Below are 269946 nucleotides of genomic sequence, written 5' to 3' on the forward strand. Positions count from 1 at the left end.
TTCTGCTGGGTGCCTGCTGTCACACATTGATCCACAGGTGTCTATTCAGATAAAAGAAATTCGACTGCAACACATCCAGACTTAAAGGTGAAAAACATGTGAAAAATGTATTCCATACGTGACACACAAGGAAAAAACAGCGACGTTTCGCTCCTCCAATAGGAGCTTTTTCAAGCCAGTGGCTTGAAAAAGCTCCTATTGGAGGAGTGAAACGTCGCTGTTTTTTCCTTGTGTATCACGTATGGAATACATTTTTCACGTGTTTTTCACCTTTAAGTCTGGATGTGCTGCATACAAAATTGTTAGGCTATGGTCATACATGCAGTAGCGCGATGGCAATGTGAGTACATCATTTAATCGCAGTAATTGTATCATTTAATTGTTGCTGCATTATTTCATTGCATGAGGGTATGTTCACACATAGCATTTAATTAGCATTTAAAGGGGTATTCCAACTTAAAATTACTTGTCCCCTATAGGGGACAAGTAAGAGATCGCAGAGGGTCCAACCTTCGTACCCTCCAGTGATCTCCATATTGCCCCCTGGCTCCATCGCTTTGAATAGAGACATGGGTACAGCACGTGAACTGTGGCTTTATCCATTCTCTATGGAGCTGCTGGCAAAAGCCGAGTGCTGTAGTCAGCTCTCTGTGGCAGCTCTATTTATTCTCTATGTACAGCCTCCACAGAGAATGAGTAGAGCCGCGGGTCACTTGCCATACCCGCGTCTCTATTCAAAACAATGGTGTCAAGGCCCCGATATGGAGATTGACGGGGAGTACGGAAGTTGGAGGTCCCGTGTATAGGGGCAAGTTAGTTTTAAGTTGGAACACCTCTTTAATTAAAGCTATTTGCCGCTAATTGAACTCTATGGGGGAGATTTATCAAACATGTAAAGTAGAATTGTCTTAGTTGCCCCTGACAGCCAATCAGATTCCACCTTTTATTTTCCAAACATTCTGAGAGGAATGAAAAGTGGAATCTGACAATTCTACTATACACCAGTTTGAGAAATCTCTCCCAATGTGTGAACATTGCAGTAATTAATCCAGCCACCCTTCATTAAATGGCAACCTTAACTGTGACAATATAGGAGCTTTGGCTATGTTCACACAATTCTGCTAGATAGGAGCTTAGGCTATGTTCACACAATCCTGTTATATAGGAGTTTAGGCTATGTTCACACAATCCTGTTATATAGGAGCTCAGGCTATGTTCACACATAACATTTAATTAGTGCCTAATTAGTGCTATTTTGCTGCTATTGTGCAATTTGTGGTAAAGTAGACCTATATTTGCCGCAACTGTGCAATTCTCTGAAAAATAGAGCTAATTAGCGCTGATTAAATGCTAATTTGATGCTATGTGAGAACATAGCCTAAGTATACTATTACAGCAAATGATTATTGGCCGATAACTAGAGATGAGCAAACCGGGTTCGGATTCGAGTCGATCCAAACCCGAACGATTGGCATTTGATTAGCGGGGGCTGCTGACCTTGGATAAAGCTCTATGTTTGTCTGGAAAACATGGATACAGCCAATGACTATATCCTTGTTTTCCACATAGCCTTAGGGCTTTATCCAACTTCAACAGCCACCGCTAATCAAATGCCGAAAGTTCGGATTCGGATCGACTCGAGCATGCTCCAGGTTCGCTCATCTCTACTGATAACCGGCCATTCTGGATGATAATCATTTAGTGTAATAGGTCATGCTAAATTGTTGTCTTAAAGCATGTTTTTAAAAAAAATTATCTCAATAGTGTGTAATAGTGGGGCTGTGGGCAGCCCCTGTTTCTGCTCCCCGCACCCCCTCTCCCAATGTTTTTGCTTGTAACAGCACAGACTGCGAGCAGGGAATGAGGAGAAAGCGAGCGCTGACCTGACAGGTCAACACTCGCTTGCTCCTAAATATCGGGCAGTGAAATATGGCCTTATGAAAAGTGAATGAATTGGCATTGTGACCTAAGGGTATCTTCACACATACGGGATCCTGGTACAGTGAAGTTGAATGGGTCACATACCCGCAGCGGAATTTTCATGCTGCTGCCAGTATGTGAGCCAGCCCCTTTAACCGCCTGCAGCCTGCACCCGGAGCATACATTACCTACTCTGCAGCGTGGCTGCGTGTGAGGCTCCCGTTGGTCCCCATTAGACAATCAGTGCTGCTGTTTACTGATTGGCTGATGGGGACCGACGGGAGGCTGGAGCCTCACACACAGCCGCGGCGCCGAGCAGGTAATGTATGCTCCGGGCGCGGGCTGTTAAAGGGGTCAGGTCACATACTTGCAGTGGAATGAAAATTCCGCTGCGGTTATGTGACCCATTCAACTTCACTGTTCCAGGATTCGCAGCAGATTTAGCTGCAAACTAGCAGTGTGAAATCCGCTGCAAATCCGGTACGTGTGAACCTACCCTAAAAGATAAAGTGCAAGAATGACTGTAAACCTGATGTGAGTTGCACCAATCACTTCTTCGGGGGTAAAAGAACTGGTAATTTTATTACAATTAATAAAAACAAAGCCAGGAATGGGTTCAAAGGGGGGAGATATCTCAGAGGGAAATTTAACATAAAGCCCCATCCCCATGCAGTCCACCGTCCAAGTGTACGCCTCTCAGTAAGGGTATGTGCACAGTAAATAGGACGGAAAGTCCGTTGCGTAATCCGACGCTCGCGCCTGCTTGCGTCTTTGCCCGTGCCATAGACTCCATTCTATGCAGGGGCGGATTCCTTCCTCCGCCCAAAGAATGAACTCAATCATTCTTTGGGGGGAGGAAGGAATCCGCCTGTGCATAGAATGGAGTCTATGGAACAGCGGAGATGCGCCCACCCGCCGCTGTCCACGAGCGGGCGCGAGCGGCGGATTACGTGACGGACTTTCCGTCCTACTTACTCAGTGTGCACATACCCTAAATCTGTAAGGAAGATTGCTAGTTGCCGCACAGCAGGTGCAGAAATCTACACCCGCTCAGGAGCAAAAATCTGCATCTTTTCCACCATCGTATGCCAAGCCAGACAACTCTTCTAGCATGTTTAATATTCTATTCTTATTGTTTTTTTTATTTTCTTGTACAAAAATTAAGACATGACAATTTTTGTTATTAACTGTCTGGTTATTTTATTTAAAAAAAATATGCCTCTGAAGCCAGTGTTTTTCACACTTGGTTTTCATGTTCTTGTATTTTTCTGGTCCAGAAGGTGAGCTATAAGCAGTAACAGACATCATCTTACCCTCAATACAAAGAACTAATAGGCCCATGCTGTTTCCAGCAGGTTGACATATGGCCTAAACGGCTGAGTTTACGTGACTTTAATTGCCTTAGGCTGGGTTTACACACAGTATATTTCAGGCAGTATTTGGTCCTCATGTCAGGTCCTCATGGCAACCAAAACCAGGAGTGGATTGAAAACACAGAAAGGATCTGTTCACACAATGTTGAAATTGAGTGGATGGCCGCCATATAATGGTAAGTAACAGCCATTATTTCAATACAACAGCCGTTATTTTAAAATAACAGCAAATATTTGCCATTAAATGGAGGCCATCCACTCAAATACAACATTGTGTGAACAGATCCTTTCTGTGTTTTCAATCCACTCCTGGTTTTGGTTGCCATGAGGACCTGACATGAGGACCAAATACTGCCTGAAATATACTGTGTGTGAACCCAGCCTTAATCTGCACTGACTATTTCAAAGGAATTCTAGAAGTTTTTTTTTAAATATGCTAAAGTCACTTTGTGTGCTTGTATATATTTTTTATCATTGCGATCTAGACAGTGGCAGTGATTGTGGCAAAACTGGAAATCACATATTGCTCTGATTAAAAACTCTGAATATACAACAGAGATTTGAGTTGTAAAATGTCAACTGAAATCTAAGCTTTATAACCTCATCATAAAAGCTGAACAGATGCACGCTACAGTAATGACCCTAATATATGCCGAGCACCACACGGTCATTTCCTCACAAGTGTGCCGTGCCACGTGTACTTTTAGAGTAAAACAATCACAAGACAACTTGTAGGTCCTTTTATTACACTTCAAAGAATAAACCTATGACCAGGTTATCACCAGCATTATCATGGAAGGAAGTGACTGTGTTAAAGCTCTTTTTACTACAGTTTTCTGCAGCAGGTTTCTTTGCTCTGGAACTAACATAAACTCATGAAATCTGCTAATAAACTGTCAGCATTCAACATTGTTTTCCTGAGATTCTAATCATAAAGTATTTTCACTGGAAGCTGTGCTAATTTTTACAGTAAAAAGACAGACCCCATTAAACTTAATGGGGTCCATCATGTGCCATTGGTAAAATTGCTCACTGTTCTGAGGTTTTAACCTCAGAAATAATGTTACTTTCCCCAAAGCTAAAAATAAACTTTAATTGTATCGTTTAAAAGTGCAATAATAATTTTTTGTGAAGTTTTAAGGCTTGGTCTCTGTGCTGTTTGGCATATTGTAGGTGGGATACTTTGTGGCATTTGCGCAATAATGGCTTTCTTCTGGCAACTCGACCATGCAGCCCATTTTTCTTCAAGTGACGCCTTATAGTGTATCTTGAAATAGCCACACCACTAGTTTTCAGAGTGTCCTCTATTTCAGCTGATGTTATTCGGGGGGTTTTCTTTGCATCCAAAACAATTTTCCTTTCAGTTGTGGCAGAAATTTTTGTCACTTTGTGTCAACTTCTGTACATCTTATCAGGCTAAAAATCCCAGGGTATGTAAACTTTTGATCAGGGTAATTTGGATGTTTTTGGTTGTCATGATCTACCTGTCATTGGCTAAAGCAGAACAAAGTGAAGGTTCTGGGGTGGCCTTCTCACTCTCCTGAGCTCAATATAATTGAGCCACTCTGGGGAAATCTCAAGCGTGCAGTTTATTCAAGACGGCCCAGAAATTTACAGGAACTGGAGGCTTTTTGCCAAAAAGAATGGGCAGTGACTTTACCAGCTGCAATAATTGGCCCACATAAGAGAGCCTTAAGGCTGGGTTTACATATATAAGTTGGCATCAGTTGCGTTTTTTGCCTAAAAACTGACCACAACTGATGTCACAACTGATGCCAAAAATGCATCAGTTGTCATCAGTTTTTCTATCCGTCTTTTCATTAAAAACCATCAGTTGCCATCAGTTTCCATCAGTTGTCATCAGTTGTCACAAGTTGCGCTCATCAGTTGAAATTTTTTTCCCCAGTATGTTTTCCTGTCATTTTCAATGGGATTTGCGGGGGAGCGCACGGGGGCTATATACTAAATTGGGGGAGCTCACAGGGGGGCTATATACTACAAGGGGAGAGCGCACAGGGGGGCTATATGGGAGGGGGAGAGTGCACAGGGGGGCTATATGGGAGGGGGAGAGCGCACAGGGGGGCTATATGGGAGGGGGAGAGCGCACATGGGGGGCTATATACTATTGGGGGAGAGCGCACATGGGGGGCTATATACTATTGGGGGAGAGCGCACAGCAATGCTGTATACTAATTGGGGGAGAGCACACAGGGAAGCTAAATATTACTGGGGGGGCAACAGGGGGGCTATATACTACTGGAGGAGAAACAGGGGGGGTGATATACTACTGGGGGACCAAGGGGGACTATAGGGGAGGGGGAGAGCACACAGGGGGAGATATATGTTTATTTTGTGTACTATTTGACTGACCGCCGGATGCCAGAGCCGAACGACATGCGTCCTGCCCGGCGAGGCATCCGGCGCTCTATTCCATTGTATTGGTGCGGCGCCGCATCACCGGAGCGGCGGTCCGCCAGGACGCTGCAAGATGCGTCCTAACGCACCGACGGTCCGGCGATGCGGCGGCCACTATTTCCCGCCGCACATTTTGAACGATCCCATTGAAAACAATGGGATCAGTTCAAATATGCGTTTCCCTCCGGCGCTTTTCTCCTGCGCCGGAGGGAAACGCCGCCGCACCGCCGGACATATGTAAACCCGGCCTAACAGATATGGATCTGTAGAACAGCATAATGCAGGGGTGAAAACCTGTGAGGCAGCACAAAAAAAATATCATGCCCATCAAATATAGTAAGTGTATTGGTGAGGAATAAGCCATTGATTGGCTTAGCAGGACGTCCTGCCGAAAAGCCCTGAAGCAAGGAGGAGGTTATGTATGCTCCGGCCACCAGGGTGTTAACTTACATACTCATAGGGATGCACTGACACTGGATCCACAGCGGATTTTGCTGCAGATGGATCCGGTGTGTGTGTGTGAAGGCACCCTCAAAAAGGATTTTGTGTTGTAAAAATTACACGTCACAGTAGTTGACTGCAGCTCTGGGCTATAATATAGTCTGAAACTCATGATTAGTACAAGATACAGGGTATTTTTTGGGTTATGCAATGTTTTGTATGGTGAATATGCTTTTATTTTGCCTGCATGTCCCACAGGTGATGAGGAGCAACATACTGCCATGCCGTATGCCTGAGTCAACATTTCAGGGACTTGAAAAACAAACATGACTGTTTGCATTCATAGTGTGGGGCACACTTCCTCCAGAATTGTTTAAATGATTGAAAGGGATTGACAAGTAGAAAGTTGTCTCATGTTTTTGAAGAGTCTTCCTTTGTTACCTATCCAGAAACTGAATCCCCTTGATAAGGACCGTGAATACAGTTAACTGAAGGGAGGGTCTTCCATTGAATATGGACTTCAAAGACCAATCCTTACTCTGTACATTGCTGTTACTTATCAGGTATTGTCTAATGACAGAAACTGTGCACTAAAACAACTGGTTTTGTTATCTTTGTGTTTTATTAAATTCTTATGTTTTCCAAGTACAGTGCACTCAATGTAGGCCAGAGTGTGCCGTCTGCTGTAAGCCCTTGGGCACAGTTCTGTCAAGAAGCTGTGTGATAAATGGCTGCTGACAAGGAGGTATACATCCAAGTGATGTTCTAGATTCTATAGGTGATTGTGATGTTTGTAGAATACTTACAAGCACTCCTGCTTTGCTTGACTAGTAAGTGTCTGCTGCCTGCCAGGTACATTACCAGCAGAATCACTTATCAGATTTGAGTAATTACTAACTTCTTAAAGGAATATTGTGACAAATCTCATTTGACTTCGTCGCTAGCATCTGTACTGTGATCCATAGTCTGATACAGTCACAAGATTACCTGACCCCAGGCCCTTCCTTCACTTCAGCCGAGTCCTGCTTCTGGGATAGACAGGTGGCATCTGCACTATTAGATTAAACCAAGTTCAAAATGTTTTAATTGCCATTGATATCATGTATGTGTGTGTGAGCAAGGCCTGGTCATATGATGGAAACCAATGCACATTTTACACTATTTTCCTGTTACACTATTAAATGATTAAGTAATACAGTTTAAGGCTGGGTTCACACTACGTATAACCAAAACCAAGAGTGGATTGAAAACACAGAAAGGCTCTGTTCACACAATGTTGAAATTGAGTGGATGGCCGCCATTTAAAGGACAACTCAGACGAAATTTTTTTTAGCTTATTTAACACACATTACAAAGTTATATAACTTTGTAATGTGGTTAAATACCAGGTCTGGCCCCCTTCCCCCACTTTCGGACCCCTGACCCCCCCGCCCGGAAGTTAAAGAATGTATACATTACCTATTACGATCGTCACGGTCCTCTTCTCCCGGGCGGCATCTGGTGACAACGACGTCAGAGCCGGGGGGTGGTTTGGGTCTTCTTCCTCCTCGGCGTCTTCATAGAGAGTGAATGGGACGGAAAATGCTGCTGGTGCAGATGCGCACCAGCAGCCTTTTCATTGGCTGGAGCGCATCACATGGCTTCCAGTTTGCTCAGCCCTGATTGGCTGAGGTTGCTGGAAGCCATGTGATGCGCTCCAGCCAATGAAAAGGCTGCCGGTGCGCAAGCGGACTGGCAGCCTTTTCCATCCCCAGGACCCGGAAGTCAGAGACATCGCTGGACGGCGGTGACGGTGAGGCTGACAGCGGGCAAATGGAGTGGCGATCGTCACCGGAGGGATGGTGAGTATGGTGTCTGTGTGTGTCTGTGTTTTTTTTTGGGGGGGGGGGTCCCGCCGGAGTTGTCCTTTAACCCCTTAACGACAAAGGGCGTATAGGTACGCCCTATTGCCGGTAAGGGCGTTCAGAGTGGGGCCGCACGGCGACCCCGCTCTGAACCGCGGCGGTCCCGGGTGCCACTTGTAGGTATTAGCGGGCACAGTCCGATCGCCGTTCCCGCTAATACAGTAATCAGATGCAGCTGTCAAACATGACAGCTGCATCCGATTACCGGATCCAGCGTCTCCCTGGTGTCTAGTGGCGGAGATCGCTCCTCCGGGATGTTATCCCGGAGGAGCGTTCTCCGTTTCTGAAGCCGGCCGGGGACCGCTCCAAGATGGCGCCGTCCCCGACTCGGCACTCGTTTACTTCCGGTTGCAGCAACCGGAAGTAAACGAGTGCCTATCTCATGGATCTCTGCAGCATATCTATGCTGCAGAGATCTCAATGAGAGATCAAAGTGTATATACTAGAAGTCCCCCAGGGGGGCTTCTAGTATATGTGTAAAAAAAAATATATAGTGTTGTTGTCAATGAAAGCCCCCTCCCCTAATAAAAGTCTGAATCACCCCCCTTTTCCCAGGTTATAAATAAAAGTAAACAAATAAATAAATAAACAAACATGTTTGCTATCGCCGCGTGCGTAATCGCCAGAACTATTAATTAATCACATTCCTGATCTCGTACGGTGAACGGCGTAAGCGCAAAAAAATTCCAAAGTGCAAAATTGCGCATTTTTGGTCGCATCAAATCCAGAAAAATTGTAATAAAAAGTGATCAAAAAGTCGTATATGCGCAATCAAGGTACCGATAGAAAGAACACATCATGGCGCAAAAAATGACACCTCACACAGCCCCATAGACCAAAGGATAAAAGCGCTATAAGCCTGGGAATGGAGCGGTTTTAAGTGACGTATATTTGTTGACAATGGTTTGAATTTTTTACAGGCCATCAGATACAATATAAGTTATACATGTTACATATCGTTTTAATCGTAACGACGTGAGGAACGTGCATAACAAGTCAATTTTACCCCAGGGCGAATGGCGTAAAAACACATTTCCCCCAAATAAACAAAATGCAGGTTTTTTTTCAATTTCACCACACTTTGAATTTTTTTCTGGTTTCGCAGTGTACTTTATGCAAAAATTCAGTCTGTCATTGCAAAGTACAATTAGTGACGCAAAAAATAAAGGCTCATGTGAGTTTCTAGGTGGGAAAATGCAAGTGCTATGGCCTTTGATGCACAAGGAGGAAAAAACGAAAACGCAAAAATCGAAATTAGCTCTGTCCTTAAGGGGTTAATGGCAAATATTTGCTGTTATTTTAAAACAATGGCTGTTATATTGGAATAATGGCAGTTATTTACTGTTATATGGCGGCCATCCACTCAATTTCACCATTGTGTGAACAGAGCCTTTCTGTGTTTTTAATCCACTCCTGGTTTTTGGTTTTGGTTGCAATATGAGGACCACAATACTGACTGAAATATACGTAGTGTGAACCCAGCCTCAAGGTGTACAACATTTTATGGTCCAAGTTCTGCTTTGGAAGATAGTACTGTTCACAAGAACTGAAAGGTCTGTAAAGCCCTCATATAGTATTAGGCAACCTATGTGCAGACCCACATATAGTATTAGGCCTCTTCTGTGCCTCAATTAAAAATATATATATAAACTCTCCTGTCACAAAGCTCCCTTACAGTTACTTTGTTAAAATACTGCACTTTTCCTCTCTGAGATTTCAGGGCATGCAGCGTGTCCCCAGTAGCCTGTCAGCATTGGTCTTTCAACTGTGTTTCTTAAAGGCACACACAGATAGAAGCTAAGCCCGTGTGGGTGTCCCCGCATGATCCTACGGCACAGCATGAACTAAACATGTTGAAATTGTCCATGAAGTTCAACAGAAGAACGAGAGAGTAGCAGTAGCAAGAAGTAAGCAGTTGCCCCCTATTGATACAGAGGGAGGCTAAAAGTAAAGGATATATCTAGAGTGACTTTGTGAATATATGTTGAGAGGTGCACCCTCCTTGGAGATCACATTAACTCTTGAATTTCTTAATCTGATGAGCGTTAACAGTTACAAATTTTACTGCATTTTGTCACACTTCACTGCTTGAAACTTTTTTATCGGATGCAATGAGCACCAAAACGTAGCATAAACGAAATAATAAATGTGGGTTAGTGTTATACATTCACTTAGTAGCAACTAAAATCTTACACGGGAGATTGTTCAAATTGGTCTGTCTGAACAATCTACATTAGTAAAGTTGAGGGAATATTTTTGTTGTTTTTGTGTTTTGCCCATTTAGATGTGGTTATCATAGTGAATGCTCGTAATTGTCTGGATCTGAACTATTGTTGCTTGATAGAAAGCCAAAGGGCCCATTTACATTTCCACTTTGGGCCAACAACCTGCAGACATTAGCCTGCTAGAAAAACAAAACGTGTCCTGATGGAGTTTCAATAATTATAATGTATTCCTGGTCCTGCTTCACACGGTTGTTAGAACACAAAAAGGAATGTGTATCATTTGCATACACTTGGCACACAAGATATTGTATAGCAAACAACAGGGATCCTCCGAGTGCTTAACTGTAATTAGCATGAAATTGATTAATTGTACTGTCTCCTGCACATGTTCCAGAACCCAGGAGTTGGTAGCAAGAAATTCCCTCAACCATGTGTTCTCAATCAGGACCTACTGATCTGACTAATGGTATCCGCCCACTCGCCTAAAAACTGCTATATTATCTACTCAGTACATTAATCATAGGAGCCGTCTTCTCTAAGCCAGGTTGTGTCCAAGCATAGTTGTATATGGTAAGCATTCACAACTGATCATCATATTTTACACCTTGAGATCTGTTTAAGCGTAGTGTTGAGTGGATCTGTCAAACTGTTAGGGTTTGACAAGTTCTCCGAACATGCTTTTGAGTTCCCGCGGCTGCAGAATTTCGATGCAGCCCTAGGGCTGTCAAGAAAACATGGACTGTGCTTGGATGAGTCTGTAATGCTCATAAAAAGCAATGGAGGGATATTAATATATGCCACTTTTCCACATGTTCCCAGCAAGAACACAGTAGCCCATGACCACTCCACCAGGCAGGATAAAAGTCGGACCCCTGCTATACGTGTATTTAATAGAAATAATTATTTAACATGTTATCCAAGTAGACAAAATAGAGTACTATTTATGTATCTTTACAATCTTCATATAACCTTTCCTTTGTTTTGTTTAGCTGTAATCTCATCTGTTCTATTACTTCACCTAAGTAAATAATTTTATTTTTAGTTGTTAAAGCGTAACTGTCATTTCAGGGCAATTTTTTTGAAAACATTAAATATCAACAGTTCAAGCGATTTTAAGAAACTCTGTAATAGGTTTTATAAACCAAAAGAGTTTCCTTCTGGACTGAAAAAGCAATCTCCCAGCCTCCCCCCTCACATCAGATGAAGCAGGATTTCTGTCTCCATTATGTGGCTATGGAGAGGGGAGGGGCTGTTAGGAGTGACTGAGCACGGAGCAGTCCAGCACAGCACAATACCCTGCAATCTTCTCTCAGTAAGTTCATAGATAAGCACTGACCTTTCTGACCAGAATCCTGCGGTTTAGGTGCCCAGAGAGTCTACAAACAGCTGACCTTCATGTCACCTCTTCCTGCTCCCTCGGCCCCTCCCCCCTTCATAGGCTTACAATGGAGAGAGCAGAGCCCGTCTTCACTGGCTTCTCTGTAATGAAGACGTGTTTGCCTGATAATGCACAGATAAGAAGTCAGGGGGGGGGGAGGCTGGGAGATTGCTTCTTGAGTACAGAAGGAGGCTTTTTTTGGCTGATGAAACCAAACTAAGTTTCTTAAAATCGCTTATACGGGTACAAACCCACTTGACGTATTTGCTGCGTGAATCAGTCTTAAAAATAAGCAGGCAAAACGCAGGTTGGCTTTATACAATTGTTCTGTGTTAAAATACGCAATTGCGTATTTTTGAAGCACGCTTCAAAAATACGCGATTGCGTATTTTAACACAGAACAATTGTATAAAGCCAACCTGCGTTTTGCCTGCTTATTTTTAAGACTGATTCACGCAGCAAATACGTCAAGTGGGTTTGTACCCTAATAATGGTGCGTTCACACCTACAGGATCTGCAGCTGATTTTCTGCAGCAGATTTCATTTAAATAACTGAACACAGCATCAAATCTGCTGCAGATCCTGTAGGTGTGAACGCACCCTACTACTGATTTCTGCAATAAAAAAAAATATGACAGTTACACTTTAAGTTTGTCTTAAACATGAAACAGAAGGCCTATAGGTCCATAGCCTTAAAGAGTCACTGTCGTATTTTTTTTTTTTTTGCAGAAATCAATAGTCCAGGCGATTTTAAGAAACTTTGTAATTGGGTTTATTAGCCAAATCTGCCATTATCTGCATGTAAAAAGCCTTTTCCCAGGTCCCCCCCTCCTTCCTCTTTTTCATCCACTCTGAAAAATCTGAAAATTGTGACTTGTTGCAGGAGACGTGCCCTGTCTGCTCTAGGGAGAGGGGAGGGGGGAGGAGGAAGGAGGGAGTTAGCAGATAACAGAGGATTACAGGCACTGAGCTGGGTGACAGCTGTAATCCGAGCTCAGACAGGTCACTGGTGACTGTCACAAGAGATATCCCGTGAGGGATTTGTAGATTAACTCTTTGTTGTCCTGTTTTGGTCTTTTCTTTAGCTCTCTCCATAGGAGAACAATGAAGACAGGGGGGAGAGCTTCGAACTGCTTTTTCATGATAAAAATGCATTTTTCGTATAATAAACCCAATTACAAAGTTTCTTAAAATTGCCTGGACTATTGATTTCTGCAAAAAAAAAATTCACGACAGTGACACTTTAAGCCCCATTACACGGGGCAATATTGAGGAGCAAACAAGCGCCGTCAGTGCTCCTTGTTCCCCGCTCGCTGCCAGCGCTATTACACGCTATATGAGTTGTTTGTCTTTCAACATGTTGAAAGACAAACAACTACAACAATCAGCCAATATTGTTCATGTCGGCTGATCGTTGTGTTCTATTACACAAGACAATTATCGGCCGAATATGGCCGCTAATCGTTTCATGTAAAAGGGACTTTACAAATATATACACCCATCCATGGTATAAGAAATAATTCATAACTGTTAGTTCTGTCTAAAAATCATCTAAAATCCAATTATATAATCATGTAAACACAAACAAAAATAGGCTAAATAATAAAGATATCACTTTTCATCAATATAAAATAACATGTATATATATATATATATATATATATATATATATATTGTTGGTATACATCATTTTAACACAGTGTGTGCAGCTTACAGGTTAAATAATTGTCTAGCATTGGAAAACTTCTTTTCCAATAATGTTACCCATCAAGTTTTTTATGTGCTGAGGACAAATTGTTTACTTGATGATTATCCAGCGTTTTAAAAGCTTGGTATAGTAAAAAGCTTCATTGTGTCAATGAAAACATGTTGACATGCACTAACCTGTCATGGATTTTGTTTTAAAATGGCTCACTGTTCAAATCAGCACTTTGTCCCAGTTGTGTTAATCCATTTGACCTCTTTGAGTGTTTGGGCATATGAAAATAATAAATTTATTATGGTCCACACAACACACATTTGGTCCTCATGTCAGGTCCTCATAGCAACCAAAACCAGGAGTGGATTGAAAACACAGAAAGGATCTGTTCACACAATGGCGAAATTGAGTGGATGGCCGCCATATAACGGTAAATAACTGCCATTATTTCAATACAGAAGCCGTTGTTTTGAAATAACAGCAAAAATTTGCCATTAAATGGCGGCCATCCACTCAATTACAACATTATGTAAACAGAGCCTTTCTGTGTTTTCAATCCACTCCTGGTTTTGGTTGCTATGAGGACCAAGTACTGCCTGAAATATACTGTGTGTGAACCCAGCATAAGGCTGCGTTCACACTATTTATATTTCAGTCAGTATATGTATATTTCAGTCAGTATATTTTAGTCAGTATTGCAACCAAACCCAGGAGTGGATTAAAAACACAGAAAGGCTCTGTTCACACAATGTTGAAATTGAGTGGATGGCCGCCATTTAATGGCAAATATTTGCTGTTATTTTAAAACAACGGCTGTTATATTGAAATAATGGCAGTTATTTACTGTTATATGGCGGCCATCCACTCAATTTCAACATTGTGTGAACAGATCCTTTCTGTGTTTTTAATCCACAGAAAAGAAAAGTTGAGAGAAAAAGGGGTTTAGCATGTTTATTTTCCTTTAGTCACCTAAGAGGTAAGTTGCTTCACAGGGCTTAATCCTGCCTGTCCTTAAAGCCATGATGGCAAACCTATGACAATACAGCACTGGGGCCTAGGGGGGTGTGCTGGTGAAGGGATAGAGGGAGTGTATGCTAATGAAGGGATGGGGACTGGGGGTGTATGCTGGTTAAGGGATGAAGACTGGGGGTGTGTGCTGATGAAGTGATGTGGGCAGGGGGACTGGGGTGCCTGTGCTGTTGAAGGGATAGGAGCAGGGGGACTGGGGTGCCTGTGCTGGTGAAAGGATGGCGGCAGGGGGACTGGGGGTGTATGTTGGTGATGCTGGTGAAGGAATGGTGGCAGGGGCACTGAGGGTGTATGCTGGTGAAGGGATGAGGCATGGTGTATTCTGGTGAAGGGATGGGGGCAGAGGGTGTGTGCTGGTGAAGGGATGGGGGGCAGGGGGACTGGGGGTATATGCCGGTGAAGGGATTAGTCAGGAGGACTGGGGGTGTATATTTTGGTTATTTAAGCTGGGTTCACACTATGTATATTTGAGGCTGTATTTGTGAGGCTGTATAGCAACCAAAACCAGGAGTGGATTGAAAACACAGAAAGGCTCTGTTCACATAATGTTGTAATTGAGTGGATGGCCATCATTTAATGGCAAATATTTGCTGTTATTTTAAAACAACGGCTGTGGTATTGAAATAATGGCCGTTATTTACTGTTATATGGCGGCCATCCACTCAATTTCAACATTGTGTGAACAGATCCTTTCTGTGTTTTCAATCCACTCCTGGTTTTGGTTGCTATGAGGACCTGACATGAGGACCAAATACTGCCTGAAATATACATAGTGTGAACCCAGCTTTAAAAGTATAAATATTGCAAAATTATGTTTTGTCTCTCTTTTGTCAAAGTGACAACTGTTGGAGTTATGCTCTGTGCTCTATGCTCTTTTTTTGCCTAATTTTGACACACCAAGCTGAAAGGGTGGCCCATCACTGCCTACCCTACCTGTCCGCACAGACACTGCCGGACTAGCAGCCACATTGACTCCTAATCTGGAAGTTCGGGTATTCTTGGTAAAAGACCCCGCATTATAGAAATGCAAGCAACCTCCGTTGTAATTCAAGATTCCAGATTAGGAGTCGTCTCTGCTGACAGGTACCTTTTAAAAACCAATGCATGTTGGCCAAGCTAAGCATGAACGTGTATGAAAGAATTGGAAAGAATTTGTCTGGCCAACAGCTATTGAGGACGTATCGGCACCTTAAGATCAGTAATTCCAGTACAGTCCACTTAGGGTCACTTTTTGTAACCACATTCTCCAATTGTACTTCTAAATGAGGTGGTTCTATATAAATTTCTTCATTATTTAGTAGTATTTTAAATAGAATAAAGTAGTATAAGAAATTTGGTAGACACCAGTACCGCATTGCTCCATCAGTACTTTCAGACACTTAGTTCTAATTTTCTTTAGTTAAAAAGCCGTTAAAAGCAATGCACATTACTGTTTATCCAATAATACTCTTCTTGCTATTTCAAAACCACATCATGTGGTGTTCAAAGATGCTGCGTGCTCTGCAGGTCATTCTCTGCATTCACATCTTTACTAGTGCACCGTGTGAGCTGACACAGCCTCAGAAAAGGTTAACTGGCACAACAGACATCATTTGTGATGAGTGGGAATGCTCCATATGCTGCGCTGTCATCCATTATCATCTTTTCTGTTGCTGGCTGGCAGGGCAGCTACTAAGCCTTGCTTGCGGTTTGCCCCTCGAAAGGTTCTGTAATTGTCATCCAACCTCTGCAGGAAACTGACTTCAAAGAAATGAAAGATGGTGCAGGGGCAGAATATAAGCATCTTCAAATAAATTAACACTAAGGGTGAAAGCTGATCTCACAAATCTTATCTGGGAGTACATATGCTCAGAGGCTGTAAAATATTGACATTGCAAATGATCTTGATAACTATAGTTTAAAGGGTTATTTTAAGCTCCTTTGTGGAATATCCATAGAACATGCCATAAATATCTGATAGTTGAAAGTCCCACCTTTGCACACTACTCATACTGATGGGGGGCAACAACCCTAAAACAGCTGTCTGCAGTTGAGTAGTCTTTCCTTTTTTTGGAGAAGTTGTGACTTGGCACATAGTACCAATGCAGTTTATGGTCTTCTCAAGGAGGCACGGTACAAAATTTGAGAAGGAGCCACAATACAGATACTTGTAACAATGTTGTACAACATAGGCTCTATAGCTTATAAAAAGGTATTGGAGAAACAAAAGGGTAGATTTATCAAAGGGTGTAAAATATCCACTGGTGTAAATTACTCATATTAAAGGGGTTGTCCGGCGATAAAAAATTATTCACAGAATAACACACATTACAAAGTTATACAACTTTGTAATGTATGTTATGTCTGTGAATGGCCCCCTTCCCCGTGTCCCACCACCCCCACCCGTGTACCCGGAAGTGTGGTGCGCTATACATTACCTGTCACGTGCCGACCACGGTCTCCGATCCTCAGCAGTGACGTCAAAGGGTGGCCGGCACTCGGGAAGATCCGCCGGCCTCCCGAAGAAGACGTCACTGCTGAGGATCGGAGACCGTGGACGGCACGAGATGCGGTGAGTATAATGCACCACACTTCCGGGTCTAGCGTGGGTGGGGGGAAACACGGGGAAGGGGGCCATTCACAGACATAACATACATTATAAGGCTGGGTTCACACACTGTATACTTCAGGCAGTATTTGGTCCTCAAGTCAGGTCCTCATAGCAACCAAAACCAGGAGTGGATTGAAAACACAGAAAGGCTCTGTTCACACAATGTTGAAATTGAGTGGATGGCCGTCATATAACGGTAAATAACTGCCATTATTTCAATATAACAGCCGTTGTTTTAAAATAACAGCAAAAATTTGCCATTAAATGACGGCCATCCACTCAATTACAACATTATGTGAACATAGGAGAGGTAGAAAGCAAGGGTCCCAGCACTCCAAAAGAGAATTAAAATCTTAATGCTTTATTCCATATCAAACAAATAAAATCTGCTGCGGGTCAAACCGACGCGTTTCACGCGCATGCGCGCTTAGTCCTGGTATAATGCACACTTGCTACACACATGATTAAAAACAGAAAGCAGCCTATCAGGTGAGATGTATGGTTCCTTTGTACTCAGGTGAAAGACAGCTCAACATGATTGCGAGAGGGAGGAGGGAGAGTCGATATAACAAAACAGTGTGGTGCAGGAGTGGGAATATATATGAATATATTTAAATCCAGCAGTGCACCAGACAGTGGCTCAAACAGATATGATCATAGTACTTAAACCGTAAATAAAATAAATTAAATCAAGGGTTGTACATAAATGATCGGGTGTACCTGAGGGAACAGATGGAGGCATATGCACGCATTTAAGAATGTATATGTGCCTAACTATGTAAAAAGAAGAAATAAGGTATAAGGTATAATAGAAAAATAATTGTACTATGTAAAGGCAGTATAAAAATGCAGAAACATGAGGCAAGAAATTAGTAAGTATAGTGATATAGGAGATCATTCTTAAAATTCAATCCATTTGGAAAGCGAGTATTCAGCTTGAAGATATACTCCGCCTCCTTATGTAGGAGGAGTTGTTGTCTGTTGCCTCCTCTCATTGGATTTTCTACTATCTTGATACCGTAGAATGTGAATGAGGACATGTTACTGCGGTGTACGTCAATGAAATGTTTGACTGCACCGGATGAGCTTGTGGTGTGTCCTTTCTTAATATCTGTTATGTGTTCACTGATTCTTCTCTTAAGTTTACGTATAGTACACCCTACATATTTTAAACGGCATGATGTGCATTCTATTATGTAAATGACATGGTCACTTTCACAGTTGATATTATCCATGATTCTATATGTGTGTGTATTCTCACTGTTGGTGTAAATTTTAGTTGTGAGCATATATCTGCACATGTTACATCTTGGCAGACTACATCTGTGGTTGCCCGATCTGTTATGTGATGTGTTAGAGTTCAGAGGTGGCAATCCACTGGGGGAAAGCTGATCACCCAGTGTGCGTCCCTTACGTGCCACACAACGAATACCGCTGTCTAAGATGTCACTTAGTATAGGGTCTTGCCGTAAGATGTTAAGATTTTTCATGAGGATATCAGTGATGTGCTTATATTCGGTAGAGAACCGTGTGGAAAAAGTAAGAGGTATATCTCTATCACTCTGGTTCGTTTTGTTTTTATCTCTTAATAGGGTGGTTCTTGTTTTGTTGGAAGTTATTTTGAGAGCCCTGTTCAGATAGGTGCGCTTGTAACCTCGTTCCATCATGCGTTTGCATGCTTCTGTGGTTTGTAGTTTGCATGTGGTGGAAGAGGAACAAGCGCGTTTCACTCGTGTTAATTCACCTACTGGAATCGATCTAATAGTGTGAGCCGGATGGCTACTGGTTGCATGTAAAAGTGTGTTGCCCGCCGTGGGCTTTCTATACAGCGACGTATCTACTTTCATAGTGGTAAAATTGGCTGTAAGCATTATGTCAAGGAATGGAATACATGTAGGATGAAACTGGTGAGTGAATTGTAAATTATTATCGTTGTTGTTGATATATTGCAAAAAATCTTCAATACTCTCCCCTCCCCCCTGCCACACGATGAGCACGTCATCGATGTAACGTCCGTACCACCGTATGGCAGGGGAGAAGGGGTTAGAGTGACAAAAAATGTATCTCTCCTCCCACCATGCCACGAACAGGCCTGCCAGCGTAGGTGAGAATTTGGCTCCCATGGGGGCACCTCTTATCTGGAGAAAAAACTCACCATTAAAGGAAAAATAATTATGTTTCAATAGATAAGAGGTGCAATCGAGGATGAATTCACGTAGCTCGAAGCTATATGTGCTATAACGGTACAAATGATGGGCAAGTGCTAGGAGGGCCTGTTTGTGGGGAATGGAGGAGTATAGGGCAGAAATATCACAACTAAGCCACATAGAATTGTCATGCCAGTCAAAATCATCAAATGCGCGTAACACACTGCTGCTGTCTTTAAGGTAACCTGGAGTTCTGGTGACAAGGGGCTGTAGTAACCCATCCACCCATGCGCATAATTTTTCTCCCAAAGAGCCCACACCAGAGATGATGGGGCGCAGGGGTGGAGGGGAAACCCCCTTGTGCACCTTTGGTAAACCATAAAAAACTGCTGTTAAAGGAAAATCTGGAATGAGATTAGAGGCATCTTTTTCATTCAGGATGCCAAGGGCAATGCCCTCTTGTACCAAAACACAAAGTTCCGGTTTGTAGATGGTAGTTGGGTCCCCAGGTAATTTCCTGTATGTGTCCTGATCCAGAAGTATATTATCAGCTAGTTGTACATATAGATCTCTGTCCATCAGAACTATCTTGCCACCCTTGTCGGCCATTTTTATGATAAGCTGTGGATTGCTACTGAGTTTCTTGATGGCCTCTCGTTCCTTAGGGGTGGCATTGGAACCTCTTGCACCTCTTATCTATTGAAACATAATTATTTTTCCTTTATGGTGAGTTTTTTCTCCAGATAAGAGGTGCCCCCATGGGAGCCAAATTCTCACCTACGCTGGCAGGCCTGTTCGTGGCATGGTGGGAGGAGAGATACATTTTTTGTCACTCTAACCCCTTCTCCCCTGCCATACGGTGGTACGGACGTTACATCGATGACGTGCTCATCGTGTGGCAGGGGGGAGGGGAGAGTATTGAAGATTTTTTGCAATATATCAACAACAACGATAATAATTTACAATTCACTCACCAGTTTCATCCTACATGTATTCCATTCCTTGACATAATGCTTACAGCCAATTTTACCACTATGAAAGTAGATACGTCGCTGTATAGAAAGCCCACGGCGGGCAACACACTTTTACATGCAACCAGTAGCCATCCGGCTCACACTATTAGATCGATTCCAGTAGGTGAATTAACACGAGTGAAACGCGCTTGTTCCTCTTCCACCACATGCAAACTACAAACCACAGAAGCATGCAAACGCATGATGGAACGAGGTTACAAGCGCACCTATCTGAACAGGGCTCTCAAAATAACTTCCAACAAAACAAGAACCACCCTATTAAGAGATAAAAACAAAACGAACCAGAGTGATAGAGATATACCTCTTACTTTTTCCACACGGTTCTCTACCGAATATAAGCACATCACTGATATCCTCATGAAAAATCTTAACATCTTACGGCAAGACCCTATACTAAGTGACATCTTAGACAGCGGTATTCGTTGTGTGGCACGTAAGGGACGCACACTGGGTGATCAGCTTTCCCCCAGTGGATTGCCACCTCTGAACTCTAACACATCACATAACAGATCGGGCAACCACAGATGTAGTCTGCCAAGATGTAACATGTGCAGATATATGCTCACAACTAAAATTTACACCAACAGTGAGAATACACACACATATAGAATCATGGATAATATCAACTGTGAAAGTGACCATGTCATTTACATAATAGAATGCACATCATGCCGTTTAAAATATGTAGGGTGTACTATACGTAAACTTAAGAGAAGAATCAGTGAACACATAACAGATATTAAGAAAGGACACACCACAAGCTCATCCGGTGCAGTCAAACATTTCATTGACGTACACCGCAGTAACATGTCCTCATTCACATTCTACGGTATCAAGATAGTAGAAAATCCAATGAGAGGAGGCAACAGACAACAACTCCTCCTACATAAGGAGGCGGAGTATATCTTCAAGCTGAATACTCGCTTTCCAAATGGATTGAATTTTAAGAATGATCTCCTATATCACTATACTTACTAATTTCTTGCCTCATGTTTCTGCATTTTTATACTGCCTTTACATAGTACAATTATTTTTCTATTATACCTTATACCTTATTTCTTCTTTTTACATAGTTAGGCACATATACATTCTTAAATGCGTGCATATGCCTCCATCTGTTCCCTCAGGTACACCCGATCATTTATGTACAACCCTTGATTTAATTTATTTTATTTACGGTTTAAGTACTATGATCATATCTGTTTGAGCCACTGTCTGGTGCACTGCTGGATTTAAATATATTCATATATATTCCCACTCCTGCACCACACTGTTTTGTTATATCGACTCTCCCTCCTCCCTCTCGCAATCATGTTGAGCTGTCTTTCACCTGAGTACAAAGGAACCATACATCTCACCTGATAGGCTGCTTTCTGTTTTTAATCATGTGTGTAGCAAGTGTGCATTATACCAGGACTAAGCGCGCATGCGCGCGAAACGTGTCGGTTTGACCCGCAGCAGATTTTATTTGTTTGATATGGAATAAAGCATTAAGATTTTAATTCTCTTTTGGAGTGCTGGGACCCTTGCTTTCTACCTCTCCTATGAATATCACGATTGGCTATCGTTGGAACCGTGCACCCTCCATCTATGAACTGTGACCAGAGCAGATTTATTGAGGTGAGCTGACTATATCCACTTTACTACATTATGTGAACATAGCCTTTCTGTGTTTTCAATCCACTCCTGGTTTTGGTTGCTATACAGCCTCACAAATACAGCCTCAAATATACATAGTGTGAACCCAGCCCAAAGTTGTATAACTTTGTAATGTGTGTTATTCTGTGAATAATTTTTTATCGCCGGACAACCCCTTTAAACAATCACAACTCGGCTCTCAGCTCTGGTAAAATAAAAGCTGAGCTGTGATTGGTTCCTATGGGCAGTTTATACCAGTGGATATTTTACACCCTTTGAAAAATCTAGGCCAATTCATTTACGTAATAGGAAACTGAAAAATACAGAGAAGTTTATTAGTGTCTTTGCCTTGAGTTAGTGGTAGTAGAGCAAATAGAAGGTGAAGGATGAAATGAGAGAGTGATAATAGGATGAGAAGGACAATGTAATATATATGTATAGAGGAGGCCACTGCTACATTCATTCTCTATGGGGCTTCTGCCCTTGTGGATAGAGGATAACCTCTATTCAGCTAAGCCAGATATGGATAAAAGCATCAACCCATCCATCATTATCTACTAGGATATTTTTGATATAAGAGATAAGTGACCTCACTCACCAATTCTAGTCAGAGTTGACCTCTAAAACCCTGGAATAGCCAACTTTGTGGCTGTGAGCAGATGTCATAGCAATCCCTTTTTAATGTTGAAGAGAGAACTATGAATAATAGATAGCAGTCCTATCCAATGAAAAATCTTACGCCAAAAGCTTTTAATCATTGGGCAGTCCCATTGGAGATAAAGCCTGGAGCCTATGGTGGAGTGAAAACATCAACCTCAGGGACTCAGGGATATAAAGAGAGATTTTGTGTAATCGGGTAGGACAATGATACCATCTCGTAATATTTTGTTATTTTTCTCCTGCATAGAACATACTGTTAGTATTATGTGCACCAACAGAGAGGCTTTGTTTCATTCCTAAAGAGGGTCTGAGACCCCCGACTCTTCCTCACATGATTAAACTACAGTTTTGCTTTACATTAAATTTATGCTAAGACAAAAGAAGGAGAACACAATAGGTCTTCAGCTAGTGGCTGCACAAATGAATTCACTTCAACCGTATACAAATGTAATGTGGCAACATACATAAACTTGGAAAGCAAATGCTAGTCATCACGTAAATCAAAGTGAACAGCATACCTATATGAACAATTGCATGGATCTGGTTCCGCCTCCATTTACATTGTTCCTGTAACCAATTATAATTACATTGCTTGGCCTATGCTGCACACAATGCGCTGGGGAAAAATAACATATATGTAAGGTCACCCCTTTGGTGCTCCTTAAAATAAATGTAATTATACAAGTACATTATATACTATACATAATCCATATTTAGTGGATTATAAAAGAAATTAAAGGGAACCTCTCATTAGATTTATGCTGCCCTAACCAAGGGCATTAACTGGTAACACAGACCCTGATTCCAGTAATTTATTGCTTGCAACAAATATTTTAAAATCATACTTTACTGTACCCTAAGCCAAGTGCTTTTCCATTGACAGCATTTAGTGCATGACTTTACCCAATATGTAACGTTTATTACTCGGATAAGAGGCATAGCTAGATTTTCCATTCCTTCGTCTATCTACATCTGATCTCTGAGTTTGATGCCCAAACATTTTTAGTTCCTCACTTTTGCAGCAGATCCTCATTCTCTAAACTAAGATAAGCTCCTCTTAAGGTCCTCATATATATTCAGTAACTGAGAGGAATTCTGTCTCCTGCCCACTACCCATCCTCCCCACACACAGGACCGTTAGGTACAGCTGAGCTTCCCTGTATTCTGTATGCGGAGAGGTAAACTGCAGCAATAGCACTCTCACTGTGGCTTATCTCTATAAGCAAAGAGGTAATCCTTGATGGAAAATGCCCTTTGCTATCACAATGGACATCACCTGTCGGTGGTTGTTCGGGACTGCCTCATATACCTTTAGTGTCACACACTGCACCCTCTGCATATAATACTGCCGCATACTGAACCCTCTGAATATAATACTGCTACACACAGAAATGTATTATAATACAATATAAATATTAATAAAAATTTAGCATAATAAAAAATCTTTATTTTGAAGGGAAAATAAAAGCAGGTTAGAAACATTTAACCTGCTGTTATTTTCCCACAGCACAAGGGGCACTGAGGATGAAGGTAATTTTCCTACCTTGATCCTCAACATTATGCAGATGAGGCAGTTTGGTGCACTGGGGGCAGGACTAACGCTCAGTGAAGCGATTTGCCCCATTGATCGATCTCTGCGACATTCATGATAAGTATTGGAGTGATGTTACTGCAGAGCACCTCTTAAATGTTCATCAGGAGGGGCAGGCCGGTGTGGTAGTCGAAATATCCCAGACGGCACTGTGGATCAAAGTAAGAAAATTACCTTAATCCTTAGTGCTCCTTGCGCTGTTGGAACATAACAGCAGGTTAGATATTTCTAACCTAAGCCGATTTTAGTCTCGCTATGGGGTGGTGCTCTGCAGTGAAATCATTCCAGTGCTTCTCACTGCATAATGTTGGAGAGGCCGGCCTGTGGGGCAAATCAGTGCACTAAGAGCTGTAGTCTCACCCCTAGTGCAACAAACCACCTAATTTGCATAGTGAATAAAGTCAAGATTTCATTGCTGAGGATCAAGGTAGGAATATTACCTTCATCCTTATCGCTCTGTGCACTGTTGGAACATAACAGCAGCTAGAGTTGTCTTAATATACATTGTGTGCCCCTCAATAAGATATAATGCAATGTGTCTGTGTACATAGTGTAATGGTAATGCACAGCCAGTGGCTGATGAATATAATAAACTGTATACATTATCTCTCCATGCGACCCCGGGGCTCTTCTTTCTTCTGCTCGTTTCCCAGAGCTGCCGCTGTAGCTTCAGAGCAGGTCTCTAAACTGACAGGCCACTCAGCCAATCACTGCCATGTCCAGGAAAGCAAGCAGGGGACAGAACAACGTCGGGGACCATGGACAGGTAATGTTTAATTGCTAACGATGTCCGTTCAGCTCTTGCTAAATGATCATCGAGCCTTGTAATAGGCTCAGCAAGCGAGTGCCGATCTAGCAGGTCAGAGCTCACTTACAGGAGGCATTAGGCCGTCTAATACAGTCGGCCAAAATGAAAAAAAATGGACAAAGTCACAGCCCAATCCGTAATATCTATTGAATCAGTATGACGTGCGGTGTCTCTGGCACTGTCAGAGCGACATGCGCCATTCCTGGCACTGTGCACTATAATAAAAGATATTAATTGCTATGACATGACAAGTATAGGACAGGAAGGTAGAGGGCAAGATGAAGGAAAGTTTAGAGAGGGAAGCTTCAATATTACTGCTGCATGTACCGCAATCCTATGGGGATGGCTAGGCTGCATACAGTTCTGGAGTGTAATAACAATACAGGTTATAGATTCTGGAGAAGGGCTGTTGATCCAGGGTTTTATTGTGATTGCCAAATTAGAAGTCAGAAATACATTTTTCTTCTCAATAGGAGAAAAAATTGTTTCTACTTCATCTGTACTTTTAATTTCCTCTGGATCAACAATGCAGGATAATAGGCTTAACTGGATGGACAAATATTAGACATGAGCGAATCTAGAACAAACCTTTGATTCAGCCCTAGGGAGTCCTGGAAAACATGGATATAGCCTATGGCTGTTTCCATGTTTTCCAGTCAGCCTTAGGGCTGCATACAAGTTCTGCAGCCAGCAGGAGTCCAATGCTGAGCACTTGGGTTCAGACACACCAGAGTATGCTCAAGATTCGCTCATCTCTAATAGATATCTTTTTTCAGCCAAACAATGTTAATATGCAGTGTATTTTACAAAGTATCGCTCCTTTAATGCAATAATTTCCTGGAAACAGTCACGAAGAAAAACATTGAAATAAAATAACAGTCTAACCAGCAATAACTGAAATCAAGGACTAAATCTGACAAACCAAAGCTCATAAAACAATGACAGATGTCCTTAGTACTGTATCTAATTATACACACACATTTTTATTGATAAAGGGATCACACTCTGTGTTGCCTTTGCTGTGGACATGACAATAAGTCATTGTCATAACTTAACTGATGTCACTGGGTAAATTTGGGAATAGAGAGCTTCAGTGCTAGATATGTCTCTGTAATTCAATAAAACATGTGGATCCTGACAAAACTCTGATCACTTACCATTACTTATTAAAGAACGGCTCATATCATATAGCAGGATATTTATCTTATTTTCTAGGTTACAATAATTAATTGCTAAATCTAATAATTACATGGTATATTACCTGTAAATGGGTTAATTTATCTTGCTGGAAATGTATAACTCAGAATCAACAAGCTTCTTATCTCCCAGCCTCTTTCCTGTCATAAATCTTGGGAGCAAGAGCCACTGATCTCCAGCTAGAGTTTATTGCACAATAAGCACAACAAATGGATCCTTTTGTCATCTATAGACGCTATGTGCAACATAACTGGCATAGCCCAAAGAAATACTGTACAAGCATTTTAGTGTCATATTTTTACCTTTTTTTTAGTTATTAGTTATTTATTATGTTTTTTTTATTTTTATTATCATTTAGTGCAAGACAAGCCATTAAAGTAGTTGTACAAGTGCAAATTAGGCCCAGCTAGCAAAGAATGAAGAATTCATGTATAAAGTCTTAGGCCACACGTCACACGTCAGTATATTTTCATGGAATGAAAATCGTGATTTGCAAATTCCACAATCCGTAAAAAATCATCTGTAGTGTGCTCTGTATTGTGCTCCGTATTTTACAGCAGATCCGCAAATTAAGGCTGCGTTCACACTATATTTCAGTTAGTATATTTCAGTCAGTATTGCAACCAAACCAGGAGTGGATTAAAAACACAGAAAGGCTATGTTCACACAATGGTGAAATTGAGTGGATGGCCGCCATATAACAGTAAATAACTTATTTCAATATAACAGCCGTTGTTCTAAAATAACAGCAAATATTTGCCATTAAATGGCGGCCATCCACTCAATTTCAACATTGTGTGAACAGAGCCTTTCTGTGTTTTTAATCCACTCCTGGTTTTGGTTGCAATACTGACTGAAATAAACTGACTGAAATATACATATACTGACTGAAATATACGTAGTGTGAACCCAGCCTAAAGGAGTAGTTCTAAAAAAAAAAATGGGAAAATAAGCTTGGTGAATTAACAAAAATGTGAATGGCTTTGCAGTTTGCAATGTGCTCTCAGCAAATTTTGCACTTTCCCATAGACTTCTACTGGAGTGTGTGCACCACAATTGAGGACCGCATTACAACCTGTCCTTTTTTTGCGTTGCTGATGAAGTATACCAGCCGCAGCAGGCTTTAGGACCATGTGGGGTCCCGGCTTGAATAGGGCGCAGGTGTCCAGTAAACCACAGATTAAAGCGGTTGTTTCATGGAGAGGGTATTTATTAAAATCACGAAGCGTTTCGGCCGCCAAGTATGAGGTGGCCTTTCTCAAGTTTTCTCAAGTGGCCTCTTCTCTCCTTTTTTTGCGTTGCGGATTACGGATGCGCAAATTTACAGGATTTACGAATTACAGCATAAAAAGTTAATAGGTTGCCAAGAATTCAGTATTTTCTGCTCAGCAAAAAAAGATGAAAAATACCGACGTGTAAATGAGGCCTGGCTAATAACTGGGCTCAATTATCGTGGAGTGAGGAAACGCCTGATACTCAGCTGATTGCATGTTTTGTGTGCCGGAAAAATGTATTGCTATGTTTACAAAGGGAGATGTGTAGCCGATATCAATATATTTAAGACACTGAAAATGAGCAAAATATCGGGCTGTGTAAAAGGACCCTAAATTGATATTTTCTCTTCTGTCTAAAGGCCCTATTACACACAGAGATATCTGACAGATTTTTAAAGCCAAAGCCAGGAACAGACTATAAACAGGGAACAGGTCATAAAGAAAAGACTGAGATTTCTTCTCTTTTTAAATCCATTCCTGGCTTTGGCTTCAAAAATCAGTCATATCTTTGCGTGTAAAATGACTTCTTACCTGAAGGTAACATACTGTGACATCAGGTCTGTTTTGCAGTCATTGCAGGTAAGATATCAGTCCTAACGTTAATACTCTATTAACTTGAACTGTGATGCATGCACAGGAGGATGAATACATGCATAGACATACAATAGCCTTTCAGCTGTTACTATCACATATTAAGTTGTTTTGGATGAAACATTATTAAGTATTCATAAGCATTAGATCAGTTGTCTGTTATTAGGTCTATTACCATTGCACATAATATACAGCAACACTAATAAAGTATTAAATAACTTCGCAGAATCGCAAAGTCTTCTGGTGGCTTTCTAACATACATGGCTTTGAAAAGGAAATCATTGGTTTGTAACTAATAGGTTCGCTAAATTTTGTTGTTAAATCCAGGTTCATGTGGCAGCTACATTATTGGGACTATTGGGGCTCTTTTGAAGTGAAAACTTTGCAAAAAGCATGCATTCTTTTGCGGCAAAGAAAAGCCTGCTTAACACCATAAAAGAGCTACATCTCTGCCCCTATGTAACTGCTCCCATGGAGCTGTGTCTCTGCCCCTGTGTTTCCGGCCCTGCAAGACAGTGAAACCACAGTGGGGAAAAGTATGGCAACAGGTTGGCACCTTGGTGTTTGTGGTCATGAGCAATGTACTTACCCGTTGTCCGGTCTTGATGACCACCTATGCTTCAGGGATGGCTTGAGGAGGATGAGGAGGCTTTTAGGATGCATCATTATTTTGTGATTGTCACAGTGGGGAAATACATTTTTTTTAAACATATTTTTATTGTTTTCTCACAAACAGGTGTATATTGTACAAAGTCAGCTGAGGAAGTGTGTATACATAGAAATCCACAATAATTGAACAAGACATTTTCGTATATATCTCAAAAGAGAGCAAGAAGTGTCTATAACAATTTTGTCACAGCTAATCATATCATCTCACAAATACAGCCAGTAAACTTGCCGTAGGTAACTCCTACTTTGTCAAAAGATCTGCAAATTATGGCCTAAACCAAATGTGTAGTGGAGAAACAAAGGCACAGATCTTCTTATCCTCAGGTCATTGATAAACGCATTCCCCCAGAATTCTTGTATCGGGGCTTCACAAAAGAAGAAAAGAAGTAATAGCAAACAACACTTATGAATCCCAACTCCCCATCCCACGCTCCGTCCCACCCCTTCCTCAGCAGTCACCCAGTCCGTTGTATTTGTAATGCACCCAGAGTGCCTTTCAAGGCTTCTGTATTGTACCAACCAGTACTCCTAAAAGGGAACATTAGATCATCTATTTCAGTTCTGGAGAAATGATAAACAATAAATAGTTTCCATTTGGAAAACTATTTCTTTGCCTCTTATTTTGCATTGTCTATACTTCATCATATAGCAATAGCTTTTGTAGGGTATGAACCAATACCTCTATAGTAGGGGTCTCTGGATTGAACCAATGGCGGAGAATACACTTCTTGGCCCGCAAGACTTACTACAGTATGTGTAACATTTTAACGCCGGTATGGCCTAATGATTGTCCAGGTTGGGCTAACATAAAATCATGAAAGATTAGGTTACAGGGTGATAAGGGTACATCTGCTGCCAAGTCATCCTTAAGATAAAGGCCCTATTCCATGGAATGATTAACGGCAAGCGGAATAGCGGCGGCAGAGAGTAGTGAACGAGGAGCAAATGAGCGTTAATAGCGCTTGTTTGCTGCTCATAGTTGCCCCTTGGAATAGGGGCTTAAGCTGTGACTGATATCCAGAAGGTTTGTATCTGTGGGCAAAGCCAAATGGCATGTAGTAAATTTGCCCTAGGCAGTTTACATTTTGGGCACTCCCTCAGATAATGTGCTGGCGCATCTCTATATGACAGGTTAAACGCATATGTAGCCCTGTTTAAAATTCTAAAGAGTGATTCCCGGCATTGCTTATTGATCATGTGTTTACGAATCCCTTCCCAGCCTCTCAACAGCTGAGAGGGTACTTCCTGGTCCCCTAACTCCATCTCCCATGCCTTGAAGACGTTCGTCTTCTCCCTGTATAGTATTTGTTTCTGTAACATCTTATATAAGTGAGATAGTGAGTCGTGTCTAAAACTAGGTCCAATAAGGTTGTCAAATGTCCCCTATGCCTCCTTTGCTCCTCAGGACACCGCTAATAACTTGCAATATTCCTTCACTTGGCAATATTGTAGGTATTGATTAGGTCTAAATCCCTCTTTCCTCGCCACCTCCTGCCAGGTTAAGTACTGACCATCAGCCTGATTCATTATGTCACCTATGCAGATAGCATAACCAATTGGACCTGTACCGCCGTGTATATGCCACAGTACTTCTGCGCTGATTCAAGTTATACGGGGTCCCTACTCTGTTCCAGTTGGTTACGCTATCTGCATATCTTCGTCCCACCTCTGGTGGTGATGCCCCGGAATAGCTGCGGAGTACAATTATTCATGCCATCAATAGAGTTGTGCCTAATCTTGCACAACTCCAGGTGAGTGGATTCCTGTAGCCATCTACTACCACACACCTGGCCTCCTCCTACTGCACAAGGAAGCGCCCCTCTTCTCCCTTTTTCTCATTATGTCACCTACCAACTGCATAGGACTGGACTGCCAAGGAATGAAAAGTTTATTTTGTCTACCTAAAGGGAAAAGTGGAGGGCACCAGAGAGGCATGTAACGTAAAATACAAAAAGGAAGGAATACTTACCTACTATCCTCCATCATCTCTATTTTATGATCCATAGATGCTAAATGTTCAGTACGTGAGGAGACTAGGGCAGTTGCTATTGTTGTCTCCAGAGATGCAATAATGTCTGGTGCAAGGATCTTGGCTACCTCAATTGCTAAAGATTTGCATGTCATAGTATACCCAGGTAGGACAAATTCTTGGCTGCTCACCAGTTCTTGTGACACCTCTATGGGCATGTCTGTACTAGAGATGAGCAAACTTTTCAAAAAATTTTTTAAAAGTTTGGTTCGACCGAATTTCGGATTTCTTCGGATTTCACAGTTTAAAGCATCTATATGATACGGGAGTAGTGTATTTGGTTGAATTTAGGGCTCTACATGTCAGTAACATCAAAGTTTCGTAGGGGGGACCCTATGCGTTTTTTTAAAATAAATAAATAATTTAAAAAAAACTAGTAGGGTTTCCCCTATTTTCATAACCAGCCGGGTTAAAAACCAAGCAACAGCAGCCTGGTAACACCAGGGTGGGAAGAGCCATTGGTTTAGGCCCTCCCCAGCCTAAATCTTACCAGCCTGCTGCCGCCCTAGTCCAGGAGCGCCAATTTTGACGCTCCGGGACCACTGGCACCTGGCTCTTCCCAGTACCCCTGGTGACATTGGGTACTGGGGTAATAATGGAGGGGTTAGTGTTAGCCATTTTATACCGGCTAACACTAGGCCTCGACTTAGTAATGGATTCCATCTATTAGACGGCTTCCACTACTAAGTCTATAAAGTAAAGAAATAAAGACAAGTGAAAACATTTTTTTATTCAAATAAAAACACCCCCACACCCCTCATTGACCATTTTATTTAAAAAAAAAATCCAAACAACCGCTGGTCATCGACGTAGTCCATTGAATCTGACGTAATCCACAGGATACCGATATCTGAAAAACAAAAAGGGAGAAACACACAAAAAACACACAAACAGAAGCACAACACCCATCATTGTGAGCGGTGTTGTGCACCTTACAGTATGCAGCATCTTTACAGATCGCTGCTTACAGTGTGGCCCCAAGGGAGGATACATTGCATCCCCCATAACCCCTTGGGGGCCAGACTGATGTCAGACTGCACCCATCCCAGCAAGGAAAGGGTTAAGTGACCCCCCTTCCTTGCTGGGATGGGTGCAGTGCAGGGGAGGGGGTGGGGAGAGCTTTATACTCACCCTCTGATGTCTTGATGTTGTCTCTTCTATCTTCGTTGGTCCGCGGCACAATGAAGTCAATGTGCTGCGGACCGGCTCTTTATATGTGCGCTCAGCCAATCAGCTGAGCGCACATATGATTCAAGATGTTTCTTCTAATAATGCTATTGTGATAGCATAATTAGAAGAAACATTTGATGTTTTAATTAAAGTATTAATTATTAGCGTGAGCTCTATTAACGGGAATATGAATTACCGGCTTTAATAGAGCTTCCTGTAATAGTTAATATTTAATTAATAAAACACATTTTTGTTCTAATAAAGTCCCTTTCGTTGTTCAATAATTTAAATAAAACAAATCTATACTTTTGCAATTAAATATACTGTAAATAAATATACAGTGGTACCTCGGTTCTCGAACTTAATTGGTTTTGGAAGGCAGTTTGAGAACCAAGCAGTTTGAAAACCGAGCAGTGTCTTCCCATAGGAAATAATGTGATTAATTGGTTCCAGCAGCCACCAATAATTACCTGCTATACTCATTTATTACACTGATAAGTGCTCAGTATAATCACTACAGTACAGTACAGAACAGCACTATACTGTACAGGACATTAAACATAAGAAATGTTCATCAGAACCAGCAATTATAGTACAGTAGTCACCAACTCCTCACCCATCCTTTACTGTATAGCGTCCCCCCCATTCAAGCACTGTAATGTATGGGAGATGGTGGTGCACTGCCTTTACTACTACTGCACTGTATATGCACTCCAGCAGTCTTATACAGCACTGTACTGTATGTGAAGCCTCACCACTGCTTAACTTGCCAGGTACAACCCACCATCCACGCTCACAAAAACGTTCGAAAACTGAGCAAAATTCGAATTCCAAACACTACTTCTGGGTAAATTTTCGTTCAAATACCAAGCAGTTCGAGTTCCAAAGCGTTCGAAAACCGAGGTGTTATTGTATATATAAATATACATTTATTTATATATATATATATATATATATATATTGTGAGAAGGTACAAGGGGTCATAGTAGATGACCGATACGTGTCACCGAGGTGCCTGGCCTCGGTGAAGTGAGCTGGTAGCTTTTGTCAGTAACCCTAGGTTACTGACACTTTTTGTTGAATAGTATGGCTGTTTGCACAGTTGATCCGGGCCGGCCTTTCACTGGAGCAGTCTTAGAGCTGGGTGGGATGACTGCTCCCACGTATTCCAGGCCGAGTTTTCTGTGGCTGGATAGAATCCAAGTAGCTCAGCAGAGCTGAGGGTGTGGTCCCAACTCTGGAGTTTGTGGGACTTGCAGTGCTGGAGTGTGTCAGCTGGGAAGCTGGTGGGTGTCTGGAAGCTGTGCCATCCCACCTTTCCACATCCTAGCGGGTGAACCCGCAACTGAAAAGGACTTGTGAGTTTGTGACGTCCACTTGGACTTTATATTCTGTTTTGCTGAAGTCAAGCCATTAGTGTTTTAGTTTGCTGTCCCTTCTATGCTGAAAATAAAAGGACTGCTGTTTGGCTAAACTGCATATTGAGAAAGACTTTTATATTGCCATTTGAACTCATCCCCACAATATATATATATATATATATATATATATATATATATATATATATATTTTAACAGTATATTTAATTGCACAAGTGTGGATTTGTTTTAATTAAATTATTGAACAACGAAAGTGACTTTCTTAGAACGAAAATGTGTTTTATTAATTAAATATATTAACCAATTCAGGCATCGGCATTATTGCAGAGGATCGCTAACCCCGGTAATGCCGATCCCTGTATTACTGCTGTTTCCTCTCCATTTCTGTGGTGTTTCCATCATTTTCTGTGGTTGACAGGTTTTGAAGCACAGAAAGCAAAAAAAAAAAAAATTCGGAGCGGACTTCCAAAAATCCGAATCCGTCTTTACCTGTGGCTTTGCTTGCTTGGATTTCCCCGGACCATGTGACGGCAGAGGTGCATTTGATGTGCTGCCTTGCTCCCCTGGTCGGGTCACGAACCTCTCCATCCTGGCGGCAAATAGAGAGGCACAGTCAGGTACTAGTTTGCAGCTATATGGAGTGCGGGGAGCGGCGGGAGGAGTTGCGGGTCTCGGAGCTCCTTGTACAGTACATGCGACTGGTATCGCGCGCACTGGAACCAGAAGCTGGGGAAATTATTACTTTGTGGACACAATATTTTTCTGGGGGACACAAAAAGGGACAATTGTGCAGTGTGGGGGGACAAAATATGACACTATTATTGGATAAGGGGATGCTGAGAGGGACATAAGAAGTAGCAACAGAAATGAGACAAAGCATGACTGGAAAAAAGGTCTTTTTGGCGCAAGCTGAAGAGAAAAGGAAACGAGAGAAGTCATGGCTGGAAAAAAGGCCTTTTTGGCGCAAGCCGGATAGAGAAAGAGAAATGGATGCCTGCAACCAGAGAAGATTTCACTGGACATAACCAAACCAAATTGTTTAGAGGTATACTATCATACATAGAGTTGAGGCTTCTGTAACTAAACCTGTCATGTTATAAAACAATGTGTGGTAAAACATATGTTATGGGGCTTGTGCTCTGGATTAGCTGCATGGAGACTTCATTGAGTGAAGACATCGTCTGTTAGTTACTGGGTCATAACTTTGGGTCTGGCTTGGAGTCTGAATATAGGCGGTCTTGTGTGGAGTAATATATCACTGTTTACCAGTTTTTTTTAATGCTATTCCTAAACCTGCAGCAAACGTGTCTGCCTAAATGGGTTTTAAATGGACTTGGCCCTTAATTTTACTGGTAACAGTCTATTCTTGATAGGGGGCATTTCAAAAGTTTGCTCTGAGACACAGCTTTTTCTGCTTATGCATCTGACTTTATTTCCTATCATAGTCATAGGTATAGTGGCCATGGACTTATCCCCCAAGGTCAATGGAGACAGTAGAGGCAGAAAGTTATTTATTCTTCAAAATAAAGAGCTACATAGATGCATGACCACATGTCGACCCCTGCTGGATGGGATAACATCACTGTAGAGCAACAAGAGAAGGCAGGTGGTGGTACTTTTAGATTGCCAAAGTGGTAGGGGCTTTAGGCCACATGCCTCATTTGCCCTACAGTCCATCGAAGCTTTCCTTAACAGACAGTCAAGAGAAAACATGGTTTACATTATTTCAATTTTTCTTTTTTACAATTATAAACCTTATACATTTATCGGCAAAAAGCATCATGAAATAATGAATGTTTAAAGATAAAGTGTATGTGTTCACGTAATTACTCTTTAGTAATCCTATAGATCCTGATTCTTAATAGAACATGTTATGGCCGTTTCATTCCAGCAGCCATGCAGATTGTGCGGTTCACGGTTAGTGCTCAGACCCTGTGATACATTGTGACAGGAAGCCTTTATAAATTACTGATGCACTCACTACTACTGCTGTTGCTCTATTTTTACAGGGCTCTTCCTGTGATAAATACAATGATGCAATGAAATGCCAAGAATATTCATCAAATTCATTTTAAGGGACCTGAATCCTTCAGACCACAACAAAGAGGATGTGTATCTTCCTCCCTTGCTGATAGTGTGTTTTCTATAAATCACTGGAAGTGCATTACATTATAATGATAAATTGTCAGGACATTGTGTCACTTCATGTGCAGCAGACAGATACTGGCCCACTTTGTATTTCCTTTGACTCCTATGCTATAAGCTATTGCTAAAAGCCACAGGGTACATTGCTGGCAAATATTTATGAATACATTTATTGTCTGCCTTTTAAGAACTTTAAAATGAATAAAAACAATTATTAATTATAATCGAAGAAAATTATATTAGTCTTACAGCGGATATATATACATTCATATATACAGTACTATATGGTATGTGAACACCTGAGTATCCTACCTTCATAAGCTTGTTGGACATCTCCAAAACCATTGGTGCTAATATCGAGTTGGAGTGTCTGTAGGGGAAAGAAGATGTTTTTTTTCAGACAACTCCTTTTGATGATGCACCGAAAATATGGCTTTGGTATTTATGTCTATGTCAATTAACGCAAGCATGTTTGGGTTAATTATTTTGATTGATCAATGTATTGCTGCGTTTACCCGGAACGATTATCGTTCTAATTTTTGCAGTAACGATCGCATTTGAGCGATGATCGTTCCATGTAAACACAGCAAACAATCAAGCGACGAGCGAGAAATCGTTGATTTTGTTCTTTAAACATGTTCTCAAATCATTGTTCGTCGTTCGCTAAAAATTCACAGATCGCTTCATGTAAACAGTCTTTTAAAGATTCACTCTATGTGAAAGATGTTTACAGAAAGGTCCACCATATAATAAAACATAACTTTTAATAGTTCTATTAAAATACAAAAACACACCTAAAGTGTATACAAAAAAACCTCAACCTCCACTTCCATTGTAAAGAAAACGGATCCGTTTTTTTTAACGGACACAAAAGTAGTGTCAGCTACGTTTTTGTGTCCGTCCAAAAAAACGGATCCGTTTTTTTACAATGGAAGTCAATGGAAAAACGGATGCACACAAATGCATCCGTTTTTTCATCAGTTTTTTGCAAAAATTGGATGAAAAAAACGGATTGCAAAAACGCAGTGTGAACCCAGCCTTACTGATAACGCACCATGTGCTACATCAATCAATAAGTGGATTATTAGCATGCTGAGGGGACTTGCTTGAACAGATTAAGTCTTGTTCGTATATATATATATTCAGGAGCACTCAATCCTACTGGTCCTTAATAGTGCACTATACTACCCCTTCTTCCACAGAGAGTGGCGGAGTTGTCGGCCTAAAAAGGGCGGTTACTGCCCCGAACTACCCCTCTACACCATTATCCCTACACTGCCTCTGCCTATATAGTCAGGAGCACTCGACCCTACTGGTCCCTAATGGTGCACCATGCTACCCCTTCTCGCACAGGGAGTAGCAGAATTGTCGCCCTAAAAAGAGTGGCTCCTGCCCCAAACTACCCCTCCACCACTATCCCTCCACTGCCCCTGCCTACGCTTAGCACTGCACGCTGCATACGGCCGGTGGGCCGGAGGGCCACGTGAGTGAGGCGTCTCTGTCCATTATCAGGACGCCAGTGTTATGATGCACAGACACTATTTTGTAATGCTATATTACTGATCGCTGTATCCCTACTCTACCTATTGAGTGACTCCCCTGATAAATATCAGGAAGAAACACTGTGTTGGGAGTATAGGCAGGGGCAGTGTAGGGATAGTGGTGTAAAGGGGTAGTTTGGGGCAGGAGCCGCACTTTTTAGGGTGACAACTCCGCTACTCCCTGTGCGAGAAGGGGTAATATGGTGAACCATTAGGAACCAGTAGGGTCGAGCGCTCCTGACTATATATATACGAAGAAGACTTAATCTGTTCAAGCAAGTCGCCTCAGCACGCTAATATGTTGATTGATGTAGTATATGGTGCGTCATAAGTTACCGACATCAGTATCTGAATGGTTATATCTGTATCATGTGAATGCATGTCTGGGCAAGGTGCCTATTTTAGAAGGTGGAGGTTTTTTGTATACACTTTAGGTGTGTTTTTGTGTTTTAATAGAACTATTAAAAGTTATGTTTTATTATATGGTGGACCTTTCTGTGAATATAGTAGTGACTACTGGTCTATGAATGAATAGTCTGTCTAATGGGACTAATCTGTGCTTAAGCTATGTGAAAGACGGGCTTAAGCAATTTTTGTTACGAATTTTCTAACGATTTATCCGTCGAAACGCTGATTATTATAAAAACCAAATTGTTGCTTCAAATCGTTAAACGATCGATTGGGCGAATTATCACTTCATGTAAACGCAGCATAATCTGTCAGTGATTCTGATTTTGCAGCCTGATAATCCCCCTATTTTATGCAGAGCCGCCGGCACACTCCCAATGTTGTCAAATATTTGAGGAGTAATGCAGGGGATCACAATAGAAGGTAAGAGCTGAAGTGAGGTCAGCAATTACTGGCATCAGGTGTGTCTGCTGATAAGTACAACACAGGTGAGGCTCAGAACGAGAGGCATGAGGTCTTCAAGCCTTTAGGGCAGGTCTGGTGACAGTACTCCTAAGCCCACAAGTGTTACAGCTAGAAACACTATATAATTTGAATGGAAATTGTTCTTTCCTCATTGATAATTGCTGTTTCTTTAGGTAAATAGAGCTCTGTATTGCAACAGACGACCTTGTTTACTAAATACAGTTTTGCAGGTGCATTGACTATAATCAAATTGGGCAAACAAAGACTTGGAATGTCTGGGCAAGAAGAGGCGAAGGACATGAACAGCACAGCAAGTACATTGGGCAGGCATAAGAAATCATATCATTTTCTTGAGGAACTGTATTATATACTTTATTTTTTGGATGTATTTAAAAAATTATTAATAAATATAGAAAAAACAATAGCTGGGTACATTACTTTGATTTCATAAGCTCACATGGTTGAACTAATCATACATTAAATGAACAAATAACATTGCAGTTTTATTACAATTATGCTCATGTTTGGTTCCCATTAAGAGAAAACCATTGCAAATCAATAGTTCAGAGAAAACAGCCCCACCGACACGGTAAAATATAGTATAACACAGACATTAACCCCTTCCAACCCTGATCTCCCCCTGTTGCTGTAACTAATAGTCATCTGTTATGTGCTATTGGTAATATTGGTCTTGGTATGCGGGAGTTAGTCAGTAACAGTATGATGACTGTGTGGCGCTATTATGTGGCCCATGTATATTGGTAATATTGGTCTTGGTATGCTGGATTAGGGCATTAACAGTATGATAGTAATCTTACCAACCGCTCTTTTAGGGGGAGATTTATAAAAGGGTGTAAATATACACCTGGTGTAAACTGCCCACAGGAACCAATCACAGCTCCTCTTATTCTACCAGAGCTGAAAGCTAAGCTGTGATTGGCTGCTGTGGGCAGTTTAGACCAGGTGTATATTTACACCCTTTCATAAATCTCCCCCTTAGTGTCTCCCACTCCCACACCACCTCCTCTCCTCGCTCCCTCACTGTTGGTGACCCCCAAGGCTATGCCCTAGGGCCTCTCTTCTCCATCTATACTTTTGGCCTGAGACACAGAATCCCACAATTTCAAGTACCACCTCTTTGCCAATAACACTCAATCCAAATGTCAACTCTCAGGAGTGCAAAATCTATCAGTGTTATCTTCCCTCTTCTCCTCTTGCTTTCTAAAACTCAACATGGATAAAACAAAATTAATCATCTTTTCCTCATTTTATCATCCACCCCTCCATCTAATCTCTTAATCACAATTAATGGCTGCCTTGGGGTCACTTTTGACTCTACCCTGTTTTTTAAACTGCACTTTCAGACCCTGACCACCTCCTACCGTCTTCTTCTCAAAAACATTTTCCAAATCCGCTCTTTTCTCAACCTTGACTCAGCAGAACTACTGGTATATGATTTCATTATCTCGCGCAAACTCCAATCCACCAATGACTTCCATTTGTGCTCATCCCTTGTATCTCACACAACTGCCACACGTCGGCAGCGAGCGGGTGAGAGCCGGGGGGTGGAGAGGTGCAGAGGGGGAGGGGGCTGCCCAGGTAATCGCTAGATCGTCCGGGCAGCCTATAGAAGATAGCGGCGCACTGCTGCCACCGCTCCTATTCCACAGAGCAACTGCAGCAGATCGTTGCTATCCTGGTCGTTTGTTTTTCAACATGTAGGGCCTTTATCCACCATCAAGACCTTCAAAAGCAACCTGAAAACACATCTCTTTAAACTGGGCTAAAACCCACAGTAATTCTGCCCAACACTTCTCCTCACCTTATAGATTGTAAGCCCTCGTGGACAGGGTCCTCTATCCCTTTGTACCAGTCCACCACTTACCTTATGTAATGTGTATTGATTCTGTAATGTTCCGTTTATGACGCCCTATCTCTTGTATAGCACTCTTTAATCAAAGGTGCTTTAAATATAAATTATAATAATAGGTATCATGATGTTTGTTCCTTCTTTACTGGTGAGCTGTATGACTATTCTTTAGAGGTATACGGTATTATCACACATACAAAAGCTGCATTATAGCAGTGTTGTCTTGGAGATGTGTGTGTTTTAGAGCTTATAATGCAATGTTTACTTACCAATAACTCCTGCCCCTCCTTGTGATGGCACCATACAACAGCATCACCACACCTGGTACTTCTCCAGCACTGGGCTCTTCCAGGGTGCATGCCAAAACCTGTACCCACCCCTGTGGTTAGCAGCCTTGAAGACTTATGTTCCTGTTGCCTACCACCACAAACTAAGTATCCTGTAGTTCTCGCTGTATAACTGGATTAACACAAAAACTGGCAAAATAACAACATATATACCTTGTATAGTATTGATAAAGAGCTGTATCCTTATTTTCCAGGCAATCTTCGAGCTGCATCCACCTTCTCCAGACAGTAGGATTCAAATACTGATTGTTCGGGTTTGTGCAAACTTTTGGCAAATTCGTCATCTCTAATTCCCACCAATCACTAAGATTTCTCAAAAGATACTTCTGTCACCTGTTTCATATTGTTCCCTAGTAGCTCAAATGTTTTTGTAAGGTTTTACATAGAATGCTGAGTGGACAACCTTTATGGTAACACATACTGTACAGTCCTTACAGGTCAGTATTACAAGGTTGTAGTTACACTGTGTGCCACCATATGGCAACCCCATGAGGCAACATAATCTTCCCTAAAAGAAAAACGTACGTACAGTATAGATCCATAACATTCCATTGACACCATAATAAGGGATTGTGCAATACAGGTCATATTATATAGTCATTCAGATAAGGCTGAGCTGACTATAGTTTATAGTTAGTTGCTATGTTATAGATAATTGTAAACTTGTACTTTAGGTATGCACAGTTACGTCACAGGTTGCTGTAGGCCAAGAACTACTAGACAGACTTTTCTATATCACCTTTGACATCCCCCCCCCCCTCCCAACTTTAAAATCACACCAGTATTAAAACCAAAAATGTTGAAACAGCAACTGTTGGGGAAACATGGAACATTCATCTAGACAACATTTTTATCCAAATGCCCCCTCTATTGCTTTAAGATTTTTACATCAATATACTGACACAAACATGGGGATGCTGGTGCCTCAGTCCTTTTTTTGAACTGTGGCCCGATCCCCACCCACCCGCCCCCAATGTGATGTTCTGCCCTCCCCTCTGTGGCATGGCTTCATTAGAATCAATGGAGCCGCGTCACAGACAGGAGGGGTTTTGTCACACTGGCTGCGGGTGCGCCCACCTCCAGTGCCTCATGCCATGCTGGTGACTTGGAATAGACTGGCGCCATGCGCTGGAATTGGGCCGCAGCTTCCCAGCTTCCTTTTATTGATGTAAAATCTTAAAGCGATGTACCTGCCGGTTCATTCGCTTTAAATGAGGAACATGTTCAACCTTTTAATGAAAGCAACAATGTCGCTGTGATTTCTTTCCTGGTACCAGGAAAAATTAAGTTTAGGTCTCTTCAGGTTTCTTGCATGTTACCAGTGCCAGCTGAAAGTAACACAGTAGAACACTGTATAAAGATCACAGTGTTTATTAAAAATCTCAATTATTATATTTGAATCCAAATGATCATAAGATACAACCTCTGTGTCTCAAGCAGACTGACTTTCATGTTAAATACTTTTTATGTCGTATTCATGTATTAGCAAATGTTTTCTGATTGCTATTAAACAGTGTACTTTGCTGCCCTCAAGTGCCAGGACTCTAGAATTACTTATTTTCTACTAGTTTTTTTTTTATTTCTCATGAGAAACAATGAAAACACACTTTAATATGCATAAACATAATAAAAGGAATATATGATAAATAGACTGACATTAAGTATAAGAAGAACATATTAATTACACCTCATATAACTTATTATTGAAAGTTATTAGTTGCTTTAGGCAATGTTAAGACATAGAATTTAACGTGCATTTAATTAGTATAAGTTAGTGCAATTTTGCCACAAATTTACAAATTTGCTGTAAAATAGCGATAATTTGACAGAATTGTTACAAAAATATAGATATTTTATTTCGAATTGTGCAGTTTAGTGACAAAATAGCGCTAATTAACTCTAGTTTAACATGCATTAACCCCTTCAGGCCCGAGCTAATTTTCTTTTTTGCGTTTAATTTTTTTCCTATCCGTGTTTAAAAGACCACAGTGCTTGCATTTTTTCTCCTAGTGACCCACATGAGCCTTAATTTTTTGCGACGCCAATTGTACTTTTTTCCATAAAGTATGCTGTGAACCCAGAAAAAATTATTTGTGCAGTAAAATAAAATAAAAAATAGGAATTTGTTTTCATTTTGGGGGTTTTGTGTTTACATCATTTGTCCTATAGTTAAACAGACATGTCATATATGTTTCTCAGGTCAGTATGACTACACTGATATGTAATTTATATAACTTTTATATTATCTGACTTAAATTAAAATTTAAAAAATTAAATTAAAATAAAAAAATGTGTTTAAAATTGCTCTATTCCCATCCTTATAACACTTTTATCCTTTGATCTATGGGGCTGTGTGAGGAGTAATTTTTTGCGCCATGATCTGTTCTTCAAATCGGTACCTTGCAGAGGTCCCAGACCCCGCCAACTGTCATCTTCTTCCCGGTTCCAAGTACGTTGTGACCCGGAAACCACATCCCAGACTGATGGGATTTAGCCCGCTCAGCCAATTAGTGACTGCAGCGACTTCCCATCTTAGTCACTGTCTGGCTTTGTTGGGCATCTGTCAGCGGGGTTGTGACATAGCAGTCTGGGAGCTCAGAAGACAGCCAGCGGGGTCCTGGAGCGGGACTATAAATAGTTTTTTATTCCCCCGCCCATTTTTTACTTCCCGGACTGACTTCTCCTTTAATGAGATGCTAACTTAAATGTGATTCTCAATTAAAGGGGTATTCCCATCTCAACTAATAAAGTTATAGCCAGGGGAGCATGTCACATTAAATATGTTTGCAAAAACATTTACTTAGCAAACCTGCCTCTCCATTTGAGATATGAATACCCCTTTAAGCCAATTAAATAGTCTAGTTCAGTTCGTTAACTAGTTGCCATGTTCCTTATGTCACCTGAAACCTGATTTCTGTACTTCTGAGTCTCATAAAGTTTATTTATACTTTGGAAAAAGCAGAAGGCTTGTTACATGCTGTAACCTGATCTTATGACAATAAACACAGACTTTATCAAATACAAAGCTAGTAAGCAAAGTATATGCAAAGTTATGTTAGAAAGCTGTTGGCCAATTTCTTATTTGGCTGACACCTATCTCTCCAAATTTCAAAATGTCACTGCCCGACACCTCTGGTGGCAACATATCTTGAGAACAATAGGATCAAGCATTATGAAATCCATAGGTTCAGTCCTTTTCTCCCCTATTTAGATAGAGTTTGGAGGCCCTATACATTTTAGATGGTTGTCCAGACCTGCAAGGATCAACAGGTTGGTCCAACATTAAATCGGAACTCCACATAAGGAAAAACAGTTTTCTGTTAAAAGTACATTAAAAGTTATATAGATGTGTCTGTATAATGTATTGCCATATCTGTACGGTTCTGCTAGTAGCTGATAGAAATCCAGGAAGTGAAGAAAAATGGCCTCTGTGACAGTCCACATAGTCTCCTGCTCCCTCTGCTCTCCCCCCTTAGAAGTCAAATCTTCTGTGCCTTTGTCTCACATTGTGTGTGTTTGCTGAGATCAGGCTGATGATGCAGACAGGGGGCAGGGGGTGATGTCACAGGAGGCGGGGCTGGATCCCCCAATTCCCTGAGTGATCCACCATCTCTGACCAGCCAGAAGCAGGTGCTGATTCACTGATTGTGCAAAACCCTGCAGTGAAATTAGGGCTATGCCCAAACATGTTGGGAGTTTCATTGCAGTACTTCAGTGTTTTCACAAAAATGATGCAGTAAACCGGCACCCCCGTGCCCTAGAGTGGCCTGGATTTTGTATGCATTAGGCTGGCACAACCTCTCCGTCCCTCCTCCCCGCCCTCCTCATCATTAGGAATTCTCCAGGCAGATTTCCTACTATTCATCAGCTGTGTCAGCCCGGCACATGGGTTGGATCGTTAAGCACCTTTGCAATGTTTAGCATGGAGAGAATGTTCCGGTGGCATTCCTAATGATGAAGAGGGAGGGGAGGAGGGACGGAGGGGGTGGTGCAAAGTTAGGGCACAGATACTCCCGTAGGGCACGGGGTTGTAAGTTTAAAAGTTGTTTTTTGGACAATAACTGCATCCCCTGCCAGACGGACCGCAGGACAGATGTTAGATTAAAAGCAGCTATCCGAAGGTACAAGTGGTTTGGGGGGTCAGATTGTGGGTACAGAGTCACTTTAAGTGAACACAGCCTAGATGTTCTGCAACAGCTTTGGCAGGGAATGGGCAGAGTGGAGGACTGTGATGAACAGCTGAGGGAAAGCATTGCATTCTGGAACCAGTACTGCATTCTGGGAACTGCTCAATCAGGAAGTACAGAAACACCATACAGAACAAAAAAAACCCCAAACAAATGGATTTTTGGTAGTTTCAATACTGGGATAGATAGGTAAGTAATGCTACTTGCTTCTGCAGAATATTTTTTTTTTTTTACCTCTACCTTGAGTTCCCCTTTAATATGTTATTATCATTTTAAAAACCTAGACAAGGCATAGAGACATGTCAAAAGTTTTGATCACTTAGGCAGGGTGTTGAGACTCCAACCAGTTGCTAGTAAGAGCAGGAGATGTAATAAGCTTTAAATGATAGGAATGCTTTAATGCAGTGCTTCTCAAATCCAGTCCTCCAACAGGTCATGTTTTGAGGATTTCCCATACAGAGAACACCTGTGATCATACCTGATGCACTGAGTATAATTATATCACCTGTGAAATACTAAGGAAATCCTTAAAACATGACCTGTTGGTGAGGCCTGAGGACTGGAATTGATAAGCACTGCTTTAATGTGCATGGCAGCTTAACCCCTTAACCACAAATGACTAACATGTATGTCATGCGTGCCTGGGCCTTAACATACCATGATGTACATGTATGCTACACTGGCAGGGAAGCATTATGGAGCAAGTTTCATAGATGGTGGGTGTCGGCTTCAATCAGCAGCCAGCACTCATTGTTAAAGACCACCATCATACTGATGTTCACCAGTTACCCCTTAAATTCCATTAACAATAGTGATTGCAGCATTTGAGGGTGCGTTCACATGTACAGGATCGGCAGCAGATTTGATGGCGCAGAACACAATGTAACTAAATAACTGAACACAGCATCAAATCCGGGCCATCAAATCGGCTGCGGATCCTGTAAGTGTGAACGCACCTTTAGAATTTCAGTGACAGGAACAGCATGTGGCTCAATGTGATAGCGGAGGCGCCAACTGGTTTCCATAGCAGTCAGAGACCTAAAGTGCTAGCATTGGAGTCATGTGATAATGGAGTCTGCCTCAGACAGGCTTTACTAGCAAAGTGCTGATCTGACTGATCAATGCTATATACTTACTTGATTGCTTATGAAAGCTCCCCCTAGAGGAGCTTAAAGGGGTAGTGCGGCGCTAAAAAATTATTCACAGAATAACACACATTACAAAGTTATACAACTTTGTAATGTATGTTATGTCTGTGAATCGCCCCCTTCCCCGTGTCCCACCACCTCCGCCCGTGTACCCGGAAGTGTGTGGTGCGTTATACATTACCTGATCCGTGTCGAGGCAGTCCGCCATCTTGTGCCAAACGTCATCTTCGGATGGACGGACGAATCCCTGCCGCCGCCCCTCCCTCCGCCGCGTCATAACTGTGCTCAGCCGCGATTGGCTGAGCACAGTTATGCCCAGCCAATCGCGGCTGAGCAGCTGATGACGCGGCCGCGTGTGTTATTCTGTGAATAATTTTTTAGCGCCGCACTAAAACTGAGCGAGGCAGCCTCTGCAGAACAAGGGGTCATTACTATCACCACTCATTCTGCTACACCAGTGCTTCTCAATTCCAGTCCTCAGGCCTCACCAAAAGGTCATGTTTTGGGGATTTCCTTAGTATTTCACAGGTGATGCACAATACCTTGTGCATCAGGTATTATTACAGCTGTTCTTTGTATGGGATATCCTCAAAACATGACCTCTTGGTAAGGCCTGAGGTCTGGAATTAAGAAGCACTGCGCTAGAGCCACTAATACAAAGTGATCTAGACCAAAATGGCCACACCATAAATTAATATTTTTTTTTGCTACATTATACACTTTATGTGAAAATAAAAGGTCTCATTACCAAGTTCAATTGGTCTCACAAAAACAAGCCCTGATATGGCTTTATATATGGAAAAGTAAACAGTTATGGCTCTTAGAACACAAGAAGGAAAAAAATAAAAGTGTCCTTGAAGGTGTATTCCACCCATGCCCTCCTCAAAATAAATGTTCCAAAGCCCCTCTGGTGATACTCATAAACCCAACCCTGTTTGAGTTATTAGAACTCTCTGGCACCTGTTGGTGCCTTTATTCCAACTTTTTGTGACTCTGGAATTAAATTCAATATGGCATCGAGCGGGAAACTACAATTCCTGGCATGCCGCATGTCTATTATTTCTTGTCCACCACCAGCCCACTGCCCACACTGAACAAGTCCACTATAATAAACATTGGTAGTAATTGGTGCTTGACATGCACATAATCACTACTAATGCCTTCCACAGTCTGTAAAGCGACTTGTGACCGCTCTTCTATCTCACACGTAAGACAGCAGAGGGTGTACCATGGGTAAAAGCCCGTTTCCAACCAGTAGCTGCAGAGACATAGGACATGTAAGCCATGTTTTTGATAGGAAGGGGGACAGAGAGGAGCAAGAAAAAGTGGAAGCCCTAAAGAGTCACCAAAACAGCACAGGGGCCGTTTATATAACATATTACAAAGATATAAAGCTGCATAGGATTTAATACTCTATTAATGTTTTTAAGGGGAATGCCCCTTTAAGGGGTTAAATTAGCTTTACATTTACAACTTCAATGTTTTAAGTGTAATGGTGTTTCAAACACAGGGAGGAAAAAGTGCAAAAACAAGTATTTGCGCAATCCTTAAAGGGGAACTATCAACAGGTTAGACAAATCTAACCTGCTGATAGCTCCCTATTGCACAGGAGACGCCGAGGATGATGGTATGTATCTTCATCCTTGGCGCCACTAAGTAATTTACTCCACATTCCAGTAACCGTTAGACCGTCCAGATCGTTTTAGCTCTGGGGTACTACTGGTAACGCTGCCCACCCCCATAGTGACGACCGCCCCGCTTCATCATTTATCATTAGAAGGGGCGGGCTGGCTCTGGGTGGATTGGCACCATGGGGGTGGGCAGTGCTCCTAAGAGTGCCCCAATGCTCCATATGGTCTTACCTGACCATGGAGTAAATGACTAAGTGCATGGGAACAGCACAGAGGATGAGGGTAAGAGACTTTAAGGCTTTAAAACATTGTACAAGACCCCCACTAGTATATCACAGAGTCATAAAGGCACATGTACTATATTGACTGGAAGTAATTCACAAATTATAGATAGATTTTCTGAATTCACACACAGCTTCCTAACAAATTAGTTTACAGAAGTTGAGGTTTGTGGTTTATTATTATTATTATTATTATTATTATTATTATTATGTTTTTATTATTATTATTATTAGTAGTAGTAGTAGTAGTAGTAGTAAGAATACAACTACATTTTGGTGATATAATCATTTTAACTTTCTGCTGTGCTTGACTGTGAAGGGGTTACTACTAGTTGTAGCTGCTTTTCCTTGATACTGTAGAATGACTGGAGTCTAAAAGTTCTCTTCATACAGTAGATGTGACACCACTGGCATGTGCCAAAGAACCACACACTTACAGGTCAGTGAATAAAAAAAATCTTCTTTGTATTAGTGTGGTTTCTGCCGACAAAGGCCACAAGTAGAGAAATATAATAAATTCCTTGCCTAAACAATGTTATCAGATTTTTTCAGGCTAAACCAAGGTTGATAGCTTTACTTAATTGCTTGCAAGTCATTTTATTGCTAGAAAATGATTAACCATCCAGAACTGATGGCACTAAGTGCTGCTGAATAGGATTTGTAACTTGGTTGTAAGCGTTGTGTTTGTAACAAAGCCTGACCCTTTGCTTAAACGATCTTTGTATGTTTCTTAAAGGTATATTCAGTATGTATGGTAGATTTAATTTTAAGTTCATACATTTTTAAGGTCACCAATATATTTTCCTGTGTAACAAGTACGAAGTGGCAATTGGTCACTTAAGAGTCAATTGCGGCATTGTTTAGAATCAACAGGAGCACTTACACAGGATAATTTGTTTAGCAGAGGCAATGTCAGTGCATGTCAATGATTATCATGACTTATTGGAGGAAAAGTAGCGTCTGGTGCTATAAACTTGGCAGAGCAGAACTAAAGCATGCAACACAGATAATCGATCTTTTAATAATTCAGTTATTGAAATTTCTTCTTTTGCCTTAATAAAGGGGTCTATTTCCATAAATACATTGATCTATTCACCATGCGCATATTTTGTTTTGTTTTTTTCATAGCTAGCTCAATAGGTAACCATGTTAAAATATCTATATGGTTTGCTACTACAGATGAGCCATGGCCACAACAACATAGTATCCTTGGTGTTATAGCAACATATCCGCAGCCATTATGTATAGGAAGGAAACTCATCGCAGGTTTGTTCTATGCATCTTCTCAATGAGTAACTTAGATCTATATAGAGCTCCCCCCATCAGTCACCATTTACAGATAAGATACAAGAAACTAACCAAAAGGTGATGCTCCTCTCCTATAAGTCATGGGAACAGGGAAATATTATGGACCCCTGTCCTACACTATAGAATATGATGGATGGGCATCTATTTTTGCATATGTGTCATGCTTGAATGTGTCAGATCATCAAACTACTTTTCATATTATATAATGATAATCCAAGTAAACACAAATGCTGTTCTTACATGAACATTTACTGGGAATAAATGCTGTTCTTACATGAAGATTTTATTTACTGAAAAAAATTCTGTTCAACCCTATCTGCTTGGCCCTATGTAAAATATGTAGCTAAATCAACCAGTTACCTAAATTCAATTTACAGTCAGGTTCAGTTTCACTAGCCACACCTATGGGGATCACTGCCAGACTGGTTAAGAATAGACATCTATTATAGATGTGATAGAGTTTGTTGAATCAGGCTGAAAGGTCTCAAAAGGAAGCACATAGTACCATGTTCTAAAGATATTCTAGATAAGATGCCCAACTTAGTCACTAAAATAAACCAGTCTGGAAAGGGTTACAAATAGTGTTGAGCAAACTTGACGAACGTTTAGGTTCGACTTAACTCAGATGATTGGCATTTGACTCCTGGTGGCTGGAGAAATTGGATTGCAGCCCTAGAGAATCGTGGAAAACATGGATCATACCAATGACCAAACATGGTGGTAGTGTGAGGATCTGTGGTTGCACTGCTTCTGCTTAACCTGGATAACTTGTTGGTACCAGAATGTTCTCCATCAGAAGATCCTGAAGGAGAATGTCTAACCGTAGGTTTGTGACCAAGTACAGCTGGGCCATGCAGCAGGGCTCAGAAGAAAGAAATTTAAAGGCGTTACCCAGGATTAGAAAAACATGGCTGCTTTCTTCCAGAAACAATGGCACTGTTTTTTTCAATTTATATGATTTTGCAGCTCAATTCCATTAAGGTGAATAGAGCCAAGTTTTAATTCCACACAAAACCTAAGAACAGATGTGGTGCTGTTTTTAGTAGAAAACAGCTGTGTCTTTTTATAATAATGAACAACCTTTTTAAAGTGAATGTACCATCAGACCAGTGCCGAAGCACTGAAGGCAGGCCGACCCACCCCAGTGGGAGGTAACCCCCGCCCCTCTATGATATGGCTCCATTGATTTTAATGGGTGGGTGGGTCGGCCCGCCTCCAGTGCTTCAGCACGGGCCTGATGGTACATTCACTTTAAGGTGCTGGAGTGACCGAGTCAAACTCTTGACGTGGATCCAAATGAGATGCTGTGATATGACCATAAACAAAAATTTTAGGCAATTCTACAAACAAAAAAAAAGATTGGGCCAAATACCTCATCAGGTGAAAGGCTTATTGCAAGTCATTACAGATTTTTGATAGACATCCAGTTATTAGGGTTTAATATATCCTTATCTTCAGTAAATGTAATGGCCTATTGAAACCTGTGTATGCTTACTCATGTTGTCTTTAACTTCCATTCAAATTAATTGGATGATGTAAAACATTTAAATGGGACAAATGATCAAACATAGAAGAAATCAAGTAAAAAACAAAAACATATTGTACTGTACTCACATGTGCATCTTATATTATAGCAAGGTGATGAGGGCTCTTCACTGTTTGTGTATACAATTATATTCTTTAGGGACAATAATGAAGATGTTATAAGAAAGATTATTAAAAAAAGGTGATTAAAAGCTTGTCTAGTCTGCACTTTCCACATTTTAAAGGGATTCTCAGACACTCAGTTTCAAGCTCAACAAACAATGTAGCTACAGAAACGAAGACCCAAGACCTCTGCTTAACAATGGAGGGAACACGTCCAGTGAAACTTTTAAGTCATTTATGTCTTTGTAGCAGGAGCTATAGATTTTGGTGTCATGCATTTAGGCTGATTTCTCTTCGAACGCCTCCCTGGCGGGACCAGTTTAAATAGAGCTCCACATTCTATTCAGTCTCACCAGCTGAGAAGCTTTAGTTACTAAACAAAAAGATAAAGAAGGAAATCTATAGAGGCTGCTTTATATACCCAGTCTAAGAAGACGACCACCCCTTGACTGCCTAAGTTTGTCTTCAGCTGTATGCACCCTCAGCACGTGTTGCTTTCCACCGTCACTAACACTGAATAATTCTGAAAAGGGCAACATCTATGAAGCATTCCTGAAGCGACACCTGCTGTAGCCTGCAGCTATGTCCCCAGTGAGATTAAATAATGACATCTCATTAACACGTTAAAAACTGGAGACATGCATGACATGATCTTCATTCTATGCATAGAGACCAGTGAACGATGAGACACTTTACTAAAGCTATAGGAAGCATACCAAGATGTTTATTTATGAGGACAGAAAGCAAGACTAGTTAGTCTCTTTGCATGTGTATTGTCCTCTTCCCATTGTTCACAGGACTGGGATGATGCCACTGTCAGGTGATTTAGCTATCCTATTTTGTATACCTCTAGTTCAGGCTCCAGGATACAATTGATGCATTGTAAATGGTCTTAAGAGTATTTGTAAATGTTGCATTCCTACTCTGACTATATTGTTAGGTCAATGGAAAAAAATAATGAAGAGGTAGTGCTGTAGAAAAAAAAAATTGCATATACGTACAAGTTATGCTCCAGTGGGAATACATTATATATATATATATATATATATATATATATATATATATATATATATATATATATATATATATATTTATTTATTTTTTTAAATTTAATTTATTGTTTAATTTTGCTAAGTTTGTGTAGAGTCAAAAAAAAATAAAAATAAAATAGTGTGAATATTATAAATAGGTTCAGAGGTATGTTCTGGGTCGGTACATACACTTAGAGAATCAGTGTCTAAGGATGCGTTTACACATAGAGATTTATCTGACAGATTTTTTAAGCCACAGCCAGGAACAGACTATAAACAGAGAACAGGTAATAAAGGAAAGACTGAGATTTCTCCTTTTTCCAAATCCATTCCTGGCCCTGGCTTCCAGGGGAAGGTAAGTATACTTTTTATGTTTACCACCTCCCTGATTCTATTAAAAATAAAAATCCCTGAAATACCTATTTAACTATTTTAATGCGCTGCATTAGGAATTGCTGGCATAAAATTGATTTGAAAAAATACCCAGTTCAAGAAAGTTACATTTATTAAGGGTACTATATGTCTTTCTTTTACAGGAAATCTATAAAATGGATCTTGCACTGCTGTAGAAGTCCCATTTCCTAGAATTGTTTCACAGTAGGAAGCATATATTTTTGCAGACTGGACAAATGCCAAGTAATATGCCTCATCTTATTGTTTTCTTTTTTTTAAAAATGGGCTTTTACCAGTGTATCAAATGAAGTTGGAATAGTTTTGTTTATTATAGTGTATACTTAACCCTTTGAGGACCAGGCCCAAAATGACCCAGTGGACCGCGCAAATTTTGATGTTAGTGTTTCCGTTTTTCCCTCCTCCCCTTCTAAGAGCTCTAGCACTTTCAGTTTTCTATCTACAGGGCCATGTAAGTGCTTGTTTTTTACAGGAATAGTCGTCCTATGTAATGTCGTCTTTCATTCTACCATAACATGTATGACGGAATCCCAAATATATTATTTATGAAGATATAAATAGGTGAAATCATAAAAAAGAATGCAATATGGTAACTTTTGGGGGGTTCCTGTGGCTACATAATGCACTTTATGGTAAAAGCAACGTGATGCCATTATTCTATAGGTCAGTACGAACACAACCATATGCAGGTTTACACAGATTCTCTAATGATATATATATTTTTTTAAAATGAAATCCTTTTTTTTTGGCAATTAAATATTAATAAAATGGGCCTATTGTGATGCTTATAACGGTTTTATTTTTTCACCTATGGGGCTGTATGGGGTGTCATTTTTTCCGCCATGATCTCTAGTTTTTATTAATACCATATTTGTGAAGATCGGACGTTTTGATCACTTTTTATAAATTTTTTTATATATATAATGTAACAAAAAATCGGTTCTCCGCGCACTTTTTCCCTCTTTTTGTGTACGCCGTTTACCGTTCGCAATGACGCTTGTAATATTTTAATAGATTGGACAATTACGCACGCTATGGTATATTATATGTTTATTTGTTTATTTATTTTTATATGTTTTATTTATATAATGGGATAGGAGGGTGATTTCAACTTTTATTGGGGGAGGGGTTTGGGGGTAGTGTGTTAGTGTTTTTAACTTTTTTTTTTACACATTTGAAGTCCCTTTGAGGGACTTTTACATTCAATACATTGATTTCATACACTGATCATTGCTATGCTATAGGCATAGCATTGATCAGTGTTATCGGCGATCTGCTCATTGAGCCTGCCTGTGCAGCAGATCGCCGATCGAACCGCACGGAGGAAGGTAAGAGACCTCCGGCGATCCGTTTTAACGGTAAGTGACAGGGGACTCCCCCTGTCACTTACACTTAAACGCCGCGGCTGCACCGTGGTCGCGGCGTTTAAGGAGTTAATGACACGCGGCAGCGTGATCGCTGCAGCGTGTCATTACCGGTGAGGTCCCGGCTGCTGATTGCAGCCGGCCCCCACCTGCTATGAAGCGCGCTCCGCTCCGGAGCGTGCTTCATAGCTGGAGAAACACCCAGGATGTATAGTTACGCCCTATGTCGTCTGGGGACAGACTTCCATGACGTAACTATACGCCCTGGGTCGTCTAAGGGTTAAGTAAAGCCATGTACCTTGTGTTTATTTCAACAAATAGGTGTTAGAGACAACCTCTCTATTTATGAAGTATCCTCTCTACATCTACACAATACGGCTGTGTTAGCGAGTTTAACTCTTAGGGGACACAGCCAGTTTTCATTTTTGCACTTTCCTTTTTTCCTCCTTGTGTATGTAAGGCCAAAGCACGTGCATCCCCCTAGAGACTCAGATGAGCCCTATTTTTTGTGCGCTACTAATTGTAGTTTGCAATAGCAGATGTAATTTTTGCCTAAAATATGGCGTGAAACCAGAAAAAAATTATATGTGTCGTGAAATTGAAAAAAAAAAAAACGCAATTTTTTTATTTGGGGGGTTTTGCTTTGCGCCAAAGGGTAAAACTGACTTATTCCTCAAGTCAGTATGATTACAACAATATGTAACTTGTATAACTTTTATTTTATTTGATGGCTTTTAAAAAATTAAAACCTTTAAAAAAAAAAATGTTCCTTAAAATTGCTCTATTACCATGCTTATAACAGTTTTATCCTTTGGTCTATGGGGCTGTGTAAGGTGTCATTTTTTGCGCCACGATGTGTTCTTTCTTTTGGTACCTTGTTCGTGTATGTATGCAACTTTTTGATCGCTTTTTATTACAATTTTTCTAGATTTGATTCAACCAAAAATGCTGCATAGATCAACGTTCTATTGCTCTTGTTTGCTGCAGCTGAGAGCAATAGAATGCCGAGCCGGGATCAGCACCATAACGGCACGCGACCCCCCCCTCCCCCCTCTGAACAGTAACATCTTTGTGCGTCTAGGGGTTAATGCAGTTGTGTAGCAGTTTCGGTGCAGTAGTCCTGCATTTTTTATACATGCCAGCTTTTGCTACTCAGGCCACACTGCGTTTTTGCAGTCAGTTGTGTGCATCTATTTGGATCCGTTTTTCTATTTACTTCTATTATTCAAATAAAGGATAAAAACTGATCCGTTTCCCCCCCCCCCACCCCAATTTTAGCATACACAAAAACATTTTTGACCAGGTTCTGAATGATATAGATTAATAGATGTGGTCTTACTAGACCTCTATACAGCAGGATCACAATCTCCCTTTTCCTACTGGTATTTTACTGTCGTATTTTGCTTTTATTTTACTGTATGTAAATATAACCTAAGTCTGTCAGAAATTACTACTCCTAAATCCTTCTCTTCTGAAGTCTTTGCTAACTCAGAACTGACAATATTTTAATCAGATAAAAGATTCTTTTTACCCAAGCGAATTATTTTACATTTGGAAACATTGAACTACAGTTTTGACCACTAATCTAGGAAAGCGAAATCATTTTCAACATTATAGACACCGCTAGGATTTTTTTGTGTGTGTCATCAGCTCATTTTTGTGTCATCAGCAAACAAAAAAACCTTACCTACCAAATCTTCTCCTATGTCACTTAGAAACATAATAAAGAGAATAGGACCAGAACCGACCCTTGTGGCACACCACTTATTATATAGAGAGAAAATAAAAATCTGTTGTTGTATTATAATACTTAGTTTATTTTTGTTTATTAACGTTAATATAAACTGATGACCATGTGATAGATTTTACATTTTTCATTACAGGATTTTTCACTAAGGACTAACACAGTTCCAATAATGATGCAATGCAATAATATTTTCTGTCATTATTTTGCACTAAAAATATCAACTTGAAATAATGCACATGTTAGGATTGAGGTCACTGAGGCAGAGAAATTAGTAAGATCGATTAATATGGAGACAAATGGGCCTGCTGCTTTGTGCTGAGTTAGCAGTAAAGGTCAGAGAAGGGCTACTTGCTACTTGCAGGAAACACAATAACCAAAATAAATCACAATGATTTATCCCCAGTGTGACTAAATATAGAATATCAGTAGGGGGTCCTTTAAAAAATGAAGTGTGAATCACCCTGTGCTATTACGTGACTAGTGAGAAAGTCTGTATATTATGATGATGATTAAAATTATTATAGTTGAAAAGATTTGATCTAGATACCAAGTGCTTTCTGTACAACAGACACAGTTTTTTCCTACAATTGTTAGGCTGTGACCCAGGAACACAGGACAAGTGAAGCCCTAACGCTGGCACTCACCCCGCTGTCCATTCTTTTTGGAGTGATCGGCTCCTTAGCACGCCCCAACCTAAAGACTGGTCAATGTATGAGTGGAACACAGAGACAAGGACAAGACAAAACAAACACAATATACGCAGGGTCAGCTAGCCGGGTCTGAATTTATCTGTAGACGCAGTACAAAATAAGAAATTGGGGAGAGTCGGAAAGTCAAGCCAGAATCGGAGAAACCAGGGAATAACAATCAGGAAACAATGCTAGCTTAGTCAGACTCAAAAAGGCTCTATCACTGGCAAGGAGGATGATGAGGGGAGTAGTTTTATGGAAACTGGAGTGCCAGCCCCAGGAGGTGATTGGGGACTGAGACCCTAGCCCCCAGCACACTATAGAGCTGACTGGCGAAGTACACAATAACACATAACAGCTGTGCCATCCAGCAGTGAAGCTACAGCAAATAGAAGCTATGGACAGCATCGGCGCGTCTAGGAGGCTGGTCAACAATATTGCTATACAACATATTGTTTTCCTAAATAAATGTGTTTCTCCTAAATAAAAGGGATTCAGTTAGACAGAATAAAATATCACTTATTATGATAGATTCATAATGCATCTGCAGTGTACTTTAAGCAACTGAAGACAGGAAATTAGAAAATTGCATGTTTTCATTATACAATGACAAAGCTCCCTTTATATAAGACTAGACCTTGTAAAGTGCAGTTGGCTAAGTAGCCAAGAAAGATGGGTCCCACTTTCCCTATTTTTTCTGTTCTGTCTATAAAGAAATTGAATAGCCATACACAGGGCCGGATTAATGTTGGTGGAGCCCCCGGGTGACAATTTTATTGGAGGCCCCTGTTTTTGTTTTTTTACCAAACATAAACTATACAGCCATCTATACAGATGACTGCTTACTGTAGGGGACTTAGCACCTACCCCTCCTTGCTCCTGGCTGTATGGCTCAGCATCCTCCTCTGTTCTGCATGTGATAGTCCAGTGCAGAGGAAGATGCCAGGCCCTAGAGACAGGAGCAGGGAGGGCTGAGTATCAGAGTGTGTTCCCACATTGTGTTAATAACGTTATGTGAGAACACAGCACTTTCTGTGCGCTCTTGCCCTCTGTGTTAGGGCCGTATTACATGGCCTGATATCCTGGTTAAGCAGTGCAATTATGCTAGATTGGCACTCACTTACAGATCGCTTGATTATCATCTTGCTGTACGGGCAGCAACCATCAGTCCTACATCACTATTACACATAGTGATGCACGGCTGGTGGCCGATGATTTTTGAACATTTTGAAAGACATTGATTAGCTGATGATCATTCCTTGGCTGATTGTAGTCTTTACTAAACGGGGCAATATCTGTCAGGATCGGCAGATAAATGACTCCATGTAATAGGGCCTTTAGCCACTACAGTTAGCATAAGCAGTTGTGAATCGAGCTGTGTAAAAGGCTCAGTAAACGAGTGCTGATGTACCAAAGCAGTGCTCATTTACATTATTGATCGGGCCATCATCAGCCCGTCTAATAGAACCCTAACTCAGACTGTGTGCATGTGAGAAAGGGGGGAGATTTTGCTAGGAAGAAGCAGTGTGGGTATTATGGCTTAGAGCAGTATTGCACAACTTTTTTTTTTTTTTTTTAACCTCGGGGCACCCCTTCTGAATAATGTTCTAAAGAATACAAGAAAAACTTAACTCATTGACTCACAGATGATATCTTTTTTGATCTGAACAATAACTTTCCTTTTCCTCTTCATCTGGCCCAGGCCTCCATGATGATTTCTTGCAGCTACAATTCTTCTCTTCAGAACCTGCAAGACAAACATCTTAGCTCTGCACTTTTTCAGCAACTTCATTCCCTTTTTCCTACCTATAGGGTCCCAAACTGTAGTAATTCCGCTTTTTGGTGTATGTTAAGTCAGTAGTAGGATCCTCTGCTGTGCCCCCATATAGTAATAATGTCCCCTGCTGTGCAACATATAGTAATAATGCACCCTGCTGTGCCCTCTATATAGTAATAATGCCCCCATAGTAATAATGTCTTCTGCTGTGCCCCCCATAGTAATAATGCCCACTGCTCAGCCCTAAAATAGTTGTAATTCCCCCTTCTTTGCCCCATATAGTAATAATGCCCCTGCTGTGCCCTCCATATAGTAACAATGTCTCCTCCTGTGCCCTCCATATAGTAACATCTCCTGTTTTGCCCTCTATATAGTAATAGTGCCCCCTGCTGTGCTCTGTATATAGTAATAATGTCTCCTGTTGTACCCTCCATATAGTAATAATGCCCCCTACTGTGCCCTCCATATAATAACAATGTCTCCTTTTGTGCCCTGCATATTGTAATAATGCCCCCTGCTGTACTCTTTATATAGTAATAATATCCCCTGCTGTGCCCTCCATATAGTAACAATGTCTCCTGCTATGCCCTCTATATAGTAACAATGTCTTATGTTGTACCCTACATTATAGTAATAATGCCTTCTGCTGTGCCTCCATATAGTAATAATGTGCCCTGCTGTGCTGACATATTGTAGTAATGTCCCCCTGCTGTGCCCCCATATAGTAATATTGTCCCCTGCTGTACTCCATATAGTAATAATGTGCCAGTGTTGTGCCCCCATACTGAATGTCCCCCTGCTGTGCCCCATATAGTTATAATGCCTCCTGCTGTACCCCCATACTAAATGCCCCCCTGTTGTGCCCTACATATAGTAATAATGCCCCCTGCTGTGCCCCCATATAGTAATAATGTCCCCTACTGTAGCCCATATAGTATTAATGTCCCCCTGCTTTGCCCTCCATATAGTATTAATGTCCCCCTCTGCTATGCCCCCATACTAAATCTCCTACTGCTGTGCCCTACATAGTAACAATGCCCCCTGCTGTGCCCCCATTTATTAATAATGTCCCCTGCTGCACCCCATATAGTAATGATGTCCCCCTGCTTTGCCTACCATATAGCAATAATGTCCCCCCTGTGTTGTGCTCCCATCTCCCATACTAAATGTCCCCTTGCTGTGGCCTATATAGTAATAATGTCACCCTGCTGTACCCCATATAGTAATAATGCCCCCCTGCTTTGCCCTCCATATAGTAATAATGTCTCCCCTGTGCTGTGCCCCATACTAAATGTCTCCCTGCTGTGCTCCAACACGAAAAAACAAAAATAAGTACTCACCTAATCTTGGCATGGAGCAGGTCCCTCCATCTTCTGTCTCTCTTCTCCTGCCTGTCAGTCGCAGGGACTGATGCTCCAGCAGGCACGGTGACGCCACATCACTGCACCTGCTGGAGGGAGAGATCCAAGGAGAGAGGTCCCAGGAGTAGAGAGGAGACGGTAAGAGAGGGGAAGGCGGCCACAACTGCTCAGCACTAATTGGATAGCACACACCAGGAGGGTGGCCAGGTGCTATCCAGAGCTGAATAGTGAGGTTTAGGGGGACACTGTAGATCACTATAGATCCTCCAGTCTGAACCATACCTTGGCCATACATATACTTACTGATCCAGAGAACAAAGGTCAATTTTCCCCAGCAATGCTGCCAAGCCCCATAGAGAATGAATGGCGTGCAGGTCGCACATGCGTAATGCTCTCCCTTTTTACACAGACAAATGACCTCTGTTGTTAGGATCAGCTGCCACTCAGCTGGTTATACCCTTTCCTGTGGTCATAAATTTGATCTTGTGGTAAACCCTTTAATATTGATGACATACTGTATGTCAATAATGATGGCTCAAAGCCAGAATAAATATTTGGAAAAAGGGTAAAATAATGAATATATAGATATAATTTTCTGAAAATTCCACAAAATATAGAGATTGTCACAGTATACCTTCAAATCCAGGTGACTTTTACATCTCTGCATGTAAATCTGATTTATAAATTGGACCACTGATGCACTTCTTCTGTAAGTAGACCATTAGAATTGCTAACAACCATGTGACTGCAAGACAAAGAAAATAAATGATGGAACTCCAGGCAGAGGAACTGAAAGAATAAAATCCTTTAATATGGCATTAATGTACGTTAGCTGATTATTTTCCTGAACACTAGGTGGTGCTAGATCTTTTAAAAACTGTCATTTAAGGGAGAGCAGTTAGTAACTGGGGAAATGCAAGGATGATGAACAAGAGTGTCAGTGAACTGATCAGGACTTCCTTTGGGACAGACAAGTGTCTCCTTGCAAAAGAGTAACATTTTTGCTTAGTAATTTGACTTGTTTTCACTAATTATTATGTTTATTATATGCATTCTACACAATTTGTGCTAACAAGCAAATATCTAATGTACTTTTGACATGTTACCAGACGGACTTAGCATAACAAAAGGCAGTAAACAGCAAAGTCAGTGAAAGTGAGACCCCTAGTGGCAAAAACTTAAAACACATTTATCAAGTGTTAGAAAGAATTTTTTGAAAGTGTACCAGCCACTACAAATAACTTTTGGCATGTCATCAGGCATATCAAAACTTATTGATCACAGAGGGTCTCACTGCTGAGACCTGCTCTGATCAGAAGATATAGCTGTGGAGAGATTGCAGCAGCGCAATCCACTTCCTGGTCAAGAGTTATTTGTAGTCATAGATACACTTTAAAAAATTCTTTCTTACACTTGATAAATGTGTTGTCCACTAGGGGTGTAACTTTCACTGACTTTGCTGTTCACTGCCTTTTGTTATGCTTAGTCTGTTTTTAGTAAAAAAAAAGACACTAAGAGTGACTGGACTGACTGAAGGTAATGGGGGATGGCAATGCTTCTCACAGGCTGTTCCAGTCTGCTCATACAGCCAGTGGCCCAAAATATCTGCAGCTGCAATTAAGTCAGCTCCGACTTTAGTGTGGTCAAATAGCTTCTTGCATAGTTACATTTATCCATATTCATGTATGTGCTGCTATGTGTCAATGTAAGAGGGTTGTAACTTGCTGAAAAAACTGCAATTTATCCAAAACACTCAGAGACAGTTATAACAAGTAAAAAGCAAGCAACACATGGGGCATAAAGTACAGTATAGAGCAGTGGTGGCAGCAGAGATGTTTACACCCACTGGAAAACAGAGAAATGCAAAGACGGGGGCACTGAAATAGGGGGTTATATCTGGAAAAGAAAAAACAACATAACAAAGCATATCTATGCCTCTAGGGACACAGTTCCTGACTCAAAGCATCACATGTTGCAACATTCCCACTGGTTTCCTTAGGAATCAGGTAACAATGTCTTGCATTTCTTCTTCAGCCCAGGAAAGTTAGAAATTACTCATTCCAAATTTATCACTTGACACTTCTACTATATATTTTTGATTGTCCCCTACCTATCTAGAAGTCCCCCTGCTTTCTGCATTAAATGCACCTTCTGGCACACAAACTGGGACCCCTCCAATATACAGGATGTCAGATTTTCAAAATACTATTTTAACTGTGCCAGTACCCCATGGCAATTTTATTTGGTTTATTTATTAAGGAAATTGGCAACATCACTTGGAAAATTCTTTCTGATGCATCGTTTTAGCAAGCTAAAACTATATATATATATATATATATATATATATATATATATATATATATACGAACACAATCAGTTTTGTAGTTTTCTCTCTAAATAAAATCTATTATGGCAGAGGTTGACCCAAGGTGACATAGATGATAGATTGGTAGATAAAAGGTGATATATTTATACAGGAGATAGCTTACTGTACAAATAGGTTAAATTCTCTTTTTATATATTATGGATTTCTAACTACACTATTGGCATTGTGCATTAGTGGGTGTATTGAGTACTATGATGGCTCCTACCTTTATTTGCTGGTCATTGCCCAGCTGTTGATATGCTTATTTACTGTCATTATACTATGTACCAAAGAGTCATTTACGTATGTTGTGTGTTGATTCTGGAAAAAAAATCTTCTTGCTAGTGCTAAATGGTCAAATATTCATGATGACTTTCAGAATAACAGGGAAAAGGAAGTAAAACAAGCTACTTCCTGATGAAAGCTTGCCTAGATTTCCTATTATCTTTTGGCTTGTTTCCTTTTACATTTGCATGGGTATGAGTGCGTAGTATGGACAGGGAGCAAAGTTTCCTGCAGATCTTGTTTGCTTTACTACAATATCTCACTCTATTACATGAAGGTCATCTGTGCCTGAATCGAAACTCTTCAAATACCACAGTATATGTTTTGTTGGATAGGTGTTCATTTTTACTACTTATTACTTTTTTGAAATAGAGTTCCTTAATTAGATATTGAAAAAAATGTGATAACAAAAAATGAATGACATTAGGCCATTGTGGAAAATGCTTGTACTGCCAAAACAAGAGAAAGCAAGGTGACAATATTGCAGCCATTACAGCTCCCACAGTATTCTGTTCTCTGTTTCCTATGGTCCACAATGGTAAATGGTAGGCAGGCAGGCAGCCCCTTCTATAGTACATGTCCTATTAGGGTACATGTTAAGCTATAACTTTTAAAAATACTAAGTGAATAACTGATCATCTTGTGCACTTTTCAATGGACCAGGCATGTAAGGCAGCAAAGGACCAGTCTGTTCTCAAGGGTGATGTGCAGGAAGTGTGACCAAGCATAAGGATACAAGTGACTTTCACGAGGGCCAAATTATGATATCTTGAAGACTGGATAAGAGCTATAAATCATCAGGCCATGTGGATTGTTCCTAAAATATTTAGTTATACTGAAAACTCCCAAAGTGGTCACAGTTATAGATGCCCCTTGCTTGTGGTGAACAGCGGTTAGCCCTTGTGGTCCACAAAATAGCTACTATAGCGCAGATTAGTGATAGCAATAAAGGAGGCTATCATAAAAAGGTGTCAGAACACATAGTACACCACAGTTTGCTATATATTGGGTTGTGCACCACAGACCCCTGTGTCATATTTCTGAAACCATACAGTACCTGAGCAATTTTGTAATTTTGCAATGTAAGGTATTGACTTTGTCTCCAAATTCCCCAGATATCAATCCCAGTGAACATCTGTGGCATGTGCTGGAAAGTTCAGGCCACAGAGAACTTCAGTAAGTGAGAAATTCAGAACTTAAGTAACTGCATTCAAACATGTCTGGGATAAACATTATAGCTGTCCTCAGAGAATAATAAAGGCAATTATATAAGGGAAAACTAGATAGACCAATCATCTTGTGTTTCTTCCATTTTCTAATAATTGTGCCAACAGTTGTCCTCTCACAAAGCTGCTTGCCTATTGTCCTGTAGCCCATGCCAAGTCTACAATGTTGTCCCTGATGTCCTTAGATACTTAGGCACTTTGGCCTTGACCATGGTGGAGAGGTTGGAGCGTTATTCATAGGGTGTGTGGACAGGTGTTCTTTTTTATAAGATATCTGGGAAAACTTGAAAATTCGGCAGTGTATCAAATATTTATTTTCCCCCTTAGCTCATGGTATCAGCTCATGCTCTGAGGGACCTAGCTGATTCATGCCTTGTTTGAATGGCACCATTAGACAGGCTGTCATGTCATACTTACCTTCCCCTGTAATATGCAGCTTCCCTTGGCAGAAATAGTTGAACAACTGGCCAATTTAACCTCTAAGGGTATCATACACATGCTGCAGATTTACCTTGGATCTGTTGGAACTCTGCAGATCAGTTGCAGAATATATGCAGTGTTTCTGCACCAAAACAAATCAATCTGTTTACACAAACACTTAAACTAATTTTTGGGGTCTATTTGAACAGACAAGTGCTTCCTGACCCATTTGTGTCATTTTAGTTCCTGTTATAGTATAGTCTGCCTGATGTTTGGCCAGCATTTTTCTTTGGACTTTAATTTACACTTTGCACCTTCAGTTTGCTTCTCTGGTCTGGTTCTAACCTGTACTCCTGACATTGCCTCTGTTATACATCTGGGACTTCATTCCTGATTGATCTTCCAGGTTCTGACTTATTGCTCTGTCTGACTAGTCTCTGGTTCTAACATTGCTTGTTTGTTCTGTTCTCAATCTATCTGGAAAAAATAAAGTTGATAATGATCTCAGTGCTTATGTTGTTGCAGTATGCCACAATTCCAGTACTGTCCTAATGCATATCTCTGTCTGTTAATTTATTTAGGAATAAACTGTGCAATATGCTTTGCTACTTTGCTGCCACCTAATGGTAGAATATGTAAAGTGCTTATGGGGAGGATCCAAAGGCTTCAATTAGTTCCCTTTCAATGTAAAACATGCTAGAACCTATGGGTGGAGCCTAGCCCTGCACCCCTATTAACTGTTACATCTTACTTACTTTCACTGTGTGTACAGCTGCTGAGCCTGCACATTTAGTAGCAGAGAATCCTGAGGGTGCTCGTATTGTATGGTCAGCTCTCTTGTCATACAGCACCAAAACCTCTGTAACAGTGACATTACATATAGAGCACTGATTCCTGGCAAGGTTGATAATATAATTAGGAAAAGCAAATAATATAATTAGCCTGAGTTAATTGCCCTCAGTTGATATACAACCTACATGATGAACAGTGTACCCCAGTGTCAAAGACTTTTGGTAGCACCAGCAAATACTTACTCATGGACAGGCATTACTGTAAATATATTCTTGATTAAAAATGTCCTACTGGATTGTATATAACCTGTATCTCCATGCAGCATTCTTGTGTGTATTCTTTTCCTTTAGTCATGTGTTAGGGGCCATTCACACGTCCACAATATATGGTCTGTATAGTGCAGACTGAACCTCGGAACTCCCAGCATCCTCATTCATCATGATGCCGGGAGCTCAGGAAGTGAACAGCCGCACAAAGTTTCTTGACTGGAGCACATCTCCTGTTTACAATGTTTCCCAATGACGCATAATCTATTAGGCCAGACAACATTTCCTGATCACCGGGCTTTTAAATTTTGCAGTCATGCTGTGTAAAATATCCTTAATAAGCCTGATAATTAAGATTAGCTTGATTATAAGGATCATCTGCAGCTCATAAGGGCAATACTCAATATGCAAACTTTTATATGGCTGATATGCTGTACAATGAGATATTGAAGACTAAAGTCATTAATGAATAGGAAAGAAGACAAAATGGCAGAATCCACCAGAAATCTTTATTAAACTGTGTTATAAAGTGGAAGATTAGATGCACTGTATGACAATACATGTTGACCTATTAAAATGATGTCCATTGATGGTGCACGTGTTTGTATTTCCTATTTATTGATGGAGCATGTGCTTTCCTTTGCTATCCAAGTAATCAACGGGAATCTGATGAGTCTGCAGGAAGTCCCTTTGTTTTCCCAGTTCCTACTAAAAAACTGGGCTCTTTCTGTGGGACTGAATGTTATAAAAACAACTGTAAGTACATGCTGACATCTGCTTTCTGTTATGTTAGGCAGTTATGGAATTACAATCATTGTCCTGAAGTGCTCGGGTAACCCTTAAAGGGGTAGTGCGGCGTTTAACTTTTATTCACTAAATAACACACATTACAAAGTTATACAACTTTGTAATGTGTGTTATTTAAGTGAATAGCCCCCTTCCCCATGTTCCCCCACCCCAGAAGTGTGGTGCATTATACTTACATATTCGCTGTCGACCCCGGCCACACTACAGCTGTCCCTCATGCCGGCCCCCCTCTGCCGCGTCATCAGCTGCTCAGCCACAAATACGTAGGTATAATGCACCACACTTTCGGGGTGGGGAGAACATGGGGAAGGGGGCCATTCACTTAAATAACACATATTACAGTGTGTTATTTAGTGAATAAAAGTTAAACGTCGCACTACCCCTTTAACAGATTATAGGGGGAAGCATTTGGAGAAGAGACTAGGGGTCCTATTAGGGCCCATTTACACAGAAAGATTATCTGACGGATTATCTGCCAAAGATTTGAAGCCAAAGCCAGGAACAGACTATAAACAAAGATCAGGTCATAAATAAAAGCCTGAGATTTCTCCTCTTTTCAAATCCATTCCTGGCTTTGGCTTCAAACTTTGGCAGATAAGCTGTCAGATAATCTTTCTGTGTAAATGGACCCTTAGATGGAGCGATTTTTAACGACTAACTATGAACGATCACAAATTAGAGCTTTTGCAAAATACCTAAAATTGTTCACTATAAAACAGAGAACAATAGTCATTAGTATGATTGTTAATAACTACCATTACCATAACCATTACTATGATCATTTACTCCTTCTGATCCCAGCAAAAGAACGAACAAAGTTTTTATGGTCAGTTTGCAATGCGATTTTTCGTGTGATAATCATCCTGTCAGATTAAGGGAATCAGATTGAGGCTATGTGGCCACAATGTCTTTTTTTGGGGTGTTTTGAGCCCAAATACAGGCCATAATTTCATAATGACAGAAATAATGACAGAGTAATGACAGAACAATAAAATAAAGGCCATTTTTGGGCTCAAATGGCCAAGAAAACGATATTGTGGAAACACAGCTTGAAAGAGAGTATTTGTAAAGCCATGTTGTATTTATAAATAATATTAGGATATGATAACAATAATAGTGAAAAATTATATATATATATATATATATATATATATATATATATATTTATAATAGCAGTATTCGAGTGCTATCACATAGGGTTCACATTTCATAACATGAATACAATGAGTGAATGCACGCTTGTATAACATAGGCCCTTGGTATATAATATCACAGTTTTCAGTTAAGACTCATGATAGCCTTATGATTGGTGCATCTATACTTACCACATAATTCTGGGGAGGTAAAATTGTGCTACACCTAAGCTCTGTCTCATAATCCTAACCATGAGATATGTCCTGTAAGAAAAAGCTATACCATGGAAGTATATGGTTAAATAACTGACTGACAGGGATCTAGATACCCGGAGGAAAATGGCTTACTAGGTATCTAGATGAAGTTGTATCATTGTTTCTGAGATTTACGCTAACAGTGGCAAAGGCAAACAATGTAGGAATTCCAGTGCCAGGCCAGTGATTGCAGCAACCACCATCCATCACAATGTGTTAGTCCAAAAGTCATCCAAATGAGCAGGGAGGATCATTTTGCTTAGCCTTTGCATAAGAATACATGGACTGTTTAAATACTATTAGCAACATTTAAAAACAAACTAGAACTAAAAAAAATAATTGTTATGGAAAGAGCGACTCTGGACTCTTCTTCAGGCTTCTCCAGGAAGCTTACCTGTTAGGTGGGATTGTCACACTCTACACACTCTTATGCTGTTCAAATAGGCTCCATTGGTTTAAAGAGGATGTACCATCAGGTACATCCTCTTCAATATGACCTTCGGATAGAACGGCGCCGTCATGGGGAAGCCGATGCCACGGTCCATTTTTTGAACCGCCTTGTTTTTCGTGTACGGGGTACCGGGCCGGGCCTGAAGCACTGGAGGCGGGCCGCCCGTCCCCAGTGGGAGGGAATTCCCTCCCCTCTATGATGCGGCTCCATTGGAATCAATGGAGTCTTATCATAGAGAGGTGGGGGTTTTCTTCCTCTGGGGGTGGGCCGGCCCGCCTCCAGTGCTTCAGCCCCGGCCTGGTATGAAGGCAATGGGGGAGATTTATCAAACATGGTGTAAAGTAAAACTGGCTCAGTTGCCCCTAGCAACCAATTGGATTCCACCTTTCATTTTCCAAAGAGTCTGTGAGGAATGAAAAGTGGAATGTGATTGGTTGCTAGGGGCAACTGAGCCAGTTCCCCACTATGTTTGTTAAATCTCCCCCAAAGTGTTTAGGAATGGGACATTCCAACATTTTTTTTGCATATCGTGCTTTTGTTTTTGCTTATTTTGGCTGCCATAGTCGTCTCTCCTACGTAAGCTAATCCACATGGAAATGTGATTAAACATAGAACAAAATCAGAGTTGCATTTTTACCACTTTTGTAACAGAGTAGAGGGATTTGCCTAAACTCAGGAAATTTAGGGCATCCTTACTGTAAAATACCTCAATTACTTTTGAGAATAGCCCGTATTTTAGCCCTGTTTTTCTGATGTCCTTGTGCGTTGGGGCTAGGTGTGTCAGCTATACGAATCACAGATGCGCCACCTCGTATAGGCGTGCAATAACCACGGTCCAATTACGTGTAAATTATATTTAATTTCCCAGAATCACGTATAAAATCTAACTTTTATTAGATATGCATTAAAAGTAAAAATATTAAAACAAGTGTTCTACACATATGAAATCGGCACTTCACAACAGATCTAGGGTGTTGACCCTCTGATAGACTGGTATACTTAGGGATAGATTAGCCCAAATGCATAAAGATGAAACCAGACTTCAGAAAAAAATTGCAATAAACAAGTATCTCTTACGCGTTTCACCCAGATGTGTCCCTGGGATCATTAGGAGACCTTCACAAAACACAATGGTTACTATTTAGAGATTATATAGAATTGTTGTGTTTAAATAACTAGAAAAATCAGATGAATATAAAGTAGGGTAGGAGACAAGTGGAGATTTATATAGTGTGTATACTCTGTGTGTGCGTCGGGTGTTCACCCCGGCCCGGCCTCCTTGTGTGTGTCTTAGTGTCAGCTATACCAGCTCTATGTTTGGTGACTATTTCATGAGGGTAGCCCCTTTTTTTTCGTGATTTTTTTTCTACAAGGAATCAAGTCGGTCGTCGTCTCTTTTTGGAACACTCACAGTTCTCTTGACCCTCAGGAGCTGGTTCCAGGGAAGCAATTTAACCATGCTCCTGGGGTGGTCACTGTCATAGGAAAGAAGGTTATTCCTGACAGTCTGAGCTAAGACTATTACCTGTTTTGTAAATTGGTGTCTAAGAACTGAACTTTACCAAGAGAGTATGTGAGTGTGAATTTAAGTTCGGGGTGAATGTTTTTATCCACTCCTGGTGTGCTATGAGTTCTTCCCCAGGTCTGTCCCTCAAGAGGAAAATATTGTAAATATAACAAAGGCAGCTACGTACCCTTGGCATGTATGTAGATGTGTACACATGGGTTTCCTCGAATAAAGCCATATACTGTAGGTTTTTGCGCATGTAGGTGTCATATTTAAGCCCATCACTGTCTCTCTGCACTGTCTATAAAGTAAATCTAAGTCAGTCAGTCTAAGTCAGTAAATCTATCACAAAATCTATCACAAATTTGCTACAGTCTGTTGAAATAGTTAAGTTGAGACATGTGCGCATGGATTCAAGATCCACTGAATGTTCTATGGATGTATATAGTGAGGAGACATCGAAGGTGTAAAGGATGGTGTTTGAGTCTACTGTAGGGTTTGAATTTTTTGTCAGAAAATCAGTGGTATCTTTAATGTAGGATTTGGCTGTTGTAGCATACTCTCTTAAAATACTGTCCAGGAAAATGGCTGCATTACTGAAAAGAGAATCCCTACCGGAGACAATAGGTCTGTTTGTCATCAATAAGATTGTTGTTTTGAGCCTGTTCCACAAGGGCTTTGAGTAATGCCCTATACTGTAAGGTAGGATTGGTGGTGAGATATTCATACACATCAGTATCCGCCAGTTGGTGTCTATTCTCTTCTGTGTATTGCGTGGTGTTCATGACAACTAGGATGCCACCATTGCCTGCAGGTTTAATTGTTATGGCTTTATTGTGGGTAAGGGAGAACAGACCTTTCACCTTTGGTCAAATTACTCAAAATATGTCCACTACTGCCTGACCTCCTCAGTGTTTCAGCCTTAGTGGAGAACTATCTGTGGAGTGAGGATAGAATGTACTTTTGGCTCTTAACCCCAGGTTACTGGATGTAATTTCAGCATCCAGCAGCCCGCATCCCCTATCCCCGGCCGCATTCTGCAGCCCGCCGCCAAGAGCATAAAGTACCTGCTCGGCGGCACGGCTGCAGTGAGGCTCCCTGCTCCCGGGAGCCTCACTGCAGCCGCGCCACTGAGCAGGTACTTTATGCTCTTGGCGGCGGGCTGCAGGAAGCGGCTGGGGATGCGGGATGCAGGATGCGGCTGGGGATGCGAGCTGTTGGATGCGGCGGGGGATGGGGGGATGCGGCCGGAGATGGGGGATGCGGCCGAGGATGGGCTAATGCGGCGGCGGAGCTGCGGACAGCGAGGGGTTAAAGCACATATTCACAGCGGGATGTTAATTCCGCTGTGAATATGTGCTATCATTGGGGTGAATGGTACTGGATCCGCAGCGGTTCTCGCTTCGAATCCGCAGAAGTGAGATCCGCTGTGGATCCGGTAGGTGTGAAGGCACCCTTAAGGTTTCTGTAGAAAGATTGCAACTCAGATTCTACTAGGAACCAGTCTGGTGTTAGGACAGAAGGAAAGCCCTTTAGATAAAACTGTCATTTGAAGTGCAGATAAGGGTAATGAAGATATATGTACCACTTGTTGTAAGTCTGTGGAGGTTTCTGATTCTTTCTCACAGATCTCGACTCTCGACTGGTGGATTTCTTGCTTCCCCTTCTGTGTTTGCGGCTGTACCTCTTGGTTCTTTTGTGGGCGGCGCTGGAGGGATCCTGTGCTAAAAAGGAATGGTATCTGTAGATAGTGGGTTACTTTTTTCTTGTGCTGACTCCTCTGAAGTATGAGATTCAGTGGATGTAAAGCCAAATCTATGTTACGTGTGTTTAGGTCTCCCTCTGCCAGTATCTCCATAGTTGCACCTTTAGATTTGCCAGCTGAAAATGTGTCCTTTTGAATAATCCTCTATATCTCATTGCCACTTGGAGATCTTGATTTTTTCGATGTCCTCACAGAACTTGAATGTTTTAGTCTCTGGGTTTAATCTCGCTCCACTGAGTTGTTTGGAGAATGGAGGAGTCTCTATAGCAGCTATTGTCCTTTTATATGTAACTATCTCTAAATTAAGAAACTCCAGCTTAAAAAGAACCAGAACAAAGCAGTACTTTTTGGTAGGTACCTCAAATGTTGTGCAAAACTGCTTATTGTCTAGAAATAGGTTGGGCCTCAAATGGGGTCCTCTTGGGATTCTATGCGCTCTGTAATATTCGGTAAGTATAGTGACATGTACTGTAGTAGAGATATCAGCCTTTTAGATTTTCTCTTCAGGGGATCAATTGAAAGATTGCTGGGAAATCCTATCTGTATGCTTGACAAAGACCCAAGGGGTGAAATGTTGCTCCTATGTACCCTGATGTGTGAATGAAGATGCTTGATTTAATTAACGAGTGTTGTTGGATCTCCTTTTCAACAGTACTACATTGCCTACATCATGGATTGTGGGCCTACCAGTGTGCATCTTATTCTCTATTTATTATGGCCAACACTTGATACATTCCATTAAGGTGCTGTTGGACTTCCTTTTTGTGAAAAATTTTAAGTGATAGTTAAAAATGAGGAGGTCAGACAGAGCCAAAAGCATACAGAGACTGCATAGAGTACACAAGATCAAGTCACAGCTTAGACTGTTTAGTGCTGCTCTATAATGTCCTCCATGCCACTGTTGCTTCTTAGGGAGTACTATAAAAAAAGAGAAGAGATTGAGGAGTAGGACTAGGACTATGCAGTGTATAGAAAATATTACAGAGGCTAGGTACCATCCTGTAGCCCAAGGACAACTGAAAATTAGAGAATCAGAGCAGAAATCAGCAGGTACACTTTAAACTGTGCTATATCTTATTTTCAAAGACTTATAACAATCAGTGCTGCACGAGTGTCACTTAACATTACCATTAATAGTACCATTAAAACAAATGAAAGCATAGAAGCAGGAAACTTTCACTTAGTACTCTTCTGTTCTGTTAAATTTATTGAAAGCATCATGTACCTTGAAACATTTTGGCCTCAAAAGTAAATGACTACTCATTCTTTTCAGTTGTAATGTCTGTATACAGTAGTTCACATCATGTCTGTTATTACATATTTCTTTCCTGGCATACTGAATGTGTGCTATTGATGTAGCTCAAATAAGATTTCCTCCTAAAACATAACATTGGCTACATAATAAAGTATAAATTGAAGCATTAAAGTTTGTTAACTATGTATTTTCTACTTCTAGAGATGTTGGTTTTCTGTTTTGCTGTGGTAGACATTTTGCATATTGTTTCTCACTTATGAATTAACTGAGCATGGTAGTGCGTGATGTGAGTGATCACAGAAGAAATAATTTGAATTATATAAAGGTCAGGATTATGCTCATAGATCTCACAATGGCCACTTTTCAAGACCTCAATAAACTAGTAGATGACAACAAAGAGGGTCTGATGTCAGCAGCTCCTCAGCCTCTTCACCCCATTGCTCATTTAGGATATCCTGCCATTTGGCAGTGTCCATATGCAGCTCTTAACGCATAGTGAAACTTTTCATGTTTTCCTGTAATTGGCAGAATACACATGCTCAGCTCTTTAACGTTGTACAGGAAAGAGAGGTGGGACTACAGTACAGAAATTATTTAGAGACACAACTGCCACAAAGTGCTTGTAGTGAAATGGAAAACCTCTGGAACTATCTATCATCTTTATGAATTCCCACAATAGTGACACATCAAAACTTTTTTCACAATGAAGGAAAACATGGCCCTGTTATTTGCCTCCGTTTTTTTGTGTCTCTTCAGCATTTGTACAGGGTCCCAGACACTTATGGTAAGAAATAATTAGGCATTTCTTTTGTATCTCGATTTATGTTATTGCTTTAGTTTGGTAGTATGTTTTGTATACGTGATGCTCCTCATAGTATTTAAAATATTTTTGAAGCCACTTTCTGTTGTATATTAAGCTATTGTATTATAAGTCAAGAGACAGAATTACTTTTCTCCAGTATTGTTTCCTAGTTTAATAACTTTTTTTGTGTATCTGTTCAATTTCTAACTCTAGTGACACCTGGTTGTATTATTAAATGTAGCTAATTCTGTTGAACCCTTAGAGCTATTCTGTAATGATTTGATGTCTACAAACATATATCATGTTATTACCTTAGCTATTTTTTTTATCTGATATAACACATTTAGGCTATGTTCCCACTACGGGATTATACAGGGGGAAAACGGCCATCTCATAATATTGACTGCCGCAAATAATGATTATGATCATTATTTATAGCCATCAATTTTACATGACAGCGCTTTTCCCTGCCATGACCCTGACCAATCTGTAGAACGAGCGTGGAGACGTGGAAACGACCATGCTGACTTATTCTTCTCTTCCGTGACCTGGATGGTCTCATAGACCTGGATTAGGAGTCCGTTTAGGTCACATGACACAGAGCCAGGAGTGCATGTACTTCTGCCAGCCCAACACTTAGAACCCAACTAATCAAAACTTTTCATAAGTCTCCAAGATACTCTAAGGTACTCTTTAAGGTACACCTTAACAATTCTTTCAGTTAACTATTAGAGTATCTGAATGCAGAGGATGCAAACAAAGAAAAAACATTGTTAATTATATTATATATATTATAAATATTGTACACTGGTATACATCAATTTTGCTGACTACAAGATAACCTGTGATATTTATGTATTTTGGGGTGCTGAATCCAAAAATAATATCTGTTTCCTCCAGTCACATCCAGTTTTTTTTAAAAACGCTGTTTACTAGTAAACTTTGCAGTTATAATGTAACATTATATATAATTATTTGAAAACGATGAGTGTGAAAAAAGATATTAAGTATATATATATTAAAGATAATAAGTAGTTTAAAACTGCTGATGTCGGCATTTTGTGGCTAAATATATTATAATGCTTAGCAATGAAATTTTCTAACACCCATTTTCTGACACTCATTTTTTGTAAGGCAAGCTGTAGTTTACAGAGACTTCTCAATCAGATGTTAAAAAAAAATCAGCAATTCAGTTTAACTCCTTATACTTGTCATGCTGCTAAGGGGATGCAGAAAGGGCACAAGGCACCAGTCCTCCCGCAGCGTGCGGCACCCGGCCGTTATGTACAGCCAGGGAACGCAGCTATAGCCGCCGCGGCCGATCGCCGCACCCGGCTAATTAGCTAGCTGTTACAGCCTATCCCTGGTGTCTAGTGGGGGAGTGGGGTAGATCACCCCCACTAGACTGCTTCTGGCGCCAGCAGCCCTAAGCAATCTATCACTGATCTAATGGATCAGTGTATTGTAAGTACACTGCAGTGATCTCTATGAGAGATCCGTGCAATAATAATAAAAGGGGGACCAAAAGTTAAAGTGGGGGGGAATGTTTTTCATCAATAAAAAAATTCCTTCCCTGAATAAAAGTCTGAATTCTATTTTATAAAAATAAATAAATAAACAAACATACATATTTGGTATCGCCGCCTGTGGTAATCGCCCGAACTATTAAATTATTGCATCACTGATCTAACAGGTTATGCGGCAAAACAGAACACAAAATCCAGAAAAATTGTAATAAAAAGCAATCAAAAAGTGGCATATATGCAATCAAGATACCAATAGAAAGTACAGATCATGGCGCAAAAAATGACACAGCCCCATAGATCAAAAAGAATTATAATGTTATAGGGATGGTAATAGAGCAATTTGAAGGACTTTCAGTTTTTTTAAAAGGTTTTAATTTTTTAAAAGCTATCAAATAAAATAAAAGTTATACAAGTTACATATCATTGTAATCATCACGACTTGAGGAACATAAATAACATGTTTTACCATAGGGCAAATGGTTCTAACACAAAACTTCCCAAATAAAAAATATTGCCCTTTTTTTTCAATTTAACTGCACAAATAATTTTTTTTTCCTGGTTGTGCAGCATATTTTATGGAAAAATTAAGTTGGTCAATGCAAGTACAATCAGTGTCACAAAAAATAAGTGCTCATGTGGGTCTGTAGGTGGAAAAAAATGCAAGTGCCATGGCTTTTTAAACACAAGTAAAGGCGAAAATGAAAATTGGCTCTGTCCTTAAAGGGTTAATTACACTTAAATTATTTTTGTTGGTATGATAAATGCAAAAAGTAAAAAAACAAACAGTTTTCTTTTCTTTTTTTTTCTTTTTTTTTAACAACTCCATAGAGCAGGGGTAAGGAACCTTGGCTCTCCAGCTGTAGAAAAACTACAACTCCCATCATGCCTGGACAGCCAAAGCTTTAGCAATTGAGATTGCCATAGAGATTGCCTTCATCACCTGTATAATACACTGCAATAGAACTTTGTACAAATAACTGCAGTACTCAAAGGTTCCACAAAGGTGAAGTTCAGTATAACCTGTTGACTAGACACATAGCAGGAGATTTATCAAACATGGTGTAAAGTTGTCCCTAGCAACCAATCACATTCCACCTTTCATCTCTCACAGGCACACAATGAAAATGAAAGGTGGAATCTGATTGGTTGCTAGGGGCAACTGAGCCAGTTTCACTTTACACCATGTTTGATAAATCTCACCTATAGTTATGAAACTATTAAAAGGTGATAGGATGCCAGTAGAGTATGTTACCAAGTTCTGCTAACATTATAAAAAAGCACCCTCCTTATTTAGGTGGATCCTGAAGTTACTCAAATCTCTGTGATGTCAATGGCTCTAATATAGTCATTTCTCTACTACAGGTAAAGAACCGGTGTGATGAAAAAAAGTTAATTACATCCAAAACAGAATGCGGACCGTGCTCTGTAAGTGCTACTGTGAACTGCACCAATGATTTTAGGAAAGTCACTAAAGGAAGTGGAATAAGAGGCTGCAGGTAATTTTCCTATACAAATAATCTTGCCTATAATCTGCATATGCCTTTGTCAAGGCATTTTTTGTCCCTTTAGAATAAATTGACAGACAGGAACGGAAAACCTGATAGGCCCCATTAAAGTAACGGGCCTCTCAGGCTCAGTTGTGTCTTTTGGTGGACAGTCCGTTTGGCTCTGTCAGTGTGAATAGAAACTGTGACCAAGGCTCCAAACTGAAACTCTGTCACTGCACAGACCCAGCCTTTGTGTTATGTGGGTAGCAGTTACCTATGCACTTCATTGCTTTTTCTCTTTCCCATCCTAGAGATACATATGCTTTTTGGGAAACTGAGCAACTGAGCCGAGAGAGCTTCAGGAGAATGATAGGCGTTGGAAGTCCCCGGCTGAGACACTCATTGGCCGGGAGAGCTTCAGGAGAGCGGCAGAGGCGCCGGAAGTCCCCAAAGCCTCTGCCATTCTCCTGAAGCTCTCTTGGCAGCCGAGCATCTCCGAGTTTCTCTGATGAGACGCTCGGCTGCCGGGAGAGCTTCGGGGACCTCCGGCACAGGCAGTGTTTTTTTTCAGGCAGGGGTTAACATTTTCTGGCGTATGAGACGAACCCCTGAAAATCATCTTTGCCGTCTCAAACGCTGAAAATATGGTATATCATAACTTGTAAGATTGTCTTACTGAAACAACCATTTTCCACATAGGAATACAGATGTAATAAAGTGGAGAGCCACTTATATATTTGTACACTCAAACTGTACGTGTACTACATGGACAGTCCTGTAAATGAATGGCCACTAATACTACATTCATATATGATGGTTTTTAGAAAGCATAACTGTGAACAACAGCTGATCACTGGACTGGCTTTGTTTCAGTCAGAAGTTGTCATGGTAAGAAAACCCCTTGGCATAAGTTACAGAAATTATAGATATAAATAGATATACAGAATACAGCCACTACTGACGAGTTGGTACAAAATGTTCATGTACTTCAAACACGTGCAGTTTTAAACAAACTCATATTGTATCTAATGTATAATATGCAATGATAAGTCTGATACTAAATGATGGTTAACTTTTTTTTTAGGTATTATTTGAAAATAACAAGCACCTCTCTCTTACTACCTGGTTGTCAACATACCTGTGAGTCAGATAGATGGGTACCCAAATGTTGCCCTGGATACTGGGGACCTGACTGTATGGGTAAGTTACTAAAGTTGGAGTGCTATATGTCTGCAAAGCTATAACTAAAGGAATTTTTACATGGGCCTGTTGTCACCTAAAAGGGCATTTACAGGAATGCTTGATCCCAATAATTGGTTTGTGTAATGATGCGTTTACACGAAACGATAATTGGCCCGATCGTACGATTAATGATGTCGGAGTACCGATTTTTTTTTCATAACGATCAGCGTTTAGACGGTACGATATATTGTCCGGAAAAATCGTTTTGCAATCGTCTTGCGATCGCGCACCCGCAGCCCGGCCCGCTCGCAGCCGGGCCCCCCGCGCCGGCTCGATCGCCACCCCCGCCGCTCTGATTGCCGCCGCCGCTCCGAGTGGAAATGAGTGAACGTTTTCAGGTCTTTCGCAATAGCGGTCGTTTGAGATCGTTAATCGTTAACGATTATCCAAACGATAATCGTCCCGTGGAATAGGGCCCTAAGTGAGATTTATTTGATTTATTTATTTACAGATTTATTTGAGCCAAAGCCAGGAATGGACTATAAACAGAGAACAGGTCGTAAAGGAAAGACTGAAATTTCTCCTCTCTTCAAATCCTTTCCTGGCTGTGGCTTAAAAAAAATCAGTCAGATAATCTGTTGGTGTAATAGGGCCCTAAAGCCCCTATTACACGGGGCGATGCAGAGGGGCAAACAAGCACTGCCAGCGCTCACTTGCTCCTTGTTCCCGCTTGCTGCCAGCGCTATTACACTTGTCCGCAGCGAGCGCATAAGAGCCAGGGAAGTTGCTGTCCGAGTGATTGCTAGATCGCCCGGGCAGCCCATAAAAGATTGCAGCGGTCTGCTGCCTCTGCTCCTGTTGCACCTAGCGACAGCAGCAGATTGTTGCTATCTTAGTCGTTTGTCTTTCAACATGTTGAAATCGTTGTAATCAATCATTTCGTATAATAGGGCCTTAACAATCTATGCTATACATCTCATTACCGTTTTTATCTCATTCTTCCAGTTCTGACCCTGCTGCTTTTTGTTAAAGAGAAACAGATTGCTGAACTCAGGGAGAACAGCCAAATGACAACACTGCCGGCTGCTAATGAAAGCGCTCAATGCAGTGAAGTCCTAGGTGCATTGCCCCCTGGGAAACATGAGTATGCAAAAGAGGAGTCCGTGGAGCCTCATTGAAGAGTCTCAAAACACAGGACTAGCCAGATATCCCTCCGGGAAGGACCCAGCCAAGTGGCAGCTCCTGTTAGGAAACCACCAAATCCACCATATTAAGTGGCCCTATAAGTCAGTGTAATGACAAGGGATAAACCAAGGCTAGGTAACTATCCACAGACAGCTGTTTCGGGGTGTTGCACCTCATCAGTGTGGAGCAGGATTCTGGCTAGGTGGGAGCAATGCCTAGCAGAGCCACAAGAGAAACAGATTGCTGAACTCAGGGAGAACAGCCAAATGACAACACTGCCGGCTGCTAATGAAAGCGCTCAATGCAGTGAAGTCCTAGGTGCATTGCCCCCTGGGAAACATGAGTATGCAAAAGAGGAGTCCGTGGAGCCTCATTGAAGAGTCTCAAAACACAGGACTAGCCAGATATCCCTCCGGGAAGGACCCAGCCAAGTGGCAGCTCCTGTTAGGAAACCACCAAATCCACCATATTAAGTGGCCCTATAAGTCAGTGTAATGACAAGGGATAAACCAAGGCTAGGTAACCATCCACAGACAGCTGTTTCGGGGTGTTGCCCCTCATCAGTGTGGAGCAGGATTCTGGCTAGGTGGGAGCAATGCCTAGCAGAGCCACAAGAGAAACAGATTGCTGAACTCAGGGAGAACAGCCAAATGACAACACTGCCGGCTGCTAATGAAAGCGCTCAATGCAGTGAAGTCCTAGGTGCATTGCCCCCTGGGAAACATGAGTATGCAAAAGAGGAGTCCGTGGAGCCTCATTGAAGAGTCTCAAAACACAGGACTAGCCAGATATCCCTCCGGGAAGGACCCAGCCAAGTGGCAGCTCCTGTTAGGAAACCACCAAATCCACCATATTAAGTGGCCCTATAAGTCAGTGTAATGACAAGGGATAAACCAAGGCTAGGTAACCATCCACAGACAGCTGTTTCGGGGTGTTGCCCCTCATCAGTGTGGAGCAGGATTCTGGCTAGGTGGGAGCAATGCCTAGCAGAGCCACAAGAGAAACAGATTGCTGAACTCAGGGAGAACAGCCAAATGACAACACTGCCGGCTGCTAATGAAAGCGCTCAATGCAGTGAAGTCCTAGGTGCATTGCCCCCTGGGAAACATGAGTATGCAAAAGAGGAGTCCGTGGAGCCTCATTGAAGAGTCTCAAAACACAGGACTAGCCAGATATCCCTCCGGGAAGGACCCAGCCAAGTGGCAGCTCCTGTTAGGAAACCACCAAATCCACCATATTAAGTGGCCCTAAAAGTCAGTGTAATGACAAGGGATAAACCAAGGCTAGGTAACCATCCACAGACAGCTGTTTCGGGGTGTTGCCCCTCATCAGTGTGTGATTTGGTGGTTTCCTAACAGGAGCTGCCACTTGGCTGGGTCCTTCCCAGAGGGATATCTGGCTAGTCCTGTGTTTTGAGACTCTTCAATGAGGCTCCACGGACTCCTCTTTTGCATACTCATGTTTCCCAGGGGGCAATGCACCTAGGACTTCACTGCATTGAGCGCTTTCATTAGCAGCCGGCAGTGTTGTCATTTGGCTGTTCTCCCTGAGTTCAGCAATCTGTTTCTCTTGTGGCTCTGCTAGGCAGTGCTCCCACCTAGCCAGAATCCTGCTCCACACTGATGAGGGGCAACACCCCGAAACAGCTGTCTGTGGATGGTTACCTAGCCTTGGTTTATCCCTTGTCATTACACTGACTTATAGGGCCACTTAATATGGTGGATTTGGTGGTTTCCTAACAGGAGCTGCCACTAGGCTGGGTCCTTCCCGGAGGGATATCTGGCTAGTCCTGTGTTTTGAGACTCTTCAATGAGGCTCCACGGACTACTCTTTTGCATACTCATGTTTCCCAGGGGGCAATGCACCTAGGACTTCACTGCATTGAGCGCTTTCATTTGCAGCCGGCAGTGTTGTCATTTGGCTGTTCTCCCTGAGTTCAGCAATCTGTTTCTCTTGTGGCTCTGCTAGGCATTGCTCCCACCTAGCCAGAATCCTGCTCCACACTGATGAGGGGCAACACCCCGAAACAACTGTCTGTGGATGGTTACCTAGCCTTGGTTTATCCCTTGTCATTACACTGACTTATAGGGCCACTTAATATGGTGGATTTGGTGGTTTCCTAACAGGAGCTGCCACTTGGCTGGGTCCTTCCCGGAGGGATATCTGGCTAGTCCTGTGTTTTGAGACTCTTCAATGAGGCTCCACGGACTCCTCTTTTGCATGCTTTTTGTTTAAGACACAGAAAACTGTCCAGGGACTTTGGTTACTTGAGCTCGCCAGGGATTTTGGTTACATGAGGCGTCTCGGAAGGGAGGGGGAAGGAGGAGGTTGAAAGCAGAAATGGATGGAACAGCTCAGATGCAATTTTTTGTATATTTAGCAGAAAGCAGCAGGCTCAGAACTTGGGGAATGAGACTGAAAAGGTAACGACATGTATGGAATAAATTGTTAGTCTCCACAAGAGGGTGGGTGATTTAACATGTATTTTACTTAACCGGATAGCCCCTTTAAGTTATCTGCTTCTAAACATGCTGAACAGATCGGTGTATTACTGACGTTATTCTTATATGCAGGAAAATGGGCTTCATGCTGCAACACTCCCTCCGCTTTTCGACTGCTGATTGACACCGCTCTGTCTATTCACGGTATAGATAGACAACTGCCAATCAATGGCTGGTTAGCAGAGGGAGCTGGTGCTTATAAATATCAATAGCTACTGAGCACATGCACATAATAGAGAGGAAGAGCTCAGAGTTTCATTACTCAGGGAAATATCTGTGAATCAGCTGCACAGAACAATGTAAGTGATGCATCATTCTGATGAGCTTCTCTGTCACTAGTTTACGCTACCCTTAGATAGGACAACATAAACCTTCTGACAGATTCTCTTTGATAACTAATGTATCTGACAGTTATAGCATATGTAAATTTTATAAATGTTTGTTGTTGCAATCCCTTTAAAGTTTAAGGATTCTCCCGGTGAGACATTCTGTCTCCCTGTCTGTCTTTAAGCATAGGAACATGTTTGATATACTATAACCCCAGGGGCGTAGCTAATGTCTCCTGGGCCCTGGTGCAAGAGGTCAACTTGCCCCCCCCCCTTTCACGACCAAGTGATGCTATTGGTATATATATATATATATATATATATATATATATATATATATGTATGTATTACTCTCAAAACCGATATTACCAATAATACCAGTATATAGGAAATATTATCACCATACATATTACCGCCATACTTTTAGTAACCAAATCCTGTATGCTGAGACCAATATTGCCAATAATACCAGTATATAAGGGGCAAATATTTCCACCACACCACTACCATCCCCACCATATTGTTACTAACCAAATCCAGTATACTAAGACCAATAAAACACAGTACCAGATAACAAGTAACAAATATTACCACCACATACTGATTAACACTGCCACATACTGACTAATACCCCCACATACTGACTGACACCACCGCTGCTATTAACACCACCACTGTTACTGACTAACACCACCGCATACTGATTAACACCACTACCGCTGCTACTAAATAACATCCACTGTACACAGATCACTATCACCTCATACAGTCATATAGAGTTGGACGCAGCTCCACACAGGTCCTGTACACCATATACATTACAGTTCAGATATATCAGGTGACTCACAGGGGGCGTCTTCTCTGATCAGAGTTCTTCCCTTTTCATCTTCTTCTTCTGTCCTGGGCCGTTATGAGAACTTCTCAGAGCCACGAATTCACAGAATCCGCCAGACAGACATATTAGGCTCCTTACTCCATTAGGCACCATCCTAATCTCTCTACAAACTGCACATCTGTACTGGCCCCTTTGTGCCCTCATTTAGTGGGTAGGCTGACTCTATGTGACCCCCTTATAGTACATACCCCCCTCTGTGTAGACCGCTATAGTACATGCATCCCTTTGTGCTTGCCCTATTGTATATGCCCCCAGTGTATTCCCCCTAATAGATGGCCCCCCAATGTTATCCCCCTTACAGATGGCCCCCCTTGTGTTATCCCTCTTATAGATGGCCCCTTGTGTTATCCCCCTTATAGATGACCCCCAACGTTTCCCCCTTATAGATTGCCCCCTCTGTGTTGTCCCTCTTATAGATCCCCCCATGTTATCCCCCTTATAGATGCCCCTGTTGTCCCCCTTATAGATGGCCCCTCCTGTTATCCCCCTTATAGATGCCCCTCCTGTTATCCCCCTTATAGATGCTCCTCCTGTTATCCCCCTTATAGATGCCCCACCTGTTATCCCCCTTATAGATGCCCCCCATGTATCCCCTTTTTGTTGCCCCCATGTTATCTTCCTTATAGATGCCCCCCCCATGTATCCCCCTTATAGATGCCCCTCCTGTTATTCCTTATAGATGCCCCCCATGTATCCCCCTTATAGATGCCCCTCCTGTTATCCCCCATGTATCCCCCTTTTGTTGCCTCCCATTTTATATTTTTATAATGGGCAAGGGGTCTTTTAAACTTTTATTGGGAGGGGGTTTATAAGGTTTTTTTTTATACTTGTAAAAAAACTTTTTTATTACACTTACACTATTTACACTTTTATCACTGCAAAATATGCAATCCCTGCCTGTCGGCACATGCGATCGGTCCCAGGTGCTCAGTCTGTCAATGAGCACCTTAAACGCCGTGATCGCTGTAGATCACAGCGTTTAAGGGGTAAATGAGAGTTGGCTGCGAGATCACAGCTGACTCTCATTACCTTCAGGCCCCGGACATTGATGTGAGCGGGATCGCTCTCTCTGCAGCGCTCCCGCTCACATAATTAACCCGTCAGAGCAGGAACGTATGTATACATTCCTACTGCACGGGGTATGTGCAGTAGGAACGTATATATACAGATTGCTGACGTGAAGGGGTAAAAGGAGAACTCTGGGCAAAATGTATTTTTAATATGTTATTACATAAGCAAAGTTAGACACAAATTCTTAATGTACACTAATTATGGGAAAGGTACATATAATGTAATTATAGGAAATGCACATTTGCCTTAATTTAGTAGTTCAGACACCAATCAAGTGTATTTACAAGAAGTGTCCATCAGGGGGTGCAGCATATGTAGACATTTACATGGTAAAAAAAAAAAACTGCTCTTTCCTGTGCATTACTCACAAAATTTAGCTACTGTGCCCCCCCAACCACCCTCCGCCCTGACAATAAGTAGTGAAGAAAATTCCCCAAAGCAATTGAGTGCCGATCTCATGGATCTATGCAGTATTACTATACTGCATTGTTTTCAATGAGAGATCAGTGTGGCTATACTAGAAGTCCCCCAGAGGGACTTCTAGTATAAGTGTAAAAAAAATAAAAAAAAGTGTTATTATTAATTTAAAAAAAAAAAACTCCCCTAATCAAAGTTTGAATCACCCCCCTTTTCCCATGTTATAAATAAAAATAAATAAATAAACAAACATGTTTGGTATCGCCATGTGCGTAATCGCCCGAAATATTACTTTGTCACATTCCTGATCTTGCACGGTAAACGGCGTAAGCGCAAAAAAATCTGAAAGTGCTAAACTGCACATTTTTTGTCGCATCAAATCCAGAAAAATTGTAATAAAAAGTGATCAAAAAGTCGCATATGCGCAATCAATGTACTGATAGAAAGTACAGATCATGGCGCAAAAAATAACACCTCACACAGCCCTATAGACCAAAGGATAAAAGCGCTATAAGCATAGTAATAGAGCGATTTTAAGGAATATTTATTTGTTAAGAATGGTTTGAATTTTTTAAAAGCCACCAAATAATATAAAAGTTACATGTTACATATCGTTGTAATTGTAATGACTTGAGGATGATATATAACAAGTCAGTTTTACCCCAGGGCGAACGGCGTAAAAACTAAAACCCTCCAGAAAAAAAAACGTGTTTTTTTTGTTTGTTTTTTTTCCATTTCCCCACACCTTAAATTTTTTTCTATTTTTGCAGTGTACTTTATAAAAAAAAAAACAGCCTGTCATTGCAAAGTAGAATTGGTGGGGGAAAAAATAAGGGCTCATGTGGGTTTCTTGGTGAAAAAATGCAAGTGCTATGGCCTTTTAAGCACAAGGAGGAAAAAACTAAAATGCTAAAATTTTAATTGGCCCGGTCCTCTAAGGGTTAAGGTAGTGGTCCCCAACCAGGGGGGCCTCATGGGGCTCCTGACTCCTTGCTGTGTGGCTCACCCTAGGAGTCCTGAGTCATAGCCAGTTACATTATTGCAGAAATATCCTTTTCTGCAGTATAGACCATGCCAATTTGCATGGTATATTATTAAAATTAAATTTCAACCAGCAAATATTTACAAATTCATAATTTCTCTACATATTGTATAATAAATATATCCCCTATTTATTTTGGGGGTAAAGTGGCCCACAAAGTACAACAGGTTGGGGACCTTTGCCTTAAAGTACCTAAAAAGTTAAATACACATCTCTTCTGCATCTATCGATGTCTTGTTAATGGTCCATGCTACCTTTTCCTTTTCCTAAATTTCCTGCATGTTTCATTGAAGGACATCTTGTTAGGATAAAGTTTGGGCATTGTTTCTGCTGTCAGCTGTGTGAGGAAAAATAGCCTCTGTGCTTATCTTAAAGGGCTAGCGACCAACTTTGAAACACCAGTATTAATCAGTTCCTTCCTGCCCCTGACAATGTCGAGCTGACAGTTTCTAGAGGTGATGACAAAGTAGAGTTATCTAAATGTCAATGTTTCCTCAATGCACTTTAATGTGGGAAAACATGACTTTATCTTAATAGAAATTTGTGAGAAACTGATTATTTACTGATATACATTGCATGATTCTCTAAGGAGTGCATAAGACTATGCAAGCAAAGGTGTGAAGCCAGTGCAACTTCATGGAATAGATTTTATTTGGTTGGTTTCAAGTTTACAGTGGAAGAACTGAAGAATTAGTGAGGGTTTTTAAATACATATTAGAATCATTCTTTAATCTCCCCCTTTGCCAAATGTATATAAAAAACTTTATTTGCCATCAACCACAGGTGGTTTAACAACAATGCGCATCATTATTTAGTTCTCTATTTCACGGGGAGCCATGGATGAATCGATCAAAATGGCATTAGAAAAGGTGCAGTGAAATGATAGAATCCAGGGATTTGATTAAATCACTAGCAATTTGATCAAATCCCTGGAAATAATGGAATGAACACTCTGTTCCATCTTTTTCCTAGGGATTTGATCAAATGCCTGACCCCTTTCAGGGAAATGATAGAATGAGCGATCAAGGAGTTGCCATGTTTGGTGGCGGAGGCTGACGGAGGAGCAGAGTGGCACACCCCCCGGCAGGCATATGGCGGCAGGGGCAGATGGGAACTCCCGGCAGGCATATGGAGGCAGACAGGGGGAGCAGAGCGGCACCCCTCCTGGCAGGCATTCGGCATTGGGGCAGACGGGGAGCAGAGCGGACAGGCCAGGGAATCGGGAGGCATGTCGCAGGGTGGGGCAGATGGGACCAGAGGCGGACAGGGAGCAGAGTGGTACACCTCCTGGCAGGCTGGCGGGGGTGAACGGGGAGCGGAGCGGACAGGCCGAGGGAGCAGGAGGCGTGTAGCAGGGGAAACGAGCGGAACAGGGAGCAGAGAGGCGGAGGCAGACTGGGAGCAGAGCGGACAGGCTGGGGGGAGCAAAGAGGCGATATGGTAAGCAAATTCTATATCACAGGGGAATATTATAGAGTTCATTCCATCATTTCCCTGAAAGGGGTCAGGGATTTGATCAATTCCCTAGGGAAATGATGGAGCGGCACAGTAATTTCATCATTTCCCAGGATTTGATCAAATCTCTTAGTGATTTGATCAAATCCCTGATGCTATCATTTCACTGCAATATATATATATATATATATATATATATTCCAATATATTGTTCTAAAATATGAGTATAATTCTTGGAGCACAGCATTGCATCTCCAGACAGCAATTTTACAGACTAGCCATGCCTCCTTGTTGAAAACAACAGTACAAGTACCGGCAAAACATGATAGAGGTTGTGCAATGTATGTAAGCCAGGTTTTTGGTGCACATTAAGCAGGATTTTGGCACATTTAGAATAGTTATTCTGGCCAAGTTAATTTTTCAACCAGTCACATTTTTTGCATTGTTTTTAGATCAGAGCCTGGAGGAAACTGCTTGTTAGCATTCAGTTTTCCATGCACTTCCTGACTACATTTTTGCCACTTCTTTTGTTTTTATATACTTCAAGCAGTTTTTCTGAACAGTTTAATCTCTGCTCCCTGAGGAACTCTTAGTGATGACTCTGTCATTACCCTGCTGTTCTGGTGGAAACATTTGTGTAAGCACTTTTTACCTGTATTGTCAAAACAGGAGACATAAGATATTACAAATTACCAGAAGGTCAGAAATGAATTCACTTGTCAGCACATTCTTTTGTTTCATCCAGTTGAGTACAACCTGGACCAATAGAAAAGACCAGACTTGGTGATAGAAAATCCACTATATATTGGTACTTACATAGCAATAATGTAACTTGGTACCATGCAGTAACTGAAATAAGTCTTGGTACTATGTAAAATATAATCCCTAAATAAATCCTGTTGTTTCAACAAACATTGTGTATACATGAATAGTACAAGTAAAGCTTAAGGCCCTATTACATCAAGCGATTAGTGTCCGTATTTGGACAATTATCGGCTGCTGCGGCTGATAATCGCTTGGTGTTTTAGCTAGTGTTAAAGGGCAACGATCAGCCAACATGTACGGTGTCGGCTGATCCTTGTCTTTCACCATGTTAAAAAAAACTTCAATGATAAGAAAAGTCTCCTGGACGTTGCTCATTGTAATAGGACTGCTCCTATCTACTAAGAAATTTAAATATTTTCAGCGCAAAAACGCTTATAAGAGAACACCGGGGAAAAAAAGGGGGTTGAGGTAGAATGGAATGAAGGTATTCACGAAACCACGTACAAGGGGTTAAAAGAAATTGTCCACAAGGATTTATAGAATATTAGCGGAAAAAAATATGACACAGTTCTGCCCGGTTATAGGAGGCAACGGGAAGATGAAATAGATAAAATATTACAGACACAAGTTGGCTAAATATAGTAAAAAAGGGCTAAGTTAGTTGCACATAAGAGAAGGTATAAATGAATGAATATTGATCTGATGTGCGTTTATGTATATTCGTAAATTTTGGAAAATGGAATTTCAGAAAATATGTCAGTACACATATATATATATATCAGTACAATGTTTGTATAGAATTTTAAGCTGAAAAGGATAAAAGAATAAAGAATAAGCTGATGTAATTTATCCACAGAATGTCCAGGTGGAGCATCATCCCCATGTAATAACCGCGGAACATGTTCTGATGGGCTGGAGGGTAATGGTGTCTGCTCCTGTCAGGTATGCTCCCAAGATGGTTAGCAAGTTTAATATTTTGTATAGAAGATGTTATTAGTGTTAAGTCAAAGGCGGAAATGGATCCAATGGGAAGAACAATATATGTCCTTTTTATATTTTCCATTCCTTAAGAATACATTCCTGGCTTTGACTTAAACATTGAAGTGACAGTTCTCAAAAACTGACGCATGTGACCACAGTCTTAAACACAATCTCATAATTGAGCTTAATTACCTCCCTTAGTCCTGAGGCTGTGTTCACAAATTGAAGTTTTATTGCGGTACTGTGATAATTCCTGTGAAGATGCTGCGGTACTGCAAAAGAACTGTAATGAAACTGCAACAAGTGTGAACAAAGCTTTACAAGTTCATTTAGGGTGGTTACACACTTGGCTTCCAGCAGAATTCTGTGTGTGTGACTGCAGAGTGAAAACTGCATAAAAATGTAGCATGAAGCACAAAATAAAATAATTGCAGTTTTTAGATGTTTTTTTCAAGCTGAGGCCTGGTCCGCACTGCGCCAGAGGCTTCATTTGGGGCGTCTGTTACAAAGTTTGAGTCTGCATGTAGCATTCTGTTAGACTCCATTAAAATGATGAACATGAGCAGAAAACCTTATGGTTACCCATTAAAGTCAGTTGGGTTCCCTTTGCTTGGCAAGGCAAGGAGCAGGCATGGCCTCCTCTCCTACCTGATTTACCATGATTTACTCCTACTCGCTGGCGTAACGCATAGCAGAAGTCTGCACCTGCTTAGGGGGGTGCAGGTTAGGCTGGTTTCAGGTGGGCGCAGATCAGGCCGGTTTCACTAAGAGGCGTGCACCTCTTGGTGAATCTGGCGAGGTAATTGGGGATGGGCCTAATTGACCGGCACACTCATACACTGGTCTTCATTAATGTCCCCCTATGTGCGAATGCACCTTTGACTTAAATCTTTTGCTTTTAATGGTGGCCTCTCATCTCTCAATGTGAGTTCACCAACCAAAATGAAAATGTATAAAAAACCCAACAAAACATGAATACAGTCTCAACAAAGCACAAAATCTGAGCCAGCTTTGTAATGTGCTGCCTTTAAATTTTGACTCCAAGTACCAATGTTTTGGGCTGTAGTTATGAATCCATTATACTGACTATTTGTAATCTCTGCATAGGAAGGATTTGGTGGGACAGCCTGCGAAAGGTGCGCTGATACCAAGAATTATGGTGCTGACTGTCGCTCTGGTATGTTCAAAATCACATTACTGCTGTAAAAATAAGCATTGGAATAGGAATAAATAAATGAACACAATTTTGTTAATGAAATATCAAAATAGTTTACAAAGCAGTATTACATAAGTAACAATTATTATTTATTTTCTATAATTATTGTGTATTATTTATTCTACTTGCTGTGCCATGAACAGTGTTTATAACCATCTAGAACTGCAAACCTTCTATAGTACCAAGAGGTGGCGGTACATAATAAGATATCTTCAAGGAGTGGTTTCTGTTTTTGTAACTTTCCATTGTAAAAAAAAAAAAAAAAAATGAGCATAGTTATATAGCCAAGATTTTCCAAAGAAATTGGAAATTTTATAGTAACATTGAAGGATATTAATTCATTTATTTAATCAATCAACTACTTTTGTTGCATCACATTAGGGTACTATTACACGAAGCGATTATCTGCCATACTTGGCCAATTACTGGCCGTTGCGGATGATAATTGTTTCGTATTATAGTTTATGGAAAAATCAATGATCAGCCGACATCCCTGTTTGCTGTTGGTGCGTTTAACAGCGCCAACAGCAAGCGGGGAATGAGGAACAAGTGAGTGACTGACTTGAGAGGGACGTCTGATACGGCCCTCAGTAGTGGTGTCCAAGGACTATGTGCATGTATATACCTCACCCTTATGCGTGGTTCTCTACACGCTGTCTGCAGTGTGGTGAGGAACTCGCATGAATCTCCAATCAGTTTTATTGAAAGCTTAAGAGCAGGACCACGCAGAACAAAGTGACATGTCACCACTATTTCCATGTGATACACATCTCCGATTAAAGCTGAGTTTTTGTTTTTTCAGTGAAAGCACATCTTTTTGATATGGAGATTGGTTTCCATCACAAAAGCCATGCAGTTATTTCCACGGTGAACATACCCTAAGTCTGTGTTCACACATTTGACAAAAAATAAAAAATTGTGATAAAAAAAAGAGGCATTTTGCCACAATTACCAGCAAGTGAAATGACATTTAAAGGGTACTCCGGAGATTAAAAATTGATGTTAAAAACATAGCTGTAGTGATATAACTTTACTTCAGCTACGTATTTAACACACATTTTTAATCTCCGGAGTGCCCCTTTACTTTGTAACATACCTTTATTATATATATATATATATATATATATATATATATATATATATATATATTTATTTTATATACATATGCACTTCCGGTTCATGGCAGCAGTAAAGGACGACAACGATCCTCTACTGCCACCAAAGTTTATCCGGTAAACTGCACTATAAGCCCTGCAGTTCCCAACTTAAGCTGTAGGACTGCGATTCCCTGTTCTGTTCTAATGTTGCCGAACAGCACTGTCACTATGAAGAGCAGGGGATTCTAATATGTAGTGCATGACCACAGTGCCAGCAGCATCTGCAGAGGTAGCGGTTACTACTATGACTGCTGCCTCTGCTTCTAGCACAGAGCAGTGACTGCAGAAGCTGCCACCATCCCTGTTTGGCAGTCTTGCCTGCCACGCCAGCCCTGCCAGTTTGAAACTATGTTCATACAGTAAAATAAAAGCTAAATACGACCATAATTTTGAGTAAAAATAAAACAATTCGTGAACAGGTGGGAAAATTTTTGTGCAAAAGCAGGTCATAAATAATAGAAATGTTCATTTTTTTGGATGGTTGAAATCAATACATTTTTCTATACAGTGGGTGTGCTACCGGGCCAATATTCCATTGACTTATAATAATAAAGTGCAGTATAACATTTAAAATACAGACGTGTTTTTACCTCAAAATGAGGGCCATATTTAATCTTTATTATACGGTGTGTGAATATAGCCTCACAAGTAGTATTTGGTCTTTTTGGCCATCATTTGGTCCTTAGGCTATGTTTACACATAATTTTTTAGGCCATTTTTGTAAAATCCCCCAAAAATGACTGCCCATCATTATTGTGATTTCATAAAGCCCCTTTTAAGATATTTAACATAGGTCACTGGCTCTAGATATTGTAGGTGTATGTCACTCAATATATATATAGCAGCTTAAAAATATTTGACTTCACGCGTAGCAGAATCACAGAGGACTTAATGCTTCGAGTTCCCCAGCGAAATCCGCTGCGATTCACGGTCAGTTTGTACAAGTTTACATACTTGCAGCAGATTTTTCCTTCTGCTGCAAGTATGTAAACCCTGTTCCCCTTAATCCATAGCTGGCAGGTGAATACAGTACCCATCCGCACTCCGGCCTCCTTCTGGGGCTCCCAGCTCTCTGACATCCCGCTCAGCCAAACAGTGGCTGCGGTGGGACAATGCACTGATTGGCTGAGCGGGACCTCAGGCAGACAGGAGCCACAGAAGCAGGCCGGAGTGCGGATGGGTAAAGTATTCACCTGTCAGAAAAATCTGCTGCAATTCCAGTATGTCTAAACCAAAGAGTTTGTCTGGGCAAAATAAAAATAAAGTGTTGGGCAGCCCGGGGTTCCATAAACATAATAAACAATTGCCACCCCCCCATCCCGATCCTGCACGAGACGAGTAGCAGCAGCTTGGCATCTGCATTGTATAGGAACAGGTCACTGCTAGGGATGAGTGAATTTACAGTAAAAACAAAGCAAATCAATTTGTTATCTTGGCCTGCCTATTGTCTATTCATCAGCCTGCTGCCTTCTAACTCAGTGCCGCTCCTTGCTGCTTGGAAAAGCTAGATCCAGTCCTGGGAAACCGGAAAAAGGGAGGAGCAGTAGAGAGCAACACTGAGTTAGAAGACAGCAGGCTAAAAAGTAGACTGCCGACATAATGAAGCACTTCGCTTTGTTATTACTGTAAATTCACTTTTTCTACTGCCATTTGTTTACTAAAGCCCCTGCTGCTCAAAAATTTTATTTATTTTGCTCTGACAACTCCTTTAATAACAAAAATAGCTCCTATTTGGGCTATGTAGATTTTGTGATTTTTCTGCAGTCAAGCTTCTATCAGTATAATGCATTTTTCTTTTATCTCCACAGTATGTTCTTGTGTACATGGGGTTTGTAACAGTGGGATTGATGGAGATGGTATATGCTTGTGCCTATCTGGCTATGGTGGTCCTAGATGTGATCAACGTAAGTATTGCAGCATGGGACAATGGATAAGGAAGGGTGGGCATTTTATCAAGGGTATCTATTTCCACTGAAAACAATGGAAAACAATTGATGCCAAGCAAAATGAGCACAAAACAGTATGTGGGAACTAAGATCAGGGGTATTCATGTAAGGTGCATCATGTAACGTTTTACTATATCTATAAAGAGTTCTAATACATACTTTTTTTTATCTTAGCCTTACCAGAATGTGCAGCATTGAACTGCAAAGAAAATATGCGATGTGTTAGATCAAGCATGGGAGCAATGGAGTGTAAATGCTTACCAGGTTTTGAAGAGAAGGGCCCAAAGTGTGAATGTAAGACTTATAGTAATCTGACGTGTTTAATGATGTAAAGATAAATGTTGCTTATATGCCAGATATTCATTTTTGTCTGTAGACACAGATCGTCTACATCACCCATCAAGTAGGCACATACTATCACATATGCTAATATACTAATTAGGTATATATCTAGCCCCCTCTACAACCTTTTATATATCAATTCTGTCTACAGCAGTTAAAGAAGAAAAAATTTAGGGTCCACAATCATTTCACCTGTAGCAAAACTAAATAGACTAAAATACTAACCAAGCACATAACTCTGTTTAGGATCCTAATTGCCAAGACAGAATGGGGAAAGTATCTAAGCCCTGGGGACCCGTCCTGTTATGGTGCGTTTACACAGAGAAATTTATCTGACAGATTTTTGAAGCCAAAGCCAGGAATGGATATGAAAAGAGGAGAAATCTCAGTCTTTCCTTTATGACCTGTTCTCTGTTTATAGTCTGTTCCTGGCTTTGGCTTCATAAATCTGTCAGATAAATCTCTCTGTGTAAACACACCATTATGCAGACAGCCCAATGATATGAATAGGCAATGAGTAATGCCTAGTGTTCCTTCTGGTGCTACTATCTGCAAATAAATATAACCCTTACTACGTTTCCCTAGATGATCACTGGGGCCCCAGCAGCTGGGCCCTATGTGAACACCTTTTTGTTACAGGATTATTTTAACAATTATGGATTGCCCCAAGTAAACCTCTTTAAAAATAGCGGTAAAAGTGGACAACGCATTGGCAAAATGGTTAGGTTTCTTAACGTTGTTGGTTCCTGGGTTTGAAACCAGGGATAACAGTTGCGTGGAGTTTGTATTATAACTCAAATGAGTTTCTTCCTGTTATGTATGTGTGTGTGTGTGTTTGTTTGTGTGTGTGTGTGTGTGTGTGTGTGTGTTTGTGTCTGTGCATAAATGTTTAGGCCATAGACCTCATTGGGGATAAGAACTGAATAATGGTGTGGTGTGGAATATGTTGCCAGTATATGAAAAAAATCGCAATCAACTGTAAACTCAAAACTTTACCAAATCTATATAGTGTAGCATTACTATTATAATTGATATTAAGCAGGTATAATCTGTATATGCTCCTTCCTTTACAGCAATAAATCCTTGCTTGAGGAATGTCTGTCATGCAGCAGCTGACTGTTTCCATATCGGGCCAAACCAACACAACTGTAAATGTAGAGAAGGCTACAGTGGCGATGGCAGCTTGTGCTTACCTATTGATCCCTGTCAGACAAACTTTGGTAACTGCTCCACACCGTCTTCTGTCTGCAAATATGATGGACCTGGAAAGGTGAGAATGTAATACAGTATAAACAGGAAAGCATTGTGTACCTTCTTTTACAGTGATGCTTTGTGTTGCATAATGTAAGTGTGTACACAGACATTTTCCTTTATTGCCTTCAGAATTAGAGAAAGGGAAATTACTTGTATTGAACAGGAAGACTCAGCTTAATTTTAGGCCTAGTGGCCAGAATGAAAACTGGGAGATTTTTAAAATTTAGATAGTATAATGGAAAATTAAAAAAAAATCTTTAACAAATGCGTTTAACATAAAAACATATGGTCATTTTCTAATGGCATGTTCTCTTTCTGAATACAGTACAGACTATTTCAAAAGCACTGTCTGGGTTTGGGTAACACTATTTGGGTAACAAAAGTCATTTATTCAATCAGTGCTGTGTTAAAGGGGCGGGGCCTAAAGCATCCATGCCCTAGGCCTGCCCTGCCTCTCTCCGTCTCTGGGCTGCATCTTCATGTCCTGCAGACGTAGGGCACAGATGCTCTAGGCCCAGCCCTTTTGACATGGCGCTGTGCCACACTGCCTGAATAAAGGAAGAGGTTGTTTACCCTTACACTGACCCCAGGAGACAGACCGGCCCCAGGCATGGATCGAGAAGAGCTAACAAACTGTACCCGGGCGTTGGGTTCGGGGTTCGGGAGATACAGATTCGCTTCAAGCTCCATCTTTTATTTTCTATAGGATGATGCCTCCAAATACAAAAGCATACAGTTCTTTACAGTTTTACTATGTACACATCCAACAGGAAAAAAAGACTAAAAGCATCTAAATGTGCATGCACATTTCCACTTTTGGGCTGGGTTCACACACAGTATATTACTCAGTATTGTGGTCTTCATATTGCAAGCTCAACCTGGAGTGGATTGAAAACACAGAAAGGCTCTGTTCACACAATGTTGAAATTGAGTGGATGGCCGTCATTTAACGGCAAATAATTGCTGTTCTTTGAAACCAGTTCTTTAACATTATATGGTGGAATTTCAGCATTGTGTGAACAGAGCCTTTTTGTGTTCTCAATCCACTCCTGGTTGAGGTTGCAAAATACTGACCAAATACTGACTGAAATATACTGTGTGTGAACCCAGCCTAAATCCCGATACTAACAGTGCACAGGCTATGCCAACAAGCTATAATTCTGATTGAAAACTCTGAGCTAGAACTATTCACAACCTCTAAATGAAATGTTTACAGATAGGCATAAACAGACTAAATTCAGAAATAATTCACCTACATAAGTTTAAACCCTACATCATCTCTATGGCACTGAACATGCATTACCTGGATTCTTGGAAAAACTACACAGAAAAAGTATTTAAAGATAAGTTATGTTTATATGAGAATGTTTAGATCCAAACATCATTACTCAGCTCCATGGAAATATTTGTGAAATTCTGCAGACAGACCGCTGTTCTTGTAACCATTTTTAATTTACTTGGCATAGAAAGAAATAATTCAGTTGTAGACCTGATGTTTTTCTATTTTGCAATCATAAATAACATTGATTCATTTAATTTAATTTGTAAGACAATACCTTAAAAGGGTTATCCAGTGTGGGGGCACTTTTTGGGGGGGACCGGGGAGGAGGTGGCTGAAATAAAAGATGTCCACTCACCTCCCCGGTTCCAGCGGCGGCTCACTCATCGCAGCGCTCCGGTCCCCGGTTCCTAGCTGCTTCCGGGTGTCTGACGCCGCCCGAGACGCTACGTCTCAGGGCCGCTCAGCCACTCAATGGAGGAGGCGGGATCCATGTGAAGTCCGCTCGGATCCCGCCTCCTTCACTGAGTGGCTGAGCGGCCCTGAGACGTAGCGTCTCGGGCGGCGTCAGACACCCGGAAGCGGCCGGGAGCCGGGGACCGGAGCGCCGCGATGAGTGAGCCGCCGCTGGAATCAGGGAAGGTAAGTGGACGTCTGTTATTTAAGCCACCTCCTCCCCCGGTCCCCCCAAAAAAGTGCCCCCACACTGGACAACCCCTTTAAAAGAAATTGTTTCATTTTAACTTCATCACTTAGATATACTTTGATAACAAGTTTTCTAATGCAAATACACCCAAAAATTTCACTAAATGAAATGGAATAACAAACATTCCGCCAAACGGAATAGCGTACTAAACATTACGTCAAATTGAACAGCGTAACCAAAATTCCATTAAATGCAATGGCATAGCAAACATTCCGTCAAATGGAATTACCTAAGAAACATTCCGCCAAATAGAATGGCCTAAGAAGAATTCCGTTTCATGGAATGGCCAAAGAAACATTCCGCCTAATTTAATGGCCTAAAAAACATTCCGCCACATGGAATGGCCTAAAAAACATTCCACCAGATGGAATGGCCTAAGAAACATTCCGCCACATGGAAAGTCCTGAAAAAAATTCCACCACATGGAACGTCCTAAGAAATATTCCACCAATTGGAATGGCCAAAGAAACATTCCACAACATGGAATGGTCTAAGAAACATTCTGCCATATGGAACGTCCTGAGAAACATTGCGCCTTATGGAATATCCTAAGAAACATTCCACCAATTGGAATGGTCTAAGAAACATTCCGCCACATAGAACGTCCTAAGAAAAATTTCACCACATAGAAAGACCTAAGGAACATTCCGCCACATGGAATGACCTAAGAGACATTCCGCCACATGGAATGATCTAAGAAACATTCCGCCACATGGAATGTCCTAAGAAACATTCTGCCACATGGAATGTCCTAAGAAACATTCCGCCATATGGAACGTCCTGAGAAACATTCCGCCTCATGGAATATCCTAAGAAACATTCCACCAATTGGAATGGCCTAAGAAACATTCCGCCACATAGAATGTCCCAAGAAAAATTTCGCCACATAGAAAGACCTAAGGAACATTCCGCCACATGGAATAACCTAAGAAACATTCCGCCACATGGAATGATCAAAGAAACATTCTGCCACATGGAATGATCTAAGAAACATTCCGCCACATGGAATGTCCTAAGAAACATTCCGCCACATGGAATGTCCTGAGAAACATTCCACCACATGGAATGTCCTAAGAAATATTTTGCCACATGGAACGTCCGAAGAAACATTCCGCCACATGGAACGGTCTAGGAAACATTCTGCCAAATGGAATGTCCTAAGAAACATTCCGCCACATGGAACGTCCTAAGAAACATTCTACCACAAAGAATGCCCGAAGAAACATTCCGCCAGAAGAAAGGCCCTAAGAAACATTCCGCCACATGGAACGCCCTAAGAAACATTCCGCCACATGGAACGTCCTAAGAAGCATTCCGCCACATGGAACGTCCTAAGAAGCAATCCGCCACAAGGAATGTCCCAAGAAACATTCCGCCACATGGAATGTCCTAAGAAACATTCCGCCACATGGAGCGTCCTGAGAAACATTCCGCCACATGGAATGTCCTAACAAACATTCCGCCACATGGAATGGCCTAAGAAACATTCCACCACATGAAATGTTGTGAGAAACATTCCGCCAAATGGAATGTCCTAAGAAACATTCCTCCACATGGAACGGTGTAAGAAACATTCCGCCACATGGAATGTCAAAGAAACATTCCGTCACATGGAATGTCCTAAGAAACATTCCGCCACATGGAATGATCTAAGAAACATTCCGCCACATGGAATGGTCTAAGAAACATTCCGCCACATGGAATGTCCTACGAAACATTCTGCCACATGGAACATCCAAAGAAACATTCCTCCACATGGAATGTCCTAAGAAACATTCCACCACATGGAATGTCAAAGAAACATTCTGTCACATGGAATGTCCTAAGAAACATTCCGCCACATGGAATGGTCTAAGAAACAGTCCGCTACATGGAATTTCCTGAGAAACATTCCGCCACATGGAATGTCCTACGAAACATTCCGCCACATGGAATGGTCTTAGAAACATTCTACCACATGGAACGTCCTAAGAAACATTCTGCCACATGAAACATCCAAAGAAACATTCCTCCACATGGAATGTCCTAAGAAACATTCCGCCACATGGAATGTCCTAAGAAACATTCCGCCACAGGGGATTTTATAAGAAACATTCCGCCACATGGAACGTCCTAAGAAACTTTCTGCCACATGGAACGTCCTAATAAACATTCCTTCACATAGAATGTCCTAAGAAACATTCCGCCACTTGGAACGTCCTGAGAAACATTCTGCCACCTGGAACGTCCTAAGAAACATTCCGCCACATGGAATGTTCTTAGAAACATTTCGCGACATGGAACGTCCTAAGAAACATTCCGCCACACGGAATTTCCTGAGAAACATTCCGCCACATGGAATGTCCTAAGAAACATTCCGCCACATGGAATGTCGTAAAAAAAGATTCCAACACATGGAAGGTCCTACGAAACATTCCGCCACATGTAATATCCTAAAAAACATTACGCCACATGGAACTTCCTAAGAAACATTCCGCCACATGGAATGTCCTGAAAAACATTCCGCCACAGGGAACGTCCTAAGAAACATTCCGCCAATTGGAATGGCCGAAGAAACATTCCACAACATGGAATGGACTAAGAAACATTCAGCCACATGGAATGGTCTGAGAAACATTCCACCGTATGGAACATCCTGAGAAACATTCCGTCTCATGGAATATCCTAAGAAACATTCCGCCATATGGAATGGCCTAAGAAACATTCCTCCACACGGAACGGCCTAAGAAACATTCCGCCACATAGAACGTCCTGAGAAAAATCTCGCCACATAGAACAACCTAAGGAACATTCCGCCACATGGAATGTCAAAGAAACATTCCGTCACATGGAATGTCCTAAGAAACATTCCGCCACATGGAATGATCTAAGAAACATTCCGCCACATGGAATGGTCTAAGAAACATTCCGCCACATGGAATGTGTTAAGAAACCTTCCGTCACATGGAACGTGTTAAGAAACATTCCGTCACATGGAACGTCCTAAGAAACATTTCGCTACATGGAACGTCCCAAGAAACATTCTGCCTTAGGGAATGTCCTAAAAAACATTCCGCCACATGGAATGTCCCAAGAAATATTCCACCACTTGGAACGTCCCAAAAAACATTCCGCCACTTGGAACGTCCTAGTAAAAATTCTGCCACATAGAATGTCCTAAGAAACATTCCGCCACATGGAACGTCCTAAGAACCATTCCGCTACATGGAATGTCCTAAGAAACTTGACTTCACATGGAATGTCCTAAGAAACATTCCGCCACATGGAATGGCCTAAGAAACATTCTGCCACATGGGACGGTCTAAGAAACATTCCGCCACATGGAACATCCTAAGAAACATTCCGCCACATGGAACGTCCCAAAAAACATTCCGCCACTTGGAACCTCCTGATAAAAATCCCGCCACATAGAATATCCCAAAAAACATTCCGCCACATGGGACGTCCTGAGAACCAGTCCGCCACATGGAACGTCCTAAGAAACATTTTGAAATGAAGAAGCGTAGGTCAGCACATCCAATAAAAATGTCGTCTTTATTTCCTAGTCCATTAAAACAACATATAGGCAGATACAAATAGAAAAGGTACCCACTAACGCGTTTCTGGCTATTAGCCCTTAATCATAGATGATCATAGATCATCTATGATTAAGGGCTCATAGCCAGAAACGCGTTAGATGTTGGACTAAGAAATAAAGACAAAATTTTTATTGGACGTGCTGACCTATGCTTCTTCGTTTCTACATATCCTGGTCTTCTTGGTCGTGCACTGGCTAGGTGAGCTGGACTATCTAATTACTTGGTCCTAAGAAATATTCCCCCACATGGAATGGTCTAAGAAACATTCCGCCACAAGGAATGTCCTAAAAAACATTCCGCCACTTGGAACGTCCTAAGAAACATTCCATCACATGGAATGTCCTAAGAAACATTCCGCCACATGGAATGACCTAAGAAACATTCCGCCACCTGGAACATCCTAAGAAACATTCTGCCACATGGAACGTCCTAAGAAACAGTCCGCCACATAAAATGGTCTAAGAAACATTTCGCCATATGGAATGTCCTAAGAAACATTCCGCCACATGGAATGACCTAAGAAACATTCCTCCACATGAAACGTCCTAAGAAATATTCTGCCACATGGAACGTACTAAGAAAAATTCCGCCACATGGAACGCCCTAAAAAACATTCCGCCACATGGAATGGTCTCAAAAACATTCCGCCACATGGAATTTCGTAAGAAACATTCCGCCACATGGAATGTCCCAAGAAACATTCCGCCTCCTGGAATGTCCTAAGAAACATTCCGCCACATGGAACGTCCCAAGAAACATTCCGCCTCATGGAATGTCTTAAGAAACATTCCGCCACATGAAATGTCCCAAGAAACATTCCGCCACATGGAATATCCTTAGAAACATTCCACCACATGGAAAGTCGTAAGAGACATTCCGCCACATAGAATGTCCTAAGAAACATTCCGCCACCTGGAACATCCTAAGAAACATTCTGCCACATGGAACGTCATAAGAAACATGCCATCACATGGAATGTCCTAAGAAACATTCCGCCACATGGAATGACCTAAGAAACATTCCGCCACATGGAATGTCCTAAGAAACATTCCTCCACATGAAACGTCCTAAGAAATATTCTGCCACATGGAACATACTAAGAAAAATTCCGCCACATGGAATGTCCCAAGAAACATTCTGCCTTCTGGAATGTCCTAAGAAACATTCCGCCACATGGAATGTCCCAAGAAACTATTCCGCCACATGGAATATCCTTAGAAACATTCCACCACATGGAAAGTCGTAAGAAACATTCTGCCACATAGAATGTCCTAAGAAACATTCTGCCACCTGGAACATCCTAAGAAACATTCTGCCACATGGAATGTCCTAAGAAACATTCCATCACATGGAATGTCCTAAGAAACATTCCGCCACATGGAACGTCGTAAGAAACATTCCGCCACATGGAATGGTCTAAGAAACATTCCGCCACCTGGAATGTCCTAAGAAACATTCCACTATATGGAATGTCCTTAGAAACATTCCGCCACATGGAACGTCCTAAGAAACATTCCGCCACATGGAATGGTCTAAGAAACATTCCGCCACATGGAATGTCCCAAGAAACATTCCGCCACATGGAATATCCTTAGAAACATTCCACCACATGGAACGTCCTAAGAAACATTCCGCCACATAGAATGGTCTAAGAAACATTCCGTCACATGGAATTTCCTAAGAAATATTCTGCCACATGGAACGTTCTACGAAACATTCCGCCATATAGAATGGTCTAAGAAACATTCCGCCACATGGAATGTTCTAAGAAACATCCCGCCACATGGAATGTCCTAAGAAACATTCCGCCACATGGAACGTCCTAAGAAACATTCCGCCACATGGAATGGTCTAAGAAACATTCCGCCACATGGAATGTCCTAAGAAACATTCCACTATATGGAATGTCCTTAGAAACATTCCGCCACATGGAACGTCCTAAGAAACATTCCGCCACATGGAATGGTCTAAGAAACATTCCGCCACATGGAATGTTCTAAGAAACATCCCGCCACATGGAATGTCTTAAGAAACATTCCGCCACATGGAACGTCCTAAGAAACATTCTGCCACATAGAACGTCTTAAGAAACATTCTGATACATGGAACGTCTTAAGAAACATTCTGCCACATGGAATGACCTAAGAAACATTACGGGACATGGAATGGTCTAAGAAACATTCCGCCACATGGAATGTCCTAAGAAACATTCCACTACATAGAATGTCCTCAGAATTATTCCGCCACATGGAACGTCCTACGAAACATTGCGCCACATGGAACGTCCTATGAAACATTCCACCACATAGAATGGTCTAAGAAACATTCCGCAACATGGAATGTCCTAAGAAACATTCCACACATGGAATGACCTAAGAAACGTTCCGCCACATGGAATGGTCTTAAAAACATTCTGCCACATGGAATGTCCTAAGAAACATTCTGCCACATGGAACGTCCTAAGAAACATTCCGCCACATGGAATGGTCTAAGAAACATTCCGCCACATGGAATGTCCTAAGAAACATTCCGCCACATGGAATAGTCTAAGAAACATTGCGCCACATGGAATGACCTAAGAAACATTCCACCACATGGAATGGTCTAAGAAACAGCATGCATCATTACCTTTAGTATGTTCAGGGTTAACCTTTGATCAGACGTCGGTATTTAGTTGAGCAGGTACTGATCACCTGCGCGCATGAGTAATGAAGCCCCATCTTACGAAACATCGCACGGCAGGGGAGAGGACGCCTAGCCTCTAACTATCTCCAGTGCTCTGTTCACACGCAGCCGAACCTACTACAAGTCACTGAGATTTTCAGTGTCTTCTTATAGGTAATCCAGGCAGTAGGAGCAGCGACAGCCGACTGCTGCTATCTTTTATGGGCTGTCCAAACGTTGTAGCAATCACCCAGACATCCCCCCCGCAGCTTTCCGCGGCCCCCGACTCTTACCCGTTTGCTGCCGGTGCCTGTAAGAGCACCAGTAGTGGGCTGAGGAGCGAGGAGCAAGCAAGCACTGTCCTGATAGTTCGGCACTTACTTGCTCCCTCTCAGTGTCCCATGTAATAGAAGCTTTAGTTCTAATGTAAGTGGTCTAGAGTTAGGCTGGGTTCACACTGCGTTTTCAGCATCCGTTTAACAGATCCGTTTTTTTTAACGGTCAAAAAAGTAGTGTCAACGGTACTTTATTGTCCATCAAAAAAAACGCATCCGTTTGGATCCGTTTTTTTATAATGAAAGTCAATGAAAAAACAGATCAAAAACGGATGCACACAAATGCATCAGTTTTTTGCAAAAAACGGATATGTTAAACGGATGCTAAAAACGCAGTGTGAACCTAGCCTTAGAATAGATACACTGGAGAAAAAAAGTCTATGGCCAGCTCCCAGCGATATGCTTGCTCTCCTAGATCACATCGAAAGATAGAGCACGGAGATTGAAGCCCCTGGATTCCGGGGTACCAATAGCAAGAAAAAACATGGATTCCTCCAGCTCAAGTAAAATTCAACTTTATTGATTCCAAACGTCTAAAATAATAGCCGACGCGTTTCGAGCCTACTTGGCTCTTATTCATGGCATCTATACAATTAGACAAACAGACTAAGTGTTAAAATACAAAAATACAAAATACACACATGGTTAAAACAAAATCCGTATATACATGTAAATACACACACATAGAAAAACACAGACACACAGGGCCAGATGCCTATATATCATGGATTGGAACCTCAATGAACTAAAGACGGCTAACTATCTTGTACCCCGTATAATAATCCATGTAACCATCCTGTGTCCAGTACACTAACCTAAATGCATGAAAAATACACATTATACTCCAGAAAAATATCCGGATCAATTAATCTGATTAGTGTTGGATTCCATCGCAACCTTTACCAAAAGTAGCAAATACAACTGTACATATATCTTATATAAGACAAGAGAAAACAACGGAATACCTGTGACCGCAAAATCTAGGGGAAAACATTTTCATCCCAAAGCGGAAAGAGAGGAAAAAGGTCACCAGAGAGCATCAGAGCCCTGTAATAACATGAATAATAATATAGATACAATAATCTGTCTAGGTAATAACGGAAACCAAATACAGAGAAAACAAAAGTCTCAATCAGCAGCAAACATGTTGCACATGGAGAAGGGTTGGGGGCAAGAACTGCCCTCTTACTCACCTCCGGGACCATGGTAGCAGGAGAGATAGCTTACACCGGCACCTGCCTAGCCAGCATCTAGAGTAGATGTCCATAGCTCTGGCTTAAAAGCAGGTGATCCGGATATGGTCTCCTGCATCACATCCGCCCGGTGGAACGCAAACTGCGTTCCACCGCCGGCGAATGGCAGCACAGTCTAATGGCCTCCTGCGTCACATCCGCCCGGTGGAACGCAACATGCGTTCCACCGCCGGCAAAACGCAGTACTAATGTCTAAGGATTTACAAATGGAGTGACATGCATAAAAGACCACTAGATTTGTTCCCCACACCCCCAACAATGTGTATGGCTGGTTAGCCTAAATATATGTGAGGATAGTTAGAAATACTTTGGCGATGCGTTCCAGAGTGGAACGCATCTGCTGTATAACATATCCGCCCGGTGGAGCGCAAATTGCGTTCCACCGCCGGAAAGATGCCCCCCCCACTGAACAAAATAAAAATAGTGATATGGGGGCATATACTAAAATACCAATAATAAGAGGTTGCACATATAATATAGATAGTATATTGCAAACAAAGAGAGGATGTTGTTACAGACATAGGAAGGATGAAGAGATAAGGAAAATGATGCCTTACTAAAAAATTTTTCCATAAACCGATATATAGTAGAAGCCATCAGTATAACAACATCAAATCACTCCTAATGTTCAGCCCGTGAGGTGTCCATGTGCCCAATTTAAAAATCCACTCGGCTTCCTTCCTAAGTAGTTTCTTCCTCCAATCACCACCCCTAATTGGTTCATGTACCCTCTCGATGGCGAAACATCTAAACGTATTAGAATAGATAGTCTAAAGATTTAACAAAACTGTGAAAAACTATAATAAATCCAGAACACAGTCATGTTTGCACAGAGAATTGGATATTGTTAGAGACAAACTCTTCCTTCCTACAGTGGCTGTGTAAATAGTGCACTAAGGTGTTGTTACATTATAGCAGTGGAAATAAATAGTCAATAGAGAGAAATGTCACAACATTATATATATATATATATATATATATATATATATATATATATATATATATATATATAGTCCTGAGGGAGTATCAGAGTACAGCCCCCTACCCCATACGCCATATACCAGGATAGGGGATAACAAGCTGAATGGTGGGGGTTTGACTATCTGGACCCTCACTAATTCTAAGAATGGGGATACAATCATCCCACAAGGAATGGAGGATAAAAAGCTCAGATGAGAATGCACCTTTAAGAAAACCCCTGTTTATGTAGATCTATAACCCTTGGAGAACAGCTGCTATATTGCCAGGGGAAGCCGCAGTTGACCTCACATTTCCTCTGCTTTGTCACTACAATGAAAATGTAGTATGACATGCCAGCAACTACTAACCAGGCATGCATTGCATAAAAGCACAATCCTGACATAGAAGAGGTCACGTCCTAACTTTACTCTATGCCCTAATAGCATTTTTGGCCTTTGAGACAAAAAAAAAGCTGCTGTAAGTAGCTCTGGCAGCATGTGCCCTCTCATGTATTTCACCAGTTGCCATACATTTAAATGTAATCTTACAAGTGTTAACATAACAGAAGACACATCCATACTATGGCATAAATGTGTTAACTGCATTAATAACAGTGTAATACCTGTTGTAATGAACATTCTTGATTTTTATTTTTTTGTTCCAGTCTCATTGTGACTGTGAAGAAGGATACAGTAACTTTCAGCCAGGAATTGGGTGTCAGCTTATAGATGTGTGTGCAACAAAAAATACATGCAGCACATATGCCAACTGCACCACTGTTGCTCCTGGGCGAATAGAGTAAGTGTTTATTTTCTTGTATATATACATAATGTCTTCATGATCCTATTTAATAACACCAACCATGTTTGACAGATGTGTATGCCAGAAAGGTTATACCGGTGACGGGAAAGTGTGCTATGGAAATATATTGGAACGTATGAGAGAAATTAACAGTAAACCAGGACAGTGGCAGGGAAAACTTTCCACTGCGATAAGCTTGTTTGGTAAGTGCTTATTTTTATTTGTTATGTGAAAGAATAGTCCATGAATAATTTCATCCTGGAAAACCGCTTCAAGGCTATGTTCACACTGCGTAAAAACACGGCTGTATTTCATAACAATGGCTGTATTTGCGCAAACAACGTCTGTTATTGGCAAAATAACTGCCGTTGTTTACGCAAATACGGCCGTTGTTATGAAATATGGCCCTGTTTTTTACGTAGTGTGAACCCTGCCTTAAGCAAATTAGTATCCACTTGCCACCCCCCAATCGCTTGTACCATTGGATAGCTACATTCATTCCTGTCCTGGGAGGAATGAATGGAGGTAGGAAGTTGGCCCTGACCCAACTCCAACCTCAATACTTTACACTATACCCTTCCTTTGTACTATTTATGTCATTTCCTCTTATAAAAACCACTAAAACATTATCTGTTTCTTTTTCCCAAAGAGGAGTATTCTTGGCCACTGTCTTCTCTGGGGCCATTCACTGTTCTAGTTCCTATAAACAAAGGCATCAAAGCAAAAGATGTAAGTATATTAATATATTAGATTGATTTTGGGTAGGAGACAATTTGTGAAATAAACTACTTAGCTCAATTTGTCTTCTTTACACTGTTTTTAAGGAGGTATATCTTAATTGTCACAAATAGCTATACCAGAAAGAGAGAGCAGGAATATGAAGTTTAAGTGACAAATTACTATGAGTATATAGTAAAAAAATATTTTTTAATGATCACAAAATAATCTAAAATTGGCCTCACATACCCACACAGACAAGGATGGGGACCCCTCTTTAATGGAAAGAGCCCCTGATATTACTCATGTTGATTGAAGGCCAAAATAATTGTCTTAGGACCCTATTACATGGGACGATTATCGTGTGGAAAATTCTTATATCGCTCACATTTAAACGATAATCTTTCTATATGTTTGCAGGTAGGGATGGTCCGAACCTGCCGAGGTTCGGGTTCGTATGAACCCGAACACTCGGTATCAGATTCCCGCTGTCTGCCCGCTCCGTGGAGCGGGTGGATACAGCGGGAGGACCGCCTGGAAAACTGGGATACAGCCTAAGGCTATGGCTGTATCCCAGTTTTCCAGGCGGTCCTCCCGCTGTATCCACCCACTCCACGAAGCGGGCAGACAGCGGGAATCATTACCGAGGGTTCGTACGAACCCGAACCGAACTCGGTTTGGACCATCCCTAATTGCAGGCAACAATGGAAAAATCATTTGAGTGTGTCGTTGATCGCATCTTTTAAGCTAACCATAAAATCATTGTTAGTCATTTGATAACCATTTACTATATGTTTGCTAAATATTCACTAACCATCCTTCTTTTGCTGGGATCAGAAAAAGTAAACAATCTTAGTAAAGATCATAGGAACAATCACATTGAGAATCTGTGGTCAATCCTCAAAAGCGGATGGACAAACAAAAGTTTGGAATTTGATGATGATACACTGCAGGCTCTCATCATGCAAAAATGGGTTCTCATCAGGCAGGACTTAGCAAAGAAACGGATGTCCAGTAAACCAGAGAAAATTGCAACATTCTTTCAAAAAAGAAGGGTGAACACTGTAGTGAGTCTCTGCATACATTTAATGCATTTGTCAATAAAAGTTTAGAAACTTATGAAATCCTTAGAATTGTATGTCAGTATACCATAAAAACATCTGACTAAAAGATCTATAAACTTTGAAGGAAACTGTGAAAACCAAAATTTTTTATTAGTCTAAAGCTTTTGGCCAGGACTGTGCATAACTCTATTTATAGCTGTATATTGAGTATGGTATGGGTAAATAAGACATTTCTTTTTAATTTTAGATAAAGAATCTCAAATCAAGTAAGGAAAATATTTTGTACTTTATCAAGCTTCATATGATAGCCGGCCAGCTGAATGCTGAAGATTTTAACAGCACAGATTTAATTTATACACTGACTGGAAAATCAGGGGAAATAATAGCCGGTGACACGGTGAGATGATTTATATGCTTGGAATCTGTACTCTTAATAGCGTAAGACAAAGTTAACAATTAGAGATGAGCCCACCTCGAGCATGCTCGAGTCCATCCGAAGCCGATCATTCGGCATTTGATTATCGGTGGCTGCTGAAGTTGGATAAAGCTCTAAGGTTGTCTGGAAAACATGGATACAGCCAATGACTATATCCATGTTTTCCACATAGCCTTAGGGCTTTATCCAACTTCAGCAGCCACCGCTAATCAAATGCCAAAAGTTCGGGTTCGGATGGACTCGAGCATGCTCGAGGTTCGCTCGTCTCTATTAACAATGTTTCAGAGTTTAGGTGGTTACTATTATAAACTCTATTGAGTCAACATAGATTGTAATTCTTCAATCAGAATGGAATTTACAATTTACTTTAATCTGTAGGATAATGAGTTGAAAATAAGGATTCGTGGAAGTAAGAAGCGAGGAAAAATTCTACAAAAAAATATAATTGCCTCCAATGGAATCCTGCATATCATAGACAAGGCAATGGATTTTGTGGAACCAACTCTGGAAGGCAACACCAAAGTAAGTCATCAATAATTTGTAAGCTCATAGGCCCAGATTTGTCAACCTTTTCATAACACAGGGACATAGTTTTTGTTGGGTTCTGAGTGCTCCGATCTCCGTCTCACTGCATGAGACTAATCCATAAACTTATGGAGCTTGTCTTGTGCACCAAGATGGAAATCACTGGTAGGCAAAATGAGAAGCCATAACCCACATTATACAGTATAAAGGAAATGGTAAAGGTCCGAGCACCCGACCTCAACTGATCAAAACTTTTGACATGTGGAACATGTCAAAAGTTTTTTTAAAATCACAGTAAAACTTTTAAAGGGAAAACTTGCTTGTTTGCCCCCCACACTGCCATTCCATATCTCCACGGTTGATTCTCCAAACTTTTGTTTGCTAACATTGTAAGGACTGTGGAGTGGGATCCCTACACAGACTAAGGGCCCTATTACACAAACAGATTATCTGAAAGGTTTTTTTTTAAGCCAAAACCAGGAATGGATTTGAAAAGAGGAGAAATCTCAGTCTTTCCTTTATTGCCTGTTCTCTGTTTATAGTCTGTGCCTGGCTTTGGCTCAAAAAATCTGTCAGATAATCTGTTGATGTAATAGCACCACTGGGGAAGGGGAGGGTGTTAACTACAGCTACCAGGGCACCACTAGCAGCTTAACTACAGCTTCCAAGAGCACCACTGTCAAAGGGGGATAGTGTTAGTGCAATATTTAGTGTTAAGTGATGATCTCACTGTTATTCTGTAGTAATTCAAAAGCAGTCATCCACTGTGTCAATTAGTGAGGTCTGAGCATTGAGCTGTCACCATGTCACTGTCACTTTTTATTGTGGTAAAAATGCGTTAACTTTATTTTTAGGAGACAATCATGGAAATACTACAAGACAATGGCAGATACAATCGTTTCAGGTTTCTGCTGGAGGTAGGCTTTTTTTTTTATATATCTTTTTAAGTGTTTTGTTATCAACCATGGCATTGGAATATTGCAGTCTTTTATATCACGTGTGTTATGTTGAACAGAAATGTAACCTTGGCCCAGATCTAGAAAAGGATGGACCCTACACAGTCTTTGTACCCAACAATGCTGCTCTGTCTGAAATGGATAATGGAACACTGGACTACCTGTTATCCAAAGAGGTGCAGATGCTTTCTACATTGTCTTTACATTGCACGACCTTGTCTGATAAGATGGCCTCAATATCAGATTGTACCAGCAAATGCAATAAAACCGAATTGCTTAGTCCCATGTTAGGCATATATGACATAATGAGAGGAAGTGGTTTCATTTTTTGAAATCCTAGGACAACATAGGCCCAGACAGTATTTGACTGTTCTTTGACAGAATGTCTAAAAAAGACATTTTCAGTACTACTTTAATGTAGACAATTGAATAGACAGTAGTACTAGTACTACTTCAATGTAGACAATTGTAGACAAATGTAGACAATTGTTTCATGCATTCATAGTCCCAATGGCTTTTAGAAAGTAATGTGTTATTGGTTGCATTGTATATGTACACAGGGCTCTAGGAAACTTCTCGAGCTGTTGAGGTACCACATTGTTTCATCTGCTCAGGTAAGTGTAACTTATTATATCTTTCACCATGCTGCTGTGTCGTTACCATTCTAGCCCAAATTTATGCATATCCTCAAGCTTTTCTAACTATGTGAACTACTTCCCACATTGGTGGCCACATTGCTATAAAATAGACACAATTACTATGGTCACTGTTAGTTATTCTGTAAAATAGTAAGATGGTAGATGGAACATGGCTTTATTAGGGTGGTTGCTGTGACTGTATGCAGAAGATGGTTCAGAATGAATGAATACATAATTAAGGCTAGTCTGTGTTCAAATGGTAAACATTGTGTTCTGTGGTTATATTACTTGTATCATACCTTTTGTTGTTTTCTACAGCTGGATGTGGCAAATATTATCTCTTCTACTCAAATTATGAGTATGGCAAATCAGTTAATCCAGTTTCAGACAACAAGCAATGTAAGTATTAGATATGTTCTACTACCTGTAAGATGTTATGGTACATATGATAAAGCGTTGCTTTTTCTTTCAGCAGTGTTCTCTGACTGTCTCTTGCCATAATGGAAATACAGATAAAATACTGTAGATTAAATTATTATTTTATGATCTATAGAGGTCAGTAACTCAGTTTTCAGGATTCCACTCAAGAAGTATAACAAGTAACCTCTGGCCACCATTGCACAGTTAGAAATGGGGCTTCATTACCCCATGGATCCCATCATTACGAGGGGGCTGAGAAATTCCTTACTTTGCCCCCTTTAAGTTGGAATTGAGAAATGAATTTGATAATGAAGCTAAACCCCTGGGTGTTCTACAACCTCAACAGACCCCGCAACAAACTTATCAATTCAACCTTAAATTAAACATAGTAATAAGAATCATTAACATCTAATTTTTGCACGTTCACTTAAAGGGGTTGGCCACTTTATAGTAAAATTGCTCAGTGTACAGTATTAGTTACTGTACTCTCTGTATATACTGACAGCAGCTCTCTGTGTACCTCATAGAGCTAATATCAGACTCCCCTCCTCCAGGCTGTGCTGCCCTGCTCTGTGGTGTTTTGGTCCATAAGATTTCTGACATGAAGAAGCATGTGACCAAGCCCTGCCCCCCCCCCCCCCCCCAGTGTCCACCACTGAGCCTGTATATGTCTATGGAGGACACAGGGGACAGGGCCTGGTCACATGCTCCTCCATGTCAGCCACATGAAACAAAACAGAGCAGGGCAGCACAGCCTGGAGGAGGGGAGTCTGATTTTAGCTCTATGAGGTACACAGGGAGCTTCTGTCAGTAATTCCAGGGAGCACACTTACTAATACTTTGTACTGACCTATTTTACTATAAAGTGGCCAACCTCTTTAAGAAACTTTTATATGGAATTACATAATTTTTTAAAATTCTAACTAGAAGGGGGCAAAGCCAGAAACTTTTTACCCTCCCCCGTACCAAGTTCAGAAAATGAAAATGATAAAAAAAAGTGATACTTACTTCCATACAAGTCTGCTCAGCTACCTAATGAATTTCTCTATATCCTTCTGTCAGCGATATTTTTGGTGTTAGATTTTGCTTGCAGACTAGGTAGGTTTAGAATGTTGACTCTGAAAATCGTATAGAATGTTGACATAGAATGTTGAGTTAGAACAGGGGTGGGAAACCTTCGGCCCCCGATATCTCCTGATGCAGCCCGCGGACTTGTGTGCCACACTTACAGCACTCTCCTGTGTCCAGCGGCGATGTGCTTATCATAAATTATTGCAGCGGCTGGTGGATGCGGTGTCTGCCAGCTCCTATAAGCCAGATCAGGGCATGTCTTTTTCCTCCTGAGGGTGGTGCATGATGACAACATCTCATCATGCACCGCCTGAAGACGCGTGCTGCCCCGGCACAGACTAAAAGACCAGGCCAGTGCTGGAGCGGAGGAAAGTAGAATGTTTATTGTTTTTATTTGGTACTAAGTACCAGGGCACCACTTGGGAGGTTAACCACAGCTACCAGAGCACCACTGGGGAAGGGGAGGGTGTTAACTACAGCTACCAGGGCACTACTAGCAGGTTAACTACAGCTTCCAAGAGCACCACTGTCAAAGGGGGATAGTGTTAACTACAGCTACCAGGGCACCCCACTGGGGGGTTAACTACCAGAGTACCACTTCGGGGGGGGGGGGGGTTAACCACTGTTACCAAGGGTATGAATAGGGGGTTAACTACAGTTTCCAGGACATCAATGAGGGGGTTAACTACAGCTACCAGGGCACCGCTGAAGAGTTAGCAACAATGCTAAGGGCATCAGGGGGAGGGTAATACTTTGCCTTGCCCTGGGTACTGCCAACCTGCACTACGCCATAAGCAATGACCATTTAGTATATGGCCCTCAAAAGATTTTATAAATGGCCCTCAACAGAAAAAGGCTCCCTACCCTGGCTTAGAATGTTAACATTCAATTTTGGCTTAGAATGACATGGAATGTTGTCATTAAATGTTGGTATAGAATGTTGACATAGAGTGTTTCCTTCCACAGAATGTTGACATAAATTGTGGACATGAAATGTTAGCATATAATGCTGTATAGAATGTTGGCATAGAATGTAGGCCTAGAATTTTTTACTAGAATGTTGGCAATTCATTTTGTCATAGAATGGTCGATGAAAGTGAATCAACTATGTTTTTGTAGATATCAAAAAAGCATTCAGAACATAGCTTTGTCGCCTGTGTCAATGTTTTTATTTTAATTTATTTTCATATTTGAGCTCTGAAAAGTGTCAAAGAGGTAGGACCTATCATTCTCTATGCCCTAGCACTGTTTTGCCTTACCTATGCCCATCGCTTGTATAATCAGCAACTTACACTGTGCTTACAACACAGTGAGGAGTAGCAGTGCTAGGGCTCAGGGAATAATAGGCTCCGTCTCTATGACACTTTTCACATAAACAATAAAGATTTTTTATTAAAATAAAAACACAGGCATAGGCAACAAAGGTTTTCTGAATGTTTTAACTGATATTTATTCAACAGTGCCACCAGCTTCGTAAGCGGTTAGGGGGTCTCAGATTCACTTTCAAAAGTTTATCGTACAGATGTCAAATGCTTTGTTAAAGTTTGTCATAATCAATGTTTTACAAAAGAAAATACTATATAGCATTGATTAACAGACAAGCTTTTTTTGTTGCTTTCTATTAAAGGGACAAATTCTTGTCAATGGTGAAGAGGTTGAGGAAGCTGATGTTGCAGCAAAGAATGGCCGTATTTATACTCTGGATGGTGTTCTCATACCACCTTCTATACTGCCCATTCTGCCACATAGATGTGATGAAACGAAGCATGAGATAAAACCTGTGAGTGGATTATCAATACATTCTATAAATGATTCGTGGACTAGTGTGAATAACAGAGGGTAATGCAGTATATGGCATGTCAGGACGGAACGTGGTCACTGTATGAGGCATACCCTTTACACAATAGGTCATGTCAATAGAACCAGAATTGTGTATATTGTTGACACTGAATATTTGTAGTTAACATACTAAATTTTTAATGAGAGGAAGTTCCCAAGTGGGTTTCCTGCTTTGGGTCTTGTAAAAATACCCATTTTATTGCCGTAAACCAGTGAATTATTATGTATTGCAATAATGCAATGTTACTGTACCTTGTTTTTCTCAACTTTTATTTTTTTTATAAAAACTTTTGTTCAGTGATTCAGTTATGCACTGAAAACAGTTAAAAGCTGTATTTTTCCCTTAGGGCTCCTGTGTTTCCTGTACTATGGTCCTCTTCAGTAAATGTCCGTCAGGAACCTCAGAAACAGTAAGAACCTAAATGTCTTAATCAATGTATTGGAATATTTTCACAGACTGTCACTAGCCATAACATGGGTTTCATTTGTTTTTTAGTCTCTCTTTACACACCAATGTACCTACCACAAATCTGTTATGAGTAGTGACTATACAGTGGGAGGGTGCTCAAGATACTGTAACGTCACTGTTGCGGTAAGTCTTGTTTTAAACTTAAGTATCCATCTACCTTGTCCCCATAAATGTACTTAATTGTCCATAAAAAAAAACAACAACAATGCATTAAAAGAATGGCTTTGTGCAATTGTAACTCAAAGGTTGCTTATAATTGTTTTGCAGGTGCCCAAATGCTGCAAAGGATTTTATGGCCTTGAATGCCGACCTTGTCCTGGTGGCTTTACTTTCCCATGCTCAGGAAATGGTGCGGTAAGTGGAAAGCATGCCATCAAATGTTTCAGCAAAACACTGAAAAGCTGCAAAACCTTGCCTTACTTAATCTCCCATAATTCTTTGCATTATTGCTGAGAAAAATCAGCATCACAACAGACACTGTATAATAATCTGATAAATAAAATATTAATGCCCTATTGCATTAGCCTATTAAAACTTTTAGGAGGACATTTATCAAAATGCACCCCTGGCATACACCATGGACAAAGAGCAGATTCACCCTTTTTGTGTTGTACCTCAGACAGTAGCGGATTACAATAGGTCCTTTTTCGGGCGGTAGCCCGGGGCCCTGAGCTCCTGGGGGCCCATGGCCACCCAAAAAGACTTTTACTTTCAGTGGTATACTGTCTCCTGGCTATATTTCTGCCATGAGTTGCAAAAAATCGCAGCTTTTTTACCTCAATTTTGCACAAATCAAGGCATCATGATATTATACAGTAGTCAAAGATATTCAGGACTTTTATGTAGAATATATCTACATAAACTGTTGAGGAATATGATTCTAAAACATATATGTATAATACATATGTAGTATATTTATTTAAAAAACAATTCATTTGATATATCTTAGTACAAGACTGACACTTCCACCAATATTATGTCCACAAATCTATGCCTCATATTATGTCTTGTATCGAGTTGCCATGCAGTATACATGTTTTTACAGTTGAACTTTTTAGTAGTTTTGGGGCTGCAAGACACCTTTTTGGTTATTAAAAGAAAATGGTCACATCCCTCACCTTGTTAAAACCCTTGTATCAGAACAAATGTGGTTTTCAAACTCTTACCCATTTTTTTCCCCATTAGAACCACAGAATCCATGCCATTTCCTGCTGTTGGTGTCTTCTGGGGAACCTCTAACCAGTTTCTAAAGAGCTCCAGATTCCTCTTTTAAAAATATATTAATCTAAAAATACAATACCTTATATTTAATAAGAATTGACTACTATCTTAAAAGACGTGTGATACTTTATTTACCTAGTCACTGACAATGCCTTTCAACAGTTTGCTGTCATCATCTGTTTGTTGTTTTTTATTCTTCAGTGTATGGATGGAATGACAGGCAATGGGACATGTGTCTGTGATGAAGCATTTACTGGCTCTAACTGCGAACGTTGTTTGGATACAGACAGATATGGACCTCGCTGTGACAAAAGTATGAGCCAATAAATATATTATCTTAGGTGTACTGTATGTAAAATACATCTGGAACCCATATGCATTTAAGAGTTGCTGCAGACAGGCTTTGTGTGCACACAGGCTTTTTTTGGGGGTGTTTTGGTATGTATTTTTAGCCAAAAATCTCAACGTTCATTCCGTTATATGCCATTTGGATTGTTTTTACCTTTTTTTTTTTTTTGTGCTAACTCTTTTTCTAGATTCTTTTTACATTCTTTTGGTTGTAGAGGAAAAATTGAGAGGTTATTTGCAAAGCAGATGTTTACATCCTAAAATATGCGCCAAAATGTGCCCAAAAATTGACCATTTTTGACGTAAACAGCTCAAAAGAAGTCAATAACGGAAGTAAACTTAAAGTAAATGTGAGCTAACATAGTTCATTGGAATTCAATGGTAACAGAAGGGTGTGTTTTTGGGACATTTGATGTCCCAATTAGAGTTGAGCGAGCATGCATCGGTGTGCTCGACCAAGCTCAATGCTCAATTAAGCACCTCATGGTGCTTGGTATACAAAAAGATTGTTAAAAGGCACATTGCATTTAATTGTACTTACCACTCTATGAATGATTGGCATATGGACTTTTGATTGAATTCTCAGATGAATGGGTGTGAACTTTAGGCTAAGGGTGTGTGTTTAGGAGCTTTATAATCCCCCTCCCCCATCTTTCCTAAACATGATATATTATTATTTTTGAATTGATCACAAGTCCTCTTTATGACAGACCAATCAAATCTATTCTGGTTGGATTACATGCTACACTCTACAGGTTTTACACTACCTCCAGAAATTGCCAAGACTATAGTGTGCACACTATGGAATACGCGCAGAGACTTCAAGTGTACATGTCAATTCGCTGGTGAATATCATCGAGTCTATGGGACAGGCGGACCTTCAGGTAGAGGCATTGCGTCGGAATCCGCTTGAAGTCTCTGTGCATTTTCCGTAGTGTGCACATACCCTAAGACTATAAAAATGCATGCAATGAATAAAAGAACACCACCAGAAATACTTTTATAATTGTGTTGGTCAGACATATTGATGTTCTAAATGTTTATTCTGCAAATGAAGGTTTATGGGAAAGGCTGTCAAATTTACAATCAGTATACTAATTTAATGTAATTCTGCCTTAGAATGTGGATGTGTCCATGGAAGATGCAATAACCATATAGACAGTGATGGCAGCTGCCTGAGTGGATCCTGTAAACCTGGATTTACAGGACAGTTCTGTGATAGGAGGACTGCTCCATGCGGACCACTTGTTACATTCTGCCATGCTCATGCAGACTGCGTATACAACAATGGCTTGCCCAGGTAATTATAATACAGTCAGTCAGAGAGTCTGGTAAGTCCAGTCTGCAAGTGTACATTTCAAAACTGGAAAATTTATCTTGTGTGGGTTTTTTTTATACACTTTTAAACCTTCATAATATCTAATATGTCATGAAACATGCTACCATGATAGTATGTAATAGAAGTGATACCATCACTTATCGGTGCTGTCTGAATTTTATTGGAGACACCAAGGACTAAATAAAAAAAAATCAAAGTTCATTATGTGGCACAGAGGGCAAATATTTGTATAATTTATGTGTAACCACTTGTTTATGCACATATTGGCCCTCTGCACAAATTGTTGCAGAGAGGCAGGGAATGGGCGGGCAGTGTCCATGTCCATACGCATTTACTACTATTTACACAAAAAAATATCTTTGTGAAATATCACTGCATGCACCTGTACATAGATCCTGTAAGCCTGTGCACTGGCGGAGGGATTTTTAAGACTGGCATAGGAAATGTCGGTCTTATTGAATCCCCCTTCCCCCCAATGTATTAAAAATTGTATCAAACGTTGAATTTAGGCTGTTTTCTTATACAGTGTATGCACTGATGACTGCATTTCTTTTGATATTAATAAAACACATTATTGGATTAAAAAATTTCGTTTTTTTTAAATACCTATTTATACCTATAAAAAAAATTGTTTCCTGTTAAATGTTTACTTTTACTGAATGCATTCAGAAATGTGGATGTGGTGAGGAGTTAGAATACATAACATATAATACATATCACATGCATTTTTACACATGGCTGTGCATCAATATTTTAAGTAATACATTATCTCTATCTTTTTTGTTCAGCTGTGTTTGTAAGTTAGGATATGAAGGCGATGGGATAAACTGCAGAGAAACAAATGCCTGTTTGGTTTCAGACAGATCCCCCTGCAATGTTAACGTGAGTCTCACCCCCAAATAAATGAATGTGGTGCTTATTACTTTTACTATTACTTTTTATCACAGTCCATTAAAGGGAAACTCTGGAAAGTTATACAGATTTGTTTCTAAATTTACTTCCATTTAAAATCTCCAGTCTTCCAGTACGTATCAGCTGCTGTATGTCCTACAGGAAGTGGTGTATTTTTTCCAGTCTGACACAGTGCTCTTTGATGCCACAGGAACTGTCCAGAACAGTAGCAAATGCCCATAGAAAACCTCTCCTGCGCTGGACAGTTCCTGTCATGGACAGATGGCGGCAGAGAGCACCATGTCTGACTGGGAAGAATCCACCACTTTCTGCACAACATATAGCAACTACTGGAAGGCTTAAGATTTTTAAAAAGAAGTAATTTACAAATCCGACATATGCGCTGACATAGACAATGACATGTATCCACAGGCTGAGTGTATACCAATAGGACCAGGAAGATTCAAGTGTGTGTGCCGTGCAGGATGGACGGGCGATGGAGTAGACTGCTCAGAGATTAATAACTGTCTTCTTGCTGAAAGAGGAGGATGCCATCCAGATGCTGACTGTTTATATATTGGTCCAGGCCAGGTAAGGAACTGATAGGGTTTCAGCCAAGGAAAGTGGCAAAGTATAAAGATTTGGCGGCAGAAGATTATCTGGCGATTGTACTATATCTAACTGCAATATGTTGCTTTGTTGTTTTTGCATTTCATGCAGAGTGACTGTGAGTGCAAGAAAGGCTTTCGAGGTGATGGCATTCAGTGTGAGCCAGTGAATTCATGCTTAGGAGAGACTGAAAAGTGTCATTTTCTGGTAGGTTTCTTACCCTCAAAATCATGTTACGTGTGGATGTTATTTGGCTTTAGTATTATACAAACCTATTCATGCTTCACAGTGAAATGTATTACTGCAAATAGTCTTCTGGTTCTGTTCTTCAGGTTTCACAAACAGTCCCAATGGTTAATCGTCCACATTTAATCCTCATGTATTCATGTACTGTATGCGGTACATCAAGCTACATAGAGAAATATTAGATAAATGCTCATTCCTTTGTTCTTTTTTATAGGCAACGTGTCAAAAAGTAGCATCTGGTTTCTGGGAGTGTGTGTGTAAGGAAGGGTATCAAGGTGATGGAAAAGTCTGCTATGGAAGTGTAGCTGATGTGAGTACTCATGTATCCACTACAGGGCTTCAGTCTGCAGAAATCACAGCAAAGTAAGATTGATGCAGTTATGATTGTAATTGATCACAGGATCTAGAAAATATCTAAAATATGTATTAATATGCCAATTTAATCAGTTTTTATTTATTTATCCTGTGTCTTTTTTCACCTATTTGTAAGGACAAGACATTTAAACATAAGTGGGGGAAAAAAACATTTATTATGTTGATGCATCCCATCATAACATGTTTTATATTTGGTCTTAGGTGATTGCATCTCTTCCAGAAGCCTCAGAATTCTATAAATATCTAAATGTAAGTTAGAGATATTGGTATGATAATGTTTTTGTAAAGCTTCATGTCTATACTATGGATCTGTACAGAGCTTGCCATGACCCATAGGGTGGTATTACACGGAACGATTATCGTTCGAAAAATCGTTAAATCGTTCGGATTTGAACGATAATCATTTCGTGTAATAGCAGGCAATGATTAAACGACCAACGAGAAATCGTTGATCATTTAATAGGATCCGGACCTATTTTTTTATCATTTGATCGTTCGCTCATCGTTCGCATATCGTTCGGTGGAATAAGAATTCACAGCTGAAACGTACGCAATAGCGACGACTAAACGACCGCAAGAACGATCATAAATAACGATCATCATTTCGTGTATTTGGGCGAACGATTTCAGGTTGTTTGCCTTAGCGGTCGTTTAAGATCGTTAATCGTTAGTCGTCGGAAAATTGCTTGGTGTAATAGTACCCATACTGTACCTCCATACATCGGTCATATAGATCTGCTAGAAAAAAGTTATAAAGTGCTTGCAGAATATTGCCCTTTTAACAATAAAATTTTAAGAAACCTCCATACCATCTATATGAAGCATTAAGTATTTGACATATAAGATATATTTGATAATTTAATACACATAATAATACAATAGACAAAAAACTTCCGAATGTGAAAAGAAGTCACATTCACCCAACTATCCACAATCATACTATCCAACTCTTCATTTTCAGGATCCAGATATAAAATCCTTGATTTCTCAGCCTAGCAATGTCACTTTGCTTGTTCCATCTCGAAGGGCATTTGACAGTATGAATAAGGAGGATAAGAATTACTGGATGAGAAAAGAGAATGCACCAACCTTAGTAAAGTAAGCAGAACCTTTTTTTATATCAGTCATTATCTTCAGCATCTGTGTCACCCTAACTTTTTTTTACTTATTGAAATGTAATGTTTTTGTCTGCAGCACAGAAAAGTAAATATACCATTTATTATAGTACTGAAAATGCATTACTGTGTACATGTTCATTTGCCTATAAAAGAAATCCTAAATCCTTGTAGTTTCACTCTGGGCACCAAACCTGATAATATCACTTTGTAGTATTCTCCTTTTTATCATCACAGACAGGATTAGGGTACATTCACACATACCTAATCTGCTGCGGATTTCACTGGAAATTGTGCAGGAAATAGAACTTAAAAAAAAAAAAAAGATGGCACATACCCATAAAGGATACATTCAGACATATTTTATCATTCTCTAAAAGAAAAGTCAATCCAGTAACAGTTTGCCTAATGTGAATTGTGCCCTCTCTGCAACATCTTTTACAGTTTGTTAATCGGAATGGTTCATGTTTTTTTTTTTTAGGCATCACATTTTGTCAGGTATCTACAGTTATGATGATATCAAGAACTTATCCTCATCTGATTTATTGGCTGCCTCTCTAAATCGTAAACTTCTTAAACTTTCTAAAGAAAATGGCGTAAGTTCCAAGATTTCATAAGTCAAACAAATACTTGGCTGCTCATGTAGTACTACAGCTTAATAGTTACCTTTAGGTGTCAATATTTCATGTGAAATACTTAAAAGCTCCTTAGTGTACTAAATGCTTTTATTGAAATTATTTCTTTTATTCCAGAATGTTACTATTGGTGGTGCCAACTTTGTTGTTGGTGATATAGTAGCTACAAATGGAGTTGTTCATCTTATTGACAAGGTAAATCTCTAGATTATTTTTATGGTAATGTATGTTTCATGGATGTCATACTGTTACTGTTGTTTTCTATAAACGTTTCCAGCCTAAAGCAGTTTGCAAATTTGAAAACAACAGACCTGGAAATATATTTTTTCTAAAGTATTACCATTAAAAAGACATTATTCACGCCTTATTCTCACATCTCGTAATCTACGGATCCGTATTTTCGTACTCAAGTTACTGCACATTGATGTCCATTGGGCTATTCAAATGATCAGTAAATGCCAAGGACGCAAACCAATGCTGGAAAAAAGGACATGTGCTAGTGCAGACCTAAATTTTGTTGTGGATTCTCTCGAAGAAATCAATGGGATCCGCTATTTTCTATGAATTGTAAACTTTTGGCATCTCTTATTCCGTAAGTTGTGTTTCTAAAAAATGGATTTACGGAAATACGAATGCACTAAAGGAAAGAAAATACTGAATGTGCGCATAAGGCCTAAGACTGGTGTTTTAATGTGCTGCTCTTAAATTGAATCCCGCCCCTGTCAGCAGTTCCAGATTTATGATATATTATTCTGTGGATGCTGGTGCAGCAGCCATATAAAGAGCCTTGAATGTAATACCAAAGCAGAGTTGTTGTTGTTTTACCATTGTTAACCAAATACTATCTCATGCTTGAAAAAAGGAACATTTCTGCTGGCAGACAATTATAGCCACATAGTGCGATGGTAGTGAAGTCGCTTATTCCTGTGCTTATAAATGGCTGCACAGTTAGGCTATGTTCACACACCATCAAAATGACAGCCACTTTTATTGGATAGCCAATTTCATGGCCAATAATGGCTGCTCTTATGGAACAACGACCGTTATTCATATAATAAATGACATTGTTATGAAATTACCGCCATTATTTGCTGTTAAATAAAGGCAGTCCAATAAAAACTGCCATCATTTTAACAATATGTGAGCATAGCCTTACAATGTGAACTTTTCCTTTTTTCCGGAGGTCATTCTAAGTCTTTGTTAGGTAAAACAACAGCTGTATTTTGATAATGACGGCCTTTAATAATCATCATTATATACAGCTGTCATTATAAAACAACGTTTATTATCTTAAAAATAATGGCCGTTATTTCACCTAAAAATACATTTTATGCATAGTCTTATGCTGTTTGTAATGATTTTAAAAAATTTTTTTTAGAGAGCTTGAAATCATGATGAGTAATATGTTTTTTTTAGGTATTGACTCCTGATCCACCTACTGCTGGGCAGATACCAGACTTCATGACCCGGCTTGATCAGATGCCGGATTACTCCATCTTCCGTGGCTATATCATTGTGAGTACCCAACTCAAATGGATCTTTTGCCTATTTCTAAACTCATTATAATTTTTACTATAACCTGGCTCATGTTGGAATATAGTGTAGTACATTGCTAATATTTTTTATGTAGGAATATCGCCTTTCAAAACTGATTGAATCTGAAGATTCCTATACAGTATTTGCACCTCATAATGATGCTATCAACAGTTATATCCGTAATAAATACCCAGCCAATGTGGTAAGTACATTTTACAGTTTGGGATTTTTTCACCATCCCTTCTAAGCTAAGTCATCTGTAATAGCACCAGATAGCTATATGTTTTCTATTCAAATAGTTTTCCATACAGCAGATACAGAGCATCTAGATAAACACATTTACACAGTAATAAGAAAGATACAATGTGCAGACGATAGATATAGAAAACATAAATTAATGGGAAATGTGATTACAAATTATGTCTCTCTGGTGCTATCTGAAAAGTAGAAGTGCTGTTTATGACAGGTTAATTGTTGGCTATGTAATTTTCACACAACATATGTAAATGTGTTCTGTTAAATGCATTCCTATATCTTGAACACTTAGGGGGACATTTATGAAGACCACCCCAAATCATCTTTGTGAATCCAGCCTGACCTGCGCTTGTTTACAGCGAAACTGCACCTGCTCCTGGTGTCGATTTCCACCATGATTTCCCGCTCATCGGGGGAGTGGTGGGGTTACAGCAGGTGTACGCCTTCACCCTGGCTTACGCTAAGGGCGATAGATGTCCCCCTTTGTGCTTGTCATACAACCCAATGTATAATTACCCTATTTCTAGTGACTTGATATAACAGCACTATAGGTTCCAAGTATAGAAAAATGTAAGCATGTATCTACACATGAAGGGGCATTTACCAAAACTGTCTAATTAGGTAACTACTATATGACTGACAGGATAAAGCTTCATAGAGTATAAGGATCAGTCTGAGCCTACTGTACACAATTACTGCATGTAAAGATTCAGGCACATACACTTGTTTTAGGGTCAGTTCAGATGTACAGACTCTGGCAGTTCACTGTCACAACATACTCGCAGCGGTTATGCTGCGAGTCTGTACGTCTGAACTGACCCTAAATGAATGTGCATAGGATGCATATAAAAACATCTGTACTGAAATGTATAGTATAATTTTATTCAGGATGAAGATACAATAAAATATCATATTATACTGGGACAAAAGCTAATGAAGAATGACATGCTTGAAGGCATGCATCGGAAAACAATGCTGGGAACTTCATTTCAAGTTGGATTTTTTATGCACGATGGCCAGGTACAGACTCAGATAATGTTTCTTTAAAGAATTTTGTAAACCTTTTTATGTAAAACAGGTTACACGTACAAGCACTTAGCACTTACATATCTTAGAGTCTGAAAGTCTGATAGCTCAACAAGAAAATTTGCATCAATTTTCTCACTAATAGAAACAATAGCACAGGATCAAAAGTCTCAGGACACCCTTTTATTTTAGAAATGAAAAGGGCAATAAAATATCTGAATACCACAGCAAGTAATGGGTGAGGAGGCCCATATTTTATCTTATGCTCAGAACATGGCCATAATCTTAAAAGCAATCTTACTGGATCAAGTGCAAGTTTTTCCGGAGCGTAAACATCACCTGCTCCCCGCTCCGGCTTGCTTTGGGGCTCCTGGCACGTCCCGCTTGGCCAATCAGTGCGCTGCGGCGGGGCAGCACACTGATTGGCTCAGCGGGACGTGAAGATGCCAGGAGCTCCGAAGCAAGCCGGAGCGGGGAGTAGGTGATGTATACGCTCCGGCAGATGGGGGGGTTAACGGGGCGGGCTGCTGACATACTCACAGCGGTAGTGTATCCTGCTGCGAGTTTGTCTGCCCATAAAAGCGCAGGGCAGGGATCCGCAGGGGATCTCGCTTTGAATTCGTAGCGAGAAATCCACTGCAGATCCGTTACGTGTGAATGCTCCTTAAAGTGTTCAATCCTGAACAACAATCAGGAACATGATATGCACAGCTATTTGACATGTTTAGTGTTGTCCATGGTGCTGAAGACAGAGCTGAAATTGCTTGATCCAAGTTTTTTATGTAACTTTCTTTAAAAATGCACCAGCATTGTTATTTCATGGAGAATACAAGTATGTTCTACATCACACATGTCAGAAGAGCTAACTAGTCACTCCAATGTGACTCCATTCTTTTTCTCCCTCAGCTTTATGTTAATGATGCTCCAGTAAACTACACCAATGCAGCAACTGACAAAGGAGTCATCCATGGAATAGGGAAAGTTTTGGAAATTCAGAAGAATAGATGTGACCTGAATGATACCACTGTTGCTCTGGTAATGATAACTAATACACTCCATAATGTGAAATTTGCTTTTGTTACTTTGTTAATATCCTAGGTACCATCTTGCTAACAAAGTAGACCAGGACTGCTGTGGCAAGCCACATAGCCATGGGTCATAGGCCACATCTGGCTGCTAAGCCACTGGTTGGAGAACACTGCTGCAGACCTTTAGATGTAAATCTAATATAAACAAACAGATCTTTATCTGTAAGGTAGTACACATTGTATGTTCTTCCCAGCACTGTGCAATGTTCCTACTTTGTAGGAGAGGTTCCTGATATGGTACTAGCCAACTGGATGATCTACATTCCTGTCTGCACTGTCTGCTTCAGTTTTAAAGGGGAACTATCAGCAGGTTAGACGACTCTAACCTGCTGATAACCCCCTATAGGGCCTGGGAAACTGAGGAGGAAGGTATGTACCTTCCTCCTCGGCGCCAATCCCACGCTGTTAGTTGGTGTAATCTGTTGCCGAGAACACTGTTAGGAGCACTGCCCCACCCCCACAGCATCCACCAGCCTGCCCATTCCATTGATTCCTCGGAGCAGAGGAAGAAGGTAAGACATATACCTTCCTCCTCAGTGTCCCTGGTATTATAGGGGGCTATCAGCAGGTTAGATTCCTCTAACCTGCTGATGGTTCCCCTTTAAGGATTTTAGGAGATGCGGTTGTCACCATCACTGGATGATATTAATGCAAAGTTCCTGCTGGTGTTGATATCATAAGAAGCATTTATTATTAGCATTATGCCTCAGACTAAAGATATAATCCAGATACAGGATTTGTCTATTAGTAATGCTCTCTGTTCTCTCCAAAATGAAAACAGACACTGGATCCTTTGTTTACATACTTTACCCTGTAACCGATGAGCTATTTAAAGCTTCCTTCAAATCTAAATTTTAAGAAATTATGTATCTAGCTGGACCTGCTCATTGTCACCTCGTAATAACTGTCTTGGTCCTGGCACAAATTAAAATGGATGAATTTATATCATGGCAACGAAAGTTTCCAGCTACACTGTCACAATGAAAATTACATACTAAATACCAAAGTATGCAACAGAGCTATTCTAATCTAACCAACCATACACTTTCGGCTCTAAAAAAAAAAAGAAAAACATTTAAAGCAACTCTGTACCCACAATCTGACCCCCCCAAACCACTTGTACCTTCAGATAGCTGCTTTTAATCCAAGATCTGTCCTGGGGTCCGTTCGGCAGGGGATGCAGTTATTGTCATAAAAACAACTTTTAATCCGGCAGCGCTGTGTCTAACGGCCGGGGCTTACATTTGTATATGCATTAGGCTGGCACACCCTCTCTGTCCTTCCTCCCCACCCTCCTCATCATTAGGAATGCTCCAGGCAGATTGCTTCCTATTCCCCAGCTGTGTGTATAATGAGCATGGTCTGGATCTTTAATACACCTGTGCAAAGCTCAAACAGCAGTAAATGTTCCTGGATCATTCCTAATGATGAGGAGGGTGGGGAGGAAGGACGGAGAGGTGGTGCCAGCCTAATGCATATACAAATGTAAGCCCTGGCCATTAGACACAGTGCTGCCGGATTAAAAGTTGTTTTTATGACAATAACTGCATCTCCTGCAAACGGACCCCAGAACAGATCTTGGATTAAAAGCAGCTATCCGAAGGTACAAGTGGTTTGGGGGGGACAGATTGTGGGTACAGAGTCGCTTTAAGGGTTCTGTTTGAGGGAAATTTATAAAGGCTTTGCGTCTGTTTTCTGGCATGAAAAGTCAGGGGACAGGATTAAATGAGAAGGGCATGGCCTCCAATGAGTGTTAGATCTATTAGAATGTACCCCAGAAAACTGGCATCAATTGTAGCTGAAATCTACTCCAGCTCCTAGCTACCATATACACACACAGACAGCCACACATGAAAACATGTATTAAGAGAATTGTGCCTCTTAATAAATTTATACCAGTTCACTCTAGGGGAGGTTTGCTTAAGACTAGCATGTAAACACTAGCCTTTGCTAAATCTGCCTATAGTTTTTTAGTTCCTTACTATTTTCTAGGAACACATGCACAACATATTACACTGAATTGAAACACAAAAAAAAAACAACTTACATAATTTGCAGTATAACTTTGCATTATGTTTAGTTCAGGGGCTCAGGGGGCTGTGGGATAGTTCCATTGGTGCTCTTTTAATTCCTATGTTATACACTGGCCCTGAGGGTCCTGCACTTGTTAGAACATAGAGGATCTGTGTTTGGTGGACTGTTCTTTTGAGCTGGGCCATGTCACAAAAGCTGTGAAAACCCTACAGATTTTAAAACAAATAACCTGTAAAGATTTTGATTTAACATTTTCTTATTTTTTTTCTCTATCTCTTTCGTTATATTCAGTGATATTCAATGTGATATAATTTTTTTTGTAGAGTAAATGTGGTGACTGCTCACTATCCCCCGTCTGTGACAAAAATATGCAGCCTATGGTAAGGAGTCTGAAATTGTCAATGCTCATCGACAGATCATTACAATACACATATGAGCCCAGATGCTTTGTGATCTTTTTCATCATTGTTTTTTGTTTGTTTGTTTTTTAGGTCAGTGCAAAAAAGGCATGCATATATACAAAATACAGCTTGGGGAAGAGATTCATCTTCATTGGATGTCAGTCCAACTGTGCTAAAACTGTCATTGTAAGTATAGCTGTTTATTACACATATATATATATATATATATACATACATACACTACCGTTTAAAAATTTGGGGTTACCCAAACAATTTTGTGTTTTCCATCAAAAGTCACACTTCTTCACCACCATACGTTGTGAAATGAATAGAAAATAGAGTCAAGATATTGACAAGGTTAGAAATGATTTGTATTTGAAATAACATTGTTTTTGCATCAAACTTTGCTTTCGTCAAAGAATCCTCCTTTTGCAGCAATTACAGCATTGCACACCTTTGGCATTCTAGCTATTAATCTGTTGAGGTAAGCTGGAGAAATTGCACCCCACGCTTCTAGAAGCAGCTCCCACAAGTTGGATTGGTTGGATGGGCACTTCTGGCGTACCATACGGTCAAGCTGCTCCCACAACAGCTCAATGGGGTTCAGATCTGGTGACTGCGCTGGCCACTCCATTACCGATAGAATACCAGCTGCCTGCTTCTGCTGTAAATAGTTCTTGCACAATTTGGAGGTGTGTTTAGGGTCATTGTCCTGTTGTAGGATGAAATTGGCTCCAATCAAGCGCTGTCCACTGGGTATGGCATGGCGTTGCAAAATTGAGTGATAGCCTTCCTTATTCAGAATCCCTTTTACCCTGTACAAATCTCCCACCTTACCAGCACCAAAGCAACCCCAGACTATCACATTACCTCCACCATGCTTAACAGATGGCGTCAGGCATTCTTCTAGCATCTTTTCATTTGTTCTGCGTCTCACAAACGTTCTTCTTTGTGATCCAAACACCTCAAACTTGGATTCATCCGTCCACAACACTTTTTTCCAGTCTTCCTCTGTCCAATGTCTGTGTTCTTTTGCCCATCTTAATCTTTTCCTTTTATTGGCCAGTCTCAGATATGGCTTTTTCTTTGCCACTCTTCCCTGAAGCCCAAAATCCTGCAGCCGCCTCTTCACTATAGATGTTGACACTGGTGTTTTGCGGGTATTATTTAATGAAGATGCCAGTTGGGGACCTGTGAGGCGTCTGTTTCTCAAACTAGAGACTCTAATGTGCTTATCTTCCTGCTTAGTTGAGCAATGCGGCCTCCCACTTCTTTTTCTACTCTGGTTAGAGTCTGTTTGTGCTGTCCTCTGAAGGTAGTAGTACACACTGTTGTAGGAAATCTTCAATTTCTTAGCAATTTCTCACATGGAATAGCCTTCATTTCTAAGCACAAGAATAGACTGTCGAGTTTCAGATGAAAGTTCTCTTTTTCTGGCCATTTTGAGCGTTTAATTGACCCCACAAATGTGATGCTCCAGAAACACAATCTGCTCAAAGGAAGGTCAGTTTTGTAGCTTCTGTAACGAGCTAGACTGCTTTCAGATGTGTGAACATGATTGCACAAGGGTTTTCTAATCATCAATTAGCCTTCTGAGCCAATGAGCAAACACATTGTACCATTAGAACACTGGAGTGATAGTTGCTGGAAATGGGCCTCTATACACCTATGTAGATATTGCACCAAAAACCAGACATTTGCAGCTAGAATAGTCATTTACCACATTAGCAATGTATAGAGTGTATTTCTTTAAAGTTAGGACTAGTTTAAAGTTATCTTCATTGAAAAGTACAGTGCTTTTCCTTCGAAAATAAGGACATTTCAATGTGACCCCAAACTTTTGAACGGTAGTGTATATATCCTCAATATTTCTAAATATCATATAAACAAAACAAACAAAATTGTAAAATTGTACACACCTCTTTATTGCTTAGTAAGAGTTAATAAAGAATATGTTCTAGGAATTGCTAATCATATGCTTTTTTTTAGACCAAAGAGTGTTGTTCAGGATTCTTTGGTCAGCAATGTCTATCCTGTCCTGGAAAAGCTGGAAATCCATGTTTTGGCAATGGAGTATGCATGGATGGGGTTAATGGCACTGGAGTGTGCCAGTGTGAAGAGGGATATACTGGAACTGCTTGTGAAACCTGTGTTAAAGGAAAATATGGAACACGCTGTGATCAAGGTACTCCCATTAGGACTGCACTAGGAAAAAATAATTGAATAAAGTCTATACAATGACTTTTTTACCTTCCCCAAAAAGATAAAAAAATTATGCACTGAAAAGATAATTCTGTGTGTACTATTAAATAAAATTTTTCAGCATTATTGAAATGTGGCATATTAATACTGATAATTTAGACGTGGCCATATTTTATAACCATGAAATCAAATTTTTATGTTACATTGTTAAGTTAGGGAATTTTGAATAGATAGCACATGTGGCACACAGAGGACATGAGGCACACAGAATGCTTATTTTTCCAAACAATCATTTAGCTATAGGAGCCCCAGTTAGTTACTTGTTGCACTTGCCATTTCTTCATACATGACCAACACTGCCCCTCTTCCTTCCACGCTCTCTCTAGACAAAACAAAGGGCGACAGCGCTCCATAGCGAGGATCAGAAGGACAAGATGTGAAGGGGTATGGGGTGCACGGCAACCCTCACCTGGTGTGGTTGTGCAAATATGGAGGCACAACACTCTGAAACATATAGATCACGGACCGTAGCCACTCCCGATATCCAAAGGAACAAACGACAGAAACACCTCCAACACCAAAATACACGGATCATGGGGCGCAGGTCCAACATAGAAATCACAGCCTCCTGTATAGCATGTCCCTTTTTCTGCTCTGCAGGAGGTGTCAGGTGATAATGACACCTCCTGCAGAGCAGAAAAAGGGACATGCTATACAGGAGGCTGTGATTTCTATGTTGGACCTGCGCCCCATGATCCGTGTATTTTGGTGTTGGAGGTGTTTCTGACGCTCTCTCTAGAGTGTATTTTCAGAGCCAAATCAAGATTGGTGCTGGCCCTTCCAAGTAGCAGTATAATATAGTGTGTAGACCTTATACTGGACATGTATTAAAGTATGTATAAGGACATAGTCTAATCATTTGTTTGCCCCAAACATAAGCATAGACAGGGATATGTCCATCTTCCACTTCCTATTCTCACCACTCATCCTAAAGCTGGAATTTTCTGCTCTGTCTGTGATGATAAGGCGAATGCTGCTGTAAATTGATCTGTACATCATTACAATAAAAAGGTCCCACCAGTAGATAGGGATGTAGAGAAGACGATAGATGAAGCTATCTGAAGCTATATATGGTGAAGCTATATATAAGCCACACTTACGAGGAGCAGTAAGCCACACAGCAGCCATCAGCAGTGCCCACCAGAGAGGAGAGGTTGTTGCAGTCCAGTAAAGGAGGAGGAACGAAGGGAGGGGGGCAGGACTAGGGACGTATCTGAGAATCCGTACTAAGATGTTGCTTAGGCACAGTACAGATTTCCAGGGGGGCAGGACAGGATTGAACAACACAGAGGCAAACACAGCACTGAGGGGACATTCAGCTAAATGTATTTCAATAACAGTTCTGTTTAGCTTATTCCGTTTAGTCTTAACCAAATGGCAGAGGCAATAATCCCAGTATTGTACAAGTGCTGATTATATATTGTACTGCTACTTATGCTAATGAGAAATTTCTTATTGTGTTTAGAATGTACTTGTGTCAACGGAAAATGCAGCGAGGGAATTACTGGAGATGGGACTTGTCAATGTGACATTAACTGGAGAGGTGTTAAATGTGACACAGGTAAGTTCAGCTGTCAACCTTGTGACCTAATGGTCTACAATATTATATTCAAGATGTATAGGCCATGTATTATGTATATCAACTGAGAATGGGAGTACTTATTGAAATTTGTCCTTGGCTGTGTTCGAACATGTCAATTATCAGGGGGTAGTTTTTTACCTTATGGAGACTGCCAGTCGGCATGGAGGATCCAACAGGCTAGGCAATGCCCCAGAAAAACGCATATGCTAATCTGGAGGGGAGGTAATTTGTGTAATATATCAGTATTTCCCATATATACAGTGAAGATTGCTCAATCTTCTACAGGGGTGATCTTCTTAAAGTGTCACTGTGTCTCTTAAACCAACAGTAGATGGGAAATAAAGCAAGTTTGCAATTTACATTTTTTTAAGTTATTATGGAAAACACAGAACTTCCTGTTTTCTGACTTAAAAAAAAAAAAAGTCTAAATACAGGAAGTTCTGTGTATACCAGGTCATCTACCTTCTCACAGAGAAGGCCGTTGTGATTGATGGACACATTGACCTGTACAGAGAGTCACGGGATAGACTTCATGTGTTTAGTCTCTTTTTTTTTAACCAGCACTAAACTAAAAAGCTTGGACCTGGATTTCTGGTAAGTATAGATTTGTTATAGCATAATAACTAAAAAAAATAATGAATGTTAATTGCAAACTTGCTTTATTTCACATCTTTAGACTTATAAAGACTTATACTTAGAAAGTTATAACCACAAGTACACTTTAAAGAAAATGTGTACTAAAATCTAAAAAATGGACTGAAAAACCATCAAATAAGAGTAAGAAGGTGGTCTTCTCAAAGAGATGGGCTTTTAAAAAGATTTCACTGTATTTGGCACACACCCCAAGGTAGATTTGGATTTTTCAAATCCTTGATAGAAACTTTTAAAGTTTTTGTTATAACCAAAACATGTCTATAAAGATAAACTTAGTTAAATGGTTCAGATAGACAATGTGCTGGTTATTGTCCATCTGACGGGAGATAAGACATTTCCCTATTGACTAGACGAGCTAACTGTCTAATGTGTATGGGGATCTCTGACTCTCCCTCAACTGATAGGTTTAGGGGAGAGATTAATGGGGCATGTTAGATTTTAACTGCTTGATCCTTTCGTTGTGAGGAGTCTGGTAGTGGCTTACCTCCTTTCCTCCCATTCAGAACACATCAACACTGGCCCAGTTCACAAATTAATGTGTATGGGGTGAATGGGAGAGACAACTGTCAGCCAAAAACTTATGAAGGAGTGTAGCCAGCTATACTCTCCATGCATGGTGACCCATTTGATCCATATGGGGAAGCAGTTCACTGAATTAAATTTGTAGCCTTTGGTTGAAAGACCACATCAGAAAAACTTAAAGTATGGTAGGAGGAACACCACTGCTGTGTGTGCTTTAAATAGTTACCATAAGATGAATGGTGCTTGAATCTGAATTAGACACCTGGCACAATATTCCCCAATTGCTTTCATGAATCAAGGAAACAGTGACTATATGAGTATCTTGGCCCTAAAGTAAGAAACATTTCCACTCCACTCTGATCAAACAGAATTTTGGCAAGTTCTTCAGTCAACTTCTCTAAGACCCATCCATTTAGTCTTGTGAGCTAAATAAAGAGACACTGGCACGTTGGCAAGGATTTGCTGCTGACAAGAATTTTATGACTGACCAACTTCCATTACTGTGGTTCCTTTGTAGAGATATTACAGCACAGGAATAGCAGCTCACACTACATACCTGTGTATTTCAGGCTCCAGACTAATAACGTTGAATAAATGCAATGTTTTGTTTTTGTAACAATAGCCTCTCAACCTCAACTGATATACAATTCCCAAATGTTCTTGTAATCTATCTAACTATTCATCTCTCTATCTGGAATGTATTTTGGGGTAATTAACCCCTAGACAACCCTGGACGTAGGGTTACGTCATGGAAGTCTGTCCCCAGACGACCCATGACGTAACCCTACGTCCTGGGTGTTTCTCCGGCTATGAAGCGCGCTCCGGAGCGGAGCGCGCTTCATAGGAGGTGGGGGCCGGCTGCAGTGAGCAGCCGGGACCTCACCGGTAATGACACGCTGCAGCGATCGCGTGTCATTAACCCCTTAAACGCGTGTCATTAACCCCTTAAACGCGCGACCGCGGCGTTTAAGTGCAAGTGACAGGGGGAGTCCCCTGTCACTTACCGATCGGGACCCCCGCAGTGTGACTGCGGGGGTCCCGATCGTTGAAACGGACCGCCGGAGGTCTCTTACCTGCCTCCGTGCGGTCCGATCGGCGATCTGCTGCACTGAGGCTCAATGAGCAGATCGCCGATAACACTGATCAATGCTATGCCTATGGCATAGCAATGGTCAGTGTAAAAATCAAAGTACTGTATGTAGAAGTCCCCCAAAGGGACTTCAAATGTGTAAAAAAAAAAAAGTTCAAAACACTATTACACTACCCCAAAACCCCTCCCCCAATAGAAGTTGAAATCACCCCCCTTTCCCATAATATAAATAAAACATATAAAAATAAATAAATAGATAAACATATAATATACCGTAGCGTGCGTAATTGTCCGATCTATTAAAATATAACAAGCGTCATTGCGAACGGCGAACGGCGTACACGAAAAGAGGGGAAAAAGTGCGCAGATTACCGATTGTATGTTACATTATATATTAAAAAAAATCAATAAAAAGTGATCAAAACGTCCGATCTTCACAAATATGGTATTAATAAAAACTAGAGATCATGGCGGGAAAAATGACACCCCATTAAGCCCCGTAGGTGAAAAAATAAAACCGTTATAAGTGTCACAATAGGCCCATTTTATTAATATTTAATTGCCAAAAAAAAGGATTTAATAAAAAAAATATATATAACATTAGAGAATCTGTGTAAACCTGCATATGGTTGTGTTCGGGCTGACCTATAGAATAATTGTATCATGTCGCTGTTACCATATAGTGCATTACGTAGACACAGGAACCCCCCAAACGTTACCATATTGCATTCTTTTTTACGATTTCACCTATTTATATCTTCATAAATAATATATTTGGAATTCCATCATACATGTTATGGTAAAATGAATGAATGACGCCATTACAAAGTACAACTATTCCTGTAACAAACAAGCACTTACATGGCTTGTAGATAGAAAACTGAGAGTGCTAGAGCTCTTAGAAGGGGGGGAGGGAAAAACGAAAACACTAAGATCAAAATTTGCACTGTCCACTGGGTCATTTTGGGCCTGGTCCTCAAAGGGTTAAAAAACATTGGGTGGATTTATCAAGACCGCATGCCTCTATTCAATAACAGGGCATCCAATCTTTGTTCCTCCATTAATTATCATGCAGTTGCATTGACAAGTCTTGAGGAATTGGCTGCCATGTGATCCCTGGCTTCTAACTCTTACTATGTCATGTTGTCTTGCTTTACATTCCTCTTTGCTTACCTTAGAGGAAAATATGTTCATAACTAATCCTGTTGGTATTGTCATTCTCACATGTGCCAGGCAGCGGCTGCCAAGGCTCATATAAAAATGGGATGCATCAAAAGAGGTATAGATGTGAAAGATGAGAACATAGTTTTTCTCTTTATACATCACTGGTCAGACCACATATAGAATACTGTGTACAGTTTTGGGCACCAGTATATAAAGACCCTATTACACACACAGATTACCTAATAGATTTGCCAGATTATTGAAGCCAAACCCAGGGTAAATGAAAACACAATGGGTGAATTTATCAAGGCCGCACACCTCTATATAATTCCAGGGCATGCAAGAAGAGATTCTTTACTAGAGCATAGGAACATAATTAATAGTACACTATGGGGAAGATTTATCAAACATGGTGTAAAGTGAAACTGGCTCAGTTGCCCCTAGCAACCAATCAGATTCCACCTTTTATTTTCCAAAAGAGTCTATGAGGAATGAAAAGTGGAATCTGATTGGTTGCTAGGGGCAACTGAGCCAGTTTTACTTTACACCATGTTTGATAACTCTCCCCCTATATGTTCTAAAGCTGTTAGGATTGTCTGTTAATAAATTTGTTGACTGTTTCCAGTGATAAAGTATATAATTACATACCTGATAATATACTGAGTACAATAGGGAGAATGAAAGTAGTAGAATTACCTATTGGATTGTAGCTCTGTATAATGCAAATTGTAAGAATGCATTTATTGATGAAAATACCCCTATATTTAATACTTTAAAAAAAAACATGTTATATTTAATTGTTGTCTTTTTTATATTTTTCAGTTATCACAGAAGATAAATGCAACAAAATCTGCCACACCAGTGCCAAGTATGTACTTTCCTGCCTATTGTGAAACTGACTGAATGAAAGTTATACACACAGCAGTTAAAATATGAAAACCCTTGGTTTACATATCATCTTTGTCAGATTCAGGTCACATTACTAATATGATAAAGCCAAGGCAGCTATGCTGCTTAGATGGAAACTACAACCAATCAGATTCCACTTTTCATTCCTCACAGACTCTATTGGAAAATGAAAGGTGGGATGTAATTGGTTGCTAGGGGCAACTGAGCCAGTTTCACTTTACACCATGTTTGATAAATCTCCCCCAATGTACTGTGGAATGGAGTTTGGAGCTCCTGGCAGTATAATAATGCACGATACTGGAATTCCAAACCCCGTTCCGTAGCATACAGTGTATTTGCAGTCTGTGCACAGAATTTAGGAATAAGGCCTAAGGCTGTGTTTAATCTACATAGGAAACTCCATTTGAGGCCTCTGTCAAAGTCTGTTTGCTCCACAAACAGACTGTCTTTGCACAATAGACACCAATGGATCAGCAGATTCTATTGACTTTAATGGGGTCTGTCAGGTTTATGTCTCTTTCGATTTTTATAGCAACATTTGTACTGAAAGTAATATTGCTTACTAAATTAATAAATTCTGTGACAGAACACCCCTAACAGAGCCCCAATACAAATGTGACCATATCCTAAAACTTAGTGTATACGTCTAATAACTTTATTCCAACCATGTATGCACCAGAAAGTTTGTGGAAGTCCTTTTTAACCTGGTCTGGGCATAAATTAGCTCCAATGCCTGAGTTTGCTAATTATATATTGCCATCTTTAACTCTAAAATATTCTTGGGAGCCACTTTCAACTCAGAAATGAAAGAAATACATATTAATGAAACATACAATTGCTAATTTGCATAATAAAGTGACATTTGGCTCTCAGTAGAGCTGCAGGCTGCCTATTTAATCACAGATTGGTGCGTACCAAAGAAAATAGGTATTGTACCATCCAAATAGGAACAGCTCAGGGGATAGGATTTATTTACAGCATAGCTGCCAACATTTAAATTTTTTTCCAGGGAAACTTAGGTGTTAAAAAGGGGCGTGACTTATTGTGGGTGTGGTCTCAAAATTGGGTATGGGTTCAAAATTTTCCAGTTAGAATTTACAGTCAGAACAACACACAAGGAGCATTACACACCCCAGTATTAGGTCCCCAGTATATTACACACCCCACTCAGAGCACCTTGAGAAATAGCACTCTACTGACTGACTGTATATACTGGTAGTTTGCACCCATATGATGCAGCTGCACCCCATATCATCATACTACTACCCCCTTCATCCTTCTGCCCCTCCACCATCAAATTACTACCCCTTCATCATCCTCCTGCCCTTCCATCATCATACTACTACCCCTTTATCCTCCTGCCCTTTCATCATCATAGTGCTACCTCTCTTATCCTCCTTCCCCCCTCCATCATCATACTACTACCCCTCTCATCCTCCTGCCCCTACATCATCATACTACTTCCACCTTAATCGTTCTCCTGTCCCTTCATCATCATACCAGTACCCCCTTGAGCATCCTCTTGTCCTTTCATCTATATTTTAAACAAAAAAAAGGTATACTTACCTCACCAGTATGGTTCCTCTATTCTCCCAGGGACTCCTCTCCCTGCTCTGCATGAGTGACATGACTCGCGCTTGAAGGGGGCGGGCGAAGCTTCCCGGGACATGGTTTTGACGGGGCTGTCTCCTCAGAATTGGGACAGTCCCAGCAAAACCGGGATTGTTGGCAACTGTGCTACAGTATTGTCAGTATGGTAGTTTTATTGTATCAGGTGTATGTTATCATTACTTTTGGTCTTATTCCAAGACCCAGAGCTAAGGATACAAAGACATTGCTTGGGGGTCATATCTGCTACAGCTCTCATATTTATATCTGTTTCTTCAGCTGTCTTACTAAAGCAGAAGGTACTGCTTACTGTCAGTGTGCCTCTGGATTTGAAGGCAATGGCACAGTGTGCACAGGTAATATCTACATATATGACTAACATATATTCCTCACCTACCTCCATTCATGTAACGTCATTTATTATGTAATACATTTCAGCTATTGATGCTTGTGCAGTGAACAGTGGGGGTTGCTCAGTAAATGCAGAATGTCGGAAAACAACTCCCGGAAACCGGATTTGTGTTTGTAATGCAGGCTATACTGGAGATGGCATAGTTTGCCTGGGTATGTATTTTTTTTTTTATTGGAACATACTAATCTGTTCTTTTTGGATCCATATCCAAATATATCCAAAGTTTTCTAGTTTCAGAGAAAAAAAATAACCAAAAATTTTATAAAATGACACACATAAAAAAGAATACAATATATTTTATTATCTTACAGATCCAGTGCTGATACTCTGGTGGTCTCCTGCTGGTCTTTGTTTACAATCTGGTAGCCATGATGTACAATATTGACAGATTACCACTGAAGCCATGGATTAGTTGCAGTGGTCATGTGCTCTATTACTGGCATCAGAAACGGACAGATTGTAAACAAAGGAATGGAAGGACAACCAGGGTATGTGTGTTGCAACAGAGGTGACTGTTGTTTTTTCCCCTCAGGAACTAGAAACCCCTTTAAAGGAGATTTTTAATGCCTAAAGTAAAGGCAGTATAAAATATACTGCTTCTTTATCAATAGTTGCCACTCGAATTGCAGTCTAGTGCTCCAGCAACAAGATGTTAAAAATGCTGCTTACTTTTGCTTCTACAGCCTCTGCTGTTTGCTCTTTCTTTTTATACATATGCATGAAAATAGCTTAAAAGCATTTAAACATTATTTGTTGTGTGTAGTATTAGTGTTTATCTGGTTGTTTTTCTACAGAGATTGATCCATGTGTTGTGAATAATGGTGGTTGTGATCAATTAGCTGAGTGCACCAAAACCGGTCCAAACAAGGTAAAGTGTAGCCAAGAATTGTCTATTTTTTATCATAGTATTATCAGTAGTACATTACAGTATATAGAAGATCCAAGGGTATCATAGAAGGTGCTATGACTGTCCAAGATATAGGGAGCCTATCCAATGTTAACATATTCCAGGTAAAGGGAACCTGGAGCATTAAACATGCAGTTCTGTCTTCGGATATCCATGTATGATGCAGTATAGGCACAGCATATATATATATATATATATATGTGTGTGTGTGTGTGTGTTTAACAGATATATTTGCATAAGGCACCATACTTTGGAATGGCTAAAAAAGATGTTGTGGGAAGCCATAGCCTTTCAATACCTCTTTAAATTGTTGTGTTAGTAACTTTTCACACAGTTCTAGTTAGGATTTTTTTTTATATTTTTCATAAAACATCAGAAATTTCTGCCTCAGTGTGTCAATGGGATGCCTCACGCGTCTCTGCTCTCCCCTAAAAGAATTGACTTGTCAGTTTTTTGAGCGGAAAGCAGCGGACACAACAAGGAAGGCTGGATCTCGTGGCGGGGGCTCTGCTGCAGAATTCCACTTGTTTTTCTCAGTGTGAACATACCCTTAAAAGAAATATAACTGATATAGACCAAATATGTGTTACCCAGCATGCAGATAACTGAAACAATTCTCAGTTAAGTGGAATTATGTCTAATGTCAACCATATTTGTGCACTTTGTCTCTAGTCTGTCTGTAACTGTTTGCAAGGATACAGTGGAGATGGTAAAAAGTGCAGTCCTATTAACCCATGCATAACTGTAAGTATTCTGCTTGATTTATTTGCAATTTTTGGAGTACTTAAAGCATTAACAGTGGTACCTTGGTTCTCAAACTGCTCTAAACTCTCATTTTCACAAAAATTTTGCTTCAGAACTAATTTACTTGTTTGGCACCTAGTCTGTCAATCCTGTATAAGGCTGGGTACACAGCAATTGCTGGTCTAGTAATCTCCATGTTGCACACTCCCTATTGTGCAACCCCTTCGTTCATACAAGTGAATGGTGTCACACTGCAACCCATAGGCAGCCGTGACCACAGCCTCACAACCCTGGGTGGGTTTTCTGTGAATGCTAGTTTGTTGTTGCAGTCAGCTGTGAGTAAAATGTGATCCAAATTACTTGCTGTACTACAATACACCACAGGTCGCACTGACATTGTGCAGGTGCTGTCAACAGAAGGTTTTATAAATCTGACCTATCCTGTAAATAATAATATTAATAAAGTGATGCCATGGCACATGGGGCATCAGAAGGGTGATAAAGTTAAAAGATTATTGTTAGAGTGCAGTGATGCACTCTGCCCCATCAGAAATTAGGCTACTAAAGTTGCTCATATTAGTAGTCCATATCTAAAAATGGACATCTTTGTGAAGTAAAAAAAAAAAAAATAGAGTACGAATAGTTTTTGTGCAGGTTTTGGTGCCTTTTTATGCGGTTTTACTGAGCCAAACACTGAATTTCCTTCATACATTCCACTTTTCCCTTTTGGACCCAGTCATTCATTTGGTTCAAAAAACTGCATCACAAACTTCATATGTGTATTGACCCTTAAAAATAAACTATGTATATCTCATCTGTCAAGACGGGGCCATGGTGTAGACATGTGAGGTATCATAATATAAATGCTGCATTAGGAAACCTTCCTTTGGTTAGATATTCTTCACTTCCTCCTTTGCCACAGTTCTTGGCAGTACTTGTATCTATGACAATTATATTGACCTTTATATTATTCAGTGTTAGGATAGAAGAACTTGGTAAATACAGCAGCGCTGAATTATTTATCAGTGACAATATTTTAAATGTGTCCTCATATGTATTAATCTATACTTTGTTTTTCAGAAAAATGGTGGTTGTAGTGAATATGCCACATGCAATCATACTGGTCCAGCAGAACGAACCTGTACTTGCAAGTCTAGCTATGTTGGAGATGGGGTCATTTGTAGAGGCAACATCTATGAGGTACTATTATATAGAAAAGTAAAAATGAGACAGTTTACTAAGCAAAGAGAAGTGTAGGTAATGAATCTTTAAAAAAAAAAAAAAAACTGGTCTAGTATGTGCTGAAGTCTAGTTTATGCTTGCCAAGAGTACATTACGTAAGGAAATGCAATCTGACTTACATTGGGAAGGAAATTGCAGATATGTGGCCAGCCAACCTAGAAAAAGATAGCTTGCCCCACTCGTGAATTCAGCATCTCATGTCTACAAGGCAGGCTGATAAAAACGATAAGATAAAACAATCTGTTATTGTATTTTGTGGTTCCATACTACTTAAAGGGGTTGGCCACTTTATAGTAAAATTGTTCAGTGTACAGTATTACTAAGTGCACTGACAGCACTTACCTATACAGCTCCCTGTGTGCCTCATACAGTTAAAATCAGACACCCTTCCTCCAGGCTGTGCTACCCTGCATTGTGATCCATAAAATGGCCGACATGGAGGAGCATGTGACCATGCTCCGCCCCTAGTGTTCTGCATTGGCAAATACAGGCTCAGTGGTGGACACTGGGGGCGGGGCATGGTCACATGCTCCTCCATGTTGGCCATCTTATGGACAGACTTACACAAAGTAGGACAGCCCAGCCTGGAGGGAGTCTGATTTTATCCCTATGGGGTACAGGGGGAGCTGCTGTCAGTGAGTAATATGAATACACTTACTTATACTACACACAAGACAATTTTACTATAAAGTGTCCAATCCCTTTGTCTGATGATTCATTTTTAAAAGGAATCAGACTGGCTTAAAAAAAGGCATATTTACCTGCCTGATGTCCACTACTGCTGTTTGGAGGGTGTCCAGTACCCAGTGGCGTCGCTAGGCAGTTTTATCCGGGGCTCCTGCCCCGGATAAAATGCCTGCTGCCCCGAATGTTTTCTCCCCCTGCATCTCCTATAGACTGTCAGTGAGTGAGTGCACTCCTGTCCCCTGCAGTCAGAGTCAGTGTGTGCCGGTGCAAGCTGTTATCTGACTGGGCCCTGGTTCAGGCACTTACCCAGTCAGATGCCAGCCAGTGCGGGCACACTGTACACTGAATGTGACTGTCCTGGCCCTGCAGCAGGATGTGCAGCAGTCAGTGAGTGCAAGCTGTCATCTGATGGGGCTCTTACCTTACCCAGTCAGATGACAGCCAGTGCGGGGCCCCTGCTCCTGGAGAGGCCCAGTAGGCTGCCTCATGCTGTAGTCTGGGATCCTGCTCCCTCCACATAATATGTTTCCTGCTTTCCTCTGCTGTCGGGAGGAGGGGGAGGGGCGGGAGGACACAGGAGAGCCGGGGCCGTGAGGAAGAGGGAGGCTGGACAGGAGCTGAGGACAAAAGTAAGTGTCTATGTGAGTGTGTGTGCCTGCCTGCCTGTCCGTGTATGAGAACTGTGGATGTCTCTATGCAGTGTGCAAGTGTATGTGTGTAAAGTGTGCTTATGTATGTAAGGTGCACAGTGTGTGTAGTAAACGTGTAAAGGATGTATGAATGCATGTACAGTATATGATATATGAGCAGTAAGTGTATGCATGTACAGTATACGATATATGAGCAGTAAGTGTATGCATGTACAGTATATGATATATGAGCAGTAAGTGTATGCATGTACAGTATACGATATATGAGCAGTAAGTGTATGCATGTACAGTATACGATATATGAGCAGTAACAGTAAGTGTATGCATGTACAGTATATGATATACGAGCAGTAAGTGTATGCATGTACAGTATATGATATATGAGCAGTAAGTGTATGCATGTACAGTATATGATATATGAGCAGTAAGTGTATGCATGTACAGTATACGATATATGAGCAGTAACAGTAAGTGTATGCATGTACAGTATATGATATATGAGCAGTAAGTGTATGCATGTACAGTATATGATATATGAGCAGTAAGTGTATGCATGTACAGTATATGATATATGAGCAGTAAGTGTATGCATGTACAGTATACGATATATGAGCAGTAAGTGTATGCTTGTACAGTATATGATATATGAGCAGTAAGTGTATGCATGTACAGTATATGATATATGAGCAGTAAGTGTATGCATGTACAGTATACGATATATGAGCAGTAACAGTAAGTGTATGCATGTACAGTATATGATATATGAGCAGTAAGTGTATGCATGTACAGTATATGATATATGAGCAGTAAGTGTATGCATGTACAGTATACGATATATGAGCAGTAAGTGTATGCATGTACAGTATATCATATATGAGCAGTAAGTGTATGCATGTACAGTATATCATATATGAGCAGTAAGTGTATGCATGTACAGTATATCATATATGAGCAGTAAGTGTATGCATGTACAGTATATGATATATGAGCAGTAAGTGTATGCATGTACAGTATACGATATATGAGCAGTAAGTGTATGCATGTACAGTATACGATATATGAGCAGTAAGTGTATGCATGTACAGTATACGATATATGAGCAGTAAGTGTATGCATGTACAGTATATGATATATGAGCAGTAAGTGTATGCATGTACAGTATATGATATATGAGCAGTAAGTGTATGCATGTACAGTATACGATATATGAGCAGTAAGTGTATGCATGTACAGTATACGATATATGAGCAGTAAGTGTATGCATGTACAGTATATGATATATGAGCAGTAAGTGTATGCATGTACAGTATATGATATATGAGCAGTAAGTGTATGCATGTACAGTATACGATATATGAGCAGTAAGTGTATGCATGTACAGTATACGATATATGAGCAGTAAGTGTATGCATGTACAGTATACGATATATAAGCAGTAAGTGTATGCATGTACAGTATACGATATATGAGCAGTAAGTGTATGCATGTACAGTGTGTGCATATGGTGTATGCATATGTGTACAGTATGTGTATGTGATATATGTGCAGTATGTGTATATGATGTATGTATATGGTGTATGTGTGTATATGATGTATAGAGTGTATGCATGTACAGTGTTAGTGTATATGATATATGTATATGGTGTATGCATGTATAGTATGTGTGTAAGTATGTGATGTATGTGCAGTGTGTTTAGGGTGTGTGTGTATGCATATGGGGTGTATATGATGTATGCACAGGGGGACTACCAGCAGGGGATATTAAACCACCTTTGATGGCGGCCAGATGGGGGTGGCCGCTAGGTGAGGTAATGTGTATGTGTGGAGGATGGCCGCCAAATGAGGTAGTGTGTGTGTGGGGTGGGGGGGTGGGGGGTGTCAGCCAGGTGGGGTAGTGTGTGTGTATGTGTCAGGTGGGGTAGTATGTGTGTGGGTCAGGTGGGGTAGTGTGTGTGTATGGGTCAGGTGGGGTAGTGTGTGTGTGTGTGTGTATGAGTCAGGTGGGGTAGTGTGTGTGTATGAGTCAGGTGGGGTAGTGTGTGTGTGTGTATGGGTCAGGTGGGGTAGTGTGTGTGTGGGTCAGGTGGGGTAGTGTGTGTGTGTATGGGTCAGGTGGGGTAGTGTGTGTGTGTGTGTGTGTTTGTATGGGTCAGGTGGGGTAGTGTGTGTATGGGTCAGGTGGGGTAGTGTGTGTGTATGAGTCAGGTGGGGTAGTGTGTGTGTGTGTTTGTATGTATGGGTCAGGTGGGGTAGTGTGTATGGGTCAGGTGGGGTAGTGTGTGTGTATGGGTCAGGTGGGGTAGTGTGTGTGTATGGGTCAGGTGGGGTAGTGTGTGTGTGTTTGTATGGGTCAGGTGGGGTAGTGTGTGTATGTGTCAGGTGGGGTAGTGTGTGTATGTGTCAGGTGGGGTAGTGTGTGTGTATGGGTCAGGTGGGGTAGTGTGTGTGTGTATGAGTCAGGTGGGGTAGTGTGTGTGTGTGTGTGTGTATGAGTCAGGTGGGGTAGTGTGTGTGTGTTTGTATGGGTCAGGTGGGGTAGGGTGTGTGTGGGTCAGGTGGGGTAGTGTGTGTGTGGGTCAGGTGGGGTAGTGTGTGTGTATGGGTTAGGTGGGGTAGTGTGTGTGTATGGGTTAGGTGGGGGTAGTGTGTGTGTGTGTGGGGGGGGGGTTACTGCAGGCAGAGAGGGGGAAATATATTACTATAGTGGATACAGCAGATGCATTATTACTATATAGGGAAAAAAGCAGGGGACATTATTACTATGGAGGGACACAGCAAGAAAATCTTCTTAGAAATGCTTTTACTTGGCAATTTTTCACCACTGGGGTGTACTGCGACTGGTGACAGTGACCCTGACAGGAGCTCAGGCCAGGTGGCTGCCTCTTTCTGTTTAGCCACAGTTGTTATGAGTGGCAGCAATAGAGCTGGGCTAATAGAGCGGTCATTGAGGTTACTAACTTCTGCACTGGGCTCCTTCGCTAACCATTTATGACGACACTCAGAGGGCCCAGGCCCCGGATGTTTTAGGACCCTAGCAACGCCCCTGCCAGTACCACTGAACGATGCTTCCTGGTCCCACCCAGCTAATCACTGGCTGAAGTGGTAACCTACCTCATCAAGTGGTTGGCTGAATGGGCATTTCCACAATTGTGTAATGCAGCCATGTAATGTGTTTTCTAGTTACATCTTGTAGAATTCAGCAAGCCTTAGGTTGGTCCTTTGCAATAGTTTACACTGATGCCTCCCCTTCCTTAGGGTGTTCTATGTTGCACACAAACAATGAAATCAAGTTGTATCCTTGTATGCTTACACCTTCCCATCAGTTTGTGTAGGATCAGGAATACAACCTCCAGATACCAAGACCAGTATTATATATGACCCAGAACAATATTAGCTCTTGAAGTATTGTAATAAAATAATAAATGTCTATTAATTTACCTTTTTTCTGCTTAGGAATTACGGAAAAGTCCCAAGACTTCAAATTTCTTTTATTTATTGCAGGTACTTTATGTAGACAATGTTATGTATAAAGTATTTTATTAAAAAAATGGTAGTTCTAAGGCTGAAATTTTCTTTGGATAAAATATTTCTAATAGTTATACTGGGTAATATCAAATCATTTTATACAGTATTAGGCTATGTTCACGCTACGTAAAAGTATGGCCGTTGTTGCCATCGGCAACAGCGGCTGTACTTTTTGCAGAGCTCAACATAACCTTATCTGATATGGGATCCCGGGCAGAGCGTATACACATCGTATACGCTCCAGCCGGGATCCCATACGGGGCCACAAATAACTGACATGTCAGTTTTCTGCGGCCAGAATTCAGTGAATACCTAAGTACCGGTACCGATGATCCGGGCACAGACCGGCCGTTCCGTGACCCAGCCGGGGTCACGGAACAGCCAGTCTGATACGTTGTGTGAACATAGCCTTAGTTTGGAAAGTTTTCCACATAGCTTGTGCACTTACTAAATTTAAAGGGGTTTATTACAATGGAAAAAAACTTGAATTTTCCTTTGTTGAGCTTTCCGGTGTTAAGCTATAATACTGGTCAATACAATACAGACTTTAATACTGCAGTTTCTGAATATGTTTACATTAGTCATGTGACTGCTGATAGGCATGTGAATGCTGATCCTATACTTTTGATGTCTTTTTTTCAGTCAAATCTCATTAATGAGCTCACTGGGACTGGCCCTTTTACAGTTTTTGTGCCAAGCAATGATGCTCTGAAAAATGATCCTCGGGTAAGGGGTGGCTGAATTAATATTTCTCATACATTCTTTATTTTCTTACACCTAAATAATTTACTATTTACCATAATTTACTATCTGTTATTGTGCAGGCTAAAGACTGGACAGCTAAAGGGATGATGGAGCAGGTTCTCTTGTATCACATCGTATCCTGCACACAGCTCACAAGAGATGACCTCTCCTCAGTGACGTCATTGACCTCACTACAGGGTGAAACTGTGAAAATATCAGTCTCCCAGGTACAGTCTTCTATCTACTTTTTGAGTATGGATGTTTCTCTGTACTAAAATATTATGTTACGCTTTCAGAGTGGATCTAAATGGATGTTTTTAATTAAAGGACAACTCCGGCGAAATTTTTTTTTGGCTTATTTAACACACATTACAAAGTTATATAACTTTGTAATGTGGTTAAATACCCGGTCTGGCCCCCTTCCCCCACTTTCCGACCCCCGACCCCCCACCCCGGAAGTTAAAGAATATATACATTACCTATTACGGTCGTCATGGTCCTCTTCTCTGGTGTCGGGTGATGTCAGAGCTGGGGGCGGTCCGGGTCTTCTTCCTCCTCGGCGTCTTCGTTGAGAGTGAATGGGAGAGAAAAGGCTGCTGGTGCACATGCGCACCAGCAGCCTTTTCATTGGCTGGAGCGCATCACATGGCTTCCAGCTTGCTCAGCCCTGATTGGCTGAGCTTGCTGGAAGCCATGTGATGCGCTCCAGCCAATGAAAAGGCTGCCGGTGCGCAAGCGCGCTGGCCGCCTTTTCTCTCTCATGGACCCGGAAGAAGGAGACATCGCTTGACGGCGGACGCAGGTGACGGTGAGGCGGACGGCGGGCGAATGGAGTGTCGATCGTCACCGGAGGGATGGTGAAAATGGTGTCTGTGTGTGTCTGTGTTTTTTTTTTTTGGGGGGGTCCCGCCGGAGTTGTCCTTTAAGACTGCATGCTATATCCATACTTGCCCTTGGTGTACAGTGTTTGCAGCATTGTAGAGGTTGCCGTTTCCTTTATCGCTTCTGTCACTGTTTCTTCATACCAGCTTTTGATACCAGCGTGCAGTTGTTCTCAACGTTTGTCCATTGACAGGCCCCTTTGGGATCGGACACTTCACAATAAGCTCTTGAAATACACTAGGAGGCTATGTTCACACTACATATATATTTGAGTCAGTATTGTGGTCCTCATATTGCAACCAAATATATGTAGTGTGAACCCAGCCTCTGTTTATCATTTAACTTCAGTTATTACACATAGCTTATCAATCTTTCCATGGCTAGATCTGCTTCCCTCTCAGTGCTTTGAATAGGCTTTGCAGATAAATAGAATTAAATAAAACCTACAAATCCTTTTAAAGATCCTTATGGTTCGATAAAAAAAAATTCATACTACTACTACGCCAAAAAAATCAAATTCATACTACTGTCTGCATAAAAAGCTTTCTGAACATGTTCATGCCATTTATGTTCAACAATGGATTATGTTAAGTTTTTTTGTGGTTTATGTATCAGGAACACTTTTTTTACAGGTTTAATAGATCAAGTTGCAGTCCACTTTAATAAAATGGATAGCTATCAAAGTCAACCTTAATCCTATGTATGTGTTTGCTTTTTATTTCAGAACACTACTGTTTTAAATGGTGAAGTGAAAATCATGTCGGATGAACCAATGTTAGCCCTCACAAATGGTGTTGTGCACCTTATTGATAAAGTTCTTGTTCCCAAGAAAATGCAAGACAAATCTGATAAAACAATGGTAAGTATGGATGTTCAGCAATATAGAGGCATGACATATGTAGATACTAGAGATGAGTGAGTACTGCTCAATCAAGTAGGTATACGAATTGTACACTATTCAAAATACTTGTTTTGAACAAAGATATACAGCTATTAAACTGGCTAGCAGCACATCAGTGTGTTCATATAGGCAGGCAGCTGGAGTGCACTTAGAGGAATAGGCTGCAGTGTATCTACTTGGTGAAAACCTCACATATAGGGTATACAGGTGTATACTGCCAGTGTGCCAAAAAAAAGTTTGGTACTAGTGTTTAGCGTTCTGTGCATAACATAAACCACATCACAGACACACACAATGACAGTTAGCAATGGGTGCTGTTTGATTTCTCCCTTGCCTATGCCATCTGTGGTTTTCATAGGCAATGTGATTTAAAGGGTTGCATGAAAATATTTATTTTTCTAAAAATGTTGTTTTCTGTCTATACTACTGTAAAGGAAACAAGGTTTCCATGTATTTTTTTCCACTTTACATAGAGGTTATATTGTGTTTGGAGTGTATAGTTGACAGGCTGTGATAGTGGTGTAATACTGCAACTTTGGTGTGTAAGATGCACCCCTGCATGCTTCCTCTGTAGTCCCAGATGCATTCCAGAGGTGTTCGCATCATTTCCTAAGGTTGTGAAGTTAGTGACCTCCAAATGGTTGAATTTTGGTTTCCAAGAAACTAGCATTTTCTCCCATATACTTCAATGGGATTCAATATTCAATTAAATAGTCGAGTATCGTGGTCTACTCGAATCGAATTTCGAAATTTCAAATATTTCACTACTGATTCCAACGGTCAGTGGGAGGAACGGAGGAGTGATACCCGCCAACATCAACTTCAAACGCTCCCCTCTCTAATCCAATGGGACAGCCAACAGCGCTGCCCATCAGTGTCATACACATCATCCATCACCTATTCTAGCATCTGATTGGGAGTTAGGGATTTTGACCACCGGTGATGCGGTATACGGAGGGTTTAAAGCATCCCTCTGACCGCCCGCCCGCCATAGCCGATTACTTTAAGAAAGTCAGAGCCTCTGACGAAACTAGTTAGACACAGGCTTGGCAATTTTAGATTAGGGACATTGTGTTGGCAGATAATAATGGGTTAGGGAAGCAGGGCGATACTATATACATGTGGTAGCATTGGTGAATAGTGACCAGAGGGAGAGAGACATTACCGTCCTAGGCAACGGTCGGCATTGCCAGCCCGCGGCAAGGGCATCAATCGGGCTAAGCCATACACCGCAATATCTCCTATATAACGCGGGAGCTACCCGTTCCACTCACCCCCCTGGTTATCACCATTCCAATTACGGTACGACGATCTGGTATCCCAGTATTGTGCATACACACAGGGAACCATTACTGTCGCCAGCAACATTTTTTGATACACATGTGTATCGCTTAACAGCAGTATTATAATTTCTCTTAAGTGTACGCCGAATAGCAACACTCCACGCATCCTCGAATGGAACACTGAGGTGGTGAAGTAACCCCCAGTTTCACGGAGCGCGCAGTGAACACTGCTGTACCACTGCATTCCCTCTCAAGTACCGCACACTGTGTGAACACTGTCAACAACGTAATCATTGTGACACGAGTCAGTATTACAATGTCCCTATTTTAATAAGAGCACTGTATATACACATTACACCGCTGGGATTCTTTTCTTCTTTTTAATTTCTATACCATTAAATAAAAGTTAAGTTTTAACCTTTGGGTAAACAAGGTATCGTGCCTCTGGCAATAAAGGAAATATTTCACTACTCACTCATCTCTAGCAGATGTGTTTCCGCACCTTCTCAGCAAAGATGCAAAATTTGTAAAATATTTCTGCTGCAATTGGGACATTCAGTTAGGTGAACAGTGGTGCCTTGGATTACGAGCATAATTCTTTCTGGGACTGTGCTTGTAATCCAAATCCACTCTTAAACCAAAGCAAATTTTCCCATAAGAAATCATTGAAATGTAAACAATTGTTTCCACACCCCAAAATAATGTTTTTATATTCTGAATAACATGTAAAACAAATGAAACAAACATTTATAAACAGCTGAATATGTGATATTATAAGTTACTGCACAGTATAACAATCAGCATGTGGAGTATAATGTATAGTAACTGAATAACCCTGATAACACCGCAGCAGTTTGTAGATACAGGATGGAGCTGCAGATCCCCATAATGCACTAGTGTAGTACAACAGGCTAGAATAGAGAAGCAGGGCTGCTGTCAGAGGTCTGTGTGGTCACATTACCTCCACAGTTCTGTCCCCTCATGTAAGCCCCAGCCTGAAGTGGATCTGCTATGATTTGGAAGGTGATAGAGACTTCCTGGGTTCGAGTACAGTGCTGTAGATCACGCTATGCAGACCATGCCCCTCTCCCACTCGCCCTTCCACCCAGTACAGGGAGCTCCTAAACCAAAGCAATGCTCTTAAACAAAGTCACAATTTTGAAAAACTGTAAGCTCTTAAACCAAAACGCTCTTAAACCAAGTTACTCTTAAACCAAGGTACCACTGTATTTTACCTGGGTATGTTGGACCTTCTAATATTTGTCTAGAAATAGAGCTCCCATTTTTTTCTCTAAAAACTGATGAGAAGGGTGTTCAATGATAGCATTACAGATGTAGTGGTGGCTCAGAGGATGGCATCTTCCTGGGCGGGATTTAAAATTATCTAAGGGTAAGATTATTTTATGTTCCTCATTTATATGCTTTTATTTTTCTTCGCTCCTTTTTTCTCCTGCCTCCTCATTCATTACTGCTCACATTGTTGAATATGATGTTTTGTTACGCGTTTATGCCCCCCATTGAAGGTACTTTATTTGTTTTGGTATTCCATTATTTACCAATATCATTGCATGTTCTGTTCTTTGCAACCAGATGTACAAGTGGGAAGAAACGTATTATATGACTTTCTGTAGAAGCATTTTATTTATTATTTGGACAATCAAATATAACTTTCTAAATCTAATTCAAAAGTAGATGTTATATAAAGCAAGTTTACAATATACATTCATTATTTTTTTTGTTGATACCATGCTGTAAAACAAAGCTGAACTTACCAGGTATCCAGGTCCAGTCTCCAGAAGGCAGATTTTCTGACTTGTTCTGGTTGAATAAAAGAGACTAAACATGAATTTCGGCCAGTACGGAGAGTAGCGGCTCAATGTGTCCATCAATCACATGACTGCCTTCTCTCTGTGAGCGCTCAGATGGCCTGGGATACACAGGACTTCCTATTTTCTGACTGATTCTTGTTTTTTGAGAAGTGCCATGTTTTTCATGATAACTAAAAAATAAATAAAGAATGTAAATTGCAAACTTGCTTTATATCACATCTACTGTTTATTATATTTTAAAAGTTATAATGACATTGACACTTTAAAGTATACGCATAGTATATGTCTAATGCCAGCAGAGCAATCCCAACTGTTTTAATAGTGTTACATCTTTTACTTTCTTATGTTAATTTTGTTAATTCTGCTTTTTTTTCTTCAGGATAATTTAAAAAATATTGCAGAAACAAATGGATACAGTACAATGTACAAATTACTCCAGGTATGGGATCATTTGTTTGGATTTCATTGTCTAGTTAAAGGGGTTATCCCATTAGGTGAAATATATGCTTAATCATCCTCCTTCCTGGAGACTGAAGGAGGAAGGAGACCATATTACAGGGCCCATTGTGCCAGGGAAGCGAGCCAACCTGTCAGCTCAGCACTCTCTTCTCTCTCATTCCTCACTTGCTGCACTGTGCCATCACACATACAGAAAATGAGCATGGAGCAGCGGGAGGGGCCATCTGAACAATCCTTAGATTGTTTGCGTGGCCCATTACCTGGAGCAATGGGCAGCAGACTGATCGTGAGCTTTCAACATGTTCAAGAACCCCGATCAGCTGAAATCATGCAAATCAGCCGATTGTTGCTTTTCAACATGTGCTATTACACTCAACAATTATCAGTCTTAATGGTCAGTAATCAGCCAAGTAAGGCCAATAAATATTCAGTGTAATAGGGCCTTAACAATTACATACATACCATTACCTTTTCAGTATCCTTTCCCCCAATTCTGAGCCTACTGAATTCTGCCGAAAACACAGAAAAATATGTATGAGCTTCTCCTCACTCCCTTTCGAGAAGGTTTATGTAAACAGTGTCCCCAGTTAGCTGTTTCTGCACTGTTTTGCTCTCTGTAATGCTGGGAGGGTTAATCACAGAAAAGTCACAAGTACCATTGTCTTAGATTACCCTCCTGACTTTACAGAGAGCAGAATCAGCCAACTAGGGACACTGTCTACATTAACCGTCTTGGAAGGAAGGGGGAGGGGGAGACAGAGAAAACAGCTTACACATAGATTTCTGTGTCTTCAGCAGAATGCAGCAGCTTCAGAACCTGAGAAAGGAGACTGATGAGGTAATGATATGTATGGAATGAAAAGTCTTCAGGAGGGGGCACTATTCCACATGAATTTTACCTAGCTGGATAACCCTGGATAAACTAGATAACCGGATAAACTGCAGAAAAGACACAAATATTATGGTTTGAGTAATACAGATATTCATAGTAATTTATAAGGAAGACACAGAACATGTAAAATGTGTACACCTCCAGCTATACATTTATACATACCGGTAAACCAGCCCTAGAAATTAACACATACCCAGATTGTACTATAAAGCTTATTTTTAGTTATGTTTTCAAGTTTGTAAAATGTATTGTACTGTATATAGATTGACTGATATGAGGAGAGGAGCAACAACAAGCTGAGAAATGTTTATGCAGACATATGACTACCGACATTTCTCAATGTTCAAATAGATGACTATGATTGTGACTCCCATCTGGAATTACAAAAGAAGACTAGCCCTGGAGCACAAGCCGCTGTGTATATTTGTCCAATAGAAAAGAATGGAAGCCTCTATGTGTTATTATTTGGGTGACATGTGCCTAAAAACATTTGATTTTTTATAGTTCCCTTAAAAGAATGTGATCAACATCTAAATTTACAACTGGAACATGATTTTTAGTTTGCAAGTAGATCACGGTTCTATGGTGAATGAATGATCAAAAAGCTGGACACTGAATAGTACATTGTTCTATTATGTATTGTCTGAATGTGAATAGGTGTGCAAGCCCATGCCAGTCTACTTACTTCATTAAAGATCTTTTCTAATTGTCAGGATGCAGATCTCATGAAATTCATAGATGATCCAGTACATCAGCCAGTCACTGTGTTTCTGCCATCTGACCAAGCAATACAAATGTTACCCAAGGAGCAAAGTGATTTTCTGTACAATAATCAGAACAAAGATAAACTTGTGCAATACTTAAAGTATCACATTGTCAGAGATGCTAAGGTAAGAACAGTGTTCAATGAATAACTATTTTAATGTGTCCTCCCCAGTACACTACAGGTCATTCGGGGGATTGGTGGGCTCCCAAAGGTCAGATGCCACCAATCGTGAAGTGATGACTTATTCTAGTGATAAGCTATCACTTCTCATCTTAAAAATGGCCATTTAATTTCATGAATTTTAATTCCTCTACAAAGCATTGAAACTGTGACCTAATGATATCTGAGTCTTTGATAATAGGCTACAGAAGCCACAATGCCTAGATTTGTTCTACTAACCCTGACACTACAAGACAAAAATGCTGAGGCTCTGTTCTACTTCACCATTAGTTCCATCTAAGATGTATTATTTCTAATAACAGATTGATGCTTATGACCTTCTCACTAGAGGATCAATAAAGACACTTCAGGGCTCTGATCTCACTATAAAATGTGATAAGGATTCTTCTATTGTAAGTAAATAACATTTTATTTCTTTGTAGTCATATAGCTATAAAATACTGTATTGGGATTAAAGATAAATGAAAGGAATGGAAAAGACAAATGATCAGAAATATTTGTACAAAAATTAGGTAAAAGGTGGTCGGGGAGTAAAAATGTAAGGCTATGTTGTTCACACACTGTAAGATTGAAGTAAAATACGGCCATAATTTTCAGGTACAATATGGTTGTATTTTAAATGTAATAATGCGCTTCATTAAAGTCAATGGGAAATTGGCAGGCAGTGCACACACCATACAGAATAATGGGCGTAATTAATTATAACTGTCCAAATAATGTACATGCTCATTATTTACAACATACTACTGCAAAATACAGCCTTTACTTCCTTCTGTTCAAACATTGTTTTATTTCCACTCAAAATTGTGTCCGTATGTAGCTTTTATTCTACTATGTGTAAACGTAGCCTAAATCTTGTAGTATTATCTTGTTATCAACTTAAATCCCCACATCTTTTTAAATGTCGAGTGTCCCTTAATTTAGAGCAAATTGTTAAAGCAAAAGGACACCATAGAAGTAGATCCCCCCACCCAGGACCATTGTCTATGACCATCCTCCATGTGCCTGAATGGAAAACCTTTTGGCAAGTGTATTACATGGATGGCTATTTCACTGGCAAAATCAGCTGTTTGGTAAAGTTGCTAGGAGCCAGACCCATGGTGATCATCTGTAGTGTAAAAAGGATATAATTAATATTAGGTGCAGGAGCAGCATGCTCTTTGTCATAGAGGATGTGAGGCTGAGGAATGATAGAAGTAAAGGGTTGCACAAGCGATCCCGTGATCATATGTGCACCCCTGGCTGTACAATCATTGGTTGACTGGTTGGCAGTAGAGATGAGCGAACCGGGTTCGGGTTCGAGTCGATCCGAACCCAAACGATTGGCATTTGATTAGCTGGGGCTGCTAAAGTTGGATAAAGCTCTAAGGTTGTCTGGAAAACATGGATACAGCCAATGACTATATCCATGTTTTCCACATAGCCTTAGGGCTTTATCCAGGTTCAGCAGCCACCGCTAATCAAATGCCGAAGGTTCGGGTTCGGATCAACTCGAGCATGCTCAAGGTTCGCTCATCTCTAATATTGACCCAATATATAATAGGACCTTAAGAGTTTTCTTTAATTTGTTCTGTAATAGCAGGAACTGTAAACTAGAAAGGAACTAGAAAAAACTGTAGAATAGAATGTGCATAATTAGTGTTACATATATGTCTATTGTATACTTCAATTATAAGAACCTTATTCTCTTTATCACCCATTAGAAGTTTACACTATACCTTTTTTGTCTAGGGAGAAATTCTTCTTGATAACAGACAGTGCAGAATTATCCAGAGGCAGCTCAATTTTAATGGAGGTTTGATTTACGGCATTGACTGCTTCCTTGCTCCATCTACTTTAGGGGGTCGATGTGACACTTTGGTAACTTTTGATATGACGGTAAGTTTCTCTTTATCTTCAATGTTTTTATTAAGAATTTAATTTACAAATACAACAAATACAAATGTGTGCATTTATGTATAGCAGTAGTTGTCTCATATATTCAGAGTTTATATAAGGCACATAAACATGAAAGAGCAGGAATAGAACATTCAAAGCTTAACAACAACTCTGAAAGAGATAGTATAAAGTTATAAGATGTCCATTAAAGCAAGAACAAAAGAGGTACAGATGCTACATATATGTGTGTGTGTGTGCGTGTGTGTGCTATATGTAACAGCTTCTTATAAGCTAGACATCAGAAGTACCTTCTGTTGCTTAATAATTGGTGCAAAACCTAGACGACGACTAGGTTCCCATCTTTGTACAAATTTGTCCCAGGCAATAAAACCCCTAGCAATTATCCTCATATATTGGTATGTGTTATTTATGGCCCCCAGCAGTTCCTGTTCCAGGGGAACCATTTATTTTCCAATATCTCATCAGTAATGTTTTGGCATGAATAAACAGCATACAAGCCATATAGCTATAGGTAATGGGTATGCATCATATGTTTAAAAAAAAGTAAAATCAATTGAGACAAGTGGAGTACTACCAGGGAGAGGACTGATTGGAACAGTTTAAAACATAAGGCCCAATATGATTAAGTTTCTATTTTTATTGTGGCAGTGATAGTTTTTGAGTGACAAGCATGTTAAAGAAATAGCATAACAATATTATAACAAAGAGACTGAATGTACAATGATGTATAGTGAGAGCTCTATTATTAATCTTCAACAGGGTGAATGTGGCCTCTGTTTTAATGTTCCAAAGTGTCCTGCAGGAAGCAAATCCAAGGTAAAATAAAGTGTGATGAGGTCTGTTTGTTTTATTCATACTGAAACTTTGAAGTGAATGTGTCACCCTGATTTCTTTTTTACTGATCAGAGCCAGATACTTAAACACATTGTTTCTTTTTTCTAACTTGTTTGTACTTTTAGAATGTAGGGGTTTTTTTTTGGAACAATTCACGTCTATGGGTATAGTTTTCAAGGTATGTTTTGTGACCTCTGAAGAAGGTCATTCTGCAGAGAAGAGGAAGAGGATGAGCTGTGGACATTACTTTATTGGGAATGGCCTGATCTTATCCATACACTTTTTACAGTAATCCTGTCTGTGTTCATAGGTGGGACACTGCTAATAATGATCTGTACAGGAAGTACAAGCTTAGTACAGGAAGTGCCAGCTTATTTTTAGTCGTAGTTGCCACAATGAAAACTGCAATAGTTCAAGTTTATTTTATCATATCATAAAATAAAAAATGAGTTAAAAAAAAAAAGTCAGCAAGAAATTGCTAAGAAATATGTTTATCTTAAACCTTGATATAAAAAAAGAGTGTCAATACATTGTTGCAGTAATGAATCTAGACATCCACCTGTGTGATTGTGATAGCAAGGACACAGTCTTATCATGAACAAAAAGTGTAAATTCATGGGCAGAGGAAATAGGAGTGGCAGGATTAAAGTAAAAGCTGCCTACAGACCCTTCCAGAAAGGCAAAGGGCCACATGTATGATCCGGCGAACGGATGATTTTCGGCGGAAAGTGCCGATTTGCGTATTTTTTTTATACGCAAATGGCCGATCTGCGAATAAAATATTCGCAAATCGGCACTTTCCGCAGAGTACGCCAGTGGGGCGGAAAGGGGGCGTGTAGTGGGCGGAACGGAGGGCGCGGACTCAGAGTCCGCGCGATTTACCATCCGTTCCGCCCAAATGTACGCCGGAAACCTACTCCAGTCCTCAGCTGGCGTAGGCTTTCGGCGGTGCGCACCGGCGCGCACGGGATTTATGTAGAGGCAGTCCGCCTCTACATAAATCCCTGTAGCACCGGAGCTGCGGGGGCATTTATAAGTCCAGCGTAAAAAACGCCGGACTTAATAAATGCCCCCCAAAGTGTCTGGCACTACTGAACCCAGTAATCCTTTAAACTTAAAATATGTAATTGACAGAGTCTCTGCAGCAAATAATATCGGAGGTGCTCACTCTAATGTAGCAATATGGAAGATCTACAGAAAAAAGAATGTGAGAATATAGAGGGCACTCACCGTAAAATTTTAAACTTTATTGTAGAAATCTAAAACATCATGCCAGGGCGAGCAGTAGTGAGGACGCCAATACATTGGCTGTAGCGCTGCCTCGATAGTTACTGGCGTCCTCACTACTGCTCGTCCTGGCATTATGTTTTAGATTTCTACAATAAAGTTTAAAGTTTTACGGTGAGTGCCCGCTATATTTTCACATTCTTTTTTCCTGAAGAGCTGCCTAGAGACTGTTACTATACATGGACATTTATACTTTCTACATTCTGAATCAATCTATCACACAGGGCCAAAAGACAAAGTGTCAGTATGAAGTTACCTCTAGGAGAATTATAGAGGGCTGTCGCCAGGAGTGCACTATGGTCCTTTGGATGTCTCAGTGTTGCAAAGGCTACTTTGGGAAAGACTGCCAAGGTCAGTTATCAGTTATGTATCATTTCAGCTTTTAGCTATCACTGTTGTAAACTCCAAGAATTTGTCAGTTTACATAATCATTGTAATTATCAGTGTGTATATATATATATATATATATAATATATATACTAAATAACGTTCTGTGACCCTACCTCATCATATTACTTGTTTCTCCAAAAATAATACCTTCCCCTGAGAATAAGACCTAGATTCATTTTGAAGGCTTTTTGGAGTAGGTTTTAAATAGATGCACAGTAGGGGACATTAAATATGGGAGAGTTAGGAACCAGTTACGGAGGGGGGGGGGATGCGTATAGGGACTGCTTGCAGAGGGGGATGTGTACAGTATGGGGGAATAACTACAGAGGGTGGGGGGAAGCTATACATTATGGGGGACCTCACATCAGAAAGGGGATATATACAGTATGGGAGAAGTACTACAAAGGGGGAGGGAAGAACACAGTATGGAGGCCTAACTACAGGGGGAATTACAGTATAGGAGCCTACAGTATAGGTGTCTAACAACAGTATTAAAAGGCCTAAAGTGTGGTGCATACTGTGCTTCTCTTAAAGTAAGACCCTATCCCCTCTTCAGATAAAAAATAATAATATAAGAACCTTTCTAATTTTTGGAGAAACATGGCAGCGTTCATTTAACATTCTACCCATTTTAATTTGTACCTAATTTTCACACTTTAGATATGTTCATATTTGCTTCAAGTTAGAGTCCATGTGAAAGCCATTTAATATCTGCATTACGTTGTTCTCAATGGCAATCAGGATTATAGTTCATACTGCAAGCTATAAAGCAGATGTTTCAGATATTGCAAATTTGAAATATGCCTTGCAGAAAAATAGAGATCTATTACTTCTTTGAAGTGGAGTTAGTGTTCATTCTGTATCCTGAACATGATTTTGCCTAATTAAATGTGACTAACCCTTGTCCAGGAAAGCAGCTGATCCACAGCAGAAATTTGAGGATATGCCTTGAATTTCTGCTGCAGATTCCCTAATTTAGATGGAAAAATTGTTGTGCGATCATACCCTTAAAAGGCTTTCCGTTAAAAACCCTTCCCCCAACTTTGTCAGCGTTAGTATTATCCTATGCACTGGACTTTTCTGTCAACTTGTCAGTCTACTTCCAATGTAAAGGAAGTCCAACTCTACTAATGGGACTTGAGCCTACCAGTGTAAAGTGCAAGTTTTTATTAAACTCCAGCATAACGCATTTCATAGAATAATGCATATATATTGCAGTATATAAGTGAGATTTGCCTTTGTAACAAGAGCACTGCTTGTAATTTTCATTATTGTTATCAGTGAATATTTTTTTGTGATTGTACTTCTGTATTGGCAGCCTGTCCTGGGAGTCCTGAAACACCTTGTAATAAACATGGGAAATGTAATGATGGCTATACAGGAACTGGAGAATGTACATGCACAGAAGGATTCAATGGAACAGCTTGTGAATCCTGTATACCAGGAAGATATGGACCAAACTGCAAATGTATGTAAAAACAGTGTGAAGGGGGGAGTATTCTGTAGGTCCGATACACATATACTGTAGACAGTGCTAGGCTGGGGTTCTTTGGGCCTGGCTAAGGAAATTATTCTGATGGCCCACTTTCCATCACAAGGAACATCTGCTTGTCTGCCTTTACTTGCAGTTATCATTGTGCACACTAGACTTATCATAAATAATGTCTATTAGGTTTTCTGCCCATAAGATATAGCTGTCAATTGACTATCCCCATAGACATCTCCAAATGGGGTTGTCTTCTGCTTTATTTCTACGACCATTATTGTATCAAGTGTCTGGTGCTCTCTAATCATTCTATGGTGGGCCAGTCCAACCTTGACAGTAGGCATAGTTCTCAGAAATCTCTACCTAAAATGACAGAACCCTGACCTTTTGAATAGAGCTGTTCTAGAGTGATTGTCATACTTACATTTTATACTGCTAAGTAGATTATTTCTTTTTTTTATATATATAAACTTTATAGCAGGCATGACTAACATTTGAGCAAAAGTGGCTAGTAAACCTGATCCTTCAGAAAATAAGGGCTACCTGATTGCAAAATAATTCTGCAATTGTAATATAGTAAAGGTTTAGTCGTCAGAATCCTGCTCCACACGGATGAGGGGCAACACACCGAAACAGCTGTCTGTGGATGGATACCTGGCTTTGGTATTTACGTGGTCATATAATCAGACTTGTAATTGAGTTGGATACTGACTGAAGGGGTAACTTAATATGGTGGTTTTGGTGGTCTCTGTATCCCATCCCTTTGCTAGGTCCTTTCCTGGCTAGTCCCGTGTTTTGAGACTCATAACTGAGGCTCTAAGGGCCTTTTTGCATATTCTGTACAAAAGGCATTCTGGTGGTAGAATGTTTAATCCATTAATAATCACCAATTTACCTTTTTACTGTAGTTATTAGTGGGCTTTTACAGCCTTGTTTTTGCAGAAGACTAATAGCTACACAGGTGATCGTACAGCCATCAATCAGGCAACTGGCTGTCAGAAATAGCCAAACTCCCCAAATCGCAGGCAGATATGTTATGTTATATTTTGTGTTCTACAAATTATTAAAAAAAATTGTGTGAACAATTTCAAATAAAAATTTTACTTTGATATACATTAGAATGCCATTTTTGGTTAAAAAGCCTTTATTTGGTTAAAAAAAAAAACACAAAAGTAAAAAATAGGAAAAATTGTACAGGTCATTAGAGCCCATAATGCATTTAAAGGGGAAGGAGTTACGCTCCAAGGTAGGCAGCTAACAGATCTTTGCTGTATATTTGTGTGTGTGCAGTTTATATATTTCTACATATATTGACAAATGGCAGTCTTGAAGAAATGTTTACTGATTTAATGGTTTATGTCTTTCAGTCTGTGATTGCACAGATAATGGTCAATGTGATGAAGGAATCGATGGATCCGGACAATGTACCTGTGAAAAAGGATGGACTGGAAAACGCTGTGAAACAAAATTAGGTTTCTCTTTTTTATATCTATATATTTTGTACTAGTTATATTATCCTGGCATACATGACTGTGAGTACCGAAACAAACTGCAATAGAAAATAGGAGTAGACGTTCAAAATAGAATATAAGCAATCTTGTATAGTTCAGTGCAATACTTACACATGTTAAGGTGGCTAGAAGGTGATGCAAAATTGTGGTCACCATTAAATGAGGGCTCAGATAATATAACGGAAGTCTTTAACTCACATACATGCAAAACTTACAGTTAATGGCAATAATACAAGTTACAAGTTACAAGATACATTAGGATGAAAACTTTGTTTGCAACCTTGAATGTCAATGAGGCACAATGTCGCCTGGGGTGTGCCTTGGGGGCACAAGTAAATCAGTATAAAGAGGGACATTTATTAAGACTGGCGTACTCATATGCTGGTCTTAAAGCAAATGTACCACTAAGTACATCACTTTATGGTTTTTACATGAACAGACTGGTGCAGGGATGCCAAACCCGCGGCCCTTTTTTTGAACCACGGCATTGTTCCCATGCATGGCACTGCTCTATTAATGAGCACTGGCCTGGCATGAAGAACTGGAGGCAGGCCCACTGCCCCCAGTTTGCCGATCTCCCCTCCCCTCTGTGATGTGGCTCCATTGATTCTAATAGAGCCGCATCACAAAGGGGAAGGGAGATTGTCACACTGGGGGGCCGGCGGGCCTGCCCCCAGTGCTTCATGCCTGGCCATTGCTCAGTAATAGACCGGCATCCCTGCGGCGGCAGTGGTCTGTTCATGTAATCGATGTGCCTAGTGGTTCATTTGCTTTAAGTAAAGCCCAACCCCTCTACCTACCTACAATCAGATGACTTTCTTTTGCTGTCCAACTCTATACAGCAAAGTTGATAAAGTAGATTGCACTAATCTGTCTGTTCTAGTCACTTGGGTGGACTGAAATATAATTTTTTTTTTCGATGTATAGTCACAAAAAGTACCAAAGCGTTTTAAAAAAATATTATAATAAAAACCTAATTTCAATACTATGTCTGATGATGCATTTCCCGTTATCTTGCAATATCCTGTAGATATTTCATATGTAGATGCATTTCAATCAAAAGTCTTTTAGTGATTTAGTACTTTAACCTATATTTAATACAGCATTTTGTTTTTCCAGAACTGCCACCTGTCTGTACTCCTCCGTGTTCTAATAATGCTGTGTGCAAGAAAGACAATGCTTGTGAATGCAAAAGGTTTTATGAAGGAGATGGTAGAACATGTACAGGTAACTGATACATTGCAAACAGCAACACCTAAACACAAGTTTAAGAAGCCGGTGACTCATTCTAAATAGGTATTGACCACACATCTGTAGTGCTGATGCCATGCCTCTATCTCTAGTATGTTAACAGCAGAATAATCTATCTATGAGGACTGATGATCACACATCTATCAATGACATTTTATATGGCACTTATGATTATGTATCATGTGATGTTCCTACGAAAGTAATATTCCTATCTTAAGTATTAGGATTTTGTTTTTTCCTCTCCTCTAGTGGTGAATCTCTGCCAGACAAATAACGGTGGGTGTGATACAAATGCTAAGTGCTCACAAAGTGGTGTTAAAGTCACCTGCAGCTGCTTAACGGGATACGGTGGTGATGGAAAAGTCTGTACAGCCATAAACCCATGTGTTGATGGATTAAATGGTGGTTGTAGTGAACACGCCATCTGTACCATGACTGGACCTGTAAGTATAATGTATGAAGCAAGATGAAATCCACTGTACCTGCTGGACTCGCTTATTCTAACATACTAGATATCATTTTAGACTGGGAGATGATGGGCTAGGTTTCTGTTTTACATTACATTTCCTGTTCTTTTAGATGCTTTATTAAGATTCTTTTCATTTACAATCATGATTTACTTTATTTTATAGAATAAGAGGAAATGTGAATGTAAGGACCAATACATAGGTGATGGTGTGGACTGTGAAGTAACAACTCTGCCCTTTGACCGATGTCTGCAGGATCATGGGCTGTGCCACGCGGATGCAATATGTGCTGACTTACACTTTTTAGGTGAGTTACTCTTATAACATGTAAGGAAAGAGGTCACCTGTAGCAGAATTTTAAAGCATATGTCCCACTTGGATTTCTCTTTTACTTAGTGAATAGAGAAGCAGCACAAAAGTTATGAACACTTTGGACTTCTTTTTTAGTTTTTATTCCACATGCTTTGTAATTTACTGTTACCAGTGTAGTCTGCCACAAATACTAGTTTGAATAGTCCTAGTGGAATAAACCTCTATCTTACCTGTCTGGAACCAGCTTTATGACCAGATGGAAGGTCAACTTTGACATGTCATATACAGGTCCTTCTAAAAAAATTAGCATATAGTGCTAAAGTTCATTATTTTCCATAATGTAATGATAAAAATTAAACTTACATATAGTTTAGAATCATTGCACACCAACTGAAATATTTCAGGTCTTTTATTGTTTTAATACTGATGATTTTGGCATACAGCTCATGAAAACTCAAAAATCCTGTCTCAAAAAATTAGCATATTCATCCGACCAATAAAAGAAAAGTGTTTTTAATTAAAAAAAAAAAGTCAACCTTCAAATAATTATGTTCAGTTATGCACTCAATACTTGGTCGGGAATCCTTTCGCAGAAATGACTGCTTCAATGTGGCGTGGCATGGAGGCAATCAGCCTGTGGCACTGCTCAGGTGTTATGGGGGCCCAGGATGCTTTGATAGCGGCCTTAAGCTCATCCAGAGTGTTGGGTCTTGCGTCTCTTAACTTTCTCTTCACAATATCCCACAGATTCTCTATGGGGTTCAGGTCAGGAGAGTTGGCAGGCCAATTGAGCACACTAACACCATGGTCAGTAAACCATTTACCAGTGGTTTTGGCACTGTGAGCAGGTGCCAGGTCATGCTGAAAAATGAAATCTTCATCTCCATAAAGTTTTTCAGCCGATGGAAGCATGAAGTGCTCCAAAATCTCCTGATAGCTAGCTGCATTGACCCTGCCCTTGATAAAACACAGTGGACCAACACCTGCAGCTGACATGGCACCCCAGACCATCACTGACTGTGGGTACTTGACATTGGACTTCAGGCATTTTGGCATTTCCTTCTCCCCAGTCTTCCTCCAGACTCTGGCACCTTGATTTCCGAATGACATGCAAAATTTGCTTTCATCAGAAAAAAGTATTTGGGACCACTGAGCAACAGTCCAGTGCTGCTTCTCTGTAGCCCAGGTCAGGCGCTTCTGCCGCTGTTTCTGGTTCAAAAGTGGCTTGACCTGGGGAATGCGGCACCTGTAGCCCATTTCCTGCACACGCCTGTGCACAGTGGCTCTGGATGTTTTTACTCCAGACTCAGTCCACTGCTTCCGCAGGTCCATCAAGGTCTGGAATCGGTCCTTCTCCACAATCTTCCTCAGGGTCCGGTCACTTCTTCTCGTTGTGCAGTGTTTTCTGCCACATCTTTTCCTTCCCACAGACTTCCCATTGAGGTGCCTTGATACAGCACTCTGGAAACAGCCTATTTGTTCAGAAATTTCTTACCCTCTTGCTTGAGGGTGTCAATGATGGCCTTCTGGACAGCAGTCAGGTCGGCAGTCTTACCCATGATGGCTGTTTGGAGTAATGAACCAGGCTGGTAGTTTTTAAAAGCCTCAGGTATCTTTTGCAGGTGTTTAGAGTTAATTAGTTGATTCAGATGATTAGGTTATTAGCTCGTTTAGGGAACCTTTTCATGATATGCTAATTTTTTGAGATAGGATTTTTGGGTTTTCATGAGCTGTATGTCAAAATCATCAGGATTAAAACAATACAAGACCTGAAATATTTCAGTTGGTGTGCAATGATTCTAAAATATATGAAAGTTTAATTTTTATCATTAAATTATGGAAAATAATGAACTTTAGCACTATGCGCTAATTTTTCGAAAAGGACCTGTATCAGTTCAGAAGTCCATTCAGAAGAGGGGAGAAGGGCTGATTACAACAATCCTGTCTGTGAATAATTTCTCTGGTGAACTTCACTAAGGACATTGCAGAGGCTGTAGAACAAGAACAGAACAAAATTGAATGAAGGGCTATGAGGAAAATATTTTTGTACCATAATCACTAAGCAGGAATAAAAAGAATTTCAAATGTGGCCATAGCCTACATCAGTGAATCCAGACCTCTAAGCTAAGCTAATCTAAGAGGTTGCCCACCCTAAACTAACTTGTCCCCCATACACAGGATAGGGGACAAGTAGGAGATTGCGGGGGGTTCAGTCTCTGTACCCCCCAGGGATTTCCATATGGCCCTCCCAGCTCCTGTGTTATAAATACAGAGGCAGGTACAGCACGTGACCCACGGCTCTATTCATTCCTTTGGAGATGCTGGAAAGCCAAATGCTATACTCGGCTCTCTCCGGCGGCTCCATTCATTTTCCATGGAGGCGCCAGAGTGAGCTAAGTACAGCCGTGGATTATGTGCTGTACCTGCGGCTGTATTCATAACAAAGAAGCCGGGAGAGGGGTCTGGAGATCGGCAGGTGGTATGGAGGTCGAAACCCCCCACCACCGACACCTCCACCACCACATATTACTTGTCCTCTATCCTGTGGATAGGGGACAAATTAGTTTAAGGTGAGAAACCCTTTTTAATTTACAATGGCAGTTTTCTGATACCAGGTAAATATTTTTGGCACATATGTCTACAGTAGATTGAGTTTTAGATATATTCCTGACCCATTAAATTTGAAGGTGTACTCCAGAGACTAAAAATATATTTTACATACATTTCTTAGTAAAATTATATTGCTTTGTAATACAACTTAAGGACCCAGTGGATTTTGGCCTTGATGACCTGGCCAATTTTCATTTTTGTGTTTTCGTTCTTTCCTCATTGCCTTCTAACAGCCTTACTGCTTTTATTTTTGCATCTATAGGGCCATGTAAGGGCTTGGGTTTTTTTCACGAACAAGTGTAATGCAATGTAATTTGTAATAGGGCCTTTCAATCCACAATAAAATGTATGATGAAACTCCAAAAATATTATTTATGGGTGCAATTGGAAAGAAAATGCAGTTTCTTAACTTTTGGGGGACTTGTGTATCTAAAGGTTACACAGCCCTGCAGTTCTGACACAAATGTTGGTTGCAGCAGAGGGGGTCATGTTGTCCCCATACTGCTGCCACTCAACGGAAGTGAAAATGTACATAAAAAACCTATACCTTTTTTAAATAAAGTATCCAGAATACCCCTTTAAACTGGGCAATTGGAAAGTTGTTATAAAGATAGATATATAATTGTGAGTGCTGTTCACGGTACAAAAGGTATATTTATATTTAGTTAATAATGTAATATTATTTCTATTAAGGTGAATGTTTTATTAATACTACATTATTTTCTCCTAAAGCACTTTCACTGTGTGTCCAAATAATCCAGAAAATATTCACCATGTGATACTGGCTCATGTTGACAGTCTTCTCCCCCCTCAGATGCTACCGTTGGAGTATTTCACTTACAGTCTCCAAAAGGCAAATATAAGTATAATTTCACTGAAGCTGGCCAAGCATGCAAAGACCAAGACGCTACCATTGCTACATACAGCCAACTGTCCTATGCTCAAAAGGTATAGTATAATGCTAGCAGTGAATCAGACCTCTTATTTTAAACTTATACTACACTTTTAATATTTATTACATACTTATACTATACATATGTGCATACAGACATATACTAACTGTATAGATACAATTTGCATATTAGTGATGGGAACCTATCTCTGAACATAAATTTCAGTCTATCAAAGAAAACTATTGTAAGCAGGACAGATATTTATGACACTCCTTAGTCATTTTTTTATTAACAGTTTATAGCACTAATATACTTTTATACACAATAAACTTGTATTATACAGAACTTAGTCTATTCTGCCCAGTGGACCTCTCCGTGCCAGCCTAATACTGAAATAACTTCATGCGACCCTTTTCACAGGGCAATTATTGGACCGATAACTCCCCCATGTAAAAGGCCCATCTGTTGCCTTGTAATCAGTATCCATGTAATCAGAGGTTGTGTTGCCAACAATAGTTAAATGGACGGTTCCACGAAAGATCCAGCAACAATTTGGCAGTCTAAATAGTCCTTTGAATGAGTGCCAAGTGACTTGTATATAGTCAATCAGGACTCAGTAACAGGGAATTGTCTGCACACCAGCTCTTCGGGAAGACCACCTTTGATTGGTCTGTGGCAGTTTTTCAATTCCTTCACAGTCTTTGTTTCTGACTACTGTTTGAGAGGGTTGCCACAAAATAATTTTCCACCATGATTTTAAGTTTAACTGTATATTTGCTTCACTTGTACAGTCCATTCAGAAACTTATTTTTATTCTTGTATTTGATTTAGGCGAATTACCATCTATGTTCTGCGGGATGGTTGGCTAAAGGAAGGGTGGGCTATCCAACAGCATATTCGAACCCTAACTGTGGATTTGGACATGTAGGGATAGTGGACTATGGGGAGCGGGCCAACTTGTCTGAGACATGGGATGTTTTCTGTTATAGAACTAAAGGTAATTTTATTTTCCAAAATAACATGTCACGTTGCACAACATCAGCATCAATTTCATTTAATATGATACTGTTTCCCTACCGATTGACATTTAATTTTAAACATCTGTAAATATTCTAGGATTCCACCAAATCTGTTTAGTATGCTACCCCATATTATATCCCTGGGTCCCTGAAAAATACCACCTGTACAGCGGTACATTTATAATGGAGCATACATTTTTTGTACATTATCATGGGGGTAGCCATCTTGGCTTGCCTGAGCTGTTTTTAACAGCTTTTCCAGATATGCTTTACAGCAAGCCCTATAGAGATAGGAACAATAGACTGTCCCAAACCATATTCATTAAAATGGGAGTGCTTTTTAGGCATGCTCTGTAACCTGTGCAGAGGTCATTCTACAGGAAAGGGGAGGCTGAGCTGTGAGCTGCAGCTATTGTGAATAGAAGTCCTATCTATAAAGTGTTGTCACTTTTCACTGTAATCCTGTCTGTGATTTAGAGAAAAAAAAAAGAGAACGAGAACGATGCTAGAAAGAAATCAGTACAGAACAGTCCCAGCTTAGTGGTTAGAATGAAAACTGCAGATTTTATTAACATCTTTAAATATGTTTAATATTAAAACTTAAAGGGAACCAATCACCTGAAAAATCAATATGACGCTATTAATCTGTGCTAATACATCCCCAAATACACTTTCCTCACATATATCTTCAGCGTTTGGCCCTGCCCGATATACGCCGAAATCATACTTTGATCTAGTCCCGTGCTGTATGCTAATTGATGGCAGGTAGTTATATAGGCGTTTCTTCAGGGCCAAGTAGTCATTGGTAGCTCCTTGAGAAAGGTCTAACGAAACGCGTTGGAGGGTGAGGTGGAGGGGCTGCATTGGTGTCGGGCACTTGCTGGTATTGACTTGGTAAGGGCAGGAGTGGAGGGACAGTGTTGAGAATTTTCTCACATATCCCATACCCAGGAAATTGTGCCTTTGAGTGATCATGCACTAGCACTTTATATTTATTACAGTGATGAATTACGGGTCACACAGTGTTTGTGTATTACACTTATGAATTGGAAAATTGCCTGACATGATGAATGTGATGTTACATGAAATCTTGGAATAGCCCCGCCACTTTTTGGTTTTTTTCTTGATTTTAATTGTCTAAAGTGTATATGTTTTTTATGGGTGTTTTGGGAAACATTAAAAAAGATGATATATGATTTAAAATGATTTATTTTGGTCTATATGGGTTTTTTCTTGGTTGATACATAGTCATGGGCCTGGGGCTGGGTTTCACTGTAATCACGTCTCTATGGGCCCCGTGTCACAGAAACATCATCCAGAGGCGGGCCTGGCATTGCGTAGCTGACACACACAGTACAGTGCAACCCTATCCCCGCTGTACTTTGCATGTTTGAAATGGCTTTGGACTCTCATAGCTTCGGATTCTGCTTTACAGAGTGTTGCTGAATGGATCATTTTGACCCTGCTGCAGCAACTACAAACAAAAGAAGTGTTATTCCTATGATGGTGGTGGCTGCAGCAGGGTCAAAACGATCCATTCAGCGACACTCTGTAAAGCAGAATCTGGAGCTATGAAAGTCATTTCAGACATGCAAAGTACAGTGGGAATTGGGTGCAGCTGTACTGTGTATTTCAGCTACGCAATCCCAGGGCCACCTCCAGATGATGATTCTGTCATACTGGGCTGTGAATGACGCCCATTGAGGTGTGATTACAGTGGAACCCAGCCGGGGGGCTGTGACTACTTGGCCCTGAAGAAATGCTCCAAATAACTATCTGCCCTCAATTAGCATACAGCGCTGGACTAGATCAAAGTATGATTTTGGGGTATATCGGGCAGGGCCGAACCCTATAGATATGTGTGGTAAGTGTATTAGGGGATGTATTAGCACAGGTTATTAGTATCATATAGATTTTTCAGGTGATTGTTTCCCTTTTAACAGGTTGTTTTCTAATTACATATTACTTTTAAGGTAGTGAAGGTAGAATAGTAAAAAAAAATAAAAATAAGCTCACACTATCATAAATATGTCTCAGTGTTTTTACCAAATACATATTTCCATTTTTTATTTGTAGATGTAGAGTGTACCTGCAAGCCTGGCTATATAGGAGATGGCTACACCTGCAATGGAAACCTGCTCCAAGTCCTTATGTCTTTCCCTGAATTTTCTAACTTTGTAATGGTATGTTAAGAGATAAACAAATAATGTAATAATAGTCTAAGCACTTTGGTGTCTCTCAATGATCCTATCCTTTCCCCACAGGAAATCTTCAAATATTCAAATTCATCAGCAAAGGGCAAAGAATTTATCAGTTACCTTACTAATTTGACCATACAAGCTACTTTTTTTGCACCTAGTAATGATGGCATTAATGAGAATGTGGTAAGTGACCATTAATAGTTGTGACTAATCATAAGCAGGCAAGCTTGTTAGGCTGGGTTCACACTAGAGTAATACAGAAGTGTCTACGTCCATATTACATATTACATCTGCCAGACCCAACTTGACTGTGAGTCTCATCCGCAAAAATGCATCCGTGTTGTGTTAGTCTGAACCAAGCCAAAAAGGGGGCATTTGCTTGATGTCAGGGAGAAGGGCACAACAAACCACTCACCCTTGGCCCAGACATTTAGATTCATAAAGAGGGAAGTTAACAGGGTTCTTGATGGTTCTGTGTAATGATGAAGTCAATAATAGTTGAGAACCTCCATTCAAAAATGTAAAAAGGACTTCAGCTTTAATAAATCAAGAGGTAGACCGGTAGCCAAAGTTCAATAATGAGGTTGTTTTACTTATAGAATATAGGCATATTACTTTTCACTTGTGTTGGCCATGTTTTGCTTTAGAAACTTCAAAAATTAAACCTGAGCTGTAATTGGTTACTGTGGGAAAACCAGACATTTATTTGTCCTCAGATTGATAATGTTCACTTAGCGTCCACTTATCTTTTTATTTTCCCAGACACTCTCTGGTCGTGACATTGAGTATCACATTGCCAATGACAACATGGTATTCTTTAGTGAACTTACCAATGGAACGTTACTCCAGACAAAGATAGGCAACAAGCTACTTGTTTCTTTTGAAGAAACCTCCTCAGACACACAAAACACGGTAAGAAATATAACTGTCTATGAGGAGAGACTGCATTACTTGGCTTAGACTACCATTTTTTTGAGTGGTTGTACATACAGGGAGACATTTATGAAGATCGGCATACTCATACGCCAGTCTTAAATTAGGCCCTGCCCCGAATTACCCCGCTGGATTCACTAAAAGGCACACGAACTACAACCACCCACAACACTTTATTGGTATATGATATATTATCAACAAATTGATATTCAGTATTAATTTGGGTTATTTAAAGGTTACTGGTTGTATATTGGGCATTATTTGGTCACTATAAGGTTCTATTTTGTTGGTTTTAATGGCAGTTTTATTTGGGTACTATATGGAGGTATTTCATACTAAAGAAGACTTTTTTGTGCATTTATTTCCAGAACCAAATAAGATATGTGGGTGGAAAACGCATAGTACAGGCGGACTACATTGCTTCAAACGGAGTAATACACATGATATCTGAACCTCTTAAAGCTCCTCCTGAACCTAAAGTAAGTATAACAATATACCAAACAGCGCTTGCACAGAATATCCACTAGGGGGTGACAGCATGTGTTATACAGTATATGTGTAAATACCATTCTCACATCTGTAGTCTAAGGTTATTTCCTATTTGCATGTTTCTTTGCCAAAACAGGACTGCGTGTTCACAGATTACAGTAGGAATACAGTGGGGGAAAAAAAAGTATTTAGTCAGTCACCAATAGTGCAAGTTCTCCCACTTAAAAAGATGAGAGGCGTCTGTAATTTACATCATAGGTAGACCTCAACTATGAGAGACAAAATGAGAAAACTAATCCTGAAAATCACATTGTCTGATTTTGTAAGAATTTATTTGCAAATTATGGTGGAAAATAAGTATTTAGTCACCTACAAACAATCAAGATTTCTGGCTCTCACAGACCTGTAACTTCTTCTTTAAGAGTCTCCTCTTTCCTCCACTCATTACCTGTAGTAAAGGCACCTGTTTAAACTTGTTATCAGTATAAAAAGACACCTGTGCACACCCTCAAACAGTCAGACTCCAAACTCCACTATGGTGAAGACCAAAGAGCTGTCAAAGGACACCAGAAACAATTGTAGCCCTGCACCAGGCTGGGAAGACTGAATCTGCAATAGGCAATCAGCTTGGAGTGAAGAAATCAACTGTGGGAGCAATAATTAGAAAATGGAAGACATACAAGACCACTGATAATCTCCCTCAATCTGGGGCTCCACGCAAAATCTCACCCCGTGGGGTCAAAATGATTACGAGAACAGTGAGCAAAAATCCCAGAACCACGCGGGGGGACCTAGTGAATGAACTGCAGATAGCTGGGACCAATGTAACAAAGCCTACCATTAGTAACACACTACGCCGCCAGGGACTCAGATCCTGCAGTGCCAGACGTGTCCCACTGCTTAAGCCAGTACATGTCCGGGCCAGTCTGAAGTTTGCTAGAGAGCATTTGGATGATCCAGAAGAGTATTGGGAGACTGTCCTATGGTCTGATGAAACCAAAGTGGAACTGTTTGGTAGAAACACAACTTGTCGTTTTTGGAGGAAAAAGAATACTGAGTTGCATCTATCAAACACCATATCTACTGTAAAGCATGGGGGTGGAAACATCATGCTTTGGGGCTGTTTCTCTGCAAAGGGGCCAGGACGACTGATCCGGGTACATGAAAGAATGAATGGGGCCATGTATCGGGAGATTTTGAGCCCAAACCTCCTTCCATCAGCAAGGGCATTGAAGATGAAACGTGGCTGGGTCTTTCAACATGACAATGATCCAAAGCATTTCAAGGTCCTGGAGTGGCCTAGCCAGTCTCCAGATCTCACCCCTATAGAAAACCTTTGGAGGGAGTTGAAAGTCCGTGTTGCCAAGCGACAGCCCCAAAATATCACTGCTCTAGAGGAGATCTGCATGGAGGAATGGGACAACATACCAACAACAGTGTGTGCCAACCTTGTGAAAACTTACAGAAAACGTTTGACCTCTGTCATTGCCAACAAAGGATATGTAACAAAGTATTAAGATGAAATTTTGTTACTGACCGAATACTTATTTTCCACCATAATTTGCAAATAAATTCTTACAAAATCAAAATGTGATTTTCTGGATTTGTTCTCATCTTTTTAAGTGGTGGAACTTGCACTATTGGTGACTGACTAAATACTTTTTTTCCCCACTGTACCAGTACTTTGGGGAAAGCAATCCTACTGGTCTTTGCTGGTTTCTATTCCTGATTTAGCTGGAAATATGTGACTAGAAATGAAAGCCATGTAAACTTCTTAATCATATTTTACTCACAGCAACATGATGATGACACCTATGTATTCATTCTGCATGTGAGGATAATGATGTACAGTATTCTTAGGGCATGTCCACATTGATGGCAAATATCTATTACTAATCAACTGAATATAAAATCCTTAGTTTGCAGATCTGCAGGTTTGCTGTGTGCATGGACCCTGACTAAAAGGGGTTATGTCACAAAGAAAACTAGGGGGGAGATTATTGAAACATGGTGTAAAGTGAAACTGGCTCAGTTGCCCCTAGCAATCAATCAGATTTCCATCTTTCATTTTCCAAAGAGTCTGTGAGGAATGAAAAGTGGAATTGGGTTGGTTGCTAGGGGCAACTGAGACAGTTTTACTTTACACCATGTTTGATAAATCTCCCTCTAGGTCTATACTGATGCATCATGTTACATGAAGCATATTTCAATGTACAAGCATTTTATTAAAAAACATGGTTCAAGAGATATAGAATCTCTAAGCAGGATTAGTTTTGATAACCTGTTGCCCTTGGTTACGGCCCACTGGGTATCCACTAAGTTGGGTCACTTATGCTCAGTTCAACTACAGTCTCCTGATCTGTCCCATTAGTACTGTACTGGCAGTTAGTTTTAACTTCACATGCAAGCAAGGGGGATTCTGGGAATGTGTATGACCCTGTATATGAGTACAGTGGAAACCAGGAAGTGATCAGATACATAGGGAAGAAAAACAGTACAGGAATGTAAGCTACTTTACTACAAACAGCACTGTTGTTAATGTATGTGATACACTGATTTTACCATCTTTGCTCCATGATTCAACGCCTTTAAGCCTTAAGAAGTAAGATGGAGTGTACCTTATTCTTATCATTGACTACCCCCTTTTTCTGATCTAGGTTCTACATGCTGGCCATGGAGCAGGAATATTCTTTGGTATTGTCTTAGTCATTGGATTGGTGGCACTTGCCATATTTGCATACAAGAAGTTTAGCAGAAAAGACTTTCAGTTTCAGCAGTTTCATGAGGTAATTGTCAACTACTATGCTGGGCAAGCAGAGAAAGCTATAAAGCAGATGTCTGTGTTGTTTACTGACAGAAGCCAGGATCTCACATACACCCCCCTTGTGACCTCAGTCACACAGCTCGACTTGTCTATGACCTTTACCACTATATATCACTGTTCGGATTTATCATGAAATATCTTTGAATATAGAATGCACCTGTAGAAATGCTAAGTCAGTCCATTTTTTCCTCAAATGCTTTCAAATATAATGTTATAAAAACAAGTAGTATTATGTAATCTGAAATGGAAATGACATTTTTTTTTTATATATATACACAGTATGATGAAAAGGAAACGGTGTCTGATTTTAACATAGCTCCCTCCTCAAACATTGCAAACCCCATGTATGACAGCGTTGAAGACGCTAAACCCCCTCCTGAACCGTCAATAGAGCCAACATTTCATCCATTTGCTGTAAGTATTCTGTTTAGTTGTTTTAGATTCCAAGTTGATAACTATTTAGGTTACTAATGTGATTTGTAATATGGGGCTATACATGTTCAGTCATTCATATTCATAGTAAGTAACATTAGGTTAAAATGAATTAGTAAAATGAACAAATTGATGTGTCCACTTCTGTAAGTACCACTCGCAAATCATGACTGTGCCCCCAATAGCAGCCCACTTGCAAATCATGACTGTGCCACCAATAGCAGCCCACATTATGCTAGAAACTTCCTAACCACAATTCACCTTGTACACAATGCCCCGGTCATGATAACAAGAATCCACACATCTTACAGAAACATAGAAGATTATCGACAGGAAAAGACCCCCTTGTCTACCTGTCTATTAGTATTTCCCTTTTTATTACCTTAGGATAGATATATGATTATCCCTGGCATGTTTACATTCTGTTATTGTAAATTTATCAACCACATCTGCTGGAAGTTTATTCCAAGCATCTCTACTAATAATTTTATAGTTTTATTACTGGTTCTTCTTTCTGGGTAAAATGTAAAACAAATGAGAGTGCAGTTTTATAGAATTTTATAACATTTTAGACCTGGACCTGGGAAGTGTGTACTTAAAACGCACCCATCACCCATCAAGTAAAATAAAAGTTTTATCCAATTTAATCCAATTTTAATGCCAGCACAGTTAGCTTCAGGATAAAATAACATGGCAGCAGTGCGATTGTGTATGTCAGGTGGAGTTATTTTTATATCCTTCTTAGAAGGGCACTTCCCCAGAAAATATGCCATTAATATAATAGTGTTATTACTATCATAAACCTTGGGTTCAGACTGAATGGAACAGCATGAGTAAAAGGTTTACTCTTGGCGCACAGTCTTGTATGCAGAGCTTATAAGTCAATGTCAGCAGTGATGGCAAGAGAACAAGTTTCTATTTAAAGTGCACCCTATTAAGTTACTGAACGTCTACAGTGCCCCGCACAAACACAACTCCAGGCAGTTAGTCATAATATTTCTTTCTGTATCAGGCACTGTACAAACAGTAAAACAGGGGACCCACGATAGCATTTGTTAAGGTCATGTTATTTTATGCAATGGCAACTTACAGAAAAAAATAGTTTTTATCAGGGGGTCAATAAAAAATGAAATTATATATCACATATTTGGCATGGAAATTTTTAACAGCTCATTACTTTCGTGTAAGGCAATGGTCTCCAGCTATGACCTCTTGTATTGCAGACGTATTTTATCAACCAAGCGATGCCAGTTTGGATAGTAAAATATTAGTGTCAAATTTAACATGGTAATATCTTTGCATTTTCATAATCCCATCACTCAAAGCTGCATGTGGTTCACAGGGTAAAAATGTAGGCTTTCATGACATCCACATAGTTTATACCACGGGTCCCTAATCACGCTTTAATATGACAAAGTACTGTATAGATATTTATAGATTATGTACTGTTTGTGGATTTTTTTTTCACAGTAATTGTTACTTGAATTATTATAAAGTTACATGGAAGATTTATTTTATTTCCAGGATTCAGATGATCAACAACTAGTACATTTTGGTGGCCGAAACAAATAATGGTAAATAATTTGGTGGAATCTGAACAGATTATGGCTGTAACAGGATTCATCCACGGAATAGACATTACAGTCAGACTCCGGCAGCTTTAGATCTTTTCTAAGACTGTTGACGTTTACAAAGCCAAAACGGTGTCCGAAAATACAACTATTCTATAGAATGTACAGTTTTCCTGCCTGCAGAAATTAATGGAACTTAGCTTTGGGGCAGTTCCATCCTTTTATGGCTCTTTTACTGTGAACCTGTAAATAAAAACATTCATTACTAATATGCCATCTAGTAATGTTTAAAGACTTGTCTGAGAAATGCATTTAAAGTTTTCATTACAAATATCTAGAAATGTGTCAGGTTCTTGCTTATACACTTCACTATGTATTTCCCCTCTCAGCATCATTCACACCAACATGGAATATATCTCAATCTAACAAATGTGTAGCCCATAATGGGGAAATCGCCTCCAACCCATCTAATTATTACACAATGGAAACAGACTGTTTATGCTGAGATAAATCTGATGCATTTCTAAACTGTGTCTGGCTGTCAAATCTGGCAGATCTGCAGACTGTTTAGTCTAAGTTTGCAAAGCACACCTACGAACACTTGGTGTAACCTTGAACTAGACATTGTGCAAAAATTTTGGCGCGCTAAATTTGCATTTGATGGATGAGATGCATTTAACTGTTCTTTTTGATGCACTTTGCATAACAAATGTGCTCAAAATTGTTGCACATAGCAAGTGGGACACAACAGCCACAGCAAATGTGGGTCAATGTCTCAGATTTACTAAAACCGACACAAAAACTCACATTTTTTAAATGCTCATGCAAAATGGAACCTGAGCTGTGACCGGTTGCTGTTAGGAATGATCGAACCTCGGGATTTTGCAGGTTCAAGCGAACTCGAACCTGCAGCATTTGATTCCCAATGTCTTTCCGGTCTGTGGGGAAGGAGGAGACAGCCTGAGTACTGCCTGGAATTCCAGGATCCAGCTTAGATAATAGGCTGTATCCCGGAATTCCAGGGGGTACTCGGTTTGATGGAACCTGCAAAATCCTGAGGTTCGATCATCTCTAGTTGCTGTGGGCTAATATGAGATTTTATCTTAGTAATATGGAGCCAGTGTGCTTTCTTGTACTTCATAAGAAAGGGCAGTTCATGTAAACTAGTCAGAACCACAATCAGTGCATGGGAAGTACTAAATCACATTCACACTTTTAGGCCATGTTCACATGGCGTAAAACTCCGGCCGTTCCGTGTGTCACAGAAGATCATCTCGGCCGGTACTGCAGAACCGCCCAGATTATCCTCACTTCTGTTGAATTGAGAGGTGGGTGCATCCGCATGCTCCATTGTGTCAACTGAGAGGTTCTCTGTGGCTGCTATTCAATGAATAGCGGCCGCAGAAAACTGACATGTCAGTTTTTTTGCTGCGCCACTAAAGATACTATGTGTATACACTCCGGCCAGGATTCCATAGACTGCAGCACTATGTAAACTTCGTATTAATCACGGCCGCTGTCGCAAATCCGCATCAACGGCCGTGATTAATACGAAACTCATGTATTGTGAACTTTTACAGTGTTAAAGTAGTCATTAAAGATTGTTGTAGGGAGCACAAATGGATTGCACATGAAAAGTTTACTTTTTGTCAATAAGCACGTAATATTGTAGATGTACAGCTACCTTCTTTTAACCAATAACTGTATATCATAAACTATATATAATTTTATATATTTTAATACATATAATTTAAATATCTAGTGCTTCACAGCACTATATACTACTAACATCAGGAGTTAGTTACGTTACATAGGACCACACACCACTTCAACAGCGCCAGAGGGGAGCAACCCAGTAGTCCAGCAGCCCCAATGCTGCTAGACAAGGTTCCTGATTTGTGTGGGTCGCCAACTTAAAAAAAAATGGGCTATGTATGGCAGCATTGGGGGTGCTGGACTACTGGGTCACTCCTCCCTATGGCACTGTTGTTGGGGCTGCGTAATGCGTTCACACTGAGTTTTTGTAATTGTTTTTTTTTTTTTCAGCAGTTAAAAAAAAAAAAAAAAACGTAAAGAAGTAGTAATATATAGGTGCAGCTCACAATATCAGTATCTGAATGGGTCGAGGTGAAACTAAAAGATGCCCTTACCTAGAGACGGGCGGAAAAATTCAATAATGGAAAAACATATAGTATTTAGTCCTCTAGACAGCAAAAAGTCCCAACCTTTAAATATAACAATTTTAATAGATAAATAAAATAGCAATATAAATAAGAATATAATAGGAATATAAAATAATTGGAGATCTTCGTTCTAAAACATCATAAACATCATATAAAACAGCCGTAGGAGTACGGAATTGGAAAGACTGATGGATGAAAAGTCAATGTAATACCGCTGGGTACTGGCCAGTAGTTGCAATCAGCATTAGTTCAATGTGTTACTATAAGCGTTAGTTCAAGCCTCAGATCAATATGCTTCTACTTGTAGCTATTTTTGTTTCTGGGTCACAGTTGTAATCGTACCAGCCACAGTTATTACTGGACATGTAGTCCTTCTGGTGATCGTGTATCTCACCGCACCTGGTACAGCGAGACACTCGATAGTGGCCAGGTTGATCTGTGATGCCGCTTACCCGTCCTGTTCGAGAATGATGGCTGCTATTGTGGCTCTCTCCCTCCTGCGGAGGCTACTAGTTGAGATCACTTCAGTCTGGGCTGGAGAGGCTCTTGCAGCGCGTCCTCGTGGTGTTCAGTTAGCGTTCGCGCGCTGTTACCCGGCCTCGTTCTGTATCCCGGCCTCGTTCTCACCTGGGATGTCTCAGTCTAGGGTGAGATGCTGGTGGGGATTACAGATAGTTGCCGTGGGTTGGTGGGGTGGAAAGAATGGCGGGGGGGCCCCCCAGTAGCTGTATGACTTGCAAGTTAGAATAGTTTATAATAGTTCATATATTGTGCCAAACGCGTTTCAAGGTTATAATAATTAACCCCTTCGTCAGTGGCAGTGGTCAGCAATAGCAGCTAGTACGATATTGAAGACAGGCAAGTAATCATATAACTGCCCTCGAAACCAACTCTCCCACAGGCAGGCCATACTCTGCTTATATACAATAAACAGGGAATTTCCAGTTACCAGGAAGAATAAAGTAATATCCCAAACCTAAAACCAGAACAAGACTGACTGACAGGTCAAGGGTTCTCTCTGCACTGATAACATTATTACTATTCACCTTCATGACAAATACCTTTGTCTCCTTCAGGAAAAAATCATCAAAGAATCCAAATTATTTTTGCAGAACGCATACCCTGCTAATACCACGATATTAAAAGGGATTATATGGGGTCAATGCTTTTACTTCATAAACAGTACCACACCTGTCAGCGTTTAGTCACACATTGGTACTTGACACCAAACACATTTAGACCTATAGATGTTTTTGTGTGTGTGTGTTCAAATCACATGACCACCAACATATGACAGGATTTTCTGGACCAGGCTAGTTGTAACCATTTCTAAGCAGTAGTGTTCTCAAGCAGTGCTTCAGTAAAGTAGTAGTGAGAAGTTTTTTTTTCCCCCCATCGCTTCTATATATTGAAACTTATAATAATTATAATAATTTCATCAGTTTCACAGTGAAAAGAATGGTACAGACATTTTTTGGGGCAAAAGTGGCATAGAAACGTAGAAAATTGTTGGCAGAAAAAGACCACTTGGTCCATCGAATCTCCCCTTTTAGTATTAAAAGGTGGCAGTGATATAAAGACCTTTTTTTAGTATTTAAAAAATGTGGCGGTGATATAGAGAGGTCTGTGGCATGTCACACACTAGAAATCTTTAGTAATTTTCTTTTCATTTTTGGCAAGGGTTATAGTTGGCGGCAGACCTTACCAATTTTCTGCGGTAGGTATGCCCGAGTTTCCTGAATTAACCAACAAAGCCCATATTTCACATGTACAAAATTGTTAAACAAGGTAATTGTTTTTAATTCACAACCTCTCCTACTCACACCTGCGATCCCTATCTCTACTCCCTTAGGGTGGGTTCATACTGAGGAATTCTCACGGATAAACTCGGCGGAATACCGCAGTATGTCCGCGCGCCTTTCCGCCGGCTCCATAGACACCATTCTATGAGCCGACGTATTCTGCTATCCTGCTAGCGGAATACGCCGGGCCATAGAATGATGTCAATGGAGCCGGCGGAAAGGCGCGCGGACATACTGCGGTATTCCACTGAGTTTATCCGCAAGAATTCCGTAGTGTGAACCCACCCTTATACTGCTGGTGAAATTTCTCCTAACTCTGAGCCCCCTACTAGATCCACCTATCCACCCTGGGCCCCCCTTGTTTCTTTGGTGCACTCCAGTAAGCACGCTCTGTCTGCAAAAAAACTTTCCTTCATCCACACGCACTTGATTGGCCACAACCTATTCTTTTTAGGCCTAGCTGAAACATGGCTGACACCTTCTGACAGGGTCATCCCTGCTGTACTTTCCTACAGTGGCCTCAAATGTTCTCACCACCCCCAACCCTATTTTTACCCACCCTGTTCCATGTCTTACCTCACTAGCATACCTCTACACATCCCTGACCATAACCTTCTTACATTCTCTTCTTTTCAAATGCCCCCAGTCTCGAGCCTCTCTCACCTCATCACTCTGAGACTCTCCCCAGCTACTCTCTACAACACAGAAGCAGCTGCAAAATTTTATTACAACACAATTACCTCAGCTCTCAACTCAGTTGCCACTCTTAGGGCCCTATTCCACAGTAACGATATTCGGCCGGATCGGCCCCATTTGGCCCGATTCGGACGATTATCGTTCGGTGAAATAGAGAGAATGATCAGCCGATGATAGGGTCATAATAATGTCTAATAATTTTTGTCTCCACAAAAAAAAATGAAATAAACAGACTGCGATATAAAGTAAAAATGCTGAATATTGTTGTGCTCAGCTCAATAAAAAGACTATAGATGTACTATACCCCTCTATTTTAAACAAATAAATGTTCACACGCAGATTTAGTATTCTACCAAAATCACTGTTTTATTAAAAAGAGAAAACTGAATCACAACATAAAAGTATAGTATAATAAGTATTACATAATGTAATCACCTTAACCGTTATAAATAGAGACATTGCACTGGATCATTGTGAAATACATTGGGAAGATCAGCTGGTGCCATTTTTAAATACTCTAAAGCTGCATTTACTACGCAATATAAAATTTGCAATAAGGCAACATAATGTACTTACAATTATATGGTAGTGGCTGCATTGGTCTAGATGAATGTATAGTGCTACAAGCTGCAAATATACAATACCATTATTGTAACATCTGCAGTGTAAACATACTTCACAGTCTGTCCAGGACCATACAAGAAATATACAATCACTTACAGACATGGTCTATTATAATAGGATTAACCAAAAAGACTGAAACAGTCACTCCTCACACAATCACTCCCAGAAATGTATCTGGAATCAGACTCTGTAGCTTTAGCAGAATGTGCCAATAACTACATCAGCTAATTTCCTCAATGCTAAAAAATCATTAGGCAATAGATAAAAGGAGGGGGGTGGATTTCCAATAAGAGACACTTATGGCATATTCAGTGGCCTGGCATACAAGTGGCTTATCCTAGTTTTCACCTGTGTGCGCGTTCGGGATTCATATTGCTTAATGGAGTAGCCTACTGTATCTGCTTTGTTTTGAAAAGACATTGTGTGGTAGACAGCAGGGTAAAATTATAAACCATTAAAAGTAAAAAAAAAAAAAAAACACATAAACCAGTGGAATTATTAATCATGCAGAGCCACCACCTTAACTACTGTGCTGCAGGTGGTCTGGTTATCGCTTTACATAAAGCTTAGCAGAATATGGAGAAACGACTCTCAGACTTTACATTTCCCATGTCAACAAAATTAGTTCGATTAGAATATCTTAGAACAAGATCTACCTTAAAAGCTGGCTGCCAGTGACTGGCTGCAGCTGCACAATGCACACTGTATGGTGACATAACTAGGCCACTGGGGGGATTCTGGAGCACACTGGAAGTGACCAGAGGGGTGAGAACAGTTTTTTTTTGTTTTTGTTTTTTATGTACTCTTCCAATTCCTGCCCCTGGCAAATATTTGTTGTGCCCCCCAATAGGTGAATACAGATACTATGTCCTGAAGTGAGTGAAGTGTTTCTCGCTTGTTCTAGAGGTCACTATAGGTGGATAAACTGCAAGTTTATATTACACTGTAACTGCACACCTCCAATGAGTCTGACTACCAACAACCTATTTTCTTATAAAAAAAAAAGATTTAAAAAAAATAATAATTCTATTACATATTAATATTAATTAATATGTATATTCAATATACTGGCTGGTTTTCTTCTATTTACTTCACACACCTAATGTTTGCTATTTCAATCTACCTATAAATGTAGTGAACATCAATTTTCATATTTATTGCAACAAAAATAAATAATAATAATTGTTCTGAGGCACGTACACATTGCAGCAAAACCATCATAAAATATCCTACATATTACAAAGCAAAGCAGTGTATCAAGTCATTTGTAAACAGAACATATTTAATGAACCATAGCCACTAGCAGCAAAGTAAGCAGCAATAAGTGCAGAGTACTAGAGGACTATGGGGGGGGGGCAGTTAAAAAATTCAGATTATGGGCTTGATGTGTGGTAACAGTGATACCTGATAGGGCAGATGACAGGGCAGATGACAGGATTAAGACTACCGACTAAACTGATCACCGCTGATCGTTCTTTCTGCAGCTCCACCAGCTCATTTCAGGATGCCGTTAAATGGGTATTGCCATCTCATCTTCCAATCAGATGGAAGAAGCGCTCATTGTGCCTGCAGGCCACCACAGCCTGTGCTCATTCTCTATGGGGTTACTGAATATTCCATTCTCAGGATTGGTGGGGGTCCTGGCAGTTGGACCTCCAGTTATCACCTTGTTAGGGAACAACAAGCTGAGATGGGAATATCCCATTAAGACAAGCCACCTTAGGGCTAGATAGGGTACTGATTTAAGGGTGAAGTTGACAGAACATGCTTTACTCTGCTTATATTTCTAGAAGAGCACAGTCTTCTAATCAGCAATCATAAAAACTAAATTTTAATATAACACGTTTCTAAACTATTTGAACTCAACTCTACAAATGTACAAATAGCTGCGTCATGAAGAGAACCATAAAATGGAAACACCCCTACCCAATGGCTCTGAAAACAAACATAAAAAACATGCTGCTTTGTATTGATCAGCATTCAAGTTCAGTTCTGAATACACGTGGCACTACACACTCCATAAAAGCTGGTAAAGTTGAGTGTTATGAACAGTTAGCCACATAAAATTACTTATAAAAGCTACATTCAATCCATCCATAAAAGGTGCAGGACTGGAGATTAAGTTAACGGGAATCACTTCAGCTGAGCAATTTCCTGTAAGAACGGGATACCAAATGTACCAGGATACTGCTGATCTGACCATACAGGAACTTCATGCTGTAGTGGCGTTCTCTTTGGATAAAATGTGTGATGCAGGTTATAGTTCAGTAAGCAACTTAAGGATTCCATGTAAATATCAGCAAAACGAGAGAGGCGCCTCAAAAAATAGGTCGGATTGTGGTCAGTCCGAAATATACTACCAAAACGAGGGTTAAAGATTATTCGTGCCATGTCCCTAATGTGGAAAAAACACACATTAGTATGTAGGTGGTAGACTTATAATGCAGAATAATAAGGATATCTCTATAAATGAAGTAGGACATTATAAACATTATAGAGCAATATTTAGCAGTACAAGCTGAAAATTCAGCACGGAGGTGAGATAACATTTCAGCTGAGTCTGTGTTTCTCTCTACCTCTGTCTCAATTTGCAGATACACCCCCCCCCCCCATGAAATCTGATACTCCAGTGAGGCATTTTTCTATAGAAAAATATATTACAAAGTTACTTATAATTGCTTGCACTAATGAGTACTAGTGAGTATTTATGTATTCCTCTAATACATAACCAACAATAGTTAACTACTAGCAGATACTCAGTAACCAGAAAAAAAAATTACCTCATCTCTTGCCTTTCTTTTATCCAGTCACGTAAGACCATTTGTGACTCGGCATCTCTGTAAACCTATTAAAGAAACAAACATTTAAGATTGTAAAGAGCTATGAGTCTTCTCTACGTGTCTGCCCATTAGATAACTGTGTGATCTATACACAAAGTTATCATTAAATCACTGTTAGCAATGATCTATATACTGGGATAGCAGGAAGCACATACTGTAAATCATGTGGTCCCTGCAAACCTGTGTACTCATAGGGAAAAAAAATCCTACTTATAATAAATCCAGTAAAATAATGATGTATTGGATGATTATAACCAATGAACAGATACTTAAAAGGGGTTGTCCAGCAATTTTTTTTTCTTTCAAATCAACTGGTTTCAGAAAGTTAAATAGATTTGTAATTTACTTCTATTTAAAAATCTCAAGTCTTCCCATACTTATAAGCTGCTGTATATTCTGCAGGAAGTGTTGTTTATTTACATTCAGAAACAGTGCTCTCTACTGACATCTCTGGCCGAGACAGGAACTGTCCAGAGCAGCAGCAAATCCCCATAGAAAAACTCTCCTGCTCAGGACAGTTCCTGACTCCGCCAGAGATGTCAGTAGAGAGCACTGTGTCTGAATGCAAATAAACATTTCAGGCAGGACATACAGCAGCTGATAAGTATGGGAACACTTGAGATTTTTAAATAGAAGTAAATTGCAAATCTATTTAACTTTCTGATACCAGTTGATTTGAAAGAATTTTTTTTTTTGCTGGACAACCCCTTTAATCTAAAGCCAAGGGAGCCAAAATGTATTTGTTCTTGGCAATATAGTGATGTCAAGTGTCATTTAATATAAGGTAGTTATGCATGGGAAAATATAATTTGTTGAGCATGAAAATAGGATTTTTTTTTTCTAACCATTTTCCCTAAATAAAAGTTGCTGTCACACACTGCAGTTTTTGAGCAAATGCCAGAAGTGGATCCAGCAGTAAGGAGAAAAATGAGCCCTTTCTTTATATATCACAAACTGCAATGGTGGTGAAAAATCAGCCTGATACTGATAAAATGAATTACCATCTCTATTTTTAAGTAATGGGAAAAACCCATGTGTCCTGCAAAAACAAACAAACAAACAAACATTCTAGGAAGGGTAAGAGTTTTCCCAAAACATGGTCAGCCATAAAGCGGCAATTCTCAGACAATGATGAAAAAAAACGTTAGACTAGGCACTGAAGTTGGGCTATTTGTGTTACTGTGGTTTAAAACATTTTAAAATTGTTAGTATGTCTTGCAAAACGCTCTCAGCCCAAGTGACTTGTAATCCAAGGTTTCACTGTATTTGGATTACACTGTATATTCCGTGGAACACACCAGAAGATATGGCTGTAAATTTCAAAGCAAAATGTAGATACAGAAAAACAGAGGATAAGGGCCCTATTCCACCGGACGATTATCGTTTGCATGATCGTTAACGATTAACGATCTGAAACAACCGCTATTGCGAAAGACCTGAAAACGTTCACTCATTTCCAAGGAACGATAATTGTTACTTATGATCGTAATTGCAATTGCAATCGTTTTTTCTTCACTATTTATTCGCTATTGCGTTCGTATCTATTGCGAACGACCGAACAATGTCTTATTCAATGTGAACGATTTGCGAACGTTTTGCGAACGAGCAACGATAAAAATAGGTCCAGGTCTTATAAAGCAATCAAGGATTTCTCGTTCGGTCGTTAATCGTTAACTGCATTTCAACCGAACGATAATCGTTTAGATTCGAACGATTTAACGATAATCTGAACGATAATCGTCCGGTGGAATAGGGCCCAAAGTGTGAGATCTACTGCAAATTAGACGCCTAACGAGGTTAAAGGGGTATTCCCCCCAAGAGCAAAAAAAAAATAAAATGCTCCCAAACCTAGCTGGTCTTACTCACCAAGTCCCCCTGAGTATTTTGAGCAGTCTCCCGTCTTTCTAGCTGCTTCCGTTCCATAGTTACAAGTTTTTTAAAAAGCCGATCTATATCCAACATGGCCAGAAAACTACATCTCCCATCAGGCGAGTTCCGGGTGATGGGGGTGCCGCCGGTGTGTGCAGCCGCCGGTATGCGCGGGTGACACGGGGGTGAGCGGTGGATGACACCAGCACACTCCCTGAGTCCCGCGGCACCTCTGTCACACGCGACCCTCACGGGGGAAGGGGGGGGGGGGGCTCGGGGTGCCGCATGTATACCCCACAGCGAGTGAGCCGCTGATGACACTGATGACCTATGCACTGTGTCTGTGCACAACCATAACGGGGCGGGGGCGGGGGCGGGGGCGGGGGGGGGGGGCGGGCGGAGTGCGCCGGTGCCACAAATGATGCCAGCAGGTGGGTGGGGGGCCGGAGGGCGGTTGCCGGTAAGCGCCGCAGCTGGGGGACGGAGGGGGGGGGGGGGGGGGAGGTTGCTGCCAGTAAGAGCCGACACGACTGAGGGGGCACAGTCAGGGAGTGAGCTCTGGGGCTGGGGCCACACGGTGTGGGTGACAGGGGTGGCTGCTGTTAGAAAGGGAAACAGGGACAGCTGCACTGATCACTGTCTCCCTCTCTTACAGAAGCCATGCCCTGTCAGTGTCCTCCATCACTTCAGATTGGCTGGGTTAGAAGCGCTAACCCAGCCCATTGAAGAGATGCAGGACACGTGATGCAGTCTCGGAGGGTGCGGGCCAGGAGCAGAGAGCGTGTCGGAGTGGACTGAGAGCTGATGATTCTATGCAATCCGTGGGGCTGGGGGCACCTAGATAACAGCAAAACCGTGCAGAATCCGTTATAACTTTATATTGGAAAGATGGAAAGCTACAGGTGGGCAACGTATTAATGCAAAAATAATTTTGGGGGGAATACCCCTTTAACCTGGAAGAAACTTCTATACCCTAGGAGAAATGTATACAGACAAAGAAAAAAGGGTCAGGTCCTCAAGAAAGGTAATATAGTGGAATAGATCAAGTCTTTTGGAGACAGAGTTAGTATTTATTGTAATATATCAAATAGATAAAATCAAACCATGCATTTGGGAGATTAAAACACAAGGGGATTAACAATGGTAATAATGATCATACATACAGGAGATTAAAACACAAGGAGATTAATAGTATAATAAATGGGTTGAATCATAAAATTAAGAGGATATGGTATACCAAAAATAAAATAAAAAAATAAAAAAATAAAATCAAATGAAAAAAATGAAAAATCAAATGAAAAATGGGAAAAACAAATAGAGGATGCAAAATCAAAAAATAAAATTATATATAATGCAGAATGTGTCTGTCTTTGTGCAGAACTGCAAGACAGACACATTCTGCAGAACGGCTTGACAAACAGCCTCAAGACCGCACGTCCTGGGAAGCACAGCTGAGGCTGAAAACATCAAGAGGGGTGAGCGGTGCTACAAGCACCAGTGAGAACTTTAAGAACTGTTACACTTTCACCAACCCACTGATTTGTTACCAAACATATCAATTACTACAATCAAACATTGTAACTATTGCTCCCAGAGCGGACATTACATGACAACAGCCCGCTGACATCCACATCTAGGATTTACTGCTGTCTGATACTATTTATCAGGGACCCGTATATTTCAAGCTCCTAAACGCGCTGCAGTCGGACATCTACATCTAATGCCCCTATTCCACAGGTCGTTTAGAGGAGCAAACAAGCGCTCTCAGCGCTCGTTTGCTCCTCGTTCCCCGCTTGCTGCCGCCGCTATTCAACGCGGCTGCGGCGAGCGGGTGAGTGCGGGAGGGGCGGCGGGGAGCTGCAGGGGGACTGCCCGGGGGATCGCTGATCGTCTGGGCAGCCCATAGGATATAGCAGTGTCTGCTGCCGATGCTCCTATTCAACGGAGCGACGGCAGCAAATCGTTGCTATATCAGTCGCTTGTTTTTCAACATGTTGAAAAACAAGTGACTGCAACGATCAGCCGACATGAACGATGTCGGCTGATCGTTGCACTCTATTCCACCGGACGATTATCGTCCGTAGCGGCCGATATCGGCCGAACAATAATCGTTCCGTGGAATAGGGCCTTAAGATTTATTGCTGTCTGATAACTGGCTGCCTGCTATCTCTAGCTCTAAAACGTGCTGCTGTCCGACATTAAGCTGCCTGTTACCGATCAGTTATTTACACAAGAGATCGGCATCTCTGTTTGTATGGATACACAACTATTAATCACAGCCAATTGATTGTGACATTTATACAATTTCATTATATTTTTACTCATCATCATTCTATATAATTTTATTTTTTGATTTTGCATATTTTTTCTTTTTTTTTTTCATTTTTCCTCTTCATTTTTCATTTGATCATTTTCATTTTTTTTTTTCCGTTTTTCTTCTTTTTTATTTTATTTTTGGTATACCATATCCTCTTAATTTTATGATTGAACCCATTTATTTTACTATTAATCCCCTTGTGTTATAATCTCCCATATGCATGATTTGATTTTATCTATTTGATATATTACAATAAATACTAACTCTATTTCCCTTATACACTCTCTGTCTCCAAAAGACTTGATCTATTGTTCCACTATATTACCTTTCTTGAGGACCTGTTTTCTTTAAAATGTAGATCCACCCCACTAGACACCAGGGATGGCTGACAGCAAGCAATCAGATGCAGCTGTCAACTTTGACAGCTGCATCTGATTACTTGATTAGCGGGCACGGCGATCGGACTGTGCCCGCTAATAGCCATGGTCTAGGGCCACATGCGGCACCCAGGACCGCGGCGGTTCAGAGCGGCCCCGCTCTGAACACCCGTAGACGATCCTGGACGTACCTGTACACCCAGGGTTGTCTAGGGGGTTAATGTACCCGTTTAATGGTAAAATTGATGAAAAAAAAACTAGAGCATTTCTGTACATCTGTTTGGATCTGTTTTTCCATTGACTTCCATTATTAGGAGAAAAAAAAAAGATCAAAACAATTTTTTTTAGCATACACAAACATGTTCTGTTCTGATCCATTTTTTTTTTTTTTTTTATAAACGAATACAATATTACTGCATCACTAAAACAGCTAAAACTTACGGGACTATTCTAATTTATTTTAGAACCACAATGCAGCCTGCTGTGTTTAACATAAACTACCCCATACTCACCTTGCTTGGTCCAGTGCCAATGCTCCATTCTGCCACAGTCCCTCTGGGACTAATTCATGTCCTGGCAGTTTACATGAATCTCAAACCCGCAGCGTAAAGACAACAATGAGCACTGCAGTTAACAATGTGAACTACAGCGTGTACTCCTACTGGAAAGAATGTGACGCATACTGCATGCAGAATACATGTCAGAACGCACATAAAAAAAAAAAAAAAAAAAAGGCTGTGTTGCACATAGTTTAGGGCTAGCTGTGCACTTTATTTCTGGTTACATTCAGTGCATGCACTAAGAAAGCAGTGTTTTTTTACTGAATTATATTTTTTACATACCTGCATTCGTTCAAGTAAACCGGTTAAACCCTGAAGCCATGCCATAGTCTGAATATACTGAGACGTGTTCATGATGGTAAGTTCTGATTTCAGCTCAGGAATTATGGCACCTGTTCTCCACCCATGCTTTAATGTTAGGTCCTGGTTTTCAACAAAAAAAAAAAAAAAAAATGAATCAGAAATTTTACACACACAGACACATTAGATCAATTTACCAAGTCAAATACGCTCACATCAATACACTTTTTTTCCAAGCTTTGCCCAACTTTCAAACTGGATACAAGCCTTGATGACTGATCACCAACCACTTGCGTACAATGATGTTTAATACAACTCCCTTATTTTTGTTTAATTTGTATATTTTTTTTATTAAATAAATGTTTTTATAATACTGACAGAGACGACAACCCATGCAAACAATTTATATTAAAACAAAAAAACAAAAACATAAGTCCTGTTTTGTATCTGCAACTAGCTGTTCTGTTGAGTTAACAGATGCTGTAGTGCCTAGTAAACAAACACGCCTTACTGCCAGATCACTGTATATATGATCGCCAAAGTATAACACTTTTGATCCTCGCCACCCAGTCAGCTTTAAAAACTCAAACAGGTTGCCCTATTGAAGAGAAAGGAAAAAAAACTGTAAAAAGTTAACATATACTTCAAGCCTTTAAAACAACCACAATTCAAAAGGAAAGAAAGAACAAACCTGCTTGTAAATCTTGCCTTTTTCAAGTTGGTTAATTTTATCCCACAGTAAAACACCTCGATTTGTAACCTTACGGAATGGTCTGAAAAAGGGATAAAGAAAAAACAAAAAAGGAAATCTGATTACCAATGTATTAAAGAAATATTTGATAGCCACAGAATGCACAAAACTAAACTTAGTGGCCCATTTGAGATAAGAGATTAAAGTCTTATGTGTATGGGGGCATCACCCAATCTGCCTTCATGAGAACTTCTGGGGATTTCTGCATGTTGGATTTGCTCAGATAAATAAGCTGTTGTCAGAGGTTCCAGATATCTCAAGTGTATGGCAGAGTTCAATATAGGTCCAGATTTATCAATCTGACTGAAACATGGCAACCCATCACAGCTTACATTTACATCTTAACAAGCTCTGCTGTTGTGAAAAAATAAAATAAAAATTGGTTTGGTTTCAGGTAGATTGGTAAATCTAGGCCACATTTTGTTCGATATTTTCACCAGAAGTGAAACTGACGCAGAGAAAAACTAATTATGGAAATATTTGCAGTGTTAAAGTGGCTCTGTATCCACCAACACACCCCACCAAACAATTGGTACTGTCCAGTTGATGAGTAAATCCAGCTGTGTCTTTTAAAATGCACCTGGTGCCTTGGTTAGAGCAAAAAATGACCCAGAGTAACTTGTAGGAAACCCTGTGTGTGCGATTTATTTTCCAAAGACCACTGTTTGTCTGAAAGTATAAAACCTGAATAAGTAGAATTCCATAAAAATGGATCTCATTATTAAGAACTGCATCAACTCTGTTGAGCAAGAAGTACAGTACAACACATTGTGAATTGAGCTCTCCTGCCAAGTCTTGGGTACAATAAAGATGTTATGTGCATGTTGACTGATGTCTAGTTTCATTGAAAGTACATGTGATGTCAGTTTTCCTACCTGAGAAGCAATTCCATCAAATATCAGTCTGGGTTCACACACAGTATATTTTAGTCAGTATTGTGGTCCTCATATTGCAACCAAAACCAGGAGTGGATTGAAAACACAGAAAGGATCTGTTCACACAATGTTGAAATTGAGTGGATGGCCGCCACTTAATGGCAAATATTTGCTGTTATTTTAAAACAACGGCTGTTGTATTGAAATAATGGCCGTTATTTACTGTTATATGGCAGCCATCCACTCAATTTCACCATTGTGTGAACAGAGCCTTTCTGTGTCACACTGCAAGATGTGCAATTGTAAATCACGTGGTAGGAAACTTACCTGCATCCAAAATCAGACCCCAAAAAGTTCTTAAAACTTATCACTCTAATTTATTAACTCAAACAGATCCTGAAACATACAATTTTTTGTAGTGTTTTTATTCTCTGACTAGATTTTTTAAATCATATTTTCTGTACATGATTATAAGGGCAGTCATTTTGTCTGATCTGCCACTCTGTAAAAAGCATTAAAGGCGCTCATACACTTTATACTTCCGTTGGCCAAACTGACCGCTTGTACTAGGTTCGTCTGTCAGTATAACGTTTATAGGGATCAGCAAGGGCAGATTAACTTTACCATAGGCCCCGGGCTGTTGACCAAGCTTGCCCCCCCCCCCCCCAACACACTGTAACTATGGTAGCACTAGCGTGGTGTTCATAGTACAGGACAGATAATGTCATGATGCCCTGATTTGTGCAAAATTGCATTAAAAAAGCAGTGATTTTTTGCAAATCATTGCAGAACTGTAGCCAGGAGACAGTACACCACTAAAAGTACAGTGCTTTTTGGGCGGCCATGGGCCCCCCAGGAGCTCAGGGCCCCGGGCTACTGCCCGAAAAGGACCTATTATAATCCACTACTGGGGATCAGGCCTCCTGCCTATCTCCCCTCTATCACTGCTCTGCACAGAACTGACATACAGGGCTAAATTCACAGCTCTGAGCCCTACATAGAAGATCACATGCCTGCACATGCATACTAACATACTACATACTAACTGCTTAGAAGATGCACCTAATTAGTATGCATGGTGTAGGCACATCATCTGTATACACCGGGCCCTGTATGTTAGCCATGTGCAGAGCAGTGCGAGAGAGGAAGCCATAAGGCATGCAATGTGGTGGCAATAGGATTAATTAGAAAACTAGTTTGTAACAGCCAATAAAAATGGTTTCACTAGTTAGTAATGTAGGCATTGCACTGATTTATGAAACGTTATATCAGAAATATATTTACCTTCTTTTGTCATTGAAGAAGTTTGGCTTGTCAGCTTGAACAATGACAACATCAAAAAGATCTCTCCAGTCTTTTCCCACAATGAAATTCATTCCTTTGTCCCTGAACACAAATTATGGAAAATTATTTAAGAAGATGGCAGAAATTATAGAAATGATTCTACCATAAAGAAAATTATGTTTATTTAACTCCTTAATGACACAGACTTTGTTTTTGCTTTTTTATTTTTTTCCACCCCATAGTCTTAAAGCCATAACTTTTAATTTTCTATCTACAGGCCTCATATAGGATTTTGTTTGTTATTTGCTTGTGGGACCAATTGTACTTTATAGTGACACTTTATTTTACCATAAAATGTGCGGTGAAGCAGAGAAATAAATGAGCAGGTTAAAAAAATTTTTTTTACAGTTTTCACCTCACAAAATGTCACCTTTTGAGGGCTCTCTCTTTTCTAAAGAGCAATTTACAGTAAAAGCATAAGCAGCTGATACTCATTGGGTATGACACAAGCTCAGCTCCTCAACTGGCTTCATACCACCACAACTTCCCCTGCGCTGTACACACACAAAATTAAGTGACTTGTTCAATTCATGTTCTAAACTGCTGACACTGTTTTTCTATGTTATGGAAGCACAGCTGGATATATGGAAGGTACCATGTGTCTCCATGGAAACCTGAATTACAGCTGAAGGATTGCCTTTAAATAAAACAGAATTAACAAATATTGTCATAAAAACTGTATAACTACTAAAAATGTTGAAATAAACATTTACTTATGTAGTATGGCACCATCTGATGAAGTGTATCCCAATGTGATGATCAGCGGTATTGAGCAGAGTTGCCATAGGTTGTCCTGGCAGGCCTAGTGCAACATCCAACTTTTCCACAAGCCAGGAGTCAAATGCTGAGCATTTGGGTTAAGAGAATGTTGCTGAACCTGAAAAGTTCAGCAACTCCGATCAACACTAATGGTCAGTATTCACCAAAGAGTGCAAAACGACAAACAACCATTGCAATGCATTCCTCCACTCAGTTTGAAGGGAAAAAAAAAAAAAAAAAAAGTTTGTGTTGCAGTCTCAAAGGCAATACCATGTCACTATGCAGCTCTAACCAAGGACTCACTGCCGGCTTTGGTTATTAATAAAAATGTATGGTGACACTTACACAAAGCTACTGGGGCTGTTTGTTATGAGAAACATCTTTTTGCCATGATTTGCCAACTTTGCCAACACTGCACGTGTTTTCTCCCCGTAGCAAATATACCTCTCTAGATTAAAACAAGAAAAAAATTATATACTGTAGATAGAAGATATGTATACAAGCATTAATTTACAAATTACAGTCTAAAAAGGAACTGCAAGACCAAACCACATATATGCTTTAAGGCTATGTTCATAGAGTTTTTTTGAGAATCGAAGAAACCTGAAATTTTTTGCCTTTCCCCCCCCCCCCTATATCGGCCGCAGGAACATTATTTTATTTTTATTCGGATTTCGGGCACCTTTGGGTGTGCCTGCAATCCAATTAGCCATAGCTCTCTGTGCAATGTATGGCCGGCAGCAATGTACGGCCATACATTGTGCGCAGAGGGGTTACCAACAGCCTCTGTTCACTGAACTGCGGCCGTAGAAATTAGATACGTTTTTTTCTATGGCCGTTGTTGCATTGACAGTTGTGTTCGTTGCAGCAAAGCATAACAGACCAAAGCATTTAGTGCCTAATATGTTTTCTTTTCTCTTTATTAAAGGGGTTGGTCACTATGATCCCGTGCCCCTCTACAGGGCAGCATGCTGCACACAGGAGAGCCATCCGGCCAGGACGACAGGGCAGGTGATCGAGAGAGAGGAGCTTTGTCATTATGCATAACGAGCCAAAACTATAGAGAGTACACTGAGCAAGTGAAATCAAACATTAAAGTAAATGTACCACTTCCCTATAGAAATGTTTTGTTTTTTTTTAATTACCTCTTTGGAGTGTAGATACTGGTGGTGCGGTTATTTTTTTTTTCCAAATAGTAACCCCGATTTCCACCATATGCGCCGGTAACTTCATATGCAAATAGGACTGCTCTATGCACAGGAGGTGGGCCCGATGCCCCCAGTACACCAATATCCCAGGCCTGTCTCTATACCATAGAGTGGCCCTATTTGCATATCCAGAATACGTTGCAGATGACGGGAACCGGGCACCACCTGGATCTACATGCCAACGTCAACCAGGACATGTAAAAAATTATGTATTATGTAGTGAATTACATTCGCTTTGGTATTTTCATTTATATATCTATTAAAGACGTGGTCATACCCTTTAATTTATATTGCAATTAGAGATGCACTAAAAAAAAAAAAAAAAAAAAAAAAAAAAAATCGATACTACTATCGATTTTCGGGGCAATAAAAACGGTTCGGTACCAGGAATTCCTGGTATCGATACTTTATGTTAAACTACAAAATAGCGTAGTTTAACATAAGAGTATAGTGCCGAGAACATGACAGACGGCTCGCTGAGCGCCTGTCATGTTCTCTCTGTGCCATCCCTGCGGACTCACTCGTGCCCAGGTCCTCCACCTACCATGCAGCTGCCGCCGGAAATTTTAAGTCGCTGCTCCTGCCTCTCACATCGCCAGCCCCGGGACACGTGTGTGTCACTGCGGGGTTGGCAGCTGCGATAGTGCTGAGGTCCTATAGGTTAAGATGAGGAGCGGCATGAGCTTCCCCCTTCCCCTCCACAGGCACCGGGCATGAGACAGAGCTGGGCCGGTGAGTGTCCGACAACGGGCCGAGGGGTGCGCGGGGTCCCGGTCAGTATAGCATTGCATAGCTCATCCATAGGGCAGCACAGGGTCGGCAGCAGGAAAGGGAAGAGAGCGACTGAGAGCTGCACGGTCCAGGAGAGAAAGCTGGAGGTGGGGGAGGCAAGGAGAAGATCTGACAGGAGATTGATGGCTGTGAGGCCGGGCCGTCAGGACACTCCCGGGCCAGCATCAGCAATGTGGGTGGTGAACAAAAGGTCGGCCTGGCTGCGACTGTAAAGGGAAGGGGGGCTGTAGCCTGCAGATTACCCTGCTGCCGAATCCAGCTGGAATAGTGCAACTCCCATCATCCCCCTGATAGCTGGAATGTGCGTGTTACATGACTACAACCCCCATCATCCCTGATAGCTGGTGTGTTACATGACTACAGTTCCCATCATCCCCGATAGCTGGAATGTGTGTGTTACATGACTACAGTTCCCGTCATCCCCTTGATAGCTGAAGTGTATTACATGACTACAGTTCCCATCATCCCCCTGATAGCTGAAGTGTATTACATGAATACAGTTCCCATCATCCCCCTGATAGCTGAAGTGTATTACATGAATACAGTTCCCATCATCCCCCTGATAGCTGAAGTGTATTACACGACTACAGTTCCCATCATCCCCGATAGCTGAAGTGTATTACATGACTACAGTCCCCATCACCCCCCCTGATAGCTGAAGTGTGTGTTACATGACTACAGTTCCCATCATCCCCCTGATAGCTGAAGTGTTTTACATGACCACAGTTCCCATCATCCCCCTGATAACTAGAATGTGTTACATGACTACAGTTCCCATCACCCCCTGATAGCTGAAGTGTATTACACAACTACAGTTCCCATCATTCCCGATAGCTGAAGTGTATTAAATGACTACAGTCACCATCATCCCCCCTGATAGCTGAAGTGTGTGTTACATGACTACAGTTCCCATCATCCCCCCGATAGCTGAAGTGTTATTATGCATATTATAAGATTATCACCTTCCTGATCACGCACGGTAAATGGTGCAAGCGGAGAAACCACCAATTTCAGTACCACATAAAAACATGGTACAAAATAACACTACAGATTGCCCCACAGCCATACAGGCTAAGGCTGGGTTCACACTATGTATATTTGAGGCTGTATTTGGTCCTCATGTCAGGTCCTCATAGCAACCAAAACCAGGAGTGGATTGAAAACACAGAAAGGCTCTGTTCACATAATGTTGAAATTGAGTGGATGGTCGCCATATAATGGTAAATAACTTCCATTATTTCAATACAACAGCCGTTGTTTTAAAATAACAGCACATATTTGCCATTAAATGACGGCCATCCACTCAATTACAACATTATGTGAACAGAGCCTTTCTGTGTTTTCAATCCACTCCTGGTTTTGGTTGCTATACAGCCTCAAATATACGTAGTGTGAACATAGCCTAAAAAGATTTAAAAAAGTGTTAGGAGTCAGAATAGGGAAATTATTTTAAGAACATTTATTTTAAATAATGGAAAATTTATTTTTAAAGTAATATGGTTCGTACAGACCTAACAGTCGTGGGGGGGGGGGCATCACTATTCTTGTGTTTTTTTTTGTTTTTTTTTTTAAATATAATTTATTAAGTATCAAATTATATCAAATTAAAAAAAAAAAATTTGGTATCGTGACATCACTAATTGCAATCTGCCTGAATTTCATTTGTTTTATGAATTAAGTATTTTATGTGCGAATACAGATTTGTAACTACTCTTTTCTAATAAAAACCTCAGCCTTCCAGTACTTATCAGTCGCTGTATGACCTGGAGAAAATCATGTAAATTTTTCTAATCCAACACAGTGCTCTTTGCTGCCACCTGCATCCACAACAAGAAAAAAAAACCCCAGAACAAACCTCTCCTGTTCTGGACAGTTCCTGACATGCACTGAGGTGGCTGCAGGGAGCACTGTGCCATATCAGATAGAACTGGCACCAGTTGATATTGATATTTTTCGCCTTTAGAATACTCCTTGGCGGTCATAAATATTTATTAGGTGTTCAAAATTCAGTATACAGGCCTGGAATGTGAATAGTAGTAGTAAAATAATATGATAAAATGTCTGATTTCGTACTAGCACAAATTACACATTTTAGACAAAGAGAAAGTCATAAGAAAGGTTCTGTTGCAACTTTAAAAAATGATGTATGCCAGGCATCTACTGGTATTGTATAACGTTTACTCTCCGGTGATTTCCTAACACCCATAAAGAGCTATAATCTTGCTGCGCCTAATAAAACAATGTGAGCAGTCAAGCAGAATGAGGCACGGTTGGTCTATTGCTTCACAGGCTATCCATTACATTTTTATAGATCAGCAATTTCACATACCTTATCTCAGCAGGGAACAGAAAGCTGCCGTACTTACCAATGTCAGCCTCCACAGCTCGATACATCAGTCCTTTCACGTGGACATCTCGAATTGCATCCTGTCCAAAACACATAATATACAATGTGAGGAAGATTACAAATTTACACCTATTCTAGTGATATACTGTAGACCAATCAATAGAGGTTTTATCAGCGATCATGTACAATATACTATGTGCAGCCTTCTGATACTACCCTTATGGGTAACATTTTAATAAGGGTGTTTCAAGGCCCAGGGAATGTGACCTTGTCATGTAACAAATTCCACCCTCATGAATCTAATAACAGCAGTTGTGTGGCATATAAAATATAAGACGACAAGCAGCACATGTTGCTGAAGAGGGCTTTCAGTTATCACTTATAAACCATTAATGTTTGCAACACAACATAAACAGTAAGGGTGCGTTCACACGTACAGGAACTGCAGCAGATTTGAAGTTCTAGATTCAAAGCAAATCTGCGCCATCAAATCTGCTGCAGATCCTGTACATGTGAACGCACCCTTACTGTAAACTATCATTTTTGATGAATACCTAGAAAAAGCACTTGATCAGAACCAAAAAGCAAGAGAAACCAATCCAGCAAAAACGGACATATACACACACACACGTAAACTTACATAAGATCATTTTAATATATATACACATTATATATTATACACACACACACACACACACACAAAATAGTCCCTATAGTTATAATGGCTTCAGGTTACAATATTTTTACCAGACAATGGTGTTTCCTGGATAATTGTAACTTGAGATAGGATTCAACAATGCTATTGACAGTAAAAATATAGGACATATGTGAATGGCGAGATAATTCGGTAGCACAGTGGGTCCATAAGCACAGCCTGTTAAACAATTATTGTATTCCTAATGGTGAGGAATGTGAAGTAGTCTCTGAAACATGCTAGATGCCTTTCTTTAAGGCGAATGTACCATCAGGTACATTGCTTTAAGTTTTTTAAATGAATAGATCAGCGCCAATGCAGAGATACCGTTGCAGTGGTCCTTTTTTTTTTTTCTTTTTAAAGGGGTTATCCAGCGCTACAAAAACAAGGCTACTTCCCCAACCCTCTCTTGTCTCCAGTTCAGGTGTGGTTTACTTCAATGAAACTGAGTTCCAAACCTCACCCAATCTAGAGACAAGAGAGGGGGAAAAGTGGCCATGTTTTTGTAGCACTGGATAACCCCTTTAACCACCACCCAGTTCCTGTGCACGGCGCCGGTCTATTCCCAGCACAGGCCTGGCATGAAGCACTAGGGCTGGGTCTGGGTATGATGGAACCCCCTCCCCTTTGTGACGCGGCTCCATTGATTCTAATGGAGCCATGTCACAGAGGGGAGATTGTCACATAGTAAAAAGAGATGTACTGGTGTCAGAAAGTATTGTAGATTTGTAAATGCCTGCACCGTTTCCACTGTAGGACATACAGAAGTGTATACAAGTACTGAAAGTTTTTTTTTCTTAATAGAAGCAATTTACAAATTTGTATAACATTCTGACACCAGCAGATTTGAAAACATTTTTTTCTCTCGAGTATTTGAAAACATTTTTTCTCTCGAGTATTGGTTGAAAATCGTTTGAGTTCAGAGCAGTTTGAGAACGGAGGTACCACTGTATTTGGAATTCTGGGAGAAACATACTGAGGACTAAAAGGATGAGTGGGCTCTGGTGGATTCCTTTCTCCAACAGTCTCACCACATGTGGCCGATACAGCTAGTCAAAGGTTAGCAGTCACATGTGACAACCTGATCTGCATTAAAATTCAAGCTGCTGCTGTTCCTCCAACTGACCCCAGCAGAGCAGCTGCCACCACTACGGTACAGAATCAGAACGTGAACAAGTCACATCATTTCCCTATAAGAGAAGCACTTCTCAGTACCATCTTGGTGCTGACAAGGGTCCTGCTGCATCACATTCTATCACCAGTAACAACAATATTACCCTAGAGGATGCACCTAGTCTCTATATATGGATACCAGTTGGATACACTATAGTCTCCATTTATGTAACCAGCATTGTGTCCTGCTGTCCTCCCATCCCCCACCTCCCCTAAGCCCTGACATCTCCCATTTCTGACCAAAATCCGAATAGGGCCGTAACTATAGTAAATTTACTAACTATATTAAGTCATTCAGTTTGGCCCTGCTACAACAGTTTTCAATTTAAAAATGTTAAATACATCAAACTTTAAAGACTGTGGGCTCATCTTATAAAAGTGAAAAAGGCTCAGAATGCACTGATGTGCAGCAAACAATGCATTACCTCCAGCAGTGACAAATTAGCTGTATCAAAGACATCACTGCTTTTACACAAATAGCTGGTTTAAAGGGAACCAAGCCGCACAGTTGTGCCAATTGGTTCCCTTTAATGGCTGTAGCTATTTCTGTATTTAATACATACCTTTACATCTTTATACAAATGCACAGGCTCATAATCAATGTTGTTTTTCAGGAAATAATCATTGACACAGGACAACAAAGTCATCTCTGGTAGTGAGAATATATCCATGAACTGCTTCAAGGTGTTCCCTTCTGAGCTCTGGAAAACAAAAAGGGAAGAAATATGAAGCACTTTGCTCTTCACAAATTGTTAGGCCTCTTCCACACATCAGTTTTTTATGTCTGTAAATCAGGATCCTGATAGAATCCTAGACAGAAAAAGAACCCATTGATATCTATGGGGTCATCCACACATCTATTTGGAGAACAGATCTGTGTGCGGCTGCTGATCCGCTCCACAAAAACGTAGCACATGTACTTATATGGTGCAAAACTGAGGCTCCCATAGAGGTCAATGAGTCATTTATAAATGAAGCATGCAAAAGAACACTGCAAAGACACCATGACGTGTCTCAACGTCAGTGAACTTGCCAGACCTTCCTCCGGGAAGGAACAACCAAGCCAAGGAATGTCTCCAATTAAGGAAACCACCTAAGAAAGGTATCCATCCACAGACAGCCGTTTCGGGGGTTTTGCCCCTCATCAGTGTGGAGTAGGTTTTTCCCAGGGGGCAATGTTCTAGATTACACTGACGTTGAGACACGTGATGGTGTCTCTGCTGTGTTTTGGTTGATCTCCCTGAGGTCAACCAGCGTCCTTTTGCATGCACTTACTAGTCATTGCTCCCACTAGCCAGAAACCTACTCCACACTGATGAGGGGCAAAAACTCTGAAACGGCTGTCTGAGGATGGATACCTTGCTAAGGTGGTTTCCCTAATTGGAGACATTCCTTGGCTTGGTTGTTCCTTCCTGGAGGAAGGTCTGGCTAGTTCACTGACGTCGAGACACGTGATGGTGTCTCTGCAGTGTTCTTTTGCATATTTGATTTCCCAGGGGGCAATGTTCTAGAATACACTGACGTTGAGACACGTGATGGTGTCTCTGCAGTGTTTTCGTTGATCTCCCAGGAGGTCAACCAGCGTCCTTTTGCATTTATAAATGAAGGACACAAGGATGCATCATTTGTGTGCCGTCTGTTTTGCATTGCCTGGCAAACCCTAGGCAGGGTCCTTCTAGTGGCCTTTTACTACCGTCCTATCAGTTTCTGCTGATCCTCAAGTATAGATGCAAAACAGATGTATCAGTGATGCCATATGGATGGTTTCTCCAGGACATCACTGATCCCAATTCCTAGGGTCCCAGAAGAAAAAGCGATGTGTGGATAAGGCCTTAGAGTAAGATCACTTACGGGTTGGCATGCACTGGCACACACTGTTCTTGTCACTTTGAGGATGTAATTGAATAGTTTCATACTGGGCCTAATGTCTTATTTTCTGTCTGTCTTATTTCTATAGTTCAGAAAGCATAGAGAAATTAACAAATTGCACTATAAATAACCACTGCATCATGCATGTCCATGTCAACGTTTAACAGAGATAAAGATCTATGGAGTAGAATCAAATTAAATAGGTTTAACCATCAGCTTACCTTTCCATAAAAGTCACTCATCTGTTCCAGTGGTACATGGGAACCTTGGTACATTTCAATGACCTCAGAGTCTGGTACAACATCAAATCCTCTGAAAATAAATTACACTAGATTACATTGTAGAAGTTTTATTTAAAAAAAAAAATATTGGATATCAGTTTGGTAGGAAATTATACTTATATGCATGCCAGCAGCACAGTATAGATGTACTGTCCAGCTCTATGAGCATACCAGCCGCGTCTGCAGCAGCTTTACATCAGGGAAAAAAGAGGTTTTATTTTGCCACGTAAGGCCGGGACAGGGGTGGCAACTAGTGATCTGGGTTCTCTGCCTGTCAGCATGCAGTGTGAGGATGAGTGACCAGCAGAGGGGCCACTAATGGGTCTCTCTGCCAGTCAATCATCCCACCCCATCTCCCAGCCTCGTGCAGCATAACCAAATGTATTTTTCCTCTTTGTAATGCTGCAGCTGGTATGCTCCGCAAGCTGCACAGTAGATCTATACTGAGGTCATGCAAAATAGATGAGAAAACCATTCCTGTGTTTTAAATCTGGAATTACAGCAGCTAGAAAACAGGAGACGGCTCAAAATATTTAGGGGGACTTAGTAATCAAGACCAGCTGGGTTTGGGTGCATTTCTTTTTTTCTTTTAAGCTCTTAGGTGAACAACCCCTTTAAAGTTAATATATTCGATAGCTGTTACTTCAAGGAGACACATGGTACATTTCATATATCTGTCAGTACTTCCAGAACATAAAAAATGCTTTAATTCTCCTGTCAAAGAGGCTTCTGCATGGTCCTGGCGTTCTGTAACATCTCAGCTTCTAGTTGACTGCCAATCAAGCAGGGACAGGGATGGGGAACAATTAGGGATTCTAATGGTGCGTTTACACAGAGATTTATCTGACAAATCTTTGAAGCCAAAACCAGGAATGGACTATAGACAGAGAACAGTTCATAAAGGAAAGACTGAGATTTATCCTCTTTTCAAATCCAATCCTGGCTTCGGCTTAAAAAATCTTTCAGATAAATCTCTCTGTGTAAACGCACCATAACAGAGCATTTCAGGAGCTGGGGAAAGACTGTTTAAGGGTATGTTCACACTGGAAGGGATTTCAAGCTGAGTCCGATCTTATTTTACAAGTGGAATTTTAACTACAATCCCTGGGAAATTATGTACAGAGCAATGTCCCATTGTGTTCAATGGAATTTCCCCTGTTGTTAACACGGCGGAATTTACGTGCAGAATCTTCCACTGCAGATCAGCTGACATGTCAATTCTTTGGGTAGATTCTGCTAGAAAAATCCCATAGAAGTCACTGGGGCTTTAAATTTCCGCTTTATGCATGAATTCTGCACCAATTCCACTTTCCTCTTCAATTCCTCAGTGTGAACATACCCTTACACTGTTCAGGGGAATTAAAGTATTTTTCTATGTTCTGGAATCATAGACAAATATGACAAGTAGCATGCGTCCTTGACCTAACAGTCACTATTATTATTTTTAAAGAACCCTAGATTTCAGAGCTATTTAACAATGTCCACAGTTTGGAACCTATATTATACTGACAAATTCCCTTTAAACTCATTGTGCAAAATATTCAATTCCCAGTCACCAAGAGCCCTAAAATAGTATGGAGCACTGTGTTCCTGAAGTGGTGGATAGGAGATAAGGGAAACTAAGGAATTCCGCAGCTCGCTACCACTCGCATCTCCACCGGTCCCATAAACTCCATTCTATGCACAGGCAGATTCCGCCGTAAGCCCGAAGAATGAACAGGTTCATTCTTGGGACGGACAGCAGAATCTACCTGTGCATACAATGGAGTCTATGGCACAGGAAGAGATGCATTCGGGCGAGCTGCGGAATCTGGGCAGGTGATCCACCCAGATTCTTAGCGTGCACATACCCTTAGGTGAATATGGTTTGGAAAATTCAGAATAATGCTGCATAAGAACCCACAAGAATTTCCAGCAACATCTGAAATTATTTGATATCTAGGGCAAGGGTGGATAACATACATTTATAGCTATACTATGTATATACTGTGAACATGTCAACTGTCAAAATGGTGGAAAATGTCCCAAAAGGAGACACCTCATTAGGTTTTAGGGCTGCCCTCGGAAAATGTAGATTTAAAGGACAAGTGCCATGAAAAACTTTTTCCCAGTAATTGAAGCACATTACAAAGTTATATAACTCTGTAATATGCTTCAATCACCTATCTGCCTCCCTTCCCTGTCTTTTCCCCCCTACACCCCCCACCAGGAAGTGTCCTGACTCACACAGACTTGATTACTGTCGTCACCAAGCTCTTCTCTCAGCTCCTTCTCCTGTTACACTAGCCTCCCCCCTCCCCTGCCTTGTCAGGTGACAGGCTTGCTCAACTCCCATTGGCTGAACAACTGCAAGCCATCACTTGGACTGGGGAGGGGGGGCTGCTGTAACAGGACCTAGAGCAGCCCTCCTGCTGATGACTCATCCTCACAAGAAGGAGCTGCATGGTGACGGTGAGGACAGTAATCAGGTCTGTGTGAGTCAGGACACTTCCTGGTGGGGGGTGGAGGGGGGAAAAGACAGGGAAGGGAGGCAGATAGGTGATTGAAGCATATTACACAGTTATATAACTTTGTAATGTGCTTCAATTACTGGGAAAAAATTTTTTTTATGGCACTTGTCCTTTAAGGCTGCATTCACACATGCCGCACAGAACACAGACGTGGAATGCCTGTAACGGACTTCTCCCCCCACCCGGGCAGCATCTGTGATAAGATGCTAAGAGCAGGGGAACGGTACAGATACGCACCGCGCTGTAATGAACAGCCGTGTGGTGCTGTCATTACAGGGCGGCGCATATGTGTACAGTTCCCCCCCCCCCCCCCCGTGCACAGCATCTTATCACAGATGCTGCCCGGGTGGGGGGAGAAGTCCATTACAGGCATTCCACGTCCGTGCTCTGTGCGAAACACGGAACGTGTGAATGCAGTCTAAGACCAAAGTAAAGTAACAGATCCTAAGTAAAGTAACAGATCCTAATAATAGCATGAGCTTCTCTGGGTACTCCGTGGGTCGCAGTACCAATTTGTTATAGGTATTTGTTGTATGACAGAAGAGTAATAACAAGGTAATTTAATATAATACGTGTCTTTATTAAGTTCTCTATTCACATATAGACAGCCTGTTATTACTGCAATTGCAGTCAATAGCCTCCTAAACCTATTCACTAATGGTGCATTTACACAGAGAGATTTATCTGACAGATTTTGGAAGCCAAAGCCAGGAATGGATTTGAAAAGAGGCTAAATCTCAGTCTTTCCTTTATGACCTGGTCCCTGTTTATAGTCTGTTCCTGGCTTTGGCTTCCAAAATCTGTCAGATAAATCTTTCTGTGTAAACGCACCATAAGAATCACAGGGGATGTGGTCTATGTACTGAGATTCCTCTAGTGGCTCTAATATGACAAGGGGTAATACTTTATGCATGTGGCTTCCAGTCAGGTCCTACAGTAGCAGCTGAGCTATGAGATATGTGCTGGTCTTTTTTACACACTCCTGTCATTTGTCTGGTTACCGAAGGAAGCAGTCTTCACAATGGCTCATTATATACATATATATATATACACACACACACACACAGTAATACCTCGGTGTTCAAAGCATCTGAATGCAAATTGTTTATTCGAATGAAAATTTACCCCGAAGCAACGTTCGGTATTCAAATGTTTTTGCAAGTGTGGATGGTGGGTTGCACCTGGTAAGTTTAGCACTGGTGAGGCTTCACATACCGTACAGTAGTGTATAAGACTGCTGGAGTACATATACAGTACAGTAGTAGTACAGTCAGTGCACCACCATCTCCCGTGCTGTACTGCAGTCATGTCAAACTCTAGCCCGTGGTGCCATTATTTTTGTCCCGCCATGTTTTTCCATTGTTGTGTTAAGTTTGTCCCACCTGATGTTGCAGCAGATTATAATATGGGTAGTCCGTAGAGCTGCTTGGACCACCCATATTATAATCTCCTAGGCAGCAGGCAGTTTTTAGCCCATGGCCTAGAAGTATCTCAGTAGTGCCCCAACACTGGCAATGTATTGAAGTCATCGCGCGCATCCTCCGACGGGTGCCTACTGCAGCCTCTGGAGCCGCAGGAAGGGTGGGTCCAAGCTAAGAGGGCAATCATGAACAACTACAGTAGGAGCTGGCTTCTATTTTAGAGATTATTCTTGAGGACAGGCTTCTACATAAGAGACTGTTGGGGAGGGCTGGCTACTATATAAGACTAATGGAGAGGGCTGACATATATACAATATATCAAAAAAGAGACTATAATATAAGAGACTCTTTTAGGGACTGGCTTCTATATAAGACACTATTGGGAGGGCTGGCTACTATATTGGGCAATTAGGAGGGCTGACTACTATAAAGACACTATTGGGGGCTGCTTACTATATGGGACACTATCGGGAGGGCTGGCTAGTATGTGGGGCACTATTTGGGCTGGCTACTACATGGGGCACAATTATGGGATTATCTACTGCTTGAGTGATATAATAGGTAACTTTCGTGTCGGGAGAATTACTTTAGGATAGGCAGTGCCAGGAACGCTGCACGCTGCTCTGACAGTACCAGAAACACTGCATGCAATCTTCATTAAATATCATAGTTGGCCAGCGACTTTGTCCAATTTTTTAATTTTGGCCCACTGTGTGAGTTTGACACCCCTGCTGTACTGTATAAGACAGCTGGAGCACATATACAGTACAGTAAGTGCACCACCATCTCCCATCCATTACAATGCTGGGATGGGGGAACTCTATACAGTAAAGGATGAGTGAGGAGTTGGTGACTATTGTACTATAATTGCTGGTTTTGTTGAACATTTCATGTTCAAAATGTCCTGTATGGTACAGTGCTGTTCTGTACAGTATATAGAAACAAGAAGGGGTTGGGAGTTGTCTGTTCATAGTCTGTACAGTATATAGTGCTCTTCTGTACTGTAGTGATCACACTGGGCACTGTACAATGTAATATATGGGTACTGTAGGTAATTATTGGTGGGTGCTGGAACAAAATACATTTACATTATTTCCAATGGGAAGACACTGCTCAGATCTCAAAATGCTCTCCTGAACCAATTAAGTTCGAGAACAGAGGTACCCCTGTATATATTTGAGAACACATTGCGCCATATGATATTAATATTGCTTGTATTATATTACATTATATTGGACATCTAGTGATGAAGATAATTCAGTGTATGAAGTTATGTCTTATTGTTAAATTCTGATGCGAGAATATCTTCAGCACAGTGACAATCTCTTCTCTCTAAACTGTTCTGGGACCTCTTGGCTGTCCATAGTGTATCTGTGCACTTCTAGAAAGCAGCCAGGGGTGCAGTAAGGATTATATTAAAGTGCTATTTTCCGGATTCATACATGGTGACCATAAAACCTGGCCTATGTTTATTGTGAAAGGCAAATGCATTTGCCTTGACTAAGCTGCATAAGAGCATGTTTTTCTGAATTGTCTCAAACACTGCAAAAGCAGCAGGAAGCAGATTTTCACTCAGTCGCTCATCTGGTATATAACTGTATAATAATGTATCCAAGGGGCTTTGCATAGAATCATTGACTTTTAATGAATTATCATACCCTTTGGGAAAAATAACAGTGAAAGACTCTAATGCTATAACTCTAATGCTAATGCTTTACTCAACGCTCTAGGCTGCAATGATCCAGCACAGAAGCTTCGGTGAGTACCCCAGACTTTGTTGACTAGATATAAAACCGCCCCCCTCACAAAAAAAGATTAACACCATTAACTATGGTCACCTTTGATTTTTTTTTAAATTTGCTTTGTGCTAATTAAATCTAATACCAATTAAAACAATATTAAACTGCTGGTGTTGCCGAATAGGCCATGTTAGTTTGTAATGGTGCATTTACACGGAACGATTATCATTTGAATTTTAGCAATAACGATCGCATTTGAGCGATAATCGGCTCATGTAAACACAGCAAACAATCAAGCAATGAGCGAGAATTCGTTCATTTTGGTCTTTCAACATCAAATCATCATTGGTCATTCGCTAAAAATTTGCATATCGCTTTGTGTAAAGTCTTTCAAAGATTCACCCTGTGTGTTAAATGGGTTTAAGCGTTCCTAAAACGATCACAATAACAATTTTTCTAATGATTTATCTCTTTGTGTAAACACTGATTAAGTCCAAATCGTTGCTTCAAAATCGTTAAATGATCAATTGGGTGAATTATCGCTCCATGTAAACGGACCATTACAAACACTACCTTAATATTCCTGATCAGCAATTATGTTGTCTAGGTGTACTGTGGCACTGCTATACCCAACAAGACCACTGCTGTAGCCCTGTAAGATATAGAAGATGTAACGTTCTAAATCTCTTAGGAACAAGACAGTACCAGCAGAGTTACTGCACTGCACTTAGCCTCAGCCTCTTCTTTACATCACAGCTGAGGAGCAGCTAAGTTTCAGGGGATTTTCTTTTGGGAATGTTTCAACACAAATGCACATTCCGATCTTGGAGGAATAACATACTAAAGCCTCAAATTTGTGACGAAATGGTTAAAGAACATTATGGTTTGGGACTGCTTTCTTCCAGTTATTGTCCTAAAAAAACAACTTTAAAATTATAGCCCTGTGTCAAACGGCCGTAGCCTAGAGTATCTGTGCCCTCACTTTGCACCACACCTCCATCCCTTCTCCCCACCCTCTTCATCATTAGTAATGCCCCTAGAACATTTTCTCCTGTCTGAACATCGCACAGGTGCCTTGACAATCCAGCCCATGTGCCGTGCTGACACAGCTGATTAATAGTAGAAAATCTGACTGGAGCATTCCTAATGATGAAGCGATCAGATCATCTTAATGTCAACCCTACTGTGATGTGGCAGGACCTGAAGAGGACTGTGTGAATATGCAGTCCAACATTCCCTCCCAGCCTTGTACAAATCATATACAGGGAAAAAGTGGAAAGAATTTTTATGAAAGGAGAGTCTACAAGTTATTACATTCAGGGGTTCACTTACCTTTTATCCCCGTGAAGGTTTACTCAATGTGTGCAATATTAGATATGAACAGTAGAACTGTTTGAGTATAACTTAGTCAATTCTCACTTTTTCAATAACTGGTTAGCACAACAACCCAACCACATTTTATTCATAATCAGCACTGAAATTCAGGCACTTCCAAAGCATTCATTTTTCTTGTATAAAATGCACATGATATGGATGCAAAGAGGAGGGCTCTCATACTGGACAGAAGGCTACACTCATTCTGTAGATCTAGTCAGTTCATGTATTATATAGACAGTCTTTCCGACGTCTGGCCATGTGCAATTTCCATAACAATAACAGTTAATCTTCAGGAGGAAGGAGCTTGACCCACAGACTAATTTCATTCTGAATTACGTGTACAATAAAACTCCACAACATTGCTCATCTTTAAAAATTGACAAACCCAAACTGTTGGGCCTCTGATAAAATGTAGGCAATAAAAAGGATTGCTTTATAACAAAATCCAGAACTGCTTAGAGACTTGAATCTGAGCAAGCTTCAAACCACAGCAATTTCATTATTGAGCAACTTTTAATTACAGGATGTAGCTGAACACTGTTATTTATCCGATTGGACTGTGTAGCCAAGTCTGGCTTAATGTACCAGTTTAGTTTGCAATCCTATTCACTCACGCTTTGGTATGTATAATCTAACAGCTCACTCATTATACAACATCCCATCTCTAGATTGCACAGACAACTGTGTTAGAGATGAAAAATGCAGCACTTATTTAAAAAAAAAACTTCATAATGTAAAATTAAGAACAGCATCTAGGGAATCACCCTGTACATTCATAGGATGGAGTGTTAACCCTGATGGAAGCCAAGGTATCCTCAAGTGTGATTGTTGATGCTAGGGTTGAAAATACAAGCAGTATTGTATAATTATATTATTTAATAATGACCTGTCTTTTATATAAAGTTAGTTTTTTTTTTTTTTTTAACTGCAAGAATATGCTCCACTAAAGTAAATAAAAAAACTGGCCAGCAACACAGTATAGAACAGCTGTAATTGAGTATGAGCATTAAAAAAAAAAAACAACTAATTTTCACCTGTATACAAATTCACTCTATGGCCATGTTTTTGCATTATTTTACTGTGTGAATATAACCACAGACCAATATGTCCCTACACAAGACAGCATATAAAAAAAAAAAAAAAAACACACACACCAAAAACAATGAATTGCTGGACAACAAGTACATAAAAAAAAATTAAAAAAAAACCTCTTATGGTGCGTTTACACAAAGCGATAATTGGCCAGATCATACGATTAATGATGTCGGAGTAACTTTTTTTTTTTTTATAACGATCAGCGTTTAGACTGTACGATATATCGTACGGAAAAATCAATTTGCGATCGCGCGCTCGCAGCTTGGCCCGCCCGCTGCCCGGCCCCCCACTCATCCGCGGCCCCCTGCGCCAGCTCGATTGCCACCCCCGCCACTCTCATCGCCGCCCGCCACCGCTCCGGCCAATTGCTCGTTCGTCGTTTGATCATTCGCTGCGTTTACACGTACGATTATCGTTCGATTTCGTTATCGCGCAAATTCGCCCAATAATCGTTACGTGTAAACGCACCATTATACAAAACAATCAACCAATATAAAAAGTTAAATAGGAAATTGTCATTGTCATTTGGGTTTTCTGTGCTACTAAAATTGACTAAAAGTACACAGTTTACTTCGATCTAACAGTGGGTTATGTTTTTCCACCTGCTTTGATACTTTATAAAATGTAAAAACATTTAAAAAAAAAAAAAAAAACCAAGTGGTACATGAAAGGATGCACAAAGAAAATTACATGTATATATGACACTCGCCCAACATAAAATGTATTTATATAGACACACACACACACACACACAGTGGCGTTTTGGATTACGAGCATAATTCGTTCCGGGACTGTGCTTGTAATGCTAATCCACTCTTAAACCAAAGCAAATTTTCCCATAAGAAATTGAAATGTAGACAATTGGTTTCACACCCCAAAAATGATTTTTTTTATTCTGAACATGTAAACCAGTGTTTCTCAACCTTTTCAAGCCAAGTACCCCCATGTGATGAGATGCTCCAGCCAAGTACCCTCAAGGTTGCGAACAATTAGAAACGTTGCCTCAATGAGACTGGGAACTGCAGCCTAAGGCTCTGTATAAAGTCTCTGTCAGCAACTGATTCCCAGATCAGATCCTCCCATAACTGTGGGACTGATCTGTAGGACCCATAAATAAAGTCAGTAGTAATGTCTAATAATAATGTCCCCCTCAGTAATAAATCCTCTTTCCCTAGTAATACCTCCTGTAGAAATTATTAATTCCCCCCTTCCCAATAATACCAGCCCTTGTGGCCAGTAATACCCACCCTGAAGCTAAATGCAATTCTTTGTGTAGCCAGATATACCCCCTTTAGACAGAAAGGCCCCAGCAGCTTGGTATGCCCCCAATAGCTAGGTATGGCTTTTGTAGCCAGCTATGCCTTTTGCAGCCAGGTATGACACATATAACCAAGTATGCCCCTGCGGCCAGATACATGCCCCCCCCTGCAGCCAGAGTATTACAGAGGATACAGCAGTGATCAGACGCAGTCACAGGTAGAATACAGAACTATTTAGAGGATTTGTCCGCTCTGCTGTCATTGTGCTGTTCCCCCGTTATCCCTCCTGGAAATCTAGGCATACATTGACCACTGGGTGTTACGGCCTTATTACACAGAGAGATTATCAGCCAAATCAGGCAGATATCTCTCAGTGTAATACAGACAGCGATCAGCCGAGTAGGAGGAGATCATCTGCTGATCGCAGTCTTTAAACACGAAAATCATCGGCTGCTGATCCTGACTGATCACAGCAAGAACTGCACAAACAATTCTACAGACCCCTAAATATACTCATATCCCAGACCCCTGATTAAATCGTCCCCCCACTCTCCTCTCCCATATAAGTGATTACACTGCAGTTACATCCAGGGACATCTTCTCTGATCGATCACTTTGCTTTCCTTCCCCATCTGGCCCAAACCACCATGAAGAAGTCTCCTAACCACAACTCATCTCCACAGAATCTGGCAGACAAACATTTTAGCTCCTGGCTTTAGCACCACCCTCACCTCTGTACAAAGTCCCCGTGTATAGCCCCACACTGTAATAGTGCCCACTCTGCCACCATATGGTATACATCGCCCCTTTTTTGACCTCATAGTATATATACCCCTCTGTGGCCCCATATAGTACACATTTATCCCCTCTGTGCCCCACAGTTTATATAGGCCTCTTTTGTGCCCCCCATATTGTGTTTATATGCTCCCTATAGTTTTTATATTCCCCCTCCAGGGGCGGACATAGACTACAGAGTGCCCTTGTGGAAAAGATGTGCTTGGGCCACCCCTTACCCGAATTGTACCACTGCCCTTCTTTAAAGGCAAACACACACACACACACAGAGATGAATGATATGTTTACCTGGGTATCTGGGACATGTGTCCTGGATTCCCGTGAGAGCCCTACAGCACAGTCATCAGTGAAAGTCTCTGGTGGACCCCGATGTCTGTGCTGTACCGCAGTCTGAGCAGGTCCCAGTGTGGAATTAATACTGAGGACACTCAAACAACCAGCGAGAAGCGACATGCTGACCCTGTCCCATCCTGGACTGATCTGTATCTGTCACCACAATTGTGAACAGCAATAACTACAACTCTTAGCATGCCCTACACTTACGGAGCTCTCAGTGTATCCTAGGAGTTGTAATTCCTGAGCAGACAACCCCTTGAGTTGTCTGTTCATATGTACTACAGCTCCCAGCATATACCGAGAGCTGCAGACCATCAGTAAATGCTGAGAGTTATAGTGTTTACAGTTGTTGTAGTTGGAGGATCCTAGGTGGATTGTACACTGAATGCATTGTGGAAGATCAGAATATATAGGGGGGAATTTATCATTTATGCTCCTGGCATAAACCAGGGAGAAGACGTAGGTCATGCCAGATTTACTAACACGTGTGCTCCTCTTACTAAATCCTACAGTGTGCATAAGGACGGAGCTTTATTTAGGACCGGTGAATGAGTACGCTAGTTGAGTGTTCACACCTGCACTGATCAGAAGAACGAGCCAGGAGAGGACGGTACTCAGCGCAGTCCGCTTCCCACTCTGCGTCACGTGATATCAGTCTGGCTCCATAGACTTACATAGGCAATCAGTCACAGCCCGACAGATCACGTGACACAGAGCTAGGAGAGGATCACACTAAGTGTGTACCTCCTCGCTTGTTCTCCCCATCAGTACAGGTCAGAACACTCAGACCTGAATCAATCAAAACTTTTGACATGTCAAAAGTTTTTTTATGATTAAAGTGAAAATTTTGTTACACGGCCTGATCACTAATGGAAGTAAGCGCCGATCGGCACTCACCAAGCTCATTACATTGTGCAGCAAAGGCTGTGTATATATTTTGTTATCAATATCTGTGCAATAAACATTACACATACCTGTCCGTGCTCCTCTGTGTTCTTCTCACTTCACTCCGGTCCCTGCAACTGCCGCTGGAGCTTCAGAGTCTGTCTTTAAAGTGGCAGGCTGCTCAGGCAATCAGTGGCTGTCCCATTTCGGCCAGTGATTAGCTTAGTAGTCTGCCACTTTAGAGACCGACTCTGAAGCTCCAGCGGCAGCTGCAGGGACTGGAGAGAAGTGAGAAGAACACCGAGGAGCACGGACAGGTATGTATGACCTTTATTATTTTTTCTACACAATTATCAGCCGTCGGACATGCATTGTCATAGCCATGCGCGCCCCCCAGCCAATGATTTTTAGACTGGAATAAACTACATCAGCCGGTAATCGTTGTCTTTATTACATGAAGCGATGATCTGCCGAATCGTCCTGATAACCAGCAGATTATCGCTCTGTGTAATAGGGTCCTTACTATATGAATATGGGCCCTATACTGTGAATAGCTATAACTTTTCTGGCTCCTTGAGTTTGTTGCATCAGAAAGACAGGTTTAACCCTTACAGTTCCTGCACAAATAATGAACTCATGAGCTGCAGAAAGGCAATGTGAGGGTTAACCTGCTGACAGCAATAAATAAATAAATACAAGTTTTGATAAGGGGAAACTACTGAACTCATAAACACCATCCCAGCCCTAACAGTGCACTGCCATGACCCCTCCCCCCTCCCCAGCCCTGACACTACACTGTCGTGACTCCCCATTCCCCCCCCCCCTTTCCACACCCACAAACACATACATCTCGGTACTGACAACCCCCCTCCTCAGCTCAGCCCTAATGAGATAAGTGAGCAGGTCTTACGCTCTCTTCCTCTGTGTCCCGGCCGGGTCGGGGGAGGAGACGCTGCCACCGGGTGCATGGATGAAGATAATAAGAGCAGCGGGAGGAGCAGGGACCTTGCTGTATCCTGTTTCTATGCACTCTCATCTTCTCTGCAGCCACAGGATAACTCCTCTAACTAAGTCTGATGGCCCCTGTGCAGCTGATATGTCAGCCACTGCTCCTATCTGTACAGTTGTAAAGTACCCCAAATCGTTTTACTATGGCCCCCTCCATGCAGTGCCCCCACTAGACAAAAACAAACATCAACTCACGTGTCAGTAGATTCCCCAGCAGCTCCTCCTGTGGTGTTCTTTCAGCAGCTCACCCATCCTTGATGCCTTCTCCTCGGTCTCCTGTCAAGTCCTGCACAGGCAGCCTGGTACAGAGACTCTGCCAGATGGGCCCCGCAGCCTCAGTCATTCATCTGTGTGTGTGAGTCCAAGACACATGGGACTGCGGGGCCCATCCGATGCAGGCAGAGCCTCTGTACCAGGCTGCCTGTGCGGGACATGACAGGAGACCGAGGAGAAGGCATCAAGCATGGGAGAGCAGGTGACACCTTCCTCCCTTCCCGCTGTTGTCCTCGGCGGCCCTGAGCTGCTGATTAAGCAGAGCAGAGGGCCGCGGCAGTGCTCGAAGAGTGTTTTAATTATGCATCCCGGTTGGTTTTTTCCTCTCCTCCGGCGTACCCCCTCAACCTGCGCCGCGTACCCCCTGGGGTACGCGTACCGCAGGTTTAGAACCACTACTGTAGACCATACACCTCTCCCAGTATAGTGAGCTCTTAAGCCAAAGCAATGTTCTCAATCCAAGTTACAATTTTGAAAAACTGAGATCTTCTTGCAAAACTCTCTCAAAGTTTCTCTTAAACCAAGGTACTACTGTACATATATTTAAGACCCAATTATATATTTAAGATGCAAGACCATTGATAAAATTTTCCGGTGTGTCTGTGGGTATGTTTTTGTAGCATGTTTTGTGCGTATGTTTTTGCCTCAATTGAATAAACCAGGGGTGCATCTTATGGTCATGTGTGTCTTATAAAGTAGTGTGTATGTAAAATTATATTATATATATTTTACACATACACTTAAAAATGAAAGGGGGTGTAAAGCACACTGACTTTAAACCAGCATTACATAACCAGTGTAGCCCATGATCCATTTACATAAATTGGGAGTTAAACAAAACAGCATGGCTTGAAGGGCTATGCTGTATGCCCAAATCTGATAAAGTAAATGGAGCTTTGCACATTGTGCAATACGCTGGATTTGCCAGCTTTCTAACGGGGGTTCTTTAGCCGCATATAGGCCAGAGAGCCTTCCATCTAAAGACTGGCACGAGTCCTAGGAGGTGTGACCTGAATCTAGGGGACACTTGTGATATATTCCAGGGACTCACAGGCAGTTGTCAATCCGGCTGGCATGCAATGTAGAGATTAAGCTGGCAGACCTGGCTGTCATGGTGAACTATTTGCATCCTGGGACTTCAAGGGGAGACGGACTGACAAAAAGGAGGCTCCTCCTGTCAAACAGCTTAGATGCCACAGTCTCTACCAACTGTGGCAAAGTCTTAAACTCCCTACAACCCCGGCACTAATAGAGGCCCAGTTAAAGGGGTAGTCTGGAGTTCAGCAATTTTTTTCCTTTCAAATTAACTGGCGCAAGAAAGGGCCAGAGATTTGTAATTTGCTTCTATAAAAAAAAAAAAAATTATATATATATATATATATATATATATATATATATATATATATATATATATATATATATATATATATATATATAGAGAGAGAGAGAGAGAGAGAGAGAGAGAGAGAGAGAGAGAGAGCAGGAGAGGTTTCTATGGGTATTTGCTACTTCTCTGGACAATTCCCAACATGGACAGAGGTGGCAGCAAAGAGCACTGTCAGACCTGAAATACTCCACTTCCTGCAAGACATACAGCAGCTCATAAGAACTGGAAGACTGGAGATTTAATAGAAGTAATCTACACGTCTCTGGCACTTTCAAATACCAGCTGATTTGAAATTTTTCTTTTTGCTGAACTACCCCTTTAAGTACTGTGGGTACAAGTGGCACAATCCACAAGATCATTCTGATGGATATATCCATCACACAGTATTAAAGAGGACCTGTCACCCCCCCCATGCCAGGGTGACAGACTCTCGACCCCCCATTAGATCACTCACGTGATCCCGCCGGGTCCCGCTTTCTGAGCCTGTCGGGTCTCGGAGATATCAGCGCCCAAAGCCCAGAGCGCTCACAGGAGAGTCCGGTGCCCATAGAGAATGACGGAGCATCGGACTCTCCCATTCATTCTCTATGGGCATCTGACTCTGCTGTTAGCGCGTGCCGGGCTTCGGGCACTGATATCTCCGTGACCCGACCGGCTCAGGAAGCGGGACCCGGTGGGATCACGTGATTATAGGGGGCTGATAACGGGGGGGGGGGGGGTCGGAAGCCTGGCACCCTGACACGGGGGGGGGGGGGGGGGTTAACAGGTCTCCTTTTAACTAAATAGTTCTTGCCTGTGATGGACATATACATTATATAGCACAAACTATACTGAAAACAGTCTGACTTACCGATACACTGTGCCCAACTGGATGTAATGGAAGGAATCAATCTTCATAAGAAGTGCCTTAAAAATTAAAAAGTTATTATAATCAACATTTTCATATAGACCAACCTAAAAACACACTTTAGGGGGAGACATTAATAAGAGACATGATATGTGGGAAGACTGCACTACTAGAAGAACATCCCAGCAGCCAAATACCCAAACGAGACCAGTCCGTGTTGCCAACAACGACTCAGATATAAAATCTTCATATAAATGTAGGCACCACTTTGGTCAAACAAAGGTAGAGTGATAGGCCACTGGTGATAAAATGGTGTCTTTGCCAGTCTAGGTGAAGGCGGCTTGAGTGACAATGCCCGACTAAAAAGAGTCATAACATTCTGGGGCCACATTTACAGTGAACTACACAAGTCCAATTTCCTGATTGTTGCCTAAGGTTGTGTTCTTTTGGAACCCTCAAGAGGAGGTCTAGTCTGAGCATCTTTGGGCAGAAGACTGTCAAATGTCAAAATACTAACCTTATGAACATCATAGTGAAGACCCCGAATTGCAAAGTTAGGATCATACTCATATGCCCGCAATTCATTTGGATACTGTACTTAAAATAAGCAAAAACGGGTATTAACAGACAGAATCAAAGCACCAACAGATGAAATATTTGTCAATATTAGACATCTATGCAGTTGAACTTGCTTCTCTCTTATCCATGCCCCACTCCCCAGGCATATACAGGCTCAGTGGTGGACATTGGGGGGGTGCGGGGCATGGTCACATGCTCAGCCATGTGAGCCATTTTATGGACAGCCTCACCGCAGAGCAGGGCAGCCCAGCCTTTAGAAGGAGTCTGATTTTAGTTCTATGGAACACATATGGAGATGCTGTCTGTATATACAGTAAGCACACTTACTAATACTGTACACTGATATTATAAAGTGGACAACCACTTTAACTGGGATGGCCTAGCTGCTGTTAGCAGTCAGTCCTCAACAGCTATGAAGAGAGCTCAGCTCTCTGCTGCCACCTCTGTCTGACAGGAACTGTCCAGAGCAGGAAATTTGCTGCTGCACTGGACAGTTCCTGCTTTGGACAGAGGTGGCAGCAGAGAGCACCATGTCAGATTGGAAAAAAACACCACTTACTGCAGTTGATAAGTATGGGAATACTTGAGATTTTTAAATAGAAGTAAATTACAAGTCTATATAAAAGGTTCTGAAACCAGTTGATTTGAAAGAAAGATTTTCGCTGGATAACCCCTCTAAATAGACGGCCATTAATAACGATCATGATTATTGTTGAAGCAGCTGTTAATGTAAGCCTACCAGTACCAGTGGGCCCGCGACCATTGCTAGGCCTCTGCTCTGTCTCATATTTACTAAACTAGATTCTATAAAAACTCATCTACTTTAATAGTACAGACTATTGTCCAACACCCCTTGACAGTTTTTGGAAATAGACAAGCCATTCATAGCCATTTTCCTGCAGTCTGCAGCAACATCAGCCGATAACACTTCTTTCAATTGACTGGTTTCCGTAATGTTTTCCACATTCTGGGGATTTTAATACTAGAAAATGCTTAGAAGAAAGGATATGCAAAATAGCGCACACCTCTTGAGGTAAGAGATATCCCCTCAAGTGTTACCTCAAGAGAAGTCTCACTCAGTCAAGGAGCCTTAGAACATTGACTGGGGATTTTTTGCTAAGCCAAACAACCTCTCCATAAGGAAAGATTTCCCCTCTGCATACAGCTGTTATTTTGCATACCCTTTCTTCCCAGAATTCAGTGGAGCAGCAATGAGCACATGGAGGAAATGTGTTAAAACCCCTTAAGGACCGGGGCAATTTTGATTTTTGAGTTTTCATTTTTTCCTCCTTGTGCATAAAAGGCCATAGCACTTGCATTTTTTTCACCTAGAAACCCACATGAGCCCTTATTTTTTGCGCCACTAATTATACTTTGCAATGACAGGCTGAATTTTTGCATAAAGTACACTGCAAAAGCAGGAAAAAAATTCAATGTGTGGTGAAATTGAAAAAAAAAAACACATTGTGTTTTTAGTGGATATGTGTTTTTACGCCATTCGCCCTGGGGTAAAATTGTTATATATGTTCCACAAGTCGTTACGATTAAAACGATATGGAACATGTATAACTTTTCTTGTATCTGATGGCCTGTAAAAAATTAAAACCATTGTTAACAAATATACATTCCTTAAAAATCGCTCCATTCCCAGGCTTAGGGTACAAACCCACACACCGTATACACAGCAGATACGCAGCAGATTTGGTGGTGCAGATTTGATGCTGTGTTCAGTTATTTAGATCTAATCTGCTGCGTTTTGCAGCAGTAAATAAGCTGCGTATACGGTGTGTGGGTTTGTACCCTTATAGCACTTTTATCCTTTAATCTATGGGGCTGTGTGAGGTGTCATTTTTGCACCATGATGTGTTCTTTCTATCAGTACCTTGATTGCGCATATACGACTTTTTGATCGCTTTTTATTAACATTTTTCTGGATTTGATGCGACCAAAAATGCACAATTTTGCACTTTGGGATTTTTTTGCGCTGACGCAGTTTACCATGCAAGATCAGGAATGTGATTGATTAATAGTTCGGGCGATAACACACGCGGCGATACCAAACATGTTTGTTTATTTATTTACTTTTATTAATAACCTGGGAAAAGGGGGCGATTCTGACTTATTAGGGGAGGGGGCTTTTTATTAACACTTTTTTTTTTTTTACTTTTACACTTATACTAGAAGCCCCCATAGGGGACTTCTAGTATAAGTGCTTTGATCTCTCATAGAGATCTCTGCAGCATAGATATGCTGCAGAGATCCATGAGATAGGCACTCGTTTACTTCCGGCTGCTGCAGGAGCGGTCCCCGGCCGGCTTCAGAAACGGAGATCGCTCCTCCGGGACGTTGTCTCCCCACTAGACACCAGGGATGACGCTGCAAACAGTAATCGGATGCAGCTGTCAACTTTGACAGCTGCATCCGATTACTGTATTAGCGGGCTAATACCTGCGGTCCCGGGCTACAAGCGGCACCCGGGACCGTCGCGGTTCAGAGCGCGGCCCTGCTCTGAACGTTCTTAACGACCGCAGGGCGTAAATATACGCCTGCGGTCGTTAAGGGGTTAAAGGGATACTTTATCATAAACATGTTTTTATATTTACCATTCCTCCAGAGTCTGTCTCCATTTGAATTTCCTGCTGTTTGCAGGTCCCTGAAGCTGAAGTTGGTGGCTTCATTTTTCTCCACTTCCTGGTTTGGGGTTTCCCATGATGCTTTTTGTCTCCTGTTTTGTCTAACTGACCCTGTAGAACTGTTAGATGGCTTACATCTTGCTCAGCCAATCAGAACTGAGCAACCCGAGTCATCTGACAAAGAGCGGCTGGCCTAACAGGGCTTAGACCCGCCTCCCTCTTAATTTCATTGTCACAAAATTGCTGCCACAGAGCAGCCTGGGGTCAACAGTCATTAGGGAAGAATGAGTTTACTTCACTTCCTAGTGGGAGGTTGAGGGGGGGGGGGGGGGGGAGATAGGGAAGGGAGGCAGATAGCTTCTCCCTAAAGTACCCCTTTAAGAAAACATTTATAAAAAAAAAAAAAATTGTTTTAGGGTGTGTGCACATATACAGGATCTGCAGCAGATTTAATGGTCCAGATTGGATTTGTTTTGAATCTGCTCCATCAAATCTTCTGCAGATCCTGTAAGTGTGAAGCACCCTAAAATGGTTATTGGTAACTACACAGTCACAGTAACAATTTATGTGACAACTTACCCGATGCTCATTGATGAGAAGATCACGTGCAGTATTGAAAATCAAAGTGTGAAGATCCTTAGAATAAAAAGCTAAAGTATAATCATAATCAAAGCCATAAATTTCAATGTTTCCTAGGCTCATTTCGTTGTTGGAAAATATTGCATTGGGATTCAGCATGTTACTTGAAATAGAAGGGATCAGCTCTGCAAAGGAAGAAAGACCATCATTAAATTATTATCTGACAGCAGAATAAAAGTGTTACGGTCCTATAAAACGTGACATATCTTTATGGTATCAGCTTTTTTTTTTAATCAGACACTGGGTGCCAAGACCCCCCAATAATGAGTGTGGAGAAGCAAATGGCCAATCTGTAGCTACATCTAGATAGGGACTTTGGTAGGTGTCACCACAAATTTCTGGGAATTTGATCTGTGACATTAAAAAAACCACAACTAGCATAGCTCAACCTATCACAAATTAAAAATATTTTTCATGTGTAAACACTCTTTTGCCGAGTGCTGTGCCCTTTTTGTCTTTGATCAGCTCTTTACTGGCTCATTAAATCTCATGACGAACTCCTACACTACATTTTTCTCTGAAGAGACCAGACCTGAAATATATATATATTTTTTTTTAAAGTGCAATTCTGCATGTTCACCTTAAAAACTAGTGGAAGGGGGGGGGGGGGGGGCAGCTCCTGGTCACCACTAATCAAAACTGACATGTCGCTATGACACCTTCAAAGTTCTTTATGATGATAACAAGAATCCAGGCTTAGTATCATGCAGCACCAGTGTGCAACGTTTTTATAGCTGAAATGTCAAGCACTGGTGAGATTAAACATGGGTTCTTTTTGGAAATGCTGTCCCAATCTCATTTCTCTTGCATTTTATACCAACATTGGGCCGGTTCGGTGAGACGGGCACTCACCTTTCACTGCATACCTACTGTAGTTTGTGCTGCCGTGCATCATTCTGGCCACCTTCTCATAAGGAGTATAAAACAAAGCTTTTCTCAGATTGGGCAACCTATAAACATATTCGTAGCTATGAGACCACTGTATTAGTTGCTATAAGCTAGCTGTAGAGTAGACCTACCACCATAATATGTTGCAAAAAAAAAAAAAAAACTTAATCCAATATCCACATTAACAAAAAGTTCATTCCTTTTTAGACATAGATATGCCACCTCTAGGTCCCACACCTTTCCCCAAGAATGGAGGTCACCTATTCCTAGTTACATGGAAAGGAAGTCACTGGTTGTGACAATCTAAACAGTGGCTCACTTTCTAGACCCCTACTTCCTTCTATGCTTGCCTGCATCTGTAATACTTGAAAACTCTTGGTTTAGTCTACACCTCATTGGAGTAACCAGTGGACACCTCACAAAATGCAACCAAAGCCCTATTAGATCCACTGTCCTAAGTACAGTTGGTGTGTGTGGTTGGTGGGAATCAGCATTAAATTGTGACCAAAGTAAAAAAGGATTATTACATGAATATGTCAGTTGCTATATACTGTAACGTAGCTACTGGTGGATACTCAACAGCAGAGATGATCTAACAGGGCCGATGTTCAGGTTCGTACGAACCCGAACCATTGGCAATTGACTCCCGCTGCCTCCCCGTTCCTTGGGGGAAGGTGGAGACAGCCCGAGTACCGCCTGGAAAACAGGGATACAGCCTAGGTCATAAGCTATATCCCTGTTTTCCAGGCAGTACTCGAGCTGTCTCCACCTTTCCCAAGGAACGGGAAGGCAGCGGGAGTCAAATGCCAATGGTTCGGGTTCGTACCTGTTCGATCATCTCTACTCAACAGCCACCCCTACAATGCGGGGAATAGTGCACCTTCAGCACTGGACAGCATCGCTCCCTACCTGACAATGTGCAGAGAATTCCAATACGGTAGATGAAACAGAAAAGTGGGCACCAGCTCTAAACAGTAGTGTGGAGGGAGGCATATGAAGTGCCCTTGTGTTACTAGCAGTTGTGGGGTCCTAGTAATATGTCACTGGGGCACTGCCAGCTTTACCATATACTCCAATGTGTACATTTCTGTCAGGTCTAAAGGGAACCTGTCATGTCACACCTGAGGTCCAGAATGATAGCAGCATGTTACTCAGGAGGGGAAGAGAGAAGAAAGTTTATTATGGAGAAAGAGTTAGGAGAACCAATAACTTGGGATGGGGTCACAATGCAAAAAGTGCTCTTTAAGTTTTTTTATACTGGAAGACAAGTCAATAGAAAAACAGAGGCACAAAAACACACTTGTTTTTAACATAAAACAGATTGCAAAGAGTGTGAACCTAGTCTTATTGACTCAATTGCCTGCTTATTCTGTCTTCAAGTGTCCAATGGGCAGTCCTATTTAGTGACTTACAGCTTTGTGTACACATGCTTGTGAGCAGGACCGCCCACTTGACTCCTAAGCCTAAAATACACTTGGATTTCTGTCAATAAGTTACTAGGTCTCCTTGATCTTTTCCCATAAAACGATAGAGCTGCATGCTGCTGGTAGGCTGGATAGCATATCCATGCTGACAGGTCCCTCTAGGTCACAGGAGGTCTCCATACATAGGACCAGGCTGCCAGCCTCCTCCTGCACTCTATGTGGCCGGGTCACTCCCTGCATACACAGCTATGTGAGCCGGGGAGTGCAGCAGGGGAGCCCCAGAACGTGCTGTGTCACTGCGTGCCCCAACGCCCCCGCCGCTCACCGTTGATGCTCCTCTTCGTCTCGTTGTAGTGCGCACTCAGATACCTCCTCATGTCTCCGTCCTCCGGGCCGCCTGAGAAACGAGCCGAAAGGTGACGCAGCCAGCCCGGCTTACCACGGAGTGGAGGTCCGGAGCTACCCGGAGTCAGCCGGCAGCAACCACCTAGAAAAGCCCGAGCAGCAGCCATAGCGAGGACTGCGTGTGAGAGGCTAGCGGCGCCTCTATATAGGAGGCCGGGCACTTCCTGGTGACGTCACTGACAGCTGCCGGGGGGCGGGGCCGGGGAATCCTGCAAGTAGTTGAGCCATTGCAGGTCATTCTGTTCTGTATAGTGAGTGTACATGGTGCCAAGTGGGGCTCCTGTATAGTGAGAGTATATGGTGGTATGTGGGACTCCTGTATAGTGAGAGTACATGGTGGTATGTGGGGCTCCTGTATAGTGAGAGTATATGGTGCCAAGTGGGGCTCCTGTATAGTGAGAGTATATGGTGCCAAGTGGGGCTCCTGTATAGTGAGAGTATGTGGTGGTATATGAGGCTCATGTAAAGTGAGCGTACCTGGCGTTATGTGGGGCTCCTGTATAGTGAGAGTATGTGGTGGCATATGGGGCTCCTGTATAGTGAGAGTAGGTGGTGGTATGTGGGGTTCCTGTATAGTGAGAGTACATGGTGCTATGTGGGGCTCCTGTATAGTGAGAGTATATGGTGGTATGTGGGACTCCTGTATAGTGAGAGTATGTGGTGGTATGTGGGGCTCCTGTATAGTGAGAGTAGGTGGTGGTATGTGGGGATCCTGTATAGTGAGAGTATGTGGTGGTATGTGGGGATCCTGTATAGTGAGAGTATGTGGTGGTATGTGGGGCTCCTGTATAGTGATAGTATGTGGTGGTATATGGGGCTCCTGTAAAGTGAGCGTACCTGGCGTTATGTGGGGCTCCTGTATAGTGAGAGTATGTGGTGGCATGTGGGGCTCCTGCATAGTGAGAGTACATGGTGTTATGTGGGGCTCCTGTATAGTGAGAGTATATGGTGGTATGTGGGACTCCTGTATAGTGAGAGTATGTGGTGGTATGTGGGGCTCCTGTATAGTGAGAGTATGTGGTGGTATGTGGGGATCCTGTATAGTGAGAGTATATGGTGGTGTGTGGGGCTCCTGTATAGTGAGAGTATGTGGTGGTATGTGGGGATCCTGTATAGTGAGAGTATGTGGTGGTATGTGGGGCTCCTGTATAGTGAGGGTATGTGGTGGTATGTGGGGATCCTGTATAGTGAGAGTATATGGTGGTGTGTGGGGCTCCTGTATAGTGAGAGTATATGGTGGTATGTGGGGCTCCTGTATAGTGAGAGTATGTGGTGGCATGTGGGGCTCCTGCATAGTGAGAGTACATGGTGTTATGTGGGGCTCCTGTATAGTGAGAGTATGTGGTGGTATATGAGGCTCCTGTATAGTGAGAGTACATGGTGCTATGTGGGGCTCCTGTATAGTGATAGTATGTGGTGGTATATGGGGATCCTGTAAAGTGAGCGTACCTGGCGTTATGTGGGGCTCCTGTATAGTGAGAGTATGTGGTGGCATATGGGGCTCCTGTATAGTGAGAGTAGGTGGTGGTATGTGGGGCTCCTGTATAGTGAGAGTATATGGTGGTATGTGGAACTCCTGTATAGTGAGAGTATATGGTGGTATGTGGGGCTCCTGTATAGTGAGGGTAGGTGGTGCTCCTGTATAGTAAGAGTATATGGTGGTATGTGGGGCTCCTGTATAGTGAGCGTACCTGGTGTTATGTGGGGCTCCTGTATAGTGAGAGTATGTGGTGGCATGTGGGGCTCCTGCATAGTGAGAGTACATGGTGTTATGTGGGGCTCCTGTATAGTGAGAGTATGTGGTGGTATATGAGGCTCCTGTATAGTGAGAGTACATGGTGCTATGTGGGGCTCCTGTATAGTGAGAGTATGTGGTGGTATATGAGGCTCCTGTATAGTGAGAGTACATGGTGCTATGTGGGGCTCCTGTATAGTGAGAGTATGTGGTGGTATATGAGGCTCCTGTATAGTGAGAGTACATGGTGCTATGTGGGGCTCCTGTATAGTGATAGTATGTGGTGGTATATGGGGCTCCTGTAAAGTGAGCGTACCTGGCGTTATGTGGGGCTCCTGTATAGTGAGAGTATGTGGTGGCATATGGGGCTCCTGTATAGTGAGAGTATGTGGTGGCATATGGGGCTCCTGTATAGTGAGAGTATGTGGTGGCATATGGGGCTCCTGTATAGTGAGAGTAGGTGGTGGTATGTGGAGCTCCAGTATAGTGAGAGTCAGGGCGTAGCTAGGGGTTCAGCCTAGGGGGGGCGAGTGAGTCTGAGTGGGCCCCCAACCAACATTACCCATAGGGAACCTCAGCAGGTGGCAAGGCTTTTTGAATAATAAAGGGAATATTCTTCTACATTACTTATAGTGAATAAGGATACAGAGCTGGAATATAGAGCCACAAAAAGATTAGAAAAATATAGCTGCCTTCTTCCACAGACAGCACCACTCTTGTCCTCAGTTTGTGTGTGGTATTTGACTAAAGTTAATAGAGCCAAGCTGTGATACCACACACAACCTAAGAGCAGGGGTGGCGCTGTTTTGGAAGAAAACAAATATGTTTTTGTTTTTTTTAAATTCTGGAGAACCCTTTTAACTAGATTATCTTTGCCTAAAAATAATAGTGGTATAGGTAATAAGTTTTTTGTGGTTGTGTGTGTGTGTTGTCACTCCTCTCACAGTCCTCACTCCCCTCACAGTCCTCACTCCCCTCACACAGTCCTCACCCCTCACAGTCCTCACTCCCCTCACACAGTCATCACTCCCCTCACACAGTCATCACTCCCCTCACAGTCATCACTCCCCACACACAGTCCTCACTCCCCTCACACAGTCATCACTCCCCACACACAGTCCTCACTCCCCTCACACAGTCATCACTCCCCACACACAGTCATCACTCCCCTCACACAGTCCTCACTCCCCTCACACAGTCATCACTCCCCTCACACAGTCATCACTCCCCTCACACAGTCATCACTCCCCACACACAGTCCTAACTCCCCTCACACAGTCCTAACTCCCCTCACACAGTCATCACTCCCCACACACAGTCCTCACTCCCCTCACACAGTCATCACTCCCCACACAGTCCTCACTCCCCACACCCAGTCATCACTCCCCACACACAGTCCTCACTCCCCTCAGTCATCACTCCCCTCACAGTCCTCACCCCTCACACAGCCCTCACTCCCCTCACACAGCCCTCACTCCCCTCACACAGTCCTCACTCCCCTCACACAGTCCTCACCACTCACACAGTCCTCACTCCCCTCACACAGTCCTCACTCCCCTCACACAGTCCTCACTCCCCTCACACAGTCCTCACTCCCCTCACGCAGTGATCACTCCCCACACACAGTGATCACTCCCCACACACAGTCCTCACTCCCCTCACACAGTCATCACTCCCCACACACAGTCCTCACTCCCCTCACAGTCCTCACTCCCCTCACACAGTCCTCACTCCCCTCACACAGTCATCACTCCCCTCACACAGTCATCACTCCCCACACACAGTCATCACTCCCCTCACACAGTCCTCACTCCCCACACACAGTCCTCACTCCCCTCACACAGTCATCACTCCCCACACACAGTCCTCACTCCCCTCACACAGTCCTCACTCCCCACACACAGTCCTCACTCCCCTCACACAGTCATCACTCCCCACACACAGTCCTCACTCCCCTCACAGTCCTCACTCCCCTCACACAGTCCTCACTCCCCTCACACAGTCATCACTCCCCTCACACAGTCATCACTCCCCACACACAGTCATCACTCCCCTCACACAGTCCTCACTCCCCACACACAGTCCTCACTCCCCTCACACAGTCATCACTCCCCACACACAGTCCTCACTCCCCTCACACAGTCCTCACTCCCCACACACAGTCCTTACTCCCCTCACAGTCCTCACCCCTCACACAGCCCTCACTCCCCTCACACAGTCCTCACTCCCCTCACACAGTCCTCACTCCTCTCACAGTCCTCACTCCCCTCACACAGTCATCACTCCCCTCACAGTCCTCACTCCCCTTACACAGTCCTCACTCCCCTTACACAGCCCTCACTCCCCTCACACAGTCCTCACTCCCCTCACACAGTCCTCACTCCCCTCACACAGTCCTCACTCCCCTCACACAGCCCTCACTCCCCACACACAGTCCTCACTCCCCACACACAGTCCTCACTCCCCACACACAGTCCTCACTCCCCACACACAGTCCTCACAGTCCTCACTCCCCTCACACAGTCCTCACCCCTCACACAGTCCTCACTCCCCTCACACAGTCCTCACTCCCCTCACACAGTCCTCACCCCTCACTCCCCTCACACAGTCCTCACCCCTCACACAGCCCTCACTCCCCACACACAGCCCTCACTCCCCTCACACAGTCCTCACTCCCCTCACACAGCCCTCACTCCCCTCACACAGTCCTCACTCCCCACACACAGCCCTCACTCAGTCCTCACACAGTCCTCACTCCCCTCACACAGCCCTCACTCCCCTCACACAGCCCTCACTCCCCACACAGTCCTCACTCCTCTCACACAGTCCTCATTCTGTACCTGACAACGTCCAGGGCTGCTGCTGGACGTCTTCACAGCCCCCCCTCCTGGCAGCCATAGACGGTGAGGATCCCTCTAGCTGCCGTCCTCCCTCCTCACACAACGTTTTGCAGCCAGTGAGGGAGGGGAGGGGGAGGGGCCAGCAGCAGCAGCAGCCTGTAGCAGCGTGTAGAAGGAAGCAGCAGGAAGAAGATCCAGCCCTGGCCGGGCTCGGCATCCGACAGCTGAGCGGGCCCCTCAGGAGCAGGGGCCCGCTATTCCCAGGTGCAGTTTTCCTCTTGGGGCCCCAGCCACTACAGACATGTGTTAATGCTGTCTGCAAAAGCAATAGCTTTTGCAGACAGCATTAATCTGTCTGAGACCTCAGTGGGCCCCTGCCTGAGAGGGCCCGGGGGCGACTGCCCCCTTTGCCCCCACCTATTTTCGCTACTGGTGAGAGTACATGGTGCTATGTGGGGCTCCTGTATAGTGAGAGTACATGGTGCTATGTGGGGCTCCTGGATAGTGAGAGTATGTGGTGGTATATGGGGCTCCTGTACAGTGAGCGTACCTGGTGTTATGTGGGGCTCCTGTATAGTGAGAGTATATGGTGGTATGTGGGGCTCCTGTATAGTGAGAGTATATGGTGGTATGTGGGGCTCCTGTATAGTGAGGGTAGGTGGTGCTCCTGTATAGTAAGAGTATATGGTGGTATGTGGGGCTCCTGTATAGTGAGCGTACCTGGTGTTATGTGGGGCTCCTGTATAGTGAGAGTATGTGGTGGCATGTGGGGCTCCTGCATAGTGAGAGTACATGGTGTTATGTGGGGCTCCTGTATAGTGAGAGTATGTGGTGGTATATGAGGCTCCTGTATAGTGAGAGTACATGGTGCTATGTGGGGCTCCTGTATAGTGATAGTATGTGGTGGTATATGGGGCTCCTGTAAAGTGAGCGTACCTGGCGTTATGTGGGGCTCCTGTATAGTGAGAGTAGGTGGTGGTATGTGGGGCTCCAGTATAGTGAGAGTATGTGGTGGTATGTGAGGCTCCTGTATAGTGAGAGTACATGGTGCTATGTGGGGCTCCTGGATAGTGAGAGTATGTGGTGGTATATGGGGCTCCTGTACAGTGAGCGTACCTGGTGTTATGTGGGGCTCCTGTATAGTGAGAGTATATGGTGGTATGTGGGGCTCCTGTATAGTGAGAGTATGTGGTGATATGTGGGGCTCCTGTATAGTGAGAGTACATGGTGCTATGTGGGGTTCCCTTAATGGTGCACTTCAGGAGCTCAGGAAAGCCTCTTTAATTTAACTGTTTTTACTGTTCTGCTCTCTGTTGGTGACTAATCTCATTCCTCCCCCTCCCCTCTTCATAGAACAGACAGGACCCGATTGATGTAAACAAGACGTGATTTTCTGATAATGAGCAGTGGATGAGAGGAGGGAGGGGGGGCACCTGATAGAAAGTCTTTTTGAATGCAGATAATGGCATATTTGCCTAATAAACCCAATTACAAAGTTTCCTAAAGTTGCCTGTACTATTGATTTCTGCAAAAAAAACAACAAAAAAACAAAACAACAACAGTGACTCTTTAAATTGGAACAATCACCTCCCTTAGGGCTCGTTCCCACTGAGGAAAGGTAGCGGAATTCCGCGATTATATTTATATTTATATTTTATTTTCTGCTGCCTTCTGGTTTTTATGTATGTTTGTCAGATGTTTTTATCACATACAGAAATATAATTGCAATCATATTATGAATAATAAAAGCTTGTATTGACAGTTAGAATGAGTTAATGCAACAAGTCAATATTTGCAGTGTTGACCCTTCTTCTTCAGGACCTCTGCAATTCTCCCTGCATGCTCTCAATCAACTTCTGTGCCAAATCCTGACTGATAGCAGTCCATTCTTGCACAATCAATGCTTGCATTTTGTCAGAATTTGTTGGTTTTTGTTTGTCCACCCGTCTCTTGATGATTGACAACAAGTTCTCAATGGGATTAAGATCTGGGGAGTTTCCAGGCCATGGACCCAAAATCTCTATGTTTTGTTCCCTGAGCCATTTAGTTATCACTTTTGCTTTATGGCAAGGTGCTCCATCATGCTGGAAAAGGCATTGTTGATCGCCACACTGCTCTTGGACGGTTGGGAGAAGTTGCTCTTGGAGGACATTCTGGCACATTCTTTATTCATGGCTGTGTTTTTAGGCAAGACAGTGAGAGAACCGATTCCCTTGGCTGAGAAGCAACCCCACACATGAATGGTTTCAGGATGCTTTACAGTTGGCATGAGACAAGACTGGTGGTATCGCTCACCTTGTCTTCTCCGAATAAGCTGTTTTCCAGATGTCCCAAACAATCGTAAAGGGGATTCATCAGAGAAAATGACTTTACCCCAGTCCTCAGCAGTCCACTCCCTGTACCTTTTGCAGAATATCACAAGGAGGAAGGATGATCAGCTGACCACACCTGCACGTATATCCCCTCCTGCTGGTGCACAGAGGTGCGAGCAATCACCCAGGAACAGGCAGCAAGGATAGTTTCAGCACTCAAATCCAAATCCAATTCCTTTATTGTAGCATAGCAAAAAAAAAACAACAAACAATAAAATCCTGACAATCGCTGACATGTTTCGGTCTATGCTATGACTAAGGTCTGAATAGACCAAAATATGTCAGCGATTGTCAGGATTTTATTGTTTGTTGTTTTTTTTTCTATGCTACAATAAAGGAATTGGATTTGGACGACTGAGTGCTGAAACTATCCTTGCTTTTGCAGAATATCAGTCTGTCCCTGATGTTTTTTCTAAAGAGAAGTGGCTTCTTTGCTGCCCTCCTTGAGACCAGGCCTTGCTCCAAGAGTCTCCGCCTCATAGTGCGTGCAGATGCACTCACACCTGCCTGCTGCCATTCCTGAGCAAGCTCTGCACTGCTGGTAGCCCGATCCCGCAGCTGAAACACTTTTTAGAGACGGTCCTGACACTTGCTGATCTTTCTTGGGCGCCCTGGAGCCTTTTTGGCAACAATGGAACCTCTCTCCTTGAAGTTCTTGATGATGCAATAGATTGTCGACAGAGGTGCAATCTTTCTAGCTGCAATACTCTTCCCTGTTAGGCCATTTTTGTGCAGTGCAATGATGACTGCACATGTTTCTTTAGAGATAACCATGGTTAACAGAAGAGAAACAATGATGCCAAGCACCAGCCTCCTTTAAAAGTGTCCAGGGGTGTCATTCTTACTTAATCATGACAGATTGATCTCCAGCCCTGGCTCATCAACACCCACACCTGTGTTAATGGAGCAATCACTGAAACGATGTTATCTGGTCCTTTTAATGTTGCGTTTACACAGACAGATTTATCGGACAGATTTTTGAAGCCAAAACCAGGAACAGACTATAAACAGAGAGCAAGCCATAAAGGAAAGACTGAGATTTCTCCTCTATTTAAATCCATTCCTGGCTTTGGCTTCCAAACTAGGTCAGATAAACCTCTCTGTGTAAACGCACCATTAGGCAGGGCTGCAATGATGTTGAAATGTGTTTTGGGAGATAAAGTTTATTTTCTAGGCAAATATTGACTTTGCAAGTAATTGCTGTTAAGCTGATCACTCTTTATAACATTCTGGAGTATATGCAAATTGCCATTTTAAAAACTAAAGCAGTAGACTTTGTAAAAATTAATATTTGTATCATTCTCAAAACTTTTGGCAATGACTGTACTGAGCAAAGGCTCTACTTTGTCAATATGGGGTATGGAGTGCAGAATAATGGGGAAAAACTTTTATTTTATTTGCACAAACCCTCAATGTAACAAAGTGTGAAAATAGTGAAATGATCTGAAGACTTACCAAATACAGTAATACCTCGGCATCCGAACAAAATCAGGGGAGATAACTGTCAGCTGTCAAGTATTGTTTAGCTGACAGTTATTGAGGTGTTTGGAAACAGCAAGGTTACAGGAGCAGGGATTCACATCATTACGACGGGAATCCCTGCTTCTTTACAGGGTGTTCCCCACAGCTGAGAGAAGCAGGATTGTGTGGCAAGTTTAAACAGCCACCCACTCCTCCCTTGCGCTCTCTGCTGCAGGGAACACAGCAGGGATTCTTGTCACCTGGCAGCTGCTGGTTCCCTCTTGCCCTGGCAGATCTGACTTGTTCACCTGTCCTGACGCAGCTCCTGGGACCCTTTTGTAGGCTGCCGGTGGCCATGCTCTAGCAGCCCTCTGCACCACAGTCGCCAGTTCCCACTTCTTCCCGCCGCCTCTGCCGACTTCCCCAGTTGCAGGGATCGCCCCGCTGGCCTGACCCAGCTCCTGACACCCCTTGGGCTACATTCACACATTCCATGTTCCACACAGAACACGGACGTAGGATGCCCCCGGGCAGTATCTGTGATAAGATGCTGGGAGCGGGGGAACTGTATGAATATGCACCGTGCTGTAAAGAAGCAGCCACGTGGTGCTGTCATTACAGCACAGCGCATATTCATACAGTTCGGTTCTGGAACAGCCTTCCAGAACCGATTATGTTCGAGAATGGAAGTACCACTGTACATTGCATCCTATGTTAGGAGATATGTTTTGTATATGGGATAAAAAAGTGTGCATTGTTCCTTAACTATGGCATTAATCTGCATTATCCCTGTAATTTGACATCACTAACATTATTTTAGTGCTGTACCATCACTGAGTGAAATTCTAAACATGTATCTGTACGGTGACATCAGTGTGCACTATCCATGCATTGTGACATTATTGTGTGCATTACCCCTGTACCAGGACATTACTATGTGCATAGTGGCCCAGATTTATCAAAGTGTGTAAATTAGAAACTGGTGTAAACTACTTGTGGCAACCAATGACAGCTCAGCTTTCATTTAACCATTTTTTATTTTAGATTTTCTCAGGTGCATCATGTTTATCCTTGGACCAACCACGTACTAAATGTAGTCCACAAGATGTGAATAAACAGCCTATATTTGTTCAACCAAGCAGCAATATTAAGTATCTGATATTCCCCACTGCTCAGTGTATTAGCCAGGTAACATGAGATTCCTCTTTGTAGGAACACAGTTGCTTCCTAAAGTATCATGTTGCTAAGCAACAACAATACTAGACCTGTGTCAGTCAGGCTTAGCATAGTATTTAGCGTTCCATTCACTAGACTGACTGACAAGGTCAATGACCCTCAGGACATGGATGCTATGCTGCAATGCATGTGATGAGTACATATACATTCATGAAACTTTCCCGGTGCTGTATTCATAAACAATAGAACACTATGGCCAGAAATTCTATAAATGACCAGGTGACATATTCTATTAAAAATCAGGTGACATAGAAAGCCACTCAGATTTCCTAGTCGCTTTGGACTTAAGTTTCTAGGGCTAAAGGTGTACCTGTCATTATAAAAAAAACTTTTGACATGTCATAGAGACATGTATCAAGAGAGTCCAACAGCATCCAGAAGTATTAAGGGCTCGTTCACACAGAGCAAAAGCAGCTGAATTTCTGCGCTGAATCAGCGCTGAAATTTCAGCCGTTAAAATAGGTGCAGAGCTAATTTCCATTGTGTTGAATGGAAATTCTGCTCTGCAGTCCACACAGTGGAATTTCCGCACTGAACTAATCCGCTTTCCGCCAGAAGAATGAACATGTTCATTCTTCCGCTAGCGGAAGCCTATACAAACCAATGGGGCTCTGATTTTCTGTTTCAGCGCGGAATACACGCGTATTCAGCGCGGAATACAAGCGTAATACAAGCGGAAATTACACGCTGAATCAGCGCGGAAATGGGGAAAAAAGGGGGGGAGGAGGATTCTAGTATATATTCTGGTATAGTCTAGTTTACTCGCCAAATACTCGCTGAATTTCAGTGCTGAATGCATGCCGATTCAGCGCGGATTCCTCGAGTATTCCGCGCTGAATTTGTCAAGAGCTGATTACGAGCTGAACACTTTCCTAGCTGAATACGCAGGGATTCTGCTTGCATTCTGCTTATATTCTGCTCGGAATTCAGCGTCAGTTGATTTCAGGCGGAAATATTTCCTCGCGTAATCCGCCCCTTTTGCTCTGTGCGAACGTAGCCTTAATCCAAAATTTTATTGGTGTCCAAGGCCAAATAGTCTTGGAGACCAATAAAATTTTGGATTAATACTTCTTGATGCTGTTGGCCCCTTGATACTGGTTACGATTACCCACCCGTGGATTGTGGGCATATCAGCGGGCATCCCAACAGGTACAAACTTTACAAAGGGTCCATTGGTGCTGCTGAAACCCGTTTCTACTGCCTTGATGTCATAGAGACATGTCAAAAGTTTGATCGGTACCAATGGGGAGATAGAGCGGGGAGAGGACCACAACTGCAGTGCATCCTCTCCATGCAAGTCTGATTCTATTTTTTTTTATATTTAGAGTGGAGAGTGGACGTGTTACAGCGTGTCTTCTCCCCGCTTGTTCCCCTGATCAGTACAAGTATGAGCACTCAGACCCGAACCGATCAAAACGTGTCAAAAATTTTTTATAACGACATGTACACTTTAAATGACTAGGTTTGGAGTTATCACTGATCCTGGCTGCTGCAGGCTGCATGCAGCTGTATAACATTTGGGGCAAGCTCATTTCTTGAGCCCAAACCATATTGTTCTAGCAAACATCCTTTTATTGACTGCTGCCCGAGGGTTAATCATGTTGATTTTTATGTTAGATACAATGGAGTACCTACACATAGATGGCCATAGCCTTAATGAAATACGCTCAAATGATAAGCAGTGCAGCTGTATTATATTAGTAGGAGACAATAAAATAGTTTTAGGCCAATTAGGATCCAAATAATATTTTAATTAACAAAAAGTATGTTGTGGGATCAGATATAGTAGGCTGTGTAACATGCAAATGAAAATTGTGACATAGGAAAATCTGTAACACTCCATATGGTCAGATGTCTTTACGTAGCTGATGTCTTTTGGGAGGAAAAGGAGTTTGTAGGGTTGGATAACGTCCAGGAGCATGGTACCAAGCAGATTTATGAACTAATTTATAATGTTCACATTTGGAGGATGGCCTAGTGATAGAAACTAATGACACAAGATCACTGTGAGGACCTGACAGTGAGGTCTGGCAAGCACTCTCAGGACGAGAACATAGGCTGTGTATCCAGCAGCTTGTTACTGACACAGGCCTTTTTGCTAAGGATTTTGATGTAAACATATGGAATGCTGGTGAATGATTCATTTGCTCACATAGTGATTCTACTTCTTGATCAGACTTCAGGTTATAGTTCCTGATAAGTGGTGAACGAGTCATGAGTTCTCGTCTGCTATTGTACCGTAGTGGAAAGTTATCTGATCTACCTTCAGCCGAGATATGTAAGACCTCTGGAGATGTTCTGCCATATTCAGAACATAGATGGTGTCTTCTTGGTTGAGCACTATACGATTTCCTCTGTGATACTTCACTTTTAGCAGGAAGCCATTTATCATCTTCCAACAAGGCAGGCACTTTGCTGCTCCATGGGGGTCTACAGTTTAATTCTTTCAGATAACTAAATAATAGAATAAAACAGTCAGCAATGTATATCCTAATGAAATAATATTCTACCAGTTACTAGTCCTTTTGCTCACAAATTATTATGATATTATGATACATGATTGTGTAATAAACTTGAGATGACAAATTGTACTGAACTGGTGATATCACAAATGCATTCATTGCATTTCTGGTGCTTTATTTGCATGGTGAAAACATGACACTTAAGAGAATGCCTGGAGATACAAAAAATAAACTAAAACAAACAATTATATTTTCATTTTATAATTATAATATTTAAAAAATTATAGTGCCCCCTGCAATGAAGCTATTTCAGTACTCTGCATCCCCTGCCCTATAGGAATATAACAGCAGGTTAGATTTGTCATGTGTAAACTTATTAGATGTACCTGCTTTCTGTAGTAAGACACAATATAAAGTGCCAAGATAGGATATAGACATATAAATATGTTACTTAGCATTGATTGTACCTCGTAATCAGAAAAGAGGAAAAAAGCAGAGTTCTAATAAATCCAGAACTGAGTTTCCCAGAAAAGATTTGCTATTGTATGATTTCGGGTACACCATCTGTTGGCATATGCTGCTCCAGGTGCCAATGAGTCAGTCATAGGCAGTCATGCATTTAGTATTAAGTATTACATATTAAATAAATATCTTATTTGGGTCTCATTTATAAAGATTTGTGCAACACAGCACTTGAGCAGAACATATTTTATTATCTAATTGACCAGAAGAATAGAAGCTGAAATTTGGTGCCTGATGGAAACTGGTTCACTATTACAAGGGACGATTATCACCCGGAAAATCATTATATCGTTCGAATTTAAACGATAATCGTAATTGCAAGCAACGATCACACTTTGTGTGTCGTTGATTTAGATCTGACCCTAAAATCATCGGTAATCGTTTGCTGTAATTCCACATTTGTTCACTAATAATTCAGTGTAATTCCACATTGTTCCTTCTTTTGCTGGGATCAGATGAAGTAAACTATCGTATTAACTAACGACTATCGTTCTGTGTAATATAGTGAGCGATCTGAGGTCAACTGTAAACAATCATGTTTGCGATCGTTTATCGTTATTCAGCTATCGTTAAAAATCGCTTTGTCTAATAGGACCTCTTTGTCTCTGAATTAGTATTTACACAGTACACAAGACACACACTAGGAAATTTATTATGTTCTCTGGCAGACAAAAGTCTGTCATTTTTGTGCAAAGCTTACCTAGGTGTTGTATTTTGCATCTATGATTTATAGCTGAAACTTATACCAGCTTGTAGCTGCCTTATGTATCCTGTATGTATCACATGGACAGTTACCACTTACCACTGCGCAAAACTTATTAAGAGACCAGCGCCTGGTAATAAAACTGGCACATTGTGCACTAGTGCACTTTATGTTAAGGCTGGCATGTAATATTTCAGTCTTTGATAAATTCCCCTGACAGTTTTTTTTGCTATCACATTGGTTAATAAGAATATACTACCTACTGCAGCATAAAAGGGGAACTGAGCTGCTAAACTGCACACAATCTCAGGAAAAGAGTGCTGCTGTTACTGGGAAAGAAAGAAGCTCTATTTTTTCTAATGCTTAATAACCTGTTTAAATAAAGATGCCACATAACGATTTTTATACTGTGGGTTGAACTTGATGGACTCTTTTTTTCTTTTTTCAACCTTATTAACCCATTAAGGACCAGGCCAATTTCCATTTTTTGCAATACCAAACGTGTGTGTGTGTTTGTTTATTTATTTTAATTTATAAAATGGGAAAAGGGGGGTGATGTAAACTTTTATTTGGGGAGGGGATTTTTTATTAATAAAAATATTTATATATATTTTTTACACACTTACTAGAAGTCCCCCTATGACTGCTCTGTTCGTTCATTGAGATCTATGCAATATAGATATACTGCATAGATCCATGAGATCTGTGTTCTATTGCTCTCGGCTGCCGCAGCCGAGAACAATAAATTGCCATGCTGGAATCAGTGCAGACACCCTCAGATGGAGGGATCGCTCCTCCGCAATCCCATCCACTAGACTACCAAGTATGGGGAAAACAGGCAATTGGACCGCGCTCGCTAATTTCCGCGGTCCTGGGCTGCAAATAGCACCCGACATCGTGGCAGTTCAGAGCGGGGTCGCCATGCGGCCCCCTCTGAATTCCCCTAGCGACGCCAGGGCATACATTTATGCCCTGTGTCGTTAAGGGGTTAAAGGAGAACTCTGGGCAGGGTTGATTTTTGGCTGGGGAGGATGAAAGAAGTAACATGCTCTCACCTCCCCCGCTCCAGCACTGGTGCTGGTATCCCGCAGCTCCTGTACCCTGGTCTCGGTCACTTCTGGGTCTGAGTAAGGACCTGGGAAGTGATGTGTTAGACAGCTGACGGGATCGGAGATGCGGGATACCGGCACCAGCAATGGAGTGGAGGAGGTCAGAGCATGTTACTTCTATCATCCTACCCCAGCCTGGTGTTCTCCTTTAACTATGTAACTATATAATTATACACTATAGGGATGGGAGATTCTGATAAGATAGCTGATCCCCAAACTTTTCATTAACAGCTACCTCTACTGAATATCCCACTTGTTTGCTTGGCTAAGACAAGTATGCATGTATCCTGAGTGGGAGAAAGCCACTGACAAACACTAGAGATGAGCGAACCAGCCGAGGTTCGGGTTCGTATGAACCTGAACTCTTGGCTTCTGATTCCCGCTGTCTGCCCGCTCCGTGGAGAGGGTGGATACAGCCTGAGGACTGCCTGGAAAACTGTGATACAGCCATAGCCTTAGGCTGGGTTCACACTATGTATATTTCAGGCAGTATTTGGTCCTCATGTCAGGTCCTCATAGCAACCAAAACCAGGAGTGGATTGAAAACACAGAAAGGATCTGTTCACACAATGTTGAAACTGAGTGGATGGCCGTCATATAATGGTAAATAACAGCCATTATTTCAATATAACAGCCGTTGTTTTAAAATAACAGCAAATATTTGCCATTAAATGGCGGCCATCCACTCAATTACAACATTATGTAAACAGATCCTTTCTGTGTTTTCAATCCACTCCTGGTTTGGGTTGCTATACAGCCTCAAATATACGTAGTGTGAACCCAGCCTTAGGCTGTATCCCAGTTTTCCAAGTGGTCCTCAGGCTGTATCCACCCTCTCCACGGAGCAGGCAGACAGTGGGAATCAGAAGCCGAGAGTTCAGGTTCATGCGAACCCGAACCTCGACGATTCGCTCTTCTCTAACAAACACCTCTGAAATGGGGTTGAACTGAACTGATAGGAGGATTAGATGGTCACCCAATTCTGAAAGGTGTTCATTGTTCATGTAACTTGTACACTTGTGAAAAATAAAAGAAATAAATGTAAACATAAAGTACAGTTCAAAATGAAGGCTGTGGAAACCACGCCACTAGCTTTCCCTCCAGTAACCACACAATGTGGTCGATAATCTCGGATCAGATTCCAAATGCATATGTGGAAACAGGTAAGGTAACAGTAATAATTAGTTCTGCCTCCATATAAAATCTATTTCCACACTTTATAAACAGTACTTGGATGCCACTTACAGCTGAACTTCGTAAGTCAAAGGGTGCTCTGTGCCAACAATGCTGGTTCTGAGGTCCAGGGATCTCTGAAGCATTTCAACAGACTTTTTCTTGTTTCCTAAATTGTCACATGAAAGTAGCTTCCCTATTTAAATTCATAACAAAAGCAGAAAGGTTATGTCTGAAAATGCAATTCAGGAGGTCTGCGGCTCACGATTCTCATATCTTACCAGAGTTTAGAGCAGTTACAAAGAGTATCTCTTGTGTTGCATTACACAAGAGCTGATTTCAGTGAGTACTCTGTATTGCAACTCTAGAGCATGCTCAAGTGTCAAGGAGGCAGTGCTGAGCCGCCAGGTACATGCCTGCCCCCTCCTTGCCTTGATTGACCGATAGGGCAAAATCTGTGCAAATGAGTCAGTTAAGGCAGGGATGAGGAAGCAGGCATGTATCTTGCGCATCAGCATTGACTATGACCTAGAGGTGACACATTCACGTTAATTTCTCTATGATGGCTTTGCAGTGCAATAAAACACTTAGCACTAAGTTTTCTCTCATATTAAAGCTGATCACTGGAAGTCCCAGCAAGGGACACCTAACATCCAGATATGAAAGCCACATGGATATCATGATTTGTTATAATACTTTATTGTTATTATAATTTGATTAAATGTGTTTCATGTTAGAAATCTACAGTGAACCTCTATAAAACACCACTACTGTGAAAAGGCCACCACTAAAAAACAGGATGGCCTAAGGATGTGCAGGGCCTACCAATAATCCCTGCTAAAGGGGGTGCCACCTATTTTCTTTCATCCAAGGCTTGCAACCACCAAGAATCTTTGTATAAATGATGGAGCTGTCCCTTTAAATACTGTAAAGTTATTTGTGCACTGTATAACAGGATACCATTTAGGGGCTTTAAAAGGGTTCTCTGACATCATGTAAAAAATAAACATGCTGTAGAAGCATATAGCTCTGCTTACGTTCCTGCCCCAGTTCTGGGGGTTGGGGGTCTTAGTTCTGTATTTTGTGGCTGTAATTCCTACTTAAGCAGTTGCTCAATATTATAATTACCAGAATCCATTCTTTTTCCTCAGCTATTCATCACAGTCCTCCCACCCTGCCTGCATCCCTCCCCCAGCAGTCCTGCCATTTTCCTAACCAAAGCTGTTGCAGAACATTTCGGGGCACATTTAGCGATGTGCGATTTTTTTCACACAGTTAATTTAAAATTTTTCCACATAGCTGAGGCTGCTGTGCAACCGGATGAAAAGAGCGCACAGTTTTTGCGCAAGGGGGGTTCTTGCGCAAAAATGTTTACTTTTTTAAAGATTTGTGCTGGGCACAGACATTGATAAATGTGCCCCTTAATTTTACGATTATTCAGCACCTGCTATATTTACTCCTTGTCTGCTCTGGGAGATAGAGATGTAGGCTGGAGGGGCAGATCAGAGATGGTAAATCACTTTAGTTGGGGGGGGGGTGGGGAGGGGGGGGTGGCTGGAGCTCAGAGACAATACCCAGCCAAGCCTCCTGTGACATTAGAGGATGATACGTTGTAATGAGAGAGAGGGAGGAGTCAGAGACAATACAAATATTATAGTCTATAGTTCTATTTTCCATTTCTTGTCGGTATATAAAAAGGAATAATAAAAAGGCTGCTGAAGCCGGCACTATTAGTAATATCTCTATACTAGTATATAGTCATATATCTTGAGGTTATTTAGGTACTCCTGATATATACAATATTTTTCTATGACAGATGTTTATTTCTCTTAAAAAAGAACTCCGGACTGGGGTGATTAATGGCAGAGTGCTGAGGAGGGGGAGAAAAAAAATCACCACATCCCAGAGTTCTCCTTTCAGTATAATATAAGCATAAGGGCCCTCTACTGTGAAAAGTTAATTTTGAGAGGTGGTCTTCAAGGGACTGTACCACCAGGCCCAGGCTGAAGCACTGGAGGCAGGCCGACCCACCCTTAGTGGGAAGAAACTCCAGCCCCTCCATGATGTGACTCCATTAGAATCAATGGAACCCTATCATAGAGGGGCTGGGGTTTCCTCCCACTAAGGGTGGGTCAGCCAACCTCCAATGCTTCAGCCTGGGCCTGGTGGTATAGTCACTTTAAGGTTTCACCTTGCGATGTCCTGCGTCACAGTAGGGTTAATAAATAAAACAAAGTGCTATCAGATGCAAATCTCTATTATTTTTTCCATCAACTATAAGGCAAATTACTTGATATAAATGTCTTTTATATGTCTGTTATATTAAACAGGTAGTGATTCATTTCAGGACAAGCATAACTCAAGTAGCATTCTCCACAAATGATTAACTCAAACCCATCAAGACTTGTGCACTATACAGGGCTTTCTTAAGATACATGACCTGCAGACAAGAATTCCAACATAAAATTACCCTAATATTTCTTGGAACAATGTGTTCTATAAAACTGGCCTTCAGCAGGAAGTTTCTAATTTTTTTACTACTTTCCATAAAAGATAAATAAAACCTTATCAAGAAGAACAAGTCGGATATACAGCATCAGTATAACATGCTTAATATTACCTGATTTCACTAATGTATTGCTAAGACGTAACTTGAGATACTGTCTTATCTCTGGGGATGGACAGCGTTTTTCAGTCTCCTCTTGGATTTTTATAACATTCTTGTAGCTTTCAATGGCCTGTTGTCTCTGAGAGCTGAAAAAATAGTACATATATTTTGCCTTAGAATCAGGGTTCTCAAAAGACAGCTCTTCTCCACTGCTGATCGGAGCATTCCACCTTCCCGAATGTCTGTATTAGATTTCTTATAATGATGAAGGTGTCCCATTTCCTGTACGATCTCCACTGCCTCTATCTGGTTCTAATCCCCTTGGTGAGCCTGCCAGATTGAACTGCTAAAGGGGTATTCCAGGGAAATTTTATCTTTGTGCTCATGGAGCTTATTGTGCATTTAAAAAATACATATCTTCTTACTTACAAGCAGTGTTATTATCCAGTTCTTGGAAGGAGAACTGGATAATAACAAAGACCAGCAGTTTTGACAGCAGTAGCTTAGGGGAATGGGAGAGGTAAGTTTTTTTTTCAATACACTGGGAGGTCTGTTAACCCCTTAAAGTGTCACTGTCGTTATAACTTTCGAATTGAAAATCAACAGTAGATTTGATGTAAAGCAAGTTTGCAATTTACATTCATTACTTATTTTTTAGTTATCATGGAGAACACGGCACTTCCTGTTTTCTGACTCTTTTTTTCTCAAAAAACAGGAAACAGTCAGAAAACAGGAAGTCCTGTATAACCCAGGTCATCTGAGCGCTAACAGACTAAACACAGGAATTCCGGCCAGTACAGAGAGCCACGACTCAATGTATCCATCAATCACATGACTGCCTTCTCTCTGTACTGGCCGGAATTCCTGTGTTTAGTCTGTTTTTTTTTAACAGCTCAAGTTAGAAAATCTGCCTTCTGGAGACTGGACCTGGATTTCTGGTAAGTTCAGCTTTGTTTTACAGCATGAAAACAACAGGAAAATAATGAATGTTAATTGCAAACTTGCTTTATATCACATCTACTGTTGGTTTAGATTTTTAAAGTTAAAACGACAGTGACACTTTATAGACCCAGTGGATTTTGACCAAGCCAAATTTCACTTTTGTGTTTTAATCTTTTCCTCCTTGCCTTCTAAGAGCCATAGTGCTTTTATTATTCCATCAACAGGGCTATTTAAGGGCTTGTTTTCTTCAGGAATATTTGTACTTTGTGATAGTACCATTCAATCTACCATAAAACACATGACGAGACCCTAAAAATATTCTTCCTAGTAACTTCACAGTTACAAAGTCTAGGGCTGGGTTAGAGGTGACTTTTCAGAATACGCTATTCAACGCAGCTGCAGCGAGTGGGTGAGTGCGGGAGGGGCGGCGGGGAGCTGCGGGGGGGGGGGGGCTGCCCGGGTGATCGCTGATTGTCCGGGCAGCCCATAGGATATAGCAGCGTCTGCTGCCGATGCTCCTATTCAACGGAGCGCCGGCAGCAGATCGCTTTTATATCAGTCACTTGTTTTTCAACATGTTGAAAAACAAGCGACTGCAACGATCAGCCGTCATGAACGATGTCGGCTGATCGTTGCACTCTATTCCACGGGACGATTATCGTCCGTAGCGGCCGATATCAGCCGAATACGGACGATAATCGTTCCGTGGAATAGGGCCTTTAGTTGTCTCTCTCTGCTTGCTCTGTGTGTGTTCCCAGGTACCCCCCATCTCCCTTCCCCACTCCCTCCATGGACTTGTATTGGTTGTAATGTGTATTCTTTGTAAGGCGTTGTTCACATTTCTGGAAGAGCCTGTCAAACCCCATTGACTTATAATGGTATCCATCATGTTCCGCTAGGGAGCCTTTAGTTTTGAAAAGAAAAACAAGGTTGCAATGCAGAGCTATTTTCCAGTCCAAAACAAGCCTATCTGCTATGAAGACTCTTGCTTGAGTCTTAGATGCAAATATGAATGTGGCCTTTTTTGCACACACATACACACACACACACACACACACAGTGCAGAAAACCAAACACCACCATCCTTACTAATGACTGGATCCTAAATGAACTTGTATGTCCGCTATGTATTCCTGAACTTCTCCACACAGGAAGTGATTCTTGCCGTAAAGCTTGCATCTGATAGCCAGACAATCAACAAGATACTTTTCTGATTCAGAAATATCACTAATAGAAAACCTAAAACATGTAAAACAATACAAAATATAAGAGAGAGTGTACAATGCATAATAATGCAGTATTATTTAACTCTTTCAAATTTAACATGTATTTCTCACTTTAAGAAAGCATTTTTATTGTACTTTAATAGGTTTTTAATAAAGAATAATGAGTAGAGTTTTTTGTATGCTTGGTATATACTGAAGTTTATGTAGCATGCAGTTTGTGTGTATCTTGATTCCTTCTTCTCATCATGGCTTTCCTTATACAAACTACATCTCCCATGATGCTTCTTACCGTGCAGAGACAGAAAGGGCAAAGTCTTATGACTGCACTTGCTCTGAATGTTATCTAGGGGCAGAAAGTGATTGTTGATGTTGCACTTCTGCCCCCCTAACTTAGGGTGGTATTACAGTGGCCGAGCAGGGCCGATGTCCTTGCAGCTCTTGCTAAACTAGCATACATTACCCATCCACGTTTCAGGGCTGCTCCTGCCTTCTGCTTCTCCCCAGGTCCCTAGCTTCACAGCGGCCTGTCAGCTGATAGGCCGCTCAGCAAATCGCCGGCCGCGGCGGTCACGGCCTGCGATTGGCTGAGCGGCCTATCAGCTGACAGGCCGCTGTGAAGCTAGAGCGCGCACGGGACTTGGGGAGAAGCGGACGGCAGGAGCAGCCCTGGAACATGGATGGGTAATGTATATCGTTAGTCGCCCTCCGTGCATCGCTATTACACATAGCGGTACGCGGTCGGCGCCTGACAAAAATAGGTTTTAACCTATATCAACAATCAGCCGATGATCGTTGTCATTGGCTGATCGTTGCATTTATTACACGGAGCGATAATCGGCCGAATCGGGCCAATTCGGCCGATTATTGTTCCGTGTAATAGTACCCAAACATCTGTTTACAGAAGGGCCCCTGCTCCTTCTGGGAAAGTTCTAAGTTGGGTTATTCCTGGTCATGTATCAAAACACTGACTTGAAAGGAAAGCTGTGTCTAAAAGTTGGTGCCAGAGAACTTTGCATATCCTTCTACCCCGAATTCTCAGTGGGGCATAAATAGCACTTTATGCTGCATTTTTTATACTGTTCTTACAGAACATGTGATCAAATACAGTTTTTTTTATAGTTTACAGCATCACTCAGCAAATACATACAGTCGTAGTCATAACATTTAACAGAAAGAAGCGCAGGCAGCCACAATCACATTTAAATGAGTACATAATAGATGCCAAATTGTCTTCCCTGCAGGGCTGCATTCTATAACTCATAGGGGGGATTTACGAAGGCAAGCGTACAAGTACGCCGGTCCTATATTAGGCCCTGCCCCCTTTTCCCCCAGCAGGCCAGACGCCCGAATCTTCAGCAGGCCAGGCGCCCGAATCTTCGCCTGGCGTACGAAATCTACACCTGCTTCCAGCAGGTGTAGATTTTGATCATAATTCACGCCTGCGAGCATGTGATCATGATTTATGACGGCCCCGCCTCCTTACCACCTTGCCACGCCCCCACAAGCCCTGTCAGCCCATCTGGCGAGCGGGGCGCACGGGAGGCGTATGGCAGGGAGAAGGGGCGAATCTGCACCTTCTCCCTGGTGTACGCTTCGTAAATCCCCCCCCCCCCCCCCATAGTCTACTACTTTATATTATGGTGTAATGTCTCATTGTCATTCCAGTTAAACAATAGTCTAAATAGGAAATAAAAACTTACTTGTAAAGACCTTGCCAAAGTTTCATTGCAGCTTGCTCATATGGCCCTGTTGTGTATGAGTGGAGACGTTCAATAGGATTTTCAAGTATGTTTCTCTTCTGTTCATAGCATAGTTTGGCTTCCAAGGTTGCCTTAAAGCACAGTAGTCTACCTAAAAAGTGAAACATAGGAATTAAACAGGGAGATGCCTGGGGAATTATACCGATAAGACAGATGGGAAGGGGTGCAAAGTCACCTGCATTGCAGGTTTTACCCCAGTATGCCAGCTATTCTTGCAATCTTAAGTATATGAAGAAAATATTTTGCAGGATAACTAATACCAATTACACTTACAGTAATACCATGAACAGAACACAATGATGAAAAGTCTATTGATGTTTTAATTCCTTATTTGTTAGGAGTAAAGATCTTACACACTTAAGTCTGTATTACTTGGCCCAACCCGCGATGTAGGCGCATGAGGAAGGAGGAGCTTATCCTCCGAAACGTCCGCAGGACAACAGGTGGACGCTGGGTGAATGTAAAAGCCTTGTGAGCATTGTTTGTACCAGCACCCTGAATAATAAAAAAGATATGGATCTATGACCAGACCTCGGGGATTCCTTTTCTTAAAGAGTCCAGAGATATAAAGGACGGCCGTCCGGAGGGGCTAAGGTACAGGTGTATACACACCAAGTTTTTCTCACTACTATTTCTGAGATGTGGAAAAATCACTGCCCAACCCCTTTGTTCTCTGAGAAATAAGCCTTTACACTATACAGATACTAATTTTTATAAGCTAAGATTAAATATAAGTGCATTTAAAATGACATTGGTACCAAACTGCTACTTCTATATGTTTATAGCTCTTTTTGATAATAACTTATACAAAATGAAATATTTCATATGATTGATCACATGCAGAAAAGCCCTTATATACAGTCATGGCCAAAAGTTTTGAGAATGATACAAATATTAATTTTTACAAAGTCTACTGCTTCAGTTTTTAAAATGGCAATTTGCATATACTCCAGAATGTTATAAAGAGTGATGAGCTTAACAGCAATTACTTGCAAAGTCAATATTTGCCTAGAAAATGAACTTTTTCCCCCAAAACACATTTCAACATCATTGCAGCCCTGCCTTAAAAGGACCAGCTAACATCGTTTCAGTGATTGCTCCATTAACACAGGTGTGGGTGTTGAAGAGGACAGGGCTGGAGATCAATCTGTCATTTTTAAATAAGAATGACAACTGGACACTTTAAATGGAGGCTGGTGCTTGGCATCATTTTTTCTCTTCTGTTAACCATGGTTATCTCTAAAGAAACATGTGCAGACTGATATTCTGCAAAAGGTACAGGGAGTGGACTGCTGAGGACTGGGGTAAAGTCATTTTCTCTGATGAATCCCCTTTCCGATTGTTAGGGACATCTGAAAAACAGCTTATTCGGAGAAGACAAGGTGAGCGCTACCACCAGTCTTGTCTCATGCCAACTGTAAAGCATCCTGAAACCATTCATGTGTGGGGTTGTTTCTCAACCAAGGGAATCAGCTCTCTCACAGTCTTGCCTAAAAACACAGCCATGAATAAAGAATGGTGCCAGAATGTCCTCCAAGAGCAACTTCTCCCAACCGTCCAAGAGCAGTTTGGCGATCAACAATGCCTTTTCCAGCATGATGGAGCAACTTGCCATAAAGCAAAGGTGATAACTAAATGGCTCAGGGAACAAAACATAGATATTTTGGTCAATGGCCTGGAAACTCCCCAGATCTTAATCCCATTGAGAACTTGTGGTCAATCATCAAGAGACGGGTGGACAAACAAAAACCAACAAATTCTGACAAAATGCAAGCATTGATTGTGCAAGAATGGACTGCTATCAGTCAGGATTTGGTCCAGAAGTTGATTAAGAGCATGCCAGGAAGAATTGCTGAGGTCCTGAAGAAGAAGGGTCAACACTGCAAATATTGACTTGCTGCATTAACTCACTCTAACTGTCAATATAAGCTTTTGATACTCATAATATGATTGCAATTATATTTCTGTATGTGATAAAAAGATATGACAAACACACATAAAAACCAGAGGGCAGCAGATCATGTGAAAATATAATATTTGTGTCATTTTCAAAACTTTTGGCCATGACTGTACACACAACAGTGTATGCTTTATAAAAAGCACAGCATATCCAGGATGTATCCACAGCCAGATTACATGGTTGATGTTGCGGCATGAATCATGACCACATCACTATCATATAAAGGTTATTAAATTCCCTCCATAAGTTTAGAAAGCAACTTTAAATAAAAATGTAACAAATATTTTTGGAACAAAGCATACCCCTGAGACTGAGCAGCTTGTAATTCTCTTGGAGGTCATTCTCGGTAAGACACTGAAGGTTATCCAATGCCTTTTCATAATAACTAATTGCTTCTTGCCAGGAGCCAATGTCTTTATAAAGATCTCCTGATATTTTCTGTGTCCACATCAGTACTTCATTGTTTCTGCTGCCTGATGATTCCTAAACAAAACAATTGCAAACAAGTCAGCGCGTAAAAACAAAGAAAGGACGTATGTCCATACAGAGTATTGTAGGTATTCAAAAGGATCAGGTTATACAGGTGGGTCTGCATGCACTAGACTTCATTTACAGTGTGTACACTCAAAATACAATGTAAATTTATATGAATGAGCCATTGCATTCTGAAGGGATAAAGCACTTCTTGTAATATGGAATCAACAGGCTGGTCTTTTACATGACAATTAACATCATAGTACAATAATTCTGATCATTTTACATCTGCACTATTAGGCCATGTTCACATGGCGTAAGACACCGGCCGTTCTGTGACCCAGCAGGGTCACAGAACGGACGGTCTCAGAGAAGATCATCACGGCCGGTACTGCAGATATTTGCTTCTGATGTGCGTCCGCATCCCAATTCGCCGCTGCGCACAATGGGAACTCACAGGTTCTCTGAATTCAATGTGGTTTGATGTGGAATTCAATGAATAGCGGCCACAGAAAACTGACATGTCAGTTTTTTGCAGGGCTGCTAGCAAACCCGGCTGGAGTGTATACTATGTATTCCCTTAATGCATGGGTCTCCAAACTGCGGCCCTCCAGCTGTTGCGAAACTACAACTCCCATCATGCCTGGACAGCTAAAGCTTTGGATTTGGCTGTCCAGGCATGATGGGAAATGTAGTTTTGCAACAGCTGGAGGGCCGCAGTTTGGAGACCCATGCATTAATGTGTACACTCTCACATGTAATAATTTAAGAGAAGAAATAAATAAAGTAATTGGCTCTCAAAGTACCCAACTGGAATACATCATTTAACTTATAAATCACCATAAACATTCCTTACACCAAGAATATAAACCAATGTGAACTAGTTGTCAAGCCATGTCTAACACGGTTTAACTTTGACTGATCTCAGCTGTAGAGAATAATAGTCGTAAATGATTTTCAATAGTCAAAATGATGCAGTTCAGCTCTGATAAGTAACAACCATGGCTAAGAATCATAAATACTATGCAGCATAGTCCGATCACAAGCAACTGTAGATGTATATAAACTAACAATACATGCATACGGTAATGACATGTGCCCAAGAGAGAACTAACAAATAAAATAGAAGAATAAATACTGCTGGACCCTAGTGGTGTATTAAAAGAAAATAACAAGGTATCGTCACTCCTAATGCAGAAATATCTAGAATATCTAATTTGATGTTAGTCCAAAGACCTGATGCCCCCACTCTCTGGACCAGATTTCTAGATGTAATGCACATCCATTCATCAGGTTGTTTATCTCAGAAGAAACAATCATCCTAAACTGACAGATCAGCACCATCTAGAGGCCACATAGTGTAACTAAAAAAAATCACCTAGGGCTTAAATCAGTATATCTATCCTCCTTCCTCTTAGGGTGCACTCACACGCAGCTGTGGATAATACTTCCAATACCAATAACAGTCCGCAATTATGGGTAAACTGCTGATAATTACAAGTAAACCAGCAAAGGTGGGCCATGATATATGCTTAGCTCACATAACATGCCATAATTAGGGAAGTTCACCTTTAGAGCTCTGGAGAAACTGGATAACAAGAACTTTTTAAGTGTACCTAAACTTCTATTTCACTTCTGACATGTCTGACATGTCTCTATGAGACTCATAAAAACCATGCCTTGTGTCCCTTTTGTTTCTAGTGATTGGTTGGGGCCTCTGCAGCCAGACTGATATTTTTCTAATGGCCCTATTTCACAGGTCCTCGTTCCCCGCTCGCTGCCGCCGCTATTAAACGCGGCAGCAGCGAGCGGGTGAGTGCGGGAGGGGCGGCGGGGACCTGCGGGGGGGGGGCTGCCTGGGTGATCGCTGATTGTCCGGGCAGCCCATAGGATACAGCAGCGTCTGCTGCCGATGCTCCTATTCAACGGAGCGACGGCAGCAGATCGTTGCTGTATCAGTCGCTTGTTTTTCAACATGTTGAAAAACAAGCGACTGCAACGAACAGCCGACATGAACGATGTCGGCTGATCGTTGCACTCTATTCCACGGGATGATCATCATCCGTATCGGCCGAATACGGACGATAATCGTTCCGTGGAGAAGGGCCTTAAGTTGTCCTGCAATTGGTCTTGGGGGCGTGGCTTAAAGAGGTATTCCCAAATCCAAATGTTTGGTTTGACTAATGAATTGCTGTTCAGAAGATTCTATGGACTGCTGGCCGCACATAAGGTTGCACTTTATTTATATTTTGGAGGGGGGGGGGATTTTCTCCATACGCAGGATCAGTAGGGGTCCCACCTATCGGTTCTGTAGCGGTATTTCTTTATTTATTCATGGTTAAAATATGGGATCGATACATGTATCTGGGACGTCAAATGCCACATCTCACAGGTGCAGCACACAAATGACGCCCATTTCGCGCGCATGCGCGCTTCATCACCTGCGCGCAAAATGGCCGTCATGTGTGTGCTGCACCTGTGAGATGTGGTGTCTGACGTCCCAGATACATGTATCGATCCCGCAACTTTCTTCCTTTCAATTCATATATCGCATTACTACATTGTATGACGAGCACCCCGGTACGGCTTTTAATGCAAGTCCTCATGGTAAAATCTTAATGCATATGGACACGTGTTAGTAGTGCCCGTGATATTTTCTCTACAGACTGTGTGGTCCCACCTATCAGCTCTAATCCCCTATCCCCGGCTGGTGTAAATATAGCTATAGTATAAATATTTATATGCATATATATTATACAGTATAAATATATGCTATATCCATCTCTAAGTACACTATGGGGTACATTTATTAAGATTGGCATCCTTGTAAACCAATCTTAAATTAGGCCCACCAGATTTACAAAGAGATACACGCCTCTTAGTAAATCTGACTGGACCTGCACCTGCCTGCTCCAGAGCTGGTGCCATATTTTACACCTGTAACTTGCAAAACCTTGCAGATATAGGTATAAACTTTGCAATATCTGTTCTTTTGTCTATTTGTTTTCAAGATTTTAGTGTTCCTTTATTCCAGGGATACACACGTACGCTCAGGAGCTGTGCTGTCAACTGCTCCATCCTGCCTGCACTGTGTAGCAGACAGATGTCTAGCACTATGTGATGGATCCTCAACTCACAAGCATAATAAATTAAACCAAATATCTCAAATAAAGACACAACACATTTTAATCAGGTGTCAAAGAGTCACAATTTTATTTAAAATCACATGACTGAAAATAGCATACCCCTGACTCACAAAGAGTCACCCTTCAGCACTCAGGCAAAACCCCCTGTGGGGGGAACCCTCAAAGGGAGCCATGGCTGGAGGGTTGCCACTCTCCTGGGCTAAGAGGGTAATACCATACTGTAAATATAATAAACTGGATGTGAAAGAGATCTGGCTGCAGTATCTGTCACCTTGTTGATGGCTAGGCGGATGTATCTCTTCTCCTTCACAGATCCAGGTCCACTTCTCAAGAAGGTGGAGACTCATTGAAGGGGTAGTCCACCGCTTTTTCCCTGCTAGAACTTCCAAGTTACATCAAGAGTAGGGGAGACTAAAGTAGTCAAGCTCAAGGTCCTTGGCGCAACCAAGATGGCACTGATCAGGGCACGATGCATTGCTTTATGGAACCTTCTTTATAACATAAGCGCCTGTCATCACAGTGCACAGTTGCCATGGTTACTACAGGTAAACACATCTGAAGCATTAACCCTTTAATGACTGGTGATGTGCTTTACTGAAGAGGTCATCAAACATATTGGTGACTAAGCAAAGAGCTTTTGGTTAGCGTTCATTAAATACTGTGGTTTGATGTGGTGTTTGAGGGATTTTTTGACAGTGTGAACATACCCTAAGAGAGAACATGGACAGTAGCGGGCTGCATTTGTTTTTGCTATTCTTTTAAGGAAGAAGCCCAATTGTGAATGGTACAAATCAACCTAGAGATCGTTTTTGTTTCCCATAGCAACCAATCACAGCTCAGCTCTTATTTCTCAAATTAATCTAATTTAGTGTGATTGGTTCCCATGGGCAAATAGTCTAACTTGCCCACAGCAACCAATCAACGCTCAGCTTTCATTTTATAAGAGCTTGTTAGTAGAGATGAGCGAACCTGCCGAGGTTCGGGTTCATATGAACCTGAACTCTCGGCGTCTGATTCCCGCTGTCTGCCTGCTCCGTAGAGAGGGTGGATACAGCCTGAGGACCGCCTGGAAAACTGTGATACAGCCAAACCAATAGGCTGTATCACAGTTTTCCAGGCGGTCCTCAGGCTGTATCCACCCTCTTCACGGAGCGGGCAGACAGCGGGAATTAGACGCCGAGAGTTCAGGTTCATACGAACCTCGGCAGATTCGCTCATCTCTACTTGTTAGGATAGGTAAGGTAAGCTGTGATTGTTTGCTATGGGAAAGTCAGACTGTGTTTTCATACCTCCCAACTTTTGTTTAGAGCAATGAGAGACATTTAAAGCGACTCTGTACCCACAATATGACCCCCCCAAACCGCTTGTACCTTCGGATAGCTGCTTTTCATCCAAGATCTGTCCTGGTGTCCGTTTAGCAGGTGATGTAGTTATTGTACTAAAAAAACAACTTTTAAACTTGCAGCCCCGTACCCAACAGCCGGGGCTTAGAATGTCTCTGTCCCTCCACCCGGCCCTCCTCATCATTAGGAATGCTGCAGGCAGATTGTCTCCTATTCATCAGCTGTGTGAATACTGAACATGGGCTGGATCGTTAAGGCACCTGCGCAATGTTCAGACAGGAGAAAATGTTCCAGTGGCATTCCTAATGATGAAGAGGGTGGGGAGGAGGGACGGAGGGGTGGTGCCAGCCTAATGCATAAACATTCTAAGCCCCGGCCGTTGGGCATGGGGCTGCAAGTTTAAAAGTTGTTTTTTTAGGACAATAACTGCATCACCTGCCGAACGGACCCCAGGACTGATCTTGGATTAAAAGCAGCTATCTGAAGGTACAAGTGGTTTGGGGGGTTCAGACTGTGGGTACAGAGTCACTTTAAGGCAATGTACTATGATGCTTTTCCTGCTGCTGTTCACCCAATCATAGGGTAGCACCACACACTGCAGATTTTTGGCAGCAGAAAATATGGCAAAAGCCAGAAGTGGATTCATACCATGCAGTCACACTGTTACTGACCAAATCCAATAAACCAAGCCAATAATACCCGAATATAAGAAACATATATTATCACCACACCACCACAGTGACTAATACCACCATACCATTCCTAAAATCCAGTATACCAAAACCAATAATTACAGCAATAAGACCAATAGTACCATCTAAGAAACACATATTATCGCCACATAGTAACTAATACCACCATACAATTACTAAATAACATCCACTATATAAAGACCAGTATACCCCCATAAATTAAAGTGTCACTGTCGTTTAAATATTTTGTTTGCAGAAATGAATAGTACAGTCGATTTTAGGAAACTTTGTAATTGGTTTATTAGCCGAAAAATGCATTTTTATCATGAAAAAGCAGTTTAAAACTCTCCCCCCATCTTCATGGTTAACTATGGAGAGGGGAGGGGTGGAGGGAGATGAGGCACCAAAACAGGACAACAAAGAGTTAATTTACAGCTACATCACCGGACTATCTCCTCTGAAGTCAGCACTGACCTCTCTGACCTCTGAATACTGGCTTTCACACAGATCCCGCTGTGTAATCCTTTATTCCCTGCTCTCTGCTGGCGACTTATCTCCCTCCTCCCCCTCCCCTCTCCATAGATTAGAAAGGGTAAACAAGACACAATTTCCTGATAATGAGCAGTGAATAAGAGAGAGGAGGGGGGGACCTGGGGAAAGTCTTTTTGAATGCAGATAATGGCATTTGCCTAATAAACCCAATTACAGTGTATCTTAAAATCGCCTGTACTATTGATTTCTGAAAAAAACAAAAAACAACTGACAGTAACACTTTAACTATATAAAGTTAGATACCTTACTAACTTTTCCTTTCTTCTTCAGTGATGTTTAGTCTCCACAGAGTCTGGCAAACATTTTAGGCTCTTTGTTCCATCACCATTTTTATCTCTATACAAAGTCCACATCTGTATTGCGTCACATTGTAACATTGCCCCCTTTCTGCCCCTATATTATTTTGTTCCAATTTGGACCCTTAAAGGGGTAGTGCGGCGCTAAGAAATTATTCACAGAATAACACACATTACAAAGTTATACAACTTTGTAATGTATGTTATGTCTGTGAATCGCCCCCTTCCCTGTGTCCCCCCACCCCCGCACGTGTACCCGGAAGTGTGGTGCATTATACATACCTGTCACATGCCCACCCCCGTCCCCGATCTTCTGTGCCACAACGTCATCTTCGGACGGACGGACGAAGCTCTCCGATCGTCCCGAGTGCCGGCTGCCCTCTGCCGCATCATCAGCCGCTCAGCCGCGATTGGCTGAGCACAGTTATGCTCAGCCAATCGCAGCTGAGCATCTGATGACGCGGCAGAGGGCGTCCAGCACTCGGGACGATCGGAGAGCTTCGGCCGCTTTGTAATGTGTGTTATTCTGTGAATAATTTCTTAGCGCCGCACTACCCCTTTAAACAGTACTTAGGCCCCCTCTATGCCCTCACATAGTAAAAAGGTCCTATCTGTGCCCTTATATAATAGATAAACCCCCTCCATACCTCTATAAAGAAGATAGACCCCCTCTGTGCCCCCATATAGTAGTCAGGCCTTCTATGTTCCCCTATATATTTAGTAGCTAGGCCTCCCTGTGCAATTAGCCCCCCTCCAGTAGTATTTTCCCATGGCGATAATTCCCCTGTAGGTTGTCTGCCTGTAGAAATAAACCCTCCAAGTCTGCCAGTATGTAGTATTCCCTTATTTAAATCCCAATGGTAACAACTACATACAATAAATAAAAATTCAAAGCATGTGTTACCAATAGTTGTTGCGGCATACACTGGGCTAACCAGTATAAAAATATATATATAAATATATATATATATATATATATATATATATATATATATATATATATATATATATATAAACTGACAAAGGTTGCTAGACGGCACTGTGTAGGCTCTGCGGCTCAAGTGGGTGCACGAACTCAGGTAGCCAGACCCAGGCTTCCGAATTTCCAAATAGTCGAATGAGGCGGCACTCCAGTATAAGTGATAAAAAAGTGGGTTTTATTCACCCATTAGTAAGCAACGTTTCAATCTCTCTTTGAGATCTTTTTCAAGCTTGAAAAAGATCTCAAAGAGAGATTGAAACGCTGCTTACTAATGGGTGAATAAAAACCACTTTTTTATCACTTATACTGGAGTGCCGCCTCATTCGACTATTTTTATATATATATATATATATATATATATATATATATATATATATATATCTTACAGAAGCTGTGACCCAACAACAAATAGTAATTAATTGTTTTTTAAAAGGTTTTGCTTATGCATTTTTATCAAAACCAACATTTACAACAATAAACGGAAAAACGCAAAAAAAACCTCCTACTAGCATCAAGTCATACCTAAAAACGGATAGCAAATCTCGGCATTAATTATAGATTAGGATAAGGAGCCACAATTCTGTAAAGGTCGTATCTATACCAGGATACAATAGTCTATTGCGTGGCTCGAGTTGCTAACCTTAACAGGAAGGACAATAAAGCACCCTGTAAAGAGGAATATATGAATTGACTAGGGATTTCCATTAGAGAAGGGGTGTCCAGAGATTTCCATGCCATGAGTACCACCTTTCAGGCAAAAAAACTGTAGAATATGAAAGAACAGAAGTCGGTATGTGCCAAATATAGAAGTATCTAAGACATCAAGTAACGATACATGGGGAGATAGAATCCGTGGAAAGTCAAAGTGCTGGTGTAGAAACAGCAGCACTGACGACCAGAAAGGCAGTACTCTAGAGCATGAAAATACTCAGTGTATAAAGGTTCCAGTAACACTGTGGCAGCAAAAACAGGCATCAGCTGCTGCCATCCCCAAAAATTTCAGGCGGGCTGGAGTGAAATAAACCGGATGTAGGAAACGGAACTGTATGTCAATGTCAAATGCACTCACCACCGACGTCAGGAAGTAATCAGTGACTTCCTCCCAATCATCCGCTCTGAGCTCAGGAATGTCGCTTCACCTTTAGTATAAGCTTTATCGTAGGCTTTGGGACTCCCTGATTGGAGGAGGGCGTATACATTCGTTAGAGGTTTGTCCAGATCTTAAGTGTGCAGTAAGGCCTCAAGACTAGACGTTGTTAAGGTGACATTTCCCGACCCAAACTCAGCTCGCACCAACTGTCTCAACTGAAGGAACCAAAATGGATTTATTGAGCAGCAATCTAATGAGATCTATAGCTCCTGAGATGATATAAGGCTAGTGGAGTCAGGGAAGAGTTGACCCAAATATTTAAGTCCCCTATAGGTCCAATATCCAATTGCTGGGTGCCCAAAAAAGCGGGTCAGATGAGGATTTAACCACAGAGGAGTTTTGGGTGACAGGTAGGGAGCAGGGCTGCACAACTTTTTCTGAGCCTGTGCCCAGGCAACCACTAGTGCTTTTTTTATTGGAAGTAACAGATCATGTCCCATTTTCTTATACCTGTATAAGTTGTTTGCCAGTCCCTCGTAGGATCAGAGAAGGTCCCCATATAAAGAAGTGGCTGCATTACTATAATCAATATCAAGCCACCAATGGGCGTAAACCAGTTGTGAGGCTAAGTGATAAGCGTAAAAGTTGGGGGCAGCTAGTCCTCTGTACTCTTTGGGGGCCTGCAGTGTTGTAAGGCTGAAATGAGGGGACAGTCCCTGCCAGTAGAAGGCCCGTAGTATGCTATCCAATTGTCTGAAGTAAGAGAGGGGGAGATGGGTGGGACAATATGGAGGAGAGATATAAACTTTTGGAGATAATTCATTTTAACAATGTTTATCTGCCCAAGTAGCGAAAATGGGAGGTTGCCCACAACCTTAGTTTGGTCTCAGTATGAGACAGGAGCGGGTCTAAATTTAGCTTTTGGTAGTTAGAGACCTCAGGAGACACTAGGATTCCAAGATATTTAAATTGTTGGACAATAGAAATGGGCACTGGATGATGCTGGGGTGACGGCACCGCACTGGGGAGCGGGAAGATAATAATCAATTATTGATATAAAATATACACACACAGTGGTACCTTGGTTTAAGAGTAACTTGGTTTGAGAGCGTTTTGCAAGAAGAGCTCATAGTTTTTCAAAATTGTGACTTGGTTTAAGAGCATTACTTTGGTTTAAGAGTTCTCTGTACTGGGTGGGAGGGCGAGTAGGAGAAGGGTATGGTCTGCATAGCGTGGTCTACAGCACTGCACTCTGACCCAGGAAGTCTCCTCCACCTTCCAAATCATAGCAGATCCACTTCAGGCTGGGGCTTGCACCAGGGGACAGGACAGTGGAGGTAATCTCATCATAGCGGTAACCCCTCTCTCTCCAGAGTGCTGAATTTATGTGCCCACATATGCCCTGCTCATTCCTTTATGCTTCGTGCAGGCTCTATCAGCCCTTGTGTTTCCCATCCTCTCCATTCCTGCTATAATGTGTCTGCACTTACACTCAGCTATACACACTGCTGCTGTTTTTCAGGTAATTTGCACTTACTATACATTATACTCCACATGCTGATTGCTATACTGTACAGTAACTTATAATATTACACATTCAGCTGTTACTAAATGTTTGTTTCATTTGTTTTACAAGTTATTCAGAATAAAAATAATTATTTTGGAGTGTGGAACCAATTGTCTGCATTTCAGTGATTTCATATGTTTAAATTTGCTTTGGATTTGCATTACAAGCACAGTCCCAGAACAAATTATGCTCGTAATTGGAGATGATTGAACCAGGTTCGGGTTCGAGTCCATCCGAACCCGAACGATCGGCATTTGATTAACAAGGGCTGCTGAACTTGGATAAAGCTGTAAGGTTGTCTGGAAAACATGGATAGAGCCAATGACTATATCCATGTTTTCCACATAGCCTTAGGGCATTATCTAACCTCAGCAGCCACCGCTAATCAAATGCCGAAAGTTCGGGTTCGAATGGACTCGAGCAAGCTCAAGGTTCGCTCATCTCTTCTCGTAATGCAAGGCACAACTGTATATTATAAAAGAAAGATGAACCAGAACTGACAAGATGGCCACACTAAGGAACTGGAGCTACATATATACTACTGCAGGCAATTGTATAATCAGTACTAAGAAGACACAAACATGGAGCTGCTGATGGTATGCATATAACTGGGTGTCAAAGTGCAGATCACAACTTATGGGTAAAGTGCATATATCACAAAAATTAAAACCTCAATAAAAAGGATTGGATTGTTTATCACATTACCCAAGTAATTAGCTTCTAAGATGCCCAGCGGCAGCGTAGAGTGGTAATGTAAAACTGCCCTAAGGGCCTGTGTTGACACCCAATATTAGACATTTGTACAACCCCATTCATGGTGATGGCAGAAGCATATGGCGTCATTCATCAGCTCACTTCATTATGCAGCACCAAGGTGCGCTGGTTCAAGAAGAATTGATATTTTGCTAGACAACCCCCCCCCCCTCCGTAAAGAAGATAGAGCCCTCTGTGCCCCCATATAGTAGCTATGCCTTCTATGTGCCCCTATATATTTAGTAGCTAGGCCTCCCTGTGCAATTAGCCCCCCTCCAGTAGTATTCCCCATGGAGAAAATTCCCATGTAGGTTGTCTGCCTGGTAGAAAGGAACCCTCTAAGTCTGCCAACACCTACATACAATATCAGACATTTTTACAACCCCATTCATAGTGCTGGCAGAAGCTTATGGCGTCATTCATCAGCTCACTTTATTCTGCAGCAGCAAGGTGCACTGGTTCAAGAAGAACTGGTATTTTGCTACAAAAATGCATATTATGTTCGTAATCTCAATTTTAAATCACTACTCACCAGATGATGTTCAATAGACGATAGTATAGCCCCAGCTTCCTTGGTCTTACCAATATCTATGAGGCACTGTACAGCGAATAATATCACTCTGCATTGAGCAGTCAAATCAGCAGTGTCTTCTGTAACAACCAATGGTACATTACACAATAATACCAGTAAAAGGCCATCACCATAACATTTCTACCAGAAATAGAAGTGAAATTTTATACATTCATAGGAACAACCTGTCTCTTTTTTATTTTTGGGATAAATTATTAACGAGGCTTTCCTGTTTATGGGTGTCACAGGGGGGCACCCTGCTCTGGACCATATACAAAATATGGTTTGTGCAGCTAACAAAAAGAAATGTCCATCAGGTTCAACAATGAGACGGGTGAGAATGTGTATGAAGGGAAGGGGCATAACTTTGTTTCCCCTAACTGATCCAGAGGAAAGTAAAGATTAAAAACATAAGGCATAAGCCTTTCAGCCCCAAAAAGAACAATACCCCTCCTGATCCTGAGTGACAATCAGATTGGATCAACATTTAAAAAAAGATTTCTATACTTTTACAGTGTTAACATTATTATATCCTTTGAACCCATTACGCCTCTTTCAATGCCGTCAACTGTTTCTGCCGTGACCAGCTCCTGAGGCAGCCACGTACACAGATTCAATCCCCAGGGATCTCCTATTGCTTCCTGCTTGAGTAATCAGTTCCCTAGATTCCTGTAAAAATGCAATAGGGTTCACACTACGTATATATCAGTCAGTATTGTGGTCCTCATATTGCAACCAAAACCAGGAGTGGATTAAAAACACAGAAAGGATCTGTTCACACAATGTTAAAATTGAGTGGATGGCCGCCATATAACAGTAAATAACTGCCATTATTTCAATATAACAGCCGTTGTTTTAAAATAACAGCAAATATTTGCCATTAAATGGCGGCCATCCACTCAATTTCAACATTGTGTGAACAGATCCTTTCTGTGTTTTTAATCCACTTCTGGTTTTGGTTGCAATATGAGGATCACAATACAGACTGAAATATACGTAGTGTGAACCCAGCCTATAAGTGACAAAATGACCAGAAACAGTGCTGTTCCTTCTGTACAAACATAGGACAGCTTATTTCATATGTGTCAACCGTCCAAGATCTACCAGGAAACATTTGGGTGCTTCCCTACTATCCCAAAACGCCATTCCAGTTCAAGGCTATGTTTACACTACGTAAAAGTACGGCCGTTGTTGCCAATTGCAACAACGGACGTACTTTTACCACGGTGGAACAATGCCTGTTGTTCTATGGGATCCCGGCCGGAGCGTACACACATCGTACACGCTCCGGCCGGGATCCCATACGCCGCCGCAAACAACTGACATGTCAGTTTTCTGGGGCCGGAATTCAGTGAATTCCGGACGCAGAAAGACCTGTCAGTTCACACAGTGAAGCGATCGGCTCCGGCCGCTCGCTTCACTGTCCGCTATGGGAAGCTCTGATGCGGGCGCGCTGATGCGCCCGCATCAGAGCTCTGCGGACGAAAGGATCATCCCAAAGCTGTAAAGTTTACATCATGCCTGTGGGATGTCAGTTCCACATATGCATGGATGTAACGCAAGCAGTGCTGCTTTCTGACTGGAAGGGAGATCACTGCGCAGATCACATGATTTCCCTCCCCCCTCAGACTGCTGGGGTGGGTTTGGGGTCTGTTCTGAGGTAGTAGTGAATGTGTGGATTTGGAAGGTGGATGGGGGAAATCTGTACTAGGGTGGAGGGGAGTTTGTATTAAGAGAGAGATCTGTTTTGAGGTGGAGGTGGTGTTTGTATTTGGGTGGGTTCTGATTTAAAGTAGGGGTGAGAGGGTGGTTGAAGTATCACCTGTTATATTGTGTAACAACGATTGACATTCCACCGCTGGCTCCTTTCCTGAATATAACAATATTTGCCAGTAGTGAATGAGATCCATTTTCATTTGATATCCATGTTTCATGTTTCTACGAATCAAGTCTAGTGTCCTAAGAAATGAAAAGGAAATGATACAACACGTAAGTGGGCAAAAGAAATCCAAAGACTGCAACAGAAAAAACTTTGTAAGTTACTACATGACTTCAATGTTTTAACAGTTTCTCTACAACTGACGTCTGGATCTTATACATCAGTGGTCTATTTACCTTTGATTTAATAGGAACCTGTACAACTCATGGAGCTTGCCAATCATCTTCAGGTGCCATGGCACTTCATCAAATGCCAGTCGAGAAAATTCTATCTGCTGAAAATACTTGAGATGAAGGCGGTGAAAATGTTTTCTTTTACGATTCACTGTGTTCTGAGAAGTATAATTCAGGCTTTCAACAACTGGCGTAGCATCGCCTTAAGGAAAATTGATAACACTAGGTAAGGAAGATAAAGCAACCACTCAGATGGAAAGACATGCTAGTCCAATCACTGACATGATAGGGCAAATACTGTTGGACAGAAAAATATTTAAAAGAAAACTCCGGCACTGACCAAAAAAAAGACTGGCAAACATACATTTCATACGTACCATCCCTCCTGAGTCGATTGCCATTTGAATTCTCCACTGGCCAAGGTCTCCATCAGCTCCGGTTCTCCAGCTTCAGTTCTCCCTCACTTCCTGGTTCTTATGCAATAAATAGGAGGGAAAAACTGGGCATGCGCATCGGCAGCCTTGTGTTTGCCAGTTTATTAACACACATCACAAAATTATATAGCTTTGTGCTGTGTTAATTAAAGGGGGGGTGTAATTTAAGAATTCCTTTGACATCATTACACATACTGTGTACAGTATACTGTATATAGATTGGTATTTTAGATCAATGAGAAATTCTGTAAATTGCAAAGTATTGTACAAACAGAATCCTCAGAGATGAAAGCTGCTCCCAAATGCTGGATCTTTTTTATTGTTCAAATTTCTTTTATTTTTCCAAAAACAAAACCACTAACAAATACATTAACACATTAAATAAAGAAGTCAGAGGAAATAACATATACTATCATCCACACCCTCTCTAGTTGGTGTTACCTCCTTTTCAGTATATTCATTTGTTTGAGAACCTAGGCAAGGCTATCCAACAATTACCATTCAACAGTTCCCAGAAGGCAGATCTGGTTTCACCGGTCCTACACACCCTTTATTATATTACTGGACTCTGTACCAACTTTATTCTGCCACCCTGCTCCTTACCATTTTCTACTTTAACTCTCAATGGGTGCTCCTTTTTTGGGACTCTCATTTCTATATTGAATAGCACATATAATGATATTTTGCAGAGTTCAACACAACCTTGTTATATAAAAGCTACAAAACAATAGTGCCCTAAATAACTCGTCCCTAAGCACAAAAGATACAAATCAATAAAAAAATGGATCCAAAGGAGACCACAAAAATGCAGGACAGTCATAAATATAACAACAAGTTTTTATTTATTTAATCCATCAACAAATTATTTAAAAATTGTTATTAAAAAGGAGACATAGAACCAGTACCATACACAAAGGGGGACATTTATGAAGTCCGGCGTTTTTTACGCTGGGCTTACAAATGTCCCTGCAGCTCCTGAACTCAGGGGAATTCTCGGTCGCACGGAGCCCGTCTATGCGAAGATTTTGAAACCTACGCCAGCTCATATGTAAGATAGTAAATAGTTATATATGTGACAATACATGCAGCCACCACTAGATGACACCCAAAGATGACGATAATCCAAAAAGTAATAAAAATAAATATAGAGGGCCAACCAAAAAGTAAACTCAAACTCAAACTCACCCTACGCGTGTATGGTGAGTTGGTGAGAGGGAGTTTTCAAACCATGCATCCACCTCTTTAGTTTACTTTTGTATTTTCTGATTTTTCTTACTTTCTTAGGGGGTATTGGGGTTTCATACTTTTTTTTGGGCTAATATACATCACTTACTTTTTGGATGGCCCTCTATATTTATTTTTAAAAGTTTTTGGATTATCATCATCTTTGGGTGCCATTTAGTGGTGGCTGCATATATATAACTATTTACTATCTTACAAATGCAATATATGAATATGTGATTATATGAATTCTACATCTTAACCCCTCATTATACTTTTTGTGTATGGTACTGGTTCTGTGTCTCCTTTTTAATAACATTTTTTTAATCATTTGTTGATGGATTACATAAATAAAAACTTGTTATATTTATGACTGTCCTGCATTTTTTGTGATGTCTTTTGGATCAGTTTTTTCGTTGTTATATAAGTGGTTTCATTCACAAAAATAACTAATGAAATGTGATCATTTTACCAAAATAATACCTCATTCAAGCAGCCAGCACTGAAGGCTCCGAGTGTTATAGAAAAGACCTGCTTCTAATGACTTCCTAACAGGATGCCAGAGATATAATGAACTAAAGAACTTAAAGGGGTATTCCCCCCAAGAGCTAAAAAAAAATACAATGCTCCCAAACCTAACTTACTCACCAAGTCCCCCTGAGAATTTTGAGCCGTCTCCCGTCTTTCTAGCTGCTTCCGTTCCATAATTATGAGTTTTGTAAAAAGCCAAACTATATCCAACATGGCGCCGGCCATAAAACTACATCTCCCATCATGCAATGCTTATGCCTGATTGGTCCATGATGTAGCAGAGCTGATATCCACAAGATATAGCAGAGTTGAGGCAGCAACTGGCGCTAACCCAGCCCATTAAAGAGAGGAAGGACACGTGATCCCGACTCCGAGGGTGGGGGCCAGGAGCAGGGAGTGGTGTCGGGTTGGACTTAGAGTTGATGATTCTATGCGTTTGGTGGGAGTGAGTGCGCCAAGATAACTGCAGAACTGTGCAGAATCCATAATAACTTTATATTGGAAAGATGGAAAGCTATGGGTGGGCAATGAAAAATATGCAAAAATAATTTTTGGGGGAATACCCATTTAATGAGCTGATCTTCTAAATTACTCTTTTAAATGAACTAGATCATAGTGAACCAATCCCCAAAATAAACTATATTTCCAATCAGTGTAAAGCAATAAACTGAGTTAAATGCAATCTTGTGGACTGCCGTTGTCACTCAACAGTTACAATCAATCATGTAGCCAGTGGAAAACTACCAGGGTCGCAGCGGTCGCAAGGAGGGGCCCCCGAGGCATTCCCCCCCCCCCCCCCATCAATTACTCTTGTGAACGCAAGCATTGTTTTGCTCGCGGTCACAAGAGTCTGGATCCGTCTGCCCCCGGGCTGATATGCAGCTGCTGGGGGTGTCCTGTCCTATCCACGGCAGCGAGTGCATTACAAAACTTCCTCAGTGCCTGGAAGTCCCAGCCCCAGCACACAAGCATGTCTGCGATGCGCGTGCTGCCGGGGATAGGATGGGACACCCCCGGCAGCCGCACATCAGTTGTGTGGTTTTTTTATCTGCCTGCACGAGGGGGGGGGCATCTATAAGGGGGGAAAGAGGGTCTATCTATAAGGAGGGGGGGGGAGAGGGGGCCATCTATAAGGAAGAGGAAGAGGGGGCCATCTATAAGGGAGAGGAAGAGGGGGCCATCTATAAGGGAGAGGAAGAGGGGGCCATCTATAAGGGGGGGAAGAGGGGGCTATCTATAAGGAGGGGGGAAGAGGGGGCCATTTATAAAAGGGGGGAAAGAGGGAGCCATCTATAAAAGGGGGGGAAGGGGGGCATCTATAAGGGGGGGGGAGGGGGCCATCTATAAAGGAGGGGGGGAAGAGGGGGGAATCTATAAGGGGGGAGAGGGGGCCATCTACAAGGGGGGGAGGGAGGGGGCCATCTACAGGGGGGGAGGGGGCCATCTACAAGGGGGGAGGGAGGGAGGGGGCCATCTACAAGGGGGGGGAGGGGGCCATCTACAAGGGGGGAGGGAGGGAGGGGGCCATCTACAAGGGGGAGGGGGCCATCTACAAGGGGGGGGAGGGAGGGGGCCATCTACAAGGGGGGGAGGGAGGGGGCCATCTACAAGGGGGGGAAGGGAGGGGGCCATCTACAAGGGGGGAGGAAGGGAGGGGGCCATCTACAAGGGGGGAGGGGGCCATCTACAAGGGGGGAGGGAGGGGGCCATCTACAAGGGGGGGAGGGAGGGGGCCATCTACAAGGGGGGGAGGGAGGGGGCCATCTACAAGGGGGAGGGGGCCATCTACAAAGGGTGGGGAGGGAGGGGGCTATCTACAAAGGGTGGGGAGGGAGGGGGCCATCTACAAAGGGTGGGGAGGGAGGGGGCCATCTACAAGGGGGGGGCCATCTACAAGGTGTGGTGAGGGAGGGGGCCATCTACAAGGGGGGGAGTAAGGGGGCCATCTACAAGGGGGGGAAAGAGGGGGCCATCTTCAAGGGGAGGAAGAGAGGGGGCCATCTACAGGGGGGAGAGGGGGCCATCTACAAGGGGGGAAGAGGGGGACATTTATAAGGAGGAGAGAGAGGGAGGCCATCTATAAAGGGGGGAGAGGGGTGCCATCTATAAGGGGGGGAGAGAGCGGGGGAAGAGGGGGCCATCTATAAGGGAGGGAAAGAGAAGCTATCTATAAGGGGGGGAAGAGGGGCCATCTATAAAAGGGGGAAAGAGGGGGCCATCTATAAAAGGGAGAGGGGGCCATATATAAGGGGGGAAGGGGGGGCCATCTATAAGGGGGGGAGGGGGGCCATCTATAAGGGGGGGAGGGGGCCATCTATAAGGGGGGAGGGGGGCCATCTATAAGGGGGGAGGGGGCATCTATAAGGAGGGGAGGGGGGCCATCTATAAGGTGGGAGGGGGGCCATTTATAAGGGGAGAGGGGTGCCATCTATAAGGGGGGGAGAGAGCGGGGGAAGAGGGGGCCATCTATAAGGGAGGGAAAGAGAAGCTATCTATAAGGGGGGAAAGAGGGGCCATCTATAAAAGGGGGAAAGAGGGGGCCATCTATAAAAGGGGGGAGAGGGGGCCATATATAAGGGGGGGAAGGGGGATCCATCTATAAGGGGGGGAGGGGGGCCATCTATAAGGGGGGAGGGGGGCCATCTATAAGGGGGAGGGGGGCCATTTATAAGGGGGGAGGGGGGCCATCTATAAGGGGGGGAGGGGGGCATCTATAAGGAGGGGAAGGGAGCCATCTATAAAAGGGGGAAGGGGGGGCCATCTATAAGGGGGGAAGGGGGGCCATCTATAAGGGGGGGAGAGTGGGCTATCTATAAGGGGGGCAAAGAGGGGGCTATCTATAAGGGGGGGAGAGAGGGCCATCTATAAAAGGGGGGAAAGAGGGGGCCATCTATAAAAGGAGGGGTAAAGAGGGGGCCATCTATAAAAGGAGGGGGAGAGGGGGCCATCTATAAAAGGGGGGGAAGGGGGGCATCTATAAGGGGGGGCATCTATAAAGGAGGGGGGGAAGAGGGGGGAATCTATAAGGGGGGAGAGGGGGCCATCTACAAGGGGGGGAGGGAGGGAGCCATCTACAAGGGGGGGAGGGAGGGGGCCATCTACAAGGGGGGGAGGGGGCCATCTGCAAGGGGGGAGGGGGGGAGGGGGCCATCTGCAAGGGGGGAGGGAGGGAGGGGGCCATCTACAAGGGGGGAGGGAAGGAGGGGGCCATCTACAAGGGGGATGGGGCCATCTACAAGGGGGGGAGGGAGGGGGCCATCTACAAGGGGGGGAGGGAGGGGGCCATCTACAAGGGGGAGGGGGCCATCTACAAGGGGGGGAGGGAGGGGGGCATCTACAAGGGGGGGAGGGGGCCATCTACAAGGGGGGGAGGGAGGGGGGCATCTACAAGGGGGGGAGGGGGCCATCTACAAGGGGGGAGGGAGGGGGCCATCTACAAGGGGGGAGGGGGCCATCTACAAGGGGGGGAGGGGGCCATCTACAAGGGGGGAGGGGGCCATCTACAAGGGGGGGGAGGGGGCCATCTGCAAGGGGGGGAGGGGGCCATCTACAAGGGGGGGAGGGAGCCATCTACAAGGGGGAGGGGGCCATCTACAAAGGGTGGGGAGGGAGGGGGCCATCTACAAAGGGTGGGGAGGGAGGGGGCCATCTACAAAGGGTGGGGAGGGAGGGGGCCATCTACAAGGGGTGGGGAGGGAGGGGGCCATCTACAAGGGGTGGGGAGGGAGGGGGCCATCTACAAGGGAAGGGGAAGGAGGGGGCCATCTACAAGGGAAGGGGAGGGAGGGGGCCATCTACAAGGGGGGGGGCATCTACAAGGGGGGGGAGTGAGGGGGCCATCTACAAGGGGGGGGAAGAGGGGGCCATCTTCAAGGGGGGGAAGAGAGGGGGCCATCTACAGGGTGGGAGAGGGGGCCATCTACAAGGGGGGAAGAGGGGGGCATTTATAAGGAGGAGAGAGAAGGATGCCATATATGAGGGGGACCATCTATAAGGGGGGGGAGAGGGGTGCCATCTATAAGGGGAAGAGAGAGCGGGGGAAGAGGGGGCCATCTATAAGGGAGGGAAAGAAAAGCTATCTATAAGGGGGGGAAGAGGGGCCATCTATAAAAGGGGGAAAGAGGGGGCCATATGGAAGGGGGGTCCATCTATAAGGGGGGGAGGGGGCCATCTATAAGGGGGGGGGCATCTATAAGGGGGGAGGGGGGCCATCTATAAGGGGGGAGGGGGGCATCTATAAGGAGGGGAAGGGGGGCCATCTATAAGGGGGGGAAGGGGGGGCCATCTATAAGGGGGGGAAGGGGGGGCCATCTATAAGGGGGGGAGAGTGGGCTATCTATAAGGGGGGCAAAGAGGGGGCTATCTATAAGGGGGGGAGAGAGGGCCATCTATAAAAGGGGGGAAAGAGGGGGCCATCTATAAAAGGAGGGGGAAAGAGGGGGCCATCTATAAAAGGAGGGGGGAGAAGGGGCCATCTATGGGGGGGAGGGCCATCTATAAGGGGGGGCATCTATAAGGGGAAGGAGAGGGGGCCATCTACAAGGGGGGAGTGAGGGGGCCATCATCAAGGGGGGGAGAGAGGGGGCCATCTACAGGGGGGGAGAGGGGGCCATCTACAAGGGGGGGAGGGGGGCATCTACAAGGGGGGGAAACGGGGCCATTTATAAGGGGTGGAGAGTGGGGGGCCATATATGAGCGGGCCATCTATAAGGGGGGAGAGGGGGGCCATCTATAAGGGGGAAGAGATGGGGGAATCTATGAGGGGGCAACATAGGGGGTGAGGGGGCCATCTATATGGGGGGAACATAGGGGAAGAGGGGGCAATCTATAAGGGGGACAACACAGGGGGCCATCTATAAGGAGGCTACATAGAGGTGGTGGCATATATTATTAGGGGGTCACATAGAGTCAGCCTACCCACTAAATGAGGATGTAAAGAGGCCAGTACAGATGTGCAGTTTGTAGAGAGATGGGAATGGTGCCAGAGTGAGGAGCCTAATTTGTTTCTCTGTCAGATTCTGTGGATTCGTGGCTCGGAGAAGTTCTCATAACGGCCCAGGGCAGATGGAGAAGAAGATGAAAAGGGAAGAACTCTGATCGTAGAAGACGGCCCCTGTGAGTCACTAAATATAACTGCAATGTAATGTATATGGAGTATAGAACCTGTGTACAGCTGGGTCAGCCTCTATATGACTGTTTAAGGTGATAGTGATCTGTGTACCGCGGATCTTATTCAGTAGCAGCGGTGGTGTTAGTATGTGGTGGTATTATTCAGTAGCAGCAGTGGTGTAAGTATGTGGTGGTATTAGTCAGTATGTGGTCTGTTATTTGTTACTTGTTATCTGGTACTGTGTTTTATTGGTCTTAGTATACTGGATTTGGTCAGTAACAGTATGGCGGTAATATGTATGGTGATAATATTTTCTCTTCCTATATGCTGGTGTTATTGATAATATTTGTATTGGTGTGTGTGTATGTGTATATATATATATCTCAATAACATCACTTGGTCGTGAAAGGGGGGAGGGCCCAAGTTGACCAAGGCCCAGGAGACATTAGCTACGCCCCTGCATGTAGCGCTACAAAAAGTCACAGAGCAGCCCTGGCCTTATACAAATGCACTTAGGCAGTGTGTCCACAAATGTGTTCAGATTGTGATCTGGTTGCTGTGGAAACCATGCCCCTTGTTATTCCCCAATAGCCGCACAATGTTGCCAATAATCTAGTAAACATCATGAAGCTATTGGGGGAGAATGGAGGGCACGGTTTCTAAAGCATTCAGATCACAATCCAAACACATGTGGAAACGCACTCCTAGGCTATGTTCACCCACAGTAAAATAATACCAAAATGCATCTGTAATTTAGTTGAAAAAAAAACAATGGGTGAAGAGTTGAAAAAAAAACTATATTTATATTATATATATATTTATATTATATATACTATATAAGAAGGTCGTAAATAATGTGCATGTTAATTATTTATGCTCTAGATATTCTTTAGTAGAGTTATTTTTTTTCTTATCTTACCAAACAGTAAATGGACAACAGCATCATGGAAAGATTGGTGGTGAAATTGCAGCAATCCATCTGGTTTCTCCCAAATCCATTTTAAAGTCGCTAATCGGAAGGCCGCCCAGTGTAGAGACGTTACCTCATACTGGTCCTTGTACCCAATTTTCTTTAGAAATTTCAGAATATCATCTTCATGCAAACCACAGTGAGAGGTGGCAAGCAGGCACAAGACATCTACTACCCACCCTAATAAAGCAGGAACACAAACACAATACAGTCACTTCCAAGTAAAAGAGGATTTTAACAACCTGTAAATAACACTAGAATATTCATGTCAGTTAAAGGAGAAGTCTGGTGAAATTTTTGATAAAAGTATTGTATTGCCCCCCAAAAGTTATACAAATCACCAATATACACTTATTACGGGAAATGCTTATTAAGTCCTTTTTTCTGCACTTCCTACTGCATCAAGGCTTCACTTCCTGGATAAAATGGTGATGTCACAACCCGACTCCAAGAGCTGTGCGGGCTGTGGCTGCTGGAGAGGATGATGGCAGAGGGATGCTCATTGTCCTTCCAGTACCCTGTGTCCCTCAGTGTCCCCCTGCCATCATCCTCTCCAGCAGCCACAGCCCGCACAGCTCTGGGAGTCGGGTCGTGACATCACCATTTTATCCAGGAAGTGAAGCCTTGATGCAGTAGTAAGTGCAGGGAAAATCGCACTTTATGTGCATTTCCCATAATAAGTGTATATTGGTGATTTGTATAACTTTTGGGGGACAATACAAGACTTTCATCAAATATTTTGCAGGACTTCTCCTTTAATTTTATTATTATTTAAATACATTTTTTTTAACCAACCTTAACCTTTTTTAATGACAAAAAATACTTGAACTACATAAAATTACCTCCATAATGAAACATCCATAAAAAGTCCACAAAACATCCACAAACATTACGGATGTATTTTTGCGGATCGCGGACTAATGACTGTGGACTGTATACTACACAGTCCCAAAAAATAAAAGAAACAAATGAATGTGGCCTGACATAATTTAAGCTGGTGCAAACTGGTAGCAAAGACTTGGTCAGGGGCCCCAGGGTCAGCTTATTATTGCAGTGGAATCTCAATTCACCAACATCAAATATGCATGGGGTTTGATAGACCCCCCTGGACATCAACTTCTGACCAGGTAATCTTCTGTCTGCAACCAGCTTTATATACACTGACTAGGTAGCAAAGTATTCCAACAGCTTAGTTTTGCTGTTTTATATTTGCCATATTTACCTGAATTATGAATGTCACTGCCAAAAGCTGACTTGGGTGTTTTACTCTTCTGTTTCCATTCACGAGGCCAGCTATAGTGCTTAACCCAATGTTTTATGAGCAATGACCACAGCTGCTCTGTAGACAGTGTTTCCAGAGGACTGTCAATACAGTTGGCCACATCGGGGCAGGTACGGAGCTCACTAGCTAGGACTCCGAGCTGAAGAGGGCTAATTTTCCTTTTCTTGTTTTCTAAGCTTTCCATCAAACAGGGGGGCACCTTTCTGCTTGGCATTGCTAAGTGCTTACGAAAAATACACAAGCGTTCCTCTGTATCCGATGTCATTTGCAGCTCCTCTATCTGGACATCTGAACGTGATATCAGACTTTTGTAAGACAGGTGAGAACTCCTTGTTGTCATGATCATTTTGCATTGATGGGGTAGTCTGGCTGGCAACCACTCAAACCCTTTTGCCTTATGTTAATAAATAAAAATGGGGATTAGAATAGGGGGAACAAAATGAAAAAACATCAGAATGACAGAAATCAACATATCATAGTGTCTTCTTCTATGATATCATATTGTACACACTGTCTTATATCTCCCTGAACACCTATGAGGCAGCAGCAACATGGATGACATTATAAAATGGTACTGAGTTGAGAATCCAGCTTACTAGGACTTTCAGCCATGTCCTAGGGGTCTTTCTGCCTTTGTCTCTCTCCATCAGCCCTACTTTCCCTTCTCTATAGACTTCTATCATCAGCAACATGTCATCTGAAACATAAGAGATCTAATATTTCAGCTTGTCTATTATTATGGACCTTAGCAGTTTTTTGCAGTAAATACTAGGGAGAAGGAAAAGGGAAAAAGAAAAGAGGCATTTTATGTAATAAAGTACATTACACAGTTTCTCATTCATGTGTTATACTGTGTTATAAAAGTGATGCCCGGTCCTGACCAGACAAACCAAGAGGATGCTGGGGCCTAACCATCCGTGGTGGAAGTCAATGTAAAATGAAAACTATTGCTCAGGCTACCCTTCATTTGTATCCTAAACTCTGTATAACATCTAAATAAATACAAAATGAGTCAATAATGTTCCTATACCAGAGATTGTTGCAGTCAGGGAAAGAACTGTGCAGCTCAGTCATTTTTTGAGAACTGCCTCCCCAGCTGTGTCTCACCAACCATTAGGGGGCGCCTTACTGGTGAGGCCCGCCTCACAGTTTGAAAACCATTGCCCTATACAGAACCAAACAGTTGGTACTTTGTCAGTTAAAAATGTCGAAAGCTTCTTTTTTGATAGCTTATATGTACAGGGGTACTCCAGAGAAAAACATTTCAAATCAACTGGTGCTAGAAATTTACAGATTTACAGATACAGACGTGTGCTAGTTATACAGATTTGTACAGTGCTGGATGTATGTACATATCTAAGAATTGTTTTAGATGAAAGGAATAATACATCCTACTGTTTATTTAGTCCATCACAATTGTTGCCTGACATAATCTGCATATGGCCCTGACAGCTCCCTTAATGCAAAGCTCAAAGCAATATTGTTGGAATTTACCTAAATCACATTACTACATAACATCTGCTGTAAATACTACATTTCCCGAATGTAAAGTTCTAAATAGAAACTAAACAGGAAACTTTTTAAAAGCCGAATAGGCTCAGATATACAGTACAATATAACTCTATGAGTTGCATGTTATATCAAAACATTTTCCTAAAGGGAACCTGTCATTTCTTTGATGCTACCAGAACCATGGGCAGCATAACATACCGAGAGGTTTATGTATTAAAACAATCTTCAATTTATCCTGAATGACTGTGCCATTTTAAGCAACGGGGCTTCGAGTCATTATTTCATGCTGCTTGTGGTTTAAGCAGCATC

The 269946-nt window shown here is 41.5% G+C and overlaps 3 protein-coding genes across 7 annotated transcripts in view; 1 reads left to right on the plus strand and 2 right to left on the minus strand.

Annotated features, from left to right (window-relative positions):
* Window positions 1–71665: 71665 nt before the first annotated feature.
* STAB2 (stabilin 2) lies at window positions 71666–174000 on the plus strand. Its single transcript, XM_069973525.1, has 69 exons — window positions 71666–71830; window positions 74737–74870; window positions 75946–76061; window positions 86557–86642; window positions 87789–87858; window positions 90863–90958; window positions 91175–91294; window positions 92416–92612; window positions 104036–104169; window positions 104245–104375; window positions 104822–104901; window positions 106201–106350; window positions 106768–106911; window positions 107769–107831; window positions 107930–108046; window positions 108431–108484; window positions 108827–108907; window positions 111627–111779; window positions 112186–112248; window positions 112335–112430; window positions 112575–112661; window positions 113730–113841; window positions 114996–115176; window positions 116004–116097; window positions 116539–116697; window positions 116827–116922; window positions 117176–117271; window positions 117538–117585; window positions 118298–118434; window positions 118933–119047; window positions 119204–119281; window positions 120503–120601; window positions 120717–120824; window positions 121766–121897; window positions 122810–122938; window positions 125349–125405; window positions 125517–125612; window positions 127416–127611; window positions 129154–129249; window positions 133523–133568; window positions 135497–135573; window positions 135656–135781; window positions 136424–136497; window positions 137209–137280; window positions 138361–138480; window positions 143313–143360; window positions 144027–144110; window positions 144209–144355; window positions 145735–145869; window positions 149403–149462; window positions 151088–151264; window positions 151623–151712; window positions 153052–153198; window positions 153979–154035; window positions 155565–155691; window positions 157049–157198; window positions 158584–158688; window positions 159847–159954; window positions 160228–160421; window positions 160611–160752; window positions 164182–164315; window positions 165092–165257; window positions 167356–167462; window positions 167544–167663; window positions 168243–168392; window positions 168782–168892; window positions 171560–171688; window positions 172006–172140; window positions 173683–174000. The coding sequence occupies exons 1-69, from the start codon at window positions 71750–71752 to the stop codon at window positions 173728–173730; spliced, it is 7668 nt and encodes a 2555-aa protein (XP_069829626.1). The 5' UTR covers window positions 71666–71749; the 3' UTR covers window positions 173731–174000.
* A 4750-nt stretch (window positions 174001–178750) lies between these two features.
* Window positions 178751–221030, minus strand: NT5DC3 (5'-nucleotidase domain containing 3). The gene is made up of 14 exons (XM_069973537.1): window positions 220811–221030; window positions 218114–218298; window positions 214840–214914; window positions 214326–214381; window positions 199331–199421; window positions 197804–197941; window positions 195393–195453; window positions 191372–191474; window positions 190208–190309; window positions 187989–188070; window positions 187809–187895; window positions 187280–187420; window positions 181815–181879; window positions 178751–181429 (listed from the first exon to the last, which is right to left on the minus strand). Exons 1-14 carry the CDS (start codon window positions 220995–220997, stop codon window positions 181168–181170), a joined length of 1635 nt encoding a protein of 544 aa, XP_069829638.1. The 5' UTR covers window positions 220998–221030; the 3' UTR covers window positions 178751–181167.
* An 11274-nt stretch (window positions 221031–232304) lies between these two features.
* Window positions 232305–269946, minus strand: part of LOC138794716 (tetratricopeptide repeat protein 41-like) — a 79276-nt gene continuing 41634 nt past the window's right edge. For 4 of the 5 annotated variants that reach the window (XM_069973585.1, XM_069973550.1, XM_069973558.1 and 1 more), the window contains 11 exons: window positions 268066–268519; window positions 266793–267023; window positions 258581–258779; window positions 258288–258424; window positions 256427–256545; window positions 245302–245482; window positions 242980–243130; window positions 241143–241292; window positions 239124–239257; window positions 236576–236699; window positions 232305–232988 (listed from right to left, as the gene is read on the minus strand). In XM_069973585.1, coding sequence (XP_069829686.1) covers window positions 232382–232988; window positions 236576–236699; window positions 239124–239257; window positions 241143–241292; window positions 242980–243130; window positions 245302–245482; window positions 256427–256545; window positions 258288–258424; window positions 258581–258779; window positions 266793–267023; window positions 268066–268519 — 2487 coding nt within the window. In that variant the 3' untranslated portion in view covers window positions 232305–232381. The remainder of the gene's footprint in view (window positions 232989–236575; window positions 236700–239123; window positions 239258–241142; window positions 241293–242979; window positions 243131–245301; window positions 245483–256426; window positions 256546–258287; window positions 258425–258580; window positions 258780–266792; window positions 267024–268065; window positions 268520–269946) is intronic. The other variant, XM_069973576.1, reaches the window with a different exon arrangement.

Source organism: Dendropsophus ebraccatus, chromosome 1 (genome assembly GCF_027789765.1).
Source record: "Dendropsophus ebraccatus isolate aDenEbr1 chromosome 1, aDenEbr1.pat, whole genome shotgun sequence".
Classification (NCBI taxonomy): Eukaryota; Metazoa; Chordata; class Amphibia; order Anura; family Hylidae; genus Dendropsophus; species Dendropsophus ebraccatus.

What these genes read in the sequence shown, in the direction of transcription:
- STAB2 (XM_069973525.1), top strand. Translation starts at nt 71,750, where the DNA reads ATGAAGGAAAACATGGCCCTGTTATTTGCCTCCGTTTTTTTGTGTCTC. An exon ending in TGGACCTCGCTGTGACAAAA is followed by an intron (nt 113,842 to 114,995) that starts GTATGAGCCAAT and finishes ATTCTGCCTTAG; the next exon opens with AATGTGGATGTGTCCATGGA. An exon ending in CTTTGGGAAAGACTGCCAAG is followed by an intron (nt 155,692 to 157,048) that starts GTCAGTTATCAG and finishes CTGTATTGGCAG; the next exon opens with CCTGTCCTGGGAGTCCTGAA.
- NT5DC3 (XM_069973537.1), bottom strand. Translation starts at nt 220,997, where the DNA reads ATGGCTGCTGCTCGGGCTTTTCTAGGTGGTTGCTGCCGGCTGACTCCG. An exon ending in GACGAAGAGGAGCATCAACG is followed by an intron (nt 218,299 to 220,810) that starts GTGAGCGGCGGG and finishes CTTCCTTTGCAG; the next exon opens with AGCTGATCCCTTCTATTTCA. An exon ending in TTCTCATCAATGAGCATCGG is followed by an intron (nt 214,915 to 218,113) that starts GTAAGTTGTCAC and finishes TTTTAAGTACAG; the next exon opens with TATCCAAATGAATTGCGGGC.